The sequence below is a fragment of the Ambystoma mexicanum genome, chromosome 11 (assembly GCF_040938575.1).
Source record: "Ambystoma mexicanum isolate Mex_15411 chromosome 11, UKY_AmexF1_1, whole genome shotgun sequence".
Classification (NCBI taxonomy): domain Eukaryota; kingdom Metazoa; phylum Chordata; class Amphibia; order Caudata; family Ambystomatidae; genus Ambystoma; species Ambystoma mexicanum.
In genome coordinates this window covers 34643931-34932288 of record NC_090934.1, presented here as the reverse complement: position 1 = coordinate 34932288, position 288358 = coordinate 34643931, and the positions used below count along the sequence as shown (strand labels likewise).

The following is a 288358-nucleotide window of genomic DNA, read 5'->3' as shown; positions in this document are numbered from 1 at the left end:
CAGTTTTCCATCTTGGCTGTGAGGTGGAAGTTGAAGTCGTCACATATAATGAATTCTACATTTGCATAGCTCAGAGTGGTCGAGTCTATGATGGATAGTACAGAGTCGATCACTCTCTTGTCTTCATATTTTCTCGAGTTCCAGTATACATTTATGATGCTTAAATATGTTTTGAGGATTCGATGATCCATTTTGTTGCGGTCTTTCTCGGATGTCAATCGTCGCCCAAGTTTCGATGTTGTATCCGTCTATGACTTCAAATGGTGAGTCTAGTTTGATCAGTGTTAGTAAACCTGCTGAGGGTCTACCTTGCACTTTACTGATCACTGGGTTCATGTAGACGGTGTATCCTTCGCATATTGGAGGGTCGACTAGCCATGTCTCTTGAAGGCATAAGAAGTGTGATTTAATTAGATCTGTACATTCCATTTGGAATAGATGAGAATTCCCTTGTGTATTCCAGGAGGATATTTTCACGGTCTGTTGATCGTTATTGGTTTGTGGTTATTGTATTTCTGAGGCTCGATATCGGCTTTTTGGAGTAGTAGATCGCATATATCACCAAAATGGAGAGCGATATGTTTCAGATTGATAATGAGAAAGGTGACGATCGGTTTTTGTGTCCCGATTTCGGATGGTCTTTCTTATTGTTGAAGACTTGGAGACTTTCGCCACTACTGGTCTCCGAGTATATTGTAGTTTTGCCTGAATCAGATGGAATTTGCGTGTCTGAATGGCTTTTGTCTTCCATGTCTTCGATTGTTAGTTCGAATCCGCGAAAGTATATCTCACGCGAACATAGATCAATTCTTCTGAGTATTTCTGGTGTTGAGCAATCGATTCATATTTTGTCCAGGCTTTTTGGATCTATGAATTCGATAAGCTTGAGATCTTTGGTATTTAGGGATCTCAATTTCGGTATTGCTTGAAAGAGATGTAATGTGTTTGTTCTGCTCAAGATGAGGTCTGTGTCTCGTTTAGTTATTCTTTCAAGCCTGAATCTGTTTTACTTGTTCTTTTTAAATGGATCTATGAATTGAGGAAGGCTGAGGGGTTCGTTTTGGCTTCCAGATGTTTCCCCTGCTGATTCGGTGGAACAAGATCTTCCTTGTGTTTGCTGGTCAGATCTTGTTCTATCTCGGCGTCCTTCCTGTCCCTGAGTTTCCAGTGTCCGTGGAAGGGGGGAAAGGTTGCAGGAGCTTAGGTCGGAGTCTGAAATAGTTATGCATGATAGGTCAGTACCGTGGGAGGCTTCTACTAATGATTCCTCATAACAGTCCAAAATTATTACTGATGACTCGTTTAATTCTGTTTTGCCTTGAACAGGTGTCTCGTCCATGGAGTAAGTGGACAGGTTCATTAAGGATTCGATATTCCCTTGGTCTTCTTCGGCAGGATTTGCTGAGGGAGCAATATTTTCATCATTTGAAGATGGAATTTGTTGGATATCTTGCTTTTTTTTTTTTTGCATCACCAGCTTGCTTCAATGGTTGGGACTGTTTTTCGTTCTTGGTGGTCTTTAGGTTGTGTGTGAGGTTTCTTAGGAATGCTCGGGATCCTTTTTGCTGTTTTTTGTTTTGTTTCTTGAAACCTTCAATCTTCGCTTTCGGTACATGAGGTTGTTGGTTTGCTTTGAATATGCTGTAGGGTTGTTTAGGGTTTTTTGCTGCTCTTTCATTACCATTTTCCATTCGTCTGTGTTTGCTTGTTTTCGTTTGAGGATCTGATGGGAGTATCAGGTGTTAAGTGGATCAGCAGCGCTTCAGGGATGCAGTTTGCAGAGCTTGTGTGTGGCCTGCATCCATGATCTTTAGCAAATTTGGTTGAGGGTTTCTCTATTAAGGTTCCTGTTTCATTTTGTGTGGTGGTATTTTTTGCTTTGTCAGCTTTCTCTGGTGAATATTTTTGTTTGTGTAATTTCATCATTGCTATAAGGGCTTCGGTAAGTTGCACTTTGTCTGCTCTGTCTTGCCTGGCGATATCTGCAAAACTCTGTTGCCATGCAGCACTGTTCTCAGCTTTGATGTTAATGCTTTCTTGCAATTTAGACATGAGGACTTCATGGGTCTTTTGTTTAGCGTAAATGGAGGGTAGAATTGTAACTTGTTATCTTGCTGTTGTCAAGTTCATTTCTTGTAGTTTCATATATGGAATCATTGTTTGTTTAGTGATAGCGATCAACATGTTCTGTAGATCAACCATGGTTGTGTGGATAGTGTCTTGATGGCCTTGATCACTTTTTTGACACGAACAGTATGTCTGGTCTTTCGAAAGAGCCTTATGAGGTTCTGTCATGATCTCTTGTTTCCTCGATCTTGTATTGGATGTCCATGATTTCGGGTCGATTCTGGCATGTTCCTTTTTTGACACAGGCTTGATGGCCTGTTTATTTATTTTGTTCTTGTGTTGGAGCTTCATCAATGCTTCGATCTCGGTTAGATGTAATGATAAGTGTTCTAGTCGTCTATTAGTCGTTGGTCTAGGTATCGTATCATGACCTTCTGATCTTGTGCGTCTTTCATAAAAGATTTTCCACTGTTCTTTGGCTTGTTTTGCTTTTTCTTTTTGTGTCATTGGTGTGTTTGTGTTGGGTTGATTCTTTAATTTCTTTTTCTTGTGTGGAATGGGGTGAGACTATTCTCTGCTGTTCCTCTTGTAGTTTGGAGCGGGGGGTGTTATTTCCAGGTGAAGCTCCATTCGGCATCCCTACATTGTGAAGTTCAGCTGTAATATCCATTTTCATGGGTTGTGCCGTCTCTTCTTGTTAACACAGAGGGATGGAGAGAGTGCGACTCCGGTTGATGGCAAGCTTGTTTTTGGACAACAGGGAAGTCGCACTGTCTTCCATGTCGAGTTTATGCTGGCTCGAATCATGGGTTGTGATACTCGTTTCTGGTTTGTTTTTTGCTTCGTAGACAGTTGATTCGTCGGGACCCTTTGTTTTGTCGCGGGCGGAATCTTCAGCTGAGAGGGCACAGGGTTATTTCTTTGGATGGACTCGTCTGCTTCATCCACTGGAGACATCATTGGCTTGCTTAATGGGTTTGGGGGTGTTGAACTGTCAATGTTCGTCTCTCTGGTTGGTGTTTTGCATAGTGGGTTGCTTGTTCCAACTTGCTGTGTTTCAGGTTTCGACCGTCAGTACAGACCTGGTCGGCGGCAGGCAGCTCGCTCATACGTATGGCTCTGTGTCGGGTTAAGGGGCATGATATGGGTGTGAATGTCGATGCTTCTACATGTGCTGCTGCCATGCCTTCTTTCCCCGGTGAAGTCGTCAGCGACGTTGTGGCACTAGGCTTGATCCAAGAATTGCTCTAAAATCCGAGGGCGGCCTCTAGATCGAACTGGGTCAGCTAGTGCTGCAAAACAGACTTGTATGCACAGGGTGGAGACGTCTAGCACACCGCTCTATACCACAGGGCACAGCTGGGCTCTCCCCAGCAAAGGCAGAACATTTTACGGAGCGGCAGTTCAATGTCAGGCGTTTTCTCCCCCGTAAGATAGGTCAGAGGGTGGACGCCTTTGGTAGGTATGAACTTTGGATTTGTGTGGGTCAAAGGATGTAGTCCTGCAGTCCCCACACTGATTAGTGTTGGCACGCCCTCTGTTACTCGTTCTGCCGTAGCCTGCTGCAGAGAGGTCCGCTAGGCACATTTAATGTCTTGCTTTAACTCGATTGCAGTTCAAGTTGCCTCATTGGAGTGCCGTGTGGGTCAAAGGAAATCCCACAGTCGCCACACAGCAAATAGTAAGCAACGATGCAATGATTTGGTCGATGTATATAATCAGTTGGATCAGGTATCTGAGTTTGAACCGTTTGAGTCTGGTCCGTCTGCTCACACCGTAGGATGTTTTTGGGTGGTTATCGGTGGGGCGGGCGAGCGCCCAGCCCCAGCAAACAGCTGACAGCTGAAGTTCAGAAGCGCCCTCTGCTAGCGCAGGCTCAACTGTCTATGTACGTGATCACTCTTGTTCACTGCCTCCGGTCCAGTTGTAACTGGTTGTTCACTAACAGCGCCTATATGCCTCCAGGTTTCTGTGCGCTATACAAATGAAAAAAAAATGCTTGTAGTATCGGAAGGGGATCAGCTCCTTCCTCAACCACCCTTGTGGATCCATTCAGCACCCCCAATGCGGTTTCTGCTGGGTACAACGAGTAGTTGGCAGCCTTGAGGGCTAGATGGGACACCCCGCCATAAAACTTCCTTAGCGCTCCATCGAACGTTTTCTCTGTGGGGTCCTTGATGGCTTCCTCTGGTGCCATTGATGGCCTCCCCACTAGGCTAGGTAAGATATCATTTACCTAGACCGTCTGTGGCATCGTCTTTTCCTCTCCCTTCAGGGGATATAGTTTTTCCAGGAACCTAGTGTCATGGGTGCAGACCCGAATCACACATCAAGGTTACTTCCGTTTATAATTCACAGTGGTAGAAGAGAAGGGCAAGCAGGAACGTTGTGGGTGAAGGCCTGGCAAGCCAGGAACAAAACATCCATCATTTCTCCCCATAGGAATCCCAGTGCCCATAAGTTATAATGGCACTTCCTGTTTCCACAAACATGGGTTCTTTGGTGCCAGTCCAGTTTTGTGCTGCACGCTCTAGTCTCTGGGCGTGGCTGCCTATATAAGCCACGCCCAGAGAATGAACCATGCTTCGTGTGCTTTCAGTAGCCTGAGGCACACACTTACCTGTTCCCAGACTCCTGATTCATTGACCAGCATTTAGCGGCCCTGCACCCCTCCCGGGCGGAGAGAGACTGAAGAACGAATGCTGTATAAATGATGAAAGCTGATGTGTGTGAATGTGAGAGTGAATGAAGAATGAATGCTGTGTAAATGATGAAAGCTGATGCGTGTGTGAATGTGAGAGTGAATGAAGAATGAATGCTGTGTAAATGATGAATGCTGATGCATGTGTGTGTGAATGTGAGAGTGAATGAAGAATGAATGCTGTGTAAATGATGAATGCTGATGCATGTGTGTGTGAATGTGAGAGTGAATGAAGAATGAATGCTTTGTAAATGATGAATGCTGATGCATGTGTGTGTGAATGTGAGAGTGAATGAAGAATGAATGCTGTATAAATGATAAAAGCTGATGCGTGTGTGAATGTGAGAGTGAATGAAGAATGAATGCTGTGTAAATGATGAATGCTAATGCATGTGTGTGTGAATGTGAGAGTGAATGAAGAATGAATGCTGTGTAAATGATGAATGCTGATGCATGTGTGTGTGAATGTGAGAGTGAATGAGGAATGAATGCCGTGTACATGATGAATGCTGATGCGTGTGTGAATGTGAGAGTGAATGAAGAATGAATGCTGTGTAAATGATGAAAGCTGATGCGTGTGTGAATGTGAGAGTGAATGAAGAATGAATGCTGTGTAAATGATGAAAGCTGATGCGTGTGTGAATGTGAGAGTGAATGAAGAATGAATGCTGTGTAAATGATGAATGCTGATGCATGTGTGTGTGAATGTGAGAGTGAATGAAGAGTGAATGCTGTGTAAATGAAGAATGCTGATGCATATGTGTGTGTGAATTTGAGAGTGAATGAAGAATGAATGCTGTGTAAATGATGAATGCTGATGCATGTGTGTGTGAATGTGAGAGTGAATGAAGAATGAATGCTGTGTAAATGATGAATGCTGATGCATGCGTGTGTGAATGTGAGAGTGAATGAAGAATGAATGCTGTGTAAATGATGAATGCTGATGCATGTGTGTGTGAATGTGAGAGTGAATGAAGAATGAATGCTGTGTAAATGATGAATGCTGATGCGTGTGTGAATGTGAGAGTGAATGAAGAATGAATGCTGTGTAAATGATGAAAGCTGATGCGTGTGTGAATGTGAGAGTGAATGAAGAATGAATGCTGTGTAAATGATGAATGCTGATGCATGCGTGTGTGAATGTGAGAGTGAATGAAGAATGAATGCTGTACAAATGATGAATGCTGATGCATGTGTGTGTGAATGTGAGAGTGAATGAAGAATGAATGCTTTGTAAATGATGAATGCTGATGCATGTGTGTGTGAATGTGAGAGTGAATGAAGAATGAATGCTGTATAAATGATAAAAGCTGATGCGTGTGTGAATGTGAGAGTGAATGAAGAATGAATGCTGTGTAAATGATGAATGCTAATGCATGTGTGTGTGAATGTGAGAGTGAATGAAGAATGAATGCTGTGTAAATGATGAATGCTGATGCATGTGTGTGTGAATGTGAGAGTGAATGAGGAATGAATGCCGTGTACATGATGAATGCTGATGCGTGTGTGAATGTGAGAGTGAATGAAGAATGAATGCTGTGTAAATGATGAAAGCTGATGCGTGTGTGAATGTGAGAGTGAATGAAGAATGAATGCTGTGTAAATGATGAAAGCTGATGCGTGTGTGAATGTGAGAGTGAATGAAGAATGAATGCTGTGTAAATGATGAATGCTGATGCATGTGTGTGTGAATGTGAGAGTGAATGAAGAGTGAATGCTGTGTAAATGAAGAATGCTGATGCATATGTGTGTGTGAATTTGAGAGTGAATGAAGAATGAATGCTGTGTAAATGATGAATGCTGATGCATGTGTGTGTGAATGTGAGAGTGAATGAAGAATGAATGCTGTGTAAATGATGAATGCTGATGCATGCGTGTGTGAATGTGAGAGTGAATGAAGAATGAATGCTGTGTAAATGATGAATGCTGATGCATGTGTGTGTGAATGTGAGAGTGAATGAAGAATGAATGCTGTGTAAATGATGAATGCTGATGCGTGTGTGAATGTGAGAGTGAATGAAGAATGAATGCTGTGTAAATGATGAAAGCTGATGCGTGTGTGAATGTGAGAGTGAATGAAGAATGAATGCTGTGTAAATGATGAATGCTGATGCATGCGTGTGTGAATGTGAGAGTGAATGAAGAATGAATGCTGTATAAATGATGAATGCTGATGCATGTGTGTGTGAATGTGAGAGTGAATGAAGAATGAATGCTGTGTAAATGATGAATGCTGATGCATGTGTGTGTGAATGTGAGAGTGAATGAAGAATGAATGCTGTGTAAATGATGAATGCTGATGCGTGTGTGAATGTGAGAGTGAATGAAGAATGAATGCTGTGTAAATGATGAATGCTGATGCGTGTGTGAATGTGAGAGTGAATGAAGAATGAATGCTGTGTAAATGATGAAAGCTGATGCGTGTGTGAATGTGAGAGTGAATGAAGAATGAATGCTGTGTAAATGATGAATGCTGATGCATGCGTGTGTGAATGTGAGAGTGAATGAAGAATGAATGCTGTATAAATGATGAATGCTGATGCATATGTGTGTGAATGTGAGAGTGAATGAAGAATGAATGCTGTGTAAATGATGAATGCTGATGCGTGTGTGAATGTGAGAGTGAATGAAGAATGAATGCTGTGTAAATGATGAATGCTGATGCGTGTGTGAATGTGAGAGTGAATGAAGAATGAATGCTGTGTAAATGATGAATGCTGAAGCATGTGAGAGTAAATGAAGAATGAATGCTGTGTAAATGATGAATGCTGATACACATGTGTGTGTGAATGTGAGAGTGAATGAAGAATGAATGCTGTGTAAATGATGAATGCTGATGCATGTGTGTGTGAATGTGAGAGTGAATGAAGAATGAATGCTTTGTAAATGATGAATGCTGATGCATGTGTGTGTGAATGTGAGAGTGAATGAAGAATGAATGCTGTATAAATGATAAAAGCTGATGCGTGTGTGAATGTGAGAGTGAATGAAGAATGAATGCTGTGTAAATGATGAATGCTAATGCATGTGTGTGTGAATGTGAGAGTGAATGAAGAATGAATGCTGTGTAAATGATGAATGCTGATGCATGTGTGTGTGAATGTGAGAGTGAATGAGGAATGAATGCCGTGTACATGATGAATGCTGATGCGTGTGTGAATGTGAGAGTGAATGAAGAATGAATGCTGTGTAAATGATGAAAGCTGATGCGTGTGTGAATGTGAGAGTGAATGAAGAATGAATGCTGTGTAAATGATGAAAGCTGATGCGTGTGTGAATGTGAGAGTGAATGAAGAATGAATGCTGTGTAAATGATGAATGCTGATGCATGTGTGTGTGAATGTGAGAGTGAATGAAGAGTGAATGCTGTGTAAATGATGAATGCTGATGCATATGTGTGTGTGAATTTGAGAGTGAATGAAGAATGAATGCTGTGTAAATGATGAATGCTGATGCATGTGTGTGTGAATGTGAGAGTGAATGAAGAATGAATGCTGTGTAAATGATGAATGCTGATGCATGCGTGTGTGAATGTGAGAGTGAATGAAGAATGAATGCTGTGTAAATGATGAATGCTGATGCATGCGTGTGTGAATGTGAGAGTGAATGAAGAATGAATGCTGTGTAAATGATGAATGCTGATGCGTGTGTGAATGTGAGAGTGAATGAAGAATGAATGCTGTGTAAATGATGAAAGCTGATGCGTGTGTGAATGTGAGAGTGAATGAAGAATGAATGCTGTGTAAATGATGAATGCTGATGCATGCGTGTGTGAATGTGAGAGTGAATGAAGAATGAATGCTGTATAAATGATGAATGCTGATGCATGTGTGTGTGAATGTGAGAGTGAATGAAGAATGAATGCTGTGTAAATGATGAATGCTGATGCATGTGTGTGTGAATGTGAGAGTGAATGAAGAATGAATGCTGTGTAAATAATGAATGCTGATGCATGTGTGTGTGAATGTGACAGTGAATGAAGAATGAATGCTGTGTAAATGATAAATGCTGATGCATGTGTTTGAATGGAGATTGAATGAAGAATGAATGCTTTGTAAATGATGAATGCTGATGCATGTGTGTGTGAATGTGAGAGTGAATGAAGAATGAATGCTGTGTAAATAATGAATGCTGATGCATGTGTGTGTGAATGTGACAGTGAATGAAGAATGAATGCTGTGTAAATGATAAATGCTGATGCATGTGTTTGAATGGAGATTGAATGAAGAATGAATGCTTTGTAAATGATGAATGCTGATGCATGTGTGTGTGAATGTGAGAGTGAATGAAGAATGAATGCTGTGTAAATAATGAATGCTGATGCATGTGTGTGTGAATGTGACAGTGAATGAAGAATGAATGCTGTGTAAATGATAAATGCTGATGCATGTGTTTGAATGGAGATTGAATGAAGAATGAATGCTTTGTAAATGATGAATGCTGATGCATGTGTGTGTGAATGTGAGAGTGAATGAAGAATGAATGCTGTGTAAATAATGAATGCTGATGCGCGTGTGTGTGAATGTGACAGTGAATGAAGAATGAATGCTGTGTAAATGATAAATGCTGATGCATGTGTTTGAATGGAGATTGAATGAAGAATGAATGCTTTGTAAATGATGAATGCTGATGCATGTGTGTGTGAATGTGAGAGTGAATGAAGAATGAATGCTGTGTAAATAATGAATGCTGATGCATGTGTGTGTGAATGTGAGAGTGAATGAAGAATGAATGCTGTGTAAATGATGAATGCTGATGCATGTGTGTGTGAATGTGACAGTGAATGAAGAATGAATGCTGTGTAAATGATGAATGCTGATGCATGTGTGTGTGAATGTGAGAGTGAATGATGAATGAATGCTGTGTAAATAATAAATGCTGATGCATGTGTGTGTGAATGTGAGAGTGAATGAAGAATGAATGCTGTGTAAATGATAAATGCTGATGCATGTGTTTGAATGGAGATTGAATGAAGAATGAATGCTTTGTAAATGATGAATGCTGATGCATGTGTGCGTGTGAATGTGAGTGTGAATGAAGAATGAATGCTGTGTAAATGATGAATGCTGATGCATGTGTGTGTGTGAATGTGAGAGTGAATGAAGAATGAATGCTGTGTAAATGATGAATGCTGATGCATGTGTGTGTGAATGTGAGAGTGAATGAAGAATGAATGCTTTGTAAATGATGAATGTTGATGCATGTGTGTGTGAATGTGAGAGTGAATGAAGAATGAATGCTGTGTAAATGATGAATGCTGATGCATGTGTGTTTGAATGTGAGAGTGAATGAAGAATGAATGCTGTGTAAATGATGAATGCTGATGCATGTGTGTGTGTGAATGTGAGAGTGAATGAAGAATGAATGCTGTGTAAATGATGAATGCTGATGCATGTGTGTGTGAATGTGAGAGTGAATGAAGAATGAATGCTGTGTAAATGATGAATGCTGATGCATGTGTGTGTGTGAATGTGAGAGTGAATGAAGAATGTATGCTGTGTAAATGATGAATGCTGATGCATGTGTGTGAATGTGAGAGTGAATGAAGAATGAATGCTGTGTAAATGATGAATGCTGATGCATGTGTGTTTGAATGGAGAGTGAATGAAGAATGAATGCTGTGTAAATGATGAATGCTAATGCATGTGTGTTTGAATGTGAGAGTGAATGAAGAGTGAATGCTGTGTAAATGATGAATGCTGATGCATGTGTTTGAATGGAGAGTGAATGAAGAATGAATGCTGTGTAAATGATGAATGCTGATGCATGTGTGTGTGAATGTGAGAGTGAATGAAGAATGAATGCTGTGTAAATAATGAATGCTGATGCATGTGTGTGTGAATGTGAGAGTGAATGAAGAATGAATGCTGTGTAAATGATGAATGCTGATGCATGTGTGTGTGTGAATGTGAGAGTGAATGAAGAATGAATGCTGTGTAAATGATGAATGCTGATGCATGTGTGTGTGAATGTGAGAGTGAATGAAGAATTAATGCTGTGTAAATGATGAATGCTGATGCATGCCTGTGTGAATGTGAGAGTGAATGAAGAATGAATGCTGTGTAAATGATGAATGCTGATGCATGCGTGTGTGAATGTGAGAGTGAATGAAGAATGAATGCTGTGTAAATGATGAATGCTGATGCATGTGTTTGTGAATGTGAGAGTGAATGAAGAATGAATGCTGTGTAAATGATGAATGCTGATGCATGTGTGAGAATGTGAGAGTGAATGAAGAATGAATGCTGTGTAAATGATGAATGCTGATGCATGTGTGTGTGAATGTGAGAGTGAATGAAGAATGAATGCTGTGTAAATGATGAATGCTAATGCATGTGTGTTTGAATGTGAGAGTGAATGAAGAGTGAATGCTGTGTAAATGATGAATGCTGATGCATGCGTGTGTGAATGTGAGAGTGAATGAAGAGTGAATGCTGTGTAAATGATGAATGCTGATGCATGTGTGTGTGAATGTGAGAGTAAATGAAGAATGAATGCTGTGTAAATGATGAATGCTGATGCGTGTGTGAATGTGAGAGTGAATGAAGAATGAATGCTGTGTAAATGATGAAAGCTGATGCGTGTGTGTGTGCATGTTAGAGTGAATGAAGAATGAATGCTGTGTAAATGATGAATGCTGATGCATGTGTGTGTGAATGTGAGAGTGAATGAAGAATGAATGCTGTGTAAATGATGAATGCTGATGCATGTGTGTGTGAATGTGAGAGTGAATGAAGAATGAATGCTGTGTAAATGATGAATGCTGATGCATGTGTGTGAATGTGAGAGTGAATGAAGAATGAATGCTGTGTAAATGATGAATGCTGATGCATGTGTGTGTGAATGTGAGAGTGAATGAAGGATGAATGCTGTGTAAATGATGAATGCTGATGCATGTGTGTGTCAATGTGAGAGTGAATGAAGAATGAATGCTGTGTAAATAATAAATGCTGATGCATGTGTGTGTGAATGTGAGAGTGAATGAAGAATGAATGCTGTGTAAATGATAAATGCTGATGCATGTGTTTGAATGGAGATTGAATGAAGAATGAATGCTTTGTAAATGATGAATGCTGATGCATGTGTGCGTGTGAATGTGAGTGTGAATGAAGAATGAATGCTGTGTAAATGATGAATGCTGATGCATGTGTGTGTGTGAATGTGAGAGTGAATGAAGAATGAATGCTGTGTAAATGATGAATGCTGATGCATGTGTGTGTGAATGTGAGAGTGAATGAAGAATGAATGCTTTGTAAATGATGAATGTTGATGCATGTGTGTGTGAATGTGAGAGTGAATGAAGAATGAATGCTGTGTAAATGATGAATGCTGATGCATGTGTGTGTGAATGTGAGAGTGAATGAAGAATGAATGCTGTGTAAATGATGAATGCTGATGCATGTGTGTGTGTGAATGTGAGAGTGAATGAAGAATGAATGCCGTGTAAATGATGAATGCTGATGCATGTGTGTGTGAATGTGAGAGTGAATGAAGAATGAATGCTGTGTAAATGATGAATGCTGATGCATGTGTGTGTGTGAATGTGAGAGTGAATGAAGAATGTATGCTGTGTAAATGATGAATGCTGATGCATGTGTGTGAATGTGAGAGTGAATGAAGAATGAATGCTGTGTAAATGATGAATGCTGATGCATGTGTGTTTGAATGGAGAGTGAATGAAGAATGAATGCTGTGTAAATGATGAATGCTAATGCATGTGTGTTTGAATGTGAGAGTGAATGAAGAGTGAATGCTGTGTAAATGATGAATGCTGATGCATGTGTTTGAATGGAGAGTGAATGAAGAATGAATGGTGTGTAAATGATGAATGCTGATGCATGTGTGTGTGAATGTGAGAGTGAATGAAGAATGAATGCTGTGTAAATAATGAATGCTGATGCATGTGTGTGTGAATGTGAGAGTGAATGAAGAATGAATGCTGTGTAAATGATGAATGCTGATGCATGTGTGTGAATGTGAGAGTGAATGAAGAATGAATGCTGTGTAAATGATGAATGCTGATGCATGTGTGTGTGAATGTGAGAGTGAATGAAGAATGAATGCTGTGTAAATGATGAATGCTGATGCATGCCTGTGTGAATGTGAGAGTGAATGAAGAATGAATGCTGTGTAAATGATGAATGCTGATGCATGCGTGTGTGAATGTGAGAGTGAATGAAGAATGAATGCTGTGTAAATGATGAATGCTGATGCATGTGTTTGTGAATGTGAGAGTGAATGAAGAATGAATGCTGTGTAAATGATGAATGCTGATGCATGTGTGAGAATGTGAGAGTGAATGAAGAATGAATGCTGTGTAAATGATGAATGCTGATGCATGTGTGTGTGAATGTGAGAGTGAATGAAGAATGAATGCTGTGTAAATGATGAATGCTAAAGCATGTGTGTTTGAATGTGACAGTGAATGAAGAGTGAATGCTGTGTAAATGATGAATGCTGATGCATGTGTGTGTGAATGTGAGAGTGAATGAAGAGTGAATGCTGTGTAAATGATGAATGCTGATGCATGTGTGTGTGAATGTGAGAGTAAATGAAGAATGAATGCTGTGTAAATGATGAATGCTGATGCGTGTGTGAATGTGAGAGTGAATGAAGAATGAATGCTGTGTAAATGATGAAAGCTGATGCGTGTGTGTGTGTGCATGTGAGAGTGAATGAAGAATGAATGCTGTGTAAATGATGAATGCTGATGCATGTGTGTGTGAATGTGAGAGTGAATGAAGAATGAATGCTGTGTAAATGATGAATGCTGATGCATGTGTGTGTGAATGTGAGAGTGAATGAAGAATGAATGCTGTGTAAATGATGAATGCTGATGCATGTGTGTGAATGTGAGAGTGAATGAAGAATGAATGCTGTGTAAATGATGAATGCTGATGCATGTGTGTGTGAATGTGAGAGTGAATGAAGAGTGAATGCTGTGTAAATGATGAATGCTGATGCATGTGTGTGTGAATGTGAGAGTGAATGAAGAATGAATGCTGTGTAAATGATGAATGCTGATGCATGTGTGTGTGAATGTGAGAGTGAATGAAGAATGAATGCTGTGTAAATGATGAATGCTGATGCATGTGTGTGTGAATGTGAGAGTGAATGAAGAATGAATGTTGTGTAAATGATGAATGCTGATGCATGTGTGTGTGAATGTGAGAGTGAATGAAGAATGAATGGTGTGTAAATGATGAATGCTGATGCATGTGTGTGTGAATGTGAGAGTGAATGAAGGATGAATGCTGTGTAAATGATGAATGCTGATGCATGTGTGTGTGAATGTGAGAGTGAATGAAGAGTGAATGCTGTGTAAATGATGAATGCTGATGCATGTGTGTGTGTGAATGTGAGAGTGAATGAAGAATGAATGTTGTGTAAATGATGAATGCTGATGCATGTGTGTGTGAATGTGAGAGTGAATGAAGAATGACTGCTGTGTAAATGATGAATGCTGATGCATGTGTGTGAATGTGAGAGTGAATGAAGAGTGAGTGCTGTGTAAATGATGAATGCTGATGCATGTGTGTGTGAATGTGAGAGTGAATGAAGAATGAATGCTGTGTAAATGATGGATGCTGATGCATGTGTGTGTGAATGTGAGAGTGAATGAAGAGTGAATGCTGTGTAAATGATGAATGCTGATGCATGTGTGTGAATGTGAGAGTGAATGAAGAGTGAATGCTGTGTAAATGATGAATGCTGATGCATGTGTGTGTGAATGTGAGAGTGAATGAAGAGTGAATGCTGTGTAAATGATGAATGCTGATACATGTGTGTGAATGTGAGAGTGAATGAAGGATGAATGCTGTGTAAATGATGAATGCTGATGCATGTGTGTGAATGTGAGAGTGAATGAAGAATGAATGCTGTATACATTATGATATGATATGATAGGTTATTTATAATGAGCTTAATACCCAGAGGTTTCTAAGCGTGGACCCGGAGAGTGAACCTATGTGGCTCCGTGTTGTCTTGCTTCCAAAGCAAGCACGTTGCCGCTGAGCTATCCTCCCGAGACTCTGCTGATGAGTATTGTGACAGGGTTGCCCGTCACAAAGAACCGCACTGGCTCCTAGAGTAAAATTCAAGGGTGTTTATTAAAGACTTTTGATGGTCAGAATGGCTGATTTTCAATGTTCTTTGGGGCCTAATTGGGATGGTGATATTTGGCCCTAGGGTCGGCCCTCTCTCTCTTGTCTGCCCCGGCCTTGTCCCTACCTCCCTAAACAAGGCGCCCCTATCGGAATGGTAGTAACTCTCAGATCGGTAACCTCTAGCTGTCTTTCTTTTCTCTACACTTTAGTTGTGTGCCCCAAGACGATGGCTACCTGACTCCCTAGGGATCTTCTGACTTTCCCGCTCCTGTCATCGGTTATTACTCAGGGAATAGGGAACAGTGCCTTCTTTCGCCAAGCGTCATGCTCAAACCATTTGCACCCTCTCATACCCGAACCTTCGCTATACTGATCTCTTAAGCTGGTCTTCTCCCACCACGTTACTGCCCCTCTAATCTCTCACTCCGCCTTTCCACCTCCACCCATCGATCTTACTTTCTTTCCCACTCCTATTCCTGCTACCGCTCATATCTCCAACTCGCCTTCTACCTCTGTTCATTCCTTTCCCTCCTTCCTCTCAATCTACTTTCCCCGCCTTTTACTGTTCTTTTAGTTATAACTTCTATATTAGTCTACACCAATATCTACTCTTCTCTCCAACTCACTGTCGCTCTTCCCGCTCTACCTCCACTACTGTTCTTATTATGCTACTACCACAAACTCTCAACTACCACTTTCTTCTTCTCTCCGGACTGCCAGGGATATCGTGCCCTGCTCACCTCTCTCGCTAGCCCCTGGTCAGGCACCTGGGGATATGGTGTCCTGCACAACCCTCTATTACCCACTACCACCTTTCTCCTTCACTCGATACTCCCACTGCCTACTTTACTTGCTTCCAGTTACTACCACCACCTCTAGCACTTCTACTACAGTTTGCCACTACTCCTACTCTACCTCTAATACTCACACTCTCCCTTTCTCACACAAACACTCCACAGACCCCTACTTAACAATAGTCTCTGCACTCCAATCGCTCTCGCCTGCACTGGTTTCTCTGACATCTTCCACTGCCTCCTGTCCTCACCCAGAGAGAGCAACTAGGAGTAATGCACATTTCCTATTACAAACACCACTCCAGTACTGAGACGAAGAAGAGGGGTAGGAAGGCTTCCAATACTGAAGGTCAGGCATGTCCCATTGATTGGGTTCATTATGGTCAGGCAACACAAGCCAACGACTCACACATGGGGCCCCTTAATAAGGCTCAGGTGTATAGAGGGAGGAGACCCACACCAGCAAGAGGAGGGCCGCCGTGGTGGAATGAGACCAGGAGGTCTGAATGCTGTCAATGATCTTGGAGGACCTACAGGACCTGGAGTCAGCGAGTTGCATGGTGGTTGCAGGACAGGGAGCCTTTGAAAACAGGCAGTGTGAGCTGGCAAACAGCTGTGGAGCAGGAGGGACACATACTGCGTCCTTTTAGAACGCTGACGTGTGCAGAGAAGTGCCCATCAAGTAAGCGGAGCAGATACGGTCTGCTTCCCGGCTGCAGAGAAGACAAGCGGGAGCAGTGAGAACTGCTGCAGTGGAGACGCGAAGAGCCGGTATCTGTCAGGGACAACAGGCAAGTAACGATCCACAAATCTAAGTAAAGAGGAACTATTTTGTATACCGAACTGAATGAGAATTGCAGCTTGAATGAAACTACATTATATCGGATACCAAACTGAATGAAAAGTGCTGTTTGAAGAAAACCAAAAAATACTGACTACTGAATACAAATTTAAAGTTAAGCAGGCATAGTGAATGTCAGACTGTGGGCCTCATTACACGGTAGGTGGTGAACCATGGCGCTATTGGTAAAATACCGGCACCGCCTTGGTGGAAAGGGGAATTACCGCCCCATTCCAAGGTTGGCGGGGCGGTAATTCCCCCTTCCACCATTGCCCTTCCCCATTCCCATTTTTGCCCCATAGGACTCTATGGGAATGGGGAAGGTGCTAATTACGGTACCGCAAATTAGCTGCACTGGTCCCTTTGCGGGTTGGTTTTTAACGCCTGCAAAAAGCAGGCGTTAAATTCTCCAACCCGCTAAGGGACCTCGTAGTAAGGCGGTAAGGATTTACCGGTACCGGTAAAATACCAGTACCGGTAAACCCTTACCGCCTACCGTGTAATGAGGCCCTGTATGTAAGAAGCACTACGAGCAAAGAGAGAGCAGATGAAAAAAGTAACAAACCCCTGAGGTTGAAAATAACCAAAGTCAGAAAGCCCTGAAAGTCCATGGAGGAAGAACAAGAAGGAGACAGAAATGTGTTGCACTGAGAAGCAGAACATAAATGTGAGAAGTTAGGAATCCAAAGCAAAAGAGCCTATGAAGGAGCCAAACAGTAATGGGTGACTGTGTGGTCTAAGAACTGCGCCTAGACCAGGGAGTGCCCCACTGTGAAGATCACAGACATCGCAAAGTGCAGCCTGAGAGTGGGTCAGGTGCACCCACTGATCTCTTGTGTTGAACATTTGACATTGGTATAAGCGCTACAGTGAAATCTTTGGGCAGGGAACCCTAAGAATTGAAGGAACTGAGAAACGCTGTCTTGGGGAAGGCAGCCCCAAGACCTTCTTTTTCATGTGAACTGTGCTATATTGAACTTGGATAGGGGTACCTCAAGAACTGGCAGAACTTCAACGAGGCAAGCAACTATTGGAACTGTGCTAAAACTTGGTATAGGGAGCCCAAGAAGAACCTTGAGCCCAGACTTTACTTTGAACACTATTTTGTTGATTAAGAAGAACCCCACGCCCATGTTTATTTCTGGATGTGAGGGCAAGCATCGGTTTTGACACAGACAGTCATTTGAGTTCTTTGGGTAGGACATTCCCCGCCATAGTTATAGGGCAAGGTAGGCATTACACCATCCTGATACTTAATAAAGATGTTAGTGTTGTCTGTGTCATCTGCCTGGTGTGTTGGTGGTGGCTTTCTGCGGAGGCCAGACTCTGCTGGAGGCTGCCAGTGTTCTGGATAGCATGCATCCCTCCTTGCGTCCTCTGGCAGGGATGCTGCAGCGCCTCCCCTGGATGCGGCAGGGCTCTCTCTGACCCCTTCACTGGCGGGTGTCCGTCATCGCCGCAGGTACGGCGGGGTGGGGAGGTGACCTGCCTGCATTCAGGCCCGCGTGTTGGGCGGGCGTGGCCTCCCACCCCCTGATGACAGTACCACGAAGCTGGTCTTGTCAGAGTGTGTGGGAATGCAGAGTGAATACAGAATGAATGCCCTATGAGTGATCATTGATGGATGCGTGTGGGCTAGATGGGCAGCACGCTTCTTGTTGGGGGACGACGGAGGGGGCAGAGTGGGACAGAAGCTAGGAAGACTTTTTCCTCTTGTTGAGGTATTTGTCTAAACTGGAGGCTCCAAGTTGAAAGACAGAGGCATGGCATTGTGTTACTAGGCAACAAAGGGGCATGGCATTGTGTTACTAGGCAACAAAGGGGAAGAAAGCCCATTGGGTGTTTCTTCTTGTACTGATGGGTCCAGTCTGGACATGTTTCTTTACTGTGGTAGGTCATTTCTTCGGGTCATTAAGTGTGAAGGCAGAATGACGCGTGTTGGCCCACATTGGTGGGTCATGTCTGGATAAATGTTCTTACTGTGTCCCTGCAGTTGGTGCTAATAAAGCAGAGAGGGGTGTGTTCCTATTTGGTAATGCTGGCATATATTGGTTCAGACTCCACTGATATGTAAATGCACAGGCAACGTGAACCTGTTTGTTATACTTCCATGTATTGTGCGCAAACGCATCTTGAAAATAAGATGGAAAATGCTCCTGTGCAAGGACTTACATCTATAGGATTTTGTCATGTGTTACACTACGAAATGCAAAGCAAACTGGCTTTTTTACTAAGGGGGGGAACCCCACCGAACACCTTTTGCTTGGTTTCGGATCCCTCGCTATGGTCGGTCGTTCACGCATATTCTGGGGTGACATTTACGCCCCTCCAATGACATAATTCACCAGCCGCCAATGCTTCTCTGGTAAAATGCCCCCTCTCGCGCTTTCCTCCTCGCGCTCTCTCTCTCCCTCTCCCGTGGTCTCTCCTTCTCTGGTAGCATGTTCCCTCTCATGTTCCCTCCCTCCCAATCTTTCCCTTCCTCACTCTCTCCTTCTCTGGTAGCATGCCCCCTCTCACGCTCTCTCACTCTCCCTCTTTCCCTTCCTTGGTCTCTCCTTCTCTGGTAACATGCCCCCTCTCACGCTCCCTCCCTCTCCCTCTTTCCCTTCCTTGGTCTCTCCTTCTCTGGTAGCATGCCCCCTCTCACGCTCTCTCACTCTCCCTCTTTCCCTTCCTTGGTCTCTCCTTCTCTGGTAGCATGCCCCCTCTCACACTCTCTCACTCTCCCTCTTTCCCTTCCTTGGTCTCTCCTTCTCTGGTAGCATGCCCCCTCTCACGCTCTCTCACTCTCCCTCTTTCCCTTCCTTGGTCTCTCCTTCTCTGGTAGCATGCCCCCTCTCACACTCTCTCACTCTCCCTCTTTCCCTTCCTTGGTCTCTCCTTCTCTGGTAGCATGCCCCCTCTCACGCTCTCTCACTCTCCCTCTTTCCCTTCCTTGGTCTCTCCTTCTCTGGTAACATGCCCCCTCTCACACTCCCTCCCTCTCCCTCTTTCCCTTCCTTGGTCTCTCCTTCTCTGGTAGCATGCCCCCCTTGGTCTCTCCTTCTCTGGTAACATGCCCCCTCTCACGCTCCCTCCCTCTCCCTCTTTCCCTTCCTTGGTCTCTCCTTCTCTGGTAACATGCCCCCTCTCACGCTCCCTCCCTCTCCCTCTTTCCCTTCCTTGGTCTCTCCTTCTCTGGTAGCATGCCCCCCTTGGTCTCTCCTTCTCTGGTAACATGCCCCCTCTCACGCTCCCTCCCTCTCCCTCTTTCCCTTCCTTGGTCTCTCCTTCTCTGGTAGCATGCCCCCCTTGGTCTCTCCTTCTCTGGTAACATGCCCCCTCTCACGCTCCCTCCCTCTCCCTCTTTCCCTTCCTTGGTCTCTCCTTCTCTGGTAACATGCCCCCTCTCACGCTCCCTCCCTCTCCCTCTTCCCCTTCCTTGGTCTCTCCTTCTCTGGTAACATGCCCCCTCTCACACTCCCTCCCTCTCCCTCTTTCCCTTCCTTGGTCTCTCCTTCTCTGGTAACATGCCCCCTCTCACGCTCCCTCCCTCTCCCTCTTTCCCTTCCTTGGTCTCTCCTTCTCTGGTAACATGCCCCCTCTCACGCTCCCTCCCTCTCCCTCTTTCCCTTCCTTGGTCTCTCCTTCTCTGGTAACATGCCCCCTCTCACACTCCCTCCCTCTCCCTCTTTCCCTTCCTTGGTCTCTCCTTCTCTGGTAACATGCCCCCTCTCACGCTCCCTCACTCTCCCTCTTTCCCTCCCTTGACCGCTCCTTCTCTGGTATCATGCTCTCCCCTCACTCCCTGTCTTTCTCTGCACTCGTCTCTTCTTTACAGTAACCTGCTCCCTCTTCCTCCCCCTTGACCGCTCATTGTCAGCTCTTGTGACTCTCAATGACTCGGGTTTATTCCCATTTCAGGAGCTAAATTCCCCATCAAGTGGACGGCTCCGGAGGCCATTAACTACGGAATTTTCACCATCAAGTCTGACGTGTGGTCTTTCGGCATCCTCCTGACCGAGATTGTGACCTATGGCCGCATCCCATACCCAGGTACGTAAGAGGTATTCAAAAGGCTAATGCCCGGCAAACAGTGTCCTTCGCCTGCTCCCTTCTGAGGCATCTACGCCTTGCTATGATGTCGGCACAATTCAGAGGTATTAATTATTGACGTCATACGTGGGTCATCTATGCGCCTTCTGCACCCGGCATGGGATTATATTAGAATTCAGATGATGGAAATTCTAATGTGACTAGCTGTAATAATTCCCGAGTCACGGCGCTAAGGTTTGCGTGGTTCAGCCATCGCTCAATCCTACCAGAAAACAGGAATTACTGACTAATCTGTGGGCCTTGAAAACAACCTGGTGGTCGAAACACGTGTCGGCTGTTCATATTTGAGGAATAAACCTTGAATTCTATATTATCTGATTCATTACAGTCATAACATTTTGACACTAGTATAATTATTGGTGTCTGAGCACGAGTTACTTTCCCGAACCCATAATTCACTAAGAACAGTGGTATCAGCCTATACCCAGGTACTGGGGAACCATAGTCGGGGTAGTGTTTCCAGGCTTGTGTGCAGAGGGCATGGAGGCATGTGAGGGATAAGGAGAGAAGGGTAGGGTAGTGAGCTCAAGCCAAATAGTATCATGGCGAGGATGGGGTGTGAGTAAACAGCCTATACCCAGGGACTGGGGCACCATGGTCTGGGCAGTGTTACCAGGCTTGTGTGCAGAGGGCATGGAGGCATGTGAGGGATAAGGAAAGAAGGGTAGGGTAGTGAGCTCAAGCCAAATAGTATCATGGCGAGGATGGGGTGTGAGTAAACAGCCTATACCCAGGGACTGGGGAACCATGGTCCGGGCAGTGTTACCAGGCTTGTGTGCAGAGGGCATGGAGGCATGTGAGGGATAAGGAAAGAAGGGTAGGGTAGTCGCCCAAGCCAAATAGTATCATGGCGAGGATGGGGTGTGAGTAAACAGCCTATACCCAGGTACTGGGGCACCATGGTCTGGGCAGTGTTACCAGGCTTGTGTGCAGATGGCATGGAGGCATGTGAGGGATAAGGAGAGTAGGGTTGGGTAGTGAGCCCAAGCCCAATAGTATCATGGCGAGGATGGAGTGTGAGTAAATAGCCTATACCCAGGTACTCGTGCACCATGGTCCGGGTAGTGTTACCAGGCTTGTGTGCAGAGGGCATAGAGGCATGTGAGGGATAAGGAGAGAAGGGTAGGGTAGTGAGCCCAAGCCAAATAGTATCATGGCGAGGATGGGGTGTGAGTAAATAGCCTATACCCAGGTACTCGTGCACCATGGTCCGGGTAGTGTTACCAGGCTTGTGTGCAGAGGGCATAGAGGCATGTGAGGGATAAGGAGAGAAGGGTAGGGTAGTGAGCCCAAGCCAAATAGTATCATGGCGAGGATGGGGTGTGAGTAAACAGCCTATACCCAGGTACTGGGGCACCATGGTCCGGGCAGTGTTACCAGGCTTGTATGCAGAGGGCATGGAGGCATGTGAGGGATAAGGAAAGAAGGGTAGCGTAGTGAGCCCAAGCCAAATAGTATCATGGCGAGGATGGGGTGTGAGTAAAACAGCCTATACCCAGGTACTGACACCACACAGCCTGGGTGAAGATAGACGGTATGGAGGCATGTGGGAGCAAAGAGGACAAGGGTTTGGGTAGGCAGCCCATCCCATTCTTATACCCGGGTACTGGGGCCATGGGACTCAGGTGCAGATTAGATGCCTGGGGTAGAGGGTAAGGCGGCGCGTGGGAGCAGGGTATGGGTAGGCAGCCCATCCTGTGCTTATAACCGGGTACTGGGGCCATGGGACTCAGGTAAAGATTCCATGCCTGGGGTAGAGGGTAAGGCGGCGCGTGGGAGCAGGGTATGGATAGGCAGCCCATCCCATTCTTATACCCGGGTACTGGGGCCATGGGACTCAGGTGCAGATTCCATGCCTGGGGTAGAGGGTAAGGCGGCGCGTGGGAGCAGGGTATGGATAGGCAGCCCATCCTGTGCTTATAACCGGGTACTGGGGCCATGGGACTCAGGTAAAGATTCCATGCCTGGTGTAGAGGGTAAGGCGGCGCGTGGGAGCAGGGTATGGATAGGCAGCCCATCCTGTGCTTAGAACCGGGTACTGGGGCCACGGGACTCAGGTGCAGATTCCATGCCTGGGGTAGAGGGTAAGGCGGTGCGTGGGAGCAGGGTATGGATAGGCAGCCCATCCCATTCTTATACCCGGGTACTGGGGCCATGGGACTCAGGTGCAGATTAGATGCCTGGGATAGAGGGTAAGGCGGCGCGTGGGAGCAGGGTATGGATAGGCAGCCCATCCCATTCTTATACCCGGGTACTGGGGCCATGGGACTCAGGTGCAGATTCCATGCCTGGGGTAGAGGGTAAGGCGGCGCGTGGGAGCAGGGTATGGGTAGGCAGCCCATCCCATTCTTATACCCGGGTACTGGGGCCATGGGACTCAGGTGCAGATTAGATTCCTGGGGTAGAGGGTAAGGCGGCGCGTGGGAGCAGGGTATGGGTAGGCAGCCCATCCCAATCTTATACCCGGGTACTGGGGCCATGGGACTCAGGTGCAGATTAGATGCCTGGGGTAGAGGGTAAGGTGGCGCGTGGGAGCAGGGTATGGGTAGGCAGCCCATCCCATTCTTATACCCGGGTACTGGGGCCATGGGACTCAGGTAAAGATTCCATGGCTGGTGTAGAGGGTAAGGCGGCGCGTGGGAGCAGGGTATGGATAGGCAGCCCATCCTGTGCTTAGAACCGGGTACTGGGGCCATGGGACTCAGGTGCAGATTCCATGCCTGGGGTAGAGGGTAAGGCGGTGCGTGGGAGCAGGGTATGGGTAGGCAGCCCATCCCATTCTTATACCCGGGTACTGGGGCCATGGGACTCAGGTGCAGATTCCATGCCTGGGGTAGAGGGTAAGGCGGCGCGTGGGAGCAGGGTATGGGTAGGCAGCCCATCCCATTCTTATACCCGGGTACTGGGGCCATGGGACTCAGGTGCAGATTAGATGCCTGGGGTAGAGGGTAAGGCGGCGCGTGGGAGCAGGGTATGGATAGGCAGCCCATCCCATTCTTATACCCGGGTACTGGGGCCATGGGACTCAGGTGCAGATTCCATGCCTGGGGTAGAGGGTAAGGCGGCGCGTGGGAGCAGGGTATGGGTAGGCAGCCCATCCCATTCTTATACCCGGGTACTGGGGCCATGGGACTCAGGTGCAGATTAGATGCCTGGGGTAGAGGGTAAGGCGGCGCGTGGGAGCAGGGTATGGGTAGGCAGCCCATCCCATTCTTATACCCGGGTATTGGGGACATGGGACTCAGGTAAAGATTCCATGCCTGGTGTAGAGGGTAAGGCGGCGCGTGGGAGCAGGGTATGGAAAGGCAGCCCATCCTGTGCTTAGAACCGGGTACTGGGGCCATGGGACTCAGGTGCAGATTCCATGCCTGGGGTAGAGGGTAAGGCGGTGCGTGGGAGCAGGGTATGGGTAGGCAGCCCGTCCCATTCTCATACCCAGGTACTGGGTTCAAAGGCCATAGGATGGGATATCAGATCAGAGGCAGAGGGTATGGAGGCAAGAGCCTAGAAGCAAGTAAAAGTGTCATGTTTACGTTGAAGCAGCGACTATATGTGACTATATATAGTGTGCCATTTCTGCAGGATCTAAATCGCAGAAGGGTCCCCCTCGCACTGAGGCAACACACACACTCATCCATTAATTAGCTGTCGGCCCCCTTCCTCGGACAGGGGCCCTTCTCACAGCTGTAGGGCCCCACCACTTCAGAAGGTCCATCCCATTCACTGGTTTTTCGCTGGTGAGCACTGGTCTGGGAGCTGCACTGTTTTGGAAAAGTGCATATCCTGACACTGGACTCACTGGTGCAGTATTGGAACACACTCACTTTTATTCTAAGATCCCACTACAGAAGTCAGATAAAAAGATGAAAGCGGCCTGAAGAAACATGCGCAGAGCCTTCGGATTTCTCTCCAGATCTCTTCATTCTGGGGATACATTTACAGTAAGCAAAACATCCCAAATTCAGCTCCAGAAATGGGTCCTTGACGCGTTGTCTTTCTCCAGTTTGTCACAGCGAGGCACAGGCACGCACACACACACACACCCCCACTCTCCCCCCACCCCCCGCTCTGCAGGTGGTTAAGGTGCTCAGGCTGCAAACACATTTCTTGATTTCTTGCATCAGCGGCAGAGTCTTTCCGATGCATGATGGGAGATTTCCAGCTCCAAGACCTCGCACAGCACCAGTTACCCTGCACATCTGGGATAGTTAAAGCTCCCACTTAAATATTTCTTTATATCCCTGATGTCGACTATCTTGATATGTAAAAAAGAAAAGTTGCTTTAAGTCACTAATCAAATGTCAACATCATGAATAGCAACGAGCTGGAGCTTTATGACAAAGGATCTGCAGATCTGTCTTTGTTTATTACACAACTTCTTTCATTACACGTCTTAAATCACTGGCAGCCCCGTGAGGTTAACTAGATTTTTCAGGTTGGCATTAAAGTGCATTCTGGGACTTACAGTTATGATTCAGGGTGTGAAATTAAAGCCACAATGACATTCTTTTGGCTTAGCGTGTTGCTATAAGCATTGACATGCTGTCATGTGGCTTTATTGTGGCATTTGTTTTTTTTTGTAAGTAAACTCTGTAAGACATTATTACTGTAGACCTTGAAATCCAACTATTTGAGCCAAGGTTTGTGATCCTGGTCAACACTCCTCCACCTCCCCCCCCACTCAACATCCCCCCCACCCTCCCAGCCATCTGCCCGACCATACCATTCCCTCCTTTTTGGAGGTACTCATCTTCTGATAAACTGGCCTGTCGTCTGCTCCAAAGACAATACAGACTCTCTGTCCACACCAAGAAGAGAGCAAGGATCTGGCCAATCCTGCTGCAGCCTCCACCTGGCTTGTTCCCTCCCAGGCCCTCTGTACGGCCCTGGCCTCTCACTTCACCACTAAAACTCAGGACATCCTGGCCTCTCTTACCTCTTCCTCTCCCTCTACCTCTCTCAGGCCCCCTTTGGCCACCTCTCCTCTTCCTTTTTTCTCCTTGGCTCTGACAACATCTGAAAATGTCTCTAGACAAGTCTGATCTATGAAAGTGTCATCCTAACAGGTGCTCCCCTGCTCCTCCAGTACCACCAAGGACCACATTGGCACCCTCGCTCCAGCCTTGCCTGATTTCTGTTATCACTCTTTCACCACTGGACCTTTCCCCTCTCTCCTCAAGCACTCCCTTGTGCACCCTCTCCTAAAAAAGACATCTGCCGATCCTTCTTGTCCGGCAAACTTATTGTCATATCTCACAGAAGGAGATGGTCTTTGTGGCACCGATGGTCACAGGCACGTATGGCAGCCATTGTTTCTCCCAAGATGGCGGCTCCGGCAGGTTGCGACATTCCAGCCTTGCAGTGGATGCCTGCAATGGAGGCTCCGCCCCCTCAGCAAAGTTCCGGTTATCTGCCGACAGGCACAAGGCTCGAGTGCGTTGCTACTCCTTACAATCAGCGCTCCGTAAGTTCGCCCCTAGGTTTTACTACTTGCTATAGCTCTCATTGTTCGATTCTTACCCTTTTCTGTCTCTCTGTTTTCAAAGCTTCCCACCCGCTCCTCCGGAATTGAGGCTTCGCCACTTAACACCCATTCTCTTCGAGCCAGCGGTCGGCTCAGACCTGATTCTTTGCTAGCCATCCGGGATCGCTTACCTTCGTTGAAGTCGGGACACATTGAGCTGGCATTATCGCTCCAGTCTCTCCGGACATTACCCGGCAATTCACTCCAAACCCATTTCCGACTTATACCACAAGGGGAACTTGCTTACCAGGTATTGTTTGCTCGCTTAGTTTAGCTCCGACGCCTTAGTTAGTACTGCCTTCTTCTCATCACATCTCTTCTTATCTCTTCCGGCTCACAGCCGATTCCAGAACTCTCACAACTAGGATCACCCGTAATTTCTTTACGATTAAATTCTGTTTCGCAGGTATTTTAGATTCCTTTCCAACCGATTTAACATACTACGACACCTAGGAGACTCAATACCTTCAACCTTCTTTCTTCTATATTTCCATCATTCAGAAGGAATCCGTATTCTTGCTCTTCTGAATACTTCATTGCACATTTCCTATCTCCATAGGGTAAATATTTCCTTATCCTATATCCAGATCATTTCACCCCTATTTCTATTCCTGAACCTATTGTTCTATAATCTTTACCTTTCTTATTTCATTGTTGTATTTGCATTCAGTCACCTGGAATTGCAACGGAAACTCACCCCATCCAGTGCAACATAGAAGATTACATCTACTGAGGCGATCAGGGTTTTTTCCCCCAGAGGGTTTCCCTGGAGAGCTCATTCCCTCCTGATTCATTTATCTAGGGAGAGGAAGAGGTTCTCCAGGTTGCCACTCACATTCAACACACACATCTACTGGAACAGGTCAGTGGGTGCATGTTTAGAGGGAGAGTATTATTCCTGAAAAGTCCAATTTATGCAACAGTTATTACGCTTATCGCCTGATATATCTCTCGCGGAGTCCGGAGCAAAGTCCAGCCTGCCTCCAGTCCCTTGCTGTTTTTGACCGTGTGTTTTCACTACGAGGAGCTGCACGACGTGTTCAGTCCTCTTTCTACTGGCAGTGGTGATGTGTTTAAAAACCCTCCCAGAGTGCGGAGCGCGGCGCGGAGTCCGGAGCAGAGTCCAGTCTGCCTCCAGTCCGCCTTCATCACTGAAGAACCGCTGAAGAAGCCATTGACAACGCGAAGTGCAGGAAATTGCATCCTTGGAGTACTGGTACCGGTAAGAATAAAACATGGTTACTGACTTACGGCCCCAGACGCGACAAACAACTTTAAACGCCCGAATTCGAGGCGAGGCTTCGTTTACAGGCGAATCAGCGATACCAGTACAGAGTGTGACTGCAAACATTCCCCTTCCTTTTCCAGTCCTTCCCATTCCCTCCCTGCCTACCCTACTTCCTTGTCCGCTCCCGCTCCCTGTGTCCCTCGCCGCCGGGGGCCCATGCATCTCCTTTCCTTCCTCTCCTTCCCCCTCCCTTTGCCTAGTTCAACCCGCGGCAGCAAGTCCGCGTCGCAGTCCTCGACGATCCTATGAGGTGGACGGCAGTGGTACTGCTCTAACAGCGCCTCATTCTGCTGTAGATTCAGCAAAGGTGTGCCCGGCCGAGGCGACGGTGGTGACCCAAACAAGGTACGCTAAAAGGGATAAAAAGGTGCATGCTCACTTTTTCGACCCAACAACTGGTGGGACCGAAATAACAGGAAATGCAGACATAAACAAAGTGAGCTCGCCGTTTGAACGACACGTGACATCTGCCGTGTCAGCTACGGTATTGGTCATCCAAAGTCAGTTGCAGTCTCAGGCACATAGAAAAGAATATGAGAAAAGCGATCAAAGCGTGTTGTCTGACTGCGCGACTCACGGCCATCACCCCAATGTGTCCATCAACAACTGTAGCAAAATCGTAGAAGTGCGAACTCACATACAAGCCAATCCGTAGCTGTTCCATCTTTAGTGGCTTCAATAGCAAACAGTCTTCACCCATCTGAATCCACCGCGATGGTTGAAATCAACACTGCTTCCTTTTTATCACCATTTGCTGTAACGGACACGGAACTGATGGCCCTAAAACTACCTAATGGATCTGGAAATCAAACAAACATTTTGTTTGTCCCGCCCCTAAATGGCGATACATTATGCGATCTTTCATGAAGCAGAATTGATGATGGGAACCCGGCTCCTGAATGTGAGTCAGACGTACAACAAAGAGCCACTTTACATCCGTTGGCAACTGATGCACTTATGACTCCCTTGCCACCCCTGCCTGTGTCCAACCATAAAAAAAGCTTAGGAATGGACCTAGCAGGGCGCGAAGCACGGCTGACTGAGAGGCTGACAGCAGATTATCAAGCTGTAAAAAACAATCTTATACACAGTTTTTCCACTGCTCCTCAAAGTGTAGCATTTTTAAAAGAAAAAGCTGATGATAAACGAGAAAGGAGTGAAGTGTGCTCAAACAATAAATGAGCTACTCAAATCTCGGACAAGCACCTTATCAAAAAGATGCTCAGAGTACCCAAACAACGGGTAGCACCTTAACAAGAAATGCACAATCGAGCACTCTAAAAGAGCCAATTGAGAATATGCGTTTCCATTGCAGCAATAAAGTAGGAAATCAAACCTTACTAAATGACCGGTGCGCCGGCAAAAATGTTGATGCGTTGTCTCCAGAACCCGAGTCAACTACCTCTAGCAAAGAAAATCTATCAGTTGCAGCTGGAATTCAAATTCATAATAATGTTTTGGCGGCAACTTCACTTGCCTTGATCCCCTTCATCAAACTCTTTGAATCATTAAACGAGACTGTCAAGGATCAAAATGCCCTGCTGCACAATCTAACAAACAAAGTCTCGTCATTAGAGGAAAACAACACTCATTTGATGTCCAGAGTTGAACGTGAAGCGGAGATTTCATTTCAATGGCAAAGCCGACTCGGAGACTTGGCTTCAAAGGACCACACAGACAAAAATGACCAAATGGAGGCGATTCTAGAAATAATGAAGTGGTGTCGCCACTCGTTTTCCTGGAGTAAGGTTGACCTCGAATGTCCACCTAAGGAGAGACTCCCACATCGCCAAGAGAGTGCAAACCTTAATTCAAAGCAACATGCAAACCAATGTGGTGCGACTAAAATCTCTACACGCAGTATCGACACCATAAAAAGCTCTGACATACCACAACTTGATAAAGTGAATACTGAACCTATTGTGTCTGCTGATTGTCAAATGAGCTCCATACTAGATGATCAAGCTGGTAATACTCTCCCAAACGTGCCACAAGAGGGATCGGGCGTAGCCCCACCAAATACCAACTCATCTGAGGCTGTTGTAGTGGAAGCCCATCATGCTCCTGTACCGCCTGTCAAAGGAACTGTAACCTCGTTTGATATTTCACAGGTGCAGCAAAACTGTTTGTTCCCTCGCTGCCATCCAAAACAAGTGAAAAATCCACAAAAGCGCCAGCCAAAAAACAAACAGTAAACAAGCGGCAAAATAAAACAAGTATCGCTAGAAATAAAACAAAACAGTTTGTGAGGAATCTCTCTACAACTCAAAAGCTAGGTCTTTTTTCACACAATCAACCAAATGCTCAACATGAGGAGCATGAAGGTGTACCTCCAAGAAATCTGCTGTTGAAAGATATTCCAAAAACAAACGTGGTGGCTCCATCCAATCCGAATAAGAGACGACGATTTGAATCCGATTCTGGTTCAAAGATATCTGAACAAAGTGTTACCGATTTATGTGCTCTGTCCACTTACTCAGTGGAATCAGACGAATGGCAGCAGGCTGAAAAAATAGACGAAAGCTCTCGTCCTACTACAAAAATTCCTCAAGAGCAGAGAAAAATGCAGCAGGTTCAAAGTGACAAGGACGATGTAACAAATAAGGCCACAAGGAGAGCCAATCAAAAGAACGACAATTTTGTCACACAACAAAAAAATTGACCTCCATTAAATTCAACCCTAAAATGACGGCAGCGCAATGGCAAAAACAAAGGAACTTTGAGGAACCTGTGTCTGTGAAACCTGCACGAGAACAAAAACTCTGGAGAATACGACTAGAGAATATTTTCTCGGACGCAAACAAAGTCAATTTAAATCGCAGAAATGTGATGCGTCTTCTACACACATTTCCTTCTCTAAGAACGATAACATCTAATGACATAGCCATTGTGGAATATATCAATGAAGATTCCCTCGACATGGTTTATCTCCACATCACCTCTCAGGCAGTGGAAAACACCTTGGTAGCAGCAAAAGATGAGCTGGTTTCGACCTGACAATTGAAGCAAAATACCAGAGAGAAGGAAATGAAAAAGTTGTGCCAGCTGATCAAGAGCATACTAATGAACAACGTCGTGAAGCCTTAAGGAAACAATTTAACATCAAAGAAAGACCAGTGAGAAACCAAAATACCCCTGCCAAATCTGTCACTCAGAACCACCTAAATAGAACCTAGCCATTGCCAGACAAAAAGGAGGAGGAAAATAGCTTGATATCATGGAACACTAGAGGCTTCAGTCATTTGTTCCAAAATTTGGAGATCTCTCTGGAAAATAACTTTGCAGTTTGTCTTCAGGAAACGTGGCTGCGGGAGGTGCCATCCAGAGATGGCTATTCAATTTTACTAAATCCGGCAGGGAAAAATCAGTTTGCCCGACCATTCTCTGGTCTACTGACGATGATAAATAACGCCTCGGGATGGGAGATCATAAAATCGTTTTCTCCCAATTTGTTTGTTCAAGGAACACTTCTTCTAAACAGTCGTCGACCTAGTTCAACATTTAAACATCAACTACTTCTCAACACCTATTAGAACACAGCCATGATTTCTTCATGCAATTTCATTCAATCGGTAACAAAACTGATTGACGACAACATGGAATTGAGGGCCGATCTACAGGTGATGGTATGCAGAGACTTGAATTTTTCGTGGTTCGACGACAATCTGAAAACAAAAAAATACAAGAACCGCGTCCACTCTATTTGTCGAGGATATCAATTCCATTCAGCCATGATTGGCAGAAACTGTTATATGCTCAATGGCCAAACAAAAGGAGACTGTCCTCCGAATTTTACATGGCAGCGCGACGGATCTGAAAAAATTATTGATTATTTCTGGCCATCAAACACCATGCTAAATGAGATTCTAGAACTGAAGGTCCTGAAATCATCAAATAGCGACCACAATCCACTTAAACTGTATCTAAAGGCACATATACCAAGAAATGCTGAGCTTTTCAATCAACCAATCAAGGTAATTCAAAGAGGAACTCGACTAAAAATAAACATCGAGCAACTGAGGAGTCTGAATGAAATGATAGCCTCAGATGAGATAGCGGCATGCGATAAATTAACTTACACAGCTCTGTTGGTAAACTTTCAAATAAAACACAAGCATTCAAACAGTTGCTCGTATATAAAAAAATATGAATTTAGTCCATTGGTGTCCCTAAAAAAAAAACAACTGCAACAAGATCTGAGAAAACTAAAAAAAGGTCTGATTCAAATAAATTGACGCTTATGAAACAGCTAAAGGCGAGATATCGAACCTGGCTGAAATGCTTCACAACGATGAGAGACCAGGAAAGAGGAGAACGTATCCTGAAGCTTATGCTCTGTCATAAGACAAAAGACATATGGAATATTATAAATAACAAAACAATATTCCAGCAAGCTAAGACTCATCATGCTATCTCAAAGGCCAGTTGGGAACAACACTTTGCTAAAGTTTTTGGAAGCAATGTAAATCAGCCGAAAGAAGAAACGCTTCAAATGGGCCAGGTTTGGGACGTAGTCGAATCGCGACAAGATATATCAACAGCAATTAGACATCTAAAAAACTCTTGAGCGGCCGAACCTGATGGCCTTTCCAATGTTACATTAAAAGCAAACAACAAGCATTGGACAACCTTTATATACCATCTATTCCAAGTGATAGCCAACACAAAGATGATACCTAAATCTTGGAACTCAGCCATCATAGTGCCTATCTTCAAAAAGGGTAGCCGCAACGATCCGGTGAATTACCGACCAATCGCCAATTGGATATCTTGGGTAAGATATTTGCAACCTTTTTACAACAGAAGCTATCAAAGTGGGATACCAACTCAGGTCACTTCGATATATGGCAGACAGGCTTTACCAAAGATGTGGGGACAGAAGTGAACCTAACGATACTGAATCTGCTGAAACTAAAAGCCTTACATTTTCATTGCTTTCATTGATATGAAACAAGCGTTCAATTCCCTAAATAGATCGAAATTGTGGAACAAATTGACAACCTGGTCGTGTCCGCCTGAAATACTGCAGCCCATAATGGCTCTGTACAAAGAAACCTCAATCAGGATAAGAATCAATGAAGCAGGCGAGCTGACAGAGAAAATATACACAAATAAAGGAGTAAAGCAGGGTTGCCCGTTGGCTGCCCTGCTATTCAAACTATTTATATCTGACATATCTGAAGCTTTTTCTCAGACTCGCTGTTTTCCGCCAAAGATTGGTAATAATAATATCAGTTGGACAATATACGCAGATGACATTGTCCTAATAGACGAAACACCAATTGGCCTGGAGAGACTTCTATCTGCATTGGAAAAATACCTAAGTGACAAATCGCTGCAAATACATGTAGAGAAAACCATGATTATGTCGATTGGTAATTCCACTAAAAGATTAACCAAGAACTTCAGATGGAATATCGATGAAGTACAACTCCAACATAAACCAACTATTCGCTACTTAGGAATTGTGTATAACACCTCAACTAGAGAACAGGACTGGATCTGTGATCTCAAACAACACACATCGACCTTTGCATTGCAAGGAGCAAAACTTCATGCTGAATATGGAAAATTTACATTAAAACCAGTATTAACCTTTTACACACAAAAGGTGATCCCTTCAATTACATTTGGAGCAGAGGCTGGTTGGAACCTGGACTACCATCTGTGGCCAACCCTTGAAGGGATTTTCTGGAGACGTATTCTTAAACTGCCAAAGGGCGTTCCAATGATCGCCATAAAATACGAACTTGGAATTGAATCACTGCATAACATAGTTGTCTGGAAATCGTTGGCCATGCTACGGGAGATGTCACTAAAGGTTCAGGCTCCAGCCTATCAAATCTTCTCAAACATGGCCCAACAGCAACATTGCAGTATTATGCTAAACTGGTCCAGCGGTTTAAAAACAATTCTTGATTCGGCGGATATAAAGTGGGAAACACTGATATCAACGCCCCAAATTGTGAAACAGAGACTAAGGAAGTGGAATTGGATCCAGAATTTAGAACAAAGAAACCTACTATCTTCATCAATTGATCTAGGTCCTTTAACAAACTGTTTGGATTGTCTACCTAGATATCTTCAAAAATTTCCATCAAGAAAATATTGTAATCAATTCTTGAGATTGCGTCTGAATGCTCATACAACAAAAGAGATTCAATGGAGACGAAGAGCTGGCAACATTAAGAACAATCTCTGTAGGTTCTGTGGAAATTCAGTGGAATCGGTAAAACATCTGATCACTGATTGCCCCAAAGTCACGCAGCAACGATCACGCCATCTTGGTTCCTTTGCTCCAGTTGATGAAGACATGGACAAATGGTGGTTTTGGATACTATCTGGAACAAATGTGCCGCTTACATGTGCAGTATGCGAATTTGTAGACAGCATCTTGAGCGAGGACCAGTCTTAATTAACTTGGAAAAATTGGACTGTATGGTATGCTGCCTATATATATTCTCAGGGATGCCTGACTGTATATCCAGGTAGTCTGATGTGAAAGTTGGATTGGATTGTTTTATTGTTTTATTGTAAATGAAATTTATTTGTAAACTAATTGTTACAATTAAAATTTAAAAAAAATAAAAAATAAAAAAATATATCTCTCCTTTCCTGGACAAACTCCTGAAAAAGCTGGCCATCTCCTAGGTTACCCTCCACAATGAATCTGTTGGCTGCCTCCAAGACCATCAGTCTGGCTTCAGAGCAGCCAGAGGTACAGAAACTGCTCTCTTGAACACCTGTGAAGATTTGCTCTCTAACCTCGATTTCAGCTCTCCCTCTTTCCTCATCCTCCTTGACCTTACCCTTGCCTTCAACACAGTCAATCACGCCACCCTATTCAACTGACTGTGTGTAAGCCTGGGCATCACGGCTCAGGCCCTGACATGGCTGACCTCCTTCCTCTAGGTCCGTTGCTGCCAGGTCCAACTTGGGTGCTTTCTCTGCACCACCTCCCTCTCCACATGTGGTGTCCCCCAGGGCTCTATCCTCTCACCCTGGCTCTTCAATGACTATCTTGACCCCCTGGCCCACCTGATCTCTACTTTCTCCTTTAACGTTCAGTGCTATGCAGATGACACTCAGCTCTCCTTCAGGCTTCCATCAGCCTCCTCTCCTCCAATGTTCATTCCTGACTATCCTCAATTCAGGATTGGTGCGCCTCCAACGATCTTTGCCTTAATGGCAGTAAGACGGAGATCCTTCTTATTGGGACCCCTACTACCACTTGCCCTCTCTCACTCTGGCCGCCCTCCTTGGGCCTGTTACCCTCACCTTCCTGTGCGACAAAAAATCTTGGTGTAATCTACGACTACACTCTCTCCTTCTCTGCTCACATCTCGGACCTTGCCAAAAAGGCCCACTTCCAGCTGTACCTCCTCAGAGGTATTCTTCCTTTTCTCACTTTCCCCCAGAAGCTCACTGTCTCCAGAGCTCTGGTTCTCTCTAGGCTGGATTACTGCAACAGCCTCTTTCTCAATCTGCCTACCTCTACTCCTTGCCCCCTGCAACTAATCCAGAACAGGACTGAATGACTTATCCTTGGCCTCAAGTCCAGGGACCACATCTCTCCAGCCCTGAAGTCTCTTCACTGGCTCCCAGTGACAGCAAGGATCAAGTTCAAGACCCTCTGCATTGTCCAGGGGCTGGGCAATGTCTGCATGTCTTGCTGGGGCTGGGATCCGCACTACATCTTTTCCTAACTACCTTCCTTACAGAGCTCTTCGCTTAGCTACCTTCCAACCCTCTGAGGGTCAGATGCTTCTCCAGGCAGAGAGTAGGGGTAGATCTCTCTCCTCTGCAGGTGCCTCATTCTGGAACGGCCTGCCTGCCCCTCTCAGACTTGAGTTGGAACACCTAAAGTTCCGGAAGCAGCTCAAGACCCTCCTTTTCTCCTCTGTCTTCTCTCTCGTTCCCTTGCAAATTTAGCTGGCTGCTGCGCTGACTGGTTGCTTGGTACCCACAGAGCCTCACTGGGTGCCAGGCTCCTCCAAGACCAGCAACCTTGCACTGTTTCCTGGCCTACTGCGCACTTAGGGGTTGTAACTGCAACTCCTACAGCCAGGTGCCTCCTTGCACTTACCCAGAGCCGCACTGCCCTGGCTGCACTTACTCAGAGCCATGTTGCCCTGACCATACTTCCCCCTCCCCTCGCCCCTGCACTCCCCCTAAACCTTCCCCCTGCATTTTGCACTGTCGCACTTGCACAATCTGAATGACATAAGGCCTAGTAGTATTGTTTGTCTTGTCCTCCCTCTGTCCTCCCTCCCTTGTCGCGCCTAGAAACACTTGTGTACAGGCACGTTATAAATGCCATATCATATCATGCAGCCAGAGTACCACTAGTTCCTTTTTTCCACTTCAACCCCTGCTGAAATTACATAGCTGTTCCCCTCCCTTATCCAGGGGTGGACTGGGAACCAAAAGAGGCCGTGGAAATAATCTTCAAAGTAGCCCCATATTACACATTTTGAGCAAGCCCAACCATTTTCCTATGAGTACATTTAGAAATACCACTCAAAAGAGGCCCAGGGTGCAGAGGCCTATTAGGAAATCTCCCCAAGTCCCCTGTAGGCCAGCCCACCCCTGCCCTTATCACAAACGCCTGATTTTAGGACAGATTATTCTGTGGTCTAATTAGGGGAAGAATAGGCCCCCATAGCTGTGCCTTTTCTCCAGCTTAACCCATTTCTTTGTGTTTGCAGGAATGACCAACCCAGAAGTGATCCAGAACCTGGAGCGTGGGTACCGCATGCCCCGCCCAGAGAACTGCTGCGAGGAGCTGTATGACGTCATGATGCGCTGCTGGAAGGAGCGGCCTGACGAGCGGCCCACCTTTGAGTTCCTGAAGGGCCTCCTGGAGGACTTCTTCACGGCCACGGAGGGCCAGTACCAGCAGCAGCCCTGACACTCTCACCCACACGTGGGAGGTTCTGTCTGTCCGCAGACTTGTCATATTTTCTGCATCCCACGAGTATTTTATTTTTTTTAGGCCATTTGTCTCTTTGTTTCATCAGACTCACAGACACATTGATGCGCACTCTGCTGCTGACCCCCAAGAACAGTATATTGCCGGTCTACACACCGCCGGCTGGACGCTCTTTGGAAAGTTGAGTCCAGATTTTGAAAACAGCTTTGCTAATTTACCTCAAATCTATCGTAGTGTGCCCCAAGACTGGGTCTTGCAACAGCTCTGCCAATGCACCTCAGACTGAAATGCACCCTCCCCCCTTTGTTCTACTGCTCAGACCCCACAAGCAGCTCTGCTAGTGATTGGGGTTCCTCGCCTGCAGGACTCCACTAGTGCCAATAACATTGCTCAAACCCGGTCCTGATGATTCTAAACAGAGAATGATTTTGGAACTGAACCAAAATTGCACCACAAAAGACGCCCTTCATCTGTCTCCAGGAGTGGGATCAAAAACAGAGCTTTACCAATGCACCTAATTTATGAATGAAAGCAAGCACTGGCACACGCAGGCAGCTCTGCCAATGCACCCCCAGTGCGGACCTTGTGCACCAATATGCAGACTCTCTCCAAAACCACCTGTGAGTGGGTGTGACAGGGTTCTGTGGCATCACCCTGAGCGGATTGTGAGGGCGGTGGGAGGAATGAGCTGCACTTGTAACCTTGCTTCATAGAAATGTTACATATGAACAATGTGTACTATAAAAGAAGCCTACTTGTCCCTATGGACTTTGACTGCCGTGTTCCCTCTCTTTAATGCATCACATCACTCGTATCCCCCCACGCTCCTCTCCGCCGTGGACCCTCACGTGGAAGAGTGGTAGACGCGGAGGGGTTTGTCTGGAGAATCGCCTGTCACTAGTGCAGTGTCTTCACAACTTTTTTGGGCTGGGCCCCCCCCCTGAAAATTTGGGCAGGCCAGACCCCCAAAAATGCCAAATGGATAGTATGTGTTGTGTGCCAACACTGCACCCTACTCCCAGTATAGTCCCTGGGCTCCCCACCTTCTCCTATGACAGTCCCTGGGCTCTCTCCACCCCATCACACACCCTGGGCTCTCCCCACCCTGCTCCCACCGTTATCCCATGGTTCCCGCCCATCCTGCTCCCACCACAGTCCATGGGCTCCCCCCATCCCGTTCCCAACACAGTCCAAGGGCCAGTGGTAGCTGGTGAATTTTTTAAGTGGAGGGGCATAACTATTTCATCCAAAAATGCCATAGCGACCGAGCGCAGTTTTCCACCCCCCATGAATTAAAAAACAAATAATGGGTTAAAATGTTGCATTGTAGAGCATTCTTTTTTTAAAAAAAATGGGTAAATAGCCAAACAGTTTGCAATTGGTGCTGGAGGGACTGGGGGGCAGGCATGACATGTTTTACTGGACATCTATGATAGATGTCCAGTAAACAGATACCATCCCTGTCCCCTTGGCCCCACTGGGCCTAACACAATCAACATGATTATGTGTGTATGCTAGGATGCCAAGGTGGAAAGCATGGTATTTTTGGCTGGACACCTATGATAGAAATCCAGTAAAAATATACCATTCTATCCCCTGGGCTCCACAGCGCCTCAGAAGGAGAGCCGATTTTGGCAGGCGGGTAGGGGGATCGTGCAACAAAGGCATTAAGGCATTTTTTAAAAGCCTTTGTTGTACAACCCTCCTTCTCCCCTCTATCCACCACTTGCCAAAATCAGCTCAACGGACCAAAACAAACTAACACACACATTCATACAGCAATCAGTCATTCACACAAGCATCCATCCCCATACACTCACTCATAACACAAGCATACACGCATCCATACACATGTTTAAATTTAAAAAAATGAATATAAACGTACCTTCTGCATTGGCCTACGTGTGGGTGCTGAAACGCCCTGATCCAGGCGGCTCTGTCCGTATATGCAAGGAGGCACAGGAGCTCTCCCCTCGCACATACAGACATGCAGTGCCACAGCCAGCATTTCCAATCAGCTATGCAATGCTGGCGAAGCAAAACTCCCCCAGCGTTGCATGGCTCAGTGAGCATGTGCGGCTGGGGGACTGAACTGAACTGTCAAAGGGGAATAGTGTTTCCCTTTGACTGTTCAGCCAGCCCAGGAGTACTCCCTCAGCTGGAAAAAGCAACTGAGGGAGTGCTCATTGTTTCACTGGGTTGGCTCCTTAGCTCCTCGATAATGGGCAAGGGGTCCACTGGGTGGGCGCCCCCTCAACATTATGGATGTGCCGCCAGGCTCGGACTGGCCGATAGGGCAATAGGGCAATGCCTGTACCAAAAATGCAAAATGCTAGTGTGGGCCAGTCAAAATGGGCCACCTTTTTGGCCAATGTGGGCCAGTTTGATTAGTTACTTCACTATGCAGTTATTAATTTTGACCATTGTTGCTGAATAAATACTCTTTAAATATCACAATTTACTTACATTTTAACACAAAGCACCCCCTTGGGTACTATTCAAACAGTCTGTGACTAAAGGAATGAACATCCATTTACAGCTATGGGCCACTTTTTCATTGGTGCCTGAGACAGTGTCATGCTAGCCCGACCATGTGAGCCGCCCTGCTCATTTCTTCCAACCTAAAAAATAAAGGTTTTTTAAAGTACTTATTTTATTTTTCCATTTCATGCTGGGCTCTCACGGCCCTACAGGGAATGCGGCCGTGGCCCCCTGCAGGGGCGCACCCCACAGTTTGAATGCTGCAGCACTACTGGAAGAGCAACTCAAGTGGAGGCAGGGCTTTAAGTGGGGCAGGGCTTCTCTCCGGCAGTGTCCATATATTGCCCTTGAGCCAGTGTTCTATCAGGACTCTCCCAGACCAGATTTCTTACCTGCAGTAATGAAAATAAAAATATAACTGCCAATACTGCTCTTCGCCAGTAAGTGTCACTTTCAGCCACGTTTAGAATCATACCACAAGTTAAAAGAAAAATGAAATAAAGTTTTTTTCAAACACAAAGGCTTTCTTTCAAAAGAACTGTGGGATTGCGTGGTGCACGGACCTGTTTTGATTTGAAGTTCCATTTTATATTTGAAAATATATACTTTGGTCAATATTTTTACAGCATATTAATTATATTTTAATAAATATTTTTATGTTTTTTGAAAATTGAACTGTGACTGGCATTTTGAATATAACAATACAAGCTTTGAATGAGCACTGCTTCCCTGTAATACTCCCCCCACTTTAAATCCCATCTCATAGGCTTACATCAGTGACAGGAGTTCATGTTTGCGGATCAAGCAGCATCCCAAAGTTCATTCCTCTACCCCGGAAGCCATTTCCCCCTTCTCCCTGTCTCCGTAGTCCCACAACACCTTGTACCATCCGCCATGCAGCCAACTCAAGCTACATCCGTGAGGCTCCCCTCCACCATGACAACCTTCCTCCCAGCGGACCCCCTCGGGTCATCTGGCTGGATTCACCATCCTCCCATCACCCTGCCATACTTCACCCGGAGTTGTCCCCTTGGGGTCCCTCTCTGAACCGAAAGATCTGGGACCATGGAACCCCCTGCCATCCAGTCCGAGGCTTAACCCATCTTGGCCCATCGCCTCCCCGCCACTTTTCAGCACACATATTTCCCAAAAAAGGACACCCACTGGCTCTCAATATTGGTACAGGACTCATCAATCAGATGTGTAAGGTATTCCATATCGTATATGGCTCGCACCTTCGCCAAATCTTTGCTAGTACAACCAGAGGGTAATGCCACCTGTGCAGGACCTTTACAGCCCGGTGTCTATACTGCAAGGACGCTGCATACTTTGCCACTTTTCTGCATTGCACATCAATGTACATAAGGCGTCGTGTATTACCTTCCCTCGGTCACATCCCCATCTAATCCTTGCCGGGGGTGGGTGCCTGGGTTCCGGCAGCAATATCCCCTTATAAAGCTCAGCTCTGAGTCCCCTGGAGCCCGTCCTCATGAGCAGGAGTATCTCAAAATCCATCAGTCCCCTCTGTAGGTTCACCCCCCCATCTACCCTCCGAAGAGTCTCCCTTCAGCTGTAAGTAGCGTAATATGGACAGGGTGCATATCTGCAAGCAGTCTGCTAGCCTCTCTATTACAATGAATGCCCCCCCTCCCACATCTGGCCCGCTCTGCTCAGCCCAGCCTCAAGTTCCCCACGTTTGGACTGCCAAAGGCTCTTCAATACCATCTCGTTTTGGTGGTGCCCAGATGCCACTCAGGGGGGACTGCCATGTAGACAACCATCTATTCTCCCCTCCGTCCCTCCAAAGAACCCATAAGACTCCCAGGATTGGGTGAGTCAGCACCCTCTCTGGAATATAAGAGCGGGAAACCCACAGCCATTCTCTGAGGGGGACTGGTGAGTTCCAGTGACACCCATTGCTTCTCTGAGGCGGGTCCAAATGGTCCACCAGCACCTGCAGTTGGGCTGCTTTATAGTAGGTCGGGAGATCCGGGAAGCCCATCCCTCCTGCCCCTTTTGGTAAAATCAATGTTTTGGAGGCAATTCTATGTTTGGCCCCTGCCCACAGGAACTTTAGTGAGGCCTTTCTTACCTCGTCGAAAAAGGTCCTCGGGACCACCAACGGGACCATCTGAAACAGGAACAGGAATGTGTGCAGTACCACCATTCTTATGTAATTCAGACGCGCCATCCAAGAAAGCCCCCGCCTGCCCCATCGTTTCACATCTTTGCGCACTGCTGAACATAATGGCAGATAGTTCCCTGTGTATAGGCCCCCAAATTGTTTGTACACCTGTTTCCCCAGATATCGAAAGTGCTCCTCTTGTATCTGGAATGGGAGCCCCCTCATATATTCTTTCTCTGTTCCCAACAGGGCCCCAACCAGCAGTGCCACCGACTTTTCAAGGTTAACTTTAAAACCTGACAGTCTTCTGTACTGCTTCAGGCTGTCCATAATGCAAGGGTCCACAATGTACAGTAAGGCATCGTCCGCAAAGAGGCTCATCGTGTTTGTTAACCCTCCTCACCCCTCCCTTCCTCCGTTGTCCACAGTGCCACACTACCTGCATTGTAGTGTCACAAACCAAATCACCAGGGTGTGTGTCCCTACCCTGGCCCACCTGGCGTCCCATCTCCTTACACGTGGGTGTTACTGCCTATTAGCTTACAACGTACTAAGCCCCCTCGTCTCCTCCCTGTCTTCATCCCCCCTGTCATCCCCATGATCCTCCCACTAACCCCCCAGCCCGAACTCCCAGAGTAGCTTCCCCATCTCCCCTGTATTGAAACATTGAACCGAGCAAACGGTGCACCTGTGTAACATTCCCCCCAAAGGTCTTCAGCCACTCCATCCCACCCCCTCAGAACACACGTATCAATCAACTAACCGCTTTAGGGGGTCACCCCTCCTTTCTTGATATGACCCAGTGGTCAGGTTAGAAACCTCGTCGGATCGGCATTGTTCCCCTCAGGTCGTTTTCCCCTCTTGAGGGTGGGGTTCCAAGCTTCTGGCACTTCCTGGCGCCATGAACCATGCGCCGCCCACACGGTATCCCCAGTCCTGCTGCTCCGCTGGTTTGGCTGGGCCCCTCCCCGTCTTGAGCTCCACAGCCGTCTGGCCCCCACCCCAAGAGTTCCTCCTAGGTCCATTTGATATCGTCGTCAGTTACTACCTGGCGCCTCTCGCCTTCCCATTCAAAGATGAGCGCAAAAGGGTATCCCCCATCTGTATCTTACCCCCTTTTCTCTGAGACATCTGGTCAGGGGGCCACATTTCTTGCGCTTCAGAAGTGTTTGGGCTGCGAGATCCTGGAAGATGGCCACTTTAGAGCCTTCATATTCAATGTCCCCCATGCGTCTACCCTACTCCAGAACATCCACCTTATCTCTGTAGTAATGTAACTTGGCAAGGACTGAGCAGGGCCCCCTGCCTCCACCACCCACCTGATGCACTCCGTCCTTCCTTGGAGCCCAGAACCATCCCCATAACCTCCTGTATCTTTCGTTCCAGTCCAGCCAGGGATTCACCCTCCTTCTCCCATAGGCCAAAGAAGTGGAGGTTGTTGCACCTTTCCCTGTTCTCAATGTCCTCCACCTTTAGCCGCAGTTCCTCCTCTCGCTTCTCCATTTCTTGAAGGCGTGCCCCCACTTAAGTTTCAAGGACCACAGATGAGGTTTGGTTCACCTCCAGGCCCTCCACCTTGTTCTCCAGGGTAGTGAGAGCTGCACCACTTTCGCACCAATGTTGGTCCTCATGTCCCGTATCTCCTCCAGGATCACTGAATGTCATTTTTAATAGTGCCGATTACGGCCATACATGGGTGGGACCCGCTATCCCCCTTCCCCGCCGCCATTTCCACTCTCTCAGGGAACTGATATTGTTGGAGTGCCCCTTTCCAGATCCTTCAGGTGGGGGTTGCACTACTGGTTAACCACCGCCCACCTTACCCCAGCCCAACCTTCCCATGCCGGCTCACATAGAGCCACCAGATTCTGCAAGTTCAGGCTCGGGGGGCTCAATTCTACACTGCCCTCCACTGCCACCCTTTTCTATGGGATCCTACTTTGTGGGCGTCCCCTTCGAGTCTTCTGGGTCAGTCTGGTGCTGCTTCTCTGTGTCCCCTCACACTGAGGAAACTCCACTTGTAATCCGTGGTCATGCGTCCATAGAGCCACGCTCTTCAAGAGCTCTTTTACACTTCACCCGTCACTTGTGCCCTCCCGTCTATCTATGGAGGGGAGAGGGCACTGCAGCAGCCTGGTTCAATGACCCAATTCTCCGCCCTCACTTGGGCTCCCCACCCCTCGGGCTGCCCCCACTCGTTGGGGTTCCAACTCCAAGTCTTTCCCTCAACCTTCCTCTGGGGCTGCTTCGCGGCAGTTCCTGGACCTGGGCAGATCAACCAGCCTTCCCCTACTTCGCTGTTCCCCAGGGGGCCCCCTAGGGTGCACTCACCAGGCTGCGGGCTGTGACTCTCCTTGGGCCCTGTGTTCACCAGTCCTGGAAGGCTCCTCACTGTGCCCGGTCCCACCGGGCCTCCCAGGGGGTGTCACCTCGGTTTCTCCGACCCACCGTGTCTTGGGCCGATCTGCCTGTTGTAATCCCTCGGCCATGGGGGGAAGGGGAGAAGGGAGGAAGGCGTCACGCTCCGCGGCATCCCTCAAGATTGCCTTACATCTTCACTCCTGTCCAGCAAAGGGGCAAGAGCACTGGGCCCGTCACCAGCCTCTAGCGTGGGGGGATGCGCTCTCCTCAAGCCCCTCATTGGTGCACCTTAGGTGTCCTTCCGCCGACTGTAGCTCTTCCGAGTCCCGCTGGGCCCGGGGGATGAAGCAGAAGGCTGTCCCACGATGCCACGTTCTCCTTTGTTGCTTGCCGCAGGGTTCACTGGCGGCCAGCGGGTGGCAAGGGCTTGAGCCCCGAGCTCGTGGCCAGCCTCTAGCAGTGGGAGGCGGGGTCCCACTCTCCACAAGGACCCCTGTGTCTCCCCCTTCTGAGTCGAAACTGTGTCCTGGGCGGCTCTGACCTCCGCCTGCCACTTTTCTGCCAGCCTTGTTAGGGGCTGTTCTTTCGGCTGCCTAGCGGATTCAAGGGCAATGTAATTCCAGCTCGTCGGGTGGCGCCCACCTTCCGCTGTCCCGGTAGCTATTGTGACTGCTCTCGGGGACTTTACTCTGCTTTTACTCCGCCATTCACCAGGGCAGGGAACAGAGCCTGTCAGTTAGGCGTCCATGTTGCCCGCGCACCCTGTCGGTCCTCTTAATACATATTTTAAAGGTAAAATTCACTCCCTTTCATTGCGCATATGAAAACTCGATTGGCTCTGCTGGGTCACTCTTTTAATTACATAGGCCCCAACTCTTGGTTCATTAGCTACTTGGGATTCGAGGCTGCGTGCAGCCCTTTTTAGGCACCACCCACAAATATTTCATCACCGCGCATTAGAGCCCCCTCTATTTCTTATCCCACTTAAAGCACTGAGTCACAGCCGGGTCAAGGGGTGATCAATTGATCCGGTCAAACAGGGCTGCTGCAAATAAAAGGGCTCCGCCGGCTCATGACACTTTATATTGTGTGAGTTGGCGACGCCCTTTACAGTCATATAAAGTATCAGTCAAAGATTTTCTATCAGTGAGTGACAGAGGCGTGGCGTGATTCACGCTGCACCTCTGTCATTAGCTAATAGGAAGTCACTGACTGACAAAAGGGTGCCGCAAGCTCACACAATGTATAGTGTCATGATGACACTTTACATTGTGCGATCTGGCGGGGCCCTCACTGGATGCTGGTAGACCTAGGGCCGGTACTGCATTGCGGGGGTGGGGGGATTGTCTGAGGAAACGCCTGGCTCTAGAGAGAAAGCAGAACATGTGTGTCTGGGGAAGCACACAGCTCTAGTGAGAAAGTAGAAAGAATAGAGGGGTGTGTCTTTGGATTCTTCTGTCACTAATGTCACAAATTCCTCAATAAATCTCTCAAAAACAACTAATACGTTCCAGCTTTTTATTAGAAATATATATATATATATATACATATATATATATATATATACATATATATATATATATATATATATATATATATATATATATATATATATATATATATATATATATATATATATATATATTAGGTAGTCACTTCTGTCCTCCTTCTTAAATATCGAAATTACCACTGACCACCTCCAGGAAGGGGGCGTATGTCTCTGTGACTTATTAATGGTCATTGAAAAGGCTGAACGTATATGAAACTGTCGTCTGTTGAAGTTGAAAGGCGTATTTGTATTGGATTGAATGAGAGATATGTGCGGTATAAGAACAGTGTCTAAGTTGAATCCATCGTTTACATAGGCCTCTATGATGTCTTTTTAGATGCGTAATTGTCAACCATGTTCCATTGCAGCGTCCCCGTGATGACATAAGATTGCATAGTAACATATTTACAGCACCTATTCTCATTTTTAGCTTGTGAGGAGGCATTCGTCCTACAGCGTTTCACTCTTCAGAGACTGAAACATTGAGCCGATCATCAACAGTTTATTGACACCGACACTGTGTCCTGTGTGAAGAAAAGTGGGGGTGGAAGTAAGTAACTTCAGAAAGTTTGGGATAGTGGAAGGTGAAGGTGACCGCATAGAACCATGCTTATTCTGTTTGTTGAAATGGTAGCTGTTTAACTTTGTTCCCCCTGGATGAATCCTTTCCAAGCTTTTTAAAAAAAAAGTATATGGCCCCCTCTGAATTATTTTGACAAGTTTGTTGAGGTTTCATCAAGGGGGGGCAAAGTTGTAGAGGGATCCCAACTTTTTTGTTTTATTTCAATAGATGCAATGGAAAACAAATGGGCTCATGTCTACAGCCCAAACCGCTGGACAGATTTTCACCAAAATTGTGGCAGGAGCAGCGGCGTGGTCCCGAAAGCTTGCTTTTGTAAATTTGGTGTAAATACGTCCAGTCGTTTTTTTTTTTACTTGAGTTGGTCAAAACAATTTGTGATATCTGGGTTTGGTCCGCAGACTCACTTCCTTGTTCAGCCTGCGGACGGCCTCTGATTGGTCCAGAAGGCGACGTGAGGTAAGTGGACATCTGGCGTGCCCGCTAATTGGATGGTGAAAAGCGTGAAATGCGTCCGATTTTTGGAAACGTCCACCATGTTGAATTTGTGGACATCCGCCGGTGTCCGCGGACATCGCGGTAAAAACCTATTAAAAAACACAACACTGCACTTGTCCAACTCATCAAACAATCTCTGGGGAGGTAGGGGTGATGAAGATGGGATGGGATATGGCCATAAGAAGCCAAAAAATTGGTCTTTTTTTATTCCCGAAGTCCACAAACACACCGGATGTTCGGGTACAGCCTGAGATGTTCGCGAACACTTCAGATGTTCGGGGACATCTATGCCTATTTCTGCATTACTGGGTTGGTGTAAAGCAGTTTTTGGATGGCTTTAACTTTGGCGCCACCCAATGAAACTGCATGAAATTTAAGAATTCTATTCTAGACCTGATTCCTAATGGATTTGGAAATCATGAAGCTGTTTTGTCAAGAGGGAACAACATTAGAGGGGCGAGGGGTCCCAAAATACTGTAAAGGCTTATAAATGTGGTGCCATTTGACGAATCTGCACAAATGTGTGCATAACAATTTTAAATCTAGATATAAATGTTCTTGCAAAGTTTGGTGGGATTCTGTCAAGAGGGGGAAAAATTAAGGGCGGTTCCAAAATATTGTAAAGGCTTATAAATGTGGTGCCATTTGAAGAAGCCACAAAAGGTTTGCAAAAAGATTTATATCTAGATATACATGTATTCGTAAAGTTTTGTGGGATTTTGTTAAGAAGGGGGAAATTAGAGGTTGGGTCTCAGCATTTTTAGATGGATTATAACTTTGTTGCCATTTGACGAGGGTGGACTAATGTTTTCAGAAGGATCATAGACCCAACCTTGAATGTTTGTGTAAAGTCTGAATGGATTTTGTCAAGTGTGGCTAAGTTATAGGACTATTGTATGTACATACATGTTGACACTTTTGAAAAAATAAAACATGGGCTGATTTCCAGCAAACTTGTGTAAAGGGCATTGGCAAGGACTTTAAAGCATGGTTTTGCAAATGTGCCCGGGTTTTATTTTTTGACAAGTGTCATAATGTAGGTACAAAAAATAGTGATATACCTTTGGTGACTGAGGTATAGCATGTGGCCAGATTGTCTGGGTCAAGGCATAAGGTCAAGACCCGGACAATCTGGCTACTGGCCATGACCGCGAGGCACGACAAATGGGGTTAAAGTGGCCGTGTCCACCTGGGACCGGCTATGTGGTAAAGTGGGATAGGTTTCAAAGGGAAAAAAATGTGCTTGTGGTAATATGGTCATAGGATTCTCTCTTCGCCTTCTGCAGGCTGCCATGTAAAGGGAAGAGGGGCTCTGTACGGAACCCCGCCTTCCCTTTCCATGGTGCCCTCTTGGAAAAGAATGTTCCTTTATACAGCGGGACGCCGCAGGTGTCCCGGTGTGGAAACAAAAATCCTTTTTTTTTTAGCCCCCCAGGTTCTCGCTTGGGAACCCGAGGTGCTAATGGCTTTAATCCCCCATTGCATGGGCTGGAATGGGGGATGACGGTCTGGGGCCCTCGTTATCCACCCTCGCATCGCTCGGGCTGCCGGGCCATTATCCCCTGTTCCAGTCCCTGGAACGGGGAATGAACGCCACATTATTCCATTAGCATAACACAAAATGCTAATGGCAATGTTGGAAAATCTTACTGAGTCTATGTACTTTACTGAGAAATGTAAAGTAGATGGAGTCTATAAGATTTTTTTTTAGTTCTATTTTTTAACTGTGAAAGGTGGTTCCTAAAGGAACATTTCTTTTGTTGTTTTTTGATGTATTTTCTTTTTTTCAGGAGAGGTTAGAACGTAAGGTGAGGAGAGAAATGAAGGAAGAGGCACCAAGCACTAATATGGAGGGGCAGGTGGACAGGGCAAGATGTTGCGCATGTGTTACATCTAAGATAGGGGGCAGTGTTTCTCATGCTCCTTGATTACAGCTTTAAAAGCGCTTCGAAATTGCTCCCTTCTGCAGAGTGGTATGTTGCAGTTTATGCAGAGGACGGTTGTCTTTGAAAGATATGGATCAACAGTCTCTTTTATAGCTTGCAAGGTAGCTGGTGGGATGTTGCGTCCCACAGAAGTAGGCTGTGTTGTTACAGTACTGGTTGAGGAAGATGAGGTGGAGGAAGACAGACTACTACTTGCTAAGGAACAACCTTTCTGAGTGCATTGTGGTGGTTGGATTTGGTGTGGCGGTGCATGGAGGTGGTTCCGTAGGAGTACTGTCCAGGTATCTTGAGACTGATTACAAAGTTGCACTCAGTGAATTTCGCTTTGGTAGCTTTAGTCTTTGGTACATTCCCAACAGTGGTAAAGAACTGCCACACCCATGATTCTCTCTGGGTGCTAGAGGGAGGCACTTCCTCTACCTCATCTTCTTGGTCCTCTTCATTGTCTTTAGAAGTACTGCAATTCTTTTGTTGTGTAGCTCCTCCAGCTGGTGGTGCTGGTGGCTCTTGGGGAGGAGGGATGGCAATAGCTGATGCCATTTTAAAGATAAATAGCAGTTTTGCTAATATTCTTCCAAGTATGTGTTTTGTACTAGATTGTTAATGGATAATGAGTAGGAATAGGTGTTGGAGCTGTGCAAGGGTACATTTTGAGCTTGTAAGTTCCTAGATCAACAGAAAATGCAGTTCTGAACTGTCCTCGAAGCACCGACCCGATCTCGATGTGCGGACGCGTTCGCGGACACATCCTAATGCCGCGCTCGAGCACATGGTCACGTGGCACTGTCTGGAAGGTCCATGATGACGTCAGACGTTTGCGGACGTCGACGGACGCAAAACAGTGGAAAAAGTTGCAAAAGTGAACAGAAGTTTTAAAAATGATGCTAGAGGTTGGGAAATGGCAGAGTTTTAAGGGGAAACTTTGTAAATTGCTCAAAAATGTTGCAATATTGGCGTAAGTATGATATTAGTAAGTTAGAGGACAATTGCATGCACTGGTAAAAACTTATGAAATTCACTGAAAAGACGTTGTTAAAGGGATGTTATGGTTAAGTTGCACTAATAAAAACCTATGAAATTCACTGAAAAATCTTTGCTACAGGGACGTTATGGTTAAGTTGCACTAATAAAAAGCTATGAAATTCAATGGAAAAACTTTGTTAAAGGGATATTATGAATACAAGCACAACCGAAAAACCTCAGAAATTCGCCAGTTATGGTAAGCTAAGCAACCATAACTCGCGCCACCACCGTGCACTGCTAAGACTAACACCCAGGGCATCAAAAATTACATCACAAATGTCATTGATGACATCACTGATGACATCACATGTGAAATTAATTTTGATGAAATGTCCCTACAAAGGGTTGTGTTTAAAATGTTGGTAACAAGATGTCAGAGGTGATCGGGAGTCCTATCATGAACTACTTAATCTATTAAAGAATGTACTCATCTAAACAACATTGTATTGGAGTGTTGTTGTTAATACAGGAAGCTAATCATACATAAACATAGGCAATGGCTATAGCATGCACCATAGAAGTACAATATTTACAGTTGGGAGTGTTGGGCCGAGTGTTGGGTCCATTACTCATTCATTCTGTGTGGAAACGTTCGTCCAAGCTGGTGTGCTAGAGGAGGAGCTGCTGTACCTATTTAAACAGTAGCCCCGAGCGGAGCGAGGGCGGAGTGTTGGGCCGAGTGTTGGGTCCATTACAGATTCATTCTGTGTGGAAACGTTCGTCCAAGCTGGTGTGCTAGAGGAGGAGCTCCTGTACCTATTTAAACAGTAGCCCCGAGCGGAGCGAGGGCGGAGTGTTGGGCAGAGTGTTCGGCCGTAGGTTCACTGCAAGAACCCGCGTGCGCCGCTCCCTACGCAGCTTGATCCGTGCATTTGTAATAACTTTTGAATGAATCTCTGAACAAGCTAAGAGTTGATCGAGGCGTAGGAGGAAGGAGAAGGAGAAGAACGGGTAAGTGGCGGTCCACAAACCATTGACATTTTATCCGTTCAAATTGCTCAGGAGACTGCGTGGGGAAATCCCCTTTGATCCTGGGTTTGGCGCCCATAAATCGAGATGATAGGCTTACGTTCTGTTTATAGTTTGATTCAGCTGGCAGCTACCTACTTAAGTAGAATTCCCACTTGTTCCATTTAGTGTGCTCCACCTGCTCACGCTAACACAAATGGTAATCAGGTGACGGATGCATTATCAAATAGTGTGAGTTTTACCTAAATCACCTGCTGTTACCTGATGCCATTTGCTTTTATTTGTAATGCACTAGAGGGTATATCCCAACTCTGTCAAGGACTGGGAAATCACTAAACCACAAAACAAAAAAGTGTCCTGACAGGTTCACTAAACATATATATAAATTTAATTTATAATAAACTTCTCAATACCAGAAATATGGCACAAGCTATCTAAAGTATTTCCTAGGTATGTGTTTTACAGTTTTCTGTGTCCACCTAAGTTTTCATTGGGATACATTTTACAAAAATCACCATTTCGTACTTCTGTTTAAGCATTAAAAACTTTTTCAAATGTTCTTTTCTAATGTGTGTATATAACTGTCTTTTGCATTGTATGAAATACTGTGTACATGAACATGGATATTTATTGGTTCTTTTTTGTACATATTGTGCTTGATTTGGAATTTATGTTGAGCTAATAGTGCTTGGTAATTGACAGACCTTGCTTATGAGTAATAACTGAAATAATAAAGAGTTACTTCTGTATAATGCTTAAACAGAAATACGAAATGGTGATTTTTGTAAAATGTATCCCAATGAAAACTTAGGTGGACACAGAAAAATGTAAAACACATACCTAGGAAATACTTTAGATAGCTTGTGCCATATTTCTGGTATTGAGAAGTTTATTATAAATTAAATATATATATATGTTTAGTGAACCTGTCAGGACACTCTTTTGTTTTGTGATTTGCTTTTATTTGGACCTCCACCTGTACGTCCACGAGATACAACTCAACCAGGGTAAGAAGCATAGTCAGCTTATGTTGTGCTCCCCCCTTACCCTGACATTGTTGCACCAGCTGACAAATATCCATTCTATATGTATTTTATATCAACTGTGCGGGGACTGCGGATTTCGATCTTTGACCCGTACGAGTTGATTGATCACCCAGAAGCCATGGGTAAACCCTTAAGAGGGCGACTGTCAGTCGATTACGCAGCCCATCTGGAGTACCACTTGGTCCGACATAGCATGCGAAATTCTGATAAAATATTACGATCTTACCTGATGGAAACGCTGACCGTGGCACACAGCTTCCATGTACGCAGTCTCATAGAGCTGACTATCAGAGGTTCTGCGCATGCAGACGCTGAGAGAAGTTTGATAAAAGGGAAACCTTAAACAGTGGACCGCAAGCACGTCGCACAAGAAGTAAGCTACCCAGTGAATAATAAACAGTAACGAAGAGGTCACATCAACGCTTATTTGGACAAAAGAAATGTAATTCTCAAACGAACGGGAAAACATGCAAAGCACACTTGAAAGTACACCGATTCAGACACACCCATTCCACCCCCACACACGACAAAGAACCAAAACTATGAGAGAGTTGACTGAAATGGAACTGGGAGCGAAGACCCTGCAAGATACGCAGAAAATGCAACCAATTGAGAGAAATATTGAGAGCTCCTCTCCCTTGCAACCTGTGCATGAAACACTGTAACAAAATGAAATAATGAAATTATCATCACATATTAAAACAGACAACCAGGATGAAAGGATAAGAAATAATGAACATCGAAAACTTCAGAATTCTGACGACAGCATAAAAGAAGCGAACCTGTCTGATGAAACAAAAAACGATACAATAGAAGCCCTGCCGAGACACAATAATAGTACACAGAAACTGAACACTGAACTGCAAGGAATAAATGCTGATGACCAAAATAAAAGTACCAATACTAACTTAAAGTGTCCATTGCAGAGTAAATCAATCAAGAGGAAAAGTCTATCCAGATCAATAACACAGGAAATACCTGATGTTCGACCCAAATACAGGAAGAATCCAAGGCTTATTGAGGGAAACATGACGCCCAATTTGAAACACACCCATATCAACAACAACATGGACAAGGATATCTAAATGTTAGTACCCCAGCGACACTAACACAAAAAGAAAAAGCCCATCAAGCCAAAGAACAATGGAAAAAGCTTTATGAAGGCAAGCAAGATCGGAGTGCCATGACCCGAGAGCCAATGCAATACCCTCAAATAAATGCCTTGCTTGACTCTCTTTAGATCTTACCGAGATCGAGGCCTTAATGGAGTTGCAAGAAACATCCAGGAAAAATAAAAAACTGGCAAAGGAAATTGGCACTAGGCAAGATGCTGGCAAAATACCTCAAGAACCTTGGATGGTTAATGCGAAGATGACTAATGAGGAAAACATGGAGGAAACTTTGCACCAAAATACAAATTTCCAGACTAAAAATCCGATCTGCTGCACAAATCAAACAAACGACCAAAACCAATGCATTCTTATGAGAAAATTAATTTCTCTCGATTTTTCTGACAAAATCTCCCTCCCAGCTACTTCAGAATGTTGGTATGTATGGGTTGACAATGTGTCCCCCTAGCTTTCCCAGGAGCTGTAACTTCATGTGTCGTCACCCCTTATTGGGAATGTGCTGGGATAGGGATCTGCCCCCTACTTTGCAGAAGCTTTTTTGGACAAGGGGCCATGGTGTGAAAACCAGGATACCTACTTACCCCTGTGATGTGTCTTGGTCTGGGTGTGGGATGGTATGTTAAACGTGAATACTTTACCAGTCACTCCAATACTAGCATACAAACCACCCTTCCGATATACATAGCTCTCAACTCACACGCTTTTGGCGGGTGTCACCCGCCTTGAAAACAGCTGACTCACCCGCAAAGCCTCCAGCACGCCCATTCGTTTCAATGGGCTTCTCATCCTCCTTTGCAACACAAATGGTTGAGAGCTATGGATTTAGGCAGGAGACTCCCGATTTTTTTAATGAAAAATAGTGCTATTTTTTTTACTATCTGTCGCCTAAAATAATTTTATCCCCATGCAATTCTATAGGAAAAATACATTCTGCTGATTTCTGTGGTGAAATCTTTATCTTAAAGACTCCAGAATGTTGGCATATCCGTACTAGTGTGTTTTGTTGATGAAAGCATTGTTCCGTGATTTGGCTGCACGAGTCTGTGTGATTCTTTCTGGCTGGTTCTGGGTTGAAAGCGTGGTTCTGTGAAATGGAATTCTGTAATATGTCTTGGACTAGTTATGTGGCGTGAAAGTATCATACATGCCAACATTTCAACCCAGACCTGTGCGGGAGATTACGTCAAAAAAATCGGGAGACAAAGATTTTGCCATAAGAATGCATAGGGCAAAGATTTATTTTAGGCGGTGTGATGTCGTCACATGACTCCCTAGTCACGTGTGAAGGAACACGGGGCAGCAGGAAGGGGAGGGACGGGATATGACGTGGGGTAAGCACTTCGGAGACCGTGTGAGGAAATAAAGGATGTGTTGAACGAAGGCTCCGCGTCTGTGCATTATTTCAGGGTGTAACGTTTTACACATCTCGACACTGGCGACGAGGAACTCACGCAGCGAACACACGGAAGCGTACGGCGTACGGCGGGTGGGAGAAAATATACACTCCCCGCCAGCTGAGACTCTCCTAGAAGTCCGAGTGAGGTCTCGTAAGCATCTGTCACCGGCGACAGGTTGGTCAGCGGGTGGAGCGCGTCGGCTCCCCGCGATTGTCACACGTGGTGCGCGAGTGGAGCGCAGTCGGCTCCTCGCGACCACTCCAGAGTGGCAGAGTCATCCGTGAGTTGAGCGCGTCGGCTCCTCACACAGAAGCGCGTGAGTGGAGCGCAGTCGGCTCCTCGCGCTGAAGCGTGTGAGTGGAGCGTGTCGGCTCCTCACAGCGCTTCCCGCCAAAAAGAAAAAGGCAGCAACATCAGTGGGTGGAGCGCGTCGGCTCCCCGCGACAGCTCTTTCCGTGGAAAGGATTTGGCCCGCGAGTGGAGCGCAGTCGGCTCCTCGCGCTGAAGCGTGTGAGTGGAGCGCGTCGGCTCCTCACAGCGTTTCCCGCCAAAAAGAAAAAGGCAGTAACATCAGTGGGTGGAGCGCGTCGGCTCCCCGCGCTCACACAGGTACGATCGATTTAAAGAGCACGCAAGTGGAGCACATCGGCTCCGTATACAAACACCACACGGAACATCCACCATCATCAGGCCCTCAAGCAAAACGTATTAATCTGTCATCCACTACACTTACTGAGTGAGCAATTATACTTTGTCTGTCATGCTGGATGACTCGTCTGAGGAATCACTAACAGTACAAGTAACTCCCGCCAAAACAACACGCATAAGCATGACGGACGGCCTGATATCACAACTGCCCCCCAATTTTGACCTGAGCGACACCAGCACACTGGGACCAAGGTGGAAAAAGTGGGTGAGGGATTTCGAAGTGTGTCTCAAGGCGGTAGGGCTTTTGGAGGATGAAAGGAAGCACAGTTTGCTCACACATGCCATAGGATCAAATGTGAGAGACATTCTAGATGAAATTCCTGAAGATGACATAGACACTTACACCAAATTAAAGACAACCCTAACCAATTACTTCACGCCACACACAAACGTGGACTATGAGCGTCACATTTTTCACACCACGAAACAACTGAAAGGTGAAACAATGGATGCATTTGTGATGAGATTAAGAATAAAGATGAAACACTGCGATTTTAACAACTACTCTAATGAGGAAGCCCTTCGCTCACAGATAATTGTAGGGTGTGAAAGCAGTGATTTCAGAAAACGACTTCTACAAAAGCCTCGAAACCTGGAAGAGATTCTACGCCTGGCTCGATCCGAGGCAGCGCTAACAGCACAGGTGGAAGGTCTTGATGGCATCACCATCATTCACGGGAAGCATGAAAATCTACACAAACTTGAAAGCACCACCAGAGGGAACACAGATCCATTTTGCTATCGCTGTGGACATGAGTATCCTCATGAAGGCTCCTGTCCTGCCATGGGTCAAATTTGTTCTGCCTGCGGGGGAGAAAATCACTACAAGGCTGTGTGTTTCATCTATCGCAGCAAAGTGCGAGGAAGTGGACGAAATAGACGCTCCACACCAGAAAGAGAAGTGAGGCGTATGAGTCCCAGTCGTGAGTCACACTACCATAATGACGCAACACGCCGCCGACAACGAGAAGAAACATCCGATAGAAGACAACCAAAGACCACACATGAATGGCGTGACAACAAATCTTCATCCTCCGGACGGAAAAGACGTCCCCGGAGATATGTCAGGTGTCTGGTAGAACAATCACATTCTGACAGCATCTCTAGCACCTCCTCAGAGGACAAACCCAAGAAGGAATCAAATCCACATAGAGGAGAACCACGGACAAAAGGTTACCTATATGCCCTTGGAAACCCCACAGCAAAAGAAAATAGCCCTACTCTCATCATAAATGTCAACCAAGTGGCTGCCGAATTTCTGGTGGACACAGGAGCCACAGTAAACGTGGTGAGTGAGGAAGTGTACAACAACATGCCAAATGCCCCACGTTTGCAACCCGCGAGAGCACTCATTTTTCCATATGGCTCCAAGACGCCGCTACCATGCAAAGGTTTTTTCACAGCGTCATGTCGATACAAAGATCACGTGAAGGAAATACCCATGCATGTTCTTGAAGCTGCCACTGACAGTGGATGTATTCTCAGCTACAAATCTGCGGTCGACATGGGCCTAATTCATGTTCTATATAGACTCATGATGCACAAACACCTGGATCCCACCGCCAACATTGACAAAATTTTCCCTGCACTGTTCAGAGGACTCTGAAAATTGAAGGACAGACAAATTGAACTACATATAGACAACAACATTCCTCCGGTAGCGCAGCATTACCGCGGCATTCCCATCAATATACAAAAACAAGTGGAAACCGAATTAATGAAACTCTTAGAAGCGGACATAATTGAACCTGCTGAAGGCCCCACTCCGTGGGTATCCCCCATTGTGCCAGTCCCGAAAAAAGACTCCGCTGACATTCGCATTTGCGTAGACATGCGAAGACCAAATGAAGCAATTTTGAGAGAACGTCACCAATCTCCTAGGATAACGGACATGGTGCATCTACTCAATGGAGCCACAGTGTTTTCAAAACTGGACCTCAATAAGGGGTTCCATCAACTAGAACTTCACAAAAGGTCCAGGTACATCACCACTTTTGCCACTCACCTGGGCCTCTACAGATACAAGCGGCTCAGTTTTGGAGTTTCTTCAGCGGCCGAAATATTTCAGTCGGAAATTCATAACGTAATAAAACATGTACCAAATTGCTTGAACTACAGTGACGACATCCTAGTGTTTGGACAAAATCAAGAACAGCACGATGACACCCTTATGCGTGTGTGCATGGCACTGGAGGAAGCACACCTCACCTTGAACAAGGACAAATGTGAATTTAGAAAGCCAACCCTGCGATTCTTCGGCCACATCTTCTCCAAAAATGGAATGACTCCGGATCCTGAGAAGGTCAGAGCACTCACAAACACAACACCACCGACCTCCGTCACCGATCTGCGATCGTTTCTTGGTCTGGCAAGCTATTGCACGAGATACATTAAGGATTTTGCATCCGTCAGTGCACCCTTGAGAGCCCTCACCAAACTTAACGCCGATTTCCGATGGACGGATGAATGCCAACAGGCGTTCCAAATCATCAAGGATCGCATCGCTGATGCCAAAAACATGTCATACTTTGACCCACAGAAACACACGGAATTAATAGTGGATGCCAGTCCAGTTGGCCTAGGAGCCATTCTAACTCAACTAGATCACAAAGATGGCCAGGCCATACACATAGTATCCTATGCCAGTCGCAGCCTCTCAAAAACTGAACAAGCATATTCACAAGCGGAGAGGGAAGGCTTGGCGGTCGTGTGGGCATGCGAACATTTTCATCTTTTCCTATATGGGAAGCCTTTCACCATAGTCACCGACCACCAGGCACTATTATTCATCTATGGCAATGCTCAGGCCAAGATGCCTCCCAGAATAGCTCGATGGGCCTTAAGACTACAAGACTATCAATTCAACATCATTCATCGACCCGGAAAGGAACAAAATCCTGCAGACTTCCTTTCGCGTCATCCCAGTCAAGACTGCCACTCCGATCCATCCATTGCAGATCAATACATCATGTATGTGGTCCAAGAAAGTACACCACAAGGTTTGGACATGGAACAAATAGCCAGAGAAACCAACTCGGACCCTGCAATGCAGGTCATTATGAGATGTCTTGAGACAGGGCACTGGAAACAGGCAAAGCAACTCAAAGAAGGTGCAGAAGAAGAAACCAAGCAAGACATCACCTGTCTGCTCACAGTAAAGGAAGAACTTGCGGAAACAGAAGGACTCTTACTGAAAGGGACAAAACTAGTGATTCCTCGCTCATTAAGAAAAAGGGTCCTTGAGCTTGCACATGAAGGACACCGGGGAATAATGTCCACAAAAAGGATGTTACGACAAAGGGTATGGTTTCCCCAAATGGACACACAAGTGGAAGAACTACTCAAAAACTGTCCCACTTGTGTGGTTCTTAACCCTCAAACCAGACCTGAACCCCTCAAAATGACTGAATTGCCAAACGGAACCTGGGAAGAAATTGCCATCGATCACTATGGTCCTCTGGAAGGGGGTGAATATGTCTTAGTGGCCATCGATGAGTACTCGAGATTCCCAGATGCACAAATTGTACCGTCAACAGCAGCCTATCACACTATCCCCGCATTGGACAGAATGTTTGCCATATACGGAATTCCAAAAGTAGTGAAGTCAGATAATGGACCCCCATTCACCGGACAAGATTTCAAAACCTTCGCAGAATACATGGGTTTCCACCACAGAAAAGTAACACCGTTGTGGCCTCAAGCGAACGGCACAGTTGAACGGTTCATGGGAAGTATTAAACGCACCACACAGATAGCTCTCCTAACTGGAGAGCCACTGGAAAAATTACTGTGCAAGTTAATGAGAGACTACCGCAATACCCCACACAGTACCACTGGCAAGTCACCGTCAGAAGTCATGTTTGGCAGAAATGTGAGAACTAGACTACCGCACATAGAACTGGAGGAAGAACGGTACAAAGGAGACACTGAAATGAGACAACAAGACGCGGCCCAGAAAATGAATATGAAAACCATGGCAGATAAGAAAAGGAGGGCCGAGGAGAATAGTTTAGAGCCGGGAGACATCGTCGTTGCGCGACAGCCACAACATCGCAAAAACATGGCATCGTTCAATGAAGAGCCCCTCACCATCACACAGAGGAAAGGCTCTCTCATCACAGCTGAGGGAACAACGCACACGATGACAAGAAACAGCTCTCACTTCAAGAAAATGCCAGGGATCATACCCCTAGTCGAACATTACATGCCAAGGGACACTCTGATGCGGGAGGCACCCTATGAAGGAGACCAAGAAGATTCCGACACTGATGAGCCCCGTTGGCCACCTCAGGAATCGAGCGAAAGAAATAATTGGAGACCTCAGAGATCTCGACGTTGACCACCGCGTCTCATTGAGGAGATGCCCTGATAATGAACTTAATGTTTAGTATCGGGGGGGGGGTGTGATGTCGTCACATGACTCCCTAGTCACGTGTGAAGGAACACGGGGCAGCAGGAAGGGGAGGGACGGGATATGACGTGGGGTAAGCACTTCGGAGACCGTGTGAGGAAATAAAGGATGTGTTGAACGAAGGCTCCGCGTCTGTGCATTATTTCAGGGTGTAACGTTTTACACATCTCGACAGGCGGGAGAATCTGAAAAATAGCAATATTTTTCCCGGAAAAATCGGGAGTCTCCCGCCTAAATAGGGAGGGTTAGCATGTATGCAGCATGGTTATTTGATTAGCAAGTATGGTTTTCTCTGCGCTCTTGCGTTTCCCGTGGGCATGTGTGAGAAAGCGATCCAGTCCGGTTTTTTTCCCTTTTGGATTCTGGGACTTGTTTTTCTTTCCCATTTGAAATTTACGAAAACTACAGGCCCATTCCAAGCAAACTGAGGACTGTATTGCCTTCTCATTCTTTGTGATTTGTAGCACAATCGTGGGGTTGGGAGCACAGTTCTGTGACACCAGAGCACTATGTGACGCTCCTCGAGTTTTACATTTAAACCAGGCCCGGCAGGAAAGTTCTGCAGCGTCAAAACAAAATGGCGTCGGTGACGTCATAAAGCAGGCAAGCAAGAGCCCCGGTGACTCTGCATTATGAACTTTGACCTTTAGCCTGCAGAGAGGGGAACGGTTTTTGCAACTTAACGTTTTAAAAAAGTAATAATATATATAAAAAATATAGGTGCAACTGTTTTTATTTACACAGCACATTCTTATACAGGAGGTCGCCGACCCTTCCTCCCTTAGGCCCCAAAAACAGCAATAGTGGCGAATGGTACAGTCCTAAAGGCCCCTTTACTTTCTGTGTGTTGGGTTTTAAAGAGGCCACAGCCAGTGTTGAGAGGGTGTTCACACAACCCATAACGCAATGTAAGACCTGGCGGTGGAGATGGACAGCACCGAGCTAGGGCCTAGGCCCCCATTCCTGTGGAGGCCCCTCCCACCCCGCAATGGTACGGCCCAAACAGGAACAGGGTGTGTCTGCGGGAGCTGCCCGCCCCGCCCCTGGGAGCCGGCTCTCTTCCTGGTGTGCGCCGATTGTGCGGAGACGCTGTCACTCAGGGCTCCATACGTGCGCCTCCCAGCGGTTGGCTTAGCCAACTGTCAGTCTCCGCGCGAGGTCCCAGTCTTGGTCTGTCATTGGTGGGCTGCGCTTGCCCCGCCCCCGGCGGCGGTAGTTTGGGTGCGAGGCGTGCGGTGCGGGCCCCAGAGCAGAAGATGGCGCTGAGCCTGGGGACAAAGAAGAAAGTCTGTTACTACTATGACGGTAAATGATGGCAATGGGCAGTGAGGGGCGGGAACAGACGGGCGGGCCCAGAACACGGACATAAGACCTTTGGAACTCTTAGCAACTCTCCCCATGCTGACCCCCGCCCCCTTATGACCTTCTGCACCCCTAACCTTTGACCCCAGCTACCATGCACGTTCCTGTGCTCAAACTCGCTGCAGTTTCACTCTCCCGCAGACATACTTTCTGAACCCTTGCATGCTGCCCCTCCCCGAAAGCCCCCAGCATAGACTGACCTTTGAACTCCCGCCTTCACACATACCCCCCCACCCCCTCGAAGCAGAGTGACCCTCTGAACCACTCGTTCTGCCCCCCCCCCGAATACTCCTGCACTCTAATCTCCCCACACAGACTGGCCCTCTGACCCCTTACCTGCTGGCCCTCTGAACCCCTTTCAGAATGGTCCCCCCCCAGCCTCATGCCACAGACTGGTGGTCCTTCGTGAGCCCCCCCCCCTCCAACCCCCCCAGACAGGACCCTTGAAGACCAATGAACGTGTACTGACTTGCAGACTAACCTTCTGACCCCACTCCCATATACTGTCACTTCCAGCTGCACTACCCCCCCCCCGCCCCCCACAGCCTACTGACCTTTGACACAGTGCCCCGTCCAGCAGACTGATATTCCGCACTATCGAGAGTTCTTCCCACCTATCCCTGCACCTTAAACCCCCGTCCTCCCTCCCTCCCCTCCAAACCATACATCTCTGCATCCAAACCCCTGGTCCATTGACCCTCCTAGCCTCACTGCCCTTATACCCATACCTAGGCTGACTCTGCTCACAGCCCCTGCTGCGTCCTTGCCTGTTTGCACACGTATGCTCTGTAATCGCCTGTCCCCGGTTCTTCTGCCATCCCCATCCTCCCAAATACCTTGTACTTGCACGCTGACCCACCCTGAATCCCCTGCAATCTGAACGTTAGCTCTCTGGCCTCAGTGTACCCGGTAATTACTGCAACCCAAACTTTGATACCTTTTGGAACCCGTTGCCCCCCACCCTTTACATATTCGCCCAGTTCCTTTGCACACCAGCTACATATATCTCTGAACTCCAGACACCCGATTTACCACCTAAAAGATAATTGAACACTGTCCCCTTTGGCACCCCAACTGGCCTTATCCCTTTTATAGACTCTGCCTTCAAATCCCTACCACGCGCCAGCACTAAGCTCCAAGTCCTCCACTACAAAACGCCCCTACCTTCTTCCTGACATCCCTGCTGTCCATAGCCATCGAGTTTACCATACATCGGCTTTTAAATGAAGAGACTATCACAGAACTGTATGTAGTTCATGAACTATGCCCTTTATCAAAATGTGCACACGTTCCGTGTGCTGCAGAGGATATCCGACCTTGCCCAGATGTTCACTACCTCATCACTTTCCCATAGCTCTCAACCTTTTGACATTAAGACGGGTGAAAACACCCGATTTTTTTTGGGGGGGGGGGTAGGGTGAGAGCCCATTGAAGTGAATGGTCGTATAGGGTGCTTGGCAAGTGAGACAGCTGATTGTAAGTAGGGTGACGTTTTTGTTACAAATCTCGTATTATATTTATAAACTAAAACCTGCTTTCTCACATGAGGCTGAATAAACACAACATAGAAAGTGGAAGCTTATCAGTACTGACTCGGTAGACTTGAGTCTGTGGGGCTGTTCCCTACATTTTTGTTCGGCTTTCTTCTATACCCGCTGGCTCATTTAGTAAGACTGAGCCTGTGTGAGGTATGCAACAGTCTGTGGCTCCAAGGCGGGTGAAACAGATGAGCTAGCGGGTGTCTAGATGCTTTTTGCGGGTGACACCTGCTGAACATTGGCGAGTTGAGAGCCATGCTTTCCACTAAGTGTAGGCAGGGTGTATGTAGTGTTCCAGAGGCGGAAATTAGAATAATAAAAAAATAACACAGTAAAAGGAAACAGAATGCAGAATTTTGCTGTAAAAGGGCACCCTGGGTTGATAAGCAGGGATGTTCGGTCAAGAGACTTGGCATTAATTCCAATTATTCAACAATGTCTTTGGATGGTATACAAGGTGGGCTTAAGTCACTATAGTCCTTTAAAATGGACCACAAGGACAGGGCCGCTTCAAGATACTATGCTTCTTGTCTTTGGGTGCTCAACTGCTTTGAGCTCTTCTAGGCATATTTGTCGAGCTGATGTCATGTGCTCCCACTGGCAAGTCTGCGTCGATTCGATGTGGGTCATTCTTTTGGCTCAAGTGAGTTTGCAGAGGTAATCATTGGCATCCAACACTTCAGAGTGGCAATTGGATTGGTTGATTGGTTAGAACTAGCATATGTATCTTGTAAGTGTGCAGAAAGTGATTCAAAGGTTTGTAGAGTGCCAAAGGCAGCACCACTGTTTCTTTAGCAGCTCAAAGGTCGAGCTGGCTTGCAGTCGTCTTGGGGCAATGAAACCTTTTCCAAGCTGCTTTTGGGTTTCTTTGAGGCCCAATCTAGGGTCTCTAGGACCAGTTGAGCCCTTCAACTCTGTTACCATCCCAGGAAGTCGTCCAGCACCCACAGGGGCTCCTCCATCAAGGAGGATCGTGGTTCCAGTGCAATAGCCCTGGGGGTGGTTGTGGAGCAGAGTTGCCTTGTGTCCAATGACTAATTAAAAGAGGTAGTTCCTCCTTTATAAAGACAACACTTCAGAGTATTGGTCTCGAGCAATCCTGCTGTACGGTCCAATCAAGGCTGTTAACAAGTGCCCTTTACCTTCTGATATCAGGAGTGCTTTGCCCTGATGTAAACTGGGGAGGGAGTTGGGATGGTAGAGGAGATGAGAATTTGTAGAGGGCCCTCACTGAAAACAAGTGTGGAAAACCTCACACAGCCTCCCTCTCTTCTGGTTACTGTTTTGTTCCCATGAATGCTGAGCTCAAAATGACTCCAGTGGTTAACACCCTGGTGTTCGTGAGTTTTTATGTCGGTGCTGCCTTTCGAGCACCGACTCCCAGGAATTATCTGGTTCCATTGCCCTGGGAGGAACGTATTTTCCTTCCCTTAGGAGAATCTGAGTTGGCTTCCTTGCCCTACATTGCAGCTGTGGAGACATCCAGGCCAGATGGATAATGTACAAAAGTTTCGTCATAGTTGAAGCTTTGCTCACAGATCAAACACTTTGATATAAAATTGCTGTGGCTGTATAATTGTGACCCCTAGCGGCCACCATGCTTCAATCAGATGTTTTATTTTTTCAATATTAATGTTCGCCAAGGCTGGCTAAAATAGATTGATGTTTTGAATTATAAGTGCTGAAGATTAAAAAGCCTCCCCTTCCTGCTGTCAGGAATATACATATGCAAAACAAAAAGGTGATGGCTGGAAGGTTTTGAATAAATCATAACCACAGGTACATTGTTTTCAGCCTGCAAAGTCATTACAGAGGGGGGTGTGGGGGGAACCATACATCAGGCTTGGTCCTACCCCAGAAGGGGCAGTTTAGCCCGCATTGCTAGGTCACATCCCTTCTGCACGAGACCACAAGCATCCAGACATGTTTCCGCCTTGTTGGGCGTCGCCAGTGAGCAGTAGCTTGGGTCTCTAGGCCCGGCAAACTCGGGACCCACGTCTCGGCATACCCGTCCCACTTGGAGTGAGTTTAGCAAAACAAAAAGGTGATTTTGTTGGGTTTTGGAATCTGATCAATAGTATCTCAGTTTTATCATCATTCAGACAGTGGCCATGAATGGCCATCCATGCCTGTAGGATTTGATATATTTCATTCTGTCGTAGGAGCCTGTGATGGGAATGAGGATTTGGGTGTCATCTGCATAGTTTGTATAGGTGACACTGAAATTGTCAAGGTGGTCGAATAAAGGCTTAGTAAAAAATATTATGCAAGGTGGGGAGACACAGGATTCCTGTGGTACTCCACATCAAACTGGGGCAGTGTTAGCCATTGCCGTCGGGGCGAATACCATCATTGTTCTATTGGAGAGAAAGGATTGCATCCATGATGATGCTTTTGCGGAGTGTGCCGCTGTCAGGTGTGTACAAAAACCTTTGTGGTGACCAGGTCAAAGGCCGCAGATTCTAGAGAGAGCTATGATGCCTTAGTCCTGTAGCTCATCCATTTGTGTTTTGAAATCTGAGAGCTGATTCTGTACCGTGACCTGGTCTGAAGCCTGACTGGCGAAGGCCCAGGGAGTTATTAGATTCTAGATAATTTTGAATTTGAAGGTAGGCTGCCCTGTCCAGGATTTTAAGTAGGAAAGGTACCTTTGTTATGGCCTGATAATTAGTAGGGGAGTTGGGCTCAAGTGGGAGGACCCAGGCTTCCTTGAGGTTAGTCGGGACTCTGCTAGTTTCGAACGATACATTTATTAAGTCAGTGATAAATGGAGCATGCTCCTCTGCCACCTCTTTAATGGCCGTGGCTGGGCGTATGTCTTCTTGACATCTAAATAGTTTGAGGCTCCCATTTATTTTTGAACTTCAGATACCTAGACTGGGGCAAACTCAAAAGGGGTAGGTTGGTCTGTAGTAGTCCGTTTGCTCAAAGCGTTGGGAGTCGGGGGGGCAGGCTAAAGTTATTTTACTTTTATTTTTGATTGAAGAAGAGATGTTGTCCAGTGCTTTTTGGATTTACGAACATCTTTTATGCAGGATTCCTGCGGTGCCACCGGGGATTATAATTCTCTGAGAATGGAAAATAATTTTTTGGTATTTGAGTTTGCATTTGGCATTCTCTTGTTGCGTCACTTTGTTTGGTGGATAGCTTCTTTGTAGATAGTCAAGGCGGTGTGAAATTTCTTTGTTCTTTTGGCTGCCCTCTTGGTACTACATAGGTTTTTTTTAGGTTAGTAGTGTACCGAGTGGTTAGGGGGCCCAGCCGTTTGGTTTTCCGCATTTTTAATGGTGCCACTTTGTCTATCGCCTGCAAGAAGGTCTGGTTGTAAAACTCTGCCGGTTGTACGTTGTCAAGGTTTGGTTGACTAGTGATAGGGTGGAGTAACAGTAATCTTTCCGCTGAATATTCTGTTTGTTTCTATTAAGGGCGGGTAGTGTCATGCTAAGACCTGGGTCTGGGATGGGGTTGTCCTGAATAGTGAAGGTGATCACATGGTGGCCGGATGAGGTACAAGGGGTATTGGAGAGAATCTTGATATTTCAGTTTTATATCTGCCATCCAGTCAAGTGTTCTACCCTTATTCTGTGTGGGGTTAGTGATAAAGCAGAGTTCAGATTTTGCTGGCTAGTGCTGTGGCGTCATCTTTGCGGTCGTAAATCCTAGGTTAAGATCTCCCAGTAAGATAATTTTTGACCCAGGTTTGGCATTCCTGATGAGATGTGTAAGCCTTCATCCAGGGTTCTTGGATCTTGGGCTCTGTATATAAGGTGTATGGTCAAGGTTGAGGAGGCAGTGAGTAGTAGTTTCATTGGTCTGGTCAAGTCGTACCTTAGGAAAGATGGCTAACAAATCTTTTTCTTGGGAACGTTATCGGACATTAACTGAATGCTAAAGTGTAGTTCGGTTATTCCATAAGAATAAAGTGGGAATAGTATAAGTTATCAAGATGATACCACAGAGGCAAATTGGAAGCTGAAAAAATGACACTACTTCGCCTACTGTTAGCTGTTGAAGTATATTGACTATTAGGTGATCAGGCAGTTTAAGGTTGATCTAAAATGCAAGTGAGGTTGTAATCTTGTCGAAAAAGGTGCCGTGCACAGAAGATGGTTATGACAATGTGTAGTATAACAGTAACATGTGCAAGGGTAGCGTGGACATGCTGATCATGAGTAAGCCCTCCTGTTGGCTCAAATTGCTGGTATGTTGGTCTACGATCTTGGGTGAGAGGTAGTCTACTTTGGGCAAGCACATATAGTTAATTAGGGTGCACAACAGTTTAAGCAATGCTGGTCCTGTGTACACTAAAGGATCAGCGAAGTGCTGGGTTACTAACCACTGTGCGGTCTCAAAGTACACAGGGTTCCATACAATTATTACCTTTACCAGATTAACATTAATTGATCTCAAAATTGTCCTGGTGTCTTACCGTTAGTAGGGTAAACGCAATGTAAACTAGTCTTGCATGTGGGGAGAGTCAGGCGGTTGCAGGTTAGCTTGAACAGTAAGAGTAGGGTGGCATGTGGCCAAGTAGTCTAGTCCCTCGCCGAGGTGGATGGGAATGTTCAACATAGACGGTCGCAGGCATGTCTGATCCACCCTACCGTACCTCTGGCACAGACAGGGGCCTTCTCTATGGGCCTTACCTATAGGGGCTGGCTTACGCCTTCCACCGTCTGGATTGGTTGAAAACTGGGCTTTGTTACCTGTTGCTAAGCAACCTGTTAAGGAGGAAACGTGTTGAAAGTGGTTAGTTGCACCGCAACTAGTGTGGAATTTTACAGAAAAATAGGGAATATGTCTTTGCGGTTTACCAATTAAGCATGGCATTCTTGTTGTACGTAATGAGGACAATTGTGCTATATTATCGTTAGTTACCGGCACATCCCATTCCACAACCTTCTTAACGTTTTAAAAAGCACCCGTCGCATTTGCTGCACTTCAGGGACCAGGCTATTAGTTCAAATAGTATTTGTTTTGTTTAACTTCCATCAATGCCTGGCAGTTTTAGTATTACCGTTCATCCCTCATGATCCCTAGTAATGTGTTGGTTATACTCCCACGATTTTGCTATACAGTTTCCCTCTATACATTTTTATTATTGATGACCATGATGTTAACTCTGAATTCTCTCTGTATCGCTTCCACTGGAGACACCCCTGAGAGACCAAGGATAGGCTGCCAGATTGTGGCTTCAAGGCCCTTTGCCCACTTAGCAAGGTTGGTAAAGGAGTACTCTTAACGTATAAGCAATACTTGCTATACATTTTTGTGTGTATGGGTCAATTATGTCTACAAGGAAGTGAGTTGAATCACATGACACGTTTTTAATGGACATTGTTGCTTTCAAATGCTACTTATCCAGCAGACCTATTTCTCCTTTTTGGGTACAGATTTCATATCCCATATTACAGTAATTCTCCACTCTGTCAATTATTCCTCCTTTTAGTGCAATATCTGCTTATCTTTCCTCACCTTCCCAAACCTCATGATTTTTTACTTTGACATATTCACAGAAATCCCGTTAACCTCGGCATATTAAATTATTGTTGCTATGCTTCTTGAGATTCCAACAGGGGTAGAGTCTAGGATCACCAGATTATTTGCATAGGCAAGGTAGTCGATTGGTAATTTTCTGCCTCATTTGGGCAATCATCCAAAGACAAATTGAAGAGGACCGGGGCAAGCAGACAACCCTGTTTCACTCCTGTTTGGATCTTCATTGGATTAGACAGGGCTCACCCCCTCCTTTCAGTCTCACTGTAGCAGCTTTTTTCTCGTGAAGCATATATCAAGGCATACAAAGCAACTCCAGTTTGATCCACAATTTATCCCTGTCGACTGCATCAAACGCGGAGGCAAAATCTACAAACTGGACATATGATGGGGGTGTCGCGCAAGATCTCGCCTGCTGTTAGCGTATTCAACGCATTGATGTTATAAGTGAATTGAGTTTCTCTCGTATTCATGTGTTTAATATTTTGCAATATCCGTGAGATGCAAATCTTACTAGATGCGTTCAACAATATTAGCCTATAGTTACCTGATGTGAGATTGCTTTGAAGACTTGGGGATACTGTTCATACTCAAAACCCATCAACAGTTGGTTAAAGATAGTGTTCCATAAGAGAGGGTTTGCATGCATTAGCATATTTGGTACTTCATTGGGCACCAGGGCGTTAGATGTTTTAAGGCCGTTTACTATCGCCACTGAAAGGTCAATAGAACTAGTACTGGAAATTTTCCTTTTACACTCTTATGTGACTTCTAAGCGTATTCCCCAGATGTACCTCCCATTAATGCTACAATCCAATGCTTCTGCTGTCGATGCGTTTTTTATTTTTTTATTACATGTACCACTTTTTTTTGTTTGTTATTTTTTTAAATCTCCTTCCTCGATGACTTCATACAGAGTCTGCCATGCCTGTTTGTGGAGCCCCAGTACTATTTACCCACTTCTTGGTTATTTTTCAATGCCCTGAAGTACGGCTCCGGTCTGGAGACGGGAGGAATTACTGAATACTGGCGGGTAGGTGGTCATACATCTTTTCCTCTGCTGCGGTTTACTAATATGGTGCAGGAACGCTTTTCAGGATGGATGCCGGGCCCTGGTCACATGGTGACTCGTATTGTGAGGGCAAAGCCGTCTCTGCTTTTCTCTGGGTAAAATTCCACCTCAAGCTCCTTGTTCTGCGGCTTTATCGGGCAGGTGCTCCTCGAGGGCTTGCCAGGTCTGAGCCTCCCAACCCTAAAACTGACATGTAAGAGCTCATCAAGAACAAGGTTCATGTTCTTGATGACCACCTACCCGCCAGTTCTCGAGTCCCTCAGTCTCCAGACCGGAGCTGTACCTCCTTTTTATAAGCCTCTTCAGACATGTTCGATTTGGCCTTCTGGCCTCCAAGGTGTTCATCACTTTAATGCTCCAGACGAAGGCATGCTAAATCAGTCACTGCCAAAACATCCCAGGGGACTGCATAGCGATTCCATCGTGCACACTCGCCGTATCTGGTACCGATAACTAGTGCCGGTGACCAAATACAGCCTCTATCTTGCCTAGATAATAATCTAGGAGCATGGATCTAACTAGCATTTGGGTCATCAATATACACATTTCTGTGATTGCGCGTACTCTAAAAACACGAGTTGTATGTTTCTGTAGATTTAAGTACTGTACAAGTGCAGATTATACCTCAAACAAAAGTCTATGATGGTTGGTGGAAGCGAAAGAATCTTTCGATACCTTCATGAATATATCTTTCTGTCACTATGTATAGAAACATGTTGTAATTAATCTTTCTGTATTTGAAGAAGAAAAAATGAAAATATTGAAATAAAGATAATGGAAGAGGTAGCCCCCTCCCCCACTATCTGTTTTTTACGCAAGATGGTGATTTTAATTTTGTTGACGCTTTGATTTGGGAATTTAAGAAACATTTATTGTGAACCCTGATTAGAAAATGCACGCGCAGCCTCCTCAGCGCTTTTTTATCTCGGATTCTATCATATGGGGGTGATGACCATCTGATCTTATTACTTTAAGGTTCTGAGGGTTCAGGAATTCACTTGTAATGGCACCCCACACTGCTACCGTACCTTGCAGTGATTGCATGCTGCCATAATCCATTTCCCCAATGCCATTTGTGGAAAGTGTGGTGGATGACTCGTTGAATCCATGTGTGCCAACACTACAGCAATACGGTACACATTAAAGCAGTGGTCTTCAAACTTTTTTGGCTCGGGGGCCCCCCCTGAGCCAAGTTTGGGCAGGCCGGGCCCCCCTAAAAGTGCCGGATGGACAGTATGTAGAAATCGCAATGAACTTTTTGCGTGCCATCACCGCACCCTACTCCCAATACAGACCCTGGGCTCTCCCCCACCATACTCCCACCACTTTCCCAGTGCTGCCGCCCATCCTGCTCCAACCAGAGTCCCATAACACAAGCATACACACATCATACACATTTAAATAAAAAATAAATCGCCATGAACTTACCTTCTGCAGGGGCCTGCGCATGGTTGCTAAAATGCCCCGCTCCAGGTTGCTCTGCCCGTATGTGCGAGGAGGCGCAGGAGCACCCCCTCGCACATACATACATGCAGTGCCCCAGCCAGCATTTCCAATGAGCTATGCAAGGCTGGCGAAGCAAAACACCCCCAACGTTGCATGGCTCAGTGATCATGTGCGGCTGGGGAAATGAACTGTCAAAGGCAAACAGTGTTTCCCTTTGACAGTTCAGCCAGCCAGGGAGCACTCCCTCAGCTGGAAAAAGCAGCTGAGGGAGTACTCAGTGTTTCACTGCGCTGGCTCCTCGGCTCCTCCATAATGGGTGAGGTGGCCAGTGGGTGGACGCCCCCTCACCCATTATGGATGAGTCGGCAGGCTTGGGCTGGCCTATAGGGCAATAGGGCGATGACTGTACCAAAAATGCAAAATGCTAGTGTAAATCAAAATGGGCCGCCACTTTGGCCAATGTGGGCCAGTTTGAGGAGTTGCTTCACTATGCAGCTAGTAGTTTTGACCATTGTTGAATAAATATTCTTTAAATATCACAATTTGTTTACATTTGAATAAAAAAACAACCCCTTGGGTACTATTCAAACAGTCTGTGACTAAAGGACTGAATATCCATTTGCAACTGCTGCCCATGTTTTCATTGGTGCCTAAGACCGTTTTATGGTCCAGTCTGACCATGTGAGCTGCCCCCTCCCATTTCCTCCAAATCTATATATATTTTTTTTTACATTTCATGCTGGGCTCTGGCGCCCCCCCCCCCAGGAGGCGGCCGCTCCCCACAGTTTGTAGACCTCTGCATTAAAGTGATGTGAGATCATTGCCCCTGACCGTGAAGCGTAAGGATCTATAGTTCAAAACATGTACATTAGGTATATGTAAAAAGCGGGCTGTAATTTATCGTAAGTGCTACTCTTAACAGAAGAGTGCATGGAGACTTGCATTATTCCTGTGCAAATCGGCAGAATGGCACACAAAATGCAATGCTTCAAATGTAAGCCAAGACAGACTGTGCTGAAACTTTATAAGTCAAATATGAACTTGCCCTAAATTAGAATGCACTTCTACAATTTTCCAGACTGTATATGAATGCAAGGGCTGCCCCTCCCCCCCCCCAAAACAGACTCCCCAAACTTTAATTTAAAATGGAGTCCACGCATTTTGCTGAATGGTCTCCAAAACAAAAATAGTGTATGCCGTCCTCAGACTTTCAAATGTGTGCAACTTGACCTTTTTGCTATGTATCGTTTTAAGATGATGCTAATGTTGGCGAATAGAGCAGGACCCTGGCCTTTGCTTTTATTTCCTCAGAACGAAGGGCCAGACGATGTAAATCAGATCTGTAAAATGACAATGGCACTCCCTAAAACAATCTCTCCGCTCAAACAAAGGTCGTCGCGGGACCTGCGCTCATGGCACGCCTCACTGCGGATAGGTTCTTGGAGGGGAGTAGCTGGCGTGCCAGTCGGAGACCGTAGCGACGATCCGCTCATTAGGGGACCCTCGGTATTTTAGGAGGAGTTATGTGATGCTTGCTTGCTGGCCAACCACTGATGCACCCACACCGGTGCCACCTAACGGACGTATCATTTTAAGTACAAAACAAGCCCCCCTGCCCCCAAACTCCAGCACATGCAATGGTATTTAGTCCACAAGTACTGGTGCAGGTTCTTCCAGCGCAAAGAATTCTCATTTGAATGGGAATATTTTGAGCTTCTGCCGCAGCCTTTCCATCCATCTCTTGGCTGGATATACTTGGCCGATCGTACCACCAATCACAAAGCGAGTTGGCACATATCTAGGTAACAACAGCAAGAACTGAAACAGCTCTTTGAGACGCCGCACCTACACCATGATTCGTTAATTGAAGTTTTAAGTATCCGTTTTATTATACACCATATAGTAAAACCAAATTATCTCTAATGCAGTGTTTTGTACCCTCCCTGCACAGTAATTTTTGCTGACCTGCTGTTAACATATTTCATTATGTTGAAAAATACAACTGTTTTTGAATGATTTCTTCCACCATCTCTTCAAAAACGGCTCTTTACCCCCCGATCGTGCCACTGCAAAAAGAGGGCATACTTTCCGGAGGAAATCAGAAGATACATTTATTTAATGAAAATGCTTTTGTTTGATGACCTTGGAACTCCATGCTGTGCCTCTATGGTATGGGTGGTATTGGGTATATCCAGCTGCAAGCACAGCCTTGCTTCTCAATTCTTCACTCTGTAATCAGGTGAAGAGTAAAGCCACGCAGACGCGCCCTACGATGCCTTCCCAAATGCATCATCTTTATGTTACTAGTTGTGAACGGGGCATTGTTGTACAATCCAATGAGTCGTAATTTTAATCTCCCTGCTCCGAAACTCAGTTGCCAGCTGAGAGCGTGGCAATGGGTGCCCACCTCCTGTTGGTAAAAGCGCGCTGTAGTTTTGCCTGTCTGTGGTAGGGCCCTGTAATAAGGGCCCACATCTGATGGCTGTTTAGCTGCTACAGGTTGATGTGCACGGTCACGCTCTAGTCCCAGGTGTGAGTTTGGTGTTACACCGCATGGTTTCCTTTAGTTCCCATTGGCCTGCTAGGTAGATTTGTGAATGGAGAAACGAACATTTGCCCGCCAGGGCGCAAGAGGCATTTCATGTTCTACCACATGGATTGCCTCTTGCAAACAGCAATCTGCCGCTGCCGTAAATCGCATAGTCAAAGTGAGTTATTCACCCATAATCGGAATCCTATGGGATGAAAGTTGGCTCTTGAAGAGGAGTGTGCCTTTCTAACTGACGTATCCAGGTAGGTGTGAGTGCGCTCTCTCCTTTGACGAATGCCAAATCCCATTGGTGAACACTCTTGATCCCGATTAAGACCAAAAGTGTACTGCACACTGAGATCAGCAGTGGGTTGTGGAAGTATGTTTACTAAGGGTGATTGTAGCTAGCCGTTTTTTTATTGTATCGATGGCTGAATCTGGAATGCCCATCTTGACCTGTTCTGCAGGTTTTCTGAAGTAGACTAGTTTCTGAAATGGGCCCATTCTTATTTCCACAGCATAAAGCTGGAGTTGGATCCTTTTCCTTGTAGCTCATGTTGAAAAGCCTTGCTTTCTGAGAGCAGTGAGTGGAAGAACGGTGGCAGTGGTGTTGGAGGGCTTGTTTAATGGGTTGTGTCCCAGTCTATGCTTTTCAATCGTGTTTTAACCCCCTGCCCTACCAGAGAATATATTTATTTGCATGTCCTGCCTGAATACCTGCCAAAGCAGTACCACCATCTTGGAAGTGCGGCGTCTGTGGTGCAGTACAGGAATACTGCGATTCCCCTGGAGTGGGTGCAGCCCACGGGACCAGCTAGATCAACCTTTCCTTGCTCCCCAGTAGCAACTTTGGGAGCATTTTGAATTACTTCACGTTTCTTTTGAAGTGAGGAAGGGCTTGATGTTTGCTGCTTTTGCTCAGATCATATTTCAGGTTGAGATGCAAATCTAGTCTCCCATGTGATTCCCATCCTCTGCAGGATGGGGGGGCCACCAACTTTTGAGCATACCCAGTAGGTTCTCGCATTTCTGGCTCTGGTCATTTTAGCCGGACCTAGTCTCGCCATGCACTCTTCTTGAATTAGCCGGATGCAGACCTTCAGCCCCCGCCTCCATTGCCCACCACTCTAGAAATTGGCCTCTTGCTGCATATATTGTGTAGGGCTCCCACCTCGTTGGCCAAAGCAGGAGATATGGCTGCTTTGGCCTGGACATGCTTGAATTGTGAGGGGCAGAAAGGGGTGAATGTGGTAATAACCATTAAAAAAAAAAACAAGAATCAGAAAAATAGTCTGATGGATACATGTAAGAGAAACCAAAAGATGTTGGAAGACCACGAAATATGGGCACTCTGCCCAAAATAGTTTTCTGCATTGAAGCCAGGTTCCATGATGTTAGTTAAGCTTATGAGCTTTAGTCTCATGAGCCCTCTTATAGAGGCTGCTCAAGTATGTCTAGACCTTAGCACATCTTCTGCCAGTGTGTAAAGTAGGTGAAGTGGTCTTGCTACAGCAGTAGTGTCCCAGGATTACATCCTCAACCGGGACCGCTGTGGTGTATCAGACTTTTCCTCAGTGACCAATTTAGGCCTGCCTCTCAGTCGGAGAAATGAATGTTGGAGGAGAGTTGGATTAAGGAGTTTCCGGTACTAGAGCAGACTGTGGGATGGACCAATTACACACCAATAGTTTTCTGCTGGTTGGGTAGAAGGGTCTCTTATAACCTTGTGTTGTAGCCTCCCTGTGTTTTTGGATGAATTTCTGGGTTTTTGGACTTTTTTTTATTTTTATTTGTTTTTTTTTTCTCTCCTTTGCCTGAGTCACAATAAACGCCTCGAACACAGTTCTGCCGGGCACATGCCTGTTTAATGTGGTGTGGATTTGTTTGAGCCCTCGGTGTGCTTGTGGGGAGGAGGATGGTCGGCCATTGTTGTTGGGTTGGGCTCTGTGTTCACTCACGTGCCTCCCGAGAGGAGCCCAAGCCAGGCATCCACACTCCCACAGAGCACCCTTTCTGTCTTGCCTACTGCTGTAACTCTGAACCTGCACTCCGTAGAGAGCTGCTGCTCGAGGACTGACTGACACGCTTTGCACCGGCATCCTTTGGTGCTCCACCGAATCCACCAGTGAAGCTCTGTCCCTCCGGTACACCAGAAGGCGCCGCCCATGGCACCCCTGGATTACAACTCCAAGTCCTGCCTAAACAAGACAGCGGGTAAGAACCCCAGCCTATCCTCTATTGCTCCAGAGCCTATGATGCCTTTTTTCCTGCCACACACAAGTGGTGATGGCTGGAAGGTTTGGAATTAACTTCCTGCATTGCTCTGGGCAACCCTCCAACTATCGTTCTTCATCTGCCAAGCCATTGCAGAAAGGAAAAGACAATATGTAAATCGGACTTGGACCCACCCCAAAAGTGGAAGTCCAGCCCCAAACTACACTGCCAAATGTGCCTCCATTCCTTTTTACTTTCGCGGGTGTGATTTTGCAAGTACATATTCAATAGCCTTCTTTCTCTGGGGTATTAAGGCCACCCCAGTCCCAGAAGCCCAATCCCCTCTTAGCTGGAGGACGACCGAGTTAGCCTGCTATGCCAGCTGCAGCTGCTCCTTTCAGCACCTATGGTGTGGACGCATAACCCAGTATTGTTCATTAACTCTTCCTGAGGTCTTCGAGACACTTGTGCCACAGTGTTGTCACTGAAAACTACAGCGGTAGCCATCCAACGTGCGAAAATGCGTTCTAAACATTTTTGGAACCAGGATATTGCGCTTTCGGCTCTCTGGTGCTGCTGTTTTGGATCTTTATTTCTGGGTCACCTCTTCATCAGCCAGGGTCTTCTGTGGTTTTAAATCTAGGATATGCTCCTTTTGGGAACTTTCATCAAAGTTAACTTTTCTTGCAAAAGCCTGCCCTAATCCTGTGTATTTGTGGACTCTGAAAGCTCTTCTCTGGGCTAATTGGAACTGATAGATTTCTTTCTTTTCTCGCGAAGTCTTTTAGTTCTCAGAACTCTGATGAAACTATTTCCTATGTTTGCGTTTTTATTTTATGAAGTTTTTACCTGGGCCTGAAGGATAGCTCAGTGGCAAAGTGTTTGTCTTTAAAGCAGGACAGCACAGAGCACCACAGGATCCAATTCCCAGTGCTGCACTTTTATAGGCTGGTCACTGGCATGAAGCGAGGTGTAGTTAAGTTAAATAAATAACAAAGTGTAGTGGATTTTATTCCTTTCCTTTTCTTATGTGAAGTTTCCCATGTTGGTGTTTGAATGCTCTCTCATTGGGTATTTGTGAAAGTGCATACTTTACTGGTTAACCATCCCACTCCCTCTTGAGAGTTGAGCCTGGGATGCTCACGGTAAACCTCCCTTGCTCTTTGTTGGCGAGAATTCTCAAAAATGTGGTCATTTCTTGCACCTTAGAGACCCCCAGCAACTTTGTTAGACTTTGAGGACTTTATTTTTTTTAACCTGCAAAGAGTGAGACCCTTTCCCTCTCATGTATTTTATTGTGCTTTTATACACGGTTTCTTTTGGTTATGGAGTCTAACAAACTCCATAGGCATCATCTTTTACAACTGTCACACTGCACCTTCAGTGCAGTGACAGTTAAATAACTTCTCTGGTGTCAACTACTGTTTCCCAGAGCAGTCAAGTGAAATTGACTTTACTTGGCATTCTAGACCCAGCACACAAGATCTTCCAATAGAGTGCTGGAGGGGTTACTTAGTATCCCCTTTGTCTAGCTTCTTAGGTAACATGTTTTGTTACCCTTTCCTCACTGAATGGCTGGTGGCAGTGTTTTTCGTTATGTACTACCGTGGTTTGCATTTACCGCGACCGTTCGCGGCTCTGTTAAAGCAACCGCGGGAGCCATCTCTTTCAAAATGGCGCAGCCATCTTTGATAAAATGCCCCCGGTCTTCTTTTTTTGCCATGTCTTTGTGGAAAGGTCCTTCAAGAGTTTCTCTGCGCGCAAAACCAGGTTTGATCTTTGTTAATTTTGCCTTTGGCTGGGTTTCTGAGAGAAACCTGCCTCTGGCTCCAGAGTGTCTGGGGTAGGCAAGAAGTGAGGGAGGTGCCCGAAACTCCTTCCCAAATGCACTCTGGCGTGATTGGCTGGCTGTCTGGCAAGGACAGCCACTCTGCTGGGCGAGTGGCCGCTAGGTTTTAAAGAATGGGAGAGAACTGAATAAAAAGCAAGTCTTTTGGCTTGGAAGGGGAGTCGACCACTGGACGAAGGAACCGAAGAAGAGCTTGAAGAGGACGCCTGCTGCAACTCCTGGACCATTGGTTTTCCCCTGTGAAGCCCTGCTGCTGTGCCAACTTGCCAAGTTCGTATGAACAGAGAAGCTCCTACAGGGGCTACTTCTCACTTTGAGTTGGTGGGACCAGTAAGCCACCTAGACATCTCGGAGCTGGTTGTTGCTGCAGGAGACAGAATAGCCAGGGAGAGGAGCACAGTCTGGTGTGTTGCTTTTAAGCTGGCCTAGACCTTTTGGAAGATCCTCTGGACTCCCACGAAGCAGGACTGCCCAAGCCTGAGCCCCCTCAGCAGAGTGCGGGACCCCAGAAGCAAGGAAATTCCACCTTGACAGTCAGGAACCGTGCTTGTTGCTATTTGTGGTAGCCGCGAGAAGCTGAAGCGCGAACAGCCACTGAAGGTGAAGTTGCCGGTTAGCAGTTTTTGACTGTGCCAGTGCAGTGCAGCTAGATCGAAATTTGTCATAGGCTGTCGCTGTATTCTATGGCAGAGGTGTTGAGGCCAGTCTGGTGTTTCAGTGCGAAAGGTTGTTGCCAGTTAGACTGAATTACGTAGTTGCAAGTGCGTGGATGGGTAGCCGTGCCTGCGGCAGGTGCCCTGGTGCATTTATACATACTTCAAGCTAAGATGGAGCTTTCTGTCGCTGTCCGGTCTTAGTCTGAAAGGTCAGCTACTTTGTTAGGCTTTTCTAGGTGCTATGGACGGGTTCACCTCGGGTTAACCAAGCGGGATAGACTTGCTGTCCTAGTACATCTTTAAGGTGGAACCAACCGACTAACATAGAGAATAGGATAATGTGACTGGTTACCTCTAGGCAGAATTTGTATGCAGTACCCTTTGGGACCCCTACACACAACTATTACAGGTGTAAGCAACCAACCTTTGGTGTAAGTCTGTACTACAGTTTTTGATAGCGGAGCTGAGCAGCCAGGCTTATCTCAAGAGGGAATGTGAGCTGATGAGATGTTACACAGAGGTCTACAATCGCTAGTATTCAAATAAACACTTGCACTCAAGGTTTCTTGGTTAAACACTTATTAATTTATTCAACAGTTCTAAACATTAATTTATTCAACAGTTCTAAAACATTCACTAGAAGGAGGCAGTTAAATATCATACATCAATACTGTACTCGTTTAGTTTGAGGCATTTAAACTACTTTGAAGGAGGAGAAAAATGGCATTCAGAATACTTTGGAGGAGCAAAAAGGAACCGGTTTAGAACATAAAAGAATTACAATTTCTTAGACCGTGCAGATACTTGGAGTTCACCAGAATTCAATTCAATAGAATAGGCCAAAGTCAATGGTCGGGTAAAACGGTTCTGGCAAGTAAACGGTAAAGTCTCTGTAGAAGTTCTTAGATGTAGTTTGAAGGCGGAAGAATTATACGTTGGGTCACAAGCTGATTAAGTTTCAAGCACTTTCAGTGCGAGAGGCAAGTACTCTCCCTAACCATCGTGCCATCACATACTGCCGACGAAGCCCCATCCGCTTGCTCAACCTGGTGAGATGATGAGCTCTTTTCCGAAATGAACTCCGGTCTATCCTTTTCCTGCATTTACTAAATACGAGCTGGAAAGCACTGTAAGTGCAAACGGAGCATTGTTCTGCTCAAAACAGCATTTAATCTGAATACCCGACATCCGATCTATAATCTGTGCTTTTGCAATGTGTGTAATGGCCGGCACAGGCACTCGCACTCATTTCAGCAAGCAACCTTCGAATTTGGTGCCACTCGGCATCCGATTGGCTGCACGCTCCCACATCTGTCTGCTGCCGGAACCGGGAGGCGGAAGTCGTCCTTGTGGCGGGTCTCGGGCAGTCGTGCTGTCCCCCTGCATTACTCCCGTTTGTACCACTGGAAGTACGCAAAAACAGTGACACTGCTCTTCACATACATTGTTTGAGCCACATATCTTCCACTCTGAACTCTTCCGATTTCATAGGCACGTATGACTCTGCACAACGGCGTGTGGAGATCCCGCCCACCATCGCTGTCTACACTTATGCCATGATAAACCTTAACTACCAGCCAAACGGAGTGAAATGATAATTTACCGTAGGTTTTCGGCAGTCCAATGCTAACCCACCTACCGAGCGAAGCCCCATTTTATAGCTAGCGTTCTGCATCTATCCTACCCGGCTGACCGCATACTGTATTTAGCCTACCCTATGCTATTTTGTGTTCCTGATAGCAACACTCTTACCTACCTCAAGGCCCACCTCACCATGAGGCTGAGAGTCTCCAACACACAGCATACCGCTCCCATCCTCTACCTCATCACCCTCTACTTAGCCACTGCCATGATCCAATCACCTACCCTCCTGCCTACCGCACACACTCTACACACATGGGGACACCACCTCCCCACACCACCTCAGAGAACCATGCTGCTCACACTATCAAGAGGTCTAATTTATCCCCCCCGACCCCCCCCCATGCTACATGGGTCTCGGTGCTCACATCACTACACCCACCCTATCAAGCTACCAGACTTGCATCACAGACCCTACCCATGCACATTATCATGTCACCCATGCCTACTATATTAAGAAACCGTGACTGGGCTCTCGCACTGCCGCGAGAACCTTCACTTACCCTCCTACACCTAAAGTAAGGCCCACCCCGCCTCACAGCATAAAGCCCTCACCCACTATACCCTCTAACCCCCACCCAAAGCCTGCCTACCCATGCCACCATTAGTTTAAAAACTCTCAAATACCACACCTCAAATGCGCTCTGCTCAATGTGCGCTCTCTCCCCGCTCATGCTCTCGAAATAAATGTCCTATCTAGTCAAGACCTAGACATATAGGCATTACCGAAACGTGGCTACATGAGGCCTCTGCCCCTAGGCTATACAATCCTCAGACAGGACAGACCCTCCAAAATAGGAGGGGGAGTTGCACTAATCTACAAAGATACCCTAGCTATCAGACCCATCTCCCGCCTTTGGGAGTGCAATGCGGACCGCCTATCTGTCAAATTATCCTTCTCGCCCAACAACACCATAACATCCATGTTCTAGATCGGCCCCCTGGTCTCCCTGCAGACTTTCAGGGTCACCTCATCCACCTACTTAGCGATAACATCAAAAAGTCTACTAAAACCATACTCCTAGGTGATCGGAACCTTGGCTACAACCACCCCAATGATAAACCAGCCACAGCACTGACCAAAAACGTTCTAGATCTAGGATCTCCCAAAAAGTCCTGACCCCAATCCACTCCAAAGACCGGACCTTAGATTGGGTTATTGATCACAATTGTGACTCGTACATCACGTCTAATCTTGCCTACCGGTGGACAGACCACAATTGCATCCATTTCCCATTCCTACTGACCCATGTTCCAAATTCCCTACACACGCCCCAGCGGCGCAAATAAGAAGCTAAAAAAACTCACATCAGACAACCTCCTACCATACCTCAACATCCCCTGCCCATCACCCTCATTCTCTCAGGACCCTCACATTCTAGCAGACCTCTTCAAGGACACCCTGACCAATGCAATAAATTCCATAGCCCCACTTGAAGGTGGAGAAAAAGTTCTTTCACAGGAATTCATGGTTCACAGAAGAGCTCCAAACTCTTCGCTTGAATAAACTGGCTCTCAAAAACAGGCAGACTAACCCTAGCGACTCTTCCAGAGAAAGCTTTAAGATGATTGCTCTGCAGTACAAAGATGCCATCATCACTGCTAAATCCAGAACAAAATGGACCTCCTCCAGAAGAAAATTCAGGATCATTATAATGCGCTACCAAGCCAGCACCTGCCCACTTTAACCCCCTTAGAGCACAAGGTCCTACACCTTACCAATTTCTCCTTCAGACATTTCAGAACTAGAAGTCATAGACCACCTTAAACCATCACTATGTAAAGGCGACATATGCCCGCCTAAAATCATTTGGGGTTGTGCCGAAGCCCTTGCCCCTCTTCTGACGTCCTTCATCAACTCCTCCTTTAAAACGGGCATCGTTCCCAACAGCCTCAAGAGACTTGGGTTTGCCCCCTCTTGAGAACCCGCCCTGGAACAATTACCGGCCTATAACCACTGTCGCCTTCCTTCTCAAAATGTTGGATAAGGCGGCGCACAACCAGATGCAGCTATATCTAGAAACAAACTCCATCCTTGGAAAAAGACAGTCCGGATTCCGTAAAGGGCACGCCATAGAAACAGCCCTACTAGAATTTAAAAAATCAAATTACTCAAATCCTTGACAATGGCAAGCCTGCCCTTCTCCCACTAGACCTCTCGGCGGCCTTCGATCTTGTAGATCACAAGACCCTTACAGCCCACCTCACCCAAGCAGCACAATTGTCCAAACAAGCAGCCTCTTGATCACCTCTTTCCTCGAAATCAGAGTAATGAAGAATTCTCCAACATCGCTAATGCAGCCCCCACTACCATCCACTGTAGAGTCCCACAGGGCTCATGCACAGCCCCTACACTATACAAACTCTTTACGAAGCCCCTCTTCGACAAGCTTGATGCACTAGGGATTGCATATACAAACTATGCTGATGACACTCCAGCCCTGTTACCACTATTGGGCTCATATGACCAAGACGCAAAGGCTCTCCACCTAATCTACGCTACCATCCAAGCATGGATGGCCACAAATGGCCTATTCCTCAATGGGGATAAGACCGAGATCTTGATTCTTGGTCAAAAGGCTACACTAGCCAAGCTAGACCCCCCTCTACACCAATTTCAACATAGACAACTCTAGCATTCCTATCTCTCCCTCGGTAAAGACGCTAGGGGTCCACACTGATGCCACCCGATTTAATGAACAAGCATGTAAGCGCCATTGTCTCTGCACGAAGCACAAAAAACGTATTAATGCCATAAAACGCTACCTAACCAAATCAAACTGTTTCTCAATTGCCAGAGCTACGATGGGGGCAAAGCTAGACTATTACAATGCTCTTCTAGCTGGCAACTCTACGAAAAACCTAAAACTAAGTCACCCAAAACAATGCGCTAAGAGCAGCATTAAGCTTTGCGAGAAGAGACCATCACCCAAGCCAGACAAGCAGCCCGCTGGCTCCCAGTCAAAGACGGCATCACCTATGACTCATAAATGTCTCATCTCTGCACCATCCTACCTATCGGAAACCATATCAAGGACTACATCCTCCCAACCCACCAGGACACAACATACCAATTAAATCAATACTCCACACATCAACCGTACTAAAGCAGGGGGTATAGGCTTCCTGTTTATAGCCCCCAAGCTCTGGAACGCTCTCCCTACTGCCCTAAGAGCAGAGCCTTCCCTTCCAGCACATCTGAAAACCCCCTTTTCAATTAACAACCTTCTCCCCCCCCCCTCACGCCCATTCTCCCACTGCCACATAAACATCTTACATCCCATGCACCCACACACATTTCTTCGCGATGTATTGTGTATATATCATGTAAAATGTACTCTTGTATGTAAAATGTTTTATTGCTTCCCATCCTGTGACTAAGCTCTGCTCAATCTCTGTAACAAGCGCCACGATGCCTAAGGGCTGTTATGCGCTCTACAAATAAATAGTCTCGTTTTCACAGTACCTTGCAAATGAAGAAAAAGATGCAGCTGAAGACTTCTATTCCTGGCAGTTCCTGCCGATCTCGCTGTTCCTGAGCCTGTCGTGGGGACGAGAGGGAGGACGTCAGGACTCTTGCACTGCACGGGGACTGGTTGAAAAAGCTGGCACTTGGCAAATCTTCTGGTAGCTGTAGTAAAGCACACAAACTGGTGTCCCTCTCCCTGGTTATTTGGTTTCCTGCAGCACTCTTGTGGAAAATACAACCAGCTCCGAGAATGGTATCCAGGTGGCTTACGGGTCGAGTTGATTGGTCCTACCAACTCCAAGGGAGAAGTCGTTCTTGCAGGGCTTTTCTGTCTAGATTAACTTAGAGATTCTGACCTGCAGCAGGGCTTCACCGGGCAAACCAACGGTCCAGGAGTTGCAGCAGCTGTCCTCTTCAGGCTTGTCTTCGGTTCTTTTGTTCCAGTTGTCGACTCTGCCTTCCAAGCCAAGTGACTAGCCTTTTATCCAGTTTCCTCCCATTCATTCCAGCCTAGCTGCCACTCACCCAGCAGGGTGGCTGTCCTTGCCGGACAGCCAGCCAGTCACACGAGTGCATTTGGGTCTCCTAGGAGACTAAGCACAGGGAGTTTTGAGCACCTCCCTCACTTCCTGGTCACCCTAGACACTATGGCACCAGAGGTGGTCTTCAGTCCTGAAGCCCGCCAAAGGGGATGAAATACTAGGACCAAACCTAGTTAAGCGCAGAGACAAACTCTAGAAGGACCTTTCCAAAAAGAAATGGCGAAAAAATACCGGGTCCCGTTTAAACAAAGGGGGCTCAGACGCCATCTTGAAAAACATGGCTCTCGCGATTTAACGCAACCAGTATTCACGGTCGGGGAAAAATCATGGTAGTTCATTGTAAAACCACTGCCACCAGCCATTTTGATAGAAAAGGGTAGCTTTTGACTGCTACATGAGTATCTAGACGCATGGGATACTAGGTAAACCCTCCAGCACTGTATTGTAATATGGTGTGTGCTGGCTCTAGGAATTTAGAGACTAGTGAAGTCAGTTTCACTTTACTCTGGGAAATAGTTTATCCCAGAGAAGGTATTTAAACCTTGGGAAAGCCTGAAAAGGTTTCCCTGTGCCACTGCACTTCTAAGTTCTACAAATGGTAACCACAGGAGTCTACTAAGTGCGATTTCAAGGATACCTGTATATCCGCACTGTGCGTTAGTGGCCAAACCAAGCAAATATAAGCGCGATGGAGGGTAAACCAAATATCTTTAAGCATCATGGGCGGGCTTAACATTAAACATCGTAAATGCTCGAAGTGTGGCACGTGTGTTGACCTGCGTGTGCTTTCTTCTAGTTGCAATGCCAGGCTAGCTGCATATCTAGGAACAATCGCTTGGCTGTCCTTGCAGATATTGTAAGCATATAAGAGGGCTAATATCACAGTCCCGTGGTCCCAGAGTAGTGGCAAGCTCTCCTGACCATTTAAGCATGGAAAGGGCAATCCTGATACATTTCCTCGGTGCAAAACGGACTTCAGGCACATTGGGCCCGTTCTCCTGTGATCTTCAAAGTGCTGGGGATATCGCCCTCATAAAACATCTCATGTGAAGAGGCTAGCGAGAGAATACTACACCATTCCTACCTTCCTAAAATCCACAGTGCGTCAATTTCCTACTCCCTCAAGGTCTATCTAATCGGACATGCTTTTTGGCAATCCCCCTCAGATGTTTGGCAAGAAAGGGGTAACCGTAATGGTTCTCTGGGTAGTAAGGACGGAACTCCAGTGGGTGTTCATGTTCTGATTGGCTGTCCTGAATTTATTTTTTTATTGGTAACGTAAGAGCTGCCCTCAGACTGTCCGCTGTTGTATACTGGTGGCCTGAGCACGCACCAGTCGGAACAAAGCGGCCCTGTGCTGAAGTGTAATTGTGTGCAAAGAGTGGCCTGGGCAGAGTTAGCAGGGTGGGCCGCGGCAACAGCTGGCATCAGTCTGTGGGTATGTATATGAGAGCTTGTTGGTGATTGTGTGTACGGCGGGACACTGCGACAACAGCCGGCAAACAAGACTTGTTTGTGTTTTGATGTGTGGGCTGGTGCTTGTTAATGGGGATGTGCTGTTGGAAAATGGTGGGGAAGAAGATTTCAAGTTACAGTGGGGAATAGCCAAGTTTGAAGGCCTTTTTAAATGAGTCCTGGTGGATGTGGAGAGGAAGTGAATTCCAGATGTGGGGGGCTTGGATGGAGAAGATGGATCCTCCCATGTTAGGCAGAATCCTGTGCAGTTCCCTTAGGGGGCACTACAGAAGATTCCCTTTGGTATCAGTCTGTACCACAAAGATTTAGTTGGTAGCTGTGGCTGAGCAGTCCGACTTATCTCAAGAGGGAGATGAGCAATATTCAGGGTTTACACAATACGCCTTGAGTACTATGGAACAAGGAAACACTGACCAAAGCTTAGTAGTAAAAACAATATATATACATTTTTTTATACACTTCTAGTTAAACACATCTATCACAGTTCTTAAGCAAGTTAAATTTGGTCAAAGAAAGTATACACAACTCCCTAGTTAAATTGTAGACAAGTTTGAGCAAGATTGAAAACTGAGCAAAATGGCACTCTAGCAATTTCTTACAAGGGAGGGAAAACACAAGTCCTATAGAAATATCTTCTTACAGGCCCCAGCAACACTTCCCATGCGTTTGTGAACCAGATTAGGCAAGGCAGTACATCAGTATAGCAAATACTTGCATGAAAACGGAGCAAAATGGCACTTCCCAAGGTTTAAAGTGGGAAGGAAGGGGTGGTTATAAGAAGTAGGTGCACCAACACGGTTCTAGTTGAGAAGCAATCTAGAGAAGGCAGTTCTAAAATTTTAGCCAGAGTCAGTAGGCCTGTGTCAGTCGGTGGTACAGGGCAAGGGCCCAGGAGCAAAATGTTCTTGTAGCTGCAGTCAAGTCTTTGGTCCACGATTTTGAAAAGGTGGATGCAGAAGGTGAAAGACAGGGGCAGCCAACGCAACAGGTAGGTAAAGGATTTAAAACACCTTTAGCTCTACCACGAAGAAAGGGCAGCCTAATGGAACAATGTACCTTTAAAATGAAGAAGTGGCGGTTGTTCCTGGTAGTTCTGCAGTTCGGGGGATCCAGCAGAGGAAGAGAGGTTCTCGTCGTGGAGGAAGGTTTGAGTTACTGCACTACCCAGGGATGAAACCAGCCGTGGTGCTGCCCAATGAATAAAAGGTATGCTCCTTTAAATCGCGGTCCGGGTGGACTGGTGCCTGGCTATCCGGCCTCCGAGTACTGGGTACTGGCGATTCGACCAAGGCAGGTCCTGGAGGGCGATTGGCAAACTGGTTGGCCACACCAGCTCAAGGGAAGAAGGCTCTTTCAGATGAAGATCTTTTCTCATCGTGTGAAGAAAAGTGGTGAGACGCTGTAGCAGGGCTTCACTGGTGGTTCAGTCATTGCAGATGTCTTTGGCTTCTCTCCTCTTCGGCTTCTTAGTTCCAGTGGCGACGTCTTGCTCTTCCAGTCCACGGGACCCTGCTTTTATGCAAAAAGATCCCCATTCATACAGCCTAGCTGTCACTCACATAGTGGAGTGGTCATCTTGGCGGGAGACCCTCCAGCCTATCGGGATGGAGTGCGACATGGGTTGCTGAGGCAACCCTGTCCAGGGGTCCCCTCCCACACAATGGACCCACCCCAGACTCCGTGGCGCCAAAAGGAGGGCTTCTTGGCAGAAGCCCGCCAAAAGGACGAACAAAGGATCCCGACCTGTGTTAGGAGTTTAGAGAAAAACACGAGAAAGAAGTTGTATTAAAGTTCTGGCAAATAAAACCTACCGGAGTAAAGTTGATATTAAAATACACCAGCGGTATGGTAGAGGCTGTCAGAAAATGTGGTAGCCTCGAACAATGGGAAAATCCCATAGGTAAATATTCGTGGTCGAATATTTACGGTAGAAACCACTGCCACCAGCCAGAAACATTTGAGAGGGACTGTACGGTACCCTCTCGAAAATGAACATAAGGGGAAAACTATTAACCCTTTCCAGTACCGCCATAGTAAGATGGGTTGTACTGGTTTAGTTCATAAAAATTGACTAGTGAAGTCAATTGGGACTTTACATGCCCTGGAGACAGTAGTCTGTCACAGGGTATGGTGTCTGTTTGGGGGTCGCTATGACACCCCTGTAACACTGCACGGAGGGTGCTGTGTAACACATGTGAATAAAGATGGTTCCTATGGAGGTGAGAAAAACCCCATAGATATTAAACACAAAAATAGCCTAGAACACACATAGCAAAGTCTCACTCTTAGCAGGAGAAAAAAAAAACAAACCCTTCAAATCCAGCAAAGCTACTGGGGGACTCGGTAAAGGAAATTAGCCATAGAATGAGAATTCTCCCTAACACTCCAATCTGGTGAGTTGTAATGGGGGATATTAGAAGTCCAGACAGATCTGAGGTTCCTGGTGGGATGATGGCATATGAGCTTATCCTGGAGGAATTGAGGTCTGTTGTTGTGGAGGGCACATGAGTGATGCCCTCCCCGACCAAAATGGCCCTCTGGAGATGGATTGGAGGTAGCTTAATCAAGCTTTAACATCAATGTTATTTCTAAGCGGTTTGGAGCTGTAAATATGCTGCTGATGAACTAATGTCTAAGCTAGCTCAGCGGTGTCAACACTCGCTGCTGCAATGTGATCTGCATGTTGCAGCCTGGAATCCCGGCAAAGCCAACTCGGCCCTTCTTCCATCCGAGGTCAATGCATGATTTGGTTGAGATGGTTAATGTATGTAAATGTGTTCTGTGTACTGCGCTAGGGCACATAAATAACCAATCATTTTTCACAATGTATTGGCCAAGTATGCATTCAACCACACGATTTATACACATTGAAATCTTGTTTTAACCAGCATAGACAAAGCCAACTGTTTTTGCTTGTGTATACTGTTGATGTGCGTTTGCCAGGCTTGGCCATATGTTGAAAACAGCTGGACATTGATCACATGGTAAAGTTGTATCATTATGGCAGTGCCCATCCATGCCCATTTGCAAATGCTTGTTTTGTGGGCTGCGAATCCTGAATTCCTCTGGCATCCAGGGATGCGTCAAATTAAGAAGCCATATGGTTCAGATGAGAGCAGAACGTACCTGAGAAGAGTACTCCACCCAACCTGTGTGCTTATTTTTAGTAAATCTGGGGGTAGATTGTTGTCAAACCTGTCTGGTAAGTCCCTCCTCGTGCCAGAGTGGTTACAGAAGAGACATTGAGAAGCGATGCATAATCTAGGCAGCGGATCTTGGCATTTAAGAACTTTAGCACAGATGCGCTGCCACTTTATGGTTACTTGAGGGAGCGGCAAGCCTTTCATTGAAGGAAACCTCACCTGTGTGCTTGATATGTTTGGCATGTCTGATTGCGTTCTCCACACTAATGCTAGAATGTGCAGTAATTGTGCAGCTCCCAGTTTACTAAAGACTTGCCATGTAGGATTCTGGCTGATGGAGAGGACCATTATTGCATGCATCTTGAATGAGAGACAGCAGGCAGTGTAGTAGCTCTGGCATTATTGGATTTCGTCATCCACCCAATTCTACTTCCCAGCTTTCCCTGTCAGGAATATTTTCTGCAAGTTTATTTGGGTTTGTAAAGTGCACTAACAGCCCAAGGGCATCGAGGCGCTGTTGCATGAAATTGTGTATAGTCTTAGTTACAGTCAGGTTATTTGCTCATTGTTGCAGTGAGCTTGCAGGCAAAACAATCCGAGGTTGATGATATTGAAATTACATTAAGAGCAAATACATAGATGGTTACAATTTTTAGAATGTTGTTCAGATAACATTGAGTCACATGATAGCAAGGAAGGAACGTTCTGTCTACCTAGGTAGATGGTGCCTGAGAACCAGTGAGTTCCAGTGCATTGCTGCCAAGACTGGGAAACTGGATCTGCCCGCGTTCTGTGTTTTGGGAATGGAGATCCTGTTGGTGTAGGCAGATCTTGTGGGTCTGGCTGAAGTGGGCTTGACAATTCTTTGAGCAAGGTATAAAGTATTTGGACAGGCTGAGGTTGACGCAATGGCGTTGACCTGCCTGTTCATAGAGAGGTCTGACTCATTGGAGGAGAAGTTGGCAGCGGAAGAGAGATGGTGGCAAAGGGTATTATGACCTAGCAGGTCAAGTGCTGCAGATAAATCAAGTAGCAGGAGGAGACCGGGTTTGCCTGCATCTCTGTAGTCCATTTGATTATTTTTCATTTTTTGGTAAGTCTAGGAGTGCTGTTTCGGTACCGTGTCATGGTCGGAATCCTGACTGCCCAGATGCCGGGCCAGTTATTCGCCTCGCAAAGTTTCTGGACCGGCAGATAGGCTGCTTTGTCAAGAATTCTCTAGTAGGAATTGGACCATATTGATGGGTCTGTAGTTTCCCGGGACAGTGGGGTCAAGAGATTGTTTCTTGAGGGGGTGCACCCATGCTTCCTTGAGACCAGTAGGGACATGGCCTGACGAAGGAAGCATTAATGAATGCTGTGAGAAACTGGGTCAGTGTAGGGGCACAGTCTTCAATAAGTTGAGCCGGGCATGCATCTCCTTTACAGAGGGATGGTTTGATAGTTAAGGAGAGTGCTGACTTCCTGTTCACTAATTTCCCTGAAAGTGAGTGGTAGAGTCGCCAACAGTCCTGCCTTATAATTTGATGGCTGAGTGCACGTTGGTTTGCAAGGATTTTGTCTTGCAGGGTGTGCGTAGCGGATTGGATCTTATTGCACCAGTCTCATTTTTCTGAAAGGTAGGTAGGGGAGGGGGCGAGTGGGTGTTTCTAACTTCCAGAAGATGGCAAAAATGTCTCTAGTACCAGATTTGGCATTTGCTATCCTTGTATTGAATGATGAGGCTTTTGCTTTGACAGTGGCTTTTATATTCTTTTGAAATAGATTGAAAAGCTAGCTTGGAGTCATTGGGGTTCGCTATCTAGTGGGAAAAGTGTGGTCCTTTCCCTGGAGTGAAGGTGAAGAAGCTCTGGGGGGAGGGTAGGGGCGAGGGGGGTGGGCAGGCAGGGGAGGGCAGGCACTTGGAAGTAAGGGGTGAGTTTCTCTTTAGTGAGCATACGGGTACATTGCTTGAGCGCTGTGGGGGGGGGGAGGAGAGTCTGTAACTAGCCGCTCCCTTCATGGTGAGAAGTTCGAGTAGTGGTCAGACCAAGGAATAGGGTAGATGTCATTGACCCTAAGGGAGCAATTATGATGGGTGACCCAGTCAAGGGTACAGCTTTTGGTATGTGTGGGTTCCGTGATAGCCTGGATGAACCCTAAGGTGGACATGGCTTTGTTCATGGAGGCTGCCTGGGATTCATTAGGGTCATTAAGGCCTAGGTTAAGATCTCCCCAGGACAATGGCTCGGGAAGATTTCTTCAGATTGTGGGACAGCGAGTGGATCAAGGCCTCTTGGAATTCTGACACTGGCCCTGGTGGTCGATATACAATCTGGAGGGCAATAGTGCAGTTGGGTGAAAGATGAAGATGGTCCCTATTGTGGCCAAGATCCCCATCCACCCTTCTGATAGGGATGCTTTCTTTAGCAATAAGAGCTACCCCTCCCCCTTTCTGAAGAGTGGTCTTGTCTAAAAATGGAGTAACCTGGTGGGATGGCGAGCCGGAAGCTTCGGGGAGCCAGGTTTCGCTAATTATCAATAAGTCAATGTTGCAGCTAGTGATAAGATCATGAACGTCCAGTGCATGGGCATGGAGAGAACTGGCATTAATAAGGGCACAGGTAAGAGGAGCATTAGGTGAGGCTGGGTACAGATCGATTGGGGTTTGGACCAGGCAGATTGATGTTAGGCACAGACCAGTCGGTTCTCAAAGTAGTATGCACAGGCAGATCAGAATGTACAGCATTTGGCTCCCCAGCTCATCATTAGGAAACGTATGCACAGGCAGATCAATTTCCAAGGTATTGGGTACAGGCAGCCCTGCAGATAACGTGGGTATGAGGCTTTTAAGCATGAAATTATGACAAATGCACTAATTCATTTTGTACTGCGTACCGTGTACGCTTTGATTTATTCATTAAAATAATACTTTCCACCACTAGCTGGCACTGTAGCATTTCTTTTGTCAGCAGCATAGCCTTCCTTACACATGATGGTGAATTTCTAACTGAAAGACCAAATCTGTGACAGCTAAGCGAGCAACACAATAAAGCAAGCACCCTTTTAAAATGTGTTCATACCCATATCACCTAATAACTTGATATGCTAAAAAGTAAAGTTTGCTTTGATGTCCTAAATTGAATATTATTTAATAACCATACATAACAGGCTGGAAGTTTGTGACGAATCTCCAAACCTAAGTGAGTTTATGGCAAAACTTATTTTTGAGGGCATTTTTAAAGCGCTGAAAATGAAGTGGGTAAATCCAGGATGTTTTGCCTTTTGCATCTTCTAGTTTCTCATGCAGGATGTGGAAAATAAAGGTAGTGATATTATTTTGGCACAAAATGCTGCTATAAGGATTTACATGTTATGATGATTTACTATGCAAGTATGCAAGTAAACTCTATAGGACATTATTGTAGGTCTTGACACCCAAAACTAAAAGTTTTGTTCCAAGTAAAGCGCGGAAGAAGGTGGCCATGCCCAAATTGAAAGAGCGGGTTAAAATCCCAGCTTCGCTGTTTAGCGCAAGTGTGTGATGATGGGCAAATAATGTAATCTCACCCTGACTTCAATTGCAAAAATTGGAGTGCATACAAGTTTACACCCTTAAAAGGACAGTAGGGACACATTGGTGTATACTGTTGCTCCTCTGCTAGTGGCTCCAATATTGCTGCATAGAATTGCATTATTGCTGCAATGGCCCTCCGCCATTCTTGTAACACTGGATTTGACAGGCAGACATGCGGCCAGTGCACCAGAGATTCTAGTATAGCGGACTGTGGTAGAACCAACATTCCATTTTCTCCCCTGTTGCTCCCAGCCACTGAAGGTGCTTGGGCCGTCCAGAGTATTGCCCCACACTCTGAAATGCCCCGTTATGCTCGGATATTGAGTCTTTCATTGCACACCATCTGCCAATTTCACACTTTCTAGCACCTTCAGGTTCTGCAGAAAAAGTGGGTGTTTCAAACTCAAAGGAGAGAGCCGTTAACTGAAGTAACATTGAAGTTACAATTGTAACATTGAAGCTGCACTAGAATATTTTCATTACAATGAGTAATGAAGTTAGATGCCCCTACACAAGTAAGTTTGCCGTTCCTCCAGTCTCTGAAGTTAGTGCCTTTCCCAACATTTCAAGGGTTATCCCCAGCCTACTTTTTAGCCTAGGTGCACTCCTGGATGTGCGCACTTGCATTTTGATAGGCAGGGAGGTGAGGGACGTCTTTCCCCCAAACTGGCGGTGTTAATGTTTTACTGTGTGTGCTCAGAAAAATGTCTTGAACAAACACAGTACAACTTTAAAGCTGTTACTTTCAAGAAAGTCTTCCATCACCTCTGCATATTGCACTTTAAAATATACTATTCAATAGTTCTTCCCCACACCAGACCATGGGAGGAGTTGAGTAGAACAGTGGGGGCAGAGCGTCCAGGTTTGCCCGGCCTATTTTCTGAAGTGGCCCCTCCCATCACGACTTAACTCCCCCTGCCCCACGAAATGTAGGTTTTGTTGTACCCCTGCCTGGGAGAGAGGTCAGGTAGGTCGGCTTACACTCAAGTCACTAGCAACCCCCACTCTCCCCTCAAAGTGCTGAAATAAAGGGGCGGGATCCAACACATCTGCAATTATTCCTTTACTTGCTGCCTGTTGTAAACCTGCTCTGTAATGTATAATTTATAAAGTTATGCTGGCTGTAGTAAGATGTGCGCTTGCTGTTGGGCTATACCACGAGGGATGGGCCATTACCCCATGCAGGGATGAACGGTTCCATTAGCCTGAACTGAATATATTTGCCAATAGCACATGCAGGGAGGGCATGTGCCACTGGCGCATGCAGAAAAGAGATGCTCAGTTAGCATGTGCAGAGAGGAGATGTGCTGCTGCATGTGTAAGGAAGCTATGCCAATAACGGGTCGAAAGGGAGTATGTGTTCTTACATGGCGCTTTTAGCCAAATTCCTTCTGCTTTTAAGCACTGTGTTAACGGTTATTATCCCATTTCGAATGGTACTTAATTTATTAGAGCAAAACACAGCAGAATGCCAGGGGAGCACTGTTGGGCATTGTGGTGGAGGCTGGCGAGGACATGTTCGAGTCAGGCTGAATAAGGAAAGGGGAGGGGGAAAATCGGGTACATTTGGCCCCAGTTAATTTTGTCAATTTCCAGCACTGATAGAAACTTGTGTGAACGGTCATTCTTAGTTATTGCATTTCTTGTAAGAAAGAAGCGACTCCTCTGTGGTCTTCCCTCTGCGCCACACCCATCATGGCTGCATCACGTAATTGGAACTTGGGTAGTGCAGGCAGCCCTTCTGCCCAGTAGCTTTCCACCCTTTCTTTGGATGCAACGTTTTAGCCTGTGCAGAAGGGAGCCCTGCCGTTATGACTGGCAGAGAGATGTGCTGTTATAGCATGGGTAGAGGAGATGCTACATTAGCTCTCACAGAGAAGAAATGTCCCCATAGTACGTACTTAGTAAAGAAGTGTCATTTGCAGGTGCCATGGAACAAAAGGGCAATTAACATGCAGAGCCAAGATGTGCCATTAGCATCTGCATAGACAGGATGTGGAATTTGCACATGCTAACTGCACATCCCGTCGCTGAACAGAATGTGCAGTTAGTACGTGCAGGCATGGGATGTGCAGAGAGGATACGTCCCATTAGCATGTGCGTAGAAGGCATGTCGTTACCATGCAAATCTCCTCTGTGCACATTGGCGCAGTTATCAGACATGTACAAAGAGTTGTCACATGTATGTGCACAGAGAAGATGCACCATTAGCAGATGACATGTGCCAATAGCATGCACAGAGAAGAGATTGGAGGTCACTATGGGTAAAGATCTGTCCTGTTAACGTGTACAAATATCAAGCTTGCTAAAGAACATGTTCTATCAATACGTGAAAACAATGTCTGCCACTAGCATATGCATAGAGATGTGCTGTTAACATGCGCACAGTGTAAAGGTGCAATTTACACATGCAAATGATAAAAATGTTCTCTTCAAATGCTTACAGCACATCTCTTAAAATGCTGAAAGTAGATGTGCCTTTAACATGTGCAGAGTACTTGGAGTACTGGTATGTGTCAAGAGGAGATGCGTAGCTAGCATGTTTAGGGAGGATATATGCCTTTTATCAAGTGGAGTGATGTGCTGTTGGGATGTGCCGTTTGCTTGTGGAGTGAAGGGCTCTGCACAAGCCAGACACCTTTGATCTACAACGCTTTTGGTCTATGGGTCTGTTTTTACGTATGCATTGGATTTATGTGTTTAGGTTTTACTCTATTGCAGAGGAGAATACACTCTTGAAATTGCATTTATTCTCCAATTTGAATAATCATGCATAAAATACTCCCAAAAATCTGGAGCACTGGGTACAGGCAAGTCAAAGTGCAAATGGAGTTGAAAATATCCTTCTGTGCAGGCTGCTGTCATGTGGGGTCCCTCTGAGACGCCATGTGTTTTCTCTCGTTTACCTCCTGTGCCATAATTCTGCTGATGCTTTGGGTTAAGATTTCCTCCAGTCAACTACCTGCTTTTCATGGGCACATTGATGTGTTGGGGAATCAAAACGTTCCAAAGTGAATCCCTCAAAGCAGATACTCCTGCCATTGTCAAAGCTGCCTGTCGGCTGGGACACTTCCTCCCACCTGCCTACCTCTGGTTAAAAACCTAGGCGTCCTAATGGATGTTGGACTAACAAGGATCTCCATACCCTCCCTCTCCCCCTACTCCAGATAGCAGTGGTTGTGACAAATCTTTATGTGCACATTTGACGCACTGCCACCACCACCACCTCCTTACTTTACCGGTCTCTGCTAGTATTTGGATGGTCCTATCCCATTGTAACTATGCAAATGGGGCATCCTCTTACTTAAAATTATTGTACAAAATATGGGCCAGCATGGGGATTCTCCTCTCATGCCCGAAGGACTCTCTTTACCAATGGAGGCCTGACTATATGCATGGCAACTTTCTATGGGGTGAGCCTACAGTATTTGTCCTTAAAATTGCCTTTTTTGTTTTGATTGTTTTCGAGATTTAATTGCCTTAGCAATTTTTACTAGATTGTGATGCAGCGAAAGAGGTAAAATAAAGTTCGAACAGCTCCACTCAAAAAAGATTTGTCTTCCAAGTAACGTGTATGGTGGGGTCTAGAAGTTCATCATCATCTGCTCCTGCCTTTGCCTGCACGAGACACTGGTTCAAAAAAGACAAAGCATGTTGAAGAGTCACTTCAGGTTTGATTCTGCAATCCTGTCTGTCCTCAGCACAAACCTTTTGGGGCAGTACAGTTTTTGGACAATCAGAAAACCTACTTATTTTGCAGGTGACTGAACTCCAAATATTTAATAAATATAGTTTGCATCTGCAGCGTAACAAGAGCAACACTTGGTGGCAATAGATGCTTTCTGAAAATGCCCCAATATAACCAGATATGAAGTCTTGTCTTTTTAAGAAATCTTATTGCCCTAACCGGTCCTCTTCGTGGTTCTCCTTCCTTGAAGGGTCCAGATAATCAGTGTAGGGGGTTGCAAGTCCCTAGGAACCTTCCATTCTTTCTATTGGGAGGGTCTATTTAAGTGAGAATGACTCTCCCCTGCCCCATATGAGTTCTCATTGGAGAATGTTATGCCTTGCATACATGTGTTCTTTATGTGTGTTCTTGCACTATTGTATGTTCATCTCCCAATTCCTAGCCTTTCCCATTCTCACTCTTTCATCCTCTTCCTTGTCTCCGTATTCTTCAGATTCCACGGTAGCTTGGGGAACGGGGTGACAGTTGAGGGGGTGCAGCTGAGGCATCCCCTGAAGCTGGTGTCATTGGGGCTGCCATAGCTTCATGAAATCCACAAAGCAGCTCACTGTTAATCTGTGCTGGTCTCGTCATTGAAAGCAGTGACTGATCAATACTGGGGATAAGGATGGGGTGATTATCCATAACCGTCTTTTAGAGAGACTCCTTTCGCCCAAATAGTGACTCCAAAAATTGTACTTCTAAAGCTTGCAGACCTCTGGCCATTTCATCGGAGTATCTAATGCATAAGAATCTGTTGCACCTCCTAAAGTAAGGGGGCGATGGACGTTTCTCGATTAGCATCATACCACTCGGCACACACTTGCTGTACTCAACAACCTTTCTATACCAGCGTGCACATCAGCCCACCAAGTCCTCGGATATTATGGCTTTTGCCTTAGACACCACGAAATGGGTTTCATGCTGTATATAAATTACTTTCTCTCATTCTGACCGGCACAACCGAACTGTGACCTCTAATAAGATACTTCACCGCTCTAAAGCCTGTCGGGCTGTCCTTTACACCGTCACGAAGCCAACCTTCCCGCACATGTCCCTTCTCGAGCAGAAAGATTCAAGTTGCCAGCCAGACCCACAGTGCACCATTTCTTAGTCGCCTAGAGCCCATTATCTGTAGCTAGGGGATAGTAAAACCTTTGCACCCTACCCTTACCATCCATGCAGTAGTCGCCCTGACAGCAGAACTCCCACTAGTCTTTCTGGTACACTTAGAATATCTCCCTCTCCAGTCAGCCCACAGCCACCACAGTAGGCAATTGGTTTATACCCGGAGCATGGTTAAACAGATGAAATGCAGGGGGCTGAGGGGGTGGCACACGTGCCAGTCCAAATGTCTGGCATAGGAAACCATTTACTTATGGACAGTGGGATGGATGATAACCTTGACAATTGCCTAGACGTGCAGTACAAAGTTTAAACCCTGCACGCGGAGGGAGACGAGCATGTTGGCCAATGCCAGTCCCAATTGGCCTCTTCTGTGTGCCAACAGTTTCTCGGTGGTCTCTGTGAAAGCTTAAGCTTTGCCTCTGACGTTGCCAACTGTTGACTAGAAGATTTCAGAAATGAAACTGGATCTTCTCCAGCATGGGGTCTGGCATGGATTCACATGCTCATGAATATTCCCCGTTGTCAGGCTGGGAATCCTCGGTAAAGGAAAAAATCAGTATCAGTATCAGTTTCTGATCTGTCTTTCGTAGTAGTAACCAATCACTGATCTCTGCGTCATACTGACCACAGCCAATGACTGCCCTCTACCTAAGCCCCGCCTCTGGCAGCCATCTTCAGATTCTTACCGCACGTTCAAGTGTTGGGATCCTCGTGCTATTGCTCTCGAGCGTTAGTGCTATTTTTTTTTTCATGTTTTTTCTCAGAAAAATTTCTCTTTCGGTCAAGAGCCTCAAGCTCCACCGTTCTTCATCCGATCAACGGGGACCCGTGTTGGATTCGTCTACGCCCCTCAAGGGTGAAGATTTCGTCGAGCCACGCTTTTGGAGGACTCCAGAAGTTTCTCAGGCCCATATCGGACATGGCCCAGGAGAAGGGAAGCTCGACGCCCGGAAAGCTGTTCAGGGTCTGCCCTGGATGCCAGCTTCATAATGTCTTTAAGGAGGACGAACACTCCCTTTGCCTTTACTGCCTACATGAGGACAAGACGCACGTGGAGAAGGACTGTGCGTTTTGCGGCAATATGTCGGAGCGGACCATGAAGGACCGCCATCAGCGTCTCGCTAACTGGCTGGAAGGAAAGAGCACGTCAGGCGAGAAGAAGAAGTCTGAGCGGTCTTCTAAGACCTTTGAGGGCGCCCCAGCGACGGGGGTCCAACAGAAGGCCAAGCACCGCGAGTCCGCTAGCACCGGGAGCGCCGAACGGTCGGGCTCGACGGGCGCCAGGCAGGGCGCATCCTCCCCGGCGCCATCAACCACGAGCCAACGCTCTGGCAAGAGGAAGGCCGAGCACCAACTCCTGGAGAAACCCCGGTCGTGCCCTAAGGCCCCATCGGAGGGGGAGCGAGGTGGTGACCCCCCCCCCCCCCCCCCCCAAGGAGAAGGCGGTGAGCGCACCTAAGGTGGTGAAAGCCTTGATCCATCCGACCAAGGCCTCTATCGAGCCTGTCGCGGCGGCCCTGGCTCAGCCTGTGGAGGCTACACCAGTGGTGGCGACCCCGGGGCCCAGAATCTCCCTGCCACCGCGGAGGGAGTCCTCTTTCATGCCCATCGACAGGACCCCCGTGAAACCTCCGACGGAGAAGAAAAGGGGGGGGCAGGAGGTCGTCGTGGACTCGGCCTCAACCTCTTAGGAGCTCATCGAAGTCCTAGGCCACGGCTCTGGCGTGGAAGGCCATCCTTTCGGAGGGGGGACCCCGACGTGGAAGACGACGAGGGCGTCGAGGATGCCGACGGGGCTCCTGATCGCCCGTCGGATCTCCCTCAACCAGTGCCGCAAGACAACTCGGCGGCCATTTTGTTGGCTATACAGTCCTTATGCTCGGAGAGAAGGACGAGTTACCACCAACGGAGAAACCGCTCCCGACGGGGGACCCGGAGCCAGGCCCTTCTGGGAGCCCTCCCCCTAAGAGAAGGATTCATCCTCCACCTCCTTTTCAGCCATCGCGCCCTGTTCAGCCCTCCTCCCCGTCCACGACACGTGGGGATGATACAGGGACTGACACGGCCGCGACAGGTACAGACGACGAGGTTTACGACGAGGATCTCCCGTCACCTCCCACCCGGGCTTCCCCGCCCGACGAGATTGGATTGTTTCACTCCATGATCGCCAGGGCATCCGAGCTTTTCCAGCTCTGCCCGGAAGAGAAGAAGGAAGGCTTCCTTTATCAACGGCGCGAGACTAAGAGGAAGACGGTCCTCGCTGTACCTCTACTAGACGATATTTGGGATGAGGGCCTCGCCCTCCTCAAGAACCCATCCACGACGCTGGCTAGAAGGGATCGATACGAGAAGAAGTACCGGGTCCCGGACGCGGCCCCCTTGTGCCTTCGGGCACAGCCGACCCCGGACTCGGTTGTTTCCGCGGCGGCCAGGAAGAAGGCGGGGGGCGCGGCCGCTACGTCAACCTCCCCGCCGGACGGCGAGGGAAAGAAATTAGACACAATGGGACGCAGAGTCATCTTGTCGGCAGCAACGACGATTAAGGCGACCAACGCCTTGGCTATCGTAGCCTGCTACGACAGGGAGTTGTGGTACAAACTGGCCCCCCTGCTGGACTTCCTACCAGACGACAAGAGGGCGGAAGCCCTAGAGATCTTGCAGGAAGGAGAGGTGGCGTCGGACCACGCCATTACGATTGCGGCGGACATCGCCGACACCGGATTTCGCCAGTTGGGCAACGGCGTGTGCCCTAGGCGGCGTGGATGGCTCAAGGCTACTTACTTCTGTCAGGACGTGCAGACCAGAGTCTTGGACATGCCGTTCGACGGAAACAACCTGTTTGGGGAAAACAGTGGACGATTCCCTTCAAGCCATCAAGGCGGACACGGAGACGGCCTGGGCTCTTGGGGTTCTCCAGCAACGGCGGCCGCCCTTTCGGAGCGGCGGAGGCAAACAGGGTGCCTCCAAAGATTCCAGCGGCGGATTTTCCACCTACCGTCAAGCGGCCCGTTCGTCGTCACAGGAAGCTTACAGGGGACGAGGCAAGTCAGGCGGACCCCGCCGTCGTTGCCAAGGAGGGCAAGGCGGCAAAGCCTCATCGAAGCAGGACTGAACCGGCCGTGGGGTCGGACCCCACCGAAGCACCCCGGTGGGAGGCCGGCTGGCGAGCTTCGTCAGCGTGTGGGAGTCCATCTCCACCGACCGTTGGGTGCTGGACGCCCTAGCTCAGGGTCACGCGCTCGAGTTTTTAAAGAGGTGCCTGCGCGTCCCCCCCTGTGGCCAGGAAAGAACATCACGTCCCTCAACTTCTCTTGGAGGTAAATGTGATGCTCAAGAAGGGTGCCATCGAGCTCGTCCCAAAGAGGCTTCGGGGCTTCGGGGCTCCGGAGTTTACTCAAGATACTTCCTCGTGAAGAAGAAGACTGGAGGATGGCGTCCCATCCTGGACCTACGACGACTGAACAAATTCATCAAGGCACAGAAGTTCTGGATGGTCACCCTCCAACACGTCCTGGGTCAACTGGAGGAGGGCGATTTCCTGTCGTCGTTGGATTTGGAGGATGCCTACTTTCATATTACCATCCTAAAGGGACACCGAAAGTTTCTCAGGTTCGTGGTCCAAGGGCGTAACTACCAGTTCAGAGCCCTGTCATGATCTCTGCTTCCAAAAGATCAGGACTTGCCCAACTCCCTTGGAAGCAGATCCATGACCCCGGTTCCGAGTGCCAGCCAGTCCCAATTGGGACCTTTTGGACCCTGTCCTTGCGCCAGTGGCACCAGGCTCATAAAGATGCCCAGTCCCAGCGCTGGAAGCGCCGTGCTCATAATGCTTGGGTGGACTTACCTGCAGCAGACCATGCTGCTTACTTACCTGCCAGTTGAGCCCCTGATCCTCTTCTGTTTGGGACTACTTTTCCTGTTGGGTGGGGCAGGAGCCACTCCCTAGGTTCAGAACACTGGAACTCTTCTGGAAAGCAGGAACTCTTTTCTTACCTAGGCGAGGCTGTGGAAGGAGACACCTAAGCACTACAGGAGGCTATTTAAACCACACCCGATGGATGAATCTTGCTTTGCGTTATTCTGCATTCTCTGCAGCAGAACGCTCATCTGGTCTTCAGCTTCTGATCCTGGGCCTAAGGGAACAAAGGCTTATCATCCTGGAATCCAGTCTTCAGCAGCACCTGTAAAGAAGAAGAAAGAACAGGTTAGCACTACGGTCTTCAGTGGCAGCGCATCTCTTACCTGGTCCATCGGCTGTCACCAACGCCTCGCGCTGCATTCCGGCATCTGAAAGACAAAAGAAGGTGCGTTTAAAGGCATTGGGCAACTTTATTACTCGCGTGCCATTTCTGCTTCCCAGGCCGAATCCAGTGGGTATTCCAGCACCCTTCAGCTTCTCTAAAGCTCCGAACTTGTACCTGCAAGATAAAAGGGACAGTTAGTGCGCATCGTGAAGCAGGCTACAAGCGCTTACTTACGTGCTTACAGGCGCTTCTGTTCCTCACGCGGGCTCGATCCTCAATTCTCTTCAGCCCGCCATCCGCCATCGCCGGAACCCTGCAAAACAAGAGATATCATTACAAAAGACTTTTAAGACATTTGAAGTGCCCAGAATTTACCGTTCCTGCAGTTAACGACGGACAGCAGTCCTCTGAGGTCAAGAGGCCTGCACCCTTATCCAGTGAAGAAACTGGTTACGGCACCCTGCCCCGAGGCAGATGGAGAGCTCAGCGTTCACTTACCTAAGGTGAGGGCGTTAACCTTTGGGGTTCTACGGGAGAAGAGAAAGGGAAGAGGAGAGAGGCACCCAATAACCCCAGTTCATTAATCCCATATTTTCTATCTGCAGACATCTTACTCTTCGAGTCAGACATACAGTGTACAGAGGTCCAGCCCAAAGAGCGTTACAGCCCTCCCCTTCGGATTGAGGTCGGCACCCAGGGTGTTCACCAAGTGCCTCACACCAGTGGCGGCGCAGCTGCGCCGAGAGGGGATCCACGTCTACCCCTACCTGGACGACTGGCTCATCTGAGCAAAGACGAAGGAGCTCGCCGTGGAGCATACGGCAAGGACTGTCCAACTGCTCACGGACCTGGGATTCTCCATAAACTACGCCAAGTCCCACCTGGTGCCCGCTCAAGACGCACTGTTTCTGGGAGCGAAGCTCGACAGTGTCGCTTCTGGCCTCTCCATCGGAGGAAAGGACGAGGGCCATCTTGGGCAAGGTGCAGCGGATGCTGGTCGCGGACGCGGCCAGGGTGAGGTCCATCAAATCCCTCCTCGGAATGATGTCTTCTTGCATTTATCTCATCCGCCTGTGCAGGCTCCGGATGCGCCCGTTGCAGGAGTTCCTGGACGCGCGCTGGATCCAGATGACGGGCAGCTTCGAGGAGAGGATCACACTCGACGAGTTTCCGACGAGCGATCCGGTGGTGGGGTACCCGCGCGCATCTGACGGCGGGCATGGACTTCCAGACCCCCCGCCACCAGGATACAGTGACCACGGACGCCTCCCTGGAAGGGTGGGGAGCGTACACCGAAAATCTGCACGCGAGAGGCCTTTGGCTTCCGACGGAGAGGTCCCTCCATATCAACGTCCTGGAGCTCCGTGCAGTGTTTTGGGCCCTCAGGTCCTTTCTTCTGTCCCTCAAGGGCAAGATGGTGAGGATCTTCACCAACGACACCACCACCATGTTCTACATCAGGAAGCAGGGCGGTACCAGATCCCCAGCCCTGTCCAAGGAGGCGCAGGATCTGTGGCATTGGGCCGTCGCCCAAGGGATGTTTCTGGTGCCATTTCATCTGGCAGGGATAAAAAACATCATCGCCGACTCGCTCAGCAGAGAGCTGCGCTCGTGCCACGAGTGGGAGCTACGACAGGATCTAGTAGACCGCCTCTTCCGACGGTGGGGCACACCCCAGATCGATCTGTTCGCGACGGCGACAAACTCCAAGTGCCGGAGGTTCGCCAGCAGGTTTCCCCAGCCGAGGAGCATGGGCGATGCTTTCTCGTTCCCCTGGGAGGGCCTGTTTCTATACGCGTTCCCTCCATTGCTGATCCGGCTCATCAACCAGCTCAAGAGGTCACGGTGCAGGATGATCCTCGTTGCACCTGCGTGGCCGAGGCAGATATGGTTCCCGGACCTTCTGGACTTGTCAGCGCCCCCGTCAATCAGGCTGCCAGTGGACGCGGATCTTCTCTCCAGGGAAGGAGGTGCCATCCTCCATCACGACCCGAAGTCGCTGAACTTGCAGGCTCTGGCTCCTGAAGCGTTAGAGTTTGGAGGATACGACATACCGGCCGACTGCAGAGAGGTTCTTGCAAAGGCCAGGGCGTCCTCCACTCTTAAATGCTATGGACACAAATGGAAGAGGTTCTCTGTCTGGTGCCACGCACAGATTAACCCTCTATGGATTACGACTCCCCAGGTACTGCTGTACCTTCTGACGCTGGCCAAGGCTGGACTGGCGCACGCGTCCATCAAGATTCATCTTGCTGCGATCTCCCGATGCACCAGAACCACGGGGCGGACGTCTTTGTGGTCTCATCGTCTGGTGAAAGAATTCATGAAGGGACTGTTCAGATCGTTCCTGCCGGTGAAGGCTCCGGCCCCGGCGTGGGAGCTCAACGTGGTGCTGACCAAGCTCATGGGACCTCCGTTCGAGCCTCTACACTCAGCTCAGTTGAAGTTCTTGTTGTGGAAAACAGCGTTTCTGGTGGCCATCACTTCTGCACGAAGAGTGGGAGAGATCTTGGCCCTTTCCTGCAAGCCCCCGTACTTGACTTTTCACGACACGAGGGTAGTGCTCAGGACGCACCCCTCCTTCATGCCCAAGGTGCCGTCGGACTTCCACCTCAACGAACCCTTGGTGTTGCCTGTTTTCTTCCCGTCGCCTTCGTCGCCGGCCGAAAGGACTTTGCACTCGTTGGATGTGGCTAGAGCACTGAAGTTTTACGTGGACCGCACGAAGTGTTTTCGGAAGACGTCACAACTTTTTGTGAACTTTGGACCTGTCAATCAGGGGAAGGCTCTCTCAAAGGCCTCCATTTCCAGATGGCTCTCCAGCTGTATCATGTACTGTCATCGGTTGGCAAACCGACCGCTGCCTGGCCGTCCGAGAGCCCATTCCACCAGAGCGATCGCAGCTACCACAGCGTTCCTATCTGGTGTGCCCTTGCTGGACATCTGCAGGGCTGCTACGTGGAGGTCGACGCACACCTTCACGAAATTCTACTGCGTCGATCGGGATTCCAGGGAGGAGTCCAGGGTCGGCCAAGCAGTGCTGCGCAATCTGTTCGCCTTAGGTGAGCCTGGTGAGGAGGTAAGAATTGCTTAATGTTGAGTTTGATGTAATGCTTAATGTTGAGCCTTTGCCACCTCCCGTGGTTGCGCATGTGTGTACTGCTATGTATTCTTTATTCATGAGCATGTGAATCCATGCCAGACCCCATGCTGGAGAAGGAACAAGTTACTTACCTGTAACTGTTGTTCTCCAGCATGGGTCTGGCATCGATTCACATGCGAACCCTCCCGCCTACCCCTCTGCGGCTCTTCACTTGGTCATACTGCCACTTCACGTGCTACCAAATCTGAAGATGGCTGCCAGAGGCGGGGCTTAGGTAGAGGGCAGTCATTGGCTGTGGTCAGTATGATGCAGAGATCAGTGATTGGTTACTACTATGAAAGAAAGATCAGAAACGAAACTGATACTGATTTTTTTCTTTACTGAGGATTCCCAGCCTGACGACGGGGAATATTCATGAGCATGTGAATCCATGCCAGACCCATGCTGTAGAACAACAGTTACAGGTAAGTAACTTGTTCCTTTCTTAAAAATGAATGCAGCTCACTGATCTTAATGCTGAGCCTGTTTCTGCAAGTGGGAAGCATTCTACTGTCACTAAGTGCTACTTGAATGGACTTAATCAGAATGGATTAGCCCCGTAGTAGTGATGTTGGAAAGCAGAGGGGCTATCTGACTCTGCACTGATGTTTGGGCTCAACCGAAATGTTGTGGCACAGGAGTTTCCACTTTCCAAGATACACCAGTTGATTTCAGAAATATGTGGAGCAGACTTGCCTCTTTTCTTGATATTTTATTTATTTTTTTACCTTCTCTTTCTCCCCCCCCCCCCCTCCCTCCCAAGTTGGCTGCAACCTATCTTTGCATCCACATTCTATGGCCCTTACTGCATTTGTTACACCCGTCTGACCATTCCGGTGCAGGCTTGCTTTCAATTTGGAATGTGGCCTGCATATCAAAAACAAAATGAGTGTATGAAAGGTGTATAGGCCAATGTTATTTGTGAGGATCTAGCCTCAATGAGCACAACCAAGTTCTTGGAGTTTCCTTGGAGAAGTGATATTTTAGAGGGGAAAGTTCATACTGGTTGTCCGTGTATGGGCATGATGCGATGGAGCCATTCTCGAGCAATGCCCAATAGTAAAGGATAGCGTTCATCCTTTTTGGGAGTGGTGGGATTTTACGGTGAGTTGTAATGCAACTTTAATGCATTGGACTCTATTTCATATGGTCCTCCGGGAGCAAGGAAGACTTTGAAATGATTGAGGAAAAGCATCCATGATCAAGGATTCCAATGAGGCGTTGCATCCCCTACTGTACACGGATGCCGGTGAAGAGGGCCTGGGCGCAGGGCTGACATAGACCAATAGAAGAGCAGAATTCATGTGGGTATTTACGTCCAGAACTTGAAAGAGGGGTGGGGAAGAAGTAGATGGCCCACGATTTATACTTCATTACTAGCCATTTTAGATGCGTCTCCTGTAAGCGAGGTTAAAATAACATTGCTGGAGCTGCCTGTGAAGGTGACTCGTTTCCTAGCAGAGGAATTGTTCAGGATGGTTTAGGACATGTGCTATGATTTGGGATGTGTGGAACAAAGAGGGTGTCGGTAGGGTTTCCTGCAAAATAGGTGGGTAATTGTTTTATGCTGCTTCCAAGAAAAAGCAAGGGATGTGTGATCTATCTTGGATGCAGATTTTTCAGTGCCGCTATGTGCAACTTCCATGCATCTCTTCCTTGCTTTTCTCACACCTGCTTTCTTCGCCCTTATCGTATCATTCTTAGCTGGGTCATAACCTTTGTTCTAGTTCTGGTCTTCATTCGTATTCCAGGGTTGCTTAGGCAATTGGCGGCGGGGGGAATTTTGAGAGGGCTGAGTGGAGGCAGCATTGGAGCTGACCTTGTGAAATGATGGATCCTCACTGATCCTCGCCAGTCTCTGCATTGTCCCAGTAGAGAACCCTTGATCTGGTGGCATCACTTTGTTGACCTGGAATATGAGCTACACGCAGTTGGACTGCTCCGTGGTCCGTATACAGCTCACCCCAAAGGCCGACTTTGACTAGCGAACCACCTTGAAATGGCACCACGACCAACGCCCCTCTTTGTTGTGCGTGCTGTCGAAGTGAAAATTATTTCCTTTGTCGAGTGAATGCTAAACCTGGCTCTTGCATGTGAGTGTGATGGCTTTAGAACATTCTTCATTCCAGCTTTCCTGCCACTGAGGACCTGATCCCGGGGGGAGGGGGATGGAGAGTGGAAAAGGCTCTTGATTCAAAGCCCTAAACCAACCAGCCAAAGGCAACACTTGGTGGGGTGTTGTGTAGGCATGGGGTATCTGGCAGAGTGTTAGACAGAAACCTGTGCATTTCCCTTAGGGAACACTGCAAAAGATTTAAGACTACAGGTATAGCAGTAAACCCACTTGGTAGCAGTCCGCACCACCCAGATTTACCTGGTAGCTGTGGCTGAGCAGTCAGACTTCCCTCAAGAAGAGTTAGGCAGTATGCAAAGTATACACAATAGGTACTCAAACACAATAGTACAAGCAAACACTGACCAGAGCTTGGTTTCAAAAGTATATAGTTATTTATTTTAAGAACACATAAGTTGAAAACACTCTAGCAATATATAGTAAAACACTTCAAACAGTTATATGGAAAGCAGCCCCAACCCTTATTCCTAACTAGACAACTCTTGGTTAACACCACATAATTCAAACAGAGGTGAGTGCTTAACGTTAGATGACACTCTAGTGGTTCAAAGAAGGGAGGGAAAAAGAGCAGAATTAGGATAAACACACCACTGTAAGGTCAAGAACACTTTCAGTAGGCTCAAAGAAGCACAAAGTCACAGGTGAGCAAAAGTCATTAGGCAGGGCCCACTCTTAGAGCAGACAGAGCGAAAATGTGCCCAAGATCACACAGTTATTAGGGATTCAGAGTCTTGCGAAAGAGTTCAGAAAGAGTTTAGAGAGGCTTAGAAAGTTTAGCCAGGGTGTCCCAGGCACTCCCAGGTTCGAAAGCCGGGGGCTAAAACTACCCCGTACAGTCGGTGGCAAGGGAAGCCAGGCGGAACACGGTACCTTAAACGGGGAGGATCCTCCAGCGGTGGCGGTTGTTCCAGGCAATGGCAGCAAGGCTCGACGTCGGTCAGGGAAGAAGTTGTTCTCGCTGAAGAGCAGAAGAAGAAGGTCGTTGCACTGCCCGGGAAGAAACCAGCCGCGGAGTCCTCCGGTTAAAGGGTTGTACCGACTTTCGCGGTTGTGGTAAAAGTTAGGGCTGTACCGAATAGCATATTTAGTATTCGGCCGGAGCCGAATAGTTTTTTTTTTTTTAGGCCCCCCTATGCAATACAATCTCAGGCCACCGGCTTTGGCCCGGTGGCCCGACAAACACAACATTATTGCGGTGAGGCCGCGGGGGTTCCCTGTGGCCCCGCGGCCTCACCGTGCTCAAGGGGTGAGGCACATTTCACAGCGAGGCCGCCGGGGTCGGCAAAGTGCCCCGGCGGCCTCATGAGTCTGGGGGGGCCGCTCCTGTAGGAGCGGCCCCCCAATGCAAAATAAACATCGGGCCACCGGCTTTGCACCGGTGGCCCGACAAACAAAACATTATTGCGGTGAGGCCGCGGGGGTTCCCTGAGGCCCCGCGGCCTCACCGTGGTGAGGGGGATGGGGGGCACCGAGGCCGCCGGGGTCGGCAAAGTGCCCCGGCGGCCTCATGAGTCTGGGGGGGCCGCTCCTGTAGGAGCGGCCCCCCAATGCAAAATAAACGTCGGGCCACCGGCTTTGCACCGGTGGCCCGACAAACAAAACATTATTGCGGTGAGGCCGCGGGGGTTCCCTGAAGCCCCGCGGCCTCACCGTGGTGAGGGGGATGGGGGGCACCGAGGCCGCCGGGGTCGGCAAAGTGCCCCGGCGGCCTCATGAGTCTGGGGGGGCCGCTCCTGTAGGAGCGGCCCCTCAATGCAAAATAAACGTCGGGCCACCGGCTTTGCACCGGTGGCCCGACAAACAAAACATTATTGCGGTGAGGCCGCTGGGGTTCCCTGAGGCCCCGCGGCCTCACCGTGATGAGGGGGTATGGGGGGGGGCGTCACTTACCTGGTGATTGGGTCCGGGTGCTGGCATAGGAAGTGAGGGACGGGAAGAACTGTTCCCTTCCCTCGCTTCCTATTTCAACACGTTAGGCTGGTTCCTCTGTGGTCAGACTGCAGAAGCCAATAGGCAAACAGCTTGTTTGGCTTCTGCAGCCTGAACACTGTCAAACATTCTATGATTGGCTGTCATCTCCCAAACAGGGAGAGGGCAGCTAATCATAGAAAGTGGACTTCGGCTTCGAGTCCCTAAACAGAAACTATTCTGCCGAAGCCGGATAGCTGTATTTCAGCCGAACTTCGGCAGAATAGGGACTCGAAGCCGAAGTTCGGTACAGCCCTAGTAAAAGTGTGGTATTCCGGTTGCCGGGGTGCTTGGCACGGGCAAGGCGGCCACGAGATACCTCGAAGAAGCGGAAAGAAGGTGAAAACTGGTTGTCCCCACCAGTCAAGGGAAGGAGCCACTCCGTTAAGAGTTCTCCTCGGTCGTCGGGAAAGGTGGTGAGACGGTTCAGCAGGGCTCCACCGGGTGGTGTCGTAGCAGGTCGGCTCAGCTCTTCCCTCGTCGGATTCTTGGTCCTGTGGCGACTTCTGAAGTTCCAGTCCCCAAAGCCCTGCTTTTATGCAGCAAACCCCCATTCACCCAGCCTAGCTGTCACTCAAACATGCTAAGTGGTGAGCCGGCCGGCTCACCACTTGGGCCAATCAGGACGGAGTGCGACTTGAGTTACCAAGGTAACTCAGTCCAGGGTCCTAAATCCCCCTCCACCCCTCCTAAGTACCCCAGACAGAGTGGCACCACTTTGGAGGGCTTCTGTGGAGAAGCCCGCCAAAAGTGGAACAAAGGGCTCCACTTTGGGTCAGAGTTACAGAGGCGAACGCCAACGCCATTTTTGAATCAAGCTTTGGCAAAAAATCCCAACCGGAGTTATAATAATAAATATATAAACCGGCGGTATGTTTGAGGCTACCGTAAATAAATAATTAAATGTGTTAGCCTAAAACAATGGGAAATCCCATAGGAAAATATTCACGGTTGAATATAAAACGTAGTTTCCACTGCCACCAGCCAAAACTCGATCAGGGGGGACGGAGACGTGCCCCTTCGACTAACAGACCCTGGGGCAATCGAATTGCCCCAGCCAGTACGTCCACAATATGATGGTTTGTACTGGTTCTGTTCAGGATTTAAGACTAGTAAAGTCTTTGGTGACTTTACATGCCCTGGGAGACAGTAGTCAGTCCCAGGGTATGGAGTCTATGTTGGGGAGTCCCTAGGACACCCCTGGGTTACTGCACAGAGGGTGCTGTGTAACCCACATCACAAAAATACATGAGGCCCTATGGAGTAAAAGACCCCATAGCCCATTCAACACAAGGTTTAACCAAGAAAACACACTTCAAACATGCCCAAGAGTGAGGGTAAAAGAGTCTCACTCTTGGCAGGAGAAAAAAAAGAAACCCCAGAAATCCAGCAAAGCTGCTGGGGGACTCACTAGGTAGGGAAATTCAGCCTAAACAGAGAATTCTCCCTAACACAGAGATACCCATGAGAACAGCCTACACCAATCTAATTGCTATCCCTGAGAGTTCCAGCTGGAGGCACCGGCTCCCCCTCCCCTAATGGCGGCAACTCATTGGACCTCTACCCCCTCCCATCAGGAGGATTGATTCACACCTAGCATTTCTAGAGTTCGAGCAGGAGGCGCCAGCTTCCCCACCATGGCCGCAACCCACTGGAAGATTCTGCCCCCTCAAATCAGGCGGATTGATTCACACCTTGCCTGGTCTTTATTGCTTTAGGAAATGCTATGTGTATAACTTTGTAATGAATGTTCTCGCTGTTGCTACAGTACGAGACCTTACAGCTGAGGACACCCACATTTGTTTCCCTATCCAGTGTTGGGTTTTTCACACTTCTATCTAGTAACATTGCTTTACCGTATGAAATGTGTGTGCAGGCTTCCCATTGAAGTAATGAAGTCCCTATGTTCAGAATGCCTGATGTATGTAACCTTGAAGGGACAACCATGAACCAAGCCGTCTTAAATTGTAGCCAAGACAATCGTGCAACAGCGCCTCAATGCCTCTGGGCTGTAGTGTGCTATGTAAATGCATATGCCCTTGCCAGGCACTGTCATGATGATGCTACCTGGCATGTGGCACATGCCTATCTGGGCATTTGATTGCAGAGCCTAATGAATGCTAATGTAATCCCTTTGAAAGAGCTACAACACTTGGCTTTGCCCATGCTCGTTCACAACAGGATTTCACTGTAAGGGCACACATTGAGTAAGCATAAAGTGGAAGAATGCACAGTTGCCTGCGACTTCGTGCTGGACCCGATTTCCAACTGCATTTAAGCCATAATCTTTTAGAAGTATGATTAGAGAGGATGATGGCAGACCCATAAACGCAGTTTGTTGCTGCACATTAGCACGAGATCACAAAAGGGTGTTTTTTAGGTGGGTAGGGGCCAGTGTTGGTAGGTGGGAAGGGCCAAAGGGATTAGCGTGAGTAGTCAATTAGTTTGTGAAGCCAAACCCCCCCGCAGTCCGTGCCCCTTGTCACCGCCCCCCCACCCCCTTCCAGCCTGCCTGTAATGGTATGCCAATAGTTTTGACTTTATAGGTGGTGCTTCAGCCAAAACGAAATGAAATTTAAGGAAGGTTGCTTTCACACCAGTGACCATCCTATCCATATGAGGTGAAATCAGGACGAAGGCGCAGGATTTGTTGGTTTTCTTATTAATTCCTTAATTTCTTCGCATTGTAGGGGATGTCGGGAACTATTACTATGGACAGGGGCATCCTATGAAACCGCACCGGATTCGCATGACTCACAACCTTCTGCTCAACTATGGCCTCTATAGGAAAATGGAGATCTACGTAAGTTGATCAGACTGCTGTAAAGTGACGGGGATGCCAGTAGGGTGTGTTGAATCTTTCTTGTGGGTTCATGTGTGGTGAGGACTGCGGTGGGGGGGGCGCGCTGTAAGTCTTTTGTTAACTTGTGTTCTCTAAAGTGAGGGCTTGAGCAAGATGCATTCCAGTGCTGCTGCCAGATTTGCTGTAAACTTTGTTTGGGATTGGGGCTACTGGAAAAATTAGAGCTATTCCATCTTTTGTATATGGGTAGTCTTGTGGAAGATTGCATGGGGGTCTGACAGTGGATATGAAACAAGTGCTGTTGCTGCTGGGGTAATTTGAGACTCTGGTGTCACCCGTGTGGTTCTCTGCCGAGGCTCTGATTCAGGAGCCTGTTTTTGGGTTGTCAGAAGACTGTATGCGTGTACCACTGATTACCCAGAATGTGGAGGAGTCTGGTGGTGGTGTGAGCAGTGAAGCCTAAATGGATTTGCAGTATCTTTCACAATTGGTGTGATTTCCCTTACAGCGGCCTAACAAATCCAATGCGGAGGAGATGACTAAGTATCACAGCGATGACTACATTAAGTTTCTGCGATCGATCCGACCAGACAACATGTCGGAGTACAGCAAGCAGATGCAGAGGTGTAAGTAAATCTGTGTGAACGAGTATTGTGAGCTGATGGAGAGTTACTGGTGTGTGAGATTGTAGAGTACAGCTAGCGGGTGTGAGTTAATGCACAGGAGATCTGTGGGGGGGCTGTACAGACTTACTTTAACCCAGGCATTGGCAGTTCCCCTTCTGCAAGGGACTAGCTCTTACCAGAGTTAAGTAATGAAATGAATACCGACATGCTGAACTTGGTGGGATAAGCAATGTCTTACAATGTGTGCGCTCGGATGCCATCTCTGGGTAAAGCCATGTGTGTACTTGAGCAGGTGTGCCCTCGGATGCCATCTCTGGGTAAAACCATGTGTGTACTTGAGCAGCAGCCTCTCGAGCTTGCTCTACTTTTGGTGTCAAAACTCCTTCGAGGAGGAAGGAGCAGAACATTTACCCAATGTGATAAAAGCTTCTCGTAATAAAGATTTTAAGTCTGGAAGTAAATGTGAGCGCAGCGTAAAAGGGCCCTGCTCAGCCAGGGCTTTCAGTACTGTCCAAGGTGTTCTATGAAACAGGGAGCAGAACCCCAGCAGTCCTTGGTTTGCTGGAGTTTGTCCGCTGGGTCAGGTTCTAGTGAATAAGTGCAGCATGACTAATGGATGGGGTAAATCAAGAGGAGGTGATTCTATACAACACAGTGCAGAGGACTTGGCGCAGCTGGAGGTTTGTGAGGGGGTTCCTAAACTAAGGGACTGGCTATCTAGTTCATCCCCAGTCTAAACAAAGCTTCCAAACTGCCACCTGTGGCAGTCCGTGGCCAGGCACTCATTGTTTATGGGTTTAGAGGGCCGACTGCGCACTCCTTTCATTGGGGTTCAACTTGTGTTGTAGCTGGGTCCTCATCCATGCTGTGTCTTGCTGTTGTATGAGGTGTGTAAGGGTGGCAAGAATAAAGACTCAAACACAGTAACAGATTGAAATGGTACTTGAAATCCTACCTATCCCTAATCCTAGGAGGGGTTTCCCTGCTTAAAAAACTAGGTCTGTCGGGATGTTAAATCAAAGAGCATCCTCTGTCCTGTTTCAAACTCTAACCTGACCCTTGCACGCAAAACTCCTTGTAATGTGCAACTTGGGGATTTCTGTAAGCTGCACACTTGTAGCATTCTTGCAATAAAGTTCTAAGGTGCAGAAAGAGGAATGAAGTTCCACCAGGAAAAGTCTTCCCTTCCCATGTTTCTACGGGTCTTCCACTGTCTATCTTGTACCCCCCAGATAAAGGTCAATGTTCCAGTGCTTCACGGGTGGTGGGTGGGGGGGTGACCCCTACTCACCCCCCCTATGCAATGTTTTATTTCATAGTTTCAAGGGTAATGACTCCATGTGTCTTCCTTAAGCATACAGTTCTTTTGAATGTTTTCAATCTCAATCTCTGGATCTTGTATGTTTCTTCCCTTTTCCATTCATTGTCACTGTTGGACAATTTCAAGGAGGGCTTTTGACCTTTTACCTTGCTCAGTCCTTTTCCTACCCCTGGTGTACTCTTGCCAGGGTGTTTCCACTTTGATCCTTAAAAGGTCTTCCCTTTTATGTGTTATCACTGTTCCACAATTTCAGGCAGGGGTGTTTTACCCCTGAGGGTTCTAACTTCTCTTCTGACTGCTGGTTTAATCTCCTGCCAGGGTATTGCACTTTAGTGCATGTCCCAGACTCGCACACTGCCCGTTTTCCTTTTCTGCCAGGGCTTTTATATCCTCTCATGGGTGTGAGTCCTAGACTTCCAGTTTGCCTGGTTCCCTATCTTTCCAGGAAATGTCTGTTCTCCATTCACTCTTGCATCCAGGAAATGATGCTTTTCAAGTATTGGGTCACTGACTGTTGGATAAGAATTGGTGCAGTCCGACTGGTGAGACTTTAGGTAACCCACCTTTAATATAGGCCTGTACTACACAAGTTTGTAGTTTGACTGAGCAGCCAGGCTTATCATAAGAGGGGTAATGTGATCTGTAGAGCTGTACAAATGAAATCAGTAAGTACAAGTAGCACTCACACTTTTATAAATATTAATTTATAATGGACACAATTTTTTAGCATTCTTATCCACCAGTAACATTCAATGAAAGTTTGGATTTTGTCTGTAAAGGACAATAACAGTTGGTAAACACGTGCATTCCAACACAGGTGTGACTTCAGTGACGACAAAAGTTGGTAAGCACGTGCATTCCAGCACAGGTGTGACTTCAGTGACAATAACAGTTGGTAAGCACGTGCATTCCAGCACAGGTGTGACTTCAGTGACAATAACAGTTGGTAAGCACGTGCATTCCAGCACAGGTGTGACTTCAGTGATAATAACAGTTGGTAAACACGTGCATTCCAGCACAGGTGTGACTTCAGTGACAATAACAGTTGGTAAGCACGTGCATTCCAGCACAGGTGTGACTTCAGTGACAATAACAGTTGGTAAACACGTGCATTCCAGCGCAGGTGTGACTTCAGTGAAGGTCCGTATTGCACTTGTTTTCAGTTACAAGTTCAGTTGAGTTTGTAAAGCAAGAAAAGGTTTGAATTGGATTTAGAACAAATGTGAAACAATTGCAATCTCCCAAAGGGAGGCAGAGAACTTTTATCCCAGCAAGAATAGTGTCCACAATTATAACCTATGAGGGAAGTACAGCCAAAGCCAGTAGGGTTAAAAGGGTGCCTTTAGGGAGCCAGGACAGCCAAAGTTAATGGACAAAGTCAAAAGTTCTAATGCACATTTTTCTTAGTATTGACAAATCTGGCTTCCGCCCTCTACATAGCACGGAAACTGCACTCATTGACCTGAAGGCACAAATAGATAAATTAAGAGACATTGGGAAACCTGCATTGCTCCTCCTACTAGATCTATCTGAGGCATTTGACCTAGTGGATCACAAAGTCTTATGTAATCACTTGGATTCAGCAGCCCACTTTTCTAGGGAGGCGATAGCCTGGATCCAATCATTCCTTAGTGACCGTACCATGAGGGTCTTCTCGCCCTCCGCGGCTGCTGACCCTATCCCTATCACCTGTGGAGTGCCACAGGGCTCCTGTGTAACACCAACACTATACAATATCTTCACTAAACCCCCTGATGACTTGGACCATCTGGGTATCTGCTACACTAACTATGCAGATGATACCCAGATCCTCCTGCCACTCACAGTGAGGACCTTGCAATGGTGAACAAAATCTACAGTATCGTTCAGGCATGGATGGCCCCCATGGCCTCTACCTGAACGATGACAAGACAGAGTTTCTCATCCTGGTCACCACAGCTTTGCTCAACAAACTAGGCTCAAGTTACTCTGCCTTCATTATCAATGAGAATGTAATTCAAGTAGCTAAGGAAGTAAAAACGCTAGGCGTATATCTAGACTCCACATTATCATTTACCAGACGGGTTAATTCTCTAGCCTCATCAACGGCCTACACCTGTAAACTTATCATAGCAGGCAAACCATTCTTATCCTCGAATAGTTGCATGACTCTAGCCAGAGCTTTCATTATCTCCAAATCAGATTATTGTAATGCCCTTTACATTGGAGCTTCCAAATCCATTATCAATAAAATACAGATCCAACAAAACAATGCTCTCGAGCTGCTCTGAACATCCCCAGGAGATAACACATTTCCGAAACAAGAAGGAAGCATAATAGACTTAAAACTGCTGCCCTCACACACAAGTCTAAACAACAAAGCCCCTCAATACCGAATAGACAGATTGCTAGAATAGTAACCCCTAGACTAACTAGATCAGCAAACACTAATCGCCTTCAGGTACCCCGATTCAAACTCTCCACCATTGGTGGCTCCAGCTTCCCTGTCAAAGCTGCCCAACTATGGAACGAGCTACCTAGCTCAATGAGAATGGAACAATCCTTCACCAAATTTAGGCAAAACCTGATCAGCTGGTTAATGGCAACTAATAACAAACTTACTTACCCCACTGTATATACCTCTAATCATGCTTCAATCGATTATTTTGCCTAAACTTAATTGCTGTATTATGTAATCTTGTTCATCACCGACACCTCTGTACTCTGTATCTTGTCACTAAGATGTATGTTTTCTTTGTAACCTGCCACTAAGCTGTACGTTTTCTTATGCTCTTGCGCCCCTATACCCTCGGATCTGGTGCGTACAATAAATTCTAAACTAAGTTAATACTTTCAGCAGAAATCAGAGTAACTCAAGTGACCTACTTTATAGAGAGCACAAGCTGTGCAGGGGAGTTTGTATCAACTCTAGTGGCACAAAAGCACTTTGCAACAACTTATGGCTAAAAGGTGAACACCCCAAGCCCCACAGTGCCTGTGATTATGAGAAAGATGTTCCAGCTGGATTCCTCCTTGCTACAGCTTGACCGACCGTTGTTCCTGGACCTTGGTCACTGTGATGAAAGGAAATGCACCTGGCGGGCTTCTCTGGCAGTCCTCTGGAGAGAGACTCCTCTTCTACGCATCTCCTTTGTTTCATCGCCACTTTGGTGGTTTGGCACCTTTTTCTCAATGTCCATGAAGAACGAGTCTCTGGTTGGAAGAAGCTTGCTCCCTCGGTCCTGGACTCTGGTGAGGAGACTCTGACTCAAGATTTCTGGTCTTTGTAGGGTCCTTGGGATGCCCATGAAGATTTGTCTGGATTCAGACTACAATGCACTAGTCAATGGTCACAGGACCCCTGGCATTGGACTTCTGCTGCTCTGGTGAGGCACATCAAGTCTGACTTTACACCAATTGGAAGCTTGTCTTGAGGCTAGTTGGTCCCACCAGCCCAAGGGAGGAAGTTTTCCTGTATGAGTCTTCCCAGTCGATATGCAAATGGGGTCAGCACAGCTTGCAGGGCTTCACCGGGCACTTCGCGGTCCAGGCATGTGCTGCTGGTGTCTGGTCACGTCTTCTTAGGATGTTCCTCTCCTTGGTTGACTCTGCCGCTAGTCCCAAAAACCTTACTTATGCTTTTTTCATTCACAGCCTATGCTGTCAATCGCACAGCAGGAGGGCAGCCACCCGGCCAATCACGACGGGTTTCACTCCGGCACACTCAGGCAAAGGACTGGAAAGTTACAGGAACCTCCCTCACTTCTTGCCTTGCCAGACACACTGGCGCCTGGGCAGGCTTCAGGGCGGAAGCATGCCGAAGGCAAAACACACAGGATTCAAACCTGCACTAACGGTGTAAAAGCCCAAAAGAAACTAACAAACTAAAAATGGCGGGGCCACTTTGAGAAAATGCACACCCATAGGTGCTGTACTGCAGCTGAGGGTTCAGCCTGTGGTAAAGATGCACACTGGTAGTAAAATTTAAACCTCTGCCGAAGTGGATAAGAATTACTAAGTAACCCCCAGCACTCCACATAGGGTGTTGTGTGCTGGTCCCACAAAGAGAAAATAAAGACAGGGGAACGTCTTTTCTTGGGAACGGTAGCTCTTCCAAGAAAATATAAATATTTTTAAACCTGTAGAGAATTGGCCCATCTCCCCAACACCAACCCTTTAAGTGCCATGGGTATTTCTCCCCAGTGCCATGGCCTTTTTTTGGTGATTTTGGTATGTGGCCATTCAATGGCTTGTAACTTTTTTGTTACATGAGATCTCGGCCAAATTTGGCTCCTTTTTTCCCCCCACATGTAGGCGATCGTAACCCCACCCAGGAATCCTAGGTTGCTGTAGGGGGTGAGAGAAAATAAGCAAAAAGGGCGAAAATGTGTTTTTTTTTTTTAAAAAGAAAATGCCAATAAAATGAAGTACAAAGAAGCCTGTGTTTTTTCCTTGTAAGAGCTAGGAACACATGGTTTGCTGTGCTGAGTTCCCCAATTTCCTGGCTTTCAAAAACCGGTTGAGTGGAAATGAAAAATGTTGATGTGGTGATCAACCGCTTTGTGAGAGGTAGGCGATTTTGGCCATTTTTGCCAATTAGACATGCATGGAATGGAAGAAAAGGGTAGGAAAGCCGAATTGGAGGACAGAAAAGCATATATTTCTGAAAAGTAGACAAAATTCTAAGTTTAGAAAGGGGTGATTTGCGTAGGTCAGGCAACCACTAGGTAGGGGAAACTGCCATAGATTGGGGGGAAAAGCGGGGAAAATGACCGAAAAAAAGGTATGTTGGACATGGTTGGCTTGGTACGGCAATGGCTTCTATGAATTTTGAGAAAAGCAATGCTCTGCTGCATTCCCCCGACTCTTGCAGTCAGGTGAGCACACATTTTTTGTAGTGTTTTACAAAACGAGCAATACCACAAGCCAAACACTGGGCCGTGGTACACAGGAGTTTTACGCTCACGGCCTGTACAGACGCACTTAGCATGTGTAAATCGGGAAAACCAATGTGGTGAGGAACGGCAAGCATACATTTTTCTGAGAGCACAGGCAGACCTTTTCAAGGGTAGGTGACTTGTGCAGGTTACAAAAGTGTATGGTGCCTAAAGCAGCAAATAAATGTAGGTCACATTTGGGAAATGAGAGGGTTGTGTGACAAAGGGCACCAGCAAATGGGTCAAAACGTTATGAAAAACGCACAAACACAACAAATGTTCTACCTTCCTGTAAAGGACCGGTAGGGGGTGTCTGTACTTCTGCTCTCTATATGGTAGAAGAGAGGCACAGAAGACCCCAGCCAAGATTCTCTATTATGGTAGCAATGGACGAGCAATCAAGGCCTAGCTTCTCAGGAGGTGATGCAGGCTGGTTCTTAAGTACAGTGTAGTCCCCAAGCCCCCACAAAGGAATGTCCACACACTGTATTGGTTAGAACACAGTCTTTATATAATCAATATTCAAGGTTATGTACACTTATCATAATAACTCACTTTGTACTTAGGAAAATCAACAATGGCAAATATATACAATTCTAAAGTGGTACCACCCTTTGTATTAGATCTCATTAAAGTGCATCCACAATACTGTAACAATGTCACACAGATCAATAGAGTGAAACCAGCAATAGAGAGAGGAGAGAAAATAAGATGGTTGAGCAATAGGCAGAATACTGGCCCCTATCACTAGACACAGTTCTGTGTGGAGATCCCCCCCCACCTGGGCAACCTGTAAAATAAAGGTATAGCACAAGCCCAGTCCATATATTGTTCTGCAAGTCTTATTCCCTCCTATAATGTTTTTACCCCCCCAATGTACCTGGTGGAGTGGAGTTCTTCGAAGAGGCGCCGACTGATCCTTCCTGAGCGACCCCCTTTCAAGAGGGAGTCACGGATCGTCGAGAGGCGTCGAGGAACTCTGCGTTCGGCGGCGGGGAATCGACGGCCCTTCTTGAATGCCTTCCCTTTCAAGCGGGAGACACGGGGCGTCGAACGTCAGTCGACAAACAGGGTAGAACAGCGTCGATGAGGCGGCAGCTTCGTCGGAGCGGTGGTCGGCATCAGAGCGTCAGCATCCTGCAAGGCAGAGGCGTGCGGGGCACCTCGGTGACAATAGTTCTGGACCGCAAAGATTGTGGAGACGGAGGCCCAGTAAGGGCGTCGAGTCGTTCGAGTCTTTGTGGTCTTCGGGTGGCGGGAAACCCACCGGCAGGTTTCTCCTCGGCGCGTTGGTCGTCCTCGACTTTCTCCGGCAGGATAAAGCGGTCGACGGTGCGGACGAGGGAGTCCTTCGATTCGAATGTTCTTAGGCAAGGAGCGGACGTCTCCGATCGTCGGCGGCACGGCGTCGAGTGGTTCCCACGGCTGGGCAACACAACTTCGACGGGCCTCCAGCGGTTACACAAACCTGCGAACCCTGGTCGACGGCGATGGACTTTGACGGCGGTGATGTCCGGGTGCTTCACTTCGTTCTCCTCGGCGGTCTCGGGTCGGCAGCCTTTCGAGGGTCTGTCTTCCAGGGCGCTTCGGCAAAGATGGAGCAGTGCTCGATGGTCCCTCGGAGCACGGGAAGAGGGCGCCTTACCAGGTCCTCTCTCGGGTCAGTCTTCGACGATTTCGGCAGCCTTCGGATCGGTCGAAGCAAATGCAACAGCAAGTCTTCTTCTTCCAGCTGGACATCGAGGATCAGCAGTTCCAGTTACTCTTAGAGTGAAGACTCAGCTTCTGAACGCTTCTGAACAATTACCAGTGGTGAGAGGTCCCCAGATATACTATTCTGTCTCTCATCCACACTGCTGGCACACACTCAGCAGCCAATCATACAGAAGGGCATTCATGCAGTCAGTCAGGCCAATCAGGCACACAGTGCATTCAGGCCACACTCCTCCCTTTCAGACACTCACAACAAGGAATCTGGATTGGGACAAGTACCCAGCCATTCAACACTACACACTACACACTTCATTCAGGCCAGTTTCGGGCAGGGCTGTCTCAGTCTTTGTCTCTCATGCCAGAAACCAGACAACCACAACAAGGAGTGTATATTGGTGTCACACTCCATTCACCCAGGTCCCACCCACAGGAGGTACCCACAACATACAGTCACTGGGAAGGCTCCAGTCATTCTAGCTGGGCCTTCACAACAACACCATATATGGAACTTCCACCCAACAGCCAGTCAGGGGGAAGGGACAGAGTCAGGGCTTCCCAGGACTTTGGGAAACAAGGTAACGGGCAATAGAAAGCAAGAGGCCACAGGGGCCATCTTGTTTCCTATCAGGAATCAACTGATCCCAATGGCAGGGCCTGGGTATCCCAAAATGGAGGACACCCAGAGCACCTGTCAAGTTCAGCATGGAGCTGCCACCAGCCCATACCCTGCTCTGTGGCCCACCCACAGGTGCCCAAAAACATACACTTGGGGTACAGGGTTGTACCCCTACCCATGGGTGCCATAAGGGTATCCCATGGGTCTGTTCACCAAACCAAAAGAGAGCTGCACTGCCAGGAGTCCCACATGGACTCCTGGGCAGAAAACATGACAGAACACACGATAGAAAGCAGTAAAGGACAAGGATTCAGAGGCCCTGTCCCTCTGATGCATTTCCAGCATCACAGTCGCCCCCCCCCCCCCCCCCCAGACTGAGGTGGAGGGTGTCTAATCTCCCACGGGATAGACACCCTCATCCAGACGGTCAACATACCTTCTGGAAAGGTCATCTGCATTATCGTGATTCTTCCCTGGTCTGTGCTCTATGGTGAAGTCTAGCCCTTGCAGGCTAATGGACCACCTGAGCAATTTCGGATTCTCACCCTTCATCTGCATAAGCCACTTCAGGGGCTTATGATCTGTTTGGACCTTTAAGGTAGGGCCTAAAACGCCTAAGGCTCCAAACTATGCTAAAACACTCCTTTTCAACAGTAGCCCACCTAAGTTCTCTACCCTTGAGGTGTCTACTGATGAATATGATAGGATGTTCTCTCCCTTTGTCATCTAACTGGGACAAGACAGCTCCAGTTCCGGTGTCGCAGGCATCCGTCTGGACGATAAAGGGTCGGCTGTAGTCAGGCGCACACAACACAGGTGCCCTGCACAGACTTTCTTTCAAGCCATCAAAGGCCCTCTGACAGTCTTCGGTCCAATTAACCTTCCTAGGCTGTTTGGGTGAAGTTAGAGCTGTCAGGGGTGCAGCTATGGTTCCATAGTCTGCCATGACATTGCGATAATACCCAGTGAGGCCCAAAAAGGCTCTCACCTGGGTTTGAGTAGTGGGAGTCTCCCAGTTCTGTACATCCTGTACTTTACTGGAGAGAGGTTGGATTTGACCCCCCTCCTACCTCCTGACCAAGATGGGTAACTTTCCCCTGAGCTATCTGGCACTTGGTGGCCTTGATAGTGAGGTTAGCCCTTTTCAAGGCCTGCAACACCTTATCCAGATGTGTCAAATGCTCTTCCCAGGTGGAACTGTAGACGGCAATGTCGTCTAAGTAAGCCACACAAAAGGCTTCCAGCCCACTGAGCGCATGGTTGACCAATCTCTGGAAGGTGGCAGGGGCATGCTTCAACCCAAAAGGCATGACCCTAAACTGGTAGAGTCCCTCAGGTGTTGAGAAGGCCGTCTTTTCCTTGGCATGGTCAGTCAGAGCTATTTGCCAATAGCCTGAGTTAAGGTCAAAGGTGCTCACAAATTCGGCAGCACCTATGGTGTCCACGAGCTCATCAGCCCTGGGCAATGGGTGCGCGTCAGTTTTGGTGACGGCATTGACTCCTCGGTAGTCCACACAGAACCTCCAATCCTTGGTACCCGCCTGGGAACTTGCCTTGGGGACAAGGACCACTGGACTGGTTGAGGGTTCAATAACACCCAGATCCAACATCTTGGCGACCTCAGCCTGGATGTGGTTCTTGACGGTATCTGACATACGGTAGCACCTGCTTTTGACAGGCACGCTGTCACCAGTGTCAATTTCATGGCTACACCACAGTGTAAGGCCTGGCGTCAGTGAAAATAGAGAGGTATACTGTTGGAGTAAAGCCCTGCAGGCCCTCTGTTGCTCTGTTGTCAAATCCGGAGAGAGATGTACTCCCTCCACTGAGCCATCCTGAGGGTTGCTATGCAGCAAATCAGGAAGGGGCTCACTCTCATCCTCTTCTTGCCCTGAAGCTAGCAAGAGACATGAGACTTCGGCTCGCCGGTGGAAAGGCTTGAGCCTGTTGACATGGAATATCTGAGGGGTTACCCCAGAGGCTCCCATGTCAACCAGATAATTGACTTCGCCCATCTTGGAGATGATCCTGAAGGGTCCAGTCCACTTGTCTGCCAAAGCTCTAGGCTTGGTAGGCTCCATCACAAGGATTTCCTGTCCCGGAGTCCAATCCACTTGCGAGGCTTTAAGGTCAGGCCAGTACTTATTCAATTCCTGGCTGGCCTTGAGATTTGCTGTTGCCTGGCCCATCATCTGTGTCATCCTCCGTCTGAGGCCTAACACATAGTCCCCCACTTGCTTGGCGGGACCTGGAGGGGTGGCTTCCAAGCCTTCTCTGATCAAGGCGAGGGGCCCCCTCACGGGATGTCCAAAGAGTAACTCAAAGGGGCTGAATCCAACACCCTCTTGAGGTACCTCTCGGTACGCAAACAGCAGGCATGGCAGGAGGAGATCCCATTTCCTCCTTAGGGGTTCTTCCAAAGCCCCTAGCATGCCCTTGAGAGTTTTATTAAATCTCTCAACCAGACCATTGGTCTGGGGGTGGTAAGAGGTGGATAACTTGTAGGTTACCCCGCACTCTTTCCACATGGTTTTCATGTAACTAGACATGAAGTTGGATCCTCTGTCAGAGACAACCTCCTTGGGGAATCCAACACGGGTGAAAATGCCCAGGAGAGCCCTGGCAACCACCTTGGCAGTAACAGTCCGAAGGGGTATTGCCTCAGGGTACCTGGTGGCATGATCTACCAAGACCAGGATGAACCGATGTCCACCTGAAGTGGGAGGGTCAAGGGGACCGACTATGTCGATGCCCACCCTCTCAAATGGTGTGCCAACCACTGGCAATGGCTGCAGTGGGGCAATGACACTAACTCCAGTCTTGCCAGACAACTGACAAGTTGGGCAGGTCCTGCAGTGGGACTCCACCTCTACTCCCATCCGTGGCCAGTAAAAAATGGGCAGAGAGCCTCTGCTTAGTCTTCTTGGTCCCAAGATGACCAGCCAAGGGCACCTCATGCGCCAACTGCAGTAGGAAGGGCCTGTAAACCTGGGGTACCACCAACCTCTTGAGGGCACCAGGTTCAGGCTTAGTGGGCTCACTAACAAGGAGATCACCCTCCCAATAAATCTGGAATGTCCTAGGCACTTCTCCTTGTGCCTGGGACAGGGCCTGTTTCCTCAGTCCCTCGAGAGAGTGGCACTCTCTCTGTCCCTTACAGAAGTATGCCCGGGAGGGTCCCCCTTCAGCTAACAAGCATTGAAGGTCGGGATGATCCTCCGGGTTGAGAACCTCTCCCACAGGAGAGTCTTCTGTCTCTTCTCCCACAGGAGTTGAGTTTGGGTTTTCCAATGGACCCAGCCCGTTCGGAGCATGGTTCCCAATGGGTGCTGTCGGAACAGCAGGAAGAGAAGGTGTTCCCTCCACAGAGGTGGCCTTCTTGGTCTTCCTTCTTCTTGCCTTCGGCCTCGCCTTTGGCTCGAGTACCTGACCCACAGCCAGACCCGGTGTCACCTGTGACCTAGTGACTGCAGCAGCAGTCATGGGAAGACAATCCGAGATCAACTCTACTAGATCATTTCCTAACAGAATGTTAGCAGGGACATTGTCCTGAACCAGGACAGGAAGCTTTACTGTCTTGTCTCCAATCATGTGTGACTAAGGCTACAGTTGATAATTTGGGTGGCCCACCAGCTAACCTGGTGGTTCTCAGAGGAGCACCTACATAGTCCTCTGGCTTGAGCAGGGTCCTGTCCACCACTGTCATGCTTGCCCCAGTGTCTCTCAAACCAGTAGAAGGCTGGCCATTCAAGAGGACACTTCTCAAAAACCTACGGGTGTTCTGTGGGATAGTCGCCAGTACTTCTGCATACTGGGCCCAGGCCCCAAGGGACACTAAGGAAATCTCTACCGGAGCACCAAATGTGATCCCGGTAGAGGAGGGGAGGACAGTGGCCTCCACCTCACACGGGGTAAGGGTAGGTCAGGCTGACAGCCTGTACTCCAAGTGCCTTACCTTTACACTTGGAGTCACCCCTTTGTGATCCAGAGCCCCACAGTCCCAACAAGCGCCAGGAGTGCGGGGTACGGTACTGGAACCATTGGGAGCCTGCTTTGCAGCAGGTGGACCACCACTCTTATTCCCACCCACAGATGACTTGGCCCCACTAGATTTTTGGGTCTTGGGAGAGGAAGGTTTAGGTTTACCCGACTGTGACTGCTTGTGGGACTCCTCAGCTTTCTGAGAGGCCCCCTTTTCTTTGTCCTTGTCTTTCCCACTGGAGTCCTTAGGGGACACCCGGTGGGAGACCCACTTGTCAGCCAACCTAGCCAGCTTAAAGGGGTCCAAAATGTTCTGGTCAGCCACATACTGACGCAGCTCTGGTGAACAGGCTTCAGAAAAATGCTCAAAAAACAAGAGGTGGGACAATTCAACAAAAGTCTTAACCTTGTATCCATCGATCCACCCCATCATGTTCATGTGCGCAGCACTCACCCAGTCAACCCAAGACACATTCTCTTTTCTTAAAATCCCTGAACCTTCTAAGGTATTGGGTAGGTGTCTTGCCAAACTTGGCAATCAAAGCAGACTTCATACACTCATACTGACCCCTTTCTTCCGCACTCAGCTTCAGAATACAGTCATATCCAGTTTTAGGCACTCTGCTTAACAAACACTTAGCCCAATCTCTTTTATCAACAGCATGAATCGCACAAGCCATTTCAAACGCTTCAATCCATTGGAGGATATCTGAACCCTCCACAAATACACCAACCAAATCTTTCATGAACTTGGTGGCTGGGGACCTGACACTCTCATTGGTTTTAGCTGAAGTCTCCACTCTAGCTTTCTCTAGCTGGATTCTCTGACATTCAGTGTCCTGGCTCTTGAGTTCAAGATCCCTATTCTTGAGCTGCACTTGTTGAGCCAACTCCTCTTTCTTAAGTTCAGCATCTATTTCCAACTTGCAGTATTCAAATGCCAATTTCATCCTTAATAACTCAAGCTCCAAGTGCAGATATCTTTTGTAAGTGGCACGGTTATACACTGATTCTTAAAACCATAAGCATCCCACCGCTGCCACCAGTGTAAAGGACCGGTAGGGGGTGTCTGTACTTCTGCTCTCTATATGGTAGAAGAGAGGCACAGAAGACCCCAGCCAAGATTCTCTATTACGGTAGCAATGGACGAGCAATCGAGGCCTAGCTTCTCAGGAGGTGATGCAGGCTGGTTCTTAAGTACAGTGTAGTCCCCAAGCCCCCACAAAGGAATGTCCACACACTGTATTGGTTAGAACAGTCTTTATATAATCAATATTCAAGGTTATATACACTTATCATAATAACTCACTTTGTACTTCGGAAAATCAACAGTGGCAAATATATACAATTCTAAAGTGGTACCACCCTTTGTATTAGATCTCATTAAAGTGCATCCACAATACTGTAACAATGTCACACAGATCAATAGAGTGAAACCAGCAATAGAGAGAGGAGAGAAAATAAGATGGTTGAGCAATAGGCAGAATACTGGCCCCTATCACGAGACACAGTTCTGTGTGGAGATTCCCCCACTTGGGCAACCTGTAAAATAAAGGTATAGCACAAGCCCAGTCCATATATTGTTCTGCAAGTCTTATTCCCTCCTATAATGTTTTTACCCCCCCCCAATGTACCTGGTGGAGTCGAGTTCTTCGAAGAGGCGTCGACAGATCCTTCTTGAGCGACCCCCTTTCAAGCGGGAGTCACGGATCGTTGAAAGGCGTCGAGAAGCGTCGAGTAACTCGGCGGCGGGGAATCGACGGCCCTTCTTGAATGCCTTCCCTTTCAAGCGGGAGACACGGGGCGTCGAATGTCCGTCAACAAACAGGGTAGAACGGCGTCGATGAGGCGGCAGCTTTGTCCGAGCGGTGCTCGTCGGCGTCGGAGCGTCGGCGTCCTGCAAGGCAGGGGCGTGCGGGGCACCTCGGTGACAATAGTTCTGGACCGCAAAGATTGTGGAGACGGAGGCCCAGCAAGGGCGTCGAGTCGTTCGAGTCTTTGTGGTCTTCGGGTGGCGGGAAAACCACCGGCAGGTTTCTCCTCGGCGCGTTGGTCGTCCTCGACTTTCTCCGGCAGGATAAAGCGGTCGACGGTGCGGGCGAGGGAGTCCTTCGATTTGAATGTTCTTAGGCAAGGAGCGGACGGCTCCGATCGGCGGCACGGCGTCGAGTGGTTCCCACGGCTGGGCAACACAACTTCGACGGGCCTCCAGCGGTTACACAAACCTGCGAACCCTGGTCGACGGCGGCGATGTCCGGGTGCTTCACTTCGATCACCTCGGCGGTCTCGGGTCGGCAGCCTTTCGAGGGTCTGTCTTCCAGGGCGCTTCGGCGAAGATGGAGCGCTGCTCGATGGTCCCTCGGAGCACGGGAAGAGGGCGCCTTACCAGGTCCTCTCTCGGGTCAGTCTTCGATTTCGGCAGCCTTCGGATCGGTCGAAGCAAATGCAACAGCAAGTCTTCTTCCAGCTGGACGTCGAGGATCAGCAGTTCCAGTTACTCTTAGAGTTAAGACTCAGCTTCTGAACGCTTCTGAACAATTACCAGTGGTGAGAGGTTCCCCAGATATACTATTCTGTCTCTCATCCACACTGCTGGCACACACTCAGCAGCCAATCGTACAGAAGGGCATTCATGGAGTCAGCCAATCGGGCACACAGTGCATTCAGGCCACACTCCTCCCTTTCAGACACTCACAACAAGGAATGTGGATTGGGACAAGTACCCAGCCATTCAACACTACACAACTGCATTCGGGCCAGTTTCGGGCAGGGCTGTCTCAGTCTTTGTCTCTCATGCCAGAAACCAGACAACCACAGCAAGGAGTGTATATTGGTCACACACTCCATTCACCCAGGTCCCACCCACAGGAGGTACCCACAACATACAGTCACTGGGAAGGCTCCAGTCAGTCTAGCTGGGCCTTCACAACAACACCATATATGGAACTTCCACCCAACAGCCAGTCAGGGGGAAGGGACAGAGTCAGGGCTTCCCAGGACTTTGGAAAAACAAGGTAACAGGCAATAGAAAGCAAGAGGCCACAGGGGCCATCTAGTTTCCTATCAGGAATCAACTGATCCCAATGGCAGGGCCTGGGTATCCCAAAATGGAGGACACCCAGAGCACCTGTCAAATTCAGCATGGAGCTGCCACCAGCCCATACCCTGCTCTGTGGGCCACCCACAGGTGCCCAAAAACATACACTAGGGGTACAGGGTTGTACCCCTACCCATGGGTGCCATAAGGGTATCCCATGGGTCTGTTCACCAAACCAAAAGAGCTGCACTGCCAGGAGTCCCACATGGACTCCTGGGCAGAAAACATGACAGAACACACGATAAAAAGCAGTAAAGGACAAGGATTCAGAGGCCCTGTCCCTCTGATGCATTTCCAGCATCACACTTCCCACGGTACCTCACATGTGTGGGTGCACCTACCTGGGCGCCAAGGGGAAAGCTTAAAACACAAGTAACCCCAAGTCTGTTTTCAGACCGGAATTTCAGACTCTGCCGACCGGCACACCATACAGATATGGGCCTCGGGTGTCCAAGCCACTAAGGAAAACGGGGAACCCCATGCATTTCCCAAAAGAGGACACCCGTGGGTCTGCCTTGCGCAAATTGCCCCAGTTTTTATTAGCCACAATCCCCGACAAAGTGTGATATTTGGTGGGGGAAAAAACACAATGTTCAATTTGTCTGGGGTTTTGGGTAATAAATTCTGGGCCGCTTCGCGCAAGTCAGACCTCTGCGCGTTCCCACGGGTGTCCTCTTTTTGGAAATGCATGGGGTCCCTGTTTTCCTTGCTGGCTTCTGTAGGTTGCCCACATGAACAAATTGCTGTGGCGAAAGGCTTGGGGTTACCAGCGGGTTACCCTTTTCCTTTTGCGCCCCTGGTAGGTGCACCCACACATGTGAGGTACATTTTTCGTCGGGAACACCTGTGGGCCCCCAAACCCCCTTTCCAGGGACACCACTTTTTCCTCCATCCCTGGTGGCCTAGTGGGCCCCAGGGCCCCAAACTCCCTCCCACCTCCCACTGGGTTTTTTTTTCCATTTTCACCCCTGGGGGCAGTGATCATCTGCCCCAGGGGTCTCCGATGCTGTGGCCCATGCTTTGGGGACATGGGCCGCTTACCTAGCATTTTCTTCTGGTAAGCCTTATTAGTAGTCTCAGTACTATAAAGGGAGGGGAGGGGAGGGGAGGGGAAGGTGGGAGAGGTAAATACAGTTGTTGGCTATGAAAACCTGAAATTTCTCTACATTGCAATAAGCAGTGCCATGGGTGTCATTACGAATTACTGCTGAAGGGTTATTTTGATCCGGTATATTTCTGCCTCCCTGGAATTTGTCATTTCCTGTGTGGTCCTCAAGCAGATGGCCACCCCCATGATCAGTCGGTGAGCTTCTACCTTTCCCTTTTCACGTAAGAAGCTTCCCTCCGGGGAATATTGTTGCTAGATTCATTACACGTGATCTCTTCAGGGATGGGGCAACTGCTTTGAAGCACCTATCTAAGCGCACCCGTCCATAGGCTGATCTGACAACCCCCGTTGCTGCTCCTACATGGCCTGGGTGCTTACATTCAGACTAAAACCACCCCCCCCCCCCCCTCCCAACGGTGAGCGCAGCACTAGTTAGTCTAACTTGGTTACTGCTTACCTGAAGGCAGTGATTCCCACCACTCCGTGGCCCCAGTGGGTTCTATTCTGCCAATGTCAGTGCCAGTGTCGGCAGGCCCCTACAGCTTTCCTGCCATCTGCCCCTGACTTCTCAAGTTTTGGACTCCATTTCTTAAGCCTACTCCCCTTCTAGTGGGCACTTTCTAAAGGGCTTTCTTGACGTGGTCACTGCACATTCTCCTCTCCTTCTAGCTCAACTCCTCTTCACCTGTGTTAGAAGCCATGTGGTCAGCTTCATTAGTTCTGTGTTCTTGACCTATGGGTACAAGGGATTTATTTCTACCAAGCCCTCCAGGCTGTCTTACTGCTGGGGTGGCAGAACAGCACAGACCCAAGTCAAAGGGAAGTAAACGTAATAAAATAAATGCAGTAAGTATAAATGGTTTTAAAGAGTTCAATGAATATCCTTCCCTATAGGGAAAAGGCACTTCCATGGTGCATAAACTTTCCAAACTAGACCAGAGTAGAGTTTTCATAGAGATCAAGGGCAACTGTTCTGCTGGTTTGGACTCGCTTTTGTGAAAATGTCAAAAGGAGTGTTTTTCTAGTGTTACACTTGAGCTTAAGCCACAGAAGACCTTTGCCCCCTGGAAGACCCTCCCCCGGAGAGTGGGCAGCCAAAGAACAGCTGGAGGACAGTTGACTGGCAAAAAACATTGCAGGCCTCTAGAGCTTCCCATGTCTGAGATACCAGGGTGCTTGCCTGATGTACAGGAATAAAGGAACTCTGGTCCAGATGCCGGACCCTTCCTGGTAGGGAAGGGTGCCCCCTTCTGTGTCTGGCGATGGTGGTATGGTCTGGAGCTTCATAGAGACTGCTTTCAAGACGGATTTCCAGGACTCTTGTTCACCCCACCCTCTCCAGTAATGTCACCAAGGACTCTGCTTAGTGCCAGAAAATCCATGAGGGTTTCTTGGACAAAATCTCTACCCACAGGGAAACTATTATCTTTCTGACTACACAGGAACCAGACAGCCACTCGGCCTGCTCACAAGCTCCCGTTCGATATCAATAATGCTTTTCTTACTCTAAGGAACAAGTTAACAAATCTGTGATCTCAGAACTACCTCCTGTCCGGCTGCTTACTGTTCCGTAGATCTCTTTAAGGATGCACTTGAAGTCTTGGCATGGATGACCAAGATTCTCAATCTCTTTTGATGAGGGTGTGGTTCCCTCCTCTCTCTAAACATGATCACACCTTTGTTCAAGAAAACTAATCTTGACCCACATGTCATTGATAATTACTGGCCTATCACGAACCTAGGATCATGGACAAATTGGCATACCTCCAATTACAATGGTGGATTATGGTCATCCTGCCCTGCTGATGCTTCTGGACCTCTCTGCGGTCTTCGATTTAGTGGACCACTATTTTGGTGACACCCTTGGCGGAGGTTGCTAAATGTTCCATCTTGCATCCCAGTGGATCTCTTGGTCCTCGTACTGTCTGCTGGTGAAAAGTTCCAACCCCATTCTCCAAACATGTGGTGTACCACAGGGTTCATGCGTGTCCCTGACTTTGTTCAATATCTACAGTCGACCACTCTTAGACATGCTGTACGCATTGTGGGTCCGGTATACAAACTATGCCGATGATATCCAAGTCGTCTTCCAGCTCAGTGGGCAGTATGAACAGGGCTCTGCTGCCATAAATACCATCTACGAGGCTATCCAGGACTGGATGGCAGGCAACTCTCTCGAATGAAACTGTAAAAAGATGGAGCTCTTGATTATGGCATCTAGTCTGCCTGGGCAAATTAGATCCTGCCTATGCCAATTTCACCATTGCTGATGACCCGATCCCAGTACTAAAAAGATCAAGACGTTGGGGGTTATTGTAGATGACGAACTATCCATGTGGCCACACGTTTCCTTCATTCGTTCATCGTGCGGCCTCATTACTAAGCGAATTAATTATATCCGCCCTTTTCTCTCCACCAAAACTGCACCTTGCTTGCTACTTCGTTAGACTTGACTATTGTAACTATCTCCTTGCAGGCACCTTGCAATCAGCCTTGCAAGTTGCACAGAACTCTGTTCGAGCCATCTAGGGACGAGCCATCTAGCGACTTCCCAAATGTGCTCATATCTCAGTCCAGGTGGGCACTTCATATACGACAGGATTACTCTGACCTTGTCTTTAATGCCTGTCCGGTTTATCTTATTGACGGAGTAAAATCTCAAGTGAGCGGAAGGAAACTTCACTCCTCTGCTTGCCCAACTCATCCAGCCCAGATACAGACTTGTCAGATTTGGAGGAACTTCCTTCAGTACCCAAGCATCACTGCAGTGGAATCTACTTCCCGGACACAAGCATGGCTGAAAATAGCGCTCTTTAAAAAAGAAATAAAAACGTTCCTGTTCAATTTTAACCTAGCTTCTCTCCTCTTCTGCGGACACTCCCATGCTACCCACTAGTTTGTCATTTGGTTTGTTGCTTGTTTTTTGTGCGCCCTGAGGTCCACTGGCGGTGTGACGCATTATAAGAATTGAAATAAAATGAATATGATCCAGCTGTACACTGGCAGGAGCCCCACGGGAGCCTGGGGGGGGTGGGGGAGGCAGAAATACAATGACTTGGTAGTCCTTATCTCTATTGGAAGCAAATTCCACAACTTTGGTGCAAAAACAGCAAATCTTCAATATCCTCTTGTGTGCACTGAATGAGGAATCTATGGGAGATTGCAGCCTCTGGATCACAAATCTCTTGTGGGTTGATTAGATTGAAGCAGTTCACTCAGATATGCTGGAGCAAACCATTCAAACATTTAAAAACGAGACGAGCCACCTTAAATCTGAAACGGTTCCTTCGTCCAGTGGTCGACTCTTGTCTTCCAAGCCAAAAGAGACTCCTTTTATACAGTTCTCTCCCTTTCATTCCAGCCTAGCTGTCACTCACCCAGCAGGGTGGCTGTCCTTGCCGGACAGTCAGCCAACCAATCATCAAAGTGCATTTGGGTCTCATAGGAGACTAAGCAAAGGGAGTTTCGGGCATCCCTTGCTTCCTGCCTATACCCTGGAGCCAGAGGCAGGCTTCACTCGTGAATCCCGGCAAAGGGACCAAACCTGGTTTGACGTGCAGAGTAAATCTCAAGACGGTCATTTCCATAAAGAAATGGCGAAAAAAGACCGGCCATTTTGACAAAAAAAAATTGCATCCTTGGGTGCTTTACTGTAGCTGTGAACACAGCCCGCAGTAAATGCACACCATGGTAGTAAAAACGAAACCACTGCCACCAGCCATTCAGTGGGGAAAGGGTAACATAAAAAATGTTACATGAGTAGCTAGGCAAAGGGGATACTAGGTAACCCCTCCAGCACCCTATTATTGTAAGATGGTGTGTGCTGTGTCTAGAAAGTTACAAATGTAAGTAAGGTCAATTTCACTTTACTGCTCTGGGAAACAGTAGTTTATCCCAGAGAAGGCATTTAAACCTTGGCAAGACTTCTCTGTGTCACTGCACTAAGGATGCTGGGTAATGTAATGTAAAAGATGGTGCCTATGAAGTTTGTTGGGCTCCAGAACCAAAAGAAACGGTGTATAAAATCACATCACAATACATGAGTGGGGAAAAAGGGTCTCCCTCTCTCCAGGTAAAAAAAAATAAAGTCCTCAAAATCCAGCAAAGTTGCTGGGGGGTCTCTTCTGCCTTCGACACGGTCAACCATACCATCCTAATCAACAGTCTCTGATAACCTGGGTATCACTTATCAGGCTCTGGCCTGGCTGTCCTCTTTCCTCTCTGATCAACCCTCCCAGGTTTAACTTGGGTCCATCCTATCCTCTATCTTCCTCTCTACCTGTGGTGTTCCCCCGGGGTCTAACCTCTCGCCCTGGCTTTTCAGCCAATACCTGGCAACTCTCGCCCACTGCTTTGTCATTTTCTGCTCAAATTTCCAGTGCTACGCTGACAACTTATTTTCAGACTAACCTCGGCGGCCACCTCTCCGATCTCTGATGCCTAACTGCCATTCAAGATTGGTGTGCCGCCAGTGATTTTTGTCTGAATGCCAGCAAGACTGAGATCCTCCTCATCGGCACATTTTCACCATCCTTTCCCCTCACTCTCTGGCCGGCCTATCTTGGCCGCCCTCCTACCCCCACCTGCGAGGCTAAGAACCTCGGGAACATCTTTGACTCCACACTTTCCTTCTCGGCCCACATCTCTGATTTCTCTAAAGTCGAACTTCCTACTGCACCTCCTCTGGTTCTCTCTAGGTTGGACTATTGTAACAGCCTCTTTCTAAATCTACCTGCCTCTACTCTCTGCAACTAATCCAGAACTGGACTGCGAGACTTGTCCTTGGCCCTAAGCCCTGGGATTGTATCTCTCCAGCTCTGAAATCTCTCCATTGGCTCCCAGTGGATGCAAGGATTACATTCAAAACCCTCTGCATTGTCCACAACGCTTTCTGGGGCATGGGTCCAAAATAAAGCTATCCCTCTGCAAATACTTCCCCTCTCGCGCTCTTAGCGCCTCTACCTCCAACACACTCAAGATCAGTCGTTTTTCAAAGAAGCGAGCTGGGGGTAGATCTGTCTTCGGCTGGGGCCTCCCTCTGGAACAGCCTCCCTGCCACTCTAAAACCTGAGGAGAACCATCTCTGATTCCGGAAGCACCTCAAGACCTTCCTTTTTGCTTCTGCCTTTGCTCCACCTCTCCTCGGCTGATCTGTTCTCTTGGCACCTTGCACCTGGCCACCCTGTCCTTTGGGCCCAGGTACCTGCTCACCCTGACGCCCTCCCCAACTGCCTCCCGGCCACCCCTTACCCTGGGGTCTGTATCTGTACCCATACAGCCCCCCTTTTTTTTTTATTCCTGCGCTTAGACCTACTGTCTGCTGCCTTAAACCCAGCACTTGCCAATTGCTGGCTGCACTACCACGGTTTGTTGCCTTTATTATTTATCTTTCTCCTTTGCTCCGCACTGTCCACTTCTCCACCCTTCCATGCACTCTTACCCCTCCCGCTCTCCCATACACTTGCGCATTCTGAATGGGCCTAGTAAAATTGCTGTTTTGTTCTCCCCTGTTCCCCTCCTTTGTCGCGTTCTGAAACACTTGTGTATGAGCGCGATAGAAATAAAATATCTATCTCTAAGGTAGAAGCAATTGGTACATTTCTGAAAATTCTCCCTAACAACAATACTGCTTGGTGACCTTAACTTAGGCCTCCACTGTGTGTGATATCAACACAACAGCCCTAGAGAGCGCTCACAGCTAGGTTTTCAACAGCAGATCAATAACCCAACACACAGCGAGGGAAGATTCTTGGGCTGACTTAAACTGCACTACAAAAATTCTTAATTCGCAATGTGCCTGGTGCGATCACCATACCATTTCCGTCACCATACAGGACACCAAATGCCCTTATCCAAGTATGGTAGAGTTCTCCCATCCCCAAATCCCGCCACCCTAACCGCCCCACTGGTCATGTCTATAAATAATCGCACCGTCAATACGGACAACCTGCTGCCCCTTATACAGTCCATTACCAATCCTACCACATGTGTGAACAAGGACCCATCCCTCCTAGTGGACCTGTACAACCATACCTTACTACAGGCATTAAACAAAATCGCTCCTTTAAAAATGAGAAGCTAATCCAATAGCCCACCTAAACAAGTGGTTCACTCCCGACCTAAAAGCCTAACACAATGCTAAAAGAATCGCTGAAGCCATGTGGAAAAAGAAAACACCTACTGAACTTAACAAGGAAAGGTTTACATCTGCCTCTACCGCCTACAAATTAGCTATCCTAAAAAAGATGCCTAAAATACCAGAATTCAAAATGCCAAATGGTGTTCGAAAGAACTCTTTACCATCCTCGGGGAGCTAGTCTCCTGTTCCACCGCCAGACTCTTGCATCAAAGATGCCGCTTGGTATGCCAACATCCAAAAAGCCCTTCTCGACAAAATAGCTCTCCTAAAATCAAAGAGGCCAAAGAACGTAATTTGACAATGAACACCGATTACAACAAGCCTCTTGACCACCCTCCTCCCAAATCTTGCCACCTATTCCAATTATCTAAGGTCCCCACAAAGGAGGTTGAACATAATTGCCAGTTTCAAACCTTCAAGATGGCTAGGAGATGCTGCCCAGCTACTTTCATAAAGGAGAAAGCAAGAATTGACTCTTGACTCCTTTCATCACTTCCTTGATCAACGCCTCCTTTCAAACCTGCACAGTTCCTAATATCTTAGAGGCATGGTTCATGCCTTTTAAAAAAAAAACAAACCTCGATCCAAACACCCCAACTAAATACAGGCCTATAACCACTGTACCATTCCTTCTAAAAAATACTAGAGAACAGCCTACATCCAAATACAAAAACACCTAGAAGACAACCACCGTTTAGGCCTACGTCAGTCAGGATTTAGGCCCGGACACGGCACAGAAACAGCCCTCCTAGATCTAAAAATCCAAATGGATGAATTCTCCTTCGGCAGCTTTTGACTTTGTCGATCACAATATCCTCACTAATCACCTGTCCTCAGCAGCCTCCTTCTCCCCGAACGTTGCTGCTTAGATACAATCCTTCCTGGCAAACAGGACTATGAGTCTTTGGACCAATGGCTTCAGCAGATCCAGTCCTCTCCTGCGGGGTACCACAAGGCTCTTGTGTGTCTCCAATGCTCTACAACATCTTTACCAAGTTCCTGTTTGGCACTTAGACGACTTGGGTGTCACCTACACTAACTATCCAGATGACACCCAAATCCTCATCTAACTTACAGGATGCTATGATAAAGACTTGAAACTGCTAAACGACATCTACATCCAAATTCAGGCATGGATGGCCACCCATTGCCTCTGCCTGAATGACGATAAGACAGAGCTGCTACTTATAGGATCTCGGGCTCACCTGAATAAACTTGACGCCCAGTACAACTCCTTTAACATCGATGGGAACAACATCGAAGTCTCCAAGAGGTCAAAACCCTTGGTATTTATATAGATTCCACCCTCTCTCACTAGGTAAGTCAATGCGACTGCCTATACTTTAAGTTGATAAATGCTTGCAAACCCTTTCTGTCTACTAACGGCCGCCTTACACTTGCCTGAGCGCTTACATTATCTAAGCTTGACTACTGTAACACCTTATACCTAGGCACTAACAAACGAAACTTGAACAAACTTTGGGTGCTTCAAAACAATGCACCTAGATCTGCCTTAAACATCCCGCAATCCAACCATATCTCTGCAGCTACAGTCAACATTCGCTGGCTTTGAGTATGTGACGGAGTCACTCTCCGAACCTTAGTGATTACGCATAAATGCCTTTCCAATACGATGGCTGGTCGACAAATTCAACAGGAACCAGTCTTCCAGGTCCAACTACACACCCTGCCTACGTATTCCCAAATTCAAACTACCAAGAGTTGACGGTTCCAGTTTCCCAATACTAGCGGCTAAGATCTGGAACTCTCTCCCAACAGCATTAAGAACTGAGTCATCCTTCTGGCCCTTCAGAGAAGAAGTTAAAGCCTGGCTCTTCACCCAGTAAAACACTGCCTGATCTCTTAACCTACTGTTTCAGCTACTTTAATGCCTAAATTCATAACACTAGGCAATTTATTTACCACTGAATCTTACTGTTCCCTTTACCTCTGCACCATTTCAGAATGTTTACTAAGTCAACTGCCTTATGATGGTGTAGTTTGCTGCACCTGCTCAGCATGTTTACTTGATATGTAACCACTGCATTTCTGTTCTTATTTGCTTGTAACCACTGTCTCCTGCCCATGCAGAAGTGCCCAGATACCTCGGGGTGAGGCGGGCTATATAAATAAACTAAGTATGAAAGGTATTGGATACTCCCGCCCTCTGCACACCTTATTGCAGGGGCATTAAGGTGTGCAGAGAATTTGGATACTTTTCTTTTGCTACTTGAGATTTTGTATCCCAGCCTGCAGTGGGTGACCATGTACAATAAAACACACAATAGCACAAGTCAATGCTGGTGGTGCACCAGTGATTGATGCCCGCCTGCTGCACCACGCAGAGTAGGGGAGCTGGTTACCATTCTTCTGTTTCCTGATATCACTTTTGTATTTTTTTATTTCAGTCAATGTTGGCGAGGACTGTCCTGTGTTCGATGGGCTCTTTGAGTTCTGCCAGCTGTCCGCCGGAGGCTCTGTGGGTGAGAAAAGGGGGAGAGCTGCTGTACAGGTGCTAAGGGGGGAGGAGGGGGTGCATAGTTAAATTATGGAGGGGGTATGGGAGAGCCCCAATGCTACAGGTGCCAAAGCAATGACCTGGGAACACATGGTGACCCACCGGAAGCCAGTGGGATTGCTGCAGTGAGATGGGTGGGGGGGGGGGGGGGTGCAGGGAAAGGCTGCACGGAAGGTAGGGGAGAAGATTAACCACTGTGTAATCAAGAATTGATGGTGGCCAAGGTGAGGACCTTCGACCCCGACCCCCCCCCCCCCCCCGCCACCCTCCTTGTTTAGTGTGGTGACAATCTTGGTGGGCTGTTTCCAGAGAGCTCAGTATAATCTCTGCATGTTTTCTTTTAGCTAGCGCTGTTAAACTGAACAAGCAGCAGACCGACATTGCCGTGAACTGGGCGGGTGGCCTCCACCATGCCAAGAAGTCTGAAGCGTCTGGGTTCTGCTATGTGAACGACATTGTCTTGGCCATCTTGGAGCTATTGAAGTGAGTGCAGTGCTTTTGGTGAGGGGTTGTTTGCATTCAGCCTGCATATTGATCTCTAGATCGGTTTGTAAATAAATCACTGTAAACGATTTGCTGTCACATTCCATCAGTGAGTGAATCACCCTTTATGAGAAAGGGGAGTGGGACAAATGGCACCAAGTGGGTTCCTGTCTGCTTTGCGTAAAATCACTTATTGGTGGGTGATGGAAGGAGCCCACCCGGGCTCAGGAGTAGGTTTTGGAGACTGCTTGGGATGTTTCCCCAGCTAGTCCAGCACACTCAAAGCTCAGAGTGTATGCCATCCTATGTATCGATATCTGTATTGGTGCGGTTGCACAGTGGTGTCCAATGCAAAGTGAGTGGGTGGCAGCTTGGATTCGGAAGCACCTCTTGGGCCGCCCATTTGGAAAATGAAAGCAGCATCATGGTGGCTGGTGTATGCTGAAGTGCTTGGGTGTTAATGTTTTCCTCAAATACGTTTGAAGTGAGGATACTGCAAGGCATTTTTGTGGCGGTGTTGCAGATTCCTCAGAGAATTCTTTTACATGACTGCTGAGAATGATGCAAACACATTTCAAGAGATATTAGATGAGTCATTAACAAGCAGTACATCATATAGTCTGCCACCAACTATGTTGCCACAGCTTATCCTGGATGTGGCCACCAAAAATGGTGTGCTAGTTGGAAGCTGCAGTTTCACAGTGGGCAAACACATGTTTGTGCAACATCACTGAAGCAGTGCCTGATGGGATGTGCACCCAACCTTTAGGGTGAGCTCTGTCTTAAATTCAAATTTTATATATTTTGTCCCCCTCGCTCTAGGTACCTCCTGCCCCTCCATTGTCACCGACGGAAAAACGACTTCAAGCGCTCTAATGTAGAAAGCGCCCCGCCCTCTGAAAATCGTGGGCAGATGATGGTATTTGTGCACCGGGTACTAGATTGCGCTCAGTGTTGGTTGTGCAGCACCATGTGGTTAAGCTGTGATTCACTTCATGCACAAAACACAGCCCTGCTGCCACACAGCCTATTCTATATGTTGGTGGCACTGTCTGACTCTGGTTTTGCCAACAAAAGTGCTGTCACACTTATAATTCAATCTCCAATTTCAGATTTTGGAGGGCCATCTCTAGACTCAGGAAACCAGATATGTCAACACTGCTACCCACCCCATCTCCATTCCACTTAGGAGATGCTTGTTAAGTCTTTATTTTAACTTTGTATTCTAGAACTTGTCCCAAATTTCCCCACTATAGACCCACGGCTCCAAGTCTCAGAATGCAAAGTTAAAGCCGGGACTGGAGTAGCCCTTCCCGACTGGAGTGGGGCATGTTGGAAATGTATGTAACACCAACGTTCTCACAATTAACAATATTTCCCACCATCAAATACCCCTGACTTGACATAGTATTGCCTTTAACATTTATATTTTCAATCACAAACCTGGTCCTGAACTTGAACATACACTTTGAATGGATTGTGTCCTCCCACGTATTCCTCGTGTTATGATAAATATTATTCCAGCTTCAGCTGCTCTGGACATTTCACGGGGGGGGGGGGGGGGCTGTGTGCTGTCATACTTCGAGGGCTACCTTTCTACTGTCGACATCATTAGTATGCAGAGCGCACCAGCTCCCATTGGCTTTAGTTCTTTTTTCCGAGCGTAACGAATTACAGCACGCTTCAGTTCTTTACTGAATGTCTTTGCTGTCGGCTCCATCTACTCCTAAAACGGGCTTCCATGAATTGCAAGACTGCGGTACAAAGATGTCGATCACCAACCCCCATCGCATATGCCTGTCGTGTCAATCACCAACCCCCATCGCATATGCCTGTGGTGTCTCTGAACCGATCACCTTAAGTCTGAGTGTAACGCCTGTCTGGCGATTACCAAAAAGGCTGATGTAGCGTAAAGGTAAACTGGCGGAGGGTAGGTTACCTACGAGTTCCAAAAAAAGAATCAAATATTCTCCAGCATTGGCTCTTTCATGGATTCACATGCTTAGAATATTCCCCGTCGTCAGGCTGGGAATCCTCAGTAAATTATATAGACCTTTTCCATAGGAAAAATTAGGACACTTTTGTGTCCTATCTACGTCGTTTTGGGCCACGTACGCCTGCGCCACTAGGACGTAAAGGTATAAGATGCCCCACCCCCGCGGCTCCCTCAGATTTCAACCGTCTTCCAAAATAGTAGGATTACCTCGAGTATCTACTATTTTTGCTAGGTTGTGTGTATTTCTTCTTCGACTTCCCTCGAATGTCTGGAAAGGCGTTGTTTCGTTCGTGTGCTACTTGCGGTCTTAAAGTATATGAAGGTGATGGGCATATGGACTGTATTTACTGTCTTCACCCTCATCATTCGACCGACACGTGTGAGATCTGTCAAGGCTTCTCCCAGAAGACCCTGAAGGACCGAAACGGACGCCTGGTAACTTGGCTCAATGACTGGGCGGGTGCGTACCCTGCATCGGAGGTAGGCTCTACTGCCTCGAGATCTAAATCTCCGGTGCCCCCTCATTGCTCTGCGTCGGCAGAGCCTCCGACGAAGAAACCACGTACATCGGAAAAACGCCCCTCTGATAAACATCCTGCGAGGGACTCTTCGTCAAAGAAAACGGGCAGGTACTCGCTCCAGGACTCTGTCGACCAAAGCCCAGGAGATCTGGCATTGGGCCCTCCGCCAAAGGATATATCTATTGGCGTTCCACTTACCAGGAGTCAAAAATGAATGTGCAGGTAGACTCTCTCAGCAGAGACTACACGAATGGGAATTGAACGACCAACAACTACACCGTGTCTTCAAAAAGTGGGGTCGTCCGGCCCTAGATCTCTTCCTGACGAGAGAGAACAGGAAGTGCCCACAATACGCGAGCAGGTGGCCACAGCAAGACTCACTGGGGGAAGCGTTCTCTTTCCTGTGGACGGACAAGTTTTTGTATGCGTCCCCATTCTTATTGTGGAAACTGGCTTTTCTGGTGGCTATTACTTCGGCTCGACGTCTGGTCAAAAATACAAGCGTTAGTGATCGATCCACCATATTTGAGGTTTTTCAAAAATAGTCGTGTTGGCTACTAACCCTCATTTCATTCCTAAAGTCCCTACCATGTTCCATAAGCACTCTTCTATGGTGCTACCGACGTTTTTTCCAACACCTTCGTCTGCTGCGGAGAGGACTCTCCATACGTTGGACGTGAGTAGGGATGTAACGGTATACCGTTAAAGATACCGTGAACCACTCAATTGAACAATAATAACCGTCACATTGTTTATACCGGTATACCGTTAAGTGTGCTTTTTAATCTGATTTGGAAAGGCTGCAGTAAGCAGGTGCTGCGCAGTCTTGGTCTTGTACTGTTGGATGTGCCATCTGCGAAGTAGTTTCAGTTGGTGCAGTTTTTAATTACATTCCATAAACCACACGTGCCTGACACAAAATCAATATGTTAGCAATAGGAAGAATACAGTGCCAAGAAGGAAAAGGGTTTACTTTGGGTTGGCGGCTTTGGGTTTATATATTTATAATGGATAATGTTTGCTAAACATGCGACAATGGGGGGGATTTCCCTGGTTCTATCATTGAATTTACATATAATAAGTCACACTGCGAAAGGCTGTAACGCAAAGAGAGCGTGTGTGTGTGTGTGTGTGTGTGTGTGTGTATGCGCACAAGCTTATACCACCATCAGCCTCCATTGATCTGTGGCATGCAGGTTATAAAGATGGCAACATATTCATCTTCACCAGCAGCCAGTGGGGGACCTAAAAGCCTAAATTACCACTTAAGAAAAGCTAAGTTTGCTTTGCCAGTCGCAGCAGGCTCCCCCATCCCCCACCCGCAGTCCTTTCCACACATGTTTGTGTTTGGTGGAAGCAAGGGGTGGCATTTCAGTGGAAAGTATGTTGAAAAGCCCAATTCTGGCCCTGGGTGCCTGGTTTTGTTTCTGATAATTTATGACCTTTTAGAAAATATTTGTTAAGATTAGTTAACTCCACCTGCTATACCGCGATAACCATGATATACCGTCATTTGGCAAGAAGGTTATCATACAGTCATAAAACTAATACCGTGACACCCCTAAACAACGTGAGAAGAGCTCTGAAATTTTACCTCCATCGCACTCAAAATCTCAGGGACACAAGACGGCTATTTGTGGCTTATGGCCCTTCGGCTAAAGGTAAAGCAATCTCAAAACAAGGACTGTCCCGATGGGTGTCATCTACCATTTCTTTTTGCCACTCAAAAGCTGGGAAACTGCTGGAAAAACGTCCACAAGCCCATTCGACGAGATCCACTTCGGCGGCATTGTGGTCCGGGATTCCGCTGGGAGATATGTCAGGCGGCTTCCTGGTCGGTACCACATACGTTTACCCGACATTATTGCCTCGAACAACATGCTGAGGATACACAGATGGGTCGTGCAGTCCTACGGCACCTGTTTCAATAAGGTAGGCCCCAATAAAGGGGGTATATCCTTTGGCTAATGTACTTTAAAGTGTTTATTTTTTTATTTTTTTTTTTTTGCTGTTCATGTACTATGATTTGAAGTTTAGCCATGGCGAATATGCATTTATGGGGTTAGTGTTATTGGTTTGCATACACACCTCCAACTATGGGGGATACTGCTATACCATCTATTCTAAGCATGTGAATCCATGAAAGAGCCAATGCTGGAGAAGGGAATAGTTTCTTATTTCTCCAGCATTGGTATCTTTCATGGATTCACATGCGCCCGCTGGCCTCCCCTAGCATGCAAACCAGATGAAACCCGAAACCCCCCCGCCCCATAATACTTTGGGGGTCGAAATCTGAGGGAGCCCCAGGGCGGGCTACTTACACCTCTACGTCCTAGTGGCGCAGGCGTACACGGCCCAAAACGACGTAGATAGGACACACGTGTCGCAATTTTTCCTATGGAAAAGGTCTATAATTTACAGAGGATTCCCAGCCTGACGGGGAATATTCTAAGCATGTGAATCCATGAAAGATGCGAATGCTGGAGAAATGGAGTTACAGATAAGAAACTATTCCCTTCTCATTGATATTAAAGGTCTGAAACTTCTTAATCGAGGTGGATTGTGCCATTATTCTTCAAAGAAAGCAAAACCTGCGTCACGGGTCACCTTCGACCTCTAGTGATTCCTCAGCCCGCGGTAATGGGATGTCCAACCAAGTCTGACACCCTAGCAAAATGGGGTGCATTTCGAAAAGAAATGCTAAGCTTTGAGAATGCGCCCCAACCCCTCGGAGGAGAAGCGGAAAGTCCATAACCCTGCCGATCTGCATCAAGATTGCAAAAGGTACGTTGAAGAGACAACCTTATATTAGAGTCCGAGGCATAAGCCGGAACTACATCGAGGGAAATCTCGATCCGATGAGAAATTGTCATGGGCTCCGACAAGCCAGGAATCCAGTCCTCTGAAGAAACCCAAAAAATCAGCAACTCAGACGGCCTCGCTAACGCCATCGGCGTCGGAGCATTCGACACCTGTGTCGAAGTAGACTCCACAAAATGTACACTAATTTCGAAGTCGTCAACTATTTCGTCAAAGTTGTCGAAGCCCATGGCTCCGCAGGAATCGTTTTCAAACCCTTACCAAAACATATATTTTGAATCTTTAACTTCAATTTATGAAGACAATGAGCCCTCGAATGACAATACATCATTTTGGTACCCCAAATGTCCCAGCTGAGTTACATTTCTGACAAGGAAAACCTGCAGCCAGTGGTAAAGATAACCTTTCCAGATTTGGAATTTGGGGACCCAGATCCTTCTGACCACGTAGACTCATCGTACAGACAACTAATGAGCAAGGTGGTTGAATTTTTGGGTTGAAGCAGGTCTGCACCACCTTTCGAGCAGGATTTTGATTTCCATTTATAAAGCGCACAAACTGCCCTCGGGCATCGAGGCCCTGTTACAGAATATTCCCTTAATAAACATTTTATGTGCAGGTATACAGATTAGGCATATACAGTACTCATGTTCCGAGGTTACAGGGGAATAGCGAAGCAAGTAGGGTCTACTTAAATAGTTTGGTTTTGAGAGCCTTTCTGAAGACCATGAGAGAAGTGTCAGATCTTGGTTCAAGTGGTAGTGAGTTCCTGGATTTTGGTGCTAATACTTCGAAACTGGATTGTGAGTTGGTGTGAGTAAATGTCTTGTTTGGGTCTGAGTGTTTGAGCTTGGTGTATTTGTTCCGCTAGGTAGGAAGGTGCTGATTGTGAAGGGCATTTGAGTGAGGATGACCTAACCTTTACTGGATCGGGGTCCCCAGAGATCCAAGTTTGCCCTTTCATATTGCCCTACAAAAGTCTATTTGGATAACACCAGAAACGGCAGCTGCAGTTAAATAAGAACTTAGCAAAAAATATAGGCCATCCAGCAATGACCCAGAATATTTAACAAAGCAGCCAACACCAGAGTTTGGTGGGTCAGGCTGCTACATCTACTAAACAATTTGCATATCCTTTTATCCCTCCCGATAGAGATGACCAGCTAGTGGATGCCTGGGCTAGAAAAATGTACTGCTGGAAGTATGGCTTTAAAATCTGCAAACACAACTTGTGCCTTGTAGAAAATCACATTTACCATCTGACTGCGTAGCTATGGTGGCTGATCACATCCCAGAAGAAGACTGCTTCCTGGCTATCAAGGATGGTAAGGAAGCAATGTGTGAATGCCTCCAGTCAGGATACTGCTGCCATTACAGGTCCATGGCAATTAGCACCATGCTGTGCAGAGTAAGTCTGGATTTGCACCAGATGTGCCGTCTAGACTCCTCAATATTCCCTTGATGGCTTGAGACCGTCTGACAGCAAGGCTGAAAGTTTGGAAAAGCTACAGACCTTGAAAGCAGTGGTTAAATCTGTGTGCTGTCATTAGAGAGCCTCAACGCTCCTACCCCGGTTCATCATCTTGGAGGGGCAAGATTCTGCTACTCTGTTGGAAGAGGATGAGGACAGGCCTGCCATAGAGGTCAGACGTTTCCCTCGTGGTGGACGAGGGAAATGTGCGAAGTCGGCCCAAGCACCTTCAGCTGCCTCAAAACCTCTGACTCAACCCCGATGGGAGGCAGAATTTCTCAGCATCTGAATGAATGGTGGGGCATTACTTCAGAGTCTAGGGCACTGGAAACTGTAGCCCAGGGTTACTGCCTTCCCTTTCTCAAAAGGCCCCAGGACCATCCATCAGGGAACACTTATTTAAAAATTCCAGATCAGCTCCGTGTGCAGGAAATGTTGACCCTGCTAGAGCAAGGTGCTATAGAACCGGTACCTGTGGCAAGAGGAACAATGTTTGGTACTTTCTCATTCCCAAAAAGGATAGAGGATTTACACCCATCCAGGAAGCAAGAGTTCAAGATGGTTACCCTTTCTCGGATTCTTCAGTCTCTCCAACTCCAGGATTGGATCATTGGACCTTCAGGATGCTTACTTTCATGTGCCTATCCATCAGAAGCACAGAAGGTAGGTACCTCAGGTTAGCGGCTCTATCAATTTCGAGTTCTGCCATTTGGGCTTACCGCCGCCAGAGGGTGTTCACCAAGTTGATGGCGGTGGCAGCAAGTGTCAAGCGGGGGGGTCACTGGGTGTGGGGGGGGTGGAGGGGGTTTAAATTGACATCTACCCCTATCTGGAGTATTGGCACGTTCACCCGAGAAAGCCCAGGAACATCTCAGCGTAAACTACCACTCTCTCCAGACTGGGCTTCTCTGTCAATTACAAGAAGTCCCACGTAATGCTATCTCAAAGACTCCAGTTCATTGAAGCAGTCCAGGATGCTTCCTCAGGAAAAGCCTCGCCACCTGAGGTAAGGGCTCAACACATTCTGCAGATGGTCACTAAATTCCAGAGTGGCCAGCGTCTTCTGGCCTTTGAGGTTGCTCGGCCTCATGGGATCCTGCATTTATTTTTCTTGGTGCCAGAGGCTCGTCTGAGAATGAGATCTCGCTAATGGGCTCTCGGGACTTAATGGTCTCAATTTCCGGCAGGATGTCGGACCCTCTTCAGGTTCCAAGCGAGTCGCACTGGATCTTCTGAGGTGGGCTTGTGAGAACAATATTCTGAGGGGAAATATTTTTGGCAGCCATGCCCAGAGATGACAATAGTGACGGATGCCTCATTCATGGGGTGGGGAGCTCACACCAAAGATCTGAGTCGTTGGTCTCCATCGGAGTCCAAATTAAACATCCTTTTGGAGCGGAGGGCAATCTGACTTACCCTGAAGGCCTTTCTGCCCTCTTTACGGGGAAAGAATGTCTTGATAATGACAGACAACACAGTGGCTATGTACTACCTCGACAAGAGGGGTCGTGTAGGGTCACTACTACTGTGTAGAGGCAATGCATCTCTGGTTCTGGGCAGTTCAAGAAGGAATCTCCCCATCAGCAGTTTAGCCGGCGAGGAGAACACCGATGCTCTGAGCAGGCAGAGTAGTCTCCCACGAGTGGGAACTAGCTCAGAAGTCCTTCAAGAGATCTTCGCGTGGATCTATTCACAGCCAGTGGCAACAGGAAGTGCGAACTGTACTGCTTCAGGGAATTTCCCCCAACAGGAGCTCTAGGGAACAAGTTTTTAGCAGACAGGGAGTTTCCACTCTTGTACGTGTTTCCTCCAGTCCCCGCCATTCATCGTCTCATCAAGAGGTTGAGAAAGTTCGGGAAATCCATGATTCTAATTGCTCCGGATTGGGCCAGGAGGACATGGTAACCAGACATTCTGGAGACGTCCATCTGTCCTCCAATGCATCTTCCACAGAGGGGGGAGGACCTTCTCTTGCAAGAGGAGGCTTGGGTTCTCATCCAGAGGTCCAGACTCTCAACCTTCACACATGGCTTCCGCGAGGTTGAGCTATAAGGATTGGGACCTCCCAGATGATGTAATCTTGCTTTCAGCCAGGACAGCAACAAAATCTTTGTACCGCTTGCGTTGTAAAGTTCAGCATTTGTGCAGGTATAAGAATGGGGATCCTTTTTTCTGTGTGATACACCATGTTGCTTTTTTTGTTTGTTACATTTGGCGAATCTGGAGCTCCAGATTGGAACAATTAAAGGTTACCTGGCAGCGCTGTCTATTTTAAAGCGCTCTTCAGAGGATTAGTCAGATTTTACAATCCCTCCGATTGTGCAATTCCTAAAGGGTCTTACTAATGTATTTCCACCATTTACATTTGAAGTCCCTACATGGGATCTTAACCTGGTGTTATTTCGAAGGAAGGAGCTTGTTGGAAAGCGGATCACTGCGCTGATCTGATGAGTGGTTCGACTGTCTGATATATCCTGCAACTGTTCCAGCGTTCCTAGGTGACAAGGCTGCAGAGTCCTGTGGGATAAGGAACATTTTGGTTGGATCTCTGGTGGTAATGGCGCTGGATCAGTTTATTGCCAATCGTTACAATGGGAACAATGATTACAATTGAATAGGTTCAAGAGAAATGGGTGCTATCAGAATACTCCTGTTTTTTGTCGCCCTCTGCAACAAAGAATAAATATTTCCAAACTCTGTTGTAGAATCAATCTTATTTTTTTATCTAAAGTTAGTACAGTTCAAAATAAAATGGACATTTCAGAGTTAGCAACAAGAGAAAGGGGAGGTCATTGACCTAAAGTACAGAAAATATTTACATCACACAGTCAAAAGTTTTTCGGTAGGACAAACATTTTGTGTGTGCAAGACAATCAAATTTCATTTGTCAAGGAGTTTGCATGAAAATAGCAAACATATAAACAATTGGACATTTACAACATCACTTGAACATTTCGATAAAAACAAGTCATTTTCATTGTGTAAAGCAGCATGGATGTACTGCAGTTGGGGATAGTGCGTCTACACCACGGTGTTTCAGCCGTTTCTAGGTGGGCTTAGTATGCCACATCTGGTATACGGCCTTCATCGGGACAGGGGTCTGTACTGTATGAGGTTTTGTGCTGCAGGGGGAATGGAGACAATTTGTGGAATCAGGAAAAATACAATATTGCAGCTGTTACACTCGAGCAAAGGAAAATACACCGACACAGGCTTATAGAGATTCCCAGAATCTTTATTACAAAACTGAACAGTATTCAACAAAGTACACAAATGGCTATTTGGCCATCAATACATCAGAGACCACCAGCAGGGTTCAATGTGAGCAGTGACAGAATTTCCTAGCTGTACATCAACGCATTTATGCAATTCGTAAAATGATGTCCAGCCCTTTTTACAAGTTAATCATACACTGGGCTAGGGTCGCGCCAGGTTCACTTTCCTAATTTACATATCTCGTGTATGCGGTTTACTTTTTAATACATTTACTAACACACTCCATTCTTAAATCTAACATTTACACTCTTTACATGCTGGTTTAATACAGACCAAACAAATGTTTCACTTATTATATTTGGATAGCATTACTGTCCTTATATACTTGTAGTTTAACTTTGCTAATTCAAGTAATACCCTGCTCCCGAGGTCAACAAAGGACAAGGTCTACATGACCCTAACATATAGCTTGAGGGCAGGTTGGACATTAACTCCCCTACAGAGGTTGGAGAGGTTAAGGCAAGAACAAGGACACACTTGACGGCCATTTTAGATTACAGGGTGACTTTGTATCAAATCCCAAAATGGCGGTTTGTAACCTAAAATGGAGGCTTGATTCAAGATGGCGGCTTACATTAATTTCTAAGGTCAAGACCTTGCTGTAGAGTTATTCGCGTCCAATTCTAAGCAACTTGGCCTAGGCCAATATGCATACAAATCGTTTGTAATAAGAGGCATAATTTAATATCCGGTTTGACAAACCCTCATTTTGGGCTATGCCAAGTGCTAATACTACTTCTGATTTGCTTGCAAGTAACTCCATGCGTCATCGTCTATACACCGCGAATCATTGTCGGACATATCTATTGCCATTAGGTATGATACTAGAGTTTCTTTCAACACATACTCTTTGGACAGCTCTGTTGGGGCGTATATTTTATTCCCTACTACACTTGTTTCTTGCGCGCAACATCCCCCTAATACTGAGCATATACCAGGGAGACACTGTATACAACAACAAAGAAACAAAAAACTTCCCAAGATAATCAGCAGGGCCGAGAACAACTTCCATCCCCATGACCGTAGGAGGTCGCAAAACCATGTACCAAGTTCCCAGTTTCCCTCAGGAACATGTACTTCTGAACTAATAACATATAGATTTTGGATCGCCTTAAAGATCGTTGGAGAGGAGTCTGGAACGTAAACGCGGCAAGCGGACCCCACTAATTTACATACACCTCCTCGCTCTGCCAGGATGACATCTAATGCCATCCGGTTCTGGAGAGCCACTAATCTTATCGCTCTCTGCTCTAACGTCATATTATAGAGTATGTCAGTGGTCCGATTGATGGTTCTCTCCAATACTCTCGCTAGTCCCCTAATATCTTCTGAATTCGTAATTTGCCCAAAAAAATGGCACAAAGGATTTCATAATTTCTCCTAGAGTTTGCGCTGGAGTATCCCCTTTTACACCTCGTCGTGGACGAGTCTTTGAAATTTCTGTAGTACTGGCAATAAATACCCCAGGTAATAGAATCCCTAAATAACAGGTTCCTTGCCAATCCCTGGGCAACCATGGAAATGCCACATTACCGCAAACAAAATAGACAGGTTCGCCTACGTACAGAGGTCTGTTTTCACTAGTCAAATTCGCAACATTGGCGCACTTTCTAAAATTGCCCATTGACCGTGTTCCATTCCTCTGTATGCAGAAGGATACTTAATCGGGGCTATGATTAACAGAATAAGATGGAGGCATGGCATCCTTATTGCCTATAGGAGCCATTTTGAAAAATGAAAGACTGAAAAGGACGAGACAATCTATCAGAAGGCCTAACAGAAGCAACGTTGGCTTACTTCTATTTGCAAAAAGTGAGCATCCCAGGGGCATCAAAACATTTTTTTCAAAACTATTTAAATTTGTACCATCAAAGTTTCCTGAGATGCTGTCATTCCATCGACCAAAAAATAGTGCTCTAAGAGAAGCGTAACGGGCAGTTGTCAGTGGCAAAGGGTAAATATACCAACCTAGCCCCTTATCCCCATGTTGCGGTAGATGTGTATAGATCCAGCAATTGGTCTTATTAAAAATTGCATGAGTGGCATTCATTATTAACAAAAGGGTATTATTCTGATAATTCAGTCTATGCAAAGAATCTCTAGACGACAAAGTAGGCAATTGCACAGGAGTGGGAATAACAGATACATTTTCAATAGGTAAAAAGTCCTCTAATGGATATGCTTCTTCCAGATACCATAACCCAAAAGTTATTACAAATCCAGTAATTATTACGAGAAGGCAACAATACACTTTGGGGGTCCCCTTACATACTTGATCATTGGCTCTGCTAGTCACATTTTTTATCTAAGAGTTCAGTACGAGCGGTAGCGGGTGCAGGCATCGTAGTCTTCAATCGAAAAAACACCAATTGTTCGTTTGCTGGAGACTCCAGTCGCGCGTCGTCTTAATGTCTTTCTCACAACCCTTAGCCAACAGAATCTTTCCGTACAATCTGGCCAAAAAGACAAGCCCTCAAATGATTTTCTCAATCGCACAGTTAGACATGCTGTACATTTACGTCCTTGGGAGACAATTATATTTTGCAGTTTCTGGTGGGAACAAAGTGTCGTCACTTCCTCCTGGAAGTGGCGAACGGACGGAAATGGGATCAAGAAAGGATTGATCCGGAAGTTGCACTGTTTGGGAGTGCGGAGACAAGATGGCCGTTTTGTCCGGCCCTGCGGATTCTGAAACAGTCTCTGATTCTCCCTTGTTGGTGGTTGCTGTTTCAGGCACGCTAGTTACAGCAGTGGGAAGGGATTCTGTGTCTTCTGTATCGTGAGGCACGGGCTGTGGGATCCGCTTGGTGTGCGTCGCATGGATCCAGTGTTTACAACCCGCTACCTGTACGGCAGTCTGAGTGACCAGCAGGACTTGGTAGGGACCCCTCCACCGAGGTGCAAGGCAAGATGACCTCTCAAAAACCTTCGTGAGGATCCAGTCCCCCGGTCGTAGACTGTGACCAGGACCCTCGTAGTGCACAGGTAATGCCTCTCGCACCTGGTGATAAATTGAAAACAGATTTTTAGTCAACTGGTTACAGTAGTCTGAAAGAAGCACATTTTCTATATCCCGTAATGAGCGACCTTTTGGCATACCCCAAATATTAGCAGGTCTCCCCAATACCACCTCAAAGGGAGAGAGCCCAGTCTTAGTTTGAGGGGTTGTTCTCATCGATAGTAACACAATCGGTAAGGCATCCGGCCATTTTAGCTTGGTGCCAGCACACGTTTTAGCGAGTTTGTTCTTTATAATGCCGTTGTGCCTTTTCACTAATCCGGCACTCTGGGCATGTCTAGCTGAATGGAACCGCTTGTCAATCTGTAATCCTTTGCAAATTTGTAGGATAACAGAGGCAAAGTGTGGCCCATTATCTGACCAGATGAGACTCGGCAGCCCGAACCTAGGAACAAACTCTCAACAGTCTTTGCCGTGGTTATGGCCGTTGCATCTCTAACCGGGAAGGCCTCAACCCACTTACTAAAGGCACAAATAACAACCAATACATATTTAAGATTGTTCCATTTCAATAAAATCAAAGTGAATAACCTCAAACGGGACAGAAGGTGGAGCGAAACTTCCTCTAGGAGTCGAGGTACCTTTTCCTACATTGTGCTGCAAACAAACCATGCAGTTCTGGACAAAACGCTCCGCAGTTATGAAAATCTTATCATTGGCCCATACACTGTGTAGCATTTTTAATTTCCGCGCGCACAGATGTCGGACCATGAGCCATAATAACCATCATTGTAATGTAGGCGTCGGGGAGTAACCATTTCCCTTCAACATTTTCTACCCAACACCCATCATCCAATCTCCCTGCACCCTCGATCCATCTCTTAGTTTCCTCTATGGTAGCATCTGCTTGAATATCTTTTACAAGATCAATACTTTCACCCAAAGTGCAAACATTTACAATTTCTTTTACAGCGTACATTTCTGAACTGAAATCGGTGGCAGTTTGTTTAGCTATCTGATCGGCGAAGGCATTCCCTTTTCCTACATCTCTAACTTTTTGATGTGCTGAACATTTTATGATAGCTAACTGAACAGGGAGTGCAAGTGCTGAAAGCAATCGCACTATTAAAGTGCTGTGCTGGATTTTTGTTCCGTGCAAGGTCAAGGAACCTCGTTGTTTCCAAAGTCTACCGAAATTGTGGGCCACCCCAAAGGCATACTGGCTGTCAGTATATATGTTCACTGTACGCCCTTCAGAAAGCTCACAAGCTCGAGTTAACGCTATCATTTCTGCAGCCTGCGCAGAGTTATGCATAGTTCTTTTAGTTTCCACAACCGTGCTTAAAGTAGTGACAGCATAAGCAGCCGTGGATGTACCGTACCGTCTGGAAGTTTAAAACAAGAGCCATCACAAAATAGCTCTCCTTGAGGGCTATTCAAAGGCGTGTCTTTCAAATCGATTCTGCCTTTAGTCTCTTGTTCTGTTATATAAAGGCAATCGTGTGATGTATCATCAGCAGTATTTTGTGAGACAGGTAAAGGTTCAGCCGGATTTAATACGCAACACCTCTGAATTTGAATGCGAGGGGCAAACGAGATCAGTTCATATCTTGTCAATCGAGCAGAAGTGAGGTGTTGCTTTTGAGTTCTATTCAATAGAATATCTACAGAGTGAGGTACCATTAGGGGTTAACGCATGACCCAGGACCATTCCCTCACTTTGTTTTACAGACGCAGCAGCAACAGCGCGCAAACATCTTGGCAAAGCGCATGCTACAGGATCAAGGGCAGAGGAATAGTAGCCGCACAGCCTATTGTTCCCTCCATGTTCCAGCGTTAACACAGCCAAAGCACATCCATCACGTTCATGCACAAACAATACAAAGGCCTTATCATAATTCGGAGTTCCTAAAACCGGCGCTGAGCACAACGCGAATTTGAGCAAATCGAATGCTGTCTGGTGTTCCAAGGTCCATGGCAATGGCAAAGAAATGCCCTTCTTTGTCAAAGTCAGCATTGGTTTAATCGTTAACGAAAAATTAGGGATCTACAATAAGAAGCCATACCTATCAAGGCTCTAACCTCCTTTTGCGTATTTGGGACAGACTTACCAGAAATGGTCTTTATTCGTTCAGGTGTCAACCGTCTTCCCTCCTTTGACAGGAGATAGCCTAAATAGGCGACCTCCTGGCAACAATATTGGAATTTCCTAAGTGAAGCTTTGTGGCCATGTTTTGCTAGATGACAAAGCAACAACACGGTGCCTTTTTTACAGGCACTCAGAATCAGCAGCCAAGGTCATCTACGTACTGCAGTAACGTGCAAGTAGTATGCAACTCGAGGGTATCAAGCTGCTCTTTCAATGCCCTACTATAAATACTTGGACTCTCAGTGTACCTTTGTGGTGCACGAGTGACTGTAAACGAGCGTCCACCTAGGGTAAACGCAAACAAATACCTGCTATCCTTGTGTATGGGAATACTGAAAAACGCGTTTTTAAGATCAACAACGCTAAAATGAGTGGCAGAAGCCGGAATCATAGTATCGTTGTGACATCAGGTACAATAGGAAATTGAGGAGCCACAATTTTGTTAATGGCCCGTAAATCAATTATAAAACGAAAGGAAATTGCATGATCACCTTTTTTGTATACTGGCAAAATAGGGCTGTTACATATGCTACCCGTAATCTCCTCAATTACTCCTCAATGTACAAAATCAGAAACTATACATTTCAAAGCCTGTTCGCCTTCAACTGAGATCTTATATTGCGGGATGCGAGGCAATTTTACTCTGTTTCAAAATAATTTTAACAGGTTCAATTTGGAGAATGCCCACATCGTTATCAATTGCCCATAAGCATTCTGGAACATTACTAAATTCTGGCGGTAAAGGTCGAGTCAAAAACTGAGGCGAAATTGTTAGCCGAGTTCCATCTGGAGAACAATGAATTACTGCGTGTAATGCCTTCAGCAAATTTAGCCCCAGCAAGTTCTCCCCAGTTTCTGGTAAGTAGAAATGGACACTGTTCCGTGAAGGGACCTAGTGTTATCGGTACCGGCAAAGAGACCGGACAAACTACAGGTGTGCCTGAAAACCCTACGGAAACATGGGATTGCCTTGACAGGGGAATATTTGGAACCTGTGAATGATCAATGGAACATTTCTGTGCTCCCGTATCTACTAAAAATAGATGCTTCCTATTTCCCACCGCCATCTCAACGTAGGGGCCTTTCTGATGAACGGGAATAGGCGTAGGTTCCAAATCCTGCTTCGGGCAATCCTAGCGGAACAGAATATTATCAAAAGGAAGCTCCTCGGAGGTACGCGGCAGAAGGGTGATCAAAAATGTTTCTATTATCCACATTTGAAACTTGCTTATCTTGTGAAGAAGGTTGCTGTGATTCTGGTGTAAACTGACCTCTGCCAGGGCACCCTGCACCTGGGCGACCTCTGGATCGTCTACTCATGTTCCCAAATGACCTTTGCTGTAAGGTCGGACATTGTGCGCGCCAGTGGCCTTCCTGCCGGCAATAGGCACACTGGTTAATGGCTACCGGAGCCAAGGGCGCACTTCCCTGTGGAATGTACTGACCTCTAAATTGATTACCCCCTCTAGAGTTTCTAACAATCTGCTGCAATAAAACTTTAGTTTTCAAGTCACCCTTTTTTTTTCTCAGGTTTCTCTTTTTTCAGTATTTACATGATTTTGGGACTGTGCCTGCCAAGCGCTTTCAGAAGACATAATCTGTAACTGGATGTCAGGCAACAATCCACGTACAAATTTGTCGACAACCTTTTCCCTGACTCTGTGCCCAAGTCTTGTCCACTGAAATCCGAGAATACCTGCTCGAACCGATTGAAAAAATCGGTAGCACCCTCGGACTTTCCTTGGACACAGGCCGTAAGCTTGTCCCAAATGATTCTTTTTTCTGGAACCATAGTTTTCAATTTTACAATAATTCTATCAGGCAAGGGTGGTCGTTCTCCAGCTGGTCTTTCTCTGTCCAGCCTAGTCATGTTATCCCATCTCCCAACCCAGGTATGTCATCTATAGTCCTAATCTGCTTCCACAAATCAACTGGCAGGAGTACGGGAAATAATAGGTCAATATCACTTAAAGTGAATACCGACGACTGTAAGACTGACTCTATTTCTTTATAGAATCCGGTCGGATTTTTTCTTATATCAGGAGTAGATTGCTTTATGGTGTTCACTTCCTGTCTTCCTGTCTTGAGAAACGGGACGTGAACAAACTGAAACGTAATGTGCAGGAATTTCTCCGGCTACTATACCTCGTGCAGCATCAGCCGCAATCTCAACTTTTGGGACAAATGTCGGAGGGACCTATCTCATAGGCAACTGAGAAGTAGGCAGCTCCGAACGCTTACTAAGCAACAGAGCCAAATCAAGTGCTAAGGCAGTCGAAGAATTATCAATCGAAAAAGCTCTCTTATAAACACTCAACAATTCTGCGGGACAACAAATCTTTCTTCTTACACACTCATTCTGCAGGTGCTCTACAATCACCTGTATCACTTTCTTTTGCATTTCTAAAGTATACTGACTGTGTCATACTTCATCTGGAGTTATCGACATATCCGAAATCCATCTTATTGCGTCCTTTGTACAAATTCGTGCTTCCTCACGTTTTGATTCTCGACGAGGAGAAAACAGTTTCTGTAAGTTCATAATACCTAAACTATCACCATCTACTTCCTCGTTCTGTTATTCTTCCAACTCCTTCCTATACTCAAAAATCCTCTCAACATGCTCGTATACCTTCTCCGCAGTATCTCTGGACAACGCTAAGGCGTTCAAATCCCGTAATCCTTGTGGGAAATCTACATCATTTTAGTCTATTCCACATTATACTTAAATGAGTCCCTAATCCTTCGATAAAAACATTTTTCTCAGGCATATCTTTAAAATTTTCGAGTGTGGAAAAAACATCAGCTTGTTCACCCTTCGCCATACAATGTTTAGCCCAAGCAGTCAATTCACTCCTCTTGTCGGGGGACACAGTATTACGAGTCACAACCCTTCGTCTTGCTCCCTGGTCTACTACAAGCAATGCAGGATCACTTGGAAGAGTAGGCACATTCTGAATAACAGGTGAAGGAAAGGGGGTAGGCAAAGGGGCGATGGCTGGAGGAACAGGGAGGAACTATAGGAGGGGGGGGAACTACAACAGGATGGGGCAAAGCGCCAGGAGGAGGGACGTATGGAGGTGGCGCGGAGGCATCGGGCCTTCGTTCATGCAAAAGTTTATTAATCAATTCGTCTGACGAATGAAAATCTTTTGAAGGGTAGATTTTCTGAATGCCTAATTGAAATGCCCTCTCCGTGTTCCTAACTGACTCCAATTGTTCATTTTGATCATATAACCGTGCCTTTTCGACACTCGTCATATGTCGACGCATATGTTTCTCTCTACTCTTTTATTGCTGCGAAGCTTCTGTTTTCCAACTGTGCAATGCGTCAAATGCTGCAGGCCTAGCCTTTTTCTTTACTAATACAGACTCTAAATATTCTATACGAGGGATTTGAAAACTACCATTGGTTGGCCACCGGAGATTAGAATTATGTCTAGTTTGTCTGTGCCAAATGTCATTAAATGCTATACTACCAAAGCCTTTCTTACAGTACATGCCGGCGACCCCTCCTGTGGTGCGGGACAGCTATCTTCCAAAGATTGTCGCTGCGGAAAAATGCCCTAAAGCTGGCAGACAATTTCCCAGGCATATCAAAGTTCTGGTGTTACCTGGTTAAATAATTGTGCTCGTCCAAATTCAAATTTGTCAGGGTTAGATCAAATTTGTCAGGGTTAGATTAAGAATCGGGACACAAGTCACCTGACCAAAGGACTGGGAGGCCCGATCGGGTTACTAAGGACAATGCAAAGGACCCACGTGTCTGGTGATTTTCGGCAAATTTACCCACCTCAAATATATGGACCCTCGTCAAGACATCGTCTCGGGCTACAGCTCACCGTCCAGGGATCGGATTGTGCAGTTTCGTCGAGGAATTCACTTCTCGTCTTCGAGTGGCCGGTTCTGTTGGCACCGTTCCGATCTCGGTCCGATAGCCGAGCCAACCTTCAACGAGACGAAGTCAATGTTGAGGGTCCCTATTCGGGTGCCATCTGTGGAATCAGGAAAAATACAATATTACGGCTGTTACACAGAGCAAAGGAAAATACACTGACACGGGCTTATAAAGATTCCCAGAATCTTTATTACAAAACTGAACAGTATTCAACAAAGTACATAAATAGCTATTTGGCCGTCAATACATCAGAGACCACCAGCAGGGTTCAATGTGAGCAGTGACAATTTCCTAGCTGGACATCGATGCATTTATACAATTCGTAAAATGATGTCCAGCCCTTTTAGTTAATCATACACTGGGCTAGGGTCGCGCCAGGTTCACTTTCCTAATTTACATCTCGTGAATGCGGGTTTACTTTTTTAATACATTTTACTAACACTCCATTATTCTTTAATCTAACATTTACACTCTTTACATGCTGGTTTAATACAGACCAAACAAATGTTTCACTTATATTTGGATAGCATTACTGTCCTTATATACTTGTAGTTTAACTTTGCTAATTCAAGTAATCCCCTGCTCCCGAGGTCAACAAAGGACAAGGTCTACATGACCCTAACATATAGCCTGAGGGCAGGTTGGACATTAACTCTCCTACAGAGGTTGGAGATGTTAAGGCAAGAATAAGGTCACACGAGGCGGCCATTTTAGATTACAGGGTGACTTTGTATAAAACCCCAAAATGGCAGTTTCTAACCTAAAATGGAGGCTTGATTCAAGATGGCGGCTTACATTAATTTCTATGGTCAAGACCTTGCCGTAGAGTTATTCGCGTACAATTCTAAGCAACTTGGCGTAGGCCAATATGCATACAAATAGTTTGTAATAAGAGGCATAATTTAATATCCGGTTTGACAAATTGTCAGGGGTACTCATGCACCGATTATTTAAAGAAGAATAAATCATGCGCTGTGTAGTAGTGAAAACACACACAGCTTACCTATGGGTGTATTAAATCCAAAGGTTCTGTTATTGGAAGTTGTATAAGCCACAAGGGCTAAACTCTGTCTGATCCTATTGTGAAAAAACAAAGAAGGGAATTTCTTGTTGGTATGAAGATCACCTAAGAAGGGATCGAAAACAACTGTTATGGCGGGCACTCTTCATAACAGACTCTTACCTCTCGGCTGGAGGTGAAGTTTCACTTGTAAAAGAACCTAGTTTTTCTTTTCTTTAAAATGGTCCAGCGGCCAAAAACCTAAATCGAACGGGAATATCCAATTAGTATTTTATGGCACTAAATGCACCTCAGTAGTTTTGAAAGTTGAGTGCGGGCAAAATGGCCTTACCTGTCAGGGTACAGGACCTGCTCGCAGTCTGCCGCTGTAGCGTATGAACCGCTGAGTCATTCTACGATTCACGGGGGCCTTGCTTGGCGTTAGTAACGCTGTTGCAGGACTCCATGATCATTTATACGGCAGCCATCTTGGGTGGGGATGGGTAGCCACTAATTGTGGAAGCGAGTGAACTTCAGCAATTGCTCAGTGTGAAAAGAGAATTTACATGGGTCCCCATGTGTCTGGGATCCAATTGTGTAAATTAGCCACAGTGTTTAATACGGGTTGCTATGGCAACCGACAATGGGCAAAAAAGGGGCGTTAAATGTTGTGCCAATCACTCGGCTTGTACACCGAAAGTGTTTATGTAGGTCCTCACGTGTGCGGAGATCCCAATGGGTGATCTTAACCCTATGTTGGTGTGGGTTCCTGAGAATGCCTGAATGCAACTAGTCCTGATTGTCTGGCTGTCCTTTCAGGACAGCCACCCTGCTGTGATTGACAGCCTAGGCTGTGCATGAATGGGAGAAACCTGCTTAAAAGGCAGGGGTTTTGGGACTACAGGCAGTCGACCACTGGGAGAAACGCCACACGAAACCATGAACAACTCTTGCGGCATCCTCCTGGACCTTTGAATTGCCCAGTGAAGCCCTGCTGCAGTGCTGAAACTACTTTTTTAATTTGACAGAAGCATTGAAGGGACGTCTTCCCTTGGGTTAATGGGGCCAACTAACTCCACTGAACCATCTTCCTCGACTGGCTGTACTTTGCTGCTGCAGGAACCGAGTGCCAGGAGTCGAGGAATCTGTAGTAGAGTGCAATGTCTGAAATCTGGCCAGAAGCTCCAGGAGTCTCCTAAGGACCCGCCAGAAGCAGGACGACCAGAGCATGAGTCCCCTCACTGGAGTTCAGGGGTGAAGGAAGCCCAACCGGTTTCCGAGATTTGCGACTGTGCTGTTTATCAGCATTGACGCTGCGAAAGTGTCGCCGAACCAAGGAGCCGTAGCTGCCTACAACCTCCAAACTGCTGCGCAAGCCCTCCAGACATCATCTTAGCCCCACGGCCGAGGCTCAGGAACCCTGGGTCTGCATCGCTGTAATGGGACCGAATCCAGCTGGGCCACTCTTCTTCAAACCAGAGGTACTGTTTAGACTAGGGGTACTTACCTCGGTGTCTATGAGCTGTGCTTTTCTGCAGTGGCTTACCCTTAGAGTGGATTTCAACTCTGCTTTTCACAGGATTAACAGCTTGTGACCCTACAAGTGACTTGTTTCCAAACTCCCTAACTTTGCAAGACTAAGAGGTGCTTCAGCTCCGTAGACTGCTCCAATTGACTTGGGTTGCCCTGGCTCCCTGCAGACTCTTCTAGCCCATTGACTTTGATATTGGTTTTCCCTGATGGGTGGAAACTTGTTTGAGACTATTATTGCTGGGAAAGGCTTGTCGATTTCATTGGAAGGTTTAGTTTTCATCGCATATACTAACCTTTTAACCTTTTCCTTCCTTTCTGCAACCCTATAACTAGTGATATATAAAAATGCCATTACTGTCCTTGTGAATGAAGTCCCTTCAGGGTGTAGCAAGTGTTGGAAGCATAGCCAAAGAGTAACCACTAACTTGCATGATTCTGAAAGTATTTTAAAGTATATTTACTGTGTAGATTATCTTGCCACCATTTTTAAGAATGCTTATTTAAAAATTGATGTTAAATAACTAACTGAACACTTGGAAATGTTACTTGTATTTGCGAATTTCATTGCTACAGCTCACATTTATCCCTCATGAGATGGGCCTGGCTGCTCAGTCACACTAACAACTTGTGTAGTACAGACCTATACCAAAAGGTGGGTTACCTAATACCAAGCAGAGAAGTGTACAGTGTGTGAGACTACACAATTCTTGCCTAACAGACTGCTGAGTGCCCGTTGAAGCCCTGCAGCAGTGCTGACACTGTTCCGAATGGACAGGGAAGACCTGCAAAGGGCGACTTCCTCCCTTAGGCTGGTGGGACCAACTAGCCTTGAGACACTCTATTTTGGCGCAACCCCCGACTTGCTGAGACATTATAAGGCTGCAGAAGCCCAATACCACTTGTGTGTACATTGTCTTCAGAAGTCCCAATCCGGCCAGATCTTTGTAGACGTCTAGAGGACCCTACAGAAGCAAGAAATATGCGTCCAGAGTCCAGGACCGAGGGATCCAGGAAATCCTAACCGGAGCGTTTTGTTCTTCATTGGCGCTGAACCACAAAGCCGCTGAATCGACAGAAATCCATTGCTGCCGAGTCCCTAGAGTGCTGCCACAGGAGCCCGCCTGATGTCCTCCCTTTCGTCACCACGATCAAGGACCAGGAACAAGAGTCTCCTGCATTGCATCGTGAAGGCAACCAGCTGAATACTTTCATTTTCAAGGTACTATGGGGTTTGGGGTATTTTATCCTGTTGCCATTTGGGGTGCATTTTAACCCACCACCAAGTTGACCCCACTAGCTGCATTGGCTTTACAGCTTGTGCTTTCTAAAGGCGGCAACTCTTGAGTTGCTGTGATTTTCTCTTTTGAACATGGACTAAGACATTTTTTGAGAAGAGTATCAGAACTTTGACATCGTCCATTGACTTTGGCTGTCCTGGCTCCCTAAAGGCCTCCTTATGAACCTATTGGCCTTGGCAGTGCTTGTTCCCTTACAGGTCGTAAATATTGTACACTTTAATACTGGGATAATTGACTGCCTTCATCCCTTTGGGATAATCAAACTGTTCTCATCGCTTATCAGTCTTTTTTGATCTAACTCTAACCCCAACCTTTCCTTCGTGAAAAACTCATATTGTAAAGGTGGTAGTATATAAATGCTCTACTGACCTCAAATGACATTGCCTCCGGGTGCTGGAACATGTGTAACATAGGAATGAAAAACTCACCCTCTTTGGTTACTTGTTGAATTGAACCTTAACTTGGAATTGCTATTGGTTAATTACTGCTTTTTAAAGAATGCTTTACAGATCTTCGTGTATAAATAATAGTGTTTAATTGGATACTTGTCTTTACTAGTTTCATTGCACAGCTCACATTACCGCTCTTAAGAGAAGCCTGGTTGCTCAGTCACACTACCATACCAACATGTGTACTACCGGCCTGTATTAAAAGGTGGGTCTAATACGAAGGAGAGGTCTTGTGTAGTCCCACACCAGTTGGACTGCATTCATTCTTACCGAACTCCTGGCTATTGGGGAATGTTACAGGTTAGCGGATAAAGACCAAACGGAAGGCTTGAGAGCACATTCCACAAGGGGCATGGCAACCGCTGCTGCTCTTCAGAGAGGTGTTCCCGTCAGACAATCGTGCAGCGGCCATTTGGTTGTCTGGTCACACTTTTTTTAAACATTGCTACTTGGATTCATCTTCCAATCAAGAAGCACCATTTGGGAAAGCGGCGAAAGCGGCGGTTCATTAAGTCCATGCTAAGAGTTAAGACCAAATATAATTCGTACACCCACCCAATTATTACTGCTTTGTATCATAAGATGAGGAATACGTGGGAGGACACACTCCATTCGAGGACCAAGTTACTTACCAGTGGTAAGCTTCTTTCGATTGGATGTTCCCCTCACATATTTCGCATCACCTCTCCCAGCCTACCTCGCCGTAGAATGTACGTGTTCTTACATTTTATGCTTTCTTGGAGCCTATGGGCTATGGTACGCCTGATAATTCCTCTACAGTAGGGTAAAACGGAACTGAAGCCAACTGGGGCTGCATGCACTATTTTCGACAGTCGAATAGAGGCCCTCGAGGGACATTGACAAGACGCACAGCGCCTGTCGGAAATAGATTCCAAAGCAGCTGAAGCTGGAAAGATATTTTTATCATAAGATGAGGAATACGTGGGAGGAACATCCAGTCGAACGTTACCACGGGTAAGTAACTTGTTCTACTGGTCCATTGAGTTAAGATTGGTATGCAGTAACTAGTGCATTGCTCCTAGGGAGCAGTGGGATCAGGTGGCCGCTTTAAGTGAAAACCAATGTATTGGTGACTGGGCATTCTTTGTTAATGTGCGTATCCCACTTGCACAGTAGTATGGATTTCTTTGAGACTTAGCCTCCAAAGGGGTTATTTCTAAAAAATAAATAAATGTATATCACTTGCCTTATCGTCTCTTTAATGCGTCTTTGGCTATAGGGGAGACAACCATATTTAAGCAAAGGTCAATCGGGCCTTGCAAACCTTAAGAATCCAACTAGACCCGCAAGGCGTGTCGCTTAGTTTAGATGCTTGACCTGAAATGCACTTGCTCCATGGTGGCAGCGCCAGCATATTTTCTAGTGCTGTCTGTAAAATGGTGTTTGTCCTCCATACACACTCCATATTTGGTGCAATGCTGCCCCTATGCACAGCAAATCTTATTTGCCATTTACTGAAAGGTTTGTTTGCAGTAAATGTGAAGTGGGTTTCAAACATCCATATTCTTGCTAGCAAGGTTGAGGACCATGTAAATGGTACTCGCCCGTCATAAAATCTCCTCGCCAATGCGAGTGGATTAGTACAGTTCTGTTTATTTGCAGTTTCAGAGTTGGGCACTGGTGCTTGGCGTCATCTTGCTTATCGTTTGGAAGGATCCAGGGTCCTCCCGTCCGCCCAAGCGCTTTAGAATTAATCTTCTTTTAGGCACTACAATGGATTAGGGGGAAGGAGGGGCACTGGAAAGGCTCTCCTGCAGGTATAATCCCATACACACTGAATGACCTGAAGAAGCAGAAGAAGGAAGTTAATGTTTAAATATAAAGCACAACAAACTATTAGCTGGATACCTTTAATGTTAGAGGCAGTCCGAGGTGAGTTAGTCCCAGATGCCATTTAAATATCTTAGTGCTACAAACGCACATACAGTGCGTTCTGCGCTTGACTCCCCATTCACCATGTCTCCTTCCTTCCCCAATACTGCCTCCCAGGCGCTCTGATTGGTTCATTTGCCCCATCCAAACAGCTACCAGGTGCGCAGTGGCCTCGCCGGCACCATTGGGGACCATGAGGCAGTCTGAGGTGGCTTAAATGTGATCCCCCCCTGCCGCCTGATTGCAGCCGTGTTTTCCCCTCATGATCCAGCCTCCCAAACCCTCCCCCCAGCTCTGATTGGCCAATCACTCCTTATGGGCCGATTTTTATTTATTTTATTTTGCATTTGTAAAGCGCACTGCAGCCCACGGGCATAGAGGCGCTATCAAGGATACTTAAGAAGGCTTGCTTGAGGGTTACAGTAAGCGGGCCAGAAAAACTTTGCTTTGGTTGGTACGATACAGAGAAAGTCTTATACATGCAATGTAAGTAGTGATATTTAATATTCAGAGATGGAGCATGTGTCAGGAATCGTACATGGGTGAGCCCTCTAGACAAGAGCCTAGTTTTTAATGCCTTGCGGAAGGCAGAATGGGATTCGATTGATCTGATCTCGTTTGGGAGGTTGTTCCAGAGAGAGGCTGCCATTGATGGGAAGCTCGAGCCCCCGGCACGCACTCTGCGCGTGTGAGGAGTCAGGATGCGGTTGGCATAAGCGGCCCTGGAGGATCTGGAAGCTGTTTGTTTCTGGATCCTTTGTTCGAGATAGGGGGGTGCGAGTCCGTGAAGACATTTATGTGTTAGGGCAAGGGTTTTGAAGACCACCCTTTCTTTGATGGGTAGCCAGTGTGCCTCTCTCCTAGCCAATGAGATGTGTTCTCTGCGTAAAATGCCAGTTGCAGCTCTTAAGGCATTGTTCTGGGCATTGTACTTGGGAACCCTCTGCCTGGCAGCCCCTTCGGCTAAGGGCCTCGAGGCAAAGGGCGGCTCCAGAAAGTGTAAGCGGGTGTCTGCAGGGGAAGCCAGTGAAAGCACTGACCCGCCGTCAACCAGCAGCAACCAAAAAAGTAAGTGTAGCATGGGTGGGGAGTTTAGCAATTACTCTACTCCAGAAAACCCTGCCACTCAACATTATCTTTCTTCTGAACTGTGAATGTTACCAATGTCGCACTTAGAATTGTGAACATTAGCTTGCCCACTTTGCCAAAACTGCCTGTAGGCCTTGTGTAGTGCCTGGCAACCATTTCCTTGTCTCCCCTCTCCCTCCCACCCCCCGTGGTGTTAGCTAGCACTGGCAGAGCACATGTGACTCACCAGTTATCTACTGTCCGTCAGGAGTCCGTGCAGTCTAAGCATGGGATTTGTATGTTCCGTACGGCCAAATGCAGAAATGGCACATGAGTGTTAAGGGTCATATATGAGCAGAATATGGATAGACAATGAAAATTGTTTTTATAAAGGTTTAGGTTTTCCTGGGGCTAGGCATCAATGTTTGTAAAAGTCTGCAGAGCTGCATTGTTTCTATGTAAGGTAGCAAAATGTAGAGCAGCATGTTCTAACAGAAACCGCTGACAATGAAGAAAAGAAGGATTTGGAGCATCCCTTGTATGGAAGGCTGGATTGGGATGAAGCAATAGCCCGTATCCAGTGATACTACTACAGCGAGACCAGACTATATAAACTCCTGCATGGGACCACGGTGGCAGGAGAAGGAACAGATGAGTGACGGGAGAAGACTGGTCAGGCAGCAGAGTCCTTTGCTACCATCCTTGTTTTTGAAAGATTAAACTTGTTCTCCTTACAAGATACTCTTGGCATTATTTCCCTAGAGGGGTGTATTTATTCTGGTGTGAGCGTAATTGGGGACAGCCTTACAATAACCTTTGGTGCATTGGGAGGGGGATTGGTGCATTAGCGACATTGGGAGTTTTTTTGACTTGGGTTCCAATTGTGGTTCTTAAGCTTTGTATTTTGATCCTGGGTAGTTTGTTTGATTTTTGATTTAAGGAATAATGGTACCTAATACACACCAGAATTAAACTGTAGATCCAAATGTGAGTCTTTCTGCGTTGACTGGCCAGTTAGCTTTCATCTCCAGAGGTGGCCGCCTGATTCATTTAACATTTCCTGCTGTTAAAAAAATGCATATATAGTGTCTTAGGGACTGGTTTGTTGATCACTGGGTTTCTTTCATAAAGATGTAAATGCTCTTACTGTTGCCCATGGTTGATGGGAAACCTTTCATTATGCTGAGGCGCTAGGTCAACTGCATTTGATACCTTTCCTGTAGCTTTCAGCTTCCCCCAGCATCAAGCCCTTAACTAGCAGACCAGTGTTACCAGCTTCGTCTTTCACAAACCTTTCTTTATGTATACTTGATGATTTTTAGTCAGCAAACAATTGAGGCCACAATGCCAGACTTCACCTTGAGTGGCTGCCCTCCCCTGTGCCGTGACCTACCCCTCTTCTCTTCTAGGTACCACCAGAGGGTGCTTTACATAGACATTGACATTCACCATGGCGATGGTGTGGAGGAGGCCTTTTACACCACTGACCGCGTCATGACTGCATCATTCCACAAGTATGGGGAGTACTTCCCTGGAACGGGAGACCTGCGGGTGAGCAGTAAAACGTCTGGATTACAGCTCTCTGAATGGCTTTCAAGAAGTGTTGCCTATATTTAAGCAGTGTGTTGGCAGTGGAACCAGTGCTACATCGTTTTCCATGTACTGCACTCTGAAAAGGCTGGAGTTTGCGATGGGTGACCTTCCGAAGGTTTATCATTTCTGGCTGTGGGTGGAACACTTGCAGGATGTTTGCAGGCTTCGTTTGGATGCTATTGGGAAATAATTGGAGTGATGTTGGTGACTAAGATATGAGGGTTTTTTTCAAAGAAGGGGGGGTAATGGGGAGGCGCAGAGAAGCTGACAGTTCTATGCAGACAGTCTGAAAGTTTGTTTTGTATGTGAGGGGCTGCAAAAACCTGGGAAATGTACTCCGTTTGGTGTCAGATTTAATGAACAATGAAAGTTCAGGGGGTAGACCCCTCGCGGGCAGTTGAATAATGGGGTTGTGGTGCCATAAGGCTTGACTATATAGAGGTATCCGTGTGTTGGGGCTGTTATATGGTTAACAGAGTTAGAAACCAGGACATTAACAGGATTGCGTTTGGTGCATGGAATGGCTGGCCCGTGGGCTGCTAGTTTGTGCGAGGACTGGTGAAACTGGTGGTAGTCTGTGATGGTAACCTGGCGTGGATGGGAAGGGGTAGAGGACATGGAGTTCTTGAAAGTTGGTTGTCTGCACTTTTGTTTTGTTCAGTGGTTTGTGTTGCACCCCATTAGTAACTCTTGACATTCTTCTCATTACAGGACATTGGTGCTGGTAAGGGCAAGTATTATGCTGTGAACTTTCCTCTCCGGGACGGCATTGATGACGAATCGTACGAAGCCATATTTAAACCGGTGAGCAGTTTTCGTGTGTCAATGTAAGAGGAGTGCGCGGTAGGGGCAGACCATGCCCCCAGCCTTGGTTCTAAGGTGCAGCACTCTACTTTTCCCAGATGAACGTGTTTTAGTCACGTGTTGAGCATGGGTCACCATCTAGTGGTTAGTCAGGAATATTACGTGTTGGCATGTGAGCATTTGGCTTCAGTATAATCCTACACTCCTGTAGGGAAGTCCAATGTACCGTCTTGTGTATATTTCAGGGATCAATACAGCGCTGCCTTTTATCTCCAAGGCATCCATTTAGGGTCCACTGTGCTGCCACTATTCATCCAAGGTGGCAATTACAGTAACGGGAGGCATATGGGGGATGTTGGCGGTAGCAGAGCTTCATGGGCATGCAACTCAACAGAAGCGTACAACTCTAATCCCACACCTAAAATATATAATATCCACTTGCGTCAGGCTAACAAATGTACACTGATGGTCATGCAGTTGCAGAATCCATGGAGGTGCTGTGCCCACTACATTCTTCTTTCTTGCCGAGTCACTTTGAACGCGGGGCTATGTGGTTTGGCACACCTGCGATCTATCATGGGGGGGGGGGATAAAGCGTATCAAATAGTTTTTCATTTCTGAACTCTTTCTCCTAACCAATCACTGAGCTCTGGGTCCTACTGACCCCAGCCAATGACTGCCCTCTACCTAAGCCCGTCCCATGGCAGCCATCTTCAGATTTTTACTGCACGTTCCAGTGTTGAGTCCTCATGCTTAGCTCTCAAGCTTTTACTGTGTTTTTCACTTTTTGGAAGAGTGTTACTCTATTTTTCGGTCAATCGAGCACCTCTGCTCCGTCTATCAACCTTCCGATTAACGGGGACCCATTTTTCAGATTAGTCTGTGGAGGCTTCCAGAAGATTCTTCAAGGCAGATTAGCAGGATACTCCCTCTTTTTCAAGCTTTGTAGCGACTGCGAGCTGCAGAATGTTTTTATGGATGATAAACCTTCCAGTGCCTCTACTGCCTGTACCCAAAGAAACAGGTGGAAGATTGTGCATTTTGCCGTAAGCTCGCAACTCCCACGGTGACGGATCAGCGTAAGCTGCTGAATGTGAGTGGCTGCAGACTCTGCACTGGGTGGGGTCCCGGGAGCATGCCTCTCCCGATCTGGGAAAGCCGAGCGGGCTTCAAGTCCTTTGAGGGCACCCCTCCCACGGGGGTCCAACAAAAGGCCAAGCACAGCGAGTCCACTGCCATCAGGTGTGCTGTTGCAGCAGATGCCTCGGCGGCCAGGGCGCGCCCGACTTCTCCGGCATCCTTGGTCACCAGCCAACGCTCAGGATCTTCGTCCAAGAGGAAATCGGACCATCCAGGCAAACTCAAGGTGGCCCCAGAGGTGGCCAAGGAGAAGTCCAAAACCTGCCTGCCCTCAATGGAGAAGGCCAAGGGGGACCGAGGCTCCAGCCCCCCCCCCCCCTTAAGGAGAAGGCCAAGCAGGACAAAGGACCGATCTTGACGTTGAAGGCCCAGGTACACTTGACTAAGGTTCCGCCTTCCATCAAGGTGGTGGTGGCATCCCTTTGGAAGTCTGCTAAGGCAGACCTGCAGGACGCACCTCTGAAGGCAAGTGTCTCTCCCTGCCAGGAGGGAGTTTTCATTCCAACCCATTGAGGAGACCCCGGAGAAGATGCTGGTCATCTCCCTGAGACTGTCTGGACGCGAAGAAAGGGGGGAGGCATGGAGGTCCTCCAGGGCACGGATATCTCCTCAGAGGAGCAGCAGGTCTACCTTCAGGCATCCAGGAGGACGAAGGCGACCAGGGAAACGTTGTGGTCACGCCATATGAGGAGAGCGGCGATGTATATACCGTTGAAGGTGACAGGGCCTCAGGACAGGGGCCTGGGTTCTCTTCCTGCACCGCAGCTTCCTGTTCCACCTACGCTGCCCCCTGGAGACCGCTCTGTGGACATCTCTCCAGGCTGCATACGCTGGTATCTGAGATGCAGATGAGGATGCCTGTTGCGCCGACGGCCCAGCCTGCTGCTCCAGTGATGGCCGACCCTCTGGCAATGGGGAACTGCCAGCCAAGAAGAGGCAACCACTGCCTCCTTGCCACCCTTCACCGCCCAGTGTGATTGGGGGCGGGGGGACCGCCAGTCGTCGCAGTCAGATCCTCCCCGCCGGACAAAGCAGGCTTGTTTCATGCGATTATCTCCAGAGCGCTTCTAGCTCGCGCCAGAGGAGGTGGGCTTCTTATACCAGCACCGCGAGGCGAAGAGAGACCATCCTTTCAGTCCCACTCTTGGATGACATTTGGGACAAAGGCCTGTCTCTCCTGAAGAACCCTTCGAAGGCCCCGGCGAGGAGGGACCACCTAGAGAAGAAATCCAGGGTACTGTATTCTGCGCCCAAGTGCTTGCGGGTCCAATCGTCACCAGACTCTCTGCAGCGGCTAAGAAGTCCTCGTCGGGCACTTCATCTTCGGCAGTGTCCACCCCTCCGGACAGCGGGGGGAAGAAGTTAGATGCTATGAGAACACGTGTTATCTACTCTGCAGCGATTACCAAAACGGCCGCCCTTGCTATCGTAGCGTACCACGAACTGTGGTTCAAGATCGCAGCCCTTTTGGACACCCTCCCTTATGACAAGAGGTCGGAGGCGATGGAGATTCTGCAAGAAGGCAAGGTGACGTCAGACCATGCCATCACGGTGGCCATGGACATCGCCGACGTGGGGTTCCACCAGATGGACATCAGAATTTGCCTTTGTCGTGGCTGGCTCAAGGCACCAACTTTCGACTGGATGTCCAGATAAGGTGTTTGGACATGCCCTTTGACAGATCTTTTCGGGAAGGCAGTAGATGAGTCTCTACAGGCCATCCAGGAGGAGATGGCACGTGCCCTGGGCACGTTACAGCAGTGACGGCTGTCCTTTCGATCCTCGGGAGGCTGCCAGCGCTCCCGCTCCTCATCCCAGGAGACCAACAGGGGCTGTTGCAAGGCTTTTGGAGAAGGACTTCGTCACCAGGGACCCCAAGACAGCCAGTCCGAATGAACCGGCTGTGACGTCTGGCCCCCACCCATGCACCCCGGTGAGAGGCCGGCTGGTAAGTGGGCGTGCAGAAGGCCATCTCCATTGACTGTTTGATGCTGGACGCTCTCACCCACGGACACACCCTGGAGTTTCAACAGAAGTGTCCCCAAATACCACCATCCCTCAGCTGCTGCTGGAGGTTCGGGCCATGCTAAAGAAAAGTGTGATAGAGCTCGTCCCAAAGCGGCTCTGGGGCTTTGTGTGTACTTAAGGTACTTCCTCGTGAACGAAGACCGGGGGCTGTAGGCCCATTCTCGACTTCAGAACAGATACATGAAGTCCCAGAAGTTCCGAATGGTCACTCCAACACGTGCCCTTACAGCAGGAAGAGGGAGACTTTCTGTCATCGTTGGACCTGTAGGATGTGTACTTCACATGCCCATTCACAAGGGACACCGCAGGTTTCTGCACTTTGTCATTGAGGGGAAGCCTTACCATTCAGGGCCCTTCCCTTGGGATTGAAGTCGGTGCAAAGGGTCCTCACCAAGTGACTGGCGCTGGTGGCGGCACATTTGCCATTGCAAGTGATCCACGTCTACCCTTAATTAAACGACTGGCTCATCTGGGACAGCTCAAGGAGCATCGCCGTCGACCACACATCGAGGACCGTCCGCTTAATAATGGATCTGGGGTTCTCTTTGAATTCCTGCTTTACTCCATCGCGGAACGCGCTGTTCCTGGGATCCCGGCTGAACAGTGTCCTGTCTGGCATTGCCGTCGGAGGAGAGGGTGGTGGCCATCCTGGGAAAGGTGCAACGGCTGCTCTGAAGATCGCCGCAGTGAGGGCTATCCAGTCTCTGCTCGGCATGTCATGCATTTCTCATCCCACTCTACAGGCTACGGATGCGGCCGCTGTAGGAATACCTCGATGTCCGTTGCATTCAAGTGTCCGGACCTTTCCAGGACAAGATCGCTCTCGACGGGTTATATCGGGCGATACGGTGGTGGGGCGTGTGCTCTCATCTCGCTGCGTGGTTTGGGGAGCCCACACCAGTCTTCACGCCAGAGGCCTGTGGCTGCCGGAGGAAAAGACGTTGCACATCAACGTTCTGGATCTATGGTCAGTGTTCTGGGCCCTCAAATCGTTCCTGCTGTCCCTCAAGGGACAAGTTGTGCGGGTCGTCAGACGATACCACCACAATGTTTTACATGTTAATGGACATTTGTACCACGCACTCACCACACGAGTGGTCCCCTGGCTCTTTCGGCTCTGAAAGAGGAAGGGAGGGTGAGTTCGCGAGGGGAAGCTGGAAAAATGCAAGAGAGCAGTGATGTGCTGTTGGCGGCCTGGGGTGTTTTCGTCCGGTAGTCCTGTACTGTTGTGCGAGTCTGGTTTTTTTTTTTTGTTTTGTTTTGTTGCAATGTAGTGAAGTTTGTGCGGTTTGTGGTTGTTTGGATTTTGAGAGGTGTACGCAGAGGGGGAAATTGTTAGTGGATGTGATTAGTTAGCATTTCTATCTTGATTTGAGGCACTGGGTTTGCGCAAATCTCCCCAGATGGGGTGTGGGAGCATTTCTGCGCCTGTCCTGATCTAGTCTTTTCAGGTATTCACGGTCCCTTTCACATCAGGCCTCCACTTGAATCAACTTCCTTCAGAACCAAGTTTTTTCTTAAGGTATGGTTTTAGTTCCCAGCGGATTTCGTTGCTTAACTGGAGTCTTGTTGGCTTGTTCTTTTTGTAGGAATGCTGCTCCTTGTCCACTGATTGCCCTGTGCGTTATGCACATTGTTTTGAAGGTGATGGGAGCCAGTGTATTTAGGGCATTAGTGATGTAGTCTCTTCTGGATAGTTTGAGGAGTAGTCTGGCTGCTGTATTTTGAATCCGTTGTAGTTTCAGCAGGTATTCTGGTATTCCGAGGTAGAGGCTGTTTGCATAGTCTATTCTTGACATGATGAGGTCCACTATGGTGAGCCTTGTGCATTAAGGAGAGGAAAGGTGGGATTATTTTTGCTGTGTGGAGGAGGAAAAAGCATTTCTTGACTGTTGCATTCATTTGTGGTTCTAAGGTTAGGGTGATGGTGACGAACGCCAAGTGCCGGAGGTTTGCCAGCAGGCTTCCCCTGCATGGGGGGGGACGCATTCTCATTCCCTTGGGAAGGCCTCTTTCTGTATGCGTGACCTCCGTTATCAGTCAACTCAAATGTTGCCAGTGGCGAATGATCCTCGTCGCACCAGCGTGGCAGAGGCAGATCTGGTACCCGGACCTTCTCAGCATGTAGGCGTGTCCACCAGTCAAGCTGCCAGCGGTCGTGAGGCCCCATTCTTCACCACGATACAGGGTCTCTGAACCTGAAGGCCTGGCTCCTGCAGCGCTAGAATTCGGTGGCTACGATCTCCAGGCGGACTTCAAGAAAGCTCTCACCAAGGCTAGAGCATAGTCTACTTTGAAATGTTACTGACGCAGTGAAAGAGATTTGCTATTTGGTGCAGTTCCCAGAAGATCGACCCACTGAGGGTCATGGCCCCTCGGATGCTTCCATATTTGCTGTTGGTCAAATTGGGGCTGGCGCACACCTCCAAGGTTCATCTGGCGGCCATCTCACGCTACACCAGATCCCCAGGACGACCATCCTTGTGGTCGCACCGATTAGTCAAGGGACTTCTCTGCTCGTTCCTGCCGGTGAAGGCTCAGCACCCGCTTGAGAATTCAATGTGGGGCTTACTAGACTCATGGGACCTCCGTTCGAGCCTCTGTATTCTGCACCACTCGTTTTTGTCGTGGAAACAGATTTTCTCGTGGCCATCACCTCTACATGACGAGTGTGGGAGATCAGGCCCTCTCCTGTAAACCACCTTATTTGACTTTGCTCGAGACGAGGGTGGTGCTGCGGACGCACCCCTCCTTCATGCCCAAGGTGCCGTCGGACTTTCATTTAAACGAGCCCTTGGTGTTACCTGTGTTTTTTCTGATGCCTTTGCTTACGCTGGCTGAAAGAGCTTTGCACTCGCTGGATGTGGCTACAGCACTGAAGTTTTATGTGGCCTGCACAAAGTTCACAGAAAACCTCTCCGCTCTTTGTACTTTGTTCCTGTGAACCATGGGAGGGCCCTGTCCAAGGCTTCCAGTTCCAGGTGGCTTTCCGGCTGTATCACCTACTGTCACCTGTTGGCAAACATACTGCTGCCTGGCCGTCCAAGGGACACTCTACCAGAGTGATTGCTGTTACAATGGATTCCTGTCTGGCGTGCCCCCGCTGGACATCTGCAGGGCTGCGACGTGGAGGTCGATGCACAAATTCACGAAACTCTACTGCATCTACAGGGATTCCAGTGAGTCCAGAGCCAAGCAGTGCTGCACAACCGGTTTGCTTGAAGGTGAGCCTGGTGAGGTGGTAAGGGATGCTTATGTTGAGCCTTGCCACCTCCTATGGTTGTGCATGTGAGTGTTGCTATGCATTCTTTATTCATGAGCATGTGAATCCATGCCAGATCCCATGCTGGCGAAGGAACAAGTTACTTAACTGTAACTTGTTCTCCAGCATGGGTCTGGCATGGATTCACATGCAAACCCTCCCGCCTACCCCTCTGCGGCTCTTCACTTGGTCCTACTGCCACTGGCTGCCAGTGGAGGGGCTTGGGTAGAGGGCAGTCATTGGCTGGGGGCAGTATGGCCCAGAGCTAAGTGATTGGTTGTTAAGAGAAAGACAGTTCAGAAATGAAACTGGTGGTTTTTTTTTTCCTTTACCGAGGATTCCCAGCCTGACGGGGGAGGGGGGGGGGGTTGGGGGGATATTCACGAGCATGTGAATCCATGCCAGACCCATGCTGGAGAACAGTTACGTAACTTGTTCCAGATCTTTGTTTACAGTACTGTCACTACCTGTACATGCTCCTCGCTAGGCTACCCGACTTTGCTGTCCAGTCTGCTGTTGCCAGTCTTTGCTACTTTTGGGGGCTATTTGGTGGATCATTTGATAAGTAAATGTTTGAAATTTAAACATTCCTACACTATTTAATGACCAAGTTCTGACAGTGATATTGGTACAAAATGTTAAGGCATGCGATTGCAAGAGGGGAATGATAATGGGTTAGGGAGGTGCAATCCATAATTTTTATATTCAAAAACTAGAAGTCCTTTTACTTCAGGCATGATCAAATTCTAAAGTTAAACCAGATTCAATTTTTTGTCCTGTGACGCAAATGTTTCAGACTTGATTTTGTAATACTAACCATGACCATGTGGCTCGGGAGGCCAACTGACCTACAGTATCTAGGCATTGGTGCATAGCCAGCAAGGGCACTAAATTTCTCTCCTTTCTTCAGGTGATGACGAAGGTGATGGAGATGTATCAGCCGAGCGCAGTGGTTTTGCAGTGCGGTGCTGATTCGCTGTCTGGGGACCGGCTCGGCTGCTTCAATCTCACCATCAAAGGTAATGGCCAAGCACTCCTATTAACTGAGCTCTTCTTTCTGTTGGTTATTTAAGTCTTCTCATTCTCTGCACACACGCCCTTGCCGCGGCCCCTCTTACCCCTGCGCCCCCTCCCACCACCCTCCTTACCCCCCTTCCTTCCATACCGACCCCTGGGATGGCAGGTCCCATAGCACTTTTACATTGGAAGCAGAGTTAAGGCTACTGCCATCCTCTTTAACCTATGAGAGGGACCTGGTTCAAAATTACAAAGCTACTCTGGGTAATAACGAATACATAACTCGCAACCATAGTGTACGTAGCTATGCCTGCTGTGAGTTCACATGGATACATCATTTCGTCTCCTTGCCAACCCGGGGGCATGAACATCCTGATCCTCCTCCCAAGATCTTTCCTCTGGTCCATACCCTTCCAATCCACCAGATCCTGCAACTTCCTTGCACCTCCTACTCCTTCCCTGACTCCGACATCTACCCCCTCTGGAGTTACTATTAGTTTAACAGACACTGGTGACTTCACTTCCTCTACTACTAAAGGACCAATGAACCTCACACTATTCCCCCCCCCCCCCCCCCTCCCCTCTTTAAAGCCAGGTTCCTAGTGGAGAACCATACAGAAGCTCCCTCCTGAAAAATCTGGAGCTGCCCTTAGCTTCCTGTCAGCAAAGCTTATACTTTGCTAAATTGCCTTGCGGAAATGGCGCCCCATCAACTCAAGCCTATCCTCTACATGCAGAACCTCTACCTCCTCCCTATGGATCTCGTGCAAAGATTGGTTAAAAAAAATGGTGACTGACGTACCGTTGGAGGTGTTATAGCTAAACTCGGCTAACCAAATCGGGTCTACCCAACTTCTCCTGTCTACAAATGGCATTGCAAATATTTCTCCAACTCTGTTTGGCCATTACTTTATGGTTAATTACTGGTGGTTCATACCGAACGCCAAACAAAAAGCACTACAAATTGAGCTCCCTTATCAGAAATCGCTTGGTTTGGTAGACCCTGCAACCGCACTGTTTTGAAAAAAGCCAGAGCCAAAACTGCTGAAGCAGTTCCTTTATTCGGAATGAAATGTCTCGCCTTAGTCAAGATGTCCTCAATCAGCAAAATAGTATATCCTTGACCCGGCGTATAAGCCACAATCAAACCCAAGGAAGTCATATGCCATGGGCGAGGGGGGGCAGGGAGACTGGTAACGTTTCTAGTAACCCAGCTTGGGTCCTATTCTCAAATTTGGCACTTGCACAAACTTCTCAGGTCTTAACATCGTTCAAGGTAGCTACATGCATGCCTTCCCACCCAAATCTTCTCACCAGTTCTAAGATTTTTCGATAACCTGAGTGGCCAGATAACAGTAACTGTTTATTTATACAGCCCTTTAGACAGTTGGAGTGCTTCAAGGTGGGAAGGGAACAAGAGAATACAGTAATTTCTTAGGCCTTGAAGTTTCCGAATGATCTAAATGGAACAATTGGCAAATGACGGCATTTCTTCTAGTGTAAGTGCATGAAGTGTTAGTTTTGATCTAGCTGGGGGGGAGGAGGATAGAAAAAGGTTGCGGGGGGACAGACCGACAAACGTACTATTCCTAGTACATTTAGGTAATGCATGCATACAGACGGAGGTGCGAGGAATGGGGAGGGGGGCACAAACGCATCCATTCCAACGGCCCTGGGTTAAGTGCAGAGGGGTTGCTTCACTCATAGAGCATAAGCAGAAAGTGCAGTAATGCCTGGAGGCAAGTGCACATGCTGGTTGAGGGGGAAGAGGCAAGGAGGCTGTTCCAGAGAGGGGCACCTGCAGAGGATAAAGATCTATCCCCAAATCAGTTTGTGAAATCGGCTCACCCGCAGAGAGTTGGAGGAGTAGCAGAAGACTCTAGAGGGAGACTATTTAGGAAGTTTTGTAGATAGTGCGGGCACGGTGTTAGGAAAGACTACCATTTCATGCGTAATTTTCGCTCCAGTTGTGTACCCCCAACTTTTTCGCTTTGTTGAAACACCATAGTCTGACCTTGCCAGTGGAGCACAGCCTTCTGCTGCACTCCTGGGCTTTCGCTCACTTTTTATGGGGAAACTGGCATGCCCTTAAAGACAGTCAGTACTGGGAGACTTTGTTCCCCTTAGTCCTTGTCAATGTTGCAACTTTTCTGCAACATGTTGCAAGTGCACAAAGTACCTTACAGTGCACTTGGGTCTTTCTGTCATTTCTAAAGGCCCTAGTTGCTCTCGAAGGATTTTTTAGAAGTGCTGATGTGCCTTGGACAGGGCTGGTGGTAGCTTATAGCTTCGTATCTTTTGAACTCTTTCTTGCCAGGTAAACCGTGATTACTGCGTTTGGCACCGTTAGGTGGCCTGGCTCCAAAATGCCACGCCACAAGGTTCTTTGTCCTGTGGCCATCTTGCCCCTTCACCCTCCCCAGGTCGGTCCTTATTTGGGTATGCATTTTCCAGTGAAGCGCCACGCTTTCACAGGCTTCTGCATGGCCTGTGTGCCCCCAGGATGTAGGCTGGACTGTCTAGTTACAATACACATACTGGGTGCAAGAGAATCTGGTGTGCTGTGAATGTCTGGGACCACCGTTGTCCATGTCCACGTATGGTATGGCTGTATGTGAGCAGATCTCCCATTGGGTCTTCTTCGTTTTGGCGCAAAGGCGATTTTTATTTATTTTTTGTCGATCTCTAGAGTTCTCACTGAACGAAGGATCGAGTCCAAGTATCCTGAAACCAAGAAGTCGAGTCGAGGAACCGCTGGTGACCCGCTAGGTTTGACACCATGAGCCTGTTGGGACCCCTCTGCAACTGGTTGTCCTATAAGGTCTTGCAAAGACTCTTCGACCCATTGGAATAGTGGGACCAACTATTCTCTGCACCTTCATCTGAACCTTCTGAACCGTCATCAAAACCTGCAAGTAAGCCATTTTGGAAGCGTCACTGGGCCAACCAGTGGCTGACCAGCTTGCGCAGGAGTTTTCCCTGATACCGCCAGGCCCTCAACTTACTACATTGCAAGCTCTGTGTTCACGGGACTTTCGTACACTTGTCATTCCCAGGTCTGGAGTAAAGTGAGTGCGCCCGAACCGGAGTATACGCGGTTACCGTGTCGCCCAGCCTTGGTGACTGTTAGGCAGAATTGCATGCAGTACCCTCTGGGACCACCACATACAATTGGGACTACAGGTGTAAGCAAAAACCAACCTTTGGTATGTGTCTACTACAGTTTTGTGGTAGCGAGCTGAGCAGCCAGCTTATCTCAAGAGGGAATGTGAGCAGTAAAAGTTAAACGGAGGTCTTGCAATCACAGTGGTTCAAGTAGACACTTGTACTCAAGGTTTCTTTGTAAAAACACTTATACATTTTCTACACAATCATTTAGAAAACATTCACTAGAAGGGGGTAACTTAATATTATACACAAATATACTTCAACACAAAACCAATACGTTTCTGAACAATTTAAGCTCCCCTGAAATAGGAGCCAAAGGGCATTTCAGTCAATTTGAATGGGAAGGCAAAGCCACAAGTTAATAGAATAGGTCACAAATACTTTTTTAGGCAGTGCAAATGGTTATAGTTCACCAGAGGACTCGATTCAGTTCAATAGGCATAGGCCAAAGTCAATGGACTAGTGTCTTGGATAGGAAAGAGCAGTTCTTGAAGTAAACTGTAAAGTCTTTGCCAAAGTTCTCAAAGGTAGTTTGTACGAACAAGAATCTTCTGTTGGGTCACAAGCTGATTAGGCCTGTAAGTTGGGGAAAGTTCCACAAACTTTCACCGCGAGAGAAGCAGTCTCTTAATCGGGTTGGCACAGTACCTTAATATGCTGCAAAAGATGCAGCTGAAGAAGTTGGTTCCTAGCAGTTCCTGCAGATCTCACTGTTCTGAGCCTCAGTTGTGGGGACAAGACGGAGGACGTCGGGGGACTCCTAACCAGCTTTGAGAATGGTATCCAGGTGGCTTACGAGTTCAGTGGTCCCACCAACTCAAAGGAAGAAGTTGCCCTTGAAGGGGCTTCTCTGTCGAGATGTACTTAGCAATTTGGACCTGCAGCAGGGCTTCACCGGGCAAACCAATGGTCCAGGAGTTGCAGCAGCCATCCTCTTCCTGCTCTTCTTCGGTTCTTTCATTCCAGTGGTCAACTCTGCGATCCAGTCCAGGAGACTCGCCTTTTAAACCGTTTTCTCCCATTCATTCCAGCCTAGCTGCCACTCAACCAGCAGGGTGGCTGTGCTTGCCGGTCAGTCAGCCAGCCAATCACGCCAGAGTGCATTTGGGTCTCCTAGGAGACTAAGCACAGGGAGTTTTGGGCACCTCCCTCACTTCCTGCCCACCAGTCCTGAAGCCCACCAAAGGCGTAGGAACAAAGGGACCAAACCTGGTCTGGTGCGCAGACAATTTCTGAAGGACCTTTCCAAAAAGAAATGGCAAAGACGACCGGGACCTGTTTAAACAAAGGGGGCTCAGACACCATCTTGAAAAACATGGCTACTGCAATTTTTAGGTACCCATGTCTGCCGTCGGGTGGGGGGGAGGAAATCTTGTTTTTTTTTTTTTGGTCGCTGCCACCAGCAATTTCTAGAGGAAAGGGTAACATTTGACTGCTACATGATTTTCTAGACATAGGGGATACTAGGTAACCCCTCCAGCGCACTATTGGAGTGTGTGTTTTTTTTTTTTTAACTTTACGTTCTCTGGGAAACAGTCGTTTATCCCAGAGAAGGTGTTTAAACCTTGGGAGAGCCTAAAAGGCTTCCCTGTGTCACTGCACTGAGGGTGCGGTATGATGTACATAAGATGCCTATGGAGTTGTCTAAAACTCCATAATCAAAGAACACGAGTAAAACTCACATCAAAATACATGAGAAAAAGGCTCTCCCTCTCCAAGTCCCAGAAGTTGGAGTCTCTTCAGGTGAAGGAAATTGGCACATTATTCTCCATAACAGGAGGTAAGAGGAATTGCTTCTGTTGAGCCTTGCCACCTCCCATGGTTTTGTATGTACTGCTATGTGTTTATTCATGAGAATGTGAATCCATGGCGGACCCCATGCTGGAGAAGGAGCACGTTAACTGTAACTGTTCTCCAGCATGGGTCTGGCATGGATTTATATTTAAACCTTTTCTCCTGCTCCTCTGTGGCTCTTCTTGGTTATACTGCCAATTTATGTGCTACCAAATTTAAAGATGGCTGCCAGAGAAGGGGCTTGGGGAGAGGGCAGTCGTTGAGGGTTTACAGCTGTGCGGCTTTCAAGTTGAGGTGGTAAAATCTACACGAAGTGCCGAGGAGGTAAAGCTCTCGGAATACTGGTGGTCGGCCACGTTTGCTTGCGAAAGCAGTGGAAGGAACAAAGCCCAGCACGGCACTCCATCCAGCCCCAGCGTATAGCGAAATGCTTGAGACAAAAGCCATCTGATGCAGAGAGAGGGCGGGCAGAAAAAGTCCTTCACCTGATGGTGTGAAGCTGATGTTGGAGACTGGAAGACGTGGAGCAGACCTCCAGGAAGTGGACACTGTTATGACCACAAGATCAGTACCGCTGCCCCAAGGAACGCGAGACTCGCAACCGGGGAGAGTAGCCGGACACCAGGGAGAACCAGAGGAGTGTCCCATAGCAAGTTAACTAGTGTATAGTAGGAACAGATAGGGGTACAAAGGCTGCACAAGGAAATTAATACGAAAAATACACCCTAGATGTAAATGGTATACTTGGCAGGCGCGTGTAAATCCAAGTTCTAGTGACCCTGCTGAATGAAACTAAGTCTGAGAAAAGCCAGGGGAAGGGGGACATTCCCCCTTGTATTGTAGAAAAAAGCCTGTGAAAGGTGATGGGAAGGGAGACCATCCCCCTGGTGTGTTGTGAACTGAGAGCAAAGTCAAATCATTTCCCCTGGTAAAGAACTGGCAACCAGACTGTGCCACTCAGTCCAGGAGGAGACAGTCCAGTTTGGTTCCAAGTGTAAGGGACAAAGATGGGGACATTTTGACACAGGGCGGTGGGCAAGTTACAAAGACATCCCTAGTTGAGGCGGGGAAACCCACCCCCCCAATAGATGAAAGAAGAGAGGTTCTCTTTATTTGCATGTGAAGTCTATAATAATCACTGCCACCCGTCTCTCCTTCTGCACCCATCATTTTGTAACGCCAAATTTCCCCCAAACTTTTTTTTTTAATTTTCTTTTTTTTTTTTGTTCTGTTTCTTCTGAGGTGAAAATGAGCTGGCATCCAATAAATTCCAAACAGGAATTCTGGGAGTCTTTCTACCGTCCTCAGTCGCGTGGGAGTCAGAATATTATTATTTTTTTTTAGCTCCCTATCCCTTTAACAGAAGAGAAATATCCACAACATATCCGTCTTTGTCCTGCCCAAGGGCAGTCTGCCCCAAAATGCTAGGCAATTCTCTTCTGAACAACCAACAGCCACCCCAGGTTCATTCTAAACCTTCCAGCCATCACCTCTGTTTTTGCGTTGCCACCCCGAGTGGAACGGGTATGCCCAGACGTGGGTCCCGTGCTTAGACACCCAAGCTACTTCACACTGATGACTACCGTTGAGGCTGAAACATGTCTGGGGTGCTTGTCTCGTGCAGAAGGGATGTGACCTAGCGGTTCAGGCTGGACTGCTCATTGGGGTGGGACCAAGCCTGATTTGCAGATGGTCTTTACTCTTCTGTAATGGCTTGGCAGGTGGTGAACTATGGTCTGGAGGGTTGCCCAGAGCAATGCCAGAGGTTGAGATTCATTCTAAACCTCCCACCCATCACCATTGTTTTTACCCCACAATTGCCCACTTTTCTCACGATTGGTTTTCTATTATCAAACTTCAATCCTTTAAAAGGTCTTCTCAATTGTAACATAGTACAAGCAATACTAAGACATCTTCACTACAGCAAGACTGGAGGTGCTCGCTTATTGTAATAACTCATGTACTTCTTCATAATTGTTCTAATGATCTGCCCCTCCGACAGAACTAGCTTTCCACCAGTAAAAACACCCCTTTGAATGGGAAATGCTTGAAGAAAGATTAGCTGTGACATCATTGCGGGCACAGCCACCTATACGCTGGAATTTAATCCTGATAATACTGTAGATTTGCTCTGTGCATACAGAGGAGTGAATGGGGACTAGAGTATAGGTGTTAGTAAAGTCAGTGGGCTTTAGTTTTTCTTGTTGTGTATTGTATCAAAATGAAATACAATATGGCCTTTAAGAAAATGGCTTCCTGGGAGAGGACAGTCTGCCCCTAATTCTGCAGTGATCTGGGAAGGGGTACAGTGATGCTTTACTGATTGCTGAAGACATTTGAGGGCATGCAGAGCATGTTGGCCATTATTGAAACTCTCCTTTTGCCACGTTGAACTGGTGGTCTCTTGGCCATCGTGAAGTGACCTATAGTTGGGAATGTGTTGATGCTGGGTTTGTGAGCCAACTGGCTCACTGGTCCAGTACATGAGGGTGCTTCATCTTTTACAGCATACTTTGGCATCTTCTGATTGGGTGAGCCTCGGGTAGAGTGCAGGGTAGTCTGCCAGAGCCACTTTCGCAGCACCTGGGGAAGGCCTCCTGACTCCCACCTGTGCACTGGCTCCACCATGGGCTTGCTTTCCTGGTGCTCTGTCCACACGGTCTTGCTGGTGTTCTGCCAACTCAAAGCCACAGGAATCTGGAAAGTGAGAGTCCCCTTTGTTTTGTAAGAGTGGTTAGGCTGACTAGTAGAAGTAGCTACATGAAACATTTCCAGAACGCAGCCTGTTACTACTTACCCTATCTACATAGATGTCTTGTCATCTTGCAGGCCTCATTGCTGAAACTGCCTTCACGGCACTTTAAGCTTCTGCTGTGCTGTGAGGCTATTCTTCCGTTTTAGATCTGTCAATCTCTCTCCCTAGTGTTCTCAGGCTGCCGTCCCATTACTGTAGATTTCTTCCTCCTCTGTCACTGAGAAAGCATTTCTCCCTTGCTGGATGAGAGGGGCGGCTGAGGTCTCCCTTCCTTGAAGGGACTGTCTCTTTCCTGCAGATGGTGCATTCCCTTTACATTACCCGCTGAGGCTGCCTTTCTTTCCCTTGCATCTGCTCCGTTCTGCCTTTGCTGTAGACCCTGCCCTTCCTTGGTGCGCTGTTTTCTTAGGCCTTCTTCCTCTTGACTGCAGTCTTAACTCATTTTCCCCTCCAGGTCACGCCAAGTGTGTAGAGTTCATCAAGACATTCAACCTGCCATTGCTGATGCTTGGGGGTGGTGGCTACACCATCCGCAACGTGGCCCGCTGCTGGACCTTTGAGACGGCTGTGGCTCTGGATTCAGAAATTCCAAATGGTAAGTGGGGCAGCTGCCAGGCTGTGTACCTGTTGGCATACAATGGGCACTTGACAGCATGCCTCAGGCTAACTGTCCAGCATAGAAGGGCCATGTGGCATTAGGCTTTGGATAATCAAGCAGCTGTTTAAGGTACTCTTATTCAAGCTCATGGTAACCAGTGGCTAGCCAAGTTTGGGTCATTGACCCAGGTTTCTGGGGCTTGCGACATTCTCATTAGAAAAACCAATGAGCATACAAGGGGGCACATGTCCATGCTTGGGGTAGTAGTATACATCGTAGCCAGGCGTTTGATGGTTAAGAAGCACATAACTCGTTTTGTATGGGAAATGCTGGGATTGTGGGTCATAGAGCCTGTCTCAGACTGTTTTTGTCTGAGACAGGCCATACAGTCTTGTCACAAGTGGGCATTGATTAGTGGGTTGTGCAGGTCTGCTGAGGGTCGTGTCGGAGGGCAGCACTGTCTTGTAACCTAGTTAGATCAGTTGTCTGAAAACCCATAGTGCAGTTCTTTGCGCTTTGCCATTTGTATGCATGCAGTTTTTGTTGCTTTATGCATTTTCCTAGTTTGTGACCTTTTTAGCCTTTCTTTTTCAGAGCTGCCGTACAATGATTACTTTGAATACTTTGGACCAGATTTTAAACTCCACATCAGTCCGTCCAACATGACCAACCAAAACACGAACGAGTACCTGGAGAAAATCAAGTGAGTGTGCGGTTCCTTTCTGCTCTGAGGCTCTCCCCAACCCTCTGCCACTGCAGGAAGTGCATTCTGTCTCGAGGTACCACTTGGCTGCCTCAGACGGGCTTTGCTAGACTCCTGTTAGATTGGTTCTTTAAGTGTGTGGCCTCCAAGACTGGTCATGTACAGCAAAGAGCCAACCTAAAATCTATTTGCATCAACGACTATGCCATGGATGTCCTTGCTCTTCCCTACCCTGGTTTTCCTTCTGGCTCCTATCACAACTATAAATATATACTTTTTAAAATGTTTATTTGTTTTTCTTTTTTCTGAGGCTTGTGGAATCTGCTTAGATCACATGCTGTGCATAGGCTGACATCTAGTGGAAGTTACTGAGTATTAGTTTCCGAAACTCGAAGGGACTTTGACAGGGCGTGCCAGTAATACTTTCCCTAGTGTGACGTCCACTGTACTCATGATCCCTCACGCGTCTGGGTCCGTCAGATAGTTTTTTCCGACATGCTAGACGGATGCGTATAACGAGTTCCTTTCGGCGATAAGCGATTGACTTTTACACAATTACGATGGTATTTCTTTCTATCCTAGAAAAAGAGAGTGAGGAGGGCACTACGTATTATAGTAGTTGCTTCTATTAAGAAAATCATAAATTCACTTTACAGTAAGTTTATTGTAATGTTCTCGCCTGGAGCTGCCAATCCAAAAACGGTCCTGTAGCACTAGGACCTAATCGAACAAAAAACTTCCAAAAAACAAAGTGAAACCACTTTGTTAGGAAAGGCGCATCTCAGTTAGCCCCAAATAGGTTGCTAATGTTTAATATGTTAAAGATTAGGTATCCAGTTTACGATATGAAAGTAATGAAGTTCAAAGATATATTTAGCAGGAATTGTTTAATTCACATTCCTGTAATATTTGTCGCCAAAATTTGTTTTTGTAAATCACACAATGAGTTTGCATCTCAAATTGCCCATAATACTCTGGTGCCAATGCATTTCGGATTTAATCCTTCAGGGCGGTATTATAGCAAAAAACAAGTAATATAGCATGACTCGGTCATGCCGAACGCTGAAATCGTGGTGTTGTACGGGGGTACAGCAAAATCTTTTTAATGAGCTCCAACAAGAATATCCTCCTGTATTTCTCAGATGGTGGATATTTCGTACACAGAGGATGACGAACAGTCCTTTTTAAAATGTCAAGCAGCAACAAGTGATCCAAAGACTTCTTCATAGCTACAATTACTACAATTCAAACACGGAAATGTTCCAATTCTTTCCGTTAGTTTCTTCTTAAGTGCTGGTTTAGTTTGAACTAGTCTAACAGAAAGAATTGGAACATTTCCGTGTTTGAATTGTAGTAATTGTAGCTATGAAGTCTTTGGATCACTTGTTGCTGCTTGACATTTTAAAAAGGACTGTTCGTCATCCTCTGTGTACGAAATATCCACCATCTGTGAAATACATGAGGATATTCTTGTTGGAGCTCATTAAAAAGATTTTGCTGTACCCCCGTACAACACCACGATTTCAGCGTTCGGCATGACCGAGTCATGCTATATTACTTGTTTTTTGCTATAATACCGCCCTGAAGGATTAAATCCGAAATGCATTGGCACCAGAGTATTATGGGCAATTTGAGATGCAAACTCTTTGTGTGATTTACAAAAACAAATTTTGGCGACAAATATTACAGGAATGTGAATTAAACAATTCCTGCTAAATATATTTCTTTGAACTTCATTACTTTCATATCGTAAACTGGATACCTAATCTTTAACATATTAAACATTAGCAACCTATTTGGGGCTAACTGAGATGCGCCTTTCCTAACAAAGTGGTTTCACTTTGTTTTTTGGAAGTTTTTTGTTGGATTAGGTCCTAGTGCTACAGGACCGTTTTTGGATTGGCAGCCCCAGGCGAGAACATTACAATAAACTTACTGTAAAGTGAATTTATAATTTTCTTAATAGAAGCAACTACTATAATACGTAGTGCCCTCCTCACTCTCTTTTTCTTGGATTTCGCACTTGGCACAAATAGAGGTGGAGCACACAACTCATAAAAGAATTATAGATCGTTAAAGTATTTTTGAAAAAGTAATAAAATGTCATACACTGACATCGAAGCCCTGACCACTAACAGGGCAGACACATTGGGTGATTCATCTGAAGAAGCAGATGCAATATTAGGTTTGATAAAAGACAGCGGCTTTGGAAGCAGTAACAGCAAACGACAGATCCCAAACAACAGATTAAACAATTAGAGTATCTAATTCGAAAGGAAATAAATCGGAAGCTACATGCGATAACCCTAGGGAGATACCATAGAAGCCAACGAATTCCGAGAGGACTACGCATCCAGTTGCGTCCAACATTGTGTAAAGAGAGTAAAACTTTTGTGAAGAAATGGGAAGCTATACTTAACAAGTGCTCTTTGGATCTTATATTACTGACCATACAAGAATTGGCGAAGGACATAACTGGTCTCAGTAAAGAAATCCAAGAGAATGAAGAAGCTTTGGTAACAACATTGAATAGAGAGGAAGTTGATTCTATCCTTCAAGAGATAAATGAGAAACTGGCAGATTACAAAACAGAATTAGAATCCAAAAAAAATCCGCAAATTTAAAAGGGATACTTTTGATTATCTTAAAGATGAAGTCTATAATTGGATGGACAAATATGGCCCCCCATTAAAGGAAGCCCAAGCCTACAAATTCAAGTGAAACATCAAGCTCAGGAACCGATACAGAAAGGGAACCCCCGGACCGAGAAGAGACTAGTACGGCAAGTACTTTGGGTTTCTCGAGAGTAACAAAAGAGACACCAGCGAGGGATACACCGTCTTCTTTTTTAGACAAAGGAAGAAGAGAACGAGACGGGGAGGAGAAAGACCAAAGGGAAAACCCAACACGAGACTTCAACAAAAGAGAACATAGTAATAAATTTATCATCTAGAGTTTTGACTGCTAAAGAAACAAACACTACAGAAAGGCCTAGGTTTTGTCCCTACATATGACAGCACATTATTTGAGTCTAAAATAGAACTTTTTAAACTAATCAGAAAGATGAAATTGAAGGTGTTTTTTAGCAAACTGGACCATCAAGAAGCTAGGGAAGAAGCAGAACTCAAGGAATTCAGAAGCAAAAGTACCTTTATCCTTCCAATAAGTGTATACCTTCAATAGAAATCTTCCAAAAACAAGTTACGAGAGATTTTGAAAAACTCAAGTTTAAAGGTCAATCACCTCGCAACATGAAACCTCATGAACTAAAGTTGATACGTGACTTATATGGAGATCCAGCAATCACAATAAGGGCTGCGGACAAAGGAGGAGGTTTAGTGCTACTTAACACTAGAGAGTATGAAGAAGAATGTGAGAGACAACTAAGTGATGGCAATACATACGCCAGATTAACACAAGATCCAACACCGGCGATAAAAGAAAATTTGAAGACTTTACTAGATAAAGCGGAGGAATTGGAGTGGATTAATCACCACACAAAAACATTTTTGACTAATTCACACCCGAAAATATCACACTTTTATACCCTTCCAAAGGTACATAAAGACCCCATCAAACCCCCTGGGAGACCTATTGTAGCAGGGATAAACAGTATACTAGAACCTGTAGGCAAATATGTGGACCATTTTTTGCAACCATTGATTCAAAAAACCAATACATACATCAAGGACTCAACCCATTTTTTACAACTCTTGAACGGAACTCCATTCAATTGCAACATCTGTTTCACCATCGATGTTAAAGGCCTCTACACATCGATCCCCCACGATTTAGGGGGTGAGGCGGTGGAATGGATGCTACTCAATGCTGAAGAGATACCAGCCCAGAGAATTCATAATGGTACTGCTGGAGTTTATTAGCAATAACTCATATTTTCGATATAAGAATGACTACTATCTCCAAGTGGCTGGGACAGCCATGGGAGCCACTATGGCCCCCTCCTATGCTAACACATTCATGTACAAATTTGAATTTGAAAAGATACTACAAAATGAATATTGGTACCTGAAATTGGGTCTTTGGATCAGGTATATCGACGACATATTTGGAATATGGAAAGATACAGAAGAACTACTGCTCAACTTCACATATCTCAACAACATAGATGCCCGTATCCAGTTTACTCAAGAACATTCCCTAACTAACATCCACTTTTTGGATGTAGACATTAAGATTACTAACACAGGCTATCAGACCACCATCTTTCGAAAACCCACAGATCGGAACAATCTATTACAACGCCTCAGCTTCCATCAACCGAGTCTTATAAAAAACCTTCCATATAGCCAGATGCTCAGGGTAAAAAGATTGGTAAGTGACCCAGAAGACTACAAGTTAGCCATCCAAGAGATGGCGAAAAAGTTCCTGGAGAGGGGATATTCAGAAGACGAAATAAACACAGCTCAATCACGAGTAGCCATACAAAGCAGAGAAGACCTATTGAAGATAAAGACTAGGCAAGAGTTGGCTCCCCCACTGGTCTTTGTGTCTAAATACTCACGTCAAAGCAACCGTATTAAGTGCATTATTAAAAAAAACATTGGAACACATTATTATGTGATCAGAGAGTAGAACACCTGTTTAATGAAGTACCCACATTTGCCTACCAGTGGAGTCAAAACCTACAAGATAGACTAGTTCAAACTAAACCAGCACTTAAGAAGAAACTAACGGAAATAATTGGAACATTTCCATGTTTGAATTGTAGTAATTGTAGCTATGAAGTCTTTGGATCACTTGTTGCTGCTTGACATTTTAAAAAGGACTGTTTGTCATCCTCTGTGTACGAAATATCCACCATCTGTGAAATACATGAGGATATTCTTGTTGGAGCTCATTAAAAAGATTTTGCTGTACCCCGTACAACACCACGATTTCAGCGTTCGGCATGACCGAGTCATGCTATATTACTTGTTTTTTGCTATAATACCGCCCTGAAGAAGGATTAAATCCGAAATGCATTGGCACCAGAGTATTATGGGCAATTTGAGATGCAAACTCATTGTGTGATTTACAAAAACAAATTTTGGCGACAAATATTACAGGAATGTGAATTAAACAATTCCTGCTAAATATATTTCTTTGAACTTCATTACTTTCATATCGTAAACTGGATACCTAATCTCTAACATATTAAACATTAGCAACCTATTTGGGGCTAACTGAGATGCGCCTTTCCTAACAAAGTGGTTTCACTTTGTTTTTTGGAAGTTTTTTATTTCTTTCTATCCTTTCATCGAATACCGAAACACCATGCCGGTGAAGAAAGAAAACTGCCTGTCTGAAACCACCACGACGGACCGTTCAGCCTTGGGCCCAGGCCCAGGCAGTAGGGAGAGGGGGGGATTTTAGAATACATATTCTCCCCTTCGTACACTTTGGTCACCCAGCTGCCATTTCCATAAACCATAATTATGGAAAATACACCATTTAAATTTTGCCCTGTGTAACCGAAAATTCCCCAGGGTGGACAAACATTTAATTTGTAATTTGTGCCTCCTAAGAGACCACGTCGAAATGTCTTTGTGCAGGCTCTTCAAGCCTAAGACGTTAAAGGACCAATCCATGAAACGTTGGGCCCACTACGCCAGGCAACTCGAGGCCATGGAGGTAGAGAGAACCTTTAGCGATGGCAGTGACGCCGTACTTTTAGAAGGCGATGGCAACGGAGTAGCTTCAGCTACTGAAGTGCAGACCCCCGACCCCGTTGGACAGGCCGGTGGCCATGTTGTGCAGATTACACCCGGCAGCGCTACATAAGCCCCAGTCAACATTCGACAGATGAGTCGAATACTCGACAACGTTCGGCACCCCGAGAAAGGCCCACCGAGTCCCGGTCCTCTGGACAATCTCGATCAAGATCGTCACACCACAGGGTACAACTGTCGAAAGACGACAAGGGTGTCACTTCAAAATCTCTGAAGACCTATTGTCCGTAGGACGAAGCCCAGCTCCCACACCCAAAGTTGGACGCTCATCGTCTGATAAAGCAGCAGGCCCCAAGAAGTCTGAAACACTCCTCTGGGCCCCAGGGTAGGGAAAAGCAGCATAAGAAGTCCTCTAAAACCCCTCATAGGGACAAGAGCCCTCCTAGGGAGAAGGCGCCACAGAAGGGAATATTATCCAAGCCCATAGAGAAACCTAGGGACTCTACACCAAAAACTATACCTCCCACTGATGAGGACTTTGGTATTTCCCCCCTCAATCTATTGTGATTCCAAGTTCAAAGGAATGGTCTTCACAAGATATTGATGGGGTAATGCGTAGAATTACCTTCATGGCCAATTTTTATGGAAAAAAACCCAATTACTTTGAGTTTGCACTCCAACCTCAGCCCCTTCTGGCTCTCAAGCCTCTGCCTTACCCACTCACCCCCCTTCTAAGAGTTCTCTCTAATGTCCCCTTACAAAGTACGGTTATAGATCTATATGACCCCAAATTAGAACAAGACCAGGAAGATCTCTCCTTCGTGGAAACATCTGACCCTCCACTTAATAAAGAGCATACAGATCAACTTTATTAAGGGAATGATGAGGACCCAGAGGCAGACCAGGAGGTGAAAATGTACTCCATAGATTCCCCTCTTAATGAAGACACACCAGTTGTCGATTCCCCTGTCGATAATCAACCCCTCCTCAATGACATCTTAGCCAAAATGGCGGAACACTTCAAATTTATTCAGGAGGTACAGTAGGATGGAGATTTCGCTGAACAAATACTGGGGGGGGGGGGCGGCAAAAACAGTAGGCCAGTTTATCCCACTACTAAAGTCGGTCCATCGCAGGATACAACCTTCCTTGGAAGCACCTAATCTCTCACAGGACGTTAACCCGTGTGTGGAAAAACTATTCAGGCCTGCACCATCAGACCCTTTATATATGAGGCCAATTGAAACCAGACTCATTGGCTGTTACCACAACTAGAAAAAGAGCAGGCACACCCCTTGCATCCTCCGAAGCCCCACCGGATAAGGAAAGCAAAAAGATATATTCCATGGGCAGAAAGCTTGCTTCTCTGCGGCCTATCAAACTAGAATAGCCAACAACGCAACACTTTTGGCTAGTTATAATTGCCATAAGTAGGAGGAGATTTCTGCGTTTCTTTCGTCTGCTTCGGAGCCACTCAAATCACAACTAGCTCAGGTGGCGGCAGACGGAAGGGCCGTATCTACCTGTCACCGCAAATCAAATTTCGATGCAGTGGACAATGCCGGAAGAGTCATTGCAGGGGGGACTATTTTATAAAGAGGCATGCATGGCTTCGCCAGTCAGGCTTTAGGCCGGAAACACAAGCCACTCTAATAAACATGCCAGTGGAACCTAACGTGCTCTTTGGTAAGGCAGTGGACGATGCACTTAAGACAGCAAAGTATGAGTATGACACTCTAAAATCTTGGTCAGCTCACAAACAAGCCTACTGGTCAGAGGGGTAATGATAATTTTCGCTGTTTCACAAAGAGGTTTCGGTTACAATCGAGCCCAAGGTTCCTATGGGAATAATCCAGGCCAAGCCTTCCGAGGCTATCCCAGAGGACAACGCAGAGGTCGTGGTCTGAGGCCCTGCTCGAGGTGGCACCCCACCTCAGAGCAAGCGACATTCCGCTCCAGGTACCCTCCCATGCATTTCCAGTAGGACGCATTTCCAACTTCATCCACGTATGGGAGGGTATCACCTCGGACAGATGGGTGCTGTCCACGGTAGCAGAGGGCTACTGCATACAATGTCCTCACGACCACCCCCCACATCAGCGTATCCTTCTAGAAGAAATGATGCTTCTATTAAAGGACGCCATAGAAGTGGTCTCAGCCAACCAGGTAGACCAGGGTATTTATTCATCTTACTTCCTTGTGCCAAATGAAAGATCTAAAAATGTCCCCTATATTAGATTTACGCCCTGCAAACCAGTATGTCAAGCCACAAAAGTTCTGCATGACTACGCTACAAGAAGTAATCCTGCTACTAAAAAGAAATTACATGGCAACACTGGATATGAAAGATCCCATTTTCTCCCAGCGCGCAGAAGGTTCTTGCGTTTCAAGATGGCTAACAAGCACTACCAATTCAAAGTGCTGCCCTTTGGAATAGCCTTGGCTCCAAGGGTATTCACAAAGGTGCTGGCGGTGGTGGCAGCGCACCTGCGCAGGCAGGCAATCCAGTTTACCCTTACCTGGATGACTGGCTCATTACAGGGGAGTCGCCCCTAATTTGCAGACAAAAATCCAAAGAACCATCAACCTCCTCTTTTCAATTGGGCTTCTCCATCGAGAAAGTCAAGCCTGGTGCCAAGCACCTCGATGGTTCCTAAGAGCTGTCCTCGACTCAAGGGGTTGGCTTTTCCGTCAGATGAAAGAATTAAAAATTTGTTGCTGCAAATTCCTCAATATTAAGCCGCTCGCCAAATAAGGGTACGCAAAGCAATTTTTATTTGGTAGGCATGATGGCGTCTTGCATTTACCTGGTTCCCCACGCGCGCCCGCAACCCATGCAGGAGTGGTTGGCGAAACAGGTGTCTCAGGCCAAGTGGTCAGTGGGGACGATCTAGTGGTCGTTTCGCCAACACTTGTACAAATTCTTCTCTGGTGGACGAGAGAAAACCTAATGAGGGGGAAACCCTTCTACGACCCACAGATACAGGCAGAGGTCACAACTGACTCCTCACTGGCAGGGTGGGGGGGGGGTTCACTACCTTCACCACACAGCTCAGGGTCTGTGGTCTCACAATGCAGCTCAGAACCACATCAATGTGCTGGAGCTTCTGGCAGTATTCGAAGCCCTTCAGGCATTCGAACACCATTTAACAAACCTATTGGTGCAGATCCTAACAGGCAGCACTACAGCGATGTTTTATATCAACAAAGGGGGTACACGTTCTCCAAATCTATCCAGACTTGTCATCACATGTTCCAGGGGAACTCCATGCTCTAGCAGACTCATTGAGCAGAGATCCCCTACCAGAGGAACACTGTGGCGTCAACACGAAGAGGTCGTAGAACACCTTCTCTCAATGGGGTTTCCCACCTATAGTGAAAATCGTCAATGCCCAGACTTCGCCTCCAGGTGCCCCAGCCAGGCTCCAAGGGGGAACGCCCTATGGATGAACTGGTCAGGAAAATTTGCTTACACTTTTCCCCCAAACACCCCTCACGAGGAAGTTGGTGAACAAGGAACCGATGACCCTAATCTATGCACAGCATGTGATCTAAGCAGATTCCACAAGCCTCAGATGGGATACATTACTCACCGTAATCTTATTTCTGATGCTCGACTCTGCTTAGATTCACATGCCACCCACCCTTCCTCCCCTCGGAGAGAAGGTGCATGGATGCTTGAGCTTGTCTATGTAGCTGCTCGGATACAACTGTACTCCGCTACACCGCATGGCAGAAAATAACAATCTGAGGGACCTTGACGCGCCAGGGATCATGGGTACAGTGGACGTCACAATAGGATAGTATTACAGGCACGCCCTGTTGACGTCCTTTTTCCAGTTTCGAAAAAAACTATTCTACTCTGCAGCTTCCACTAGATGTCTGCCTATGCGCAGCATGTGAATCTAAGCTGATATATACATCAGAAATACGATTAGTGAGTAATGTATCATATATATATATATATATATGTATATATATATATATATTTCTGATGTTTGTTAATCTGCTTAGAATCACATGCTGTGCATAGGTCCGACACCCAGTGGTCACTGCGGAGTATTGCATTTTGTTTTTCGTAGTGGAAAAGGGGACGTCGACAAGGCGTGTCTGTAACACTATCCCTATAGTGACGTGCGTTGTACCCACAATCCCTCACGCGTCGAGGTCCCTCATTGTTTTTTTCCGCCCAGCTTATGGTCGCCTTACGCGGAGCTCCTAGAGAGACATTGCAAAACACTTACTACGGACCTCGGTCCTTAATATATATATTATTGTTAAAGATCCTTCCCCTCGACGTTAGCTGTGAAGCTGTTTCTCCGCCGAGCAAGTTTTCGACGGAGGGGAAGAGACGGAGGAGATCCTTCGGCGCTGCCGAACACGTGGCCAGGCCTCGCCGGCCAACATACAGTAGGGAGAGTGGGGGTTCGAACTTTTATCTTCTCGTCGAGAATGTCTTTCTCCCCTATCTTTCCCTTGGGGTTGTTATCACCAGTTTTTATTGCCTCAGCTATGAAGAGGACACCTTTTAAGTTTTGCCCACGCTGTAGGGGAAAATATACTTGGAAGGACAAACACAAGCTCTGTAATCGTTGCTTGCCCCTCGATCATAATGAGGACAGCTGCGCGGCCTGTAAGCTCTTGAAACCAAGAACTCTTAAAGAACGGAAAGTTAAGAGGTGGGCGGACTACGCTATGTCGAAGTCAGTTTCCTCACCCGCCGCCGCTGTTACTGAAAGTGACGAGGAGGGTGATAACTCGACGTCCGTTACGGAAGTCATTAACCCCCAGAAGGAGCGCTCGACGTCCGTCCCCGACGGGCTCGGCTCACGCCCTGCTTATGGCGATGAACACCCCGGCGACACGGACGCACACAGACCCCATAGGCCTAAGCACACAACCCACGGCTCTTCTTAGTCGAGAACGAAGGATCCATCAGCGCCGAAGGGGACGCAGGGCACTCCAGCGTCGACCTCAGACCGTAAGGGTCTCAAGCCCCACCCGCAAACGCAGTCGCGACCAGCGATTGGGCTTTCATCTAACACGGGCGCTACCTCAAAAACATCTGACGTAACGCTCCATAGAGCGGCCGTCGAGAAACAACGCGTAACGCAGGCAACGCCGACTCCAGAACCCTCTACTGATGAACTCGTCGTCGAGAGCCTGGCGAGAATTGTTTCCGAGGACAAACGTAAGCGGACGACGAAACAGACGTCGAATACCGCACCAAAAGATATAGAAACGCCGAAAAAGCAGGGCTTTTCTGAGGGCGACGGAAACCTTTTCGTCAACGTTGTGGGAGCGTTCTAAGCGTTTTGAAGGTGAAAACACTGATTTCCCCCCTCTAGACTATTCAGGGGTTCCCCATGAGACCCTTGAAAGACTCAATTCTTGTATGGAAAAAAATAAAGGTTTTTGGGTAGCCAAAACCCACCCACACCCAAAAGACCAAGAGAATGGACCCAGGATGACCCTAGGGTCAAGATTCCTAGGCTGTTCCCCCTTCTACAGACGCATATGACCTCACTGAAGAGGAGCAATACCTCCAGGAAGAGGAGGAGTGTTTGGGTGGAGAGGAAGAACATGAGGAAGAGAGGTTTGAAGACCCTTACACTAGTGCTGGAGCTTTTGAAGAAGAGACGGCTACCTCACAGCCCTGGCACTCCCCATCAGTGCAGCCTTGGCAATCCCCATCAGTGCACTCAGACCCTGATGTCTTTCAGCCTTCTCCTCCCAAGGACTCACCTATTGGAAACACCTCCCCCATAGATGACCAACCTTCACTTAATGCACTATTGCGCAAGGCAGCAGCGCATTTTGAAATAGACACAGGGGAGACTCTTCCAGACATAGACTTTGTAGAAAAAGTTATTAAAGAAAAAGCCCCGGTCAGTCAGTCTATTCCGCTCCTTGCTTCTATAAGGAGAAGAATAACTCCTTCCCTTTCCAATCCGGCCTTAGTCAGAGGGGTCAAGCCTCGGATAGAAAAGCTCTTCAGCCCTTCATCCTCTGACCCTTTGTACATCAGGGGACATTCTATTCCGGACTCCCTTGTAGTGACTAATACAAGGAAAAGAGCGGGGGTACCACTATCTACTAGTGAGGCACCACCTGACAAAGAGGGGCAAGAAGCTCTATGCACTTGGGAAGAGAATCACGACCTCCGCCGCCTTCTCAACCAGGATCGCAAATAACAATTCCCTACTAGCTAGCTACGCAGATGCACAGTGGAGCAAGCTGCGCAGCGAAGCAGATGACGCACCAGAACCCCTGCGTTCACGCCTGCTAGCTATAATATCAGAGGGAACTCTTGTAAACCAGGGCATCGTAAAGAACTCCTTGGATGCCGTAGAGACAGCTGGCCGTTCCCTGGTTCAGGGAATACTTCTCAAACGCCATGTCTGGTTGCGCAATTCGGGATTTAAGCCGGAAACCCAGGCTTCCCTGATGAATAAGCCCATAGAACAAACACATCTGCTGGGAAAAGCAGTTGATGAGGCCCTAGAACATGCGAAGAAGGAGTTTGATACCATCAAGACTCTTGACCAAATTTCTAGGCCACCTAACAGACGCAGCTATGGCAATAGACGCTCCTTTCGTGGCCAACGCCAGCAGCAAAGCCAACAGCAATTTTACTCTGCTACCAACTGGCCCTCTAACCAAAGCACCCAGTTCAGTCAAAGAGGCCAACGTCGTGGCAAAGGAAGAGGGCGCGGCTCCAGTCCCAAAGGCCCCACGCCCAATACCAACAAATGACCCGAAGATTCGGGTCCCCTCCCATGCATCACCGGTCGGGGGCCGGCTAACATCGTTCCTTTCAGCATGGGAGGGAATAACGTCCGACCGCTGGGTATTATCCACCATAGCCCACGGATACTGCATCGAATTCAACGGTTCCCCGAAATACAGACCCCCACGGAACCGACGCATGACACCGGAACACCTCACTATTCTTCTTCAAGAAGTAGAAGAGCTACTGAAAAAAGAAGCTATAGAGGCTGTCCCCCTATCTCAGGTAACAGAAGGTATTTATTCAGTGTACTTCCTTGTACCCAAAAAGGATTTAACCATGCGCCCTGTATTAGATCTGCGTCCAGCGAACAAGTTTGTCAAACCCCCAAAGGTTTCGTATGGTGACCTTGCAGGAAGTAATCCCACTGTTATTACAGGGGGATTACATGACAACACTAGACATGAAAGATGCATACTTTCATATTTTAATGTTGACTGCGCACGTAAAATACATCAGGTTCAAGATAGAGAACAAACACTACCAGTTCAGAGTACTACCCTTCCGGATAGCATCTGCACCAAGGGTATTTACGAAAGTACTGGCAGTGGCAGCGGCCCACCTGCGCAGGTTATCCATCCCGGTATACCCTTACCTCGACGACTGGCTAATAACAGGGGATTCTTACGAAACATGCTTCTCCAATACCCAAAAGACCGTAGACCTTTTGTCCCAACTGGGCTTCTCCATCAACGAAAAGAAGTCCAGCTTAGACCCCAGCCAAATCAAACAATTCCTAGGGGCTCTAATTCGAACAAAGGACGGCCTCGTCTTCCCCTCCAACGAGAGGGTCCAAAACATGCTGTTTCAGATCCCCTGTTATGTGGCAGGTCGAGAGGTGACGGTACGCAAAGCAATGCGCTTGCTAGGGATGATGGCGTCATGTATTTATTTGGTACCTCACGCGCGCTTGCGCCCAATGCAAGAGTGGCTTTACAGCCAGTGGTGTCAGGCCAGCGGACAATGGGACGATCTAGTGGTGGTCACGCAGGCCTTGGTTCTCTCGCTACGGTGGTGGACAAAGGAAAACTTGTTATTAGGGAAAACTTTTGCCACACCCGCAGTGGAAGCCACTCTAACCACAGACGCATCCCTTACAGGATGGGGGGGGGCTCACCTATCCCATCAGACTGCTCACGGAGTGTGGACTCAGAGTTTAGCATCCAAGCATATAAACCTGCTGGAACTACTAGCAATGTTCAAAGCACTGAAAGCTTTTCAGGAACACTTACAAGGAAAGACAGTGATGGTCCTCACAGACAGCACCACAGCCATGTACTACCTCAACAAGCAAGGGGGCACTCACTCTCCAGGAATGTCCAAGCTGTCCCAGAATATATGGAAGTGGGCTCTCAAACACAACATGTTCCTACTATCACATGTACCAGGGGAACTCAATCTGCTAGCAGACAAACTCGGCAGAAACTTCCCCCTGCCCAAAGAGTACGAATGGCAATTGCACAAAGACATCGTCTTAGACGTCTTCACGCAATGGGGTTTCCCGGAAATAGACCTGTTTGCAGAACTCACAATGCCAAAGGTACGCCTCCAGGTACCCCCAGAACCAGTCCAAGGGGAACGGTCTGTCGATTCAATGGTCAGGGAAATTTGTTTACGCCTTTCCCCCCGACTCCCCTCCTCAGCAAAGTGGTGCACAAGATGCACCAGGAGCAGGTTACCATGATACTAGTGGCCCCAATGTGGGCCCGGCAGCCATGGTTCGTTGCTTGATGGAGATGTCCCTATCTCCCCCCATGAAACTTCCCTGCCCGTACAACATGCTGTCACAAGACAAGGGCAGGACACTGCATCCATGCCCTCAGACCATGAACTTAGCAGCCTGGCTCCTGAGATCATAGAATGTGGACATTTACATCTCCCTCAGAGATGTATGGACATCCTCAGGGAAGCCAGAAAACCTAATACTCGTCACTGCTATTCTAGCAAGTGGAAAAGATTTGTCATCTGGTGTAGAAGTAAGAACATCAACCCGGTTGACTGCTCTGCCACTAACATTATTCTGTACTTGACCCATTTACTGGATTCAGGTCTAGTGTTTAATTCCATTAAAGTCCACCTAGCGGCACTTTCTGCATACACCACTTCCCAACTTAGTGTCGTGGTGGAAGATACCAGTTATCAAGGCCTTCATGGAAGGGGTAAAGAGAATACACCCCCCGATAGCTAACCCGGCTCCCGGATGGGATTTAAACGTGGTACTTTCTAGACTCATGGGCACTCCTTTCGAACCCATGCACAAGGCAACTCTTAAATACCTCACTCTTAAGACTGCTTTCCTAATAGCTATCACCTCCATTAGGAGAGTAAGTGAACTACAGGCTCTTTTTGTACTAGACCCCTTCGTAACAGTTCACAAGGATAAGGTGGTTCTTCGCACACACCCAAGGTTTGCACCAAAATTCATCTCGAAATTTCATGTAAACCAATCTATAGAACTACCAACGTTCTTTCAAAACCCTTCCAGCTTGGGAGAAAAGTCTGCATACACTAGATGTACGCAGAGCTGTCATGTTCTACATGGAAAGAACCAGAACACTGAGAAAGACTAATCCGTTCTTTGTCTCGGTGGCAGCAGGAAGAGAAGGAGATGCAGTCTCTAAGTCCACTATATCTAGATGGATTGTACAATGCATCACTCTGTTTCTCTCTTGCTAAGAGAGAATTACCCTTCAAGCCAAGAGCACATTCCACTCGAGGCACTGGGGCTTCCATAGCATTCATTGCAAATGTTCCCCTTGAGTCCATCTGCAAAGCGGCTACCTGGAGTTCTGTGCACACCTTTACAAAACACTACTGTCTAGATGCACACTCTAGATCTGACTCCCAGGTGGGACAGGCAGTATTAAGACATCTTTTCTCTACTGTTCCTTCTCATAACCCACCGCCAACTCCGGGTACTGCTCGCTAGTCTATGCACAGCATGTGATTCTAAGCAGATTAACAAACATCAGAAGACAATGCATTACTTACCGTAAAAGCATTTCTGATGGTTGTATCTGCTTAGATTCACATGCGCCCGCCCTTCCTCCCCGCTCGGATGGAAGGAACATAGACATCCTTTCCTATATTTCTCTCTTTTCTGTACTCACTCAGGTCTAGAAGGCTCCCTCAGGGCAGAAAAATACAAACCGAGGGACCTCGACGCGTGAGGGATTGTGGGTACAACGCACGTCACTATAGGGATAGTGTTAGACACGCCTTGTCGACGTCCCCTTTTCGACTATGAAAAACAAAATGCAACACTCCGCAGTGACCACTGGGTGTCGGACCTATGCACAGCATGTGAATCTAAGCAGATACAACCATCAGAAATGCTTTTACGGTAAGTAATGCATTGTCATATATATATATTTCTGATGTTTGTTAATCTGCTTAGAATCACATGCTGTGCATAGGTCCGACATCCAGTGGTCACTGCGGAGTATTGCATTTTGTTTTTCGTAGTCGAAAAGGGGACGTCGACTAGGCGTGTCTGAAACACTATCCCTATAGTGACGTGCGTTGTACCCACAATCCCTCACGCGTCGAGGTCCCTCAGATTGTTTTTTTCCGCCCAGCTTCTGGTCGCCTTCACGCGGAGCTCCTCGAGAGACATTGCAACCCTCGACCTTTGGTCGTTTCTTCTACGAAGATTAATACAGCACTCCCTCGACGCAGTGTAGCTGTTCTCCGCCGAGCAAAATCGTCGACGGAGGGTCGAGCGGAGGAAATCTTCAGCGCTGCCGAACACGTGGCCTGGCCTCGCTGGCCACTTACAGTAGGGAGAGTGGGGTCGTGGGACATCTCTGGGTCTTTCTGAGAATGCCTTTCACTTTCCCCTTCCTTTCCCTGGGGGTGTTTATCGCGATTTATTGCCTCTGCTATGGAGAGGACACCATTTAGGTTTTGCCCACTTTGTAAAGGCAAATTCACTTGGAAGGACAAGCACTCACGGTGTAACCGCTGCTTGCCCCTCGATCACAAAGAGGAAGGGTGCGCGGCTTGTCGGCTTCTGAAGCCTAAAACTCTAAAAGACCGTAGGGTTAAAAGGTGGGCGGCCTACGCGATGTCGAAGGCCGAAGGTTCACCCGCCGCTGCTACCACCGACAGTGACGAGGAACGCGATGACACGACCTCCGCCACGGAAGTCGAAACCCCCTCTAAGGAGCGCTTACGCGCTTCGTCGTCTGTCCCCGGCCCCGACGGGCTCGGCTCACGCCCTGCTTATGGGGATGAACACCCCGGCGACACTGACGCACACAAAGATTCACATAAAGATAAGCACACAACCCATGGCTCTTCTTCGTCTAAGTCGAAGAGAGCTTCGGCGCCCAAGGAGACGCAGGTTCCACCGGCGGCCTCCTCGGACCGTTCGGGTTCGAAGCCCCTCTCGCGACCTGCGACTGGGCTTTCGGCAAACAAGGGCGCCACCACCAAACCACCGGCCGGTGCGCATCAACAGAAGGCGCATACCGCCGTACACCGCTCGATACCCATAGCGTCGAAAACTCAAGCTTCCGCCGACAAGAATGTCGCCGATAGCTTAGCCAGGATCGTTGTAGCCGACGCCCAAAAGCGTACGCCGAAAATTTCGTCGAGCGTTACGCATAGATCAAAGGATACGCCGAAAACACCCGAAGGAAAGCAGGGATTACCCCCTTCAGTCAGGGAGTCTCCCTACACACCTGAGGGTTTTGAGGAGGGCGACGGGACACTTTCCTCGACGCTTTGGGAGAGGTCGAGCCATTTCGAGGTAGACAACTCGAGTTTTCCCCCGCTAGACCGCTCTGGGGTACCCCATGAAACTATGGAGAGACTCCACCTCTGTATGGAGAGGATGGAAAAGTTTGAGTACCCAAGCCCCTCTAACTCTCAGAAGAACTAGAGAAGGGCCTCAAGACGACCCCAGAGCCAAAAAACCGAGGCTGGTCGATCCCCTGCTGGACACAGCCTCAGACTTCCAAGACGTATATGACCTCACTGGGGAGGAACAATACTTCGAAGAAGAAGATGATTTCATGGACAACGAAGGACAGAACCAGGAGGAATGTCTAGAAGACAGAACAGACATTATAGAAGAAGGCTTCGGGATTAGCCCAGGAGAAGGACCTTCGCACCCCTGGCAATCACCATCAGTGTGTTCCGACACTGATGCCCTAAATCTAACTCCTCCGGATAATTCTCCAGTTAGGAACACGTCTCCAATAGACGATCAGCCTACTTTCAATGCACTGTTGCGCAGAGCAGCAGCGCATTTCGAACTGGACACGGGAGAACTCTCTCCAGAATTAGACTTTGTAGAAAGAGTCATTAAAGAAAAACCCCCGGTCAGCCAGACCATTCCTCTCCTCGCTTCAGTTAAAAGGAGGATCACCCCGTCGCTGTCCACTCCCGCTTTGATCAGAGGGGTCAATCCACGGATTGAGAAACTTTTCGCTCCTTCACCCTCAGACCCGCTCTACATTAGAGGACATTCCATACCGGACTCCCTAGTTGTATCTAATACTAGAAAGAGGGCAGGGGTACCACTTTCCACCAGTGAGGCACCCCCTGACAAGGAGGGCAAGAGGCTATATGCCCTTGCAAAAAGAGTTACTTCCTCGGCTGCCTTCTCAGCAAGAATTGCCAACAACAATTCCTTGCTTGCGAGCTACGCAGACGCGCAGTGGACCAAACTGCGCAAAGACGCAGAGGAAGCACCGGAGCCTTTACGTACACGCCTACTGTCGACTATTGGCGAAGGAACACAAGTGAACCAGAGCATTGTAAAAAACTCTCTGGACGCGGCAGAAACAGCAGGACGTTCCCTGGTACAAGGAATACTCCTAAAGCGCCATGTATGGCTGCGCAACTCAGGCTTTAAACCGGAGACACAGGCGTCTTTAATAAATAAACCTGTCGAGGACGCTAACCTCTTCGGAAAAGCAGTAGATGAAGCCCTAGAGATGGCCAAAAAAGAGTTTGACACTATCAAGACTCTTGACCAGATCTCTAAGCCCACTACCAGACGCGGCTATGGCAACAAGCGCTTTTTTCGTGGCCAACGGCAACAACAACAAGGTCAGCATCAGCAATACCCTGCCACCAATTACCAAGCCAATAGTGGGCAGTACAGCCAAAGAGGCCAACGCCGGGGCAAAGGGAGAGGTCGGGGATCCACCCCCAGAGGCTCCCAAGCCCCCAACAACTCCAAGTGACGCGAAGATTCGCGTCCCCTCCCATGCAACACCGGTTGGGGGCCGGATAACATCCTTTCTTCCTGCATGGGAGGAGATAACGTCAGACCGTTGGGTACTTTCCACCGTAGCCCACGGATACTGTATCGAATTCAACAGTTCCCCATCCTACAAACCCCCGAGGGGACGACGGTTGACGCCGGAACATCTTGCCATCCTTCTTCAAGAAGTACAACAACTGCTGGAAAAAGGAGCCATAGAGGTCGTGCCTCTATCTCGGGTAACGGAAGGTATTTATTCAGTGTACTTCCTTGTACCCAAAAAGGATCTAACCATGCGCCCTGTATTAGATCTGCGCCCAGCGAACAAGTTTATCAAACCCCAAAAGTTTCGTATGGTGACCTTACAGGAGGTGATCCCGCTGCTTTCGCAGGGAGATTACATGACAACATTGGACATGAAAGATGCATACTTTCATATTTCAATGTTGCCAGCGCACAGAAAATACCTAAGGTTCATGATAGAGGGCAAACACTACCAGTTCAAGGTGCTACCCTTCGGTATAGCTTCAGCACCAAGGGTATTCACAAAGGTACTGGCAGTGGCTGCGGCCCACCTGCGCAGGTTGTCCATCCCAGTTTACCCTTACCTCGACGACTGGCTCATAACAGGGGACTCTTACGAAACATGTTTCTCCAATACCCAAAAGACGGTAGACCTTTTGTTCCAACTGGGCTTCTCCATCAACCAAAAGAAGTCCAGTCTAGACCCCAGTCAAATCAAACAATTCCTAGGGGCTCTAATTCAAACAAGGGACGGCCTCGTCTTCCCCTCCAAAGAGAGGGTCCAAAACATGCTGTTTCAGATCCCCCAATATGTGACCGGCCGAGCAATGCGCTTGCTAGGAATGATGGCGTCGTGTATTTATTTGGTACCTCACGCGCGCCTGCGCATGCGCCCAATGCAAGAGTGGCTCAACAGCCAGTGGTGTCAGGCCAGCGGACAATGGGACGATCTAGTGGTGGTCTCGCAGGCCTTGGTTCTCTCGCTACAGTGGTGGACAAAGGGGAACATGGAAAAAGGAAAACCCTTTGCCACACCCGCGGCGGAAGCCACTCTAACCACAGACGCATCCCTCACAGGATGGGGTGCTCACCTATCCCATCAGACTGCTCACGGAGTGTGGACTCCGAACGTAGCATCCAAACACATCAATCTACTGGAGCTACTAGCAGTATTCAAGGCGCTAAAAGCCTTCCAAAAACACCTACAAGGCAAGCACGGACAGCACTACAGCCATGTACTACATCAACAAGCAGGGGGGCACCCACTCTCCAGGCTTGTCCAAACTGTCCCAGAATATATGGAAGTGGGCTCTCAAACAGGACATGTTCCTACTGTCACTACATGTACCCGGGGAACTCAATCTGCTGGCAGACAGACTCAGCAGAGATTTCCCTCTGCCCGAAGAGTACGAATGGCGTCTACACGAAGACATCGTCTTCGACGTCTTCACACAATGGGGATTCCCAGAAATAGACCTGTTCGCAACCCTGGAGAACTCTCAATGCCTAAGTTACGCCTCCAGGTACCCCCAGAACCAATCCAAGGGGAACGGTCTATCGATGCAATGGTCAGGGAAATTTGTTTACGCTTTTCCCCCGACTCCCCTTCTCAACAAGGTGGTGCACAAGATGCACCAGGAACAAGTGACCATGATACTGGTGGCCCCAATGTGGGCCCGACAGCCATGGTTCGCTCACTTGATGGAGATGTCTCTATCTCCCCCAGTAAAACTCCCCTGCCCGTACAACATGCTATCTCAGAACAAGGGCAGGACTCTGCACCCATGCCCCCAGAACATGAATTTAGCAGCTTGGCTCCTGAAATCATAGAGTTCGGACATCTACAACTCCCGCAAAGATGCATGGACATCCTCCGGGAAGCCAGAAAACCGAACACTCGCCACTGCTATTCTAGCAAGTGGAAGAGATTTGTCATCTGGTGCAGGAGTAAAAGCATCAACCCTATTGACTGCTCTCCCACACATGTGGTACTATACCTGACCCATCTCTTGGATTCAGGCCTAGTGTTTAACTCCATTAAAGTCCACCTAGCGGCACTTTCTGCATACACCACCTCCCAACTCAGTGTCGTGGTGGAGGATCCCAGTTATAAAGACATTCATGGAGGGAGTAAAGAGAATACACCCCCCGATAGCTAACCCTGCTCCCGGATGGGACCTTAATGTGGTACTTACCAGACTCATGGGCTCTCCATTCGAACCCATGCACAAAGCATCCCTTAAACACCTTACTCTTAAGACTGCTTTTTTAATAGCTATCACCTCCATCAGGAGAGTAAGTGAACTTCAGGCTCTTTCTATTCTAGACCCCTTTGTTACAGTTCACAAAGATAAAGTGGTTCTACGCACTCACCCTAGGTTTGCTCCGAAATTTATTTCTAAATTCCACCTAAACCAGTCTATAGAACTACCAACGTTCTTTCAAAATCCTTCCAATTTGGGAGAAAGGACTCTGCACACACTTGATGTACGCAGGGCGGTCATGTTCTACATGGAAAGAACCAGACCATTGAGGAAGACTAATCAGTTCTTCGTCTCGGTGGCAGCAGGAAGAGAAGGAGATGCGGTTTCAAAATCCACTATTTCTAGATGGATTGTTCAATGCATCACTCTCTGCTATACTCTTGCTAAGAGAGAACTACCCTTTAAGCCAAGAGCACACTCTACTCGAGGCACGGGGGCATCCATAGCATTCATTGCAAATGTTCCCCTTGAGTCCATCTGCAAAGCGGCTACCTGGAGTTCTGTGCACACCTTTACAAAACACTACTGTCTAGATACACACTCTAGATCTGACTCCCAGGTGGGACAGGCAGTATTACGACACCTTTTCTCTACTGTTCCTTCTCATAACCCACCGCCAACTCCGGGTACTGCTCGCTAGTCTATGCACAGCATGTGATTCTAAGCAGATTAACAAACATCAGAAGAGAATGCATTACTTACCGTAAAAGCATTTCTGATGGTTGTATCTGCTTAGATTCACATGCGCCCACCCTTCCTCCCCGCTCGGATGGAAGGAACATAGACTTCCTTTATATATCTCTCTCTCTTTCTGTACTCACTCACGTCTAAGAAGGCTCCCTCAGGGCAGAAAAAATACAAACAGAGGGACCTCGACGCGTGAGGGATTGTGGGTACAACGCACGTCACTATAGGGATAGTGTTTCAGACACGCCTAGTCGACGTCCCCTTTTCGACTACGAAAAACAAAATGCAATACTCCGCAGTGACCACTGGATGTCGGACCTATGCACAGCATGTGAATCTAAGCAGATACAACCATCAGAAATGCTTTTACGGTAAGTAATGCATTCTCATATATATCATTTTAATCAATCATTTTAATAAAAGTAAATCTGGAAGGGCACGATTTGCCAACAAAGCTGCCCCCCACATCTAATACCACTCCAAGCGGAGGCAGGAATAGCTTGCACAAAAAGTGACTGCTGTCTGAACCTTTGGGTTCCAGCCCATTTTTTGCTATGGTCGTAATTTACAGACTCTGATCGAATACTCCCCCACCCCCCTCACTCAATCCCTTTTCTGAAAACATCTATGTACCCAGCTTTACAATAATTTCACATGTGAAATAAAAATCCAAGGTCCCTAACCCTGTCACCAAGGAAAAGACTGTTCCTCCAACTCTCCAGGATATGGGCATTGATGAGGAACCACAGCAAGAAAGGGTCATTCCCAGTACCAAGCAATGGAACTCAGAGGACATTGATAGGGTAATGAGGAGGATGTCCTTTTTTGTAGATTTCTACGAAAAGGACCCTAATTATTTCCATAGCTATCAGAGTACACCAGCTACCGGGATCCAAAGACCCTCAACCCCCTACTAAGAGGCTCCGTTCTGAGACTCCAGTTCAGGGTTTGGTTTCAGACCCTTCTATAATTCAGCCTTATCAGACATATGGTGAGGAGTCAGAAATACAGATCCTGGAAGACCAAAGACGAGGAAGATGAGGCGGAAGCCTACAGTCTTGACTCCCCTATTCCAAAGGATCCCCCAGTGAATGACTCACCGATTGATAATCAACCATTACTGAATGAGGTTCTAGCTAAAGCTGCAGCCCATTTTCAGATAGACACACAAGGTGTCCAAGAAGTGTCATGATTCCTGCCCCTCATGTCCCCAGCCCTCCAAGATGTCAGGCTGGAGCCAGGCCACGATCACCTACATGGCCCTCAAGGGCCTCTCCATCCCTCCAAAGACCCACTTGGTGTCAGACTTAGCGCTTGTGGCACCAGACTCACTCACTCCCATAGGATAACATTGGGGATTGGACTTGTAGTGCAAGATGGATGCCCCCACATATTTCGGTTCCCAGAACTGCATGTGCAGTCTAGTCTTTTGGGTGCGGTTCAGCCCAGAGACACCTGGGATACCCAGAGACTATTTAAGCCACGCCCAGGCTAAGAAACATGCTTTGTGTTTTCTGCACCTGCAGCGTGACACTCGCCGTGTTCGGATCGGTCTCCAGTAGGCCTGCATCTTTCTTCTGCGCTCAGCTCCTGCAAGAACACCGTTAGGAACAGCCTTACCTTGCGGCACTTCTGCCCATCATTCATCGCTTCTTCTGTTCTGCGGGCATCTTCGGCGGTGTCATTCCCATCCCGGCACGCCGCTTTCTAAGGAAAAAGAACAGAAAAAAGGCATTAAAAATAAGCAAAGATTTGCTGAATGCTTACTAAAGACTGTATGAGCTTCAAACGCTTACCTGAATCCCGGCCGCTCTGGGGAAACTGTCTCCGGAACTTCTCTCCCATCTGCAAGAGGGAAAAGACACTCCAGGGTAGCGTGGAAACATCTAGAGGCGCCACATACCGCGCTTACTCAACGCATTTCTTCTTCATAACCGGCATCCACGCTGAAAACGTTGCAGCACCTAAAAGACACAGAAAAAGAACTTGGTTCAATACAAATATGAAAGGGTTGCTTCGCGTTCTCACTCACCGTCAGCGCTACTCATCTCAGCAGCACGTCGCCATCCCCGGACGCCGGCCATCATCTAAGGAAGGAAAGGAACAAAGTTAGAGAACTGTTCAAAAGACTCCTACATACTTCACTGGCAAGGGTCTGACGGGTAACTAGGCAGCAACGCGCCCGCAGCATTCAACGCGCCCCTGCGCTAAAAGCAGGACAGAGAGCACACTTTACAAGAAAACAAGGTGAGCTGTGGATCAAAGGGAAGGGTTGGACCCCAGGGAAGAAGGGGTTCAAGCACACAGACAACAGGGGGTTAAGCTCTACCAATCCTGTGTTTCCGTCCCAATCTCCAGTCGAGTGGACTCAAGGGAAGGGTTCGAGGTCGTAAGAGGTCAGAACAGGCTTGAGTGACGTCCCCGTGGATACCAGGTGAGCGTTACAAGAAGATGGAGATTTCGCAGAAGAAATCCTAGGGGACAGGAAATCCATTGCCCAAGATATCCCCATATTCAATCCAGTGCAGAATTGATCCTCCTCTGGTAACCCCTAATCTTACTCAGGCAGTTAATCCACGAGTAGAAAAACTATTTGGGGCCGCTCACTCCGATCCCTTATACATAAGGGGTCAGTTAAGGCCCGACTCATTGGTAGGAACAACCACCAGAAAGGGGTCGGGCACACCACTACTTCTTCAGAAGCACCCCCTGACAAAGAGAGCAAGAAAATATATGCTCTGGGGAGGAAGGTGGCATCCACGTCAGCATATCTGGCACGTATTGCCAACACCACCACTCTGCTAGCAAGCTACAATTGCCACCAATGGGAACAGGTAGCTGCCCTAATATCCTCTGCCCCTGAACCACTAAAGGGTCAGTTGGCCCAAATTGCATCAGAGGGAAGATCTGTGTCCTGATGCATCCTTAAGACAAACTTCGATGCAGGGAGATTAATAGCAGAAATCACAGTAATAAAACGCCATGCTTGCCTAAAACAATCCGGGTTCAAGCCCGAGACCCAAGCCACCCTCATAGACATGCCGGTATAGCTGAACGTCCTATTTGGGAAAGCAGTGGAGAAAGCACTTAATTCGGCTAAGGACGAATACGAGACCTTAAAATCCCTCGGCCAGCTGACAAAAATGCCCTCGGGTCAAAGGGGAAATAATAATTTTCGTCACTTTCGCGGCCAAAGCTCCCAGAGGGGTTCCATCAGAACCAAGGAACCTCATGGGGCAGCAATCCGTCCCAGGCTACTCAGGGTTTCACCAGAGGACCGCGCAGGGGCTGCACTAGGGGTAGAGGCAGCCCCGATAGAGGTGGTAAACCACCCAATAAACAGTGACATTCCGCTCCAGGTCACTTACCATGCATCCCCAGTAGGGCGGCGCATTTCCACCTTCACCCACGCATGGGATGGGATCGCTTCGGACAGATGGGTGCTGTCCAGTGTCCGCAGGATACTGTATAGAGCTACTAGAACGCCCCTGCAACCATCCTCCAAGACAAAGTACACTCCTTGGAGCACCAAAGAATCCTCCTCGAGGAGATCGCCATTCTTCTTGCAAAGGACGCAATAGAACGCATCCCAGGCAACCAGGTAAACCAGGGTATTTATTCAAACTACTTCCTTGTGCCAAAAAAAATCTATGCGCCCAGTATTAGACTTGCGCCCTGCAAACAAGTATGTCAAGCCACAAAAATTCTGCATGACAATGCCCCAGGAGGTAATCCCCCTACTAAAAAAGGATTACATGGCAACATTGTATACGAAAGATGCATATTTTCATGTTGCCAGTGCACAGAAGGTTCTTGCGTTTCAAGATACAGCCAGCACTACCAGTTCAAGGTGCTGCCCTTCGGAATAGCCTCAGCTCCAAGGGTATTCACCAAGGTACTGGCGGTGCACCTACGCAGGGAGGCAATCCCGGTGTACCCTTACCTGGACGACTGGCTCCTCACAGGGGAAACCCCTGTAATTGGCAGATTAAACATTCAAAGAACAATCAACCTCCTCTTCCAATTGGGCTTCTCAATCAACTAGAAAAAATCAAGCCGGGTGCCGAGCAACTCAAAACAGTTCCTAGGAGCTGTCCTAAACACCCAAGAGGGATTGGCCTTTCCATCAGAGGAAAGAATTCGAAATCTGTTGCTGCTAATTCTTCTCAGTCCGGTCGCCAAATAAGGGTACGCAAAGCAATGTGTTTGCTAGGCATGATGGCATCTTGCATTTACCTGGTTTCCCCATGCAGGAATGGTTGGCGACAGTGGTCTCAAGTAAGTGGTCAGTGGGACGATCTAGTGGTCGTTTCGCCAACATTAGTACAGAGTCTTCACTGGTGGACAAGAGACAATCTTACAAAGGGGAAACCCTTTTACAATCCAGAGATACAAGCCGTCGTCACAACAGACGCCTCCCTTGCAGGGTGGGGAGCTCACTACCTTCACCACACAGCTCAGGGTCTGTGGTCTCATACAGTGGCTCAGAACCACATCAATCTGCTAGAACTTCTGGCAGTCTTCAGAGCGCTTCGAACATTCAAACACCTCCTATCCAACCTGTCAGTCCAGATCCTAACAGACAGCACGACGGCAATGTTTTACCTAAACAAACAAGGGGGGCACTTGTTCATCAATGTCCAAGCTTGCCCAGAAAATCTGGAAATGGGCACTCAGACGGAACATTTACCTGTCATCCCAACATGTTCCAGGGGATCTCAATTCACTAGCAGACACTCCGAGCAGAGATCCCCTCCCAGAGGAACACAAGTGGCGACTAACCAAAGTCGTTGAAGATCTCTTCTCTCAGTGGGGTTTCCCCACTATAGACCTATTTGCCACAGGCGAAAACAGACCATGCCCAGAATTCGCATCCAGGTTCCCCCAGCCAGACTCCAAGGGGAACGCTCTATGGATGAATTGGTCAGGGATGTTTGCCTACTCTTTTCCACCAACCCCCTCTGATGAAGGTGGTCAACAAGAAACACAGGGAATCAATGACTCTCATCCTAATTGCTCCTATGTGGGCGAGACAACCATGGTTCCCACACCTACGCAAACTGGCGGTGTGCGACCCCATCAGACTCCCGTGCTGGTACAACCTACTCTCCCAGCACGAGGGACAAACTGCATCCTCAACCCAACTCGATGAACTTGGCAGCATGGCTCCTGCCATCTCAATTTACCCCAGAGATGTATGGATATCTTAAGAGTCAAGAAAACCTAACACAAGGCACTGTTACTTTGATAAGTGGAAAATATTTGTTATTTGGTGCCAGAATAAACAAATCAACCCAATTGATTGTACTCCTTCCAACATTGTCACCTATATGCTCCACCTACTGTATGCAGGGTTGGTATTTAATTCATTCAAGGTACACCTTGCGGCGCTGTCGGCCTACACCACCTCCCATAACGGGTGTCATGGTGTAAAGTGCCAGTGGTCAAAGCCTTTATGGAAGGGGTAAAGCGACTCCACCCTCCAATTTCTAACCCACCACCAGGTTGTGACCTTAATGTGGAGCTTGCTTAACTCATGGAACCTCCCTTTTGATACTAGCTTTATGCATGGGTTCAAACACCTAACTTATAAAACTGCCTTCTTAGTAGCCATTACATCCATAAGAAGGGTCCGTAAAATTCAAGCTCTGTCAGTGCAGGGTTCTTTCTTTACTGTTCATAAGGATAAACTGGTTTTACGCACTCACCCTAGGTTTTCACCTAAGTTCATTTCAAATTTCCATGTTAACCAGTCCATTGAGCTACCGCCCTTCTTCCAAGAACCCAAAAGCTCTGCTGAGGTGAAACTCCACACACTAGATGTGAGGAGAGCGGTCCTCTACTACGTAGACCAGAACGCTAAGAAAGACAGATGAACTGTTCGTCTCCATAGCTCTAGGCAGAGCAGGAGATCGTGTCTCCAACGGTGCCATCTCTAAATGGATAGTCGGATGCATCCAACTGTGCTACTCCCTTTCAGATAAAACACTGCCTTTCACGCCAAGGGCCCACTCTAAAGAGGTACTGGGGCCACTCTGGCTTTCATTGCAAATGTACCCCTTGACACCATTTGCAAAGCAGCTACATGAAGCTCTATTCACACCTTTACTCCGCACTACTGCATTGACACTCATTCCAAGACAGATACTCAAGTGGGACAAGGGGTTCTAAGACATTTGTTCACTCATGACCCGTCTCACATCCCACCTCCTAACACTGCTTGCTAATCTATGCACAGCATGTGATCTAAGCAGATTCCACAAGCCTCAGAAGCGATACATTGCTCACCGTAATCTTATTTCTGATGCTTGTATCTGCTTAGATTCACATGCGCCCGCCCTTCCTCCCCTCAGGAGAAGGCGCATGGATCTATCTTATCATCTTGGATACTCTGTACTCGCGCTACTCCTCATGCTACCTCATGTCAGAAAAAATACAATCTGAGGGTCCTACATGCGTGAGGGATTATGGGTACAGTGGACGTTACACTAGGATGGTATTACTGGCACACCCTAGTTCGCCCCTTTTCGAGTTTCGAAAAACAAACAAATACTCTGCAGCTTCCATCAAATGTTGGCCTATGCACAGCATGTGAATCTAAGCATGCATATATATTTCTGATGTTTGTCAATCTGCTTAGAATCGCATGGTGTGCATAGTCAGACATCCAGTGGTAACCGCGGAGTATTGCATCTTGTCTTTCGAGAATTGAAGGGGGACGTCGACATGGGCATGCCGGTAACACTATCCCTACATGACGTGGTGTACCCAAGATCCCTCACCCATCGAGGTACCTCAGATTATTTTTTTCTGCCCAGATAACTGGTCGCCCTTATGCGGAGTTTGTAAAGAACATTGCTATTGTCCAACGACCTTTGGTCGAATTATTCTATAAAGATATTTAATATCACCCCTTCCGTCCCTTGTCTCGACCGCTGTTCGAGTTTCTGCCGAAGACCTGAGAGATTCTACGGAAGGTGATCCTGTCGGCGTTGCTGACCACGTGGCTGAGCCTTCCGCCGGCCTATACAGTAGGAGAGTGGGGTCGGGTGGACATTTCTTTTCAAACTGAAAATGCCTTTCCCTTTCTTCCCTCTTTCCCAGTTGGTCTTAGTCACTCGGTGTAAGCTCAGCTATGGAGAGGACTCCATTTAGATTTTGCTTTATTTGTAAGAGCAAATTGCCATGGGAAGGGTAAGCCCAGACTGTGTAACCGGTGCTTGCCGCTCGATCATAAAGAGGAAGGGTGTGCGGCCTGTAAGCTCCTCCGCCCCAACACTTTGAAGGAGCGTAGAGTGAAACGGTGGGCGGCCTACGGGTATGTCCAAGGCCGGGACTTCTCCCACTACCACCAAATGTGACGACGGCGAGAGTGACTATCCGGCCTCTGAACCGGAGGTTGTTGACCTTTTGACGGAATGCTTGCATTCCGCATAGTCTGTCCCCGGCCCGATAAGCACGCCGTAAGCTCTGCTGTGGGGAATTCTCACCCCGGCGATAAAGACACGTGCATGACACTAAGCACACAATCCCTAGCCTTACTACGGCGAAAAATACTTTGGCGCCAATGGGTGCACCGCTGATACCCGCTGATCAAGATCGGCAGCCCTACCCGCAGCTGCATGCACGCCTAGCGACTGGGCAATCCAAGACAAAGGGCGCTACCCGCAAAACACTGTTCCGTCGACACGCATCACAGGAAAGCGTACAGCGATGAGACGAAGGATTCAAGACAAGGCCTTACCACCGCTGAAAGTTACGCCACTGCCGAAAAAGGTTGCTGATGGGGGCAAGGCCCCGATTCTGCCGAAACAAACTCCCTTACAACCGTCAGATGTACCTACGAGCCTCCCGACTGGTTAGGACGTTGGTCAGAATTGTGGCCGCCGATTCCCATAAACGGCAGGCTAGGGACTCTCCGAAGACCCAAAGATCCACCGAGATCTAAGGATAGCGTTCAGAAGTCGAGGGAGGGGCACAGGGATCCCCCACCTTCATCCGTCCCGCCAGAGGACTTCTCTGAGTGAGAGGAAGGACTTTCTTCGACGCTAAGGCACAGAACTCTACCTTTTTCAACGGAAGATTGCTAGGGACACTTTCACCAGAACACAACACCTTTCCACCCTTAGACCTTTCTAGATCGTCATTCTGGACTAGAGAAAAGTTTGAGGACTGCATGGAAAGGCTGGACAAGTTTGTTTCAGGAGCAGAACAACCTAAACCGAGAAGGCCAAGGGAGGAAAGCCCTGCTAACCCTAGATCTAAATTCCCAAGCTTTTTGACCCCTCTGTAGAAGAGGACATATATAATTATGACTTTGCTGAAGAAGACATTCTACCAGTTCAGGTACAGGAGAATCCTTTCTATAACGAGGAGTAAGATGGGCCCATTGAAGATGAACCTATGGAAGGCTGGGGGGAGGGCCCAGATGTGAGTGACCCTCAACCATGGCAGTCCGCAGAGCCACAAGACCCCCAGATATTCTGGCCTTGGACTCCTCAGAACACCCCTACAAGAAATCCTTCTCCTATTGATGATCAACTAACATTTAATGTAATGTTACATAAAGCAGCTGATCACTTTAAAATTGGCAGTGAAGAGGCAGCACCTGAAGCCGACTTTGTTGAGGATATACTCAAAGAGAAGCCGCCAACCAGCCAAGCCATCCCTCTACTCCATTCGATTACACCGGCTCTTACGAGAGGTGTAAACCCAAGAATTGAAACTCTTCTACCCTTTCCCATCAGACCCTCTATATATTGGGTAATTCTACACCAGATTCTTTGGTAGTCACTACCACAAGGAAAAGAGCAGGGGTCCCTTTATCAACAGGCGAGGCTCCCCCCTGACAAAGAAGGGGAAAAGGCTTTATGCCCTAGGTGAGAGGGTTACCACAGCGGCATCACACTATACGTGTATCGCCAATGACACCACTCTATTGGCCAGTTGCGCCGATGCGCAATGGGCTTTACAAGAGGGCCTACAAGAGGCTCCAGAACATCTACGGACCCGCCTACTTACCACATTCTATGAAGGTAGGAAAGTTAACCAAAGTATTTTAAAAAACACTTGGGATTCTGCCGAGACAGCCAGCCGAGCCCTGCTCAGGGCAAAAGACACGCGTGGCTTCGAAATTCAGGGTTTAAACCTGAAACGCAAGCGTCTCTTATAAATAGACCTGTGGAGGAATCCAACTTGTTTGGAAAGGCAGTCGATGAGGCCTTAGAGACCCAGAAAAGAACATGAAACCCTAAAGAGTTTGGAACAAATACTCGATACCTTCCACAAGGCGAGCATTTGAAAACGGAAGGTTTTTTCGTGGCCAACGCTCCACTCACCAACAATACCCTTCAGGAAACTGGAACTCTCCACAGGGAACCAATACTTACAATATCCTGTACCCCCAAAGGGGACAGCGGCGTGGTATGGGAAGAGGCAGGAACCCAACCCCCAGAGGTTCTCCTGCCTCAGGCTCCAAATGACTCGGATTCGGGTCCCCTCCCATGCCTCTCCGGTCGGGGGCCGGCTGACATCATTCCTGAAAGCATGGGAGGGAATAACCACGGACCAGTGGGTGCTAAGTACCATAGCCCACGAGTACTGTGTAGAGTTCAACCAATCACCAAAATACAGACTCCATGACAACGGAGACTAACACCAGACCATCTTTGCATACTTCTTCAAGAAGTCGAGATACTGGAACAAAAAGGAGCCATAGAGATCGTACCTTCATCACAGGTAAAGGAGGGTATTTATTCAGTGTACTTCCTTGTACCCAAAAAGGATCTAACATGTGTCCTGTTCTAGATCTGCGCCCAGCTAACAAGTTTGTAAAACCACAGAAATTTCACATGGTTACCATGCAGGAAGTAATTTCTCTGCTCACACTCATATTTCGATGTTGCCAGCGCACAGAAAGTACCTCAGGTTTGATAGAAAACAAACATGATCAGTGCAAGGTACTAACATCTGCACCAAGGTTATTAACGAAGGTACTAGCCGTAGCGGCAGCACCCCTGTGCAGGCAATCCATTCCAGTTTATCCTTACCTCGACAACTGGCTCTTAACAGGGGACTCCTACGAACATGTCTGTCAAATACCCAAAAGACAATAGATCTTTTATTCAGCCTGGGTTTCTCTATCAATGAGAAAAAAAATCTAGCTTAGACCAAGTCAAAAAAATTCCTAGGGTCTCTAATTTGAACAAAGGACGGCCTCGTCTTCCCCTCCAACGAGAGGGTTCAAAACATGTTGTTTCAAATCCCTCACTATGTAGCCAGTCGAGAGGTAACAGAGTATGCAAGGCTATGCGTCTGCTAGGAATGATGGCGTCATGTATCTACTTGGTTCCTCATGCGCGCCTGCGCCCAATGCAAGAGTTGCTAAGCAACCAGTGGTGTCAGGACAGTGGGACAATTTAGTAGTCTCGCCGGCCCTAGTTCTCTTGCTGTGGTGGTGGTTGAGGGAAAGCCTCTTGAAAGGGAAATCCGTCACTGACCCCCGCAGTGGAAGCCACTCCAACTACAGATGCCTCCCTTACAGGGTGGGGAGCCCACCTGTTCCAGCAGACAGCAAGCTGAGTTTGGTCGGCAGACATGTCGCGATAGTGTTACAGGCACGCCCACGTCCCCTTTAGATTCTCGAAAGACCAGATGCAATACTCTGGTTACCACTTGATGTCGGACCATATGCACAGCATGTGAATCTAAGCAGATCCAATCATTAGTAATGCTATTACGGTAAGTAATGCATGTCATGTGTCTCTAGCTTCTGTTGAAATGGTGCCTAGGTCCCCCATAGATGGCCTTCATTGGAGGGAGAAGCCAGTCACTGTTATCTGTGCCTGCTGTTAGGATCCCATGGTATTTGTACATCCGTCATAGTAGTTAATTTTGTGGCATGACTTTCAGGTATCGCAATCTTAATGTATAAGAATGTTTACGCTGGATGATTGAAAGTAACCAATGTCTTTCTGGTTGCAGGCAGCGTCTTTTTGAGAACTTGCGAATGCTTCCACATGCACCTGGTGTTCAGATGCAGGCCATCCCAGAAGATGCTGTGGCAGATGATAGTGCTGACGAAGATGAGGATGACCCAGATAAGCGCATCTCAAGTATGTTTCAGTTGGCGTCTTTGTCTAAATATTGGCTTTTGGCCTGGCTATGAATACTGAGTGGGCTTGGGTGCACTGTGATGCAGTGTTTAAAACTTGGGGTGCATGGAGGGTACACTGCTGTGAATGGTATCTTACCCTGGTGGAGGGACACTGTTATGGCTGTTTTTGTACAACCACCTGCTGCAGGTTGTACGACCACAACACTAGTGAGGGGCTAAAGCACCTAACCAAAACAAGCCAAACCTCTTAAAGTGAAGTAGCTGGCAGAGATGGGTTTTACTCAGGAAAGGGTAGCCGGCTGAAAGAAAGGTACAATTATTCTACAGCATGGTGTCTGGCATGGATTCACATGTTCATGAATATGTTCATGCATATTCACCGCCGTCAGCCTGGGAATTCTTGGTAAAGAAAAGTCAGTTTCACTTCTGAACTGTCGTTCTCCTAACAACCAATCGCTGGTCTCTGGGTCATACTGCCCCCCAGCCAATGACTGCCCTCTACCAGCCTTCTTCAGATTTTGACCGCACATTCAAATGTTGGAGTCCTTGTGCTATAGCTCTCGAGCTTTTACTGCGTTTTGCGATTTATTTATTTTTCCTTAGGAGTTTTACTCTGGCTGGAAAAATAATCGAGCTTCAAGCTCCATCTTCCGACTAACGGGGACCCGTTTTCGGATTCATCAGAGCCCCGCAAGGGCGAATTTCCGTCTAGTTTCTTCTTGAAAGATTCCAGAAGCTTCTTCAAGGCCTACCCCGCGTGGACATGGCAGAGAAAGAAGACTCAACGCCTGTGTTCAGGATTTGTCCAGGATGTGGCCTGCGGAACATCTACTTGGACGACGAGCATTCAGTGTGCCTCTACTGCCTGCCTTCCAACCAATCGCACGTCGAGGTTGACTGCGTTTTGCCAGGAGATGGTCCCCCGCACCATGAAGGATTTGCGCAGGTGTCTCACGGAGTGGCTGCAGGCCAAGGGCCCCTGCTATGGGTGAGTCCCGGCAGCATGCCTCCCCCAGCCACAAGAAATTGGAGCGGTCTTCTAAGACCTTTGAAGGCACCTGGGCGACAGGGGCACAACAGAAGGCCAAGCACCGTGAGTCCGAGAGCACCGTTGCAACTGGCTCCCTGGCACCTTCAGCCATGAGCCAACGCTCCGGTGAAAGAGGAAGTTGGACCACGCGGTTAAGCTTCTGGAGATGTTTTAGTAAAGCAATTCGTCGAGGCTCAGGCCTACGAAGGAGACGTCGAGAGTGGCGAGGAGGAGCAGGCCGTGGAGGAGTTGGAGAACCCTACACTGCTGCCACCGTTGCTCCTGCCTCGGCTACCACCTCAACTCCCAGCAGACATTTCGGTGCACATTCTCCAGGCGCTCCACACCTTGTGTTAGGAGATTCAGATGAGGATACCCCTTCTGCCGACTGATTATCCCGCGGCTCTGGGAGGAGGGTGCACCATCCACCGCCTTTTCACCCGTCGCCCCCCACCTCCACCGAGGGAGGATACGGACCCGGACATGGCGACGACAGGCACGGATGACGGCAGGTTCTCCGCCACTCAGAGCCTCCCTGCCTGACCAGATAGACCATGCCATGATCTCTCGGGCCTCAGACCTGTTTCAACTGACCCCCCGAGGAGTGCCTGTACCAACACTGTGAGGCAAAGAGGAAGACCGTGATGTCGATGGGACAAGGGTCTTTCTCCTTATGAAGAACCAGTCATCGGCCCCGGCGAAGAGGGACTGGTACGAAAAGTAGAGGGTGTCGGACTCTGCCCAGCCTTCCCCGGATTCAGTAGTCTCGGTGGCAGTGAGGAAGAAATCCTCTGGCTCGGCTGCGTCAACGACCTCTTCCCCCGGACAGCGTGGGGAAAAAGTTGGACGCCATGGGGCGACGAGTCATCACAACGGCAGCAATGACCATCAAGGCGGCAAAACGCCCTGGCGGTGCGCTACGACTGGGAGCTCTGGTTTAAGATTGCTCCCCTCCTGGACTTCCTTCCCGAGGACAAGAGGCTTTGGAAATCCTGCAGGAAGATGAGGTGGCATCGGACCATGCTATCGGTGGCCACGGACATTGCCGATACAGATTACGCCAAATGGGCAACAGTGTTTGCCTTCGTTGGCGGGGGATGGTTGAAGGCCACACATTTTTGCCAGGAGGTGCAGTCGAGGATTTTGGACATGCCCTTCGACAGGGATAATTCGGTTCGGAAAGACTGTGGACGAGTCCCTCCAGGCCATCAAGCTGGATACAGAGACTGTGTGCGCCTTGGGCTCCCTGCAACAGCGGCGCCGTCCTTTCAGACCTCCAGAGTAAAGTCCCAAGGTTCCTTCAAGGGCTTCGGCAGAAGCTCATCGTTGTACCGTCCCGCTCTTCGGCCCAGGAGGCCTACAGGGGCCGCTGCAGCAAGTCCGGAGGAGGTCGCCGTTAAGTTCCCCAAGGCGGCGCACCCCAGTGGGAGGCCGGCTGGCGAACTTCTTCGTCAGCGTGTGGAAGTCCATCTCCACCGACCGTTGGGTGCTGGACGCTCTGGCCCACAGACACTCTGGAATTCCACAAAGTGTCCTCGCATACAATCGTGGCCAGGCAGGAAAACAAATGTCCCTCAGCTTTTGCTGGAGGGTCGGGCCATGTTGAAGGGCGCCATAGGGCTCGTCCCAAAGAGGCTCTGGGGCTGACTTCCTCATCAAGAAGACAGGCGGTTGGAGGCCCATCCTGGACCTCCGCCGTCTGAACAAGTGCATCGGATCCCAGAGGTTTCGGATGGCCACCCTTCAGCATGTGCTGGGACAGCTGAAAGATGGGGATTTCCTGTCGTTGCTGGACTTGGAGGATGCCTACTTTCACATCCCTATTCATGAGGGACACCACAAGTTTCTGCGCTTCGTGGTCCAAGGGCACCACTATCAGTTCAAGGCCCTTCCCTTCGGATTGAAGTTGGCGCCAAGGGTTTTCACCAAGTGCCAGGCGCCAGTGGCGGTGCAGCTGCATTTACGAGGGAATCCACGTTTACCCCTACCTGGATGACTGGCTCATCCGAGCGAAATCGAGGGAGACTGCCGTCGCACACATGGCGGAAACGTCCATCTGCTGGTATTCTCAGTTAACTATGCAAAGTCTTGCATTGCAAGATGCACTGTTTGTGGGGTCCCGACTCAACACTGTCATGCCAGGCGTCTCAAGAGGAAAGGATAGCGGCCATCCTGGGCAAGGTACAAATAGGTTGTTGACCCTGAAGACTGCATGGGTGAGGTCCATAAAGTTCCATTCTCGGCATGATGTCGTCATGCATCTACCTCATTCGGCTGTGCAGGCTGCAGATGCGGCCACTGCAGGAGTTCCTAGATGCCCATTGGATCCAGGTATTGGGAAGCTTCGACAAGATATTTCTGTCGAGGGATAAAGTGGTGGTGTGTCCGCACCACTGTCAGCAGGCGCAGACTTCCAGACCCCACTGCATCGGGAGACTGTCATGACAGACTCCTCCCTGGAGGGATGGCGCGCGCACACCGGAAGTCCCACGCAAGAGGCCTGTGGCTACCGGAGGAGAAGTCGTTGCATATCAACGTACTGGAGCTATGGGCAGTTTTTTGGGCCCTCCAGTCTTTCCTTCTGTCCATCAAGGGCGGTGATGCGGGCCTTCACGGAACACACCACCATGATGTTCTACATCTGGAAGCGGGGGGAGGGGAAGCACCCGATCCCCAGCACTCTCCAGAGAGGCGCAGGACCTATGGCCCTGGGACGTTGCCCATATAGATGTTCCTCGTCCCGTTTCATCTGGCAGGAGTGAAGAACATAATCGCCGATTACCTCAGCAAGGAGCTGCGCTCATGCCACGAGTGGGAGCTTCGGCAGGACCAAGTGGATCTTCTGTTCAGTCGATGGGGCAATCACCAAATTGATCTGTATGGGACGGCGATTAACACCAAGTGCCGGAGGTTCACCAGCAGGTTACCCCAGCCGGAGAGCCTGGGGGGGGGGGGGGGGACACAGTCTCATTCCCCTGGGACGGCCTGTTTCTCCATGCGTTCCCCCCCCGCCCTCCCTGTTGCCTTTGCTTCTGCGACTCATCAATCAACTCAGGTGGTCCCGGTGCAGGATGATCCTCGTCGCACAGTGGTGGCCAAGACAGATATGGTACCCAGACCTCCAGGACTTGTCCGTGTCCCCTCCAGTCAAGCTTCCTGTGGTTGCAGATCTTCTCGCAGAGCAGGAGGCGCGATTCTGCATCACGACCCAGGGTCGCTGAACTTGCAGGCCTGGCTCCTGCAGCGCTAGAGTTTGGAGGATACGATATCCCGGCGGACTGCAAGGAGCTACTTGCCAAGGCCAGGGTTTCGTCTACACTGAAATGCTATGGACATAAGTGGAAGAGGTTCACCGTCTGGTGCCGTGCACTGAAGATACCCTCTACGGATTACGGCTGCTCGGGTGCTGCCGTATTTGCTGTCAAAAGCAGAACTGGTGCATGCTTCCATCCAGATTCATCTGGCGTCTTTCTCCCGCTACACCAGAACTGCGGGGGGGTGGGGGGGGAGATCATCTGTGGTCACACCTCCTGGTCAAGAAGTTAATCAAAGGACTTGTCCATTTTGTTCCCGCTGGTGAAGGTCCCGGTGTGGCAGCTCAATGTGGTACTGATTAGGCTCATGGGTCCACCGTTCGAGCCTATGCATTCGGGTCCACTGAAATTCTTATCGTGGAAGACTGCGTTCCTTGTGGCCGTCACCCCCGCACGACGAGTGGGAAAGATCCAGGTCCTCTCTTGTAAACCTCTGTACTTAACATTTCATGAGACGAGTGTAGTGCTACGGACGTATCCGTTGTTCATGCCCAAGGTGGCGTCCGACTTTAATCTCAACGAGCCCTTGGTGTTACCTGTTTTATTTTAGTCGCCGGCTGAGAGGACTTTGCACTCGCTGCATGTGGCTAGAGCGCTGAAATTCTTCGTGGACCGCACAAACAGTTTTCGGAAGAAGTCACAGCTGTTTGAACTTTGACCATGTGAAACAAGGGAAGGCCCTCTCCAAGGCTTCCATTTCCAGGTGGCTCTCTGGCTGCATCAACCATTGTCACTGGTTGGCAAACCAACCGTTGCATGGCTGCCTGAGAGCTCACTCGACCAGAGCGATCGCTGCAACTACGGTGTTACTGTCTGGAGTGCATCTGCAGGGCTGCTACGTGCAGGACGCACACCTTCACAAGATTCTACTGCATCGACCGGGATTCCAGGGAGGAGTCCAGAGTCGGCCAAGCAGTGCAGCGCAACCTGTTTGCTAGAAGGGGGGGGGCCTGGTGAGGAGGTAAGAGATGCTTAATGTTGAGCCTCCCGTGGTTGTGCATGTGTGAACTGCTATGTATTGCTAGACCCCATGCTGGAGAAGGAACAAGTTACTTACCTGTAACTGTTCTCCAGCGTGGGTCTGACATGAATTCACATGCAAACCCTCCCGCCTACCCCTCTGTGGCTCTTCTCTTGGGCCTACTGCCACTTTGTGGGCTACCAAATCTGAAGATGGCTGCCAGAGGATGGGCTTGGGTAGAGGGCAGTCATTGACAGGGGGCAGTATGACCCAGAGACGAGTGATTGGTTGTTAGGAGAAAGACAGTTCAGAATTGAAACTTTTCTTTACTGAGGTTTCCCAGCCTGGCTGGGAATATTCATGAGCATGTGAACCCATGCTGGAGAACAGTTACAGGTAAGTAACTTGTTCCTTGCCTTCAGTTAGCTGTGTGCCATCCAAAAATAAGTTACCAGAGTTGCTGCTTATCTAAATCGGTGTTTCACTGATCTCCAAGCACCTGTAATTGTATATTACATTCTTAGGTTTTACTCACCTAGTAAAACTGTTATCACAAAAGTAGTTATTCCAGGTACAGTATATTGTCCAGTTGACTGATTATGTGATTTGTACTTAGTCAATGTACAACTGGTAGGGTCTACTGCCCTTGCATTACTGAATGTAATTGTGAAAGTAACCATTGGTTTTTCCTCCCCAAGAATAGGGTGACCTATACTGAATGTGTATGAAAAGGTTTTGACTACTGTTAGTATTTCAAATAAGGTTTATACTTTGGTCAGTGTAACTTCAAGTATTGTGATTACATATGTGTGATGGTACTTAGCCGGTGAAGTGGCACAGCGAGTAGAGCACTCGCTTTGACATCCGTGCAGAGCCTGCTAACGCAGGTTCGAATCCCGGCGGGGCCAAGGTCGATAAATGAGCACCACACACCGTGGGTAAGCAGCAGCGCTCAGATACCTGAGGGTTCGTAGCGCTATATAAGTGCCAAATTATTATTTTATTATTACTTATTTACCCCTAGATTTAATTGGGTCTACCTGTATTTAAATACATCATTTATTTGTACATACATAGTGTTTTAGTGTTTCTTTGGATCATTTGTACTACAATTTCATTTGTACTGATTCTACAGCCCTCTCTCTCTCCTAAAATGAGCCTGGCTGCTCTGTCTACGCTACATGTACTTCGGTGGTACGGCCTTATTCGAACAGTGGAGTCTAGTTCTGCCTCAGTGTAATGGTTTTGATGAAGTTGGGTAGAAATTCAGAAAAACTGTCCTAACAGTATGTATTGGAAAAGCCCTCTGTACTATCCAACACCTAACTGAGGTGTCTGTCCCTCCAAACTGTAATATGGCTTCAGGCTACACTCTGAGGCCTTCTCCCAATGACTTCCATGGTGTAGATATTTTTATGTAACTAGTTTTGTATGTGTGCGTTTTTTAGAACCAGAAAAAAGGGTTTCCTTTTGTGCTTGGTGTATACTCTTGCAAGTATTTTAACTCTTAAAACACACAAATTAGCATTTATTTGCATACATGCTAACCTGCCCTTTTCCATCTAGGCGTTGCTAGATCAGCCCTGGGTTTTTCCTTTGTATTCTGGGACTTGATGTACGACTGAGTGTCTGTGAGCAAAACATTAAAAAAGGACGATTACCATCTCCTGAATAGAATGGAGCATGTTAGCATGTATATGTTCGTAGTATCTACTGGCATTATGACCTTAGTGCTGGTATCAAGAGTTGCTGGCTCAGCTCGTGGTTGACCCCAAGAGTTGCTGACTCGGCTCTCGTTTGGCCACAAGAGCCAGGCCAGACCCCCCTGGCTCTACTCTGCCTTGTCCTGCCCCATTGAATCTCACGGCCCCACACCGCTACTCACCCGTGTTTGGTAAGAGTGAATGCAGTCCAACTTTACAAGACTTATCCCTTGGTATTGGGTAACCCACCTTTTTAATATAGACCTGTACTACACAAGCTGGTAGTGTAACCGAGCAACCAGGCTTACCTTAAGAGGGTAACGTGAGCTGTACAATTGAAATCTTAAGTACAAGTAGCCAAGTAACTTGTGTGGCTCGTGCGCTGAAGTTCTATGTGGCACGCACTAAGGTTCCAGAAGACTATTGGTGAAATTTGGTCCTGTGAATTATGGGGAAGGCCTTGTCCAAAGTTTCCATCTCCAGCTGTATCCCACACATTCACCGGTTGGCAAACCGACTGCTGCCTGGCCGTAAGAGGCCATTCCACCAGAATGATCACTGCAACGACAGCGTTCCTGTCTGGTGTGCCCCCGCTGGACATCTGCAGGGCTATGTGGTGGGCCACACACACACACACACCTTCACAAGGTTCTACTGCAGTGACAGGGATTCCAGAGTCCATGGTTGGTCAAGCAGTGCTACACAACCTGTTCGCTATTAGGTGAGCCTCTTCCGGAGGTAAGAGTAATTGCTTCTGTTGAGCCTTGCCACCTCTGTTGTACTGCTATGGATTCTTTTTCTGATGTTTGTTAATATGCTTAGAATCACATGCTGTGCATATGGTCCGACATCCAGTGGTAACCGCAGAGTATTTTCTCTTTCGAGAATCGAAAGGGGACGTCGACATGGGCATGCACGTAACACTCCCTACGTGAAGTGTAGTGTACCCAAGATCCCTCGTGCGTCGAGGTCCCTCAGATTGTTTTTTTCCACCCAGCATACTGGTCGCCTAATGCGGAGCTCGTCAAAGACATTGCTTATTGTCCCCTTGACCTTCGGTCGAATAGTTATATAAAAAAATTCAGATCACCCCGTCCATCCCTTATTTTGACGGCTGTTCCAGATCTCCGCCGAAGATCTTCCGGACTTTGACAGCCGGTGATCCAGTTCGTGCTGCCGACCACGTGGCCGGGCCTTCCGCCGGCCTACACAGTAGGGAGAGTGGGGTTGGCGTGGACATTTCTGTACTATCTGAGAATGCCTTTCCCTTTTCTTCCTCTTCCTCGTTCCCTTTTGGTCTTCGTCCCTCTACCCATCCTCAGCTATGAAGAGGACTCCATTTAGGTTTTGCCCCATTTGTAAGCGCAAATTTCCTTGGAAAGATGAGCACAGATGGTGTAACCGGTGCTTGCCCCTTGATCACAAGGAAGGATGCGTGGCTTGTAAGCTCCTCCGTCCTTGGACATTAAAGGAGTGTAAAGTCAAGCGGTGGGCGGCCTACGGTATGTCAAAGGCCGAGTTTTCTCCTGCTGCCGCAGCCTCCGAATGTGACGGCGAGAGTGGTGATCAGACTTCCGAACCGGAGGTTGTTGACCTTTCGTCGGAATGCTCGCGTTCTGCATAGTCTGTCTCCGCTAGGCACGGCTTAGGCACTGCTATGTGGAAGTCGCACCCCGGCGACAAAGACGAACCTGTACACAGCACTTCAACACAACCCCAAGTCAATCCTCGGCCAAGGCGAAGACTACCTCTGCGCCAATGGGTACACCAGAGGTTCCAGAGGCACCCACGACAGTCGGGATCGGCAGCCCTCCCCGCAGCCGCATATGCACGTAGTGACCGGGCCATCAAAAACAAAGGACACTATCCCCAATATGCCCGGCTCTGTCGAGACTCATCAGAAAAAGGCGTCCGACGGCAATAGGGTTCTGGTTCCACTGAAGACGGCACTGCCGAAAAAGGCTGCCTCTGAAGACAAGGCCCCGGCTCTGCCGAAAAAGACTCACTCGCAATCGCAGGCTGAAGCTATGCGCCTACCGTCTGCGGAGGGCGGCGCCGACCGTTTAGCAAGGATTGTTTCCGCCGATTCTCGGAATTTTCCGTAGGCCTCAAAGCATCACTTGACTGCCGTTTCTGAGAATCCGCAGAGGTACAATGATGGCCTAAGGAGAGTACCGGAATCCATCCATAAGACGAAAGGCACAAGTACGTCCCACCTCTTGTCGGTCCCGTAGGAGGAGTTCTCTGAGGGCGAAGAAGGGCTGTCTTCGACATTGAGACACAAATCTCGCCATTTTACAACAGAAGAGCGTGTTTAGGACCCTTTTCGACCTCTGGACCATTCTAGGTTCCGTTTGGACTAGAGAGAAATCACTGCATGGAAAGGCTGGACCGGTTTGTTTCCACTTCAGAACATCCCACACAAGAAGGCCAAGGGATGGGAGCCCTGTGGACCCCAAATCAAAATTTGACCTCCTAACTGAAGACATTCCTGCAGACACTTTGGATGAGGACCAATTCTCTAATTCTGAGAACATGCACAATCCCATAGAGGGCTGGGAGGAGAACCCGGATATGGGTGACCCTCAACCATGGCAGTCTCCAGATCCACAAGATCCGGATGTCCGATCTTTGGATTCCCCCAGACCACCCCCACTAGACAACCTTTGCCAGTGGATGATTGACATTTAACGTCATGTTGTGTAAAGCAGCTGAACACTTTAAGATTGCCACAGATGAAGCGGTCCCTGAAGCTGACTTCGTGGTGGACATCCTCGGAGTAGCTGCCGGTCAGCCAGGCTATTCTATCCCCTTCTCCCCCCCCCTTAATTCAATTAAGAAACTTGCTCTCTTGAGGTGTTATCCAAGAATAGAGCAACTCTTTCGTCATGCTCCCTCTGACCCTCTGTATATCAGAGGTCGCGCCACCCCAGACTACCTGGTGGTGACTACAAGAGAGAGGGCAGAAGTCCCTCTGTCAACCGGCGAGGCACCCCTGATAAGGAAGGTAAGACTTTATGCCCTTGGGAAGAGGGTCACGACTGCAGCAGCGTTTTCAACACGTATTGCCAACACAACTTTATTGGCCAGCTACGCGGACGCTCAATGGGCCACACTACAAGAAGGCCTACAAGAGGTTCCTGAACCTCTACAAACTCGTCTCCTGACCATTTATTGAGGGCAGACAAGTGAACCAAAGTATACTTAATAACACTTTGGATTCTGCCGAGTGGCTCAGGGCACACTCCTGAAGAGACATGCGTGGCTACGGAACTCTGGATTCAAGCCAGAGACTCAAGTGTCACTTATAAATAAACCCGTGGAAGAATTCAACCTGTTTGGGAAGGCGATCGATGATGCCCTCGAGACCGCAAAAAAGAGCATGACACCTTGAAAACACTGGACCAAATTACACAAAGACCCTCTACAAGATGAGGATCTGGGTCCAAACGGCTTTTTCGTGGCAAACGCTTCCATCAACAATACTCCTCGCGAAACAATTGGAACTCTCCCCAGGGAACCAGCGGTTAAAACCTGTATCCCCAAAGGGGTCAGCGTCGTGGGAAAGGAAGAGGCTGGGTCTCTACCCCTAGAGGCGCCTCGGGGTCAAAATGACCCGAAGATTCGGGTCCCCTCACATGCCTCCCCGGTTGGGGGCCGGCTAACATCGTTCCTTCAGGCATGGGAGGGGATAACTACAGACAAGTGGGTGCTAAAGACCGTGGCCCATGGGTACCGGTCCCCAACATTCAAACCTCCATGAGCAAGACTGACACCACACCATCTTCGCATACTTCAGGAAGTCGAGACACTACAAGAGAAAGGAGCCATAGAAATTGTACCTCTGTCATAGGTAAAAGGAGGTATTTATTCAGTGTACTTCCTTGTACCCCAAAAAGTATCTAACCATGCGCCCTGTTTTAGATCTGCACCCAGCAAAAAAATTTAAAGCCACAAGTTCTGCATGGTCACTCTGCAGGAAGTAATTCCCCTGCTTGCACGGGGGGGGCTTACATGGCAACACTGGACATGAAAGATGCATACTTTCATATTTCTGTTGCCAGCGCACAGAAAATACTTAAGATTTATGATACAAACAAGCATTATAATTTCAAAGTACTGCCTTTCGGCATAGCATCTGCACCCAGGGTATTTACAAAGGTACTAGCGGTGGCAGCAGCACATCCGCGCAGGCAATCCATCGCAGTCTATCCTTACCTCGACGAATGGCTCATAACAGGGGACTCTTACGAAACATGTCTGTCAAATACCCAAAAGAGGATAGATCTTTTCTTCAGTCTGGGATTCTGTCAATGAGAAAAAATCCAGCCTAGATCCCAGTCAGGTCAAACAGTTCCATGGGGCTATAATTCAAACAAAGGACGGACTCGTCTTCCCCTCCAACGAAAGGGTTCAAAACCTGTTTTAAATCCCTCAGTACGTAGCCAGTCGAGAGGTTACGGTACGCAGGGCTATGCGACTACTAGGAATGATGGCTTCATGTATCACCTTGGTTCCTCGCTTGCGCCCGATGCAAGAGTGGCTCAACAGCCAGTGGTGTCAGGCCAGTGGACAGTGAGACAATCTAGTGGTTGGCTCGCTGGCCCTCGTTCTGTCGCTGCAGTGGTGGTTGAGGGACAACCTCTTGAAGGGGAAATCCTTCACCACCCCTGCAGTGGAAGCCATTCTGACTACAGACGTGTCTCTCACAGGGTGGGGAGCTCACCTGCTTCGACAGCGCACAGAATTTGGTCGTCAGACATAGCATCCAACATAAACCTATTGGAACTGTTGTCAGTGTTCAAAGCACTAAAAGCTTTCCAGACCCAACTGCAGGGGAAGACGTTCCTGATCCTGACAGACGGCACCACGGCCATGTACTATCTGAACAAACAAGGGGACATTCTCTCCAGGGCTGTCCAAACTGTCCCAGAACATTTGGAGGTGGGCTCTCAAACGCAACATGGTCCAGGGGAACTCAATCTTCTGGCAGACTTACTCTGCAGAGATTTTCCACTACCAATGGAGTACGAATTGTGATTACAGACAGTCTCCAACGTTTTCGCAGAATGGGGCTTCCCAGAGATCGATCTGTTCGCAACTCTGGAGAACGCTCAATGCCAAGATTACACCTCCAGGTACCCCCAGAACCGTTCCAAGGGGAACGGACTCTGGATAACATGGTCGGGGAAATTTGTCTACGCTTCCACACCCCCCATAGACTTCCCCTTCGCCAAGATAGTGCCCAACATACATCAGGAAGCAGTCACAATATTGGTGGCCCCACCAACCCTGGTTCGCTCATCTGATGGAGATGTCCCAATCTCCTCCAATGAAACTGCCTTACCCTTACAACATGTCGCAAGACAGAGGGCAGACGCTCCACCCATGCCCGCAGACATTGAACTTAGCAGCCTGGCTCTTGAGGTCATAGTTTGGGCACCTACAACTCCCTCAGATGTATTGACATTCTCAGGGAGGCAAAAACACACTAGATACTGCTATTCCAGTAAATGGAAACTGTCATCTGCAACTCAAAGAGCATTAACCCGTTTAACTGTTCTCCCCCACACATTGTTTTGTACCTAACTTACTTGACTCGGGCCTCGTCTTTGACGCCCTCAAGGTTCACTTAGCTGCGCTTTTGAGCCTACACTAAAAGGCATAAAATAAGCCATGTAGCATAGCAATTTGCTATGCTATCCTGTAGGTTTGCTAATCAAATGGGCACTTGTGTAGCAAAGTTAGCTATTTAAGTTGCCCTCTTCAATCAAAGCACAGCTCACCCTGCATTCCTTTCTTGTCCTCTGTGCTCTTCTCTTTTCTCTGTTCACTTCAAGTGCTAATGGAGAGAAAGTGCAGCAGTAATCATCTTGTCCACTCCTGTGTTAAAGGCATGTGTGGGAGTGCTATGCAAGAATGGCTTTCTTTTTCAAATAATTGCAAACTAGAAGTAATTTAGAGGATACTATTAAGCTTTCAATATCCTGTCTGGCAATTCCCAAAATGTAAGTGGTCACATAATGCATAATTACACTATTGCTACTGTAAAACACTGCATCTCCAGTAAGGTTTAGGTTAGTGTATCTAAATTGCATAGTGTCAACTATACTTCATTTTGTTGGGTAAGATGCATCATATTGACGAGTGAACACTTTTGAAAATATACATGATCAAATGCTTTTGATGGCAAACCTTGTTGCATACATCGTGCGTCTGGTGCTCCCATGAGCTAACCCGTGACATTCTATATAATCCTTCTGTTGCTTTATACCAGCTACCCTGAAAGTGAGATGACCACAAACTGCAATATTCCACCTAGTTTGCCCAGTTCTCTGCCTGCTACACAATCCACTCTTAGTCTCCTTCTAGCCTCTTACATAACAAATCCACAAAGCTAACTAGATGCTTACGCAAAGTAGTGATCAATAGTTCATCCAGTCCGTACATCTACAGATCTACTGTAATACCAAACACTGTAGTTGGCCTCCAGAGCTCGCTTTGCTTTATGATTTATTGTATTCTATATTACCACCTGCAGGAGACAGCTGGCCAGACTGTTTTAAGAGCCTTTTTATCTTGTGTATTTGTGTCCATTCATGCAGCTAACCTACATTTTACAGACACTCCTCTATGGTTCGCAAAAGCTTTTCGCCCACTCGCATAGTCTAGTAGATTTTTTATGAAGGGGGAGTAGCATTTGCAAGAGATGTTTGAAACATATAACATTTACTTTGTTTGCATTACATATCAAATGCAAGTTTCACTGTCAGTACACAATGTCTAAACAAATGGGCCTGTTTGCGAATCAAAGATTTAATTAGCAAAATCTGCTAATCAATTTTTGAAAAATAATGTATGCCTTGCACTACATCACAACAGAAAGTGTCATTTTTGAAGATGCCCCATGCTGGAGATGTTACAAGTTACTTGTAACTTTTGTTCTCCAGCATGGGTCTGGCTTGGATTCACATGCAAACCCTTCCTCCTGTCCCTCTGTGGCTCTTGGTCATACTGCCACTTTACGTGCTTAGCAAATCTGAAGATGGCTGCCAGAGGGGTTTAGTGAGAGGGCAGGCATTGGCTGGGGGCAGTATGACCCAGTGCTCAGTGATTGGTTTATAGGAGAAAGACAGTTTGAAAGTGAAATTGTTTTTCGTTTTACTGAGGATTCCTGGCAGACAGAAAATTCATAAGCATGTGAATCCATGCTGGAGAACAAAAGTTACAAATAAGTAACTTGTTCATGTAACTTTTCGACCCCTCTCCACATCCCAGGAATCCTCATAACTGTTTCCCGACTTACAAACCGTGCAGACCTTGGTGAGCAAGGCACCATACAAAGTAGGGTTGAACTTTGAAAGTTAGGTTTGTAAACCCTGCTACAATTGAAAATGAATCCTGTAAATACTCAGCACCAACCACTAGATGTCGGCCTATGCAAAGCATGTCTATCTAAGCAGATAGAAGCATCAATAAGATTACAGGTATGTAATGTTTGTCATGTAGAGAAGTTTTCAAACCCTTGCTCCTCCGTGCCCGAAGCTTGACTCTGTTCTCTTTAAGCTGCTGACTGTTATTGGTGCATGGGTGTGCCATTTGAGAGGCGTGTTGACAAACCCATGTTTGCATCTCTTACAGTTCAAAAAGTAATGCAACAGTCTATGCCATCAATAGTGAGCTGTACTCCTTGCTTACATGTGACTTCTCTCCTCAGTCCGATCTGCAGACAAGAGGATGGCCTGCGATGAAGAGTTTTCAGACTCCGAAGACGAAGGCGAGGGTGGGCGCAAAAACATGGCCAACTTCAAGAAATTGAAACGTGTAAAGGCAGACGAGGACAAGGATGGGGAGGAAAAGAAAGGTGAGTAGTATGTGATGAAACCAGGCACAATATTGGAAGAGGTGGGTGAGAACTGGACAATGTTTGCATCAGCGCTGAATAAGGACAAGTTGGAAATCGGGCGCGAGTAGGGACAGAGTATGCAACATTGATATTTAATGGGTTATTTAGAACTCGCTTAATACTCGGAGGTTTCTAGGCGTGGTCCCAGGGATTGACCTGTTGCTCGGTGTCTTGCTTCCAAGGCGAGCATGTTGCCCCTGAGCCATCCTCCAGAGACACAATGATGAAATTGTGTTCATTACTCCTCCATCCAGCTTACACTCCCCTCGGATCATAGATGGTGTTCTTGGACCACAGCAGGTGCCTATCCACTCATGCTTAACTCCCTTGCAGATTCTGTGCCTTGGCTTTTGCTGCCAGCTTCCATCCCTGCAGCATCACCCGGGTTGGCAAATATTTTCCGATTTCTTTTAATATCTTTATTGCCTTTCACTCTTTTACTGCTCGTTTGGGATCTTTCAAGATATAGACTCACTTGCTGAACACCCATTGAAATGCTGTAAAACAAGGTGTTAGAGAAAACAGCTCAGTGGCACTTCCACTGAGCTTTGGAGACGCCTGTTTATGTAGTAAACACTAGTTCACTTGTATTAGTTTTAGATTTGAATTTAGGTATATAATACTACTTTGGTCAATCCTCCATGTGAGGACCCCCGTTGTATGCTTGCTATTAAATCACTTATGCATTGTTGTTTTGCAATTTTTCTTTATTGTATTTATTGTGGCAGAAGCCCTTGCCGATGCATTTCGGACAAGGTCCTTCCTCGGGGCGAGTTTCTAAAAAAAAGAGACATTAACAATTCGGGGTTAACCTCACCCCAGATACAGTCAATTTAGACAAAACAATCAAATCTATATAATATCAACGTTCATTATAGTAATGCGAAATGACATGCCAATAAAACATACCTGCCCAATTGCTATGTATTTTTCTCTGTAATCTATATCAGAAATTCACACGCTGCGGTAGCCGTAAGATATTCTTAAAGAGAGCTTCTGTGTCGTGTCACGTATATATCAGCCAAAGTATGTTAAACTGAGGAGCAGTTTGAGTGGTTGCTCATTGTTGTGGAAGCATTCTTAGAGATTCTGGAATGAAATGAGCAACGATGCGCTTGACTAATGCCTAAAAAGGCTACTCTTATTGGCATGAAAACATAAATGCATTTACATACTAACATGTGTGAAAAGATCTGAGAATGCACTAGTGTTCTTACCTCCTCCGGCTGCCGGTGAGGTATACCGTTGATTTGATCCCTCGAACAAGTCTCGGGGCTGTATATTCCATCCTACTTGTTCTATCTAGACGAACGATTTAGTTAGTAATGCGTTCGTTTCCACTGAGACCACGTATGTCTATACGGGCATGATTCACAAGTTTACCTGTTTCTTCTTTACGCAGTCGCGCGCAGCGTTGTGGTGTCTGGGGCAACGGATGTTTCCCCTGGCAACAGAACGCTGCGCGTACCACGTCATCACGTAGGATACGTGATGACGCGGACTTGTAGTTCAAACGACATTGGGAAATGTCTGTCTTTCTGAAAGTCGTGTCCACAATCCGGATGGCTAAATTAAGCCAATTGGTTCATAGTGGTAATGTAATGTGTATATACAGGCATCTATAACCTAATACACTGAAAAAAGTTAAGTGTGGCGATAAGTCAAAGCGTATTATATTTAGTGCAAGAGAGTAAATTCCAATCACATGGTCTATTGGACTGTCTTAGCGTGACCCATACATATATGTATACATATTTTGCACTCTACTTAAAAGGTGGTGTTGCAAGGGTCCACACATCAGTGTTGTAGAATTCTTCCTTGGCACAAACCCCCAGCTACCTCGGAGCTCATCATTTTTTTTTTTTTTTTTTTTTTTTTTTTTTTTTTTTGCAGCTTTGTACCCTGAGCTGGATAATTCGGTGCAAGTTTTTAGGCCCTGGAATTTCAGTGCGGTACGCCGGCCATACTGGTATTTTTGGTCCACCCAGCTGCAACCAGGGTGCATGGTCTTGGCAGCACCATAGGTTTTCTTACATGTACTGTTCTCCTAAGCACTAAAGTCTAGTGGTAAGGATGACGGCGTAGTCGAGGAATAGAGAAGCAGCCAGAGGTGGCGCGAGTCTTCCTCCTTGCTAGACGCCCTAAATCCTGGAGTAATTAATACAGCTACCTTCTCCACTGGGCCGGGGACTACTAACCAAGAAGCTCAACATCTCGCACACATAGAACTATCCACCTGGCCCTACGCTATCCACCTGGTGTATTGGGCACCTGGCCCTATCTTATCCTTCAAACAGGATATCCTCCACCTTCCTGCAGACAATAAACCCATGTCTAAAAACCTTCTCCCTGGTGACTTTAATATTGGGTTCAACGATTGGATGCGCTACTAGGTTTCAACCAATGCCACCTCAACATACTTCAAACTTGAACTGCAACACCTTAGTCACTGACAATTGGCCGTGCCCGTGAACAGACGCCTTTTTACACTTTTGAGCGCCATCAGCCCTGCTGGAGTGGCCCCTTCCTATCTCCCACCGCCACTAGGAACACAAATAAAATGACCAAAGCCAGTATCCTGCCATGGTTGAATTGGCTCACAGGCTCCCCTCCCAATCAATGACCCGGGTACTATAGTTTCCCGATACACCTTCCTCGCCGACACCGTCGCCCTATCGCCCAAAGGAAAAACAAAGCTTGGCTGCATCACAATTCATGGTTCTCGCCTGAACTAAAAACCCTGTGTCTCGAGAAATGGCAGGCAGAAGCCAAATGAGAAACAACCCTACCTTGGAGAACACAAATACTTGAGAAAATAAATGCCTACAATACAAGGATGGAGAATGCTAAATCCAGCTCCAGAGCTCGTACCCATCATGCGAGAGCAAGAAACTCCTTTCTCACATCCATCTAACTGCATACAGGATGGCGCCTGGTGTGCCAACATTCAAAAGGCCCTACTAATAACATTGACCAGGATCAGAAAAGGATTAACAGTAAGAGCCCTTGACGGGGCCAATAACTACTATGCTCAATGCCCCGCTGTTGTACTTCAAACCCATGTCTGAGCTTGAAATGACCAACGACCTAAACTTCCCCCTGCCAGGGTGACATTGCCCAGCAACAGTTAAGGATTGCGCAGAACTGATGGCTCCTTTCAGCGCCTCCCTCATCAACTTGTCCTTTGCCTCCTGCTCCGTACTCTCCTGTCTAAGAGACATCTGGGTCCTACTACTCCTAAAAAAAAATTTTTAAAATCAAACTCCTTGAACCCTAATATGCCTAATAACCACCGTCCCATTACAACCGTCCCCTTACACCTTAAAAACCTGGACCACACAGCCTACTTACAGATCCAGAGTTTCCTGGAAACGCACAATGTGCTAGGCATATGCGCCAGTTGGGCTCAGTTCAGGCTATGACCCTGAAGCTGCCCTTAGACGTGAAGAATCGATTGGATGAGATCAAACACGCCGGTACATCAGCCCTCCTCCGGCTGCTCTATATCAGCAGCCTTTGACTTGGAAGCCCACCTGCCCTCTCTTGGATCTCTTCCTTTCTCCAGCATGAGGTCTGGCCTGGATTCACATGCTCATGAATATTCTCCGTCGTCAGGCTGGGAATCCTTCAGTTTAGTTTCTGAACTGTCTTTCTCATAACAACCAATCACTGATCTCTGGGTCATACTGCCCTCTACCTAAGCCTCTCTGGCAGCCATCTTCAGATTTTTACCGCACGTTCAAGTGTTGGGAGTCCTCGTGCTATAGCTCTCGAGCTTTTACTGTTGCTATTTTTCTTAGTGTGCTAAAAAAATATTTGGTCAATCGAGCCTCAAGCTCCATCGAGCCATCATCCGACTAACTAGGGTGCGTTTTTCGGAACCTCTATGCCCCTCAAGGGTGTTTTGTTTGAGTTCCCTTCTTGAAGGATTCCAGAAGATTCTTGAGGCCTACATCACGTGAACATGGCTGAGGATAAAGGAGACGCGACTCCTCTGTTCAGGATCTGCCCAGGATGCGTACTATGGAACATCTTCCTGGACGATTGGCACTCCCTGTGCCTTTAGTGCCTACATTCAGACCGTTCGCACGTAGAGGAGGCCTGTGTGTTCTGCAAAGACATGGTGCCATGCACCATGAAGGACCGTCACAAGTGGCTGCACACTAAGACCCTGGCGGCAGGTGAGCCCCGGCAGCATGCTTCTCCCAAGAGGAAATCTGAGCGGTTTTCTAAGACCTTTGAGGGTGCTCCGCCGACGGGGGCCCAACATAAGGCAAAGCGCCGTTAGTACGGGCTCCGGGGCAGGCCGGCCGGGCGTAGCATCGCTGACGCCGTCAACCACGAGCCAAACCTCCGGCTCAGCGAAGAGAAGGAAGTCGGACCACCCAGGTAAGCTTCTGGAGAAGGCCCGGTTGACTCCGACAGAGAAAGCCATGGGGGAGTGGGACATTGACCCTTCCTACACAGTGAAGGCCTCAGACGCACCCACGGTCGTGAAGGCCCAGGTCACCAGGCGAAGGAATCTATTGAGGGAGTGGTGGCATCCCTGGCGAAGGCCGCGGATGTGGTCCCAGTGGAGATGACCCCCCAAGACGAGTTTCCCTGCCTGCTCGGAGGGAATCCTCTTTCCTGCCCATTGAGAAGACTCCTGTGAAGACGATGCTGATCTCCCCGAGGCCGTTGCCCCTGGCTGAGAGGAAGGGGGTGGCGGGGGGGGCACGGTAGTCCAGCCAGACTCGCGTATCTCTTCCGAGGGGCTCTCTGGCCTGAAGACAGTGCTTGACAAGTTTGTCGAGGCCAGGTCCTACGGGAAGGACCTCGATGAGGCTGATGTGGAAAGCGACGAGGGAACCGACGAGGGGCGGCAGGGCAGTTGAGGAACCGGAGGACACCACTGCTCCTGTCACAACCGCCACCACCGACTGACATGTCGGCAGACATCCTGCAAGCTCTGCACACCCTATGCTCCGATCAGGACAAGGATGTCCATGCCTCCGGGCGATCCCGCGGCGCCTAGACCATCAGGGGACCCGCCGCCTAAGAAGTCCACCATCCTCCACCCTAACATCCTTCACCTCCATCCCCTCCGCTGAGGGACGAGACGGGTAAAGGTGACTAACAGACCTCCCGTTGCCATTACCCAGGGCTTCTCCACCTGACGAGATCGGTTTGTTCCATGCCATAATCCCTAGGGCCTTGAAGCTATTTCAACTGTACCCTGAGGAAAAGGAGGGATTTGTTTATCCGCGCAGAGGCCAAGAGGAAGACTGTGCCCTTGATCCTGCTGTTGGGCGACATTTGGGACAAAGGACTGTCCCTCCCTGAAGAACCCGTCCTCTGCAAAGAGACCGTTACGAGAAGAAATACAGGGTTGCCAGACTCTGCACCAACTGTCTCAGGTCTCAGCTGTCCCCGGACTCGGTGGTCTCGTCGGCTGCCAAGAAGAAATATGCAGGGTTGGCGGCATAGACTTCCACTTCTCCACCGGATGGCGAGGGAAAGAAGCTGGATGCCATGGGACGTTGGGTCATCTCTTCAGCAACAACCTTTAAGGTGGCCAAAGCTCTCGCCATCGTGGCCCGCTATGACGGGGAGCTTTGGTTTAAGATCGCCTCTTTCCTGGACTTCCAGACAATAGGGCAGAGACCTTTGAAATCCTGCAAGAAGGCGAGGTGGCATCAGACCATGCCATCACGGTGGCCATGGACATCGGCTTCTGCCAGATGGGCAATGGCGTTTGTCTTCGGCGAGGCTGGCTTAAGGCCACCAATTTCCGTCAGGACATCCAGACAAGGGTATTGGACATGCCCTTCGGGGACAACTTTTTCTGCAAGACGGTGGACGTATCTCTGCAAGCCATCAAGGCAGATTGAGATGACTCGTGCCTTGGGCACACTAACGGCCGGCCTTTCAGGCCTCCGGAGGCAAGTTCCATGGTTCCTCCAAAGGATTCGGTGGCAACTTCTCTTCGTACCGTCAACTACCCCGTTACTCGGCCCAGGAAGCCTACAGGGGCAGCAGCAAAGCCAGTGACAATCGTTGTCGCCAAGGCCCCAAGGTGGGGACGTCCACGACTAAGAAGGGCTGAACCGGCCGTGACATTGGGCCCCCCACGCGAGCACCCCGGTGGGAGGCCGGCTGGCAAACTTCATCGGCGTGTGTAAATTCATCTCCGACCGTTGGGTGCAGGACGCCCTGGCCCATGGACACACACTGGAATTCCAAAGAAAGTGTGCCCGTGTTCCACCAGTGGCTAGGCAAGAAAACCACAAGCCACAACTACTTCTAGAGGTACGAGCAAGGCTGAAAAAGGGCACGATAGAACTCGTCCCGAAGAGGCTCCAGGGTTCCGAGTGTACTCGCTGTACTTCCTCGTCAGGAAAAAGACTGGCGGTTAGCGGCCCACCCTGGATCTCTGCTGCCTCAACAAATGCATCAAGTCCCAGAAGTTTCGGATGGTCACCCTTCAGCACGTGCTGGGACAAATGGAGGAAGGGGATTTCCTGTTGTCACTGGACCTAGATAATTGCTTATTTTCACATCCCCCAACCCCCATCCACAAGGGCCATAGAAAGGTTCTATGCTTCGTGGTCCAGGGGCAGCACTATCAATTCAAGGCCCTTCCCGTCGGTTTGAAGTTGGCGCCAAGGGTCGTCACCAAGTGCCTGGAGGCTTGGCTGCGCCTGCAGGGGGTACACGTCTACCCCTACCTGGACGATTGACTCATCCGAGCGAAGTCAAGGGAACTTGCCGTCGAGCGCACGGCGAGGACCGTCTGCCTGCTCACGGAACTGGAGTGAAGAACACTGTTGCTGACTCGGGGACCTGTGCTCTTGCCACAAGTGGGAGCTTCGGCAGGATCAGGTGGACCTACTGTTTCGACAATGGGGCACTCCCTAGATTGACCTATTTGCAATGGCCAGAAACACGTGTTAGAGGTTTGCCAGCAGGTTTCCCCAGTCGGGGAAGCATGTGAAATGTTTTCTTCTCCCCCTGGGACGGCCTGTTCCTCTATGCGTTCCTGCCATTGCTGTTGGTTCTTCGACTGCTTCTTTGACTAGTCAATCAACTCAAACGGTCCCGGTGCAGGATGATCCTCGTCGCACCAGCGTGGCCGAGGCAGATATGGTACCCGGACCTTCTGGACATGTCAACGTCCCCTCCAATCAAGCTTCCGGCAGACGCAGATCTTCTCGCCAGAGAAGAGGGTGCAATTCTGCACCACGACCCAGGGCCTCTGAACCTGCAGGCCTGGCTCCTGCAGCGCCGGAGTTTGGAGGATAAAATATCCCAGCAGACTGTAAGGAAGTGCTCGCTAAGGCCAGGGCATCATCTACGCATAAGAGGTTCAGTCTGGTGCCGTGCGCAGGAACTGGACCCTCTGCAGATTATATCTCCACAGGTGCTGCCGTACTTGCTGACGCTGGCCAAGGCAGGATTGGCTCATGCCTCAATCAAGGTTCATCTGGCGGCTTGTTTATTTATTTGATAATGCGCACCAAGCCCTTAAGCAGCCGGGCGCAGCGGTACAAGAAATACTCTAAGCTTAGTGTTACATAGTTGGTACGTGCATAAATTACATTACAGTGTGAGAAAGGCTATCTCCCGCTACACCAGGATTCCGGGACGGTTGTCGTTATGGATGCACTGCCTGGTCAAGGAGTTCATAAAAGGACTTTTCCGTTTGTTTCCGCCGGTGAAGGCTCCGGCCCTGGCTTGGGACCTCAATGTGGTGCTGACTAGGCTCATGGGTCCTCCGTTCGAGCCTATGCATTCGGCACCGCTGATGTACTTATCGTGGAAGATAGCGTTTCTTGTGGCTGTCAACTCTGCACGATGGGTGGGAGAGATCCAGGCCCTCTCCTGTAAGCCTCCATACTTAACATTCCACAAAACAAGGGTCATGCTGCGGACGCACCCCATCTCATGCACAAGGTGCCATCAGACTTCCATCTCAACGAGCCCTTGGTGTTAACTGTTTTCTTCCCGTCACCTTTGTCGCCAGCTGAGAGGACTTTGCACTTACTGGATGTGGCTAGAGCGCTGAAGTTCAACGTGGACCGCACAGTTTTCGGTGGACATCACAGCGGTTTGTCAACTTTGGTCCTGTGAACCAAGGGAAGGCCCTCTCCAAGGCTTCCATTTCCAGCTGGCTCTCCGGCTGCATCACTCATTGTCACCGGTTGGCAAACCGACCGTTGCCTGGCCGTCCGAGAGCCCATTCAACCAGAGCGATTGCTGCAACTATGGCAGTCCCGTCTGGTGTGCCCCTGCTGGACATCTGCAAGGCTGATACGTGGAGGTCGACGCACACCTTCACGAGATTCTATTGCGTCGACCGGAATTCCATGGAGGAGTGCAGAGTCGCCCAAGCAGTGCTGCGCAACCTGTTCGCTTGAAGGTGAGCCTGGTGAGGAGGTAAGAGTTGCTTAATATTGAGCCTTGCCACCTCCCGTGGTTGTGCCTGTGTGTACTGCTATGTATTCTTTATTCATGAGCATGTGAATCCATACCAGACACATGCTAGAGCACAAGTTATAGGTAAGTAACGTGTTCCTTACTTTCGGCCAGAAGGCCAGCAACAAAGTCTCTGCTGTTGGAATACGTTTTGCGACAGGTGCAGGGAAAAATGTTGATCCGAATCAGTGTATGACTCGGATGTGCTATCCTTTCTGCTTTCCTTTGCACACAAAGGGCTTCAGGTTGCTGCCATTATTACCTGGCAGCGCTTTCCATCTTCAAGCACTCATCCGAGAAATGCTCCCATTTCAAAATCCCACTGGTGACTCAATTTCTAAAAGAGCTCACAAATGTGTTCCCACCTTCTGCTCTTCTGGTTTGGGACCTCAACCTGTGTGCGTGCGTCACTTGAACCCTTGCACACATGTCTGGGTAAGACCATGCTATTGGTTGCGCTAACCTCTGCACGTAGAAGTCAGAAAATTGTGCTGCTGGCCTTTTATCCTCCTCCGCGTCCTAGTAAGGAAAAGGAAAGGCCCCGTCGGTTGGACCCTAGGAGAGCCTTATGTTTTTATATTTCCAGGATATCAAGTTGAGAGTGGACGACCAGCTCTTTGCAGGGAATACTGAATGCAAATTAGGCCAGACGGTTTCCAAGCCAACCTTGTTTAGGTGGATCATCCTCACTATTGACTGGCAGGCAATGGCACTCCTGAGGGTTTACATGCACATTCCACCAGGGGCAAGGCCTCTTCGACAGCCCTGCAAATGGGTGGCCCTATTAAACGCATCTGCGATGCTGCAACATGGTAATTAATCGACACGTTTACTGAGCATCATTCTCTAGATACTTCCCATGCTCCGGATTCGCTTTTGGTAAGGCAGTACTTTGCTAAAACTCATTGCATATCTAAATTCTTCACCCTCCTCCAAATATGGATACTGCTTTGGGAGTCTGTCAAAGATAAATACTTTGGGGGACACAATCCATTTGAAGCACAAGTTACTTACCAACTGGTAACGTTCTTTCGAATGGATGTACCTCCCAACGTATTCCTCATCGCCCCCCCAACCTACCCCTCTGCATAATTTCCCATTTTATTATAGCTTTCGTTCCAACAAGGTTGATTACTGTCCTGCCAGTGGTTGGACATTTCTGCTCACACAAGGAGAGGAAAAACGGAACTGAGGCCAACGGGAGCTGTGTGTGCGCTACTTATAACATCCGTTGACGTCACTGTCGACTGAGGCCTTCGAGGGACATCAACTCGCGATGTGGGGCTCCCTCTGCCGAAGCTGGGCATTACAGGTCAAAGATGAGGAATAAGTTGGAGGAACATCCACTTGAAAGAACGTTACCAGTTGGTAAGTAACTTATTTTCTCTTTGAAAACTACTTTTGCAGCCTGATGTAGACTTTTTTTTGTATGTGACCCACTGACTTCTATATGTGGTGAAGGTGGGCATCTAGGGAGTCACTAAGTCAACATGCTAGTCTGATTTGCCGCTTGGCTGGTGTTCTCGAGAGGGTCTGGGTATCCAACTGAAGGGACACAAAATGGCTTCTCTATACAACCACTATATGACAGCAGTGTGGAAAGCGTGTGAATTGCTATAATGCTTACCAAGTCAGAGAATAAGTTTCCTAGGTAAGTACCTAATTTACATTAGGGTGGTGAAGAGGGTAACCCACTGTGGCAGAAGCTAGTAATCTGGGGAGGAGGCGTGAAGTCCCAGTACTTGGGCGCTAAGGTGTGAGGAACCTGGAAGGCAGGCCACTGGGTAAATGGAGACTGGTAGCCTGTGAAATGCCAAAGGACCCACCTGGCAGAGGCGTTCCATACAGATTCATCATGGGGACAATTCATTTTAGCATTATGCAGTCAATGGTGAGAAGAAACCTGAACAATCCAAGATGAGGAGCAGGAAAGGTGGCAAATTGTGTTGATGCAAAAAAGTGAGGAACTAGTGAAAGGAGGACTTTGGGGGGGGTGGGGGCACTGGGTAAGGAAGGAAAGGATACCCTAGTCCAAAGATTGCACATGTGAAACTGAACAGAAGAGGGTTTGGGGGGGGGGGGCAAGGAAGTTGCTTCCTTATTATTTTATTATTGTTTAATATTCAGGACCCTGTCAACCAGGATGGTGCCCTGTAAAACTGAAATCCCAGAGTGGTGGATGTGCGCAAAGATGCATGTGTAGGTCTGGCTGAAGATGGTACTGGGGTAAGGTTGGTATTGATTTGTCCGGTCTCACTAGATGAAGCAATTGGACATTGAATCTGTTTCTGTGAAAGCACAGGGATGGTCTCAAGTGCTTTGGAGAAATGCAAAGTGCAAAACTCTTCCTTCTCCATCTGATATTTTCTTTCTCCCCCAGATATAAAGGAAGATGAGAGAGCGAAGGAGGATAAAACAGATGCGAAGAGGTGAGTTGGAAATGTCCTGTGCGGATGCTGGGCTGCTGTGTGCATGCATAAAACCATTGTTTGGATGGACATGCTGCCTGCTTATATGCTCAGCTGAGAGTAGTGGAAGACCCATTGTTGCTGGCAACCCTGCCCTCTCCAGGATGTGTGCTGCTGAAGGGAATTGTGAGTGGTTCCAGCCACACGGTTACTGAACACAAAGTATGCATAGCTGATACGTGGTGGTTTCCCTTAACCAATGAGAATGGACCCATCCCCTGCACAAGCTGGGCTGCTGATGGAAGGACTGGGTGTGGCTCCTTTACTTTAGCACTGGATGCATTTCTGAGGTCTCAGTAGTGGACTCTGCATCTGAACAGCTAACTGGGAGTAGTGGTGCAGGTGTTTGTACAAGAACCAATTGCGAAGAGGAGTTTCTTTCCTCCTTAAACCAGACCTGTGGTGGTGGGATGCATGATGTGTTGGGAGTTGGGGGAAGGGTGGTGCATGGTATAGTGTGGATTGCCCTTTTATAGACTGGGTAAAGTCGGTCTGTCCAATAACTTCCTAATCCGGGTATGAACACTCTAGGTAGAGTAACTCAAGTATGGCCGAAAGAGTAGCAGGAAGGGTGTGCGGCTTGTAAGCTCCTCCGCCCCCAAGATTTTGAAGGAGCTTAGAGTAAAACAGTGGGCGGCCTACGGTATATCCAAGGCCGGGACTTCTCCCACTGCTGCTACCACCGAATGTGACAGAGTGACTATAAGGCCTCCGAACCGGAGGTTGTTGACCTTTCAAAGGAACTCTCACGTTCCGCATAGTCTGTCCCCAGCCCCGATAAGCACGGCGTAAGCTCCGCTATGAGGAAGTCACACCCCGGTGACAAAGACAGACCCGTGCATGACACTAAGCACACAACCCCTAGCCTTACTTAGACGTTGCCGAAAAAGACTTTGGCGCCAACAGGTGCACCAGTAATTCCGGTCATACCTGCCGATCGAGATCGGTGGCCATCCCCGCAGCCGCATGCGCACCTAGCGACTGGGCAATCCAAGACAAAGGGCGCTACCACCAAAACGCATAGTTCCGTCGACACGCATCACAGGTAAGCGTACGGCGTAGACAAACAAAGGACTCCGGAAAAGGTGGCCGATAGGGGCAAGGCCCTGATTCCGCCGAAACAGACTTCCTTTCAATCGTCAGATGTACCTACGCGCCTCCCGACTGTTGAGGACGTCGAGATCAGTCTGGGAAGAATTGTGGCCGCCAATTCCCATAAAAGGCAGGCTAGGGACTCTCCGAAAGACCCAAAGATCTGCCGAGATCGAAGGATAGCGTTCAGAAGTCGAGAGAAGGGCACAGGGATAGCCCACCTTCGTTGATCCCGCCAGAGGACTTCTCTGAGGGAAAGGAAGGACTTTCTTCAACGCTAAGGCACAGAGCGATGGAAGAGTGCTAGGGACACTGTCGATGGAAGACTGAGACGCACTTTTCCACCCCTAGACGTTCTAGATCGTCAGTCTGGACTAGGGAACAGTTTGAGGACTGCATGGAAAGGCTGGACAAGGTTGTTTCACATGCAGAATTCACACCAAGAAGGCCAAGGGAGGAAAGCCCTGCTAACCCTAGATCTAAATTCCCAAGCATTTGACCCCTCTTTAGAAGAAGACATATATAATTATGACCTTACTGAAGAAGACATTCTACCAGTTAAGGTACAGGAGAATCCTTTCTATGACGAGGAACATGAGCCCATTGGAGATGAACCTATTGAAGACTGGGCAGAGGACCCAGATGTGGGTGATCCTCAACCATGGGAGTCCCCAGAGCCACAAGACCCAGACCCAGATATTCTGGCCTTGGATTCTCCGCAGAACACCCCTACAAGAAATCCCTCTCCTATTGATGATCAACTAACATGTAATGTTGCGTAAAGAAGCTGATTACTTTTGCCACTGAAGAGACAGCACCTGAAGCCGGTTTCATTGAGGATATACTCAGAGAAGCCGCCAACCAGCCAATCCATCCCTCTACTCCATTCGATTTAAAAAAAAAATGCCTTGCTTCATCTTTGTTTACACCGGCTCTTACGAGAGGGGTAAACCCAAGAATTGAAAAACTCTTCCTCCCTTCCCCATCAGACCCTCAATATATTGGGTAATTCCACCCCAGATTCATTGGTAGTCACTACCACAAGGAAAAGAGCAGGGATTCCTTTAACAGGCGAGGCTCCCCCTGACAAAGAAATGAAATACTTCAGCGTACTCCACGCGTATCGCCAATGACGCCACTCTATTGGCCAGTTACGCAGATGCGCAATGGGCTTTAATACAAGAAGGCCTACAAGAGGCTCCAGAACCTCTACGGACCTGCCTACTTACCACAGTTTCTGAAGGTAGGCAAGTTGTTCAAAGTATTTTAAAAAACACTTTGGATTCTGCCGGGACAGCCAGCCGAGCCCTCGCTCAGGGCATTCTCCTCCAGACACACGTGGCTTCGAAATTCAGGGTTTAAACCTGAAACGCAAGCGTCTCTTATAAACAAACCTGTAGAGGAAAGGCGGTCGATGAGGCCTTAGAGACCGCGAAAAAAGAACATGAAACACTAAAGAGTTTGGACCAAATTACTGAGACGTTCCACAAGGCGAGGATTTGGAAACAGGTTTTTTGTGGCCAACGCTCCACTCGTCAACAATACCCTTCAGGAAACAAATGGAACTCTCTGCAGGGAACCAATACTTAAAATACCCCGTGCCCCCAAAGGGGACAGCGGCATGGTAAGGGAAAAGGCAGGAATACGACCACCAGAGGTTCTCCAGCCTCAGGCTCCAAATGATTCTAAGATACAGGTCCCATCCCATGCCTCTCCGGTCAGGGGCCAGCTGACCTCATTCCTGAAAGCATGGGAGGGAATCACCACGGACCAGTGGGGGCTAAAATCTATAGCCCACGGCTACTGTGTAGCGTTCAACCAATCCCCAAAATGCAAACCTCCACGTCAATGAAGACGAACACCAGACCATCTCCGCATACTACTTCAAGAAGTCGAGATACTGGAACAAAAAGGAGCCATAGAGATCGTACCTCTATCACAGGTAAAGGAGGGTATTTATTCAGTGTACTTCCTTGATCCCAAAAAGGATCTAACCATGCGTCCTGTTCTAGATCTGCGCCCAGCGAACAAGTTTTTTAAAACCACAAAAATTTTGCATGGTCACCCTGCAGGAAATAATTCCTCTGCGCGCACACAGGGATTACATGGCAAATCTGGATATGAAAGATGCATACTTCCAAATTTCGATATTGCCAGCGCACACAGTACCTCAGGTTTATGGTAGAAAACCAACATCAGTTCAAGGTACTACCCTTCGGCATAGCATCTGCACCAAGGGTCTTTACGAAGGTACTAGCCGTAGCGGCCGCACCCCTGCACAGGCAATCCATTCCAGTTTATCCTTACCTCGACGACTGGCTCATAACAGGAGACTCCTACGAAACATGTCTGTCAAATACCCAAAAGACGATAATCTTTTATTCAGCCTGGGTTTCTCTATCAACAAGAAAAAATCCAGCTTAGACCCCAGTCAAGTCAAACAATTCCTAGGGGCTCTAATTCAAACAAAGGATGGTCTTGTCTTCCCCCTCCGAGAGGGTTCAAATCCTTCACTATGTAGCCAGTCAAGAGGTAACAGTACACAAGGCTATGCGTCTGCTCGGAATGATGGCATCATGTATCTACTTAGTTCCTTGCGCGCCTGCGCCCAATGCAAAAGTGGCTAAGCAACCAGTGGTGTCAGGCCAACAGACAGTGGGACGATTTAGTAGCGGTCTTGCCGGCCCTCATTCTCTCGCTGCAGTGGTGGTCGAGGGAAAACCTCTTGAAAGGGAAATCCTTCACCACCCCTGCAGTGGAAGCCACTCTAACGCAGAGTTTGGTCGCCAGACATAGCGTCCAACCACATAAACCTGCTGGCAATGATGGCAGTGTTCAAAGCACTGAAATTGTTTGAAACACAACTACAGGGAAAGACTATTCTAATCCTCAGACAGCACCATGGCCATGTACTATCTTAACAAACGGGGATGCACTCCTTCTCCAGGGCTGTCCAAACTGTCTCAGAACATTTGGAAGTGGGCTCTCAAACGCAGCATGTTCCTGTTATCACATGAGGGGAACTCCATCTTCTGACAGACGTACTCAGCAGAGACTTTCTGTTGCCCAGGGAGTACGAATGGCGATTACACAGACACCGTTGCCAACGTTTTTGCACAATGGGGTTTTCCAGAGATCGATCTGTTTGCGACCCTGTAAAACGCCCAACGCCAAGATTACGCCTCCAGGTACCCCCAGAACCGATCCAAGGGGACCAGACTCTGGATAACATGGTCGGGGAAATTTGTCTGCCCCCCCCCCCCCCCGCCCCCCTTCTCAAGAAAAACATGCACAAGATGCACCAGGAACCAGTCACGATGATATTGGTGGCCCTCATGTGGGCCCACCAACCCTGGTTCGCTCATCTGTTGCAGATGTCCCCATCTCCTCCGTCAAACCGCCTTGCTCGTACAACATGTTGATGCATGACAAAGGGGAGACCCTTCACCCATGCCCGTAGACAGTGAACTTGCGGCCTGGCTCCTGAGCTCATAGAATTCGATCACCTGCAGCTCCCTCAAAGATGTATGGACCTCCTCAGGGAGGTCAGGAAACCTAACACTAGATATTGCTGTTCTAGTAAATGGAAACGGTTTGTCATCTGGTGTAACTCAAAGAGCATCAACCCAAGCAACTGATCTCCCACTCACATTGTCCTATACCTAACTCACTTACTTGATTCAGGCATAGTCTTCAACTCAAAGGTGCACCTAGCGGCACTTTCAACATATACAACATCACAACAGAAGGTGTCATGGTGGAAGATACCAGTGATTAAAGCGTTCATGGAAGGGGTAAAAAGAATTCACCCTCCCATTTCTAACGGATCCCAGATGGGACCTAGGTGGTGTTAACTAGGCTTATGGGAGCTCCCTTCGAGCCCATGCACAAAGCAAGTCTTTAGAAGCTAACCCTCAAGACTGCTTTTTAATAGCAATCATCTCCATTAGGATGGTATGTGAACTGCAGGCACTATTCTAGATCCTTTTGTAACAGTTCACAAAGACAAGGTGGTTTTGCGCACTCACCCTAGATTTGCGCCTAAATTCATTTCCAAGTTCCATGTGAACCAGTCAATAGAGCTACCAACTTTCTTTCAGAATCCCTCAAGCCTGGAGTAAAGAACCCTGCACATACTGGATGTATGCAGAGCGATCATGTTCTATATGGAAAACTTGTCCACTAAGGAAGACTAATCCGTTTTTCGTGTCGGTGGCCACAGGAAAAGATGCAGTCTCCAAATACACCATTTCTAGATGGATTGTCAATTGCATTACACTCCGCTACTATTTTGCAAATAGAGAACTTCCCTTGAAGCCTAGAGCACATTCCACTCGGGGCGCGGGGGCGTCCATAGCATTCATTGCAAATGTTCCCCTTGAGTCTGTAAAGCGGCAACCTGGAGTTCTGTACACGCCTTTACAAAACACGATTGCCTAGACACTCATTCTAGGTCTGATTCTCAGGTGGGACAAGCAGTATTTCATCTTTTCCTTCTCACAACCCACCTCCAGGTACTGCTCGCTAGTCTATGCACAGCATGTGATTCTAAGCAGATTGACAAGCATCAGAAGACATGCATTACTCACCGTAATAGCATTTCTGATGATTGTATCTGCTTAGATTCACATATGCCCACCCTTCATCCCCGCTCTGATGGAAGGAACATAGAAGTCTTACTACTTTCTCTTTTCTGTACTCACTCACGATAGTCATAAGGCTCCCTCTTGGCAGAAAAAAATACTATCAGAGGGACCTCAACGCGTGAGGGATCTTGGGTACACTACACGTAGGGTTAGTGTTACAGGCACGCCCATGTCGACGTCTCCTTTCGATTCTCGAAAGACTAGCTGCAATACTCCGCGGTTACCACTGGATGTCGGACTATGCACAGCAGGGGAATCTAAGCAGAAACAGCCATCAGAAATGCTTTTACGGTAAGTAATGCATGTCATATTAGTTATTCAGGAGCATTTAAATCCATGCCAGACTGCGTGCTGGAGAAGGAGCAAGTTACTTACCTGTAACTGTTCTCCAGCATGGGTCTGGCATGGATTCACATGCTCATGAATATTCCCCGTCGGGCTGGGAATCCTCAAAGAAAAATCAGTTTCATTTCTGAACTGCCTTTCTCCTAACAACCAATCGCTGGTCTCTGGGTTATACTGCCCCCAGCCAATGATGGCCCTCTACCCAAGCCCCTCTGGCAGCAATCTTCAGATTTTTACCGCACATTCAAGTGTTAGGAGTCCTCGCGTTTAGCTCTCGAGCTTCTACTGCATTTTTTGACAGTTGACTCTTTTTCAGTCAATCGTGCCATGTGCTCCATCGATCAACGGGCGGATTTCGTTGAGTTTCTTCGTGGAGGCTTCCTGAAGATTCTCAGGCCTACGCCGCGTGGACCATGTCGGAGAAAAGGATTCAACTCACCTGTTCAGGATTTGCTCCTGCTGCCGTGTGAGGAATGTCTTTGTGGACGACAAGCTTTCAGATAGCCTGTACCTGACGTACAAAGAGGAGGCTTGTACGTTTTGCCAGGAGATAGCCGCTCGCACGATTAGGGATCGGCAGAGTGGCTACAGGAAAAGGCCTCCTGCTCTGGGTGAGTCCCAGCAGCATGCCTCTCCAGGTTGCAAGAAGGCTGAGCGGGCTTCCAAGTCCTTTGAGGTTGCCCCTCCCGTGGGCGTCCAACAGAAGGCGAAGCACCGTGAGTCCACTACCACCGGGAGTGCTGTGGCAACGGGCACCTTGGCGGCCAGGGCGCATTCCAAGTCTCCAGCCTCCGTCAGCAGTCAACGCTCAGGATCTTCGGCCAAGAGGAAGTCTGACATCCGGGCAAACTCAAGGAGAGGCCCAAGTCTGTCATAACGGAGCAGTCCAAGGGGAGCGAGGCTCCGCCCGGACCGTGCAGGCCCAGGTGCATCCACCGAAGGCCCAGCCTTCCGTCAAGGGGGTGGCGGCGTCTCTAGCGAAGGCCGCCAAGACTGCCCCACAGGATGCAACCCCTAAGGCAAGGTGTCCATTTCTCCCAGGAGGGAGGCTGGGTTCCGGCCCATAGAGAAGACCCCAGAGAAGTTGCCCGAAACCTTCACCGCTGGAAACAAAGGGGTGGGGGGGGGGGGGAATGGCCCTCCAGGGTACGGATATCTCCTCTGAGTAGCTCACCGGTCTGCAAACCATCCAGGAGGAGGGAAACATAGGAGGCAGGCCCTACGACGACGGTGAGAACAGTGGAGGAAGAGCAGCAAGGTGACTATGGCCTGGGCTTCCAGCCGGTGCCCCAGTGGCCTCTGCCGCCTGCACCTCACCTGCCACCCCCACATCGGGTACCTCCTAGAGACCTCAGTGGACATCCTTTCAGCACTGCATACGCTGGTATCGGAGATCCAGATGAGGATGCCTATTGCGCCAGTGGCCAACACCACCACGGGGGAACCCCCGGCCAAGAAGGTGCAACACCCTTTGCCCCGAGTGATGAGATGGATCTGGACACAGCGACGACTGGCATGGACAACTGATTAGGGGACATCCCGTCACTGCTGCCTAGATCTTTGCCATCAGACGTGATTGGCTCGTTCCCCTCGATCTCCAGAGCTTCAGCTCGCTCCAGAGGAGGGCTTTTTATACCAGTGCAGAGAGGCGAAGAGGAAGACCATCTGCTCGGTCCCACTCCTGGATGACCTTTGGGATGAGGGTTTGGCACTCATGAAGAACCCTTCCACGGCTCCGGCCTCGAAGTACAGGGTGCTGGACTCCACACCCAAGTGCTTACGGGCCCAGCCTTCCCCGGATTCTGTAGTGGCTGCGGCCACCAGGAAGAAGTCCTTGGGTGGTTCGGACTCGGCGGCCGCTCTACCCGCCGCCCCCCCCACCCCCCCAAACCGGACAGCGAGGGCAAGAAGTTGGATGCCATGGGACGACGGGTCATCTATTCTGCAGCGAATACCATCAAGGCCGCCCTCGCCATCGTGGCCCGTTACGACTGGGAGTTGTGGTCCAAGATCGCTCCCATCCTGGACTTCCTTCCCGACAAGAGGTCGGAAGCGTTAGAGATTCTACAGGAAGGCGAGGTGGCGCCGGACCACGCCATCACGGTGGCCATGGACATTGCCAACGCAGGGTTCTGCCAGATGGGTAACAGTGTTTGCCTTCGTCTTCATGGCTGGCTCAAGGCCTCAAACTTTAGGCAAGATGTTGAGTCGAAGGTGCTGGACATGCCCTTCAACGACAATTTGTTCAGGAAGGCGGTGGATGATTTTCTCCAAGCCATAAAGGTGGAGGCGGTGCGTGCTTTGGGCACTCTTCAGCAACGGAAGCTGTCCTTTCGGACCTCGGGTGGCAAGCCCCAAGGATCCCCCAAGGGGTTCGGCAGGGGTTCCGCTTCTTACTGCCAAGAGGCCGCTCCAAGACCTTCGGAGGACCACGTCGTCGCCAGGGTCCCCAAGGTGGTCAGTCGACGTCAAAGCAGGATTGAACCGGCCGTGCAGTCGGGCCCTCACACATGCACCCCGGTGGGAGGCCGGCTGGTGAACTTCCTCAGCGTGTGGAAGACCATCTCCACCAACCGTTTGGTGCTGGACATACTCGCCCATGTACACACCCTGGAGTGTCAACAGAAGTGTCTCCGAATACCACCAGTGGCCCGGCAGGAAAACCACGTTCCTCAGTTGTTGCTGGAAGTGCGGGCCGTGCTAAGGCGCGATGGAGCTCGTCCCGAAGAGGCGCTGGGGCTCGAGTGTACTCAAGGTACTTTCTCGCCAGAAAGACGACCGGGGGCTGGAGGCCCATTCTAGACCTTTGTCGACTGAACAAATAGTAGTAGGAGGAGGAGGAGGCGGCGGCGGCATATTGCCACATCCCCATTCCTAAAGGACACCGCAAGTTCCTGCGTTTTGTGGTGCAAGGGAAGCATTACCAATTCAAGGTCCTTCCCTTGAGGTTGAAGCAGGCACCAAGGGTCTTCAAGTGCCTGGCGGCACAGCTGCGACTTCATAGGGATTCACATCTACCCTTATCTGGACGACTGGTTCATCTGGGTCAGCTCAAAGGAGATCGCTGTCAACCACACGGCGAAGACCGTGCGCCTGCTGACAGAACTGGAGTTCTCAGTGAGCTTTGCAAAGTCCTGCTTGATTCCATCACAGGACGCATTGTTTCTGGGATCCCGGCTCAACGGTGTCATGCCGGCATCTACGGAGGCAAAGATAGCGGCCATCTTGGGCAAGTACAATGACTGACCCTGAAGATCGTGAGGGTGAGGTCCATCAATCCTCTGCTCTGCATGATCTCGTCATGCATACACCTTAAAACTGTAGAGGCAATGGATGCGTCCGTTATAGGAGTTCCTTGACACCTGTTGGACGAGAGTTTCTGTCGAGCGATACAGTGGTGGGGGAGTTCACGCACCTCTGTCTGGATGTGTTGATTTCCAGACCCCACCTCACCAGGAGACGGTCACGATGGACTCATCCCTGGAAGGATGGGGAGCTCACACCGGAAGTCTTCACGCAAGAGGCAGTGTTTTGGGCCCTAAAGTCTTTCCTTCCGCCCCTAAAGGGCAAAGTGGTCAGGGTCTTCAGGGACAATAACACCATGATATTGAACATCAGGAAGCAGGGTGGCACCAGATCCAGCGCTCTGCAGAGGCACAGGACTTGTGGCACTGGGCCATCGCCCAAGAGATGTTCCGCTTCCCTTTTTCACCTGGTGCGAGTCTAGAACACCATCGCCGAGCCCTCGGCAGGGAGCTGCGCTCCTGCAACGAGTGGGAGCTTCGACAGGATCAAGTGGGCAGCTTCTTCCTCAAATGGGGCAGACCCCAGATTGATCTGTTTACTATGGCAATAAATTCCAATTGGCTTTGCCATCAGTTTCCACCAGCCGAGGCGCATGGGGGCCGTGTTTCCTTCCCGTAGGAAGGCCTGTTCCTGTGCGCATTCCCTCCGTTGCCTCTCCTGCTGCGAGTCATCAATCAACTCAACCGGTGCCAAGGCAGGATGATCCTAGTCACCTCACCTCACCTCAGCGTGGCCGAGGCAGATTTGGTACCTGGATCTTCTCAGCCTGTCGACGTTGCCCCCGGTCAAGCTGCAGTGTTCGGATCTGCTCACTTGTGAGGAGGAGGTGCAATCTTACATCATGACCCAGGTCGCTGAACCTGAAGGCTTGGCTCCCGCAGTCTAGTTTGGAGGGTATGAGTTGCCGGCTGACTGCAGGGAGGTCCTTGCCAGGGCCAGAGCGCCATCGACTTTGAAGTGCTACGGACACAAGTGGAAGTGTTTCATGACGTGGTGCCAGAAGCAGAAGATCAATCCTCTGAGGGTCACAGATCTCCGGCTACACCAGGTTTCCAGGACGGTCTTCTTTGATCCCACCGTCTCGTCAAGGAATTCCTCAAAGGACACTTTTGATCATTCCTGCTGGTGAAGACTCCTGCCCCGGCGTGGGAACTCAATGTTGTATGGACGATGATCATTTGGGTGCTTTCGAGCCTAAGCATCAAGCCCCTCTCGGGTTCCTCTCATGGAAGACTGCTTTTCTCGTGGCATTCACCTCTGCCAGGAAGGTAGATGAGATCCAGGCCCTATCCGGCAAACAGCCTCATCTGACTTTTCACGACACAAGGGTGGTGCTGCGGACACACCCCCTCCTTCATGCCAAAGGTTCTGTCGGAATTTCACCTCAATGAGCCTTTGGTGTTGACTGTGTTCTTTCCAAAAACTTTGCCGCCGGAGGAAAGGACTTTGCACTCTCTGGATGTGGCTCATGCTCTAAAGTTCTATGTGGCACGCACAAGGATTCCGGAAGACGTCTCAATTATTCGTGTACTTTGCTCCTGTGAACCATGGCAAGACCTTGTCCAAGGCTTCCATCTCAAGGTGGCCCACCAGCTGTATCACACTGATCGGTTTGGCAAACCAACTGCTTCCCGCCCATCCGAGTGGCTATGCCACCAGAGCAATGCCACCAGAGCAATCGTTGCAACAGCGGCTTTCCTCTGGTGTGCCCCTGCTGGACATCTGCAGGGCTGCTAAGTGAATGTCTACGGGCACCTTCTCAAAATTCTACTGCAGCGACAGGGATTCAAGGGAGGAGGCCAGGGTTGGCCAGGCAGTGCTGCACAACCTGTTCGCTTGAAGAGCCTGTACCGGAGGTAAGAGTAATTGCTTCTGCTGAGCCTTGCCACTTCTTGTGGTTGTGTAATATTGTACTCCTATGTATTCATTCATGAGCATGTGAATCCATGCCAGACCCAATGCTGGAGATGGAACAAGTTACTTACCTGTAACTCTTGTTCTCCAGCATGGGTCTGACATGGATTCACATAACGCTCCCTTCTGCCCCTCGCGGCTCTTTTTGGTCATATTGCCACTTTACGTGCTTATCAAATCTGAAGATGGCTGCCAGGGGGGCGGCTCAGGTAGAGGGCAGTCATGTTGGTGGCAGTATGAGCCAGAGTTCAGTGATTAGTTTAGAGGAGAAATATAGTTTGTAAGTGAAAGCGAAACTGTTCTTTTACCGAGGATTCACGGCCTGACTGGTAATATTAATGAGCATGTGAATCCATGCTGAAGAACAATAGTTACAGGTAAGTAACTTGTGCCTTATGATCCTCCCTGTCCACTGCAGTCTTCGTCACCCGCCCAGCCCCCTTTCCCCTGTCACTTGACACCTTGGCCTGATCAGCACTTGCCTTCTCCCTTTACACAAAACCTTGTCATGCACTTACATGGTAGTATTGTCACGAGGCCAATATAACCTTTTTGTTCATTCATGTGTTTTCCCATGCCTCCCCAATCTTGTCCCGTGGCGCCTGGATACCTGTGTATAGGCGCCATACAAATGTCCAAAAAATACATTTCTGATGTTTGTTAATCTGCTTAGAATCACATGCTTTGCATAGTCCGACATCAGTGGTCACTGCGGAGTATTGAACTTTGTTTTTCGTAGTCGAAAAGGGGACATCGACAAGGCGTGTCTTAACACTAGACCTATAGTGACGTGCAGGGGAGGTTGTTCCGCGTTAGCCGAACACATGGCCTGGCCTCGACGGCCAAATACAGTAGGGAGTGGGGTCGTGGGCATTTATTGTTTCTCTTTGAGAATGCCTTTCCCTTCCCCTCGGGGTTGTTGTCACATGCAATCTGTTCCTCGGCTATGGAGAGGACACCCTTTAGGTTTTGCCCGCATTGCAAAGGCAAATTTACCTGGAAAGACTAGCATAAACGGTGTAACTGTTGCTTGCCCCTCGAACACAAAGAAGACAGCTGTGCGGCCTGTCGGCTCCCGAAGACTTTAAAAGACCGTAGGGTCAAGAGGTGGGCAGCCTACGCCATGTCTAGGTCTGATTTCATCACCCGCTGCCGCAAGTGACTAGGAATGTGACAACCCGACGTCTGTTTCAGAAGTCGTAGACCTCTCTAAGGAGCGTTCACGCTCCTCGTCTGTCCCCGGCCCCGACAAGCTCGGCTCACGCCCTGCTTATGGGGATGAACACCCCAGCGACAAGGACGCACACAGAAAACACTCCCATAAACACACAACCCACGGCTCTTCCTCGTTCTTAAACGATGAGAGCATTAGCGCCAACGGAGACGCAGGTCCTACCGGCAGCCTAGCCCCCCCTCGTAAACGCGACTAGCGACTGGGCTACCCCCAGATAAGGGCGCTATCACTAAACCGACAGACGCGCACCGGCAGAGAGCGCCCGTCGGCGTAGAGCAAGCGACGCCTGGAACGCCTGCGCTGGAGGTACCCTCGACAGACAGTTTAGTTGTCGAGAGCCTGGCGTGGATTATTTCCACCGATAGCCAGAGACGGACGGCGAAAGATGTCTGTTACCGCTCATAAGGCCCGGGAGACGCCGAAAAGGTCAGAAGGAAGGCGGGAACTGCCCGCTCAGTTGAGAGGGACTCCTAGCCTACCAGAAGGCTTTTCAGAAGGCGAGGGGAACCTCTCTTCGACATTATGGGATAGGTCGAAGCGTTTTCTAACGGAAGGCCCGCCCTTTTCTCCCCCTGACCGCTCTGGGGTACCTCAAGAAATCCTAGAGACTCCAGTTCTGTATGGACAAAAAGGAGAGGTTTATGGAGACTCGGAACCTCTCAAGAGAGGGACCTCGGGAGGATCCCAGGGCCAAGTACCCCAGGCGTTTGATTTATTCTCCCTCCCCCCCCCCCCCCCCCCCCCCAGAGGATGTAGATTTGACCTCACTGGAGAGGACCCCCACTTTCAGGAGGATGACTAATTCTTAGGCAATGAAGGGGAACAAAACCTAGAGGAGGAAGGTTTTGAAGACAACCCGGATATGGGTGATGGGGGCTTCGGAGAAGACCCAGAAGAAGGCGCTTCACAGCCCTGGCAGTCCCCATCAGCGTTTTCAGACCCTGAAGCCATAAACCTGTCCCCACCCAAAGACTCGCCCATTAGGAATACATCACCTATAGATGATCAACCTAGCTTTAATGCACTCCTACGCAAGGCAGCAGCGTATTTCGAGATCAAGACCGGGGAAACTTCTCCTGACAACTTTGTAGAAAAGATCATTAAGGAGAAACCCCCTGTCAGCCAAACCATTCCCCTCCTCGCCTCAGTAAAGAGACAAATTATTCCTTCCCTATCCACTCCCGCGTTGATCAGAGTGGTCAACCCGAGGATAGAAAAATGTAGTCCTCCTCCATCGGACCAGTTATACATCAGTGGCCACTCTGTACCAGACTCCTTAGTGGTGACAAATACCAGGAAGAGCAGGGGTCCCGCTGTCAACTAGCGAGGCACCACCAGATAAAGAGGGTAAAAAATTGTATGCCCTAGGAAAGAGGATTACAGCCTCAGCTGCCTTTTCCACAAGAATTGCCAACAACTCCTTTGCTGGCAAGTTACGCAGATGCACAATGGAGCAAACTACGGAAGGACATTGAGGAGGTACCGGAACCCCTACATACTCGCCTTCTAGCCACGGTGACTGAAGGGACCTTAGTCAACCAAAGCATCATTAAAAATACTCTGGATGCTGCAGAGACGGCTGGGCGTTCCCTAGTCCAAGGAATCCTACTCAAACGCCATGTATGGCTACGTAATTCAGCCTTTAAACCTGAAACGCAAGCATCTCTTATTAAATTTATAGAAGATGCAAACCTCTTTGGTAAGGCGGTGGATGAGGCACTAGAGACCGTAAACAAGGAATTTCGACACAATCGAGACACTAGACCAAATTTCAAGGCCTCCCAACAAACGTGGTTATGGCAACAAACGTTCTTTTCGAGGCCAACGCCAGCAGCAACAATACTCTGCAGGTAACTGGTCCTCTAACCACGGCACCAGTGGACAATATAACCCAAGAGGACAACGTCGTGGCAAGGGAAGAGGTTGGGGTCCCACCCCTAGAGGTTCCCAAGCCACCAATACCAAATTACTCCAATTCGGGTCCCCTTCCATGCTTCGCCGGTCGGGGGCCGGTTAACATCCTTTCTTCCAGCATGGGAGGGTATAACATCAGACCGCTGAGTACTATCAACCATAGCCCGCGGCTACTGTATAGAATTCAACAGTTCCCCTACATACAGACCCCCAAGGGGACGACGCATGTCGCCAGAACACCTCGCCATCCTTCTTCAAGAAGTGGACCAACTACTAGAAAAAGGAGCTATAGAGGTTGTGCCTCTATCCCAGGTAACGGAAGGTATTTATTCAGTGTACTTCCTTGTACCCAAAAAGGACTTAACCATGCGCCCTGTACTAGATTTGCACCCAGCGAATAAATTTGTCAAACCTCAAAAGTTTCGTATGGTGACTCTAGAGGAGGTAATCCCCCTGCTTTCACAGGGAGATTACATGACAACACTGGACATGAAAGATGCATACTTTCATATTTTAACGTTGCCAGCGCACAGGAAATACCTCGGGCTCATGATAGAGGGCAAACACTACCAGTTCAGAGTGCTACCCTTGGGCATAGCATCAGCGCCGAGAGTATTCATGAAGGTACTGGCAGTGGCAGCGGCCCATCCCAGTATACCCTTACCTCGATGATTGGCTCATCACAGGAGATGCTTACAAAACATGCTTCTCAAATACCCAAAAGACTGTAGACCTTTTGTTTCAACTCGGCTTCTCCATCAACGAGAAGTCCAGCTTAGACCCCAGCCAGATCAAACAATTCCTTGGGGCTCTAATTCGAACAAAGGACGGCCTCGTCTTTCCCCCCTCAGAGTGTCCAAAGCATGCTGTTTCAAATACCTCAATAGGTAGCCGGTCGAGAGGTGACGGTACGCAAAGCCAAGCACTTATTAGGAATGATGGCGTAATGTATTTATTTGGTACCTCACGCGCGCCTGCGCCCAATGCAAGAGTGGCTCAACAGCCAGTGGTGTCAGGCCAGCGGACAATGGGACGATCTAGTGGTGGTCTCGCAGGCCTTGGTTCTCTCGCTACGGTGGTGGTCGAAGGAAAACCTGGTAATAGGGAAACCATTCGCCACCCCCGCAGTGGAAGCCACTCTAACCACAGGCGCATCCCTCACAGGATGGGGGGCTCACCTATCCCATCAGACTGCTCACGGAGTGTGGACTCCGAGCTTAGCATCCAAGCACATAAACTTACTGCAGCTACTAGCTGTGTTCAAGGCACTGAAAGCCTTCCAGGCACACCTGCAAGGGAAGACAGTGATGGTCCTCACGGACAGCACCACAGCCATGTACTACCTCAACAAGCAGGGGGGCACTCGCTCTCCAGGACTGTCCAAGCTGTCCCAGAACATCTGGAAGTGGGCTCTCAAACACATTTTCCTACTGTCACAACATGTACCAGGGGAACTCAATCTGCTAGCAGACGAACTCAGACTTCCCTCTGCCCTCAGAGTACGAATGGCGGTTACACGAAGATATCGTCTTCGACGTCTTCACACAATGGGGATTCCCAGAAATAGATCTGTTCGCAACTCTGGAGAACTCGCAATGCCAAGATTACGCCTCCAGGTACCCCCAGAGCCAATCCAAGGGGAACGGTCTATCGATTCCATGGTCAGGGAAATTTGTTTACGCTTTTCCCCCCCGACTCCCCTTCTCAAGATAGTGCACAAGATGCACCAGAAACACGTTACCATGATAATTGTGGGCCCGACCGCCATGGTTCGCTCACTTGATGGCGAAATCTCTTATCTCCTCCAGTGAAACTTAACTGCCCGTACAATATGCTGTCACAGGACAAGGGCAGGACACTGCATCCATGCCCTCAGACCATGAACTTAGCAGCCTGGCTCCTGAGATCATAGAATTTGGACATTTACAACTCCCGCAGAGATGCATGGACATCCTCAGGGAGGCTAGAAAACCTAACACTCGTCACTGTTATTCTTGCAAATGGAAAAGATTTGTCATCTGGTGTAGAGTAAGAAGCATCGACCCAGTTGACTGCTCCCCCACGCACATTGTCCTGTACCTGACCCATTTACTGGACTCAGGTCTAGTGTTCAATTCCATTAAAGTCCACCTAGCGGCACTTTTTGCATACACCACTTCCCAGCTTAAAGTGTCGTGGTGGAAAGTCCCAGTTATCAAAGCCTTCATGGAGGGAGTAAAGAGAATACACCCTCCGATAGCAAACCCAGCTCCCGGATGGGACCTAAATGTGGTACTAACCAGGCTCATGGGGTCACCCTTTGAACCCATGCACAAAGCAACACTTAAAGACCTCACTCTTAAGACTGCTTTTCTAATAGCTATCACCTCCATTAGGAGAGTAAGTGAACTACAAGCGGTCTCTGTACTAGACCCCTTTATAACAGTTCACAAGGATAAGGTGGTTCTACGCACACATCCTTGGTTTGCACCAAAATGTATCTCTAAATCCCATGTCAACCAGTCAATAGAATTACCAAAGTTCTTTCAAAATCCTTCAAACTTAGGTGAGAAGAGCCTGCATAAACTGGATGTTCACAGAGCAGTGATGTTTTATATGGAAAGAACTAGACCATTGAGAAAGACTAATCAGTTCTTTGTCTCAGTGGCAGCAGGAAGAGAAGGAGCTGCAGTTTCGAAATCCACTATTTCTAGATGGATTGTGCAATGCATCACTCTGTTTCTCTCTTGCTAAGAGAGAACTACCCTTCAAGACAAGAGCACACTCCACTCGAGGCACCGGGGCTTCCATAGCTGACATGTCCCTCTTGAGTCCATTTGCAATGTGGCAACCTGGAGTTCTGTTCACACCTTTACAAAACACTGTCTAGATGCCCACTCTAGATCTTATTCCCAGGTGGGACAAGCAGTATTAAGGCATCTTTTCTCTACTGTTCCTTCTCACAACCCACCTCCAACTCCGGGTACTGCTCGCTAGTCTATGCACAGCATGTAATTCTAAGCAGATTAACAAACATCAGAAGACGATGCATTACTTACCGTAAAAGCATTTCTGATGGTTGTATCTGCTTAGATTTACATGCGCCCACCCTTCCTCCCCGCTCGGATGGAAGGAACATAGACTTTCTTCTATATCTCTTTTCTGTACTCTCCTGTCTAATAGGCTCACTCAGGGCAGAAAAAATACAGAGGGACCTTGACGCGTGAGGGATTGTGGGTACACTGCACATCACTATAGGGATAGTGTTAGACACGCCTTGTCGACGTCCCCTTTTCGACTAAGAAAAACAAAATGCAATACTCCGTAGTGACCACTGGATGTCGGACTATGCACAGCATGTGAATCTAAGCAGATACAATCATCAGAAATGCTTTTTCGGTAAGTAATGCATTGTCCTACAAACACAGGTGGGTTGAATCCAAGGTAGGCCCAACCCTTGATTACATGTGTCAACAACTTTGATAGTTTTCAAGAATAGTTTAACTCTGTACGTGCCTGCCTCAGTGTCTATTTCTGTATTGTCCTTTCAGAATGGTAGATGACCCTGAAACTGCCTGATTTGGCTGATCGTCAGATACAGGTATCTGGAAAGGTCCAATCCCGTGCCACCCCACCCCCCCCTATATGGGTGCAATATGACTCTTCCTGCCTCCACTGGGTTCTAGAAAGGGCATACTATTGCTTCTCCAAACATATTTGTTAGGATCCAAAAGAACCAGGTGTCCCTTCCCCCCACAACGACCATACAGGTGCCTGGTTCGGTCTAAATCCACACATAGCCTTGTGCTGAAGTACTTCATGCCACAGGCTGAGATTTGCAATGGGCAGTGTTTGTATGCAGTGGGGGGGGGGGTCACCCTTCAATACATCCCATGCAAAGGGCACTGTTGTCTCCAGTCCTCTTGACTGTCTGGATCAGTGAATTCTCTAAATTGTTCTGATTGTGGAAACCTGCACTGGCTGTGTGGGGAGTGATGTTTGTCCCTTCTATTTGTGGGTTTTACTGCATGGATGGTGGAGGCCCTTAATGCACCCTGTAAATCATTCAGCTTGTGGTAGACTAGGCAAGGCATATCCTGCTTGATTTCGAGATCAGAAATGTAGGTCTGTAGGAATGAAAGCATTAAGGGTAGCTATGGTGATGGAATTGCTTACTCCAAAGTTGATGTGCTAGCCTGTGTGAGGGCATGGCTGAAGGTGTCTGCAGAAGCTTGTTGGTGGGAATGAAGGGCTACTCTTTAAATACAGATATCCTATTCCTTTGCTTTTAGTGAGTTGAACAATCTCCGAGGATGAAGCAAAGTGGTCCCCATGCTGCGGTATGCAGAAGTGAAGCGCAAGGAGAACGTGGCATCGATGTAGGGAGGAGTCCGCCCCAGGATTTATATTTTATGTTTGTGTGTATACGGTTTATATAAAATATAAGTCCCTTCCAGCATTGTTTACCACGGTGCTAAGTGGAGTGAACTGTGTGTGCTCTTAATGCAGGGAGGGTTAGAGGATCCTCTGCTGTGGTTGCCCTATAGCACCCCCTTCCCCCACCCCAACTCCCTCAACACCTCTGGCGGGTCTTGTAATGTGTTGCCTTTATGTGTTTATTTGCATATTCAGTTTTTAGAACTGCCCTTGAAGCAGACGGACAAGGAGGCTCGCCTGTGCCTTCCCGGGGCCCCACATTCCTGCACATCATTTTGGAAGGCCTCTCACCAAAGCCGGACATGTGCTTTGAGGATGGCTGATTGGCCTCCATTTGCCTGTGTGCCAGTAGTCCAATATTTTGTTGGATGAAATAATGCAAGCCGGGAAATTGGTTCAATAAAGTATGCAGATGGTTTTTAGTAGGCTAGTATGGTGGTCGCAGTCCATGAAAAGGTGGTGTGTGTGCTGTCCCATGAGATGGCCATGACATGTGACTGGAGGGGTGGAAAGAGCCTCCCTTCATCCCTCTTCTATGCACTTGTTCTAACCATGGAATATCTCCAGCTTTTAAGTACAAGGAAAGAAAGCCATTTATAGGCAAGCCTGGTTCAGGCAGTGTTCCAGTATTTTCCCTGATGGTTGTGGGGTAACTCTTTAAAAATCCAGCGGCCCTTTATCTTACCCCAGTGTATAAAGCCAGGGGGCTTACAGTCCTTTCAGGCCTAAACTGTTCATAGACTGTATCCCTTCACCCCTTTTATTTTAGCCAATCCCCACACCCCCTTCCTAGGCCCCCCAATGATGGTAAATGTGGGCCAACGCGCGGTACTACTTTAGTGCCCAGCGTCCATGTCCGGTCATTGCTGCTAATTGAACCCAGGTGTTTTGTCTAATTATTATATGTATTTTTGTCTGTTCTTTTTCTTGTTAGGAAATTGGTTTCTGAAAGGAAATACATTTGGGGGGGTTCTTGGGGTGGGCAGGGCTTTTCATTGGCTGAGATTGTATGTCTGGGCAAATGATGCAGGCATATTTGTTCTTCCTTTGAAATACTTTTATTTTCATTTTTGAAAATCTTTCTAATAAAAGTGGTACCTTTCTAACTTGTGGTCTTAATGTGCTGAACCCCTTCTGCCCCTCCTGGACATCGTAGCTGCTTTGTGGCAATCTCTGATCCTCCGGAAGTGTGCTGCATAGTCACTGCTGCCATCTAGAACTGTATCCAATTTTAGATGAGTCTGCTGATTTCAGAGGCAGTTTGTAGAAAGTGCTCTTGGTTATTCCACCTGACCTTGATGTGCATGCAGGCCTCCAGATAAGGTGGGTCCCAGGCCTTTTTTACGCATGAAATCTTGCAAATATGACGGCTTTATTTTCCTGGATACATTTACACACAGGTTTAGAGCAGAGGGCAGTGCAAAGGTCAGGTTACTTGATAGAAACTAGGAGTCGTCTTTTGATTTTTATCTACATGGATGTAATTGCAAGCCACCTCTGAAACAGAATGTATTTCTCTGAAGCCTTTCAGAAAAAGAAACTGCACACTGATAAAATGAATGGTTTCTTTCCATTCAGCTTTAGAAGCACTGAGCATAATTTCGTAGAATTTTAGGATTGTATAATTAATAAGATGGAAAACTAAGTTGCAATTAAGAATTAATATTTTGTAACATTATGCTTTTTTTGCAGTGAAAGCAAACCAGTATTGCACAATTTTATTTTTTTGAGTTCTGGTGCTGTGCATAATCATGCAGAGGCAGATAATTTTTAGACTGATTCAATTTACATTCTAATAAGTGTGTAAAATGATGAATATGCACAGTCTAGATTGCATCCATTCAACCGTGCAGTCAATGGGGTACATTACTATAAATGGTCAGTGGCAGCAGAGTCTTTGCTCAAGGGTGAGTGTCATTACACCAATCACAGGTGTTCTAGCCTCTCAAATCTTCAAAACTACAATTAAAAACATCCAAAACCGAACTCTCCAGGAAGTGCAAGCGCTGTTCAAAAACAAACACATGAAAGTTACATTTGTAATTGAAACTCAGTAAAACGTGTCCCTGTGATAATCAGATAGGTATTTAACTTTATGTAGTGCTTCATAAATGGTTCGTCCAACATCTAGGTACTCTGATTATTCTACCTCAGTCGATACTCTGTTAACCGACCTCTGAAGGATGCTATCCAATAAGATAGCTCAGCCGGTTGAGCACTCATTGCTGCAATCTGTGCGTTATCTGTAGGTTGCGGGCTCGAGTCCCGGCAAGTCCAACTCTGTCTTTCAGCCTTTCGAGGTCGATAAAGGAGTACCGTCTTTGGTTTGGTGATAATTGTGATAAATATACAGCGCTTGGCCAAAAGCGCTATATAAATAACCATTTGACCATTAGATTAGATGTAGAATTTAGCATGGAGTAATTGCCTCTGCACTGTACTAGCTCCAGAAAATGACTCATTAAACATCAAATGACAATTCTCCTATCAAACAGACAACACACAATTCATTTCATGTTTGCTTTACTATGTAATTGGCTAGGTTTTTGTTAAACATTTAAATATATACAGGAGAGATCAAATGGCCAGACCTTGGAGAAATAATGAAAGGTGTATTCTGTCGCAATGCAGAAAGCTGACGTACTTTAATGATTTCCATACAGTTTGTGCATGCGTCTGCTGGATGTCACATACATTTTACTCTCTTGCAAAGGAGAAGTGTCATTTTTACTCTTAATCCCATTTACACTCAAAGTTTAAAAACCAGGAGTAAAATACTCCCACCTCAAAATCTTATCTGGAGCACTGTGTGTGTGTGCTAAATTTACTATTCATTGAAAAGTTCAGATTTTCATGTGTGTTGCTAAATGGACTGGGCTATATAGTGGCACATGTTGTTGGTATAGGAGATCTTTATTTGGAACCATGATGTTCTTTGCATACCCACCCATCACTTGCATTTCCACAGACTACTGACACTCCTCAATCTTCTGGGCCAGCATGTGTATAGAAAGTGGTGCAGCAGTTCTCTGGCATGGATTCACATGCTCATGAATATTTCCTGTAAGGCTGGGAATCCTCTGTAACAGAAAAAACTGGTTCAGTTTTGGTACTAAACTTTTTCCTATAAACCAATCACTGAGCTCTGGGTCATACTGCCCCTAGCCAATGACTGCCCTCCTCTGGCAGCCATCTTCAGATATTTACTGCACGTGCAAGTGTTGGGAGTCCCCGTGTTTTGCTCTTTAAGCTGCGTTTTTTGCTTTTTGATCGTTGAACTCTATTATTCGGTCAATCGAGCCCGTGTGCTCCATCGATTATCCATCCGACTAACTGGGACCCATTATTTTTTTTTTCCTCTCCCGGATCCAGCAAACCTGAGTGGGCTTCTTTGAGGACACCCCACCTGTGGGGCCAAGCAGAGTCTGCTTCTATCTGGGTCGCTGCTGCCGCGGGTCCCGCGACTATTGGGGCGTGATAGTCCTCCCCATCTGCATCGATCTCCAGTCATCATTCTGGCTCTTGTCCAAGCGGAAGTCAGCTACCCTGGCGAAGCTGAGAGAGAATCTGGAGAAGGCCAAGCAGGGTGCTGTCAGACCTACCCACAAAGAAGGCCAAGGTTGACTAGGGATCCGACAGGGCCCCGAAGGAGGCCAAGCAGGACAAGGTGGCTGACGCGGCCGTGAAGGTGAAAGCCACGCCAGACAAGGGATATAGCCTTTCTGTGTAGGCCCGGGTGCACCTGGCGAAATGGTCCTCCATCGAGCTGGTGGCAGTGCTAAGACCGTAGGGCAGACCCTGTCCAGGGTACCCAGACGACGGCCAGGGAGGCTTTGAGCAAGCAGTTGACAAGACCCTGGAGAAGAGGATGCCGGGCATCAGCCCGAGACCGACCCCCTCAGCACTTGAAGAAATGGGAGTTGGGGAGGTCACGGGGGGGGGGAGGGGGGAGATTGCGGCAGGGGGTGGGGGGAGGCCTCCAGGGAATGGACATTTCTTTGGCTGTGATATTCTCTGTCCACACTGTCTAGGAGGGCAGTGACTATGAGGGGAACATCAGGGAGGCACCCCACGGTGGGGACTATAGGGTTACGATCTATGGAGGCAAGGGGCCCCAAGACAACGAGGACCATGGACCTCACGCTCCTACACCAGATACCGCTGAGGGATCTTTCTCTGGACATCCTGTTGTCAAACAACTATAACAAAATACCAATTCAAAAGTTGTATTTGAATTTACACCATATATTTTTGTTACTAACCCCTACTCACTCAACTGTAGTGTATGAAACCTTTTGCAACTCTTTTGTGTACGCCCAATAGGGCCTAAATGTGTTTTTTTTTTTTTAAAAGTTCATTCACTGTCCTTTTTGTGAACCTACAGATTTTAGATGTTTGTCTGAATTTATGAATAAACTGAGGTATCATAATACCTCTCTCCTAACCAATCTATGACCTGAAATAGCTAAGTATTTGTAGAAACTAGCTACCTGCATTCTATTGAACTTACCTTCCTTCACACGGTTGACAAGGGGTAGCTGTTGACTCTTTTGTTTCATCTCATGTGGATGAATCCCTCCAGGCCATTAAGACTGACAGACGGCACGTGCCCTGGGCACTCTACAGCAGCGGCGACAGTCCTTTCGTTCCCCAGGAGGGAGGTGTCTCTGGTCTTTGAAGGGATTCGGCGGGGGCTCGTCCTCTTACCGCCAGCCCTCACATTCCTCGAACCAGGAAGCAGGGGTCGCTCAAGGCCTTCGGGGGCAGACTCCATCGGGGACCGCAAGGCAGCATGTCGACCTCCAAGCAAGATTGAAGTGGCCTGGACATTTGGGGGGATGGGAGGGGGGGGGTCACCCGTGCACCCTGGTGTAAGGTAGGCTGGTGAACTTGGTCAGCGTGTGTGAGACCATCTCCACTGACAAATGGGTGCTGGAATCTCTCACCTGCAGACACACCTTGGAGTTTCATCAGAAGTGTATGCAAATACCACCGGTGGCCTGACAGGAAAACGGCATGCCTCAGCTGCTGCTGAAGGTTTGGGCTATGTTACGAAAAGGAGTGATAGAACTGGTTCCACAGCAACTACGGGGGCTCTGGTATACTCTAGGTACTTCCTCGTACGAAAGAAGACTGGGGGTTGGAGGCCCATTCTCGACAGACGGCTCAACGAATACATAGTCCCAGAAGTTCAGGGTGGTCCTGCTGCAGCATGTGCTCGGCCATCTGGAGGAGGGTGACTTTCTGTCGACGTGGGATCTGGAGGACGCATACTGCCATGTCCCCATTCACAAAGGACATTTGCAAGTTTCTGCGCTTTGTCCAAGGGAAGCATTTTCAGTTCAAGACACTTCCCTTCGGACTGAAGTCGGCACCCATAGTCTTCACCAAGTGCATGGTGCTGGGCCCGGCCCATCTACAACTGCAAGGGATCCACTTGTACCACTACCTAGACTGGCTCATCCAGGCTATGTCAAAGGACATCGCTGTTGACCAGACGGCAAGGACCATCCGCCTGCTGACAGAACTGGGGTTCTCTCTGAATTATGCAAAGTCATACTCCACTCATCACAGGTCGTGCTGTTCCTGGGATCTAGGCTAAAGTGTTGGGCTTGGCGTCGCCGTCTGAGGAAAGGATATCGGCCATCTTGAGCAAAGTGCAACAGCTGTGTGTACTGAAGATCACCACAGCGAGGACCAGAAAGTCTACTTAGCATGATATCGTTGTGCATATACCTGATTCGGCTCTGCAGGTTGCGGAAGCGCCTGCTGCAGGAGTTCCTCGACGCCTGTTGGGCCCAGGTGTCCTGAAGCTTCCAGGACTGTCACAGTGGATGCTTCCCTGGAAGGATGTGGAGCCAACACCGGACATCTTCATGCCAGGGGCTTGTGGCTGCCGGAGGAGAAAGTGCTGCATCAACATTCTGTTACAGGCAGTGATTTGTGCCCTCAAGTTCCTGCCGTCCCTCAGGGGCAAAGTGGTGAGGTTCTTCGCAGACAATACCACCACAATGTTTTATATCTGGAAGCAGGGGAGCACCACATCCCCAGTGCTCTCCAAAGAGATACAGGACTTATGGCACCGGGGTGTCGCCAGGGGAGGTTCCTTATTCAGGTTCACCTGGCAGGAGTAAAGAACAGTTGCTGACTCTCAGCAAAGAGCTGGACTACCATTTTCCTTAAATGGGGCAGTCCCCAGATCTGTTTGTGATGGCGAGGAATACCAAGCGGGGGGGGGGGACACACATTCTCATTTCCCTGAGGCTGGTCTCTATGCATTCCCATTCGTCGAGTCCGTCATCAACTCAAACGGTACCGGGCTAGGATGATCCTTGTTGCACCAGCGTGGCCAAGGCAGATCTGGTATCTGGACCTTCTCAGCATGTCGGCGTCCCCACCAGCCAAGCTGCCAGTGGATCTACTTGCCAGTGAAGGAGGCGCAATTCTGCACCACGACCCAGAGTTCAGTGATTGGTTTATAGGAGAAAGACAGTTTAGAAACAAAACTGAATCCATTCTTTTTCTGTTAGAGGGTTCCCAGCCTGACGGGGAATATTCATGAGCGTGTGAATCCATGCTGGAGAACAGTTACAGATAAGTAACTTGTTCCATTTGGCTTCACTAGCTAGCTTGCAGCGACAAGTGCTTTGATGTTGCTGCAAGGTGACATCTGGAGCTCTACCTAACATAAAGGACTTTTTCCAAGACTTGTATGTTTGGAGTTTGTTGGGGATTTTTCTGGGAGTTCATGTGGTCCATATGGTTTAAGCAAGTTCATGCTTTGGGGCAAATACAACAGCGCACTCCCAATACAGTGCCCATTCCACATGCCCTTAAAATCTAGGCAACCCTTACAGAAATTCTTTAATTGGTTTCCTCCACCAAATGCTTACGACGAGACTGCTTTTAAAAGCATTGTTGCTCCACTGAGTGCTCTTGTTACTACCACGTCCAAACCTACTCTAAGTATAGATGCCATAATTCATAACGAAGTAAATCATTCCATGGTTATTTTGACAGAATTACTTTGTGCAGAAGTAAATGGATATTAAGGGTTGGGGGATATTTGAGTAGGGGGGTATTGGTCTCACCTCTGAGCTGGTTCAAGTTATGTTGGGGAGGAGCTAGTGTCTTCCTGCACAAGCCCCCCGAAATCCCCCTGCACTTTACAATTAGGCATGACTTCTCAAGCTCTAGAGCATGGAGAAAGCTTTTTTTTTTTTCTCCAGCATGGGGTCTGGCATGGATTCACATGCTCATGAATATTGCTCGTTAGGCTGGGAATCCTCGGTAAAAAAAATCAGTTTAGTTTCTGAACTGTCTTTCTCCTAACAACCAATCACTGGTCTCTGGGTCATACTGCCCCCAGCCAATGACTGCCCTCTACCTAAGCCCCTTCCCCTGGCAGCCAGCTTCAGCTTTTTACCGCACGTGTTTGGAGTCCTCGTGCTATAGCTCTCGAGCTTTAACTGCATTTGTGATTTATTTTTTTTTTTTTTTTCTTCTTAATTTGCTCTAATTTATTTGGTCAATCGAGCCTCTAGCTCCATCGATCCATCATCCGACTAACAGGGACCCATTTTTCAGAACTTTCTATGCCCCTCGAGGGAGATTTTTCCTCGTTCACTTTTTGGAGGATTCCAGAAGATTCTTGGAGGTTTACACTGCGTGGACATGGCTGAAGATAGACTCTACGCCTCTGTTCAGGATTTGCCCAGGATGCGGCCTACGTAACGTTTACCTGGATGGGCATTCCTTTCGCCTCTACTGCCTGCATACCGACATGACACACGTGGAGGAGGCCTGTGCGTTCTGCAAGGATATGGTGCCCCACACCATGAAGGACCAGCCTCTGCTGCCTCCGGACATTTTGGTGGACAACCTTCAGGCTTTGCACACTGTGCTCAGATTCGGACAAGGATGCCCCTGTCGTTGGTGGGAGACCCCGCGACACCTGGGCCGTTGGAGAACCCCTCCTCCCCCACCGTGCAAGAAGAATTCACCCTCCTTACCATCCATCTCCTCCCTCCCCTCCACAGAGGGACTGGACGAAACCGGATACAGCGACAACGGGTTTGGACGACGGCGGAGTGGATCTCTCTTCCCCGCCACCCAGAGCCTCGCCTCCCGACGAGATAGGCTTGTTTCATGCCATGATGTCGAGGGCTTCTGAGTTGTTCCAACTAGCTCCCGAGGAGGAGTGCTTCATGTACCAGTGCAGGGAAGCCAAGAGGAAGATTGTGCTGTCTATCCTGCTGTTGGACGACATTTAGGACGAGGGACTGTCCCTAATGAACCTGTCCTCGGCCCTGGCGAAGAGGGACCCGTACAAAAAAAAGTACAGGGTGCCGGACTCTGCACCCAAGATCTTGATCACAACCTTCACCGGATTCGGTGGTCTCGGCGGCAGCTACGAAGGTTCGTCGACGTCCTCTGCCCCCCCAGACAGCGAGGGAAAGATGCTGGACTCTATGGGACGACGTGTCATCTGGTCGGCAGTGAAGACCAAGGCAGCCAACGCCATCGCCATTGTGGCTTGTTACGGCAGGGAGCTGAGGTTCAAGATCGCTCCCCTCCTGGACTTCCTCCCCGAGGACAAGAGAGCGGAAGTGCTGGAGATTCTGCAGGGAGGTGAGGTGGCATCGAACCATGCCATCACTGTGGCCAGACATCGCTGACCCAGGGGTCTGCCAGATGGGCAGCAGCATTTGTCTTAGTTGGTGGGGTTGGTTGAATGCCACTAACTTCCGCCAGGATGTTCAGTCGAGGATGTTGGACATGCCCTTCGACTGGGATAACTTGTTTGGCAAGACTGTGGACGAGTCTCTTCAGGCCATCAAGGCAGATGGGCACGCTTCAGCGACGGCCGTCCTTTCGAGCCTCCGGAGGAAAGTCCCAGGGTTCCTCCCAAAGGCTTTTGTGGCTTTGCATCATCCTACTGCCAACCGTCCCGCTCTTTGACCCAGGAGGCCTACAGGGGCTGCAGCAAGCCTGGAGGTGGTTGCCGTTGTCACCAAGGTCCCCAAGGTGGCACCTCCACGGCAAAGCAGGACTGAACTAGCCGGGACATCTGGCCGACACCCGCACGCCCCGATGGGAGGCCAGCAGGTGAACTTAATCAGTGTGTGGAAGACCATCTCCACTGACCGTTGAGTGCTGGGCACTCTGGCCCATGGACACACTCTGGAATTCGGAAGTGTCCCGTGGCCAGACAGGAAAAACACGTCCCCCAGCTTCTGCTGGAGGTTCGGGCCATGCTGCGGAAGGGCGCGATGGAACGCGTCCCAAAGAGGCTCTGGGGCTCAAGTGTGCACTCGGTACTTCCTCGTCAAGAGGACTGGCGGTTGGAGGCCCATCTTGGACCCCTGCTGCTTGAACAAGTACATCAGATACCAGAAGTTCCGGATGGTCCCCCTTCAGCACTTGCTAGGACAGCTGGAAGAAGGGGATTTCTTGTTTTCTTTGAACCTGGAGGTTGCTTACTTTCACATCCCCATCCACAAAGGACACCAAGTTCTGGCTTTGTGGTTCAAGGGCAGCACTATCCGTTCAAGGACCTCCCCTTCAGATGAAAGTTGGCACCAATGGTATTCACCAAGTGCCTGGCGCCAGTGGCCGCGCTACTGCATCTGCGAGTGATCCATGTTTACCCCTACTTGGACGACTGGATCATCCGAGGGAGATCACCGTCGCTCACACTGGAGCTGGGGTTCTCGGTGAACTATGCAAAGTCTTGCTTGGTGCCATCACAAGACGCACGGTTCGAAGTCTCTACTCAACAGTGTCGTGCCTGGCGTCTCCGGAGGCGAGGATAGTGGCCATCCTGGGCAAGGTGCAACAGCTGTTGACCCTGAAGATCGCAAGGATAAGGTCCATAAAATCCCTTCTCGGCATGATATAGTCATGCATATGCCTCGTTCGACTGTGCAGGCTGCGGATGCAGCCACTGCAAGAGTACCTCGACTCCTGTTGGATCCAGGTATCGGGAAGCTTTGAGGACCAGATCTCTCGATGAGATGTTCCGTCGAGCGATACAGTGGTGGGGTGTCTGCATCTGTGTCTCAGACCCCACCTCATCAGGAGACTGTCATGACGGATGCCTCCCTGGAAGGATGGCCACGCGCATCAGAGGTCTCCATGCAATAGGCCTGTGGCTGCCGGAGTTGCATATCGACTTTCTGGAGCTACAGTGTTTTGGGCCCTCCAGTCCTTCCTTCCGTCCCTAAAGGGCAAGGTGGTACAGGTCTTCACGGACAACACCACCACGATGTTCTACATCCGGAAACGGGGCCGCCAGATCCCCAGCACTCTCCAGAGAGGCTCAAGACATATTTATTCATTTGTTACACGCCCAGACGGCATGGTACAGATAACTTAGTACATGGCAAACATTTGAAGGCACAAAATTAGACAGTGTTTAAATGCAGAGGACAATATTCATGTACGGCATAGACAAACAGTATATACACTGTGGAGACGGTCACATAGGTGTCTGTTCAGCAGGGTGCTAGTATTGGTTAAATAACCAAGTCTTTAATTGATTCTTGAATGTGGGGAAGGAGGTCTCTAATTTGAGGTTGATGGGGAGGGAGTTCTAGTGTTTGGGGGCTAGGACCTGGCAACTACTGCCTCATGCTTTGGTGTTATTGTACCGAGGTACCACAAGGAGTGAAGAACATCATGGCTGACTCCCTCAGCATGGAGCTGCACTCATGCCACGAGTGGGAGCTTCGGTAGGGTCAAGTGGATCTTCTGTTGCGATGATGGGGTAATCCCCCACATCGATCTGTTTGCGACGGCGATGAACCCCAAGTGCCGGGGGTTCGCCAGCAGGATTCCCTGTTGCTTCTACGACTTCAGTCAACTCAGATGGTCTCGGTGCAGGATGATCTCGCCGCACCTGGCCGAGACAAATATGGTACCCAGACCTGGACTTGTCAGCATCCCCTCCAGTCACGCTTCCGGTGGTCGCAGATCTGCTCTCCAGGGTGGGAGGTGCGATTCGGCACCACGTCCCAGGGTTGCTGAACTTGCAGGCCAGGCTCCTGCAGCACGAGTTTGGAGGATACGAGATCCTAGAAGGCTGCAAGGAGGTACTTGCCGGGGCTTTGTCTACACTGAAGTGTTAGGGACATAAATGGAAGAGGTTCACCATCTGGTGCCGTGCACAGAAGATAAACCCTCTACGGATTACGGCCCCTCAGGTGCTGTACTTGCTGTCGCTGGCCAAAGCGGGGCTGGCACACGCTTCCATCAAAATTCATCTGGCGGCTATCTCCCGCTACACCAAAACTCTGGGGCGGTCGTCGCTGTGGTCGCACCACCTGGTCAAGGAGTTCATGAAAGGACTCTTCCGCTCGTTCCCACCGGTGAAGGCTCCGGCCCCGGCGTGGGAGCTCAATGTGGTGCTGACTAGGCTCATGGGTTCTCCGTTCGAGCCTATGCATTTGGTGCCGCTGTAATTCCTACCATGGAAGACTGTTTCTTGTGGCCATCACCTCCGCACGACTAGTGGGAGAGATCCAGGCCCTCTCCTGTAAACCTCTACTTTCACGAAACGAGGGTAGTGCTGCAGATGCACCCCTTCTTCATGCCCAAGGTGCCGTCGGACTTCCATCTCAACAAGCCCTTGGTGTTACCTGTTTTCTACCCGTCGCCGGCTGAGAGGACTTTGTACTCACTGGATGTGGCTATAGCGCTGAAGTTCTATGTGGACCGCACAAGACATCACAGCTGTTTGAACTTTGGCCCAGTGAACCAAGGGAAGGCCCTCTACAAGGCTTCCATTTCCAGGTGGCTCTCCGGCTGCATCACTCATTGTCACCGGTTGGCAGACCGACCGTTGCCTGGCTGTCCGAGACCCCATTCGACCAGAGCGATCACTGCAACTACGGCGTTCCTGTCGGGTGTGCCCCTGCTGGACACCTGCAGGGCTGCTGCATGGAGGTCGATGCACACCTTCACGAGATTCTGCTGCGTCAACCAGGATTCAAGGGTGGAGTCGAGAGTTGGCCAAGCAGTGCTGCGCAACCTGTTTGCTTGAAGGTGAGCATGGTGAGTAGGTAAGAGCTGATTAATGGTGAGATGTTAATGCTTAATGTTTAGCCTTGCCACCTCCCGTGGTTGTGCATGTGTGTACTGCTATGTATTCTTTGTTCATGAGCATGTGAATCCATGCCAGACCCATGCTGGAGAAGGAACAAGTTTCTTATCCTGTCATGAGAATCCGCCTGAATCCCAAAGCCAAGTGTAACTCCTGGTATGACTCGGACCTAGTCGCCCTTAAATGCAAGTGCAGGGTGGCCGAGAGGAAATGCCGTGCTTCATGTTCATCCTCTGACAAACTGGCCTGCCGTCTGCTACAAAGGCAATACCGACTCTACGTCCTCACCAAGAAGAGAGCTCCTATCCAAGCCGGCATCAAAAAACTCGGCTGAACTCTTTAATATCTGCAAGGAACTAGCCAATCCTGCTGCAGAGGTACCTTTCCTGTACCTTCCCAGGCACTCTGCACTGGTTTCTCACTTCATCTAAAAAAAACAGGACATCCTGTCCTCACTCTCCTCCTATCGCCTCCCTCCATTCCCTGCTCTTCCTCTGGCCCTTCTGCAGCCACCCCCTCCCTCCTCTGCCTTTTCCCCTTTTCTGTGCTGACAAGGTTTCTAGACAAGTCTGATCTATGAAAGTCTCGTCGAAACAGGTTCACCCCTGTTCATCCAACTATCAAGGACCACATTGACTCCCTGGCTCCTGCCCTGGCTGATTTCTGCAATTACTCCTTCGCCACTGGAGTCTTCCCATCCCCCCTGAAGCACTCCCTTCTGCACCCTCTGCCAACCCCTCCTGCCTGGCCAACTATCGCCCAATCTCCTAACTCCCTTCCTGGGCAAGCTCCTGGAGAAACTGGCCATCTCCCAGCTCAATCTACACACTGAATCTGATGGTTGTCTTCATAACCATCAGTCTGGCTTCAGAGCTGCCAGAAGCACGGAAACTGCTCTCCTGAACATCGGTGAAGACCTGCTCTCCAACCTTGACTCCAACACCCTGTGTCCTCATCTTGCTTGATCTCTCTTCTGCCTTTGAACTGTCAACCTTGCCATCCTGCTCAACCGTCTCCGTGAGAACCTGGGTATCACTGTTCAGGTTCTGGCATGGCAGACCTCTTTCCTTTACGACCGACTCTCCCAGGTCCAACTTGGGTCCTTCCTCTCCGATATCTTTTTTTTTTCTACCTATGGTGTCCCCCAGGGATCTAACCTCTCTCCCTGGCTGTTCAACCAATACCTGGCACTCCTAGGCCATTGCATTGCCGCTCCCTGCCTCAATTTTCAGTGCTATGCGGATGATACCCAGCTCATTATCAGGCTACCCTCGGCCTCCTCCTAGCCCTCTCCCTCTTTCCCTGCAGCTCTCTGGCCGGCCTCTCTTGGCCCTCTTCCTGCTCTCACCTGCAAGGCTAAAAACCTCAGGATCATCGACTCCACACTCTCCTCGCATCTGACGTCTCTAAGAAGTCACACTACCAGCTACACCTCCTCAGAGGTATTCTTCCTTTCCTCTCCTTCCCTCAGAAGTTCACCGTCTCCAGAGCCCTGGTTCTCTCTAGGCTGGACTATTGTAATGGCCTCTATCTAAATCAGTCTGCTTCTACGCGCCGCCCTCTCCAATTTATCCAGAACAGGACTGCGAGACTTGTCCTTGGCCTCAATCCCAGGGATCGTATCTCTCAGGACTGAAATCTCTGCACTGGCTCCCTGGCAATACCCCCCCCCCCCCCCCGCCCCTGTGGACTGTTATTCTATATCCCTACAGTCGTCCTACCAACACACGCCTGCTCTTACCTTGCACTTGCCACCATCTGGCTGTTTCATTATCTACTATCCCCTGTAATGCACTCACCCACCTCCCCCCTTCCCATGCACTTGAGCGATCTGAATGACATAAGATCGTTGTCTTCCTCATTTCCCCTCCCTTGCCTCGTCGCACCTCGATGTATAGGCATGTTATAAATGCCATATCTCATACTTGTAACTGTTCTCCAGCATGGGTCTGGCATGGATTCACATGCAAACCCTCCCACCTACCCCTCTGCGTCTCTTCTCTTGGTCCTACTGTACGTGCTAGCAAATCTGAAGATGGCTGCCGGAGGGGCTTAGGTAGAGGGCTTTCATTGGCTGGGGGCAGGATGACCCAGAGACCAAGGGATTGGTTCTTAGGAGAAAGACCGTTCAGCAACTAAACTGATATTTTCTTTACCAAGGAGTCCCAGCCTGACTGGGAATATTCATGAGCATGTGAATCCATGCCAGACCCATGCTGGAGAACAACAGTTACAGGAAAGTAACTTGTCCTTTCATGCAAATATAATCCCACACGTAGCCGGCCACTAAATGAAGATAGTATTTAAATATAAGAAGTAAATACCCATTAGCTGAACAAATGTATAAAATGTTATTTATTTCTTTTTTCTCTAAGCGTAAAGAGCAGTAGGTTCTGTGTCAAAAACAATGGTCTGCGATTAAAAATGGATTGCAGGGCATGCAGTGTTGTCACCGAGGCTAGCTCTGGCAGAGTGTTAGGGAGAATTCTCATTTGATGGCTAATTTCCCTTACCTAGTGAGTCCCACAGCAACTTTGCTGGATCTCTGGAGTTATTTCTTTCCACTTGGTAAGAGTAAGCTTTTCCCCACTCTTACACATGTTTTGCTATGTGTCTTTTTCTCTGTTTTGTGATTGTGGACTCTGAAGTACACCACTTCCTTTTGTGATACACAGCACCTTCAGTGCAGTGACACAGGGTTGTCGTCCAGACTTCCCACCGACTCCATTTCTGAGGCTGACTACTGTCCCCCAGAAAAGGGTAAAGTTGCCATTAACTTTACTTAGTCAATCTAACCACAGATCCAGTACACACCATCTTACATGGAGTACTGGAAGGGGTTAATCCTTAGCCCTTTTTATCTGTACCTCCTAGAGCATTGTTTCGCTCTTTTAACATTTAGACATGGCTGGTGGCAGTGGTGTATCTACCCTAATTTTTTACCGCAATTATCTTACATAAACGTGTTAATATTGTAGGCTATTGTGTTAGCCTCCAACTTAAACCTGCTTGACCAAATGCTTTTTGGCTCGGTACGGTTTATTCGCCATTTCTTTTGTTAAACTCCTTGTGTTTTACTTTGCGCGGCAAACCAGGTTTGCCTTCTTTGTTCACTGTCTTTTGACGGGCTTCTAGGCACCTGAGTGTCTAGGTGGGATGAATGTGAGGGAGGGGTGTAGTCACCCCCCTGCACAGGGTATCCTAGGAAACCCAAGTTGCACTTTACCATGATTGGCTGAGGTGGGTGTCCGGGCTGGACAACCCCCTGCTGTGTGATTGACAGCCAGGTTGTGTGAATGGGGGATTTTCGCATTAAAAGGCAGGTCTCTTGGGCTGGAAGTCCGAGTCCCCACTGGAACTACAAGGAACTGAAGAGAAGCGGAGGAGAGGTCGACTGCTGCATCTATCCCATCCCGGTGAAGCCTTGCTGCAGTCCTGAGCTATCTACCCTTCAACGACTAAGAGAAGATCCAGTCCAGAGTCGTCTTCCCTTGAGCCTGGTGGGGATAACCAGCTCGTCTTCCACAGCCAGAGGATTCCCCTCGTGGTCAAAATCGCTGCACACTGCTGTAGTGGTCCGGATAGCCACTTGAAGAGCCTCTCCTGTTTTTAAGGAGCACACCTTTTATTTATCGTCTCTTCTGACGGCCTCATCCCTGCGTGGTGCAAAAGGGGACGTCTGTATAGGCGTGTCTGTAAACACTCTCCCTATCCTGACGTGTAGTGTACCCAAAATCCCTCATGGGCCGAGGTCCCTCAGATTGTTTTTTTCTGCCCAGATAACTGGTCGCCCTATAGCGGAGCTCTTACAAGAGACCTTGTTTATCTTTACCGACTTGTCGGTTATTCCCCGTTAAGTCACTTCAGTCACAAGAACATCTTCGACAGCAGCTGGATTTTCAACGTGGTCGGGCTGTCTGGCCGACCAATACAGTAGGGAGAGTGGGGTCAGGGCGGCCATATTGTCGGTATGTCTTTCCTCCTTTCCCCTCTTTTCCCTTTTGGTCTGGTCATCTTTCCCTTTAGCTGTGGGAAGGACTCATTTTAGATTCTGCCCTAAGTGTAGGGTCAGATATCCTTGGAAGGACGAACACAGGACGTGTAATGCCCGTCTTCCCCCTAGAACGCGATGAAAAGTGGTGTGCGGCCTGCAAACTCCTTCGGCCTAAGACCCTTATGGCGCGCCATGTAAAGTGGTGGGTCGCGGGTGGTATCCCCCACCGCCACACCCGCTGAGAGTGGGGGGGGGGGGGGTATTGTGGATGTTATAGACCTCGAGGTGACAAGTCTAGGTCCGCCATGCCTGTCCCTGACCCTTTAAGGCCTGACTGGTCTCGCTACAGGGACAACACCCGACAACGGGGGCGTACAAACGCATCACACTAAGCAGACAACCCCTACACCGCTTTCGACCTCTTCGTTGATAAAGGTGAAGGCGCCAACAGGGCCGCCGGTGTCCTTGGATCGTTCAGATCCAAAGCCTTCCCCGCATCTGCAGCAGCGTCTTGCGGCTGGGCAATCAAAATCAAGTAAGGGCGCAACTTCAAAAACTTCACACGGCGAAGTGCAGAAATCCCGAAGGCCGCGGTAGGCCGGAAAATCAACCGCTAGGCCCTGTCGCCACGGAAGGTAGTACACCTACCGATAGACCATCAGAGCTACTGTCTCACGCCGATTCAGCGACTATGGAAAGCAGCATCGAAAGAATTACAGCGGTGTTGGATCTTACCCCGGTTCTGCCAAAGTATGGGACAAGCTTCAGAAAAAGTTTCAGATGCGGATTGGGATCTCGATTCTTACGATACCTACGAAGATAGTCAAGAGCCTCTTTCCGACACCCTAAGACTCTTTTCGCTGCCGTAGGGCGGAGAACACTGTTCTTCCACCCGTAGGCCCACTAAATGGACTAAAGTTTGAAGGGTGTATGGATTGGCTGGAGAAGATAAGTTTTTCTGATCATCCGCCTCCAGAAAGGTCTCGGGTAGACCATAACCTCCAGTTTCCTTCTAAAATTCAAGATCAGTCTTCTGCCTTTGTTCAGCAGGAAGACATTGTCCACATGGACACATATAGGGACATTTATAATGAAGAGGAAGAAGCTTCATTTCTACAAAGCTATGAGGAGGAGCAACAGGATACTACAGACAACTGGGAAGAAACCCAGCAGGAAGGTCGGGACCCATGGACACAGCAAGATCAGGACACTGATGTTTTGTGCCTGGATTCTCCTCCGTCCACTCAGTCTCGCCAGACCTCACCTGTAGATGACCAAATGGCATATAACTGCATGTTGAAAAAAGCAGCTGAATACTTTAAAACTTCCACTCAAGAGGCTGTGCCTGACAGGATTTTGTAGAGGATGATCCTTAAGGAGAAGCCTCCATCTAGCCAGGCCACCCCCTCCTTAATTCTGTTAAGAGAAGGGTGGCCCCCTCATTGGTATCACCAGCTCAAACTCTGGCAGTGATCCCAAGAGTGGAAAAAATAATTTCGCCCTTCCCCTTCCAACCCTCTATATATTAGAGGGCACGCCGTCCCAGATTCATTGGTAGTGACTACCACTCGGAAAAGAACAGGGTACCACATGGGGGGCACACCCTACTGATGGCCCCCATGTGGGCCCGGCAACCCTGGTTCGCTCACCTGATGGAAATGTCCCTCTCCCCACCAGTGAAACTACCCTGCCCGTACAACATGTCTCAGGACAGGGGGGAGACCCTACACACATACCCACAAACTCTGAACTTAGCGGCATGGCTCCTGAGGTCATAGTTTGGGCACCTACAACTACCTCAGAGGTGCATGGACATACTCGGGGAAGCTAGGAAACTGTATACACGTTATTGCTATGCCAGCAAATGGAAATGTTTATCTGGTGCAATTCCAAGGGCGTCAATCCCATTGATTGCTCACCCAAACACATTGTGCTGTACCTAACCCATCTGTTGGAAACTGGGTTAGTTTTCAAATCCCAAAGGTTTATCTGGCTGCTCTGTGAGCCTGCACCACATCAAAAATTGTCATGGTGGAAAATATCGATGATTAAAGCCTTTATGGAAGGGGTTAAGAGGATTTATCCTCCCGTTTCTCACCCGGCCCCTGGTTGGGATCTAAATGTGGTTTTGACCAGGCTCATGGGAGTTCCCTTTGAGCCTATGCATAAAGCAAGTCTGAAAGCCACTAGGAAGGCCGTTTTATAAGTCAGGTCTATCACTTCTATCAGAAGGGTTAGTGAACTACGGGCACTTTCTGTTCTAGACCCCTTTGTTACCGTCCACAAAGATCAGGTAGTTCTGCGCACACATCCCATATTTGCGCCTAAATTCATCTCAAAGTTCCATGTGAACCAATCAATCGAACTACCCACTTTCTTCCAGAACCCTACTAGCATGGCCGAAAGAAGCCTACACACACTAGATGTGCGCAGGGCAGTCATGTTTTACCTGGAAAGAACCAAACCACTGAGGAAAACAAAAAATTCTTCGTTTCAGTGGAAGCTGATAGAGAAGGGGATCCTGTCTCTAAATCAGGTATCTCAAGGTGGATTGTCAAATGCATCACACTGTTACACTCTTGCTAAGAGATAACTGTCCTTCAAGCCTAGAGCACATTCTACTCGGGGCACTGGGGCATCCATAGCATTCATTGCAAATGTTCCCCTTGAGTCCAGCTGCATAGCGGCAACCTGGAGTTCTGTACACACCTTTACAAAACACTATTGCCTAGACACTCATTCTAGGTCTGATTCTCAGGTGGGCCAGGCAGTACTAAGACATCTTTTCTCTACTGTTCCTTCTCACAACCCACTTCCAACTCCGGGTACTGCTCGCTAGTCTATGCACAGCATGTGATTCTAAGCAGATACAATCATCAAATGCTATTACGGTAAGTAATGAATGTCATATTGTGTGGAGAGTATGGTGGAAAATGTGTTTATAAATGTTCATAATCTAGCAAAATGATGACATGAAGCTACAATGTATTCTTGCATAGCTAGCAATATGCGAAGTAGCATGTCCCAAACTGAAACCCAGACATGCAGGAATGAAGACTGCAGCATCCCTTGTAAGGGAAGGACCGTTATGAGCCATGCCAGGATCCAGTGACCAAGTCACAATATACAATGCTCCTCCTTGGCACAGAATGCCGGTCAGGGAGCAGAATTCTCTGCCCCCTCCATCCCCTATTTCTATACAGATTAAACTAGTTATCCTTGCAAGAGAGACTGTTGGCCTTAATTCCCTAGAGGGGTGAACTGTAATCTGGTGTGAGTGGTATTGGGGGTACCTGTATACTTAAGGGGTAGTCTGTAAATTGGGGCTACCTTTCAGTGGTGACCCCGGTGTGATAGTTTCTTGCCCCGGTACTTTGGTGTGGCTGACTTGCCCGGGGCTCCTCAATCTATAGTGACCGGTCCCCTAAATCAAGAAACTTGTTACTGAGTGGTTTTTAGTAGAAGCCATTTTAAGAGATCCCCTCCAATCACTGAAGCAGTGTGTGGCTCCAGAAAGACAGGCCAGCATGGGACTTTGTAACGGAGGAAAACTCGAGTGAAGCACGCCCATGTAAGTATACTCTTGCAAGTGATAATAACATGCAAATGTTTATGTATGATATGGTGATGTGAATGTTCGTATGGTGATGTATCATGAATAGGACTTTTGGTGATGAGGAATAGGATGGATTGGATAGGATTTCGGGCGTGTTAAGGAGTAGATTGGGTAGTAGGTGGGTTATGTATTGAATTTGTCGCGTATTTCTGTTTTTCTACTTTTTATAATGGAAAAAGGTAGCCTCGGCATAGAAGAGACTGAAATGAAAGCGAACCCCAGCTTATAAGGACTTAGGAGGTAAGGGATCCTCTGCCATAACAGGTTGAGAAGGTAGTACCACACTTTTCTTTTTATGATAAAAGCAAGAAGTGGTAATAAAAAGGATTTAAGGGGGGGAAAAAGTAGTGGTTCTGTATAAGGAATGGGAGGGATTTTAGTCCATTATGTTTGCATTTTCTCTTCTGTCGTGGTAAAGGAAGGTGGATGAGTGGCGGTGTGTGTATGTGTGAATACAAAGTGGAAAAAGTGTAAAGGGTGGGTTGACCTGTATTTTTGTTTGAAAAATAGCTGCGTGTGCAGCATAGCAGTAGGGTCTAAGTGAAGTATTAGGGATGCGTGCAACATTATGGAGAAAAACAAAACGCATGCATAGGGTTCTGCCACTGTATTGTGACAGACTAAAACAATGGATAGTAGAAAAAAAGGGAAGTTTGGGGGGGGATGTGGTGGTGGGGGTGCTGCTCCTGGCCAGAGCAGGGCTCCCATAACAAACATGCTAGGAAAAAATTGCCATCTTTTTAGCAGCAAAATATAAATGGAACAAATCCCAAAAAAGAAAAGATGCTGGCTCTCTGGCATTAGTTGAGGATATAGAAGATCAGGAAGGTGAGAGATCAATGTAAGGGGATATACCCCGTAACACCTAAACCTGCAGTAGGGTATTGAAGGTGCCTACTCCCCGACACAATATCCCAAAATCAGAATAATGGACACACCCCAGTACGGAATGAGACTAGGAGATGCATTGCAAGGAGAACAAAGTTTATATAAAATAAATTGTGCATGCAGAGAACTCTGCTGACCGGAGACCGCTCTGCCAACAGATACACTGGCAGCACACTAAAAAGGCGTTGAGCGTCATGAGTGACAGATTACAAATGTACAAATCGGCAACTCAATTGGGTAAAATCATTGGTGCCATATGGATCCATATGTGTTGACCTCATGGTATTGCTGGGTGCTTAGACGTCACTCCTGCAGCATGTGGGTAAGCTGGGCTCATCTTTGCGAGGTTAAGGTCAGGCTGGCAAAATGACACTTTCCCTGACTGACCTTGCAAAAACTGCATTTGAGAGCATGAGACTAATGACACTTGTAAAGTTGGGTAGGAATGTGGGCGCGTCCCAGAGTTCATACACAAGTTATTGGCAGGCATTGTACCCTCTGCACCCTGGTACACATAAACCTAGAATCCCAGTCCCAGCTGCCCACCTTGGAGGTGTTGATCTGCCAGATGCCTCATGGTATGAATAGACAAGTGTTAGGGTTAGAAAGAATCTGAGTATCTGGGGTCGTGGCCCTTGGGGGGTGGGGGGTGTCTTTGTCGTGTTACTATAGGGTGCCAGATGTGTATCTGTATCAAAGAGCAGAGGGGCATGGGCCTGGTAGTTTACAGCTTTAAAGGGTGGGTGTCAGAAGACGCACAAGCAGGTTAGTGGAGACGGATGGGCTCTCAGACGGGGGCTTGTTCTGGTCTTGCACAGTCGGCTTATCTGTTCTGGGACGGCACTAAAGGTTGCAACAATGAATAGCTGAAGTTCAGTGAGAACAGGTTTTGTGCAAAGCTGGCAGGAGGCCGTGGGGTGGGGGCTTGGGCTGGTGGTGTGAGGCGTAGGACCGATGGAAGGGACCGGCTTTTAGAGATCATTTTCGGGCCTAGCGTCTGGTGAATTACCTAAAATGGGGTCTTTGTGCGTTAGTAAGGCCTCATTGCATGATTTCCTTGTTAGTAATTAGTAAGTAATGAACACCGATTACAGTTGGGGGAGGAGGGGTGTCTTCCACCTTCAGCACAATTGAGATCCATGCATGTGGGAGTGGTGAGGGGGCAGCATAGCCCACCTCTCTCCCCACAAGTAGACCTAGACAAGGAGTTAAGAGCATTGTGGGAAAAGTTGGTCAGGTTACAAGAACCTGATTAAATATCACCAGAATTAAGGGTACCAGTGCAGAAAATAGGGGCTTAGCAGTTGGAGATATTTTTGTTTAGGTTTAACACTGCGGGCAATACGAAATGTTTGTGTTGAAAAAGATGGTGGGCAGAGGGCATGGACGGTCCTGGGAGAAGTAGAACAAGCAAGGGAAGATCAAGGTGTTAAAAATAATGAAGAGGCAGAGCAAGGAGAGGCAGTGAGAAACTAGTCCTTGCCACAGGAGGCAGTGAGGAGGCACATACAAAGAAATAGACCACATTGAATGGTGGTAGTACAAGATCAGAAGAAAAAAGGGGTAGAAAACAAAATGGAAATGCAGATGTCTCTTATACATAAAGGAGAAGGGATAATGCAGTATGTGCCATGCCCTCAAATGGACACAAATAATGTGATTAAAGCTCTCCCCAGCTTGTAGCCGGAGCTAGCAAATTGATCTATGAATTTGAAAAACAAACAGCAGGGGGGTGGTATTAGCACTAGGAGATTTTAAGAGTGTATTGGTCCCCGTAGTTGGGGACCAGGCTGGGGACATAAGGGCAAGGGCTGGGGTAAGTCTTGCAGATTATAAACATGATGGAGCAGCCTTTAATGAGAAGGGCAATGGTATGGGATGCTCTGCAGAGGATGTTCCCAGGTACCCCTGCCTTGCATTCTTTAATGCAGTGCACAATGGGTGATGAGGGCCCAGTTAGGTTTGTTCTCAAGTTACAGGAAATGTGGAGTTGAGACTATACAATTTTTCTTAATTTATAGTAAAGGGGGGGGGAGGATTACCAAGAGGTCCAAGCGGCACTAGATAAAATTGTAGGAATTTAAGCCAAAGGGTGGCCAGAGATGCAAAGTATAATAGTCCACCGTTGTAAGACTCGAGGAGCGGGAAAGGGAGACAGCCCAGAAGCAGCAAACGGACGAGGCAAAACTAGTGAAAGAAACTAAATAAGGTTGACTTACAAGCACCAGTGACAGCACCGACTCGGGGAAAGGACCGGAGGCTCGCAACAAATTGGAATGCCACAATTGCGGCACTATGGGGTGAAGGACCGGGACAATGGGGTGGGGGGGGGGCAGTACCCCAACCCACAGTGGCAGTATGAAGGAGCACCAAGGGGAAGATGAGGATTTCGAGTAGCAGGAGGCATTGGGAGGATAGGGCCCCGGGGAGGAGGAATTGGAACATCACAGTGCTGGTATTGTGAGAAATGGGGCCATTTCGCAAGGAGTGCAGGAACGGGCCTGGGATGGATTTAATTATGGGCCATCCCCTCCAAGGCAGGGATTCAAGGACCCCGAGGAATGGGATAACAGGAATTTTGGTGAGAGGGTCAAAATATGTTCCCTTATGGGAACAAGGGCAACGTGGGTACCAACTACGGTAGGGTGAAGGAATGGGCGGGTGGGCGCCCCTTTTTCATTCCCCAGGACAAATGCATATTCCGTTTAGGACCGCCCACAGAAAGCACTCGCGTGTCCAATCCTATTGACAACCGCACACCCTGAAGAGCAGCTTTTGGTGGAGGAGGGAATAGGAAACAGACAGTTTATATTTGTTAAATTCAGGTGCAACGAAATCATTCACGGATAAAGGGGTAGTGTGTAGCTCAAGCACTGGTGGTAATGCAATGGTGAGGGAGTCGATGGGGTTCCCGTGGACCCAGATATATTTTTCTATGGTATAAAGATATTCGCAAAAGCGGTGCCTCCAATTGCATCAGTGTTGGCGATTGCCCACTGATTTTATTTTCCAACCCATGGTTCCACCTTAGTTGGTGGCAGGGAAAATATTGTCCTTAGATTTATAAGGATTAGTAGTGTCCGATAAGAGTAGTCCTGATTGGAACAGACCATGTTGGGTGCAAGTGGCACACTGTGTAGACCTGACCGTATAATTAAAGAAAATGACTGAGGAGTTATTTGAGGACAGTAGGCAATATGGGGAGGTTATTTGGGAATCTGCATTCCCTGTGATAGCATGGTGCAGTATAGGAAGGTGCAGTGCCCCATGATGGCAGTGGTGACCCAGTTGTTTTATTTTTTGAGGACATGCGATATGTGCAGCAAAATTATGGACTGTTAATCTAAATGTTGGGTTACTGAGAGATATGACCTCAGTACAGATTACATTGAAGTCAGGTGCATAGCACAATCATTCAGTATATGGATGATCGGTTAGTATGTAGGGAAAAAACAATGGTGCAGAAGAGATTGTTGCATTATTGCAATGCCTGGCTCACAAAAGCTACAATACAGCCAACAGGAGGGACTATAATTGGGACAACTGATTTTTTTCAATGGGGGGAGATGAAGATTACTATATAGGGCGGTGGTGGTGGTGGCAGTATGCGCCTCCCCTAGGCCCAGGACCGTGAAGGAAATGTAGCAGTTTTTTGGGCTTATTTAATTATTATAGGGCATGGATCCTAGACTGTGCAGTCTACGCAAGGCCACCGTTGCAAAGTCTCGGGGAAAGACAGAGGACTTAAAAGTAAATTTGAATGGACTGACAAAATGACTAGACAATTTGAGGACTTAAAAGAAGCGATTTGCCGGCCCCTGTTTTTAGCAATTCTGGGTTATACACAGGAGTTTTATTTATTTCCCCACTCTGATGAATGGCTCATGCATTGACGGAAGGAGACATATGTTGATGGGTCATAAATAATTGACCAGGGGACGGTTGCACACAGGGATGGTAGTGGTGTGCGGTAAAGGGGTGTGGGGGGAGAAATGGTGACCATCCCTGTAGAAAGAGACCATGGTTTCATACACAACATTGCCCTTATTACAACTGTTCCATTATTACCTGGGGAACTGATAAGCCCCAGGTTTGAAGGTCCATATGAGGTAGTGTTCTGTACTCCTCTCGCTGTACGTATGAAGGAGTTCGGATGTCCGAAGAGCAACTGAGACAAGGCAAAGCTCAATCAACACAGTAAGGACATAGATAGAGAAGAATTTTCTTTTTTTAAAATTAATTTATATATATTTTTTTGGATCCATGAGGTTGGTGTGCAGTGGCACACAGCTTTTTTGTGTTTTCCCTTTTTTTCAATTTTTTTTGATGGTCCAGAACCCAGTCGGCCCTGGTGGAAAAGGTTCCCTCTCCCTTGATACACCTCTCCAGGAATAAGCAAAGATGGCTGACCGACCTGTTATGTAGGGATAATGATAACAAAGATGTTTATTCTAGAAATGTAGTACAATTTTGTGTGACACTGGTCGTGGTTGTTGGAGTGGATGAAGGTATGTCTGTTACATAGTGGCCATATAAAGGGGGTGGAGGGGATGGACTGTTAGGAAATGAATGTCAATAAAAAAGAAATACAAAATGGCTTACTTTTGCCAGCCACCCCTACACGTTTTTTAGGTGAATGAAACAGGAAGTATGAATGACGTATGATTTATATAAGGAGATGGGCTTTGATGTCATTTCTGATATAGAGTACCCAGAATCCTCCAATAGCTGGTACTCTGATATGCACACTGCAGGAAGGAATAGAATCAGTAGAAGCAGTGTGCACTTACCCTGCACACATCAGGGGCTCCTAAGGTTTTAGTTCCACATCCAGTTCCAATTAGAGGCACAATGCCTGGTACATCTTGCACTATGAGGGATAAAGGGCACATTCAAGGTATACAGCGTGCAGTTGAGCATTGATCCAGACTCAGTGTTATGCAATAGCAACACTAAATACTGCCAGTGTCTACAAGTACCATATTTTTTTCTTGGGAGGTTATTGAAATGGCAGGGCACCACTGTGAGGTGCCTGGCAGATGGACTCATCGAGTACAATGGAGAAGCTATATCCCAAATGGAGACTGTGCACAAATATGGTCACAGCACAAGGCCGACACAGATTGGAACAATGAAGAAGCCAGTGCGAATACAGAGCTATACACACAATGAAGGAACAGTTCCTGTTGGTGCAAACGCAGTGCAACCACACTCTTGTGAGCCCTGATCTGATGAAAGGGACGGCTGCATTGATGGATTACTACTGGGCTTGTGGCCAACAAGCCTACTTGCACCTCCCACTCTCATGGAGGGGCAAGTGTTCACTGGCCACCCTGCAGTCAGTGCTGGTAGTAATCTTGGAAGAACACCTGAAAAGAGAAGAAATGCCTGAGGTGCCAACAGCCACCCCAGCACCTAAAGAAGCTTGCAGATCACACAAGATTTTGGTATGCTTCCAGAAAAAGGACGATTTCAATGGCGGGGAAGAAAGAAGAGCTCTAACTGTCTCAAAAGACTCTTCCGCTGTGCTCAGAGGAATACCTGACTAGCATCTGATTTTTAGCTCAGCAGAGACATTTTTTTTAATCTTTTTTGGCTCCTGGGGTACAAGCAGCTGCTACTTTTATTTCCCCAGAGGATGCTGAGAATGGGTTACTATCCCATGTCATCGAGGCGGTGCACAATCTAGGTGTTCAAATGAAGAAAGGAGTTCAGAAAGCGTATTGGCTGTCGCTTGCCTTTGATTGGGTTCCGTCATGGCTGGAGGCAGCAGTAAAAACACTGGTTCCTGTTATTGTATTCTTCTTGGTCCTCTTCTGCACATGCCAATTGGGTCTATGATGTTGTGTTCATACTATCCCTAATGGTGCAAAGATGATGGTATCAATTGGGGGATCTAAAACACCTTGTCATACAATAAACAGCCAAACGCAAAATAATATATCTGGGGTTGTAGATATGTCGGGTGGGGATGAGTTGGTTACTGTAGAAGTAACTAAAGGGGGGAATGTTGGGGAGCAGCTGGTGCCTTCCTGCACTCCCCCCAAGCACTGGACATTTAGGCAAAACAATTCTAGGCACTAGAGCACTGAGGGAGCTTTTTTCATACCAATATAATCAGACGTTGCAGGCCACTAAACGAAGCTAGTTGGTATTTAAATATAAGCAGTAAATAACCATTAGCTGAACACATTTGTAAAATGTTAAATTGTATGTAGTTTTTCTCAAAGCACGGTAAAGAGCAATAGGCTCTGTGCCAAAAGGAATGTGGCCTGCGCTAAAAATGGATTGCAAGGCATGCAGTGTTGCGTCACCGAGGCCAGCTCTGGCGGAGCACACTAAGTGGCTGAGCAGCAGTTTCCTGTCCATGGAAAGCCCATGCAGACTTAGAATGGGGGAGTGTACATGCTCGTGCACACAATGCAAAATTATCTGAAAATGAGGTTTAAAGGGGAATTACTGGACTAGAAAAAATTAGTATATTGAGTGAAGTGTGGAGAGTATGGCAGGAACGTGTGTGTATATATAAATGTTCATAATATAGTAAAATGATGAAAAATGAAGCTACAATGTATTCTTGCATAGCTAGCAATATGCTTAGTATGTCCCAAACGGAAACCCAGACATGCAGGAATGAAGAATGCAGCATTCCTTGTAAGGGAAGGACCATTGTTTTGGATGAGCCATGCCAGGATCCAGTGACCAAGTCAAACAGTATATAAGGCTCCTCCTTGGCACCAGTCTGTAGGAGCCAGCCACGGAAGAGGGACAGAATTCTGGTTGGGGAGAGGAGTTCTTTGCCGCCCCATCCTTATTTCTGTACAGATTGAACTTGTTATCCTTGCAAGATAAAGACTCTTTGCCTTAATTCCCTAGGAGGGTGAACTGTAATCTGGTGGGAGTGTGATTAGAGGTAACCGTATACTTGAGGGGTACCCCTGTAAGTTGGGCTACCTTTCAGTTCACAACGGCACCTTTTCTTTTCAAATCTTAATCAGCAAGGCTGTGTCCGTTGAGCCATCACCAAGACTAGCTTGGTAGTAACAATTTCTTGCTGCAAAGGAACATGTGGAGAGAGGCGAGCCTTCCATAGGACTTGAGCAGCAGATTCATCATAACATTGGCGCTTTTGCTTGCGTGGCACATGCTCATCTTTGCAGCAAACCAGTGTTCATTTGTATGTCCTGTCTACTTGTGCTACGCTCTACCACAATGAGGGAATGCCACTTCTCTAATGCATTTGAACATTTGCCAGCAGTCTTTCATAAAGGTAAGTATCCATTGGAGCGGAGCACACTCTCCAGAGTGACTTCGTACACAATTATATTGTGTTCTTTACTTTGCCTGGACTCATTTGGCTCCAGTGATGCTAACTAAAGGTGTATGTTAGTACTCGGGAGAGGCAGGAGGAAGTGGGATTAATAATTCCCATGTACAATAATAGAAACGACACCTGCACTCGGTCCTCTTCTTTGCACCCCCTCTGCCCCCCCCCCCCCCTTCTTGGTGGATATGGTCCCTGTGGAGAGTATGTGACGAGCATAATGTGGTGCAGCATTCTAGAGCATAACCTGGAAGGTACTATGGCATGTACAGGACTGTACCCCTCAGAGAAGCCTCCCGCAACCATGCTTTTGGCCCCAACTCCGTCTTCTGTGGATGGTGCAGCTGCTAGTCTTTGCTTTTCCCTTCCTTGTGTCTGCTCCTTTGGGTACAGGCTGTAGACCGTGAATGCTCGTCTGTGACACTATGCTGCACTTGGTGGCACGCTTATATTTTGGTCACTTCATTCCAAGTTGCAAGTCTGGGGACATTGCTGTATTGATCATAAAGAATTCCAGAACCTCGTCCACCACGGAATGTTTATTTTATTTATTTCTTGTATTTTTCCTACGGCACACTGGTGACTTGACTCCTTCCCAGAGACTCACCAGACTTTGAGGGAGTCCTTGAACCCTCCAGCGACTGGTGCTGGTCTGCTATGACTGAACACCAGGAACATTCCAGGAGGCTTGCTTTGGAAGCCCTCCAAAGCTCTATTGCCGACTTATCCATTAACCGTGTTCTGCCTCTAGTATGCAAATGTTTCGAACATTGAAACAAGGTCTGCTCCTGTTATTCGTACTTTTACCATGCTTCAAAAAAACAGATGTTGCTGTAAGACCAACCATCTTCACATTTCTTATGCATACAAATTGGCTCTAATCTAAGCTTGAATCCACCCCAAAAGCCTTCACCCTCTGAAGACACCATGCAACATTTTTCATGTTCGCATCACGGATGACTGAACACACAGGCCCTGAGGTGAAGGTGTCAAAACCTGCCGGTGGCCCTGGCAGAAGACATCCACGAGATAAGGTCATTAAGTTGAAGCATCTCTTGAAGAAAGAAATCCAATTTGGATCCTGAGGTTGAGCCATTTGTAACCCTGTTATTAGATCAACCATTTTGGGTAACCCCAGTGAAGGGATTCTCTGGACCTATTAGTCAGGTTTTTGGCCCGATATGACGCCAGTGGTACCCACCAGTTGGTGTGCGATATTCTCCATATTACTGATGGTGGTGGGTGCTTGTCTGCTGGCATAACTGGATTGCTCTGCTTTGCATGTTTAAGGGTGGGTTGCAGAAATAAGGCTCAGACACAATGGTGGCATGTTTTTGGTTTAAACGTCTATTAATGAAGGGTTGGAAAAAAGTGCCTCTATCCCTAATGGGGGTTTCCCTACCTCAAAGTAAACTAGTGAAATTGTCAGGAAGTCCAAAACTAAAGTCTCACTATCGCGGCTTAACCTACCTGTCCCAACATTGATCTAAATTAACTCTACAAGGTTGATCTCTTCTCAGAGTTAAGTGTTTTGTGTT

The 288358-nt window shown here is 47.9% G+C and overlaps 2 protein-coding genes across 2 annotated transcripts in view; both read left to right on the top strand.

The window, feature by feature from the left end:
- Window positions 1–39496, top strand: part of LCK (LCK proto-oncogene, Src family tyrosine kinase) — a 544660-nt gene extending 505164 nt beyond the window's left edge. The window contains exons 12-13 of the mRNA XM_069622474.1: window positions 20416–20547; window positions 36128–39496. Coding sequence (XP_069478575.1) covers window positions 20416–20547; window positions 36128–36330 — 335 coding nt within the window. The 3' untranslated portion in view covers window positions 36331–39496. The remainder of the gene's footprint in view (window positions 1–20415; window positions 20548–36127) is intronic.
- A 20172-nt stretch (window positions 39497–59668) lies between these two features.
- On the top strand, window positions 59669–260001 carry HDAC1 (histone deacetylase 1). Its single transcript, XM_069622473.1, has 14 exons — window positions 59669–59880; window positions 109599–109711; window positions 110220–110337; window positions 135637–135711; window positions 136091–136229; window positions 163970–164111; window positions 164865–164957; window positions 172298–172406; window positions 180576–180716; window positions 181314–181422; window positions 214057–214187; window positions 228915–229061; window positions 239941–239989; window positions 258751–260001. The coding sequence occupies exons 1-14, from the start codon at window positions 59832–59834 to the stop codon at window positions 258773–258775; spliced, it is 1440 nt and encodes a 479-aa protein (XP_069478574.1). The 5' UTR covers window positions 59669–59831; the 3' UTR covers window positions 258776–260001.
- The last annotated feature ends 28357 nt before the right edge of the window (window positions 260002–288358 follow it).

Coding starts and splice junctions, on each gene's coding strand:
- HDAC1 (XM_069622473.1), top strand. CDS start 59,832: ATGGCGCTGAGCCTGGGGACAAAGAAGAAAGTCTGTTACTACTATGAC. Junction 109,712..110,219: donor ATAGGAAAATGGAGATCTAC/GTAAGTTGATCA, acceptor TTTCCCTTACAG/CGGCCTAACAAATCCAATGC. Junction 135,712..136,090: donor GTCCGCCGGAGGCTCTGTGG/GTGAGAAAAGGG, acceptor GTTTTCTTTTAG/CTAGCGCTGTTAAACTGAAC.